A 243,793-nucleotide genomic window follows, 5' to 3' on the forward strand; every position below is an offset into this window, starting at 1 on the left:
TGAGTTTCTATTTTATTGTTTTGAGTAATTATCTTTCAAAACATCGTTTTTATTAAAGCCAAATATTCGGGTTTCAATTCAAGGGCCCATTAAAAAAAAGATGGGACTTTTTGTTTTTAAATAGGAAGGAGGAAAGGAAAGGAAAGGAAAGGAAAGGAAAGGAAAGGAAAGGAAAGGAAAGGAAAGGAAAGGAAAGGAAAGGAAAGGAAAGGAAAGGAAAGGAAAGGAAAGGAAAGGAAAGGAAAGGAAAGGAAAGGAAAGGAAAGGAAAGGAAAGGAAAGGAAAGGAAAGGAAAGGAAAGGAAAGGAAAGGAAAGGAAAGGAAAGGAAAGGAAAGGAAAGGAAAGGAAGAAAAAAGAAAAAAGATTTTTCTTCCCCTTTTCCCCAATTCCCTAAATTTTATCACTGTAAATGAGTGTTTAGGTCATACACTGAATATCAAGGCAGGATTTAATGCAAATTAATGGAAATTATGGTCAACTTCATCCAGGAAAAAAAATTTCACAATTCTTTGCCTTTTTTTTACTTCTCATTCATTTTAATTTTGCCATCCTGGAATTATAAAATGGGTGCTGAGATTTGTAACAATTTTGGGAATGAATTAATAGACCTGGGATTTGAATTTTTGTGGGGGTGCTGATGATAGAATAAAATTTTATATATATAGATATATAAAAATATATAATGTATTATATAATACATATAGATATAAATGTCTGGAATATATTGCATAATAAAATAATATATTACATTAGCTATATATAAGTATAGATTTATAGAGAGCATATTGCATAATATAATTACATATAATCATAATTTCACATTGGATTTTTACCTGACAGACCTTTTGTAGTACAGAGTACAGAATATTCCTTTTCCATTTTTTCCCCTTTTTTCCTCCCTTTTCCCCCTTATTTTCCCCTTTATTCCCCTTCCCTCCTCCCCCTTTTTTTCTCCTTGGTGGAAAACTCAAGATTTAATGGATGAATGCTTGGGATCTGCCCAGGAGAAAGGAGTGGATAAAATCTGACCCATCCTCAGGGATGTCCCCAAAAGTAAGTCCCCCTCATCCTGAGGCCAGAACAGGCTCCTGCAGGTCCAGGACATTAATTAGGATAAGATCATAATTGTTTTCCCCTATTAGGATAAGATAATCAATGTTTTCCCCTATTAGTATAAGGATAATCAATTTTTCCCATATTAGGATAAGGTTAATCAATTTTTTCCCCTATTAGTATAAGGATAATCATTGTTTTCCCCTATTAGGATAAGGTTAATCAATTTTTTCCCCTATTAGGATAAGATAATCATTGTTTTCCCTTATTAGGATAAAATAATCATTGCTTTCCCCTATTAGTATAAGGAATATCAATTTTTTCCCCTATTAGGACAAGGATAATCAATTTTTTCCCCTATTAGGATAAGGATAATCATTATTTTCCCCTATGTTGTGAACTTTAAGGATCTTTACCATATTTCCCCCTCTCCCATAACTCAGCAGTAAATCCTTCCATAATAAAAACTTTTCAGAGTCGTTGGGAAGTTACAGCCCAATCAAATTTCCAGCTTGAACAGCAATTTTGGAATATGAATTTCCTTTTTTTTTTCCCATTTCCCATCGTTTCCTGTTTTTTTTTATTGTAATGGGTGAGTGTGGAATAACTCGGTGTTGATGTGAAAACGCCACCACTCATTTTTCCTTTTTTATTGGGAGTTGCATTTTTGTTTAAAATCAAATTATCAAAACTTTATTATTCACATCCTGGCAATTTAAGTGGGCAGAAGTGAATATTTGCCTTTTCTTCTCCTACATCTTACAGGAAATTTTGAGTTTTTCCGTGTTAACTTCCCATCGTTTTACCTCGTTTATTTTCAAGTAGAGAGGTTTCAAATTTACCTTTAATTAAAAAAAAAAATAAAAATAAAATTCTGGAGCTGCATTTCCCCTTCCAAGCAGTTTCAGTTCCCAGCTCACACAAGTTCTGTAGTTTTATATCAAATCCTTCAACTCAAACAAGCTGGGCCCTTGTTTTCAGATGGTTTCTCCTGCTTTTTTTTCCAAAATAAATAGAAATAAAACGCTTCTGTTGGCTCGGGGATGTCGCGGGCTGTCGGTCCTTGGGATCCAAGTGCCATCTTGTGTTCACACATCGCATTTCAGGAATTTTTTCCCCTTCCCAAATTCCTCAAAATCTCAGCGTGGAAATGCTCGGAGAGATGTTTGTGCAGTTCAGCACTGAATTATTGGCGAATTGAAAAGCCAGCAAAGCCATTTGGTGATAAATAAAGGTGGAGCCGTTTATTTATTTATTAAATGTGAGCCGTTCCCACCATGAATTCTTGGGGTTTGCTGTAAAATTCCACTTCCAGTCCCTCCAGTGGGATGAAGGTCTGGCTGTGCCATCATCTTCCTCACCCCTGTCCCAAAAGGATGAATCCCAAGGGAATTAGAGTTGCTCGAAATTTTTATTTTACCAGAAATTTAATTTAATTTAATTTAATTTAATTTAATTTAATTTAATTTAATTTAATTTAATTTTAGCAGAAATCGAGAGTTGGAAACTGTAGGCTCGCAGAAAAAAATATGGGGTTTTAACATCAAAAATTAAATTTGGATTTCCTGGGAAGGCACAGCTGAGATGAATTGAAAAAGGTGGAAAAGGTGAATGGCTCATCTCGAGATATTTACAAAGTTTTAAGATAAAAGTTTCAATGGTTAATAATGGAGCTACATTTTAGAAGGAAATAAATGGAAAATTAAATCAGATTTGGGGCCACATGGAATATCTGGGGGTCAGGAGGTGCCCCAGGACCTGGCACAAAATCCAAAATCACCTTTTGATCCAAAATCACCTCTCAATTTATCACAACTTCCGTGCAGGGGGATCAAGATCAGAACATTCCAGACTGAAAAAAGCCCAATTTGATATTGATTAATCCAGCCCTAATTGAAAACAATCCACCACAGGTATGCTATGGTTCTACAGAATCCTGTGTCAGGATGAGCAGTAACAGGTTTATAACCAATAATTTCCAGAAATAAAAGAATTAAATTGAATTTGAAACCTAAATCTCGGAAAATAATCCACGTGGGATGTGCTCTGCTCAGCTGGAATTTCTCTGCTCTTTCTCCCTTCTCTAAGCTCTGTTTTCTCTGCATTTTGTCTGCATTTAAAGATTAAATTCTTCATTTTATCCAGAACCCCCTGGAATTCTTGGAATTCTCCAATTCCCATTAAATCCCCACGTTCCCAGCAGCTTCCAGGAGCTCTGGGCAATCCCATCCCACCCAAAGCCCTGCAGGATTTATGGAAATTTTGTTGTTTATTGGGAGTTTGGAGTTTGAAAGTTTGTGGTTTATTGTGAGGTTTGTGGTTTATTGGGAGTTTGGAATTCCTTGTGAGTTTGTGGGTTATTGTGATTTTGTGCTTTATTGTGGGTTTGTGGGTTGTTGTGAGGGTTGGAGTTTGTGAGTTTGTGGTTTGCTGGGAGTTTGTGGTTTATTGTGAATTTGTAGTTTATTGTGAGGTTTGGAGGTTGTGATTTTGTGGTTTATTGTGCTCAGCAATCTAAACCCTACAACCTCCTGGAGGTTAAAAAAAAACCAGCACATAGCTGTGGCTTTAGCATCTCCTGCCACTCCATTTAACAGTTTGTTTGCATGCAGAAAATGCCGATTAAAAGGCAATAACTCCTTCCAGAAGCTCAGAGGAACATTGTGGGGTTGGGATGGAAGGGACCTTAAATCCCACCCAGTGCCCCCCTGCCATGGCAGGGACCCCTCCCACTGTCCCAGGGGCTCCAATCCCAATCCAACCTGGATTTGGACAATTCCAGGGATCCAGGGACAGCCACAGCTGCTCTGGGAATTCCATCCCAGCCCCTTCCCACCCTCAGAGGGAACAATTCCTTCTTTTTTCTACTCCATCCCTCATCCAGGCTGTAAAACACCGATGCTGGGACCCTCCCTGGCTGAATTCCATTCACTGCTCCTGAGCTTGCAGGGGCTAATCCTTGAACATTTTCCAGCTTTCCTCCCTGCAGGGCTTTATCCCAAAGTGCTGAACCAAGCAGATCAGTTCATCAGCTCAGTTATGATCAAAAGCAATAATCAGTGCTGTAAATAAAAGGGGGAAAAGCAGCAGATAACAAAATCTACTTGAACAATAAGAGAAAACTGAATTACAATTATTGCTGCACAATCCTAATCCTCCCAGGATTGATGAAGCCCCAGCCATTCCCTGTCCCTGCAGGAACAGCCCCAAAAATGCCAATGTCCAGCAGAGATTGCCATGCCTGGAGCTCAGCCATGAAGGCAGAGGTTCAGGATATCGTGGCACCAACATTTAGCATCACTAAATGTTTGTTTTCCCATTATCAGTTACTTTTTGTGTCTTTTTTTTTTTTTCCCCCATAAAATTCACATTTAAACTCCCAGCCTTCTCCCTGAGGGGTGACCAGGAATGGGAATCCTTGAGAAGGGAACTTGTTTCCTGGGGAATCAGCATATTCTCCAAGGGGAAACACGGGTGAAAAGCAGAAATCCTCACGAGGGATGGCAAAGAAAATCCTTGGTTTTCCTCCTACACTGCAGCCCTTGCTCAGTCTCTCCTGGATGAAAAGTTAAACTCGACCTTTGTGCTCCTGAACTCAGACTTGCCTGGGGCCTGCTTTACCTCACACAGCAAAAAAAATTCACATCAAGAGGTTTAAAACTCTAAGAAAAGAAGGGGGGGATTGAAAAGTTTGGGGTAGTTCTCCATCATTTTCGTTTTTCCCTGCTCTCCCATCCATCTGGTGGGAATCCTTTGTCTTTGGTGTTCCCCAAGGATTCTGCTCCAAAGCAGCCCTGTCCTCCACCACCCTCCAGAATTCATCCCTCTGGATGTGTTATCCTTGTAATTTTTTTTTTTTTTGTCAAAACCACAGAAAATTGGGTTACATCCCGTTTTCCAAAGCAGCTTCCAGTGGGTTACACCAGCCAGTCCATGCCTGGGTTTAAAAGTGAATTTCTGTAACCAAAGCAGGACACAGAAACATTCCCATGCTGAGCTGCACTCAGGAAAAACACAGCCCAAGGAACTTTAATAAAGAGCCATGCTCCAAAACCATTATTTTTATATTTAACTAGGGCTTCATAATGTCATTAAAAATTTAGGTCAAGCACACGATGTCCAAAAGGTTCTCGAGGATAAAATTATCTGCCAGGAATTGATGTCCACTGTTGGGTAGCAGCAGGTAGCAGTTAATTGAAAAGTGCCTTATCTCTAATTATTCTGCTCCATCCTCCTTAGCGGCCCCATTAGAGTGAACACACAAGAAACAACCTTAAAGACTCTCGAGCCTGATGTAAAAAAGAATATTTGGGAATGGTGATACTCTTCTTTTACTCCATGTTTCCCAAAGCCATTTTTTCAGCCTGAATCTGTGATGTTTTCTGAGCCAGGCCTACACATTCCAGGATGTTGCTCCCACAAATATAAAATTTAATTTGACTTTAGCTTGTTGTGGGGTTTTTTTTTGCCTCTACTTTTTCTGAGTTAGAGCATTTCCATTTTCCCTGCACATAAAAATGGGTTTATGGCTGGAAGTGTTGTGACTAATTCAGAGATGCTCCTCTAAAAGTGCAAATCCATTCTCAGCCTCTCCACGAATTCCTCTGGAGATTTCTGAGGCTGTTCTGACCCAGCAGCAGCAGATGGGCCTTGGCTGCAGGAATTATTGTGACCCAGAGTTTCCCATCCCATTATTGCAAAGTTCACACCCAAGGAATTGCTTTTTCCCTCCTTAGGAAAAGCTCTCCACCAGTCTCACCCCAAACCCAGCATTTCTCTTCATTCCTTCCCCAGTTCTGTTTCCAGATGAAATTCCCCCCCAAACCAGCAGCATTTTAATGTTCCCGTGGTTTTTCAGAGCTGGGGACAGCTGGTGGCAGCTCCCCATGGCCTCGTTTGACCTGATCATGGAATTCCAGCCTTGGGTTGGGATTTTGGGATCACCCCCAGCTATGGGGACACATCCCACTGTCCCAGACTGCCACAAGTCCTGTCCAAGCTGGCCCTGGGCACTTCCAGGGATCCAAGAGGGGTGAGAGGATGTGGGACAGGAATTAGGACAATTCCCAAGGAACAGCCCACAACCATCAATGAGGACAATTCCCTTCACCCACAAACCCTTCAGGTAAAATTCCCAACCATTCCAGGCTCTTGCACTCAGCTGCTCAGCTTTTTCTGGAAAAGGGGGAAGAATCCCCCAAATCACCTGGAAAGCCAAAGATCAGCTCAAAAACCACCCCCAGGGCAGCTCTGCTTTTCCCCACAGGATTTATGGGAATATTATCCCCTCATCCCATGAGCAGGAGAGAAAAATCTGCTTTAATTACTCAGAGCACATCCCTGCTTCCTTCCAGCAGCCCTGGGACCTGTTCTCCAGGCAGGATTTTCCCAGGAATTTCCCCCCCTGAGCCCTCCCAGGCTCCTCTGCCCTGTTTGGTGCCAGCCCTGAGCCTCCAGATGCAATTCCCCGATGCTGCAGCAAAAATATCTGCAAAGGCAGAGAGAGATCTCCCCTCCCCTGCTGAGGGAGAGCTCCCAGGAGGAGAGAATCCCAAATTCTCTCCCAGGAGGAGAGAATCCCGATTAAATGTGGCTTTTATTGAGGGGGTCAGGTTGAGTGGAATCTTTGCTGGCTGGAGCTCAGCAAAAAATGACTCTTCTCAGACTCCAAAATTTCCCAGCGAACTTTGGTGCTTGCAGAGCAAAGATGAGAACTGAAAATGAATATTTGCATCCCAAATTCCTTTTTGTGGCAGCCACGTGGTCTGGGGCTTCTCCCATCCCTGGGAATTCCACCTGGCAGGAGAAATAAACAGATTTTTCCAGTCTATCCACATATCCATAAGTGTTTATCAGGATCTCTGTTGATTCATGTCCTGACATGGATTCAGAGCTGAGGATAAAACAGTTTAAAGGGAGATTATTCTGAAATTAAACCCCACTTCAGCACAGGGATCATTCTCCCAGCTCTGCCCTAACAACAACTTTGTGGCAGTGACAGAGAGGGAAAACTTGGAGGCTGGAAAACAAGATCATGGAACGATGCTGAGTTAGCAAGAGCATAAAGCAAAGCACCATAACTGATTTTTCAATTGCATTTAATTTGGGGAGTTTAAGACTTAAATAAAGAGAAAATCATGGAAACTTCTCGGAGCCAGAAGCCATTAGCAGACTCTAACTCTATATTAGTTTAAAGGGATTCTGTCAAGTGCATTTTGAGCCTTTTAAATTTTTTTTTTCCATGTAATTAATGCCCCTGCAACATTAGTTCCAGTGTCTTTGAAGCTGGAAAATGGTGTTTGCTTCCTTCTCTTCCCTGACATTGCACAACTCCTGTGGAGACTCATTCCAGCTCGAGTTTAATTTATTTATTTAGCCCAAATGCTATTCCTGAGTCCTGCCTTCCCACAGATTTGTGGGATGCTTTACATCCCACAGAGCCCCTCCTGGGGTTTGGGACACTGCCAAACTCCTCTGGTGCCATTTAGAAATGTGAAACAAAATTTTGGGTTCTGTTTGGGTTAAATCTCTTTTAGAACTGTTGGGAAAAGTATTAGCACTGACAAATTTTATTAAATTAAAAATAAGGGTTGATTGATCCTCATTTTCCTTTCATTAAGGTGACCATCACTGCAGTTGGTGGGATACAGAGAATTAAGGAGCAGCCTCAGGTGCCTGAGTTCCATAAGTTCCAGGCAAAATTCCTTCATCTGGGAGAATTCTGATTTATTAAATCCAAGAAAAAAAACAGCTAAAATTCCAACTGGACTCAGAAGTGTCCAAGCAGCAAACCCAGCTATTTTTCCAGACTTTAAGGACCAAGCCTTGGAAGCTAAAGGTGGATATAAATAAGTTTTGGAGTAATTAGCATTCCAAATGTTCTGTGGCAATTCCGCCTGGAACATTGTGTTATCACTCTCCTGCTTTTAACATGGCTTTGGGGGAAAATAAACACCTCCAAAATGTGGAGACTAAGCTGAAATTCCTCATATTTGCCATGGATCAGGAGGTCCCTTCAGTACAGGATTTTGCTGCCTCTGTGAGAGAAGTGCAGAATTGTGTTAACACAAATTTTCCTTCCCTGAGCCTCTTCCCATCAGGGATATTTCAGTTCTTGGTCCACTCTGGGATCAGCACAGATTCTAGCTGCCAGGAAACACAGGAACAACCTGTGTTTACATCACCAAATTTAATAATTCAGAGAGAAAAAACAACCTGGAAAAGCCATGAAAAGCAGAAACCCCTCGGTGCCCTGGGTGTGCTGCTCCCTTTGGAAAGAGCTGGGCCCACTCAGATTATCCAAACATCAAGAATGATGCAGGAAAATTAGAATCCTATTTATTCTTCTGATGTTTTTATGGTACTTAAAGAATCAAAAAAAAAAAAAATGCTGTGCCCTAAGTTAGCACAATTTTTCTGCCACAGATTTAATATCATTTATTTCACAACATCAATTCACATGGAAATTCTCTCTCAGGCAAAATTGCTTCGAATAATTTTAAACCTCTTGATTTTGCTGGTAATCATTTATTAACCACAGCACTTTTTTAAAGGCCTCTCAATTAGAGCTTGTTTTATGTGAAATACTTCCAATATTTTTGAAGATCTTGTAGTAAAAGCCATCACTGGGCTCCAGGTGGGCTCTGACCTGAACCCTTCAGTGGTCAAACTGGCAGGGCTTCCTCTGAGTCCTTCTCAAAGTCACTTTGTGAACCCTGCTGCTTTACAGAGCATTTTAAGGGACATTTTCCCCAGGGTCACAAGTGCTCTGAGCCTTTGCTTTAAGCCACAACTTGGCATGTGAGAGATCTTCAGCAGAGAATTTTATTTTATTTTTTTTTCTTTTCCCCAGCGAAACTCCAACTCCCTCCTTGCCCTGGTGTCCCAAATTGATGTTGGCAGTTTTGTGCTGTGAGTAAGAAGCAGAGTTTATCAGTTTAAGTCACTTCAAAAAGGCAGGATGAGCATCTTTGATAACACACAGAAATTATGAGGCTGCTCAGCACTGACAGGCTCAAATTTGCAGCCGTGCAGAGAAAATTCTCAGCTCTTTTTAGTTCATGTTTTATTCTTTCCCCGAGCCTGGAGCCTCCTAAACCTTTCCTTAAATTCTTATTCCACCTAAGAGCAACAATTCCCACAGCACACTCCAGGTCCTGCAGGGATTTCCAAGGAATAAAACCCCAAAACATCCAACCCTGAGCTGATCCTGGTGTCAAAGCCAAGCAAGGAGCAGCTCCAAAGATAAAAAACCCCAAAAGGATTAAAAAAAAAAAATTAAAAAAAATCAGACCTTTGGCAAAGAAAAGGCACCAAGCCCCACCTGTATCTGAGGGAAAGATCTGCTCCCAAGCATTTAAATTACCTTAATGATAATCTCAATGCAAATTCAGTGCTGCTGAGCTGTTCTACACCAGGCAGCAAAGACTCATTTGTTTAAAACTGATCTGCAGTTTCTTTCTGCAGAGTTTCAGAAAGATCCTGAGTTGTTGGGCTGGTAAATCTTCAAATAGAAATAAAAACTCAGTAAAATTCAGCTGCATCAGCCCATGTGGGCTCTGGAGAGCCTGGCAACTCCAGGGCATCTCGAGCCTGAGTGTGCATTAAAAGAAGAATGATGGAAAAAGTTGGAAGAAAATAAAGAATTTTTTAAAAAACAGCTGTTTGGTCTTTTTTTTTTTTTTTTTTTTTTCAGTCTTGGGTAAACACAGAAGGTGCCAAACTGCAGCAGATTGCAAATACCCAAAGCTTGGATTTTTCTGCACCATTGCCACCCAAGCTGATCACGGGAAAGAATTAATAATTAGGGGTAATTATCTGAGTGGACACTTTTTAATATGCTGAACTCAGGCTCGTGTTGTTTGTGGGTGGGAAGGGGAGGAAAGAGGAAAGGAAATTCTGGAAATGCCAAGCCCATCACCTGGAATGATTTTGACTGGATATTTCATCTTACCTCTCACAACCACCACGTCCTTCTCCACATCCCCTTTCCTCAAATGCCAGAGGTGACAGGAATGGGATAAACCCTTCCTAATTTAAAATGTGCTGGAATTTCACTGCCCTCATTTTTTCCTTCCTCAACCTAGAAGGAGTTTTGCAAAGGAAAAGGTCAAAAAAGGAATGACAAAGCTGTTAAAATAAAAAAAAAATGATTTTGAAAAGTTTCCCTCTCTTTCCAACTTTGCCATTAATAAAAATGGGCTGGGAAATGTTGATTGGAAGTTGACAGCTGGAATAGAGAAATATCTCAGGATGAGCCAGTGAGGATGGAGGAGTGCCTAAGGGAGAGTTTCTCACAAACTCTCAGCACCCTGAAATCATGGAATTATGGAATCATGGAATTATTTAGGTTGGAAAAGCCCTCTAAGATCATCAGATCCAACCATTCCCAGCTCTGCCAAGGCCACCTCTGCCCCATGTCCCCAAGTGCCACATCCACAGGGCTTCCAAATCCTGCCAGGGATGGGGACTCCACCTTGTGCAGAGCCAGAAGGGTCCCCCTGATCCTCCTTTATTCCAGGCTGAGAAAATTCTCCCTCAGGAATTCTCCAGCCCCTTTCCCAACCCCATTCCCTTCCCTGGACATTCTCCAGCCCCTCCATGTCCTTGTGAGGATCCCCAAAGTGCCCCAGGGCTGGAGCAGTGCCAGCACATCCACTAATTCCTGACACAGATCCCCAATTCCTGACACAGATCCCCAATTCCTGACACTATTTTTCAATAAAATAAAATAAAACAAAATAAAATAAAATAAAGGCAGCAACTAACAGAATGAAAGGACACAAGCTCACCAAGGGAAATAGAGGTTGGATATTAGGAAAAGGTTTTTCACAGAGTGATAAATCACTGGGATTGTCTGCCCAGGGAGGTGCTGGAGTCACCATCCCTGGGTGTGTGAAATAAAGCCTGGGTGTGGCCCTGGGGTCAGTTGAGCTGTTAGGGCTGGGTTGGACTCGATGATCTTGAAAGTCTCTTCCAACTTTGTGATTCTGTGAATAAAATAAAATAAAACAAATAAAATAGGAAATAAATTTAAAAATAAATGAATTTCAATATAATAAAAAACCTGACACCAGCTTTTTCAGAGCTGCTGTAACTTTGTGCCTGTCACTGCCAGAATCCCAACCTTCCTCTTCTCCTGAATTCCTGCTGGATCCCACAAATCTGGAATTTTGGAGCTTTCTGTGCTCCCAGGCACAGACCCCCCTGGCAAACACTGCTCTGGAGCTGGAACCTTGGAGAAGGTTTGGAAATATAAATAATGAGTGAGAAATCACCAATGTGTGGTGGGTCAGGTGTGTGTGTTTGCACTGGGGGATGGGGTTTAAATTTGAGGTTTTTACAGCACAGGGGTGGACATGGGACAGGATGGAGAATTTGGGGTGGTGTCTTTTTCTTTGTTCATCTTCTTCTTCCTCACAGAACTCAGGCAGTGACCTTTGGGTGGTCAAATGTCACTCTGAGGGTGGTGGGAATCTATTACTAAAAGGATAAATAATATCAGTGTTAAACTTTTATTGGTTTGTTTAGTTTTAAAAGGCCTTGAAGCAGCCTCAGCTTGGAGCCATTTTTTCCCCACTTCTAGCCAGGAGCTGGAGGTGCTGTCACACTTTCTGTAATTCTTTAATAAAATATAATAAACATCCAAGTCTGAACACAAGAATCATCTCAATCACCTTTCCATTAATCCTGGCTCTGAGGGAAAACAAACAAAACTGATGACAAATCACTAACGAGTGATGCAAAGCCCAGCTCACACCCCCACAAATTCCCAGGACTTCCCCAGTGCCTTTCAGGCCTCCCTTTCCTCATCCTGAAACACAAAACCCCACGGAAATACCCGAGTGCAGCTCCTGGCACACAAAATCTTTCCTCACAGAAATGCTGAGCTGCACCTCGGTGTGCAAATCCTTCTGTGCATTCCTGAAACACGGATGGGATGTGGGAACGTTTGGGAGCTGAGCCCTGACAAAACAATTTCCACCCATCACGTGCCTAAATCCCTTCTCTGCCTGCTCTCACTTTCCTCTTCATTTTTCTCTTCCTCTTTGTAGCCAGTCCATTTAAATGGGACACTTCTGCCCAGCAGCCTGGATTTTGCTGTCTGTTCAAGGGTTTGTACACATCAAAATTCAAATTTCCAAAATTCCCTTAAGCGTGTAAAATATAATAAAAACTATATAAATGTATAATTTTATATAAATATATAAATAATAAAATATATAGATTTGTATAAATATATAATTTTATATAAAAATATGATAAAACAATAAAATTGCTACCCCATATCACAAAAGCTAGCTTTAATTCAATTTACCTACCCGTGTCATTTACACTCTCTATTAAATAAAAGGGGAAAAACTCAAGGACTGAAGGAAAAACAACTTCAGCTCCTGTTCTACTTTGCTTCCTGCAGAGAGAATTTCCAATAATTCCAGAGCAGGCTGGAGCAGTGGGGTCACCACTCCTCTTTTAGAGGAGCCTTTCCCCAGGAAGGGGCAGCAGGTTTTTATTCCCGTGTCGTTGGATAAATGATGTGCTAAAAGCAGATGGCAAAACTCTTCCTAGATATGGTTGGAAAAATTGGACTTGCTCAGAGTATTCCCAGGGGCTTTTTCTCAGAGCGTTCCTGTACAAGGAGAAACCATTCAAACAATTCAAACCATTCAAACAATCCAAACAATTCAAACAATTCAAACAATCCAAACAATTCAAACAATTCAAACAATTCTTTTCCTTTTGGCTGCTGCTGTGTCCTGCCGAGGGGATGCTGCACTGGGATGATGAACTCTGCCAAGGGTGACACGAGGGCTGCTGCTGTTTCTTATCTCCAGGGATGAAGGGTTTGGGCTCCCACAGACCTGGCTGGGTTTTTCTGGGCTCGAGTTTTGTTCCAGGTGATGTTTCCTGGTGTCACCTGGCTGGGGCAAGGAGCTGCTGGGGGTGAAGCCTTCAAGCCAGGGTGTTGAGCACCTTGCTTTGATGCCTTCAGTTTTAGATTTTGTATTTTCCAGGTTCTGTATTTCATTGGTGTGTGACTCTGAACCCCAGCCAAAGTGTTCCAAGGTCTCCTCCCAGCTCAGGCACACCAAACAATCCTTTTCCAGCCCCAAAAAGTGCAAAGAGCAGCGACTGGAGGAGAGAATGTGGGAGGGTGGGACTGCAGAGCCTGGAGCTGGGGTTGGACAATGAACCCCAAGGTGGGAATGGACCCAAACTGATCCAAGTGTGAGAACTCGAGACTTGGGCCCAGCTTGGGTGTAGCCATGGCCAGGCTCCTGCAGTGCCCAAGGGGAATCCTGTGAAGGTTTTTAATAAATCCCTGCTTTATTCCTTTCACTCTGTCCCAGGCACCTGTCCAGGTTTCAGCTTCCCTCACAATTCATCCCCTACCCTTTATCCATAAATTGGTTTTACTGGAGCTGAGTTATGAACCCTCAGGCCCCACTGACTGAGTTCAACACCACATCGTGGATTTCCCATCCATTTTCCAAACTAAGCAGTGACAATCTCGTGTCTTCAACACACACGGGATGGAGGAAAAACCCAAAAAAAAAAAATAAAAATCACAGCACAGGAAGCATCCACCTCCCAAAAATAACTCACTCAGCTTCCTGGGAAGGAGAAAAATTAGGCTTGCATCCCTAAAAACCTGCTTAAGTTTTTGTCAGACTTGCCACGATCTTGACTGCCAGGAAAACAAATCCTTTCTGAGCTCGTAGCCCTCAGTTCCAATCTCAGTGATTTAATTAGAAAGGAAAAGTTTCCTCCTACAGCCAGGAGGCTCCTGGAAGTATTGGACAGTTGGAAAGAAGAGCAAAACAGCTCAGGGATATTGTTCAAAACATCTGGGTATAAAAAAAATCTTCATAATTTAACAAGCTGCGCTGACCAAATGCCGAATTTTAAACCAGGCCTAAACCAGAAACTCATTTCCTTTAATTTAACCTGGGCTGCAGAGGTTCTTCCACAGCTGCAACCTCCACCTCCAAACCTGCATTTACAGCATCCCTGTGTGCAAAACGAGCATTTATTCCTGGGAAAAAAAAAAAACAGCCCATCCCTCTGGACCTAAAACCAGGATTTTGGGCTCACCCAGCTCCAACTCCCCTGACTTATCAGGAGCAAACAGAACCACCCGGAGCCTCTCACAAAGGTAAACAAAATCCAACATTTTATCCCACAGCTTTTGTCCTTCTGCTGCAGCAGCGGGGGGGGGAGAATGGAGTTGACAGCTCTCGTGGAGAATTCCAGAGGATTGTCCGAGCCAAATTCCACCAGGAGATCCCTCCCCGAGCCTCTCCCTGCTCCTTTATCCAACAGGGACCTCTTCCACACAAATGGGAAATAAAGGGCAGAGCTGCAGCTCGGATCCAGCTGGAGGAATAAACCCTGCTTTTGTCTTTGTGTGGAATTTGGGGTGAATTCAGAACACAAATTAAGGCCGGAGTACCTCATTATTCTTCCTGAATGCTCAAAATCTGCTTTTTTTTACCTTTGGTAGCAACAGCCTGGTTTCACCTGTGGTTTCTCCAAAAGCATAAAGGAAAGAGATTTTCATGGATTCGGGAAAGAGACCCTGCAAACTGCTCCATCCCTGAATTCACCCATTTCTTTGGAACCCCAAATGCTAATAACAAATCACCATTATTTAGATTTGTGGGGAGTTTTTTTTCTAGAAAGCACTGGAAGCTTTCCAGCTGCTGAGCAGATTCCTTAAGGAGAATGGAAGCAGAATTATTGCCCTCAAACAGAGCTTTTACAAAGATTTTTTTTTTTGGAGGTGGTAAAGCATCATTTTCTTAAGCAACATCACACAGGTTTTTCTCACACTCATTTTACACCTTTTTAACTTACAGCACTTTTAGAGAATTCATTCCTATTTTCACCTTGGATGTCCCAGGAAGCTTTTTTTTTTTTTTTTTTTTTTTTTTTTTTTTTTTTTTTTTGCTGGAATGTATCCTGCATTTCCTCCCCTGAGAAAAATACCTCAAGCTCGATTATTTTTTTTTAAACGTCATTTTTATTCAGCGCTTGACACGGGCTCCAAACCCCAGAACGCTGCAGCAGCATTTTACTTTTTAAAGAGGTGTTTTTTATCAAGCAGCCATTCTCATCCTCGTGTAATATCTCATTTTCCCAGCAGTTGATTAAAATCCATCCTGTTTCAGTGGGATACACCCAGTGACACTCCCCTGCTACAGAGATACACAGAGGAGATAAAAGAAAATAATATATCACCGGCAGTGCTCAGAACATTGGTAAAAGCCAATATTCAGCACCTACTTATCTTTTATGTATACAGATATCCGTGGTGACAAATAGCCTATTATGGTCTGTGATTGACTGAAAATTGGGAGCAGGAGCTGGAAAAGAATCCTGAATAGCTCAGAGGAGCCGTTCCTGCTGATATTTCACATTATGCACTCGCAGATTGCCCGCAGGGAAAGGAAAATAGGAAAGAAAACAATTTAGTTTGGAGTGTGGCTCCAGCTAAAAGCGGTGGCGGTTGTGGATTCTTCCAGGAATTAATCCAATGAGCAGGGTTTGGGTTTGCCACTGGATGGAATTCCAGCATCTCCAGGTATTTCTCCAGCTGGACCTCATTGGAAAAGAGGGTGAGAACTGCAGCAGAAGGCATTAAATAATTAAAAAGTCATAAATACATCAGAGTTTTTTCTCTCTGAGCTCAGGGACTCTCGTGCCCAACACCTTCAGTCCGATTCTCACACCTGGCAGGGGAAAATCCTTGAGTTCCTTCTTGGGTTCCTGCTCACTTGGGCAATTCCCGTTGTTTTCCAGGGACTGCAGCTCTCTGTGGTGGCCCTGGGAGTTCTGATGTTGATTTCTAAGCATCCAAACATCACAATTCAGGGACAGCCTGCAGAGAAAACGGAATTTCTGCACCCAAAATCCATCCTGGTGCAAATCCCAAACAGGCTGTGGTTTCATTGGCAATCCTGTTTCTAATGGAATATTTTACAGCAAATTTCCAGCAGCTGCTGTCCTGAATCAGTCAGAGCTGGACACCAAAGTCCTAAAATTCCCAATTAGATCTGGTGAATTAACCAAGGATTCTGCAGCCATACAAATTATCAAACCTTTTATAAAAAGTTACTTTTGTCCTAATTACTTTCCACCTTCCCATCCATAGACTTAAACCTATAAACTCCTCTCCTGAGACAGATAAATCCTTAATTATCCAACTGAGATTTCTTTGCCTCGTTTTTTTGTTTTTGTTTTTTGGTGGTTTGGGGGTTTTTTTTTTATCACTCTTCTCATCCTCTTCCTTCATTCCACCCAATCCATCAGTGGCTCAGGACAGCTCCTGGAATGTTTGGGATCCATCACTCACACGGGCAAGCAATTCAGATTTAGCTCCCTGAATAATTCTTCACCCATCAAGTCATCAATCTCTTTAATCCTTTCATCAATTTTTGTGGCTCTTCTGAGAATGCCTTCCTGCTTTTCCCAAAGTTTTCCAGACTGGAGTCTGGAAATTCTCAGCTGAGAACATTCCTGCATTCCCACAGGAGCTCAATCCAGAAAAACAAATCTCTTTTACCAAGTATCCAAAGACAGAATTATTTTATTTGCCTCTTTTTTTAGTTCAAATTTCAGCTCCTAAAGTCTGAAAAAAAAAAAATCACTGAATCAGCCTTGCAGATGTTTAGGGATTATTTTCTTCACAACTCATTTCTAGATTTTTTTTTTTTTTGCAGGGACTTCAGGTTTGAAAAAAGCTGGAAACACCAAACTTGATTCAATTGGCTGCATTTTATCTAAAAAAAAATGGCAAAAGCAATTTAATTGCCCTAAAAAACACCCAAAATCATGATTTGCTTTCTGATTCCTGTTGAATATTTTTGCCCAGCTCCTTGAAGTTTTCATTTCACCAAAACAAATCCCCCAGGGGCTCCTCACTCAGGCTGAGCAGACCCAAAGCAATTTTCTCATGGACACGAACTGATTCGGGCTCACCTGAAGCTTTAAAAACCATTTTTTTCAGGGAAGCTCTGGAACTCCCCTCGCTCTTTTTGATGCTCTTGAATCTTTTTTTTTTTTTTTTTCTTTGCAGGCCTGGAAACTCTGAATTTTGAGGTGAAAAGTCACTTTTAAAAGGCTCACAAGGAAGGTGAGGAGCAGCTTTCCAAGCTGAACAAACACCAACAACCTCCAGAAACCCTGAAACAACAACACCTTGAACCCTGCGCTCATTTCAAAAATGAAAAAAAAAAATAAAATAAAATTTAAAAAATCACCTCATCCCTTCCACTCAATAATTTTCTGATTTATTACAGAAAGGTGAGAGGTCCTCCCTCCCCTCCCCAATTCCCGGAGCCCCCGGCTGTTCCCTGATGTTTCTTTGCACTTTGGATAACTTTGTTTTCAGATTTCCTCGTCCTTCCCGAAGTGGAATTATTTGTCAAACAGGAGCAATTTTCCCCTCGCAGAAGGCGGCTAATTAGCGTGGCAGGCTGTCACTTTTGTCACACCGTGGTGACAAACAATGCCGGAGATTAAAGAGTTGTTAATTGGCTGATATTTTAGTAGCAATTTCCCGTTAATGCGGCAAGAAAACGTCGAAAAGTTGTTTTGATCAGGCTACAGGGGGAAAAAAAAATTAATTCAATAAAATCGGGTTTTTTTAAGAGGAAGGGTGTTGTCCCACGGGAGAAATCCCAAAGGAACGAAGCTCTTCCAATGTGGGATTAAAGGAAAATTATTGCTCTGTGTGATGTAGGAATGTTCTGCCAGAAGAAAGTTTATTATCAATTATTCGTGGATTTAGGGCCTTTATTAAAGATCTGCATTTCCAGATCACAGGTGATCGGGGTTTCCTAAAGGGGCATTGAACAATGAAATTACAGAGGTTTGGGAATTTTTGGGGGTGGAATCACAGAATTCTTTGGGTTGGAAAGGAGATTAAAAAATCATTTTATTCCATCCCACTATCCCAGGCTGTTCCAGCCTGGCCTTGGGCACTTCCAAGGATTCAGGAGCAGCCCCAGCTTCTCTGGGAATTCCATCCCAGCCCTGCACCACTCTTATAAAGAAGAATTTCTTCCATATTTAATTTCTTCAATTTGCAGCTTTTCCCCCTTATCCTGTCCCTCCAGTTCCTCTCAGAGTTTCCTTCAGATCCAAGGAATTCTAAACCACTCCAGCACGAAACTCTGACCAAAAAATTGCCCAGATCGCCCCAAAATAATTCCAAACTTCTCTGCTGCCACTGAAGATGAGTTAGGAAAGCCAGAGACAGGATAAAATGGCCTTAAAGTTACCAACAATGAAGCAGCAAAAGACAAGATAATAATTACAAGGGTAATTAACAACATTTAGACAAAGGCAGGGTTATAAAAACCAGCAGCGTTCGTGTTGTGGCTCTTGGTAAAGGCAGAGCTGTGCAGAGGGTGGGGACAGTGAGCTCAGTGTTGGTCCCCACAAAACCCTGAGGAAAATCAAATTTTAACAGCTGGAAACACATCAGAGAATTGCTCTGAAAAACCCCAGAGCGCTCCCTTCTTCTGGGGAGAAAAAGCAGAGAGACAGAAACACTTAGAAATATTAAAGTACGTTTAGAAATAGAAACAATACTCACAGTTTGGGGAAAATTGGGGTGTAAAAGCCTGGGTGAGCCTCAATCGTGTTTTTCACTGCCAAGGCCTTGCTAAATCCTCCCATTTCTTAAGAAATCCTGGAATGAGAGCTGGTAAATACCCTGTAAATATCTCGGGAAGATGTTGTGTCCTACCCTGCCCTGATCAGCTCAAATGAGTCAGAGCTGCTCTTTCCCTTCACCTGGAATTCCCAGGTTCCTGCAAGGAAATAAACCATGAAAGGAAAGAAAAGCATCCCCAAGTACAGAGGCTGAGACAGCCTCCCCAGAAGGCAAAAATTCGGAATTTTTTTGATATCCCAAAGGGCTCAGGTTGGGATCTGCCATCCTCTGGAGAGTATTTTTTAATTAGGAAAACACCCTGACAAAAATGGGCGTGGAATTGGGCAAGTGTGGATGTCAAACCTAATGGGAAAATCCCCCAAATCCCCAGTTTTTGCTGAGGAAGGGACGTGGGAATTCATTTTTATCAACAGAATCGTTGAAAGGCAAATAAAGACCCACAGGAAATCATGGAAGTTTCTTTTCTGACTTTCTGCTCCAAGTTCTCCCCTTCAGGAGCTGAGAACTCCACAAAAAAAGAAGAGAGAGTTTGGAAATGTGGCAGATCCAGAGTCCCACCTGCCTGGCTCAATCCCTGGATAAATCCCAATTATCCATTCCCTGGATAAATCCCAATTATCCATTCCCTGGATAATCAGCAGGGACAGGACACTTTGGGCAGAGAAAAGAAGAAATTAATGATGTTTCTGCTGGCAAAGTGTTGCTTTTTTGGCACCTTCAACTCAAGATCAGACCACTGCTGGCTTTTTTTTTTTTCTTTTTTCCCCCTTCAAAAGCCCAGAACCTTCTCCTGAATGGATCCAGGAAAAAAAAAATTAAAAAAAATCAAATTTTATGTGTTTGAGGGGATCCAAATGTTCCCACTCTATATTTTCCCTCTGTTTTCCTGATTAAGCTCAACACAGCCCTGACACATCATCATTATTCATTAAAGGAGGAAAGAGAATCCCCCAAAAGAATCATTAAAGGAGGAAAAGAACCTCCCAAAAGAATCCCACAGAACAAATTCCAGCTCCAAGCAAAGCTCCCCATTTCTTTCCAGCTCCTTCCCAATTTAAGGCACTAATTAAAACCACTCTGCTCCTTGCATTAACAAATGAAGGGTAATTATGTTGTTCCCTCAACCTTGTGCTCACAGATTGCATTGATCTTCATTATATTAATAAGCCAAATGATTCCTGCCTGTGGAAGCAGGGAATTATCCAGGAATGGGTAAACTGGGATGCTGGGCATTGAATAAATCCCTTTTTTTTTTTTTTTTCCCCTTCCCTTCTTGCTTGTTTACCATTAATGGTTGTTCTTCATCTGCTGCCTCAAGCCATTAGTGCCTAAATGGGGTGAGATATTAATTCGGGATAATTAAAGAATCTTTAAGGCAAAACCACGGGAATGCTGCAGAATTCTGACCAAATTCCAGAGGAAAAAGAATTCCTGCAGGTTGTGGGGTGCAGATTCAAATTCCTTCCAGGGAAGGAAACCACGGAAATGCAATAAAAACTCAAAATTCCTGATTGAGTGAAATTTCTGGGAATTCTCAAGCCTCTCCATTTCTTGTAAAATCCCCCTGAGTGCCTGAGCTCCCCCCATACCCAATTTGTTTGGAAAACAGGGGAATATTTCAGGAAGAAATCACTGCCTGTATTTAACTCAGTGCCCTCCCAGCCTGGAATTCATCACTTTTTACTCTCCTCCAGTTCCCAAAAATAATCCAGGGGAGAGACAGAGCAGAGAGCTCAAAAATATAACTGTGAAGAAGCAGAGGGGAAAAAAATTTAAAAAAGCATTTTAACTTTGCTCCATCCTCATGCAGATATTTTAGATGTGCATGTGCAAGAAATTCTGGATAAAATTGGCTTTTCACTCGTGCTAGGAATTGATTTTGTTTTTTAAATGTAAATGTACAAAATCCTCCTCCTTTCAAGCAAATTTTAAAAGTTACCTGCGAGCCTGACATGTTTGAGAAACACAAGTTCTAATAAAAGAGGAATTAATCCAACAGGGTATGAGTCCTATATGATCAAAAATTTTGCTTTATGCGTAATTTTTTTTTTTCTTTTGTGTTCAAATCTCGTTTTTAGGGTGGTTGAATAAACAGGGAAAAAAAAAATGGAGACAAAGAACTGGTGGTTAAATAACCAGAAAAAAAAGGTGGGGAAAAAGAGAACAAAACATGATTTTAAATATTCTACCCATGATAATCAAATGTAATCTGCTGGAAATTTAACCTCTTATTAATAGGAAGGAGAAATATGAGGAGAGTCTAAGAGAGCTGCTAATGAGGTTCATTTAGCACAGATTTTAATTACACCAGCCCAGCCATTCCGAGCTGCTCTGCCGAGATCTGAGCAGAGTTTATCTCCCAATGCACAACCTAAAGGGGAAAAAAAATGAGGACTAAAACAATGTTCCATCTTCTTAAATGACAAACAAGGCAACTTCAGGACCTATTAAACATTAACTAATGAATCTTGCAGAATATGAAATCCTTCAAATCCCCTTTGAGATCTTCAGGGCTGGGCCAACCACCCTGGGGATGTCCCTCATGGAGGAAAATTTGATCAATCCATGAGAACATTTATTCTCAGCCATTAATTCTTTCTCTGTGCTATTTTTTTTTTTTTTTGATAGGTTGAGGTTTTTTCCATTCTTTTTTAAATATATATTTCCAACCCCTATAAAGGAAATAATTTCATATCAGGAATAAAACGTTGCAGCAGAACAAAATAAAACTGGAGTTTGACCTAATTTCACATTCCCTCGGTGAAGTTTAGAGGGTTAAAAAAAAAAAAAAACAAAGTAACTTCTTTTTAAGGCGAGAAAATAATGCAGAAAGTTAACGAGAAACATTTAAATTCAAGTGGAATTAAACGGAAGATTTGGAACTATGCAAAAAAAAAAAAAAAAAAAAAAGCAGCTCAGCTCTTTAAGGTGATGTTGAAACATTGTCCCTCCAGGTGCTCTAAAAGGAATAAAGGCAGAAATGGAGCCATGAATCACCCACTCAAACATCCCAGCTCCAGAGCAGGATGGAAAAGCAGCCAAATTCCAGAACCTCAATCATGCACTGGCTTTATATTTATTAAATCTATATGGTTTATTGTTTATTAAATTTAGGGGTAGGAAACAGAGGTGACATTTCATCAAATTAATCAATTTAAGACCTTTTGCTGTCTGTACTGTGACCCCTAAAAGGGAAAATCCTGGGATCCAGCTGCCAAAAAGTGGGAAAGGAAAGGAAAGGAAAGGAAAGGAAAGGAAAGGAAAGGAAAGGAAAGGAAAGGAAAGGAAAGGAAAGGAAAGGAAAGGAAAGGAAAGGAAAGGAAAGGAAAGGAAAGGAAAGGAAAGGAAAGGAAAGGAAAGGAAAGGAAAGGAAAGGAAAGGAAAGGAAAGGAAAGGAAATTAACAAATTCATTTAGGGGATTTGGTTTGGTTTCAAAAGGCCAAGCTCAATTGGTGCCCAGGTATCTGTGACAAAGGAGGGGAATTCTCAGAGCTGTGGCTGCCTCTGGATCCCTGGAAGTGTCCAAGGCCAGGCTGGAAAAGGCTTGGAGCAGCCTGGGACAGGGGAAGATGTCCATGCCATGGTCTGTCCCAACCCAAACCATTCTGGGATTCTGGGATTCTGGGATTCTCATCTACAAACACTGAGGAATGGATATGAAATGTCTCGTCTTTCCTCCAAGAGCTCTGATCCTTTCCTTATTTAAACACTCCAGGATGAAAAAAAAAAATAGAAAAATCCTTCTCTTCCCAGTGGGCTTTTCCCTATTTCCATAGCAGAAAGCTTCAAAACTCCAGGTTTGCCAATCCAACTCGTTTGCAGAAAATATTCATGGAAAATTCAGCTTGAGAAGCCTCCAGCCAGAGCTGACCTGGGTGAAAGAACAGCAGGGATCTCCCAAATATCCCTGCAGTGTCCTAATGGTTCAGCAAACCTCCCCAGCCTACAACAAAGTGCCAGGAAGTCAAAAACGTGGAATCGTGGAATGGTTTGGGTTGGAAGGAACCTTAAAGCTCATCCAGCTCCATCCCCTGCCATGGGCAGGGACACCTCCCATAGCTCAGATTTCCAGGATGCACCTCCCAGCTCAGACCATTCCCTCCTCTAGAATAATAAACCTCGTTATTTAAAAAAAAAAAAAAAAATAAAATCCCAGGATCTACAAAACCTTCCAGCAGTTCTCATGGTCCTTATTCCAAGTTTTCCAAAGGAAAGAGGATCACACCTGGATTTGGTGCAGGGACACCTTCACTGCAGGTGTTCTGCTCTTCCCCCCCCCCTACCTGCACCCAGAACATTCCTGCTCCCATTTAAATGCAGATTTCCAGGTAAATGGCAACGTGAAAAACCAGGCGGGCTCCTTAAAGAGATGAACTCCCTGATTATCGTGTCACTGCTGTAATTCCAGCAGCTGGGAGCCTCATTCCCACAGCCACGGAAAATTAAACCGGGAGAGGAAAATCCTGCTGGGAAATGAAACTGGGAGAGGAAAATCCTGCTGGAAAATGAAACTGGGAGAGGAAAGGAAGCTCCTGTCAGTGCCATTGTTTTCCTGGCTACAGGATTTGGTGATGTGACTTTTGTGCCCCTGCTCCTGGGCAGCAATTCGAGGGCAAAAAGAGATTTTTTTTTTTTTTTTACCTCCCTCCTCTAGAAAATGTCCTTGTCTAATTTGCTGGCAAATAGACCTGGAAAAGTCTGCAGATAATCCAGACTCGTTTGTGGTTAACAGCTCGCCTTTCCCTCACCCAACAAGGGGAGGCAATAAATGTAGCAAAAATTAAGGATTTTTTTTCTGGTTCAAGAAGGTTTTTTCCCCTGTAGGCTGCTAATTTTTACAAGAGAATTTCCCTCGTAAAACATCACTGTAAATGTAATGAAAAACAAGAGGAACTTGTGCTATAAACCTGTGCCATTCCTCTGGAGTTTTTGCAGCATTGTTACAGCATCATGGAATCCTTTAGGTTGGACAAGAATTCCAAGATCATCCAATCCAACCATAATTTCTGGGTTCAGTCTCTTTTCCTATGAACACCTGCAGCTAAACTCTCTTGGATCATTAAAAAAAATAATTTTTTTTAATATCCATTCTAAAATTCACCTTTAAGTCTTTTCTGGAGCACAGACAATCTCTAAATATCATCTATCCAATACCCAGCACAATGGATATTTCAGAGATATTATTCAAAACAGTTAATATTAATGATTGTTGAAACAAAACACTTCATGCCAGAGCTACCAAACTGGGCCCTTAAAGCAAATATTCCACAAAGTTCGACTGAAATCCATTCAGAAGAGAAAAATCCTACCAGAGAAGGTGAACACAAAACCTTGTAAGGCAAACACAGCCTCGGTTTCTTTGCTGTTCTTTGGAGTTCAAAATGTGAAAAGCTGAGCAAGCAGAACAAGAAATAAATAGTGAGTGAAATGCAGGAGGAAATGTGGTCAGCAGCTCACTAAAGCAGCATTATTCACCTGGACTTTGACTATTTAGCTCCGTTAAATTCATGATCCATAAAACAGAGAGCAATAAAATCAGATTTTTTGTTGTTGCTGTTGCAGTGTTGAATTCAAGTATCTCTAATGCTTGAGAAAACATTGCTCTCACTCAGCCACCGGTGTGGGTTTTTTTAATCAGGCAGCTGAGCAATTGCAGGTTATTATTTCCCCTTGACAAGTTTCAACCCCAGCTTCTTTTAATGCCCTGGTGCCTTAAAGATTCCCCTGAGTGCAGGAGGCCGAGCTCCAAACTCTTGCACAGAGAACTCGCAGGGTTTTAAGCAAAGGTTTTTTTGGGTTTCAGCCCAAAAATGGGGCTGGGAATGATGAAGGTGATCCCTGCACCATTCCTGCCCTCCAGGATTGGGATGTGGGCACCTCATTCCTGGGGAAACTCCAAGCTGGGTGTGGGGTGTGGGGAGGAGAAGGTGCAGGAGGGGGATCCAGAGCCTGGTGTCCCCCTGTGCCCCCCTGGGACACGGGTTAGGGCTGGCCTTGGCTGGGTTAATGGCTGGGCTCAGTCCTAGAGCCCTTCTCTAACCCCAGCAATTCCATGGGGGCTGTTCCTCAACCTCCTTGAGGTTCCTCAAACTCTTGGAGGTTCCTCAACCTCTCTGAGGTTCCTCAATCTCCTTGAGCTTCCTCAACCTCCTTGAGGTTCCTCAACCCCTCTGAGATTCCTCAACCTCCTTGAGGTTCCTCAACCTCCTTGAGGTTCCTCAACCTCCTTGAGGTTCCTCAACCCCTCTGAGATTCCTCAATCTCCTTGAGGTTCCTCAACCTCCTTGAGGTTCCTCAACCTCCTTGAGGTTCCTCAACCTCTTTGAAGGTTCCTCAATCTCTTTGGAGGTTCCTCAAACTCTTTGAAGGTTCCTCAATCTCTCTGAGGTTCCTCAATCTCTTTGAAGTTTCCTGAAACTCTTTGAAGGTTCCTCAACCTCTCTGAGGTCCCTCAGCCTCTCCAAGGTTTGAGGCTTTGAATTGTTTTCCATGATGTTCCCGGTGTAATTTCTCCCCTGCTGCCCCAAAATCCAGAAAACTGCTGGAAATTCCCAGGTGGGAAACTTCACCTGTGCCAGGGGAGCTGCCTCTGGAGCAGCTGGCTGTGCAGATCCCACTGTGGCCAGAGGAAGGGCTTTCAACTCTGAGCTGATTTATGGTGGATTTTGGGATGAAATTCCTCCCCATTGGAGGCTGGGATGGAATTCCCAGATTTGCTGTGGCTGCCCCTGGATCCCTGGAAATATCCAAGGCCAGGACAGGGCTTGGAGCAGCCTGGGACAGTGGGAGGTGTCCCTGCCATGGCAGGGGTGGAATGGGATTGATTTTAAGGTTCCTTCCATCCCAAAATCATTCTGTGATTCCATGACCCTTTTAACACACAAAAAACCCACCCCCCAAAAAAATCCCAAATCCCTCTAATCTTCATCATTCAATGCCCCTTCAAAAAGCACCCACCACTCTGTGATCTGGAAATGCAGATCTTTAATAAAGGCTTAATTCCTGCCAATAAATATCCTTTAAATCTGATTTTGGGCTCCTGCCTTTCCATCCCAGCCGTGTCCTGGAGCTCCATTAACCCCTGGGCCCCATTTCTGCAGGAACTCAGTGATTGTCTGAGCTGATTCAGCCTTCCCTGAGAGGAGAGGAAACTCCTCAGCCCCGAGTGCAGAATTGCAGATGAGGATGGATTCAGGCAGAGCCAGGCCTTGTGAAGTGGGTTTCAGCTACAGGGGTCTGACAAAGAGTTCTTTTGCTTCTCCTCCCACAGCTTCAAAGTCAAAATTCATGCATTTCACCTCCCAGGGAAACTGAGGTGACTGCCTCATTCCTAGAGCTTTGGGAAGTGCTCCCATCTGCAGGCTGGGAAGGCTTTCCAAAGCAAATATCTGGAAAAAGAAATCAATAAAAATCAGTTTTATCCAACCTCTCCAACAGAATTTTATGATGGCAACAATTTCACCACGTACAGGAGCAGTTTGGTGCTCCTGAGGTTTTGCTGTTTGCTCTCCCTGTTTTTTTTTTTTGTTGGAAATTCCCTCTCTGGAGTCGTTCCAATCCACCTGGATGTGCTCCTGGACAATCTCCAGAGGTCCCTTCCAACTCCAACCCTTCTGTGATTCCATGGTTGGAATTGGATTGGACCAACATTCCTTGCTCCCACATCCAGCAGCTGCCAGCCTGGAAGGGGCTTGGAATAAAATCTTTAAGGTCCCTTCCCACCCAAACCAGTCCTGAGATTCCATGAAAACTCATTATCTCATTAGTAAAATAAACAGGAATTATTCAGGGCACAACTACTGCCAAAATATGGTCATTTTATCCCTTAAGCTGCAGCTGGATTTAGAAACTTGATGTTTTCCATCAGAATCTTGATGAATTTCTGCTGCTGGAAGAAACTTTGCATCCACCAAATGAGAAACTTTAGTGGCACAGATGGTTCCATAAATATTGCCCTGGTCACTAGGTAGGAACACTCTGTTAGCTTTAATACCTACCTGGCCCTTTACTGAAAACCACAGCAAAACAGGCAAAAATATCATTAAAATAAATACCTCAGAATGAATCCAAAAAATGACTCAGCCTCTTCAGAATCCCAATGAGGACAAATGACCTGGAAGTGTCATCTCCTGGCTGGTGAAAGCAATTGAGCCAATGTCAACTGAGCAAAGGGAGATGTAATTTAGTTTTAGCATTCCTAGAATATCACAGCAGCAAGGAAAACACAAAAAAATGAGGCTGTCATGTCTCAAAAGCCAAAGAAATTAATTAATGAGCCCTGAAAAGACACCTTGAGATCATTTTAAAAGATTCCTTATCGCTAAATCCACTTATATGGAAATTAAAGTAAAGCCATGAAAATGGATAAACATCAAACTATTTATTCCTGATATAATTTTCAAAATGAATCTAAACTTACCCTAAATGTCTTGGACAAGTAAACCAAAAATCCACTCTGGAAATCCTCTGTGAATCAGATTAATTCTGAGATTTCCACTTTTTATTTTAAGGAAAAAGAATTTCAGTCATTTCAGGCAAGCTTCCCTTCTCACCCGACCAAAATCCCAAAGGAGCCCAATATTTCCCATAAATTTCAGAATCCACTTCCTTTTAACCAGAACATTTGAGGATTTTCCTACAGCTCAGCAGAGGAGCCATCACTGTGTGGATTCCCTGTTAGGATCAGATTTTAAATAACATTTTGTGCAGAGGGATTCAGACCCAGGATGCCCGAGGAGCACATCCGACAGATGTTGGACTTGGGCTGGAGCAGCTCATCCCAGCAGGAACCACTTCAGGTGCTCAGCCCATCCTCATCCAGAACTCCCTGAGTTTTTATTAGATGACAGCTGGAAGAGCTGTGGAATTATTTCCCTCTATTTTTTTAAAATTTTCCTCCTTGAATATTGAGGGAAATGTTAAATAACCAAGGAACCCTGCCCTGGACAGATGAACCCACCAAGGGGGAAGTTGTTTTAAAGAACAAGAAGAGCTTTTCAAGATAATTTTTAGGATAATTTGGGTATTTACAAGGCAGCACCTCTGGTGAAATGTTTCCCAAAATTCTGTTCCAAGATAAATCAGAAATCAGAGAGTCAGAGCTCCTTTCCTGCACACACACAAACTCTTCAGGAAGAGGCATTTGATGTTTCCCAGCTCCCATTTAGCTGCAGCATATGCTCAGGTATTCCCTGTTGTGTTTTTACAGCACAAACAGTAAACTGCCCAAAGCCCCGGGGAGCAGAGGAGCAGCCTGTGACTCGTGTTCCATCCCAGAAATCCCAGGCAACATAAATTAGTGAAGTCACTCGTGCCATTTATCCCCCTAATTGGGGGTCCCAAAAGGAAGCATTTTCCCCTTTTCCTCCTTGTAAGTTCCCAGAGCAGCTCCTGGCTTTGGAGGCAGACACATCATCCCTTCAAGAGGAATAATAAACCCCATAAATCAGACCTGCACTAAAATGTCAGGAATAAAAACCTCAGTGCAAACCTGATCATGAATGCTCGGTCCTTTCAGGCTGAGGTGCCAACATCCACGTTGCCATTCCCAAATTCCCATTTGGATATGCCAAATAAAAAGACACATTTTTGCAAATCTCTCTTTGGGTCTTTCCCCTGGCACTTTAAGATGTTGAGGGTGTTGTGCAGGCTTGGCTCAGGATCCCAAAAAAACCAGTCAGGGGCTGCTGGAATCACTTCCTGAGCATCTGTCCAAGGGAAGGAAAAGCCTTTGCTGGGATCTGTCAAAATTTCAAAATTGGGCAGTTCAGCCTCTCCCAGAGCTGCTCAGGTTCCTTCAGCAATAAATGATCACAGAAAGTGCTGCACCGAAGCATTTTGTAAAGTATAAAGCTTTTTATACAAGATTTCCTTCTTTTTTTTTTTTTTAATTTTTTATTTTTAATTTCTGCCAATGCAGGAGCAGGCCCAGGAAGGTCTGTAAGTTTGTTTAAGCAGCACTGCTTTTGGAATAAAGCTTTAATAGGCCCCCATACCCCAACTGTGACAAGGCAGACTCGGATTATTGGAGCTGAGTGGTTCCTTTGTTCTCTCTTGGTAAGAGATGTCACAGCCGTCACAGCCCGGCTTGCATTAAACAGGAGAGAAATTTGCACTTTTTTATTTTGCTGTTTAGAAAGATTTTTTTTTTTTTGATGGATGGAAGATTGTGAATGAACAGAAAAAGCAGTAAAATAAAAAGAAGAGATAAGCCAGTAATTATAGACACAAAAGAGGATTTCTTTACAGAAGTTGTTGAAAATGTGTTTCTGCACTGACTATAAAGTCATTTTAAAATGACCAGGAGGAGGGATCTGAAAATATACTTTCATAAATTCTTTTTTTCTCAATAATTGAGAAACCTGTTCAGGTGAAAGAGGATCCTGTTCTTCCCTCATTTTAAACAAAATAAATAATGCCAAATGCTTCCAGAAGAAGCAAATTCACCCAAGGAGATAAGAGTGAGTAAATCAGAGGAGGATGAGCAGGGCTGAATATTTCACCAAACAAAAAGCTGCCAATTTGGGAGGTGTGGCCTCGAAAATCTGGAACTCCAGGCACTCACAACCAAGCTGGAAAACGAAGCTTTGCTCAGTGAAAATGTGTGGAATTTAAACGACTAAAACTGGGGTTTAAAAACACTGTGACACAGCCCAGGAGATAAGGAGGGGCCCTTGGCACTCAGAACAAAATGAAAACAAAACTGAAGAAATGGTCACAGAAATTAAAAACGGCCTCAGAAAAAGATTTCATCCCTGAAAATGTCATTTTCCCACCGAATATTCAGGAAATCTCCTCATGGATGCACGGGAGCTGTGTCAGACCCAGCCCAAGAGGGTGCAAGCAGAATATTTTTACATGGAATCAGTTTCTCCTTTGATATTTTGGAAGAGCTGATAAAGCACTTCAAAGACACACAGGCCAGTCGTGCTTATCCTCCCTCAGCAGCAGCAGTAGGCCAGGAAATTCCAAATTTTTATTTATTTTTTTATTTTTATTTCTTTTTTTAGCTGTCACTTATATTTCTATCTCTGCCTGGCATTAAGGAAGTTTCTCCTTCTTGTCAGGAAAATGAAAGTAGCAGGAATAAAAGTGCAGAATCACCAAGCAGCATCTGCTCAAGGAATATTAGGGAGAGAATCCATTTTCCCCAAAAAAATTAACAACAAGTGGAAAAAAATCAGGGATAAATATCGACAGAGTCAAATTATCCAAGTGCATGCAGAGACTCATTTGCTGCTCCTGGAGATAAATCTTAAAACTTAATAAATAGAATTCCTCACTATCAAATGTCTGCTGTGGATGGGAATCTTTCAAACTTAAGAAATAAAAGAAAGAAAAGAAAGAAAGAAAGAAAGAAAGAAAGAAAGAAAGAAAGAAAGAAAGAAAGAAAGAAAGAAAGAAAGAAAGAAAGAGAAAGAAAGAAAGAAAGAAAGAAAGAAAGAAAGAAAGAAAGAAAGAAAGAAAGAAAGAAAGAAAGAAAGAAAGAAAGAAAGAAAGAAAGAAAGAAAGAAAGAAAGAAAGAAAGAAAGAAAGAAAGAAAGAAAGAAAGAAAGAAAGAAAGAAAGAAAGAAAGAAAGAAAGAAAGAAAATTTCAAATGTGGCTTCTCCAAGCTTTAAAATTTTATTTTCAAGGATATAGTGGAAGATTTTCAAGGATATAGTGGAAGATTAAGCAAATTATTTTGAAATTTGATTTTGTGGTTCTGTTTGTAAGGACAATCTTCATGAACTGGGAAATCAAAAAAAAAGCCAAATTTATGAAAATCTAGCAACACTGATTTAAAAAAAAACAGATTCAAATCTCTTAAGTCAAAACATAAATCACAATGGTTCAATTATTGCCACAATTAGGTTCTCTCAAGTAGAGAGAAGTTATGACCCAGGACAATCTTAATTTGAGGATTTTCCTCCCACTTTTTCCCTCACAAACTACTTAAATAATATTGTGAATTTATGGGTGGTTGATTGCACTTCTATTTACCTGAGGATGGTGATGTTTCCCAATTTAAAGAGCAAATTAACTGCAGAGGAACAAACAACTTTGGACTTAAATTAACGAAATTTTGTTCCTCCCCATTTTTTTTTCCCTCCCATTTAATTATAGCTAGATTGTATCATTGCTAAATTAAAGCCAAGGCAAATTACTTCTTCCAATTCCAGGAATTTATACTCTTTATACAGAAACTGCTTGAAATTATATCTTTTTAAAAATGGTCTTTACCAACTTTTAATTAAAACCATTCATCACTGCAATATCTTTTGGGGGTTTAGTTGGGTTTGGTTGTTTTGTTTGGGTTTTTTTGGTTGGTTGGTTGGGGTTTTTTTGTTGTGGTTTAATTTTTTTGTTATTGTTCTGATAAACATTCCAGACTAATATACTTACCTTAAAATTATTATATTATATTAATTATATTATATTAATTATATTATATTAATTATATTATATTATATTATATTAAACATATAATAATAATATATAATCTCTGATATATCACATATAATATATTATAATAATATATTATTATACTATATACTATATACTGTATACTGTATACTATATATTATATACTATATACTCTATAATATATAATATAAAATTATGATATTATACTAATAATATAACTATTACACCCTAACATACTTAATTTTTAGCAAATCAGGGCCTTCTTTTCCTGGGAGGAACCCTGAATATTTCCTAAATCAGGGCCCATCCCAGCTCCTGGAAGAGAAGATTCTGGAATCTTCACCCAGACCTCAGCACCTCCATTTCCAGAGCTGCTTTGGCTTCCTCACCATTCCGTGTTTCCAGAGGAAATGGAAAATTTAATTGAATGGAGTTTTGCATTTTAACTTTTGTGCTGTTTCAATGAGTCTGGGTTGCAGAGAATGCTCCAGCAGCCATTTGCTGAGGGGAAAGCAGGTTTAAAACTGAGATTAAACCTGGTGAAATAGCACTGGGGTACCTTGTGGAAAATAGATATAATATATCCTGAATAATTCCAGTCACCTTCCTTCATCAGGGAAACCATGAGGAGAAAAGCACAGAACTCAGAGCAGATATTTTGGAGCAGCACTTGACAAAAAAGCCTTTTATTAGCAAAGGAGATGAACCTGGATGTGGTTTTACCACCTTTTAAAACAAATTCCATTTCTGCCTGCTGGGCCTGAGCTGGCAATTCCCCTGTTGTGAGAAAAAGTGGGAATATTATAAAACACCTGGAATCAGGTATTGCACCTGTCCTGAAAGGCTCATCCCAGCTAAAGCCATGGAAGCTGCTGCCCCCAAAGCATCCTGCTGTCCCTGATGGCCGAGTCAGGGAAAAGGGATGGAAAAGCAGGAATGCCAGAAAAAGGCAGATGGTTCAAACCTGGGCAGCTCTCATCTCCCTCAAAGGCAGGATTTTTGATGAAGGGATAGCTGGGAAGGCTGGGACAGGTGAGAAATGTTTCCACTATCAATTCTCACATTTTCTAGCATGTAATTATCTGGTTTTTTAATTTTTTTTTTTTTTTTTTTTTGATAATCAGACTTGCCACTTTCCCTCTGAGGAATTCATTTCCCAGGGAGCAGATAATGGAGAGGGGTCTGTCAAGGTACCCCAGTGCTATTTCACCAGGTTTAATCTCAGTTCTAAACCTGCTTTCCCCTCAGGAAATGGCTGCTGGAGCATTCTCTGCAACCCAGACTCATTGAAACAGCACACAAGTTAAAATGCAAAACTCCATTCAATTAAATTTTCCATTTCCTCTGGAAACACAGAATGGTGAGGAAGCAAAAGCAGCTCTGGAAATGGAGGTGCTGAGGTCTGGGTGAAGATTCCAGAATCTTCTCTTCCAGGAGCTGGGATGGGCCCTGATTTAGGAAATATTCAGGGTTCCTCCCAGGAAAAGAAGGCCCTGATTTGCTAAAAATTAAGTATATTAGGCTTAGTCTGGGATGTTTATGAGAATAATAACCATAAATAAATAAATAAATAAATAAAAACAAAATAAGTACAAACAAAATAAAAACAAATTAAAGAAACAAAACAAATAAAAACAAAGGAAAATAATAATTAAATATAAAAAATTAATAAAAATAAAAATAAAATAAAAATAAAAATAAAATAAAAATAAAAATAAAAATAAAAATAAAAATAAAAATAAAAATAAAAATAAAAATAAAAATAATAAAAATTTAAAAGCTCAGGGATGGAATGTCAGGCAGCTGGGATGGGGCAGTGGATATCTGAGCAAGGGCTCTCCCTGCTCCTTTGTCCCTGCTGGCAATTCCAGAGGGAGGGATGAGCCCACAGGCTGCACATTCCCAGCCCAGTGGTGACAAATTGACAAATGTCACAAAACCCAAAAACACTTCAAAGTTTGCTGCCAGAGATGGAAAGAAGAAAAAAGAAATGAGAAAAAAAAAACAAAAAAAAAAAAAGGTGTGGCATTAATGTAGTGGCCGAATAAAACCAGGGAGGAGAAATATTTGGGATTGCCACTCGTAGTGGGGTGTTGTATCTTTATGGAATCGTGGAGTGGTTTGGGTGGGAAGGGACCTTAAATCCCTTCCCATTCCACACCTCCCACCATCCCAGGGGGCTCCAATCCCAATGTCCAGCCTGGCCTTGGGCACTGCCAGGGATCCAGGGGCAGCCACAGCAAATCTGGGAATTCCATCCCAGCCCTTCCCCACCCTCCCAGGGAGGATAAAACAGGTATCATCATAATTATGTGTGTAATTACAACAGCCTAGACAGACCCAATCCACCCAGAGTACAACAAGAAATCAATTTTGTACCAGGCCAGCCAGAGAGAGGAAGTGCAAGGGAGAAAAACCAAATTCCACCAGGCTGGAGCCTCCCATCTCCACTTCTGCCCCCCGACACCTGCAGCATTTCCATCAGGATGTGGGGCTGACTGGTGAGAAATTTGGATTTAACTGCAAAACTTAAATCCCACCGTTTGGATCCGTGTTTAAACAGTCTTGCTGGCACAAGGCACTGGGTTAAAATTCCAAAAAAATCCCGTGCAAAGTGAGCCGAGTGCCACTGCTGTGCCACACTGTGTGCAGGGAGAGCTCCAGAGGCAGGGGAAACCCTCCCTGGAAATTCCTCAGTGGAAAACAAACAATATTATTCACCAAATTATCGTCTGTTTGGGAAGCTGCAGCCATTAATTGCTTCTGCGATTTTGTGGGTTTAGGTTTTTAAACACAGCAGCAGAGTGCTTAAAGATCCTCCTGATTAAATAATTTAAAATGTTTGCACTATATAACATGTTTGAAGGGGAGAGAAAACTCTGCTAAACACTTTGAATTCACGAGCAAGCACCTCATTAACATGCCCTGAAATCAAATATTTATTACCTTCTCCACTGTAATGAGCTCATTTAAGACAAATGTGAGAAAACCCCATCCTGTATTAAAGCTGGCAATGTTTTATTTATGGGCACTTTAATATTCACTTTAGGCCACACCAAAATATAAACATGCAATTAATATTTCATTAATGAGCAAACAGAATCCGTTTCTCCAGCTTGTGCAGGCTTGGAAGAGGACAAAGCAGGGTTTGTGTGCTGTGCTGCTGCACCCACTTCGCTCTGAGGTGGGAACAATCGATAATCAATAATTAAAATTCTCTTTTTCTTCCCTGTTCCAGTGTCTGAACACCCTCAGGGGGAAGAATCCTTGATATCCAACCTAAACGTCCCCTGGCACAGCTGCAGCCATTCCAGAGGAGAAATCCCCGTCTGTCCCTGCCCTTTCCCTCACGAGGAAGCTGCAAATAAATCCCAAAAAGTTTCTGGCCTGAACATTCCCGGTGCCCTCAGCTGCTCCTCTGGGCATTATCTCACAGTTTAATCTCTTTTTTTTATTTTCTATTGCAGTGCCCAAAACTCCTCACAAAATTCCAGGTGAGGTGACCCCAGTGTCATTGTACCCACAGCTCTCCTCCAGATTAAATCTTGCATTGACTTTTTTCACACGTGTGCCTGGGTTTGGGTGTGAGCTGCAGTGCTCATCACTCACCATATATTCCCAAATTCCCAAATATTCGCCCTATTTCCCGAAGTGGGCAGCAGATGAGCTGAAAGTTATTGCCAAAGGCAGCAGTGCTCACACATCCCGAATTCCTGCGTTTTTCCTCCACTTATTTTTCCTTCCAGCAGCAATATAACAATACAATAAATAATACAAATAAGTAGATATCTCTTTTTAGATATATATATAAAATATATAAATAATATAATAAATAATATAATATAATGTAATGTAATATAATGTGATATGATATAATGTAATGTAATATAATATAATATAATGTAATTTAATATAATGTAATGTAATATAATGTAATGTAATATAATGTAATATAATAGAGTATAATATAATATGTAATGTAATATAATGTAATATAATGTAATATAATGTAATGTAATGTAATATAATATAATATAATATAATATAATATAATATAATATAATATAATATAATTAATATAATATAATTAATATAATATAATATAGCAATATAATGTAACTTTCACTATGTACACAGGCCAGATAAACACTCACCACCACTTATCTGCCCAGAATTGCTGGCTGATGCACCCACGAAGAGGAAACCTCATGTAAATGCAAATTGTTCCCCCTCTCGTCCCAAGGACGTTGCCAGAGGCAGAGTTTGGGGTCAAGGAGCCTCCCCCCATTATTCCTCCAGTCCTGGCAGATGCAGAGCAAACAGGGAGAATAAAATCCTCTCAGCTGCTGGGCTCTGCTCCATCCCCCTGATCCTCGAGATGGCTTCAACAAACTCCTGTTGGGCATCACAGCATCAGTTCAACCCCGAGTTTAAATTAATTCGTTTAATTAATTAAATTAAACCCCCAAAGTGCCCTCAGCAGCTCCATGGGAATCACTTGGCAAAGAGCCTTGAGGTGCCCCCTCCATCCCTGGAACAGCAGGAGCTCAGATTTTCTGTTCAGGTCTCTTGTTGGGTCTTTTTTTTTTTGTGTCCCTTTCCCATCACAAGGAATCAATCCTGGAAGATTTTCCATGGCCAGGGACACCTTCCACCATCCCAGGCTGCTCCAAGCCTCGTCCCAGCTGGCCTTGGGCACTGCCAGGGATCCAGGGGCAGCCACAGCAAATCTGGGAATTCCATCCCAGCCTCTCCCCACCCTCCCCAATATCCCACCCATCCCTGCCCTCTCTCCCTGGGGAAAACTGAGCACCCCTTGCACACAGGCAGGAACCTCGCTGTGATTCCAGGATTTCTCAAGAAACATGGAATGGTTGCATCTTCCATTCCTAAAAACGTGAATCTACTCTTGGATCCTTCTCATCACCTTTCTTATATTCAGGTGAGCTCCTGGGGCAAGCTAAAAGCATGGGAAATAATATGCCAAAAGAGCAGAAATATATTTTATGTTGAGATAAGTTAAGCTTTGGCACAGCTTTTCAGCAACACAAAAACCTGCAGCACCATTAAAGCAAAAATATCAGAGTCCTGCCCATCACTCACTTGGTGTAGATGCAGGTAAAGGGAAAAAAATATGGAACAAACATCCTGCAGACAGTTTGGGCAGGATAAAAGCCTCTTGGCTTTGGAAATAAATGTCTCTGCTTCACCTGGGTGCTTATTTGTGATCAATGGCCCAGCTTTCCCTCCACAGCATCCAGAGCAGGGCCATTGTCCCATTCCACGGGCATTATCTTAGCAGGGACAATCTGATCCATTTGAAAAAGCAAAATGGGCAATTTTTCCATGAACATGACAAACACATGACAAAACCACCCCATGTTGGATCTCAGAAATCTGGAATTTTGGAGTTTTCTGTGCTCCCAGGCACAGACCCCCTGGCAAACACTGCTCTGGAGCTGGAACCTTGGAGAATGTTTGGAAATATAAATAATGAGTGAGAAATCACCAATGTGTGGTGGGTCAGGTGTGTGTGTTTGCACTGGGGGATGGGGTTTAAATTTGAGGTTTTTACAGCACAGGGGTGGACATGGGACAGGATGGAGAATTTGGGGTGGTGTCTTTTTCTTTGTTCATCTTCTTCTTCCTCACAGAACTCAGGCAGTGACCTTTGGGTGGTCAAATGTCACTCTGAGGGTGGTGGGAATCTATTACTAAAAGGATAAATAATATCAGTGTTAAACTTTTATTGGTTTGTTTAGTTTTAAAAGGCCTTGAAGCAGCCTCAGCTTGGAGCCATTTTTTTCCCACTTCTAGCAAGTTGTACTTTCTCTAAATTTTGATAAGATATCACAAACATCCAAGTCTGAACACGAGAATCCAGCTCTGTCACCTTTTTCATAATCCTGGCTCCGAACAGAAACCAATGAGATTGATGAGAAATAATTAATGGTGCAAAATCCTGGCAAACTCTTCCAACCCAGCCCAGGCTTGAACAATTCCATGTCCAAGTCTCACCAAACCGGGTGGAATTAGCTGCAATCTTTTTGACGAGGTTCTTGCACGCAAACAAGCTCTGCCACAATTCTTGGAAATGGATTTTTCACCCCCCTCAGGTACAATTAATTCATAATCACAGAGTTTCTATTGCCTGGAAAAGAAAAAAAAAAAAACAAAACAAAACATTTAGCACAGGTCTGCATCAGCTTTTGGCAAGCAGAGGGAAGAAATGCATTTAGTGAAGCAAATGCAGCTAAAAATGCATTTTTATGCATGAACCAGTCCAGCAGGATGTGTGGTTTGCTGATCAGGCATGGTTTTAAGCTAGAGAAAAACCCAACATTTAGAACCCAATGAAAAATTCATTGTCCTTCAGGGTACATTTGACCATGGAAAAATATTCCAGAGGAGAGCTGGCAATTCAAGCTCTCAAGTCCTGAGAAAATGCTGGGAAGGATCTCTCTGAGCAAGCTTTTAGCAAAGTATTTATTATTATGATTATCCCTTTTATTCTAACATCAAGCCATTGTCCCAAATAGAGCAAAAGTGCCCTTTTGACCTAAAAAATATCAAGAAAGTGGGGAGGAAGCCAAAAATTCCATAAATTCTAGACTCTGGACTCTTAGACGTTGCCACAAATTTATATTAAAAGTTCATAAATAGGAAAAAAAAATATTAAATCCTTACACTAATTAGAGAAATGCAGTTCATCTCCATCTCAACACCCCCCACGCTGCCTCTTTCATCTTCTCCTAATTCTCCTCACAAGCTCTCAAGGTCTCTCTTCAAAAGCTGAAGGGCTCTGATCACTTCTTTGAGCTCAGTTTTGTTCAGGAAGGTGTGAATTAAAATCAAAAGCCTCCAGGTAAGCAGGTTGTACATTGCCACACCTGCTGCAGCTGCTGGAATAACCCTCAAAGTCATCTCTGAGTTTCCATCCAAATCTTTTTGGAGACCCCCAGATCCATCAGGTAAGTCCAGCACTGCTGGAGAATTCATCAAATTTTAATTGTGGAGGTTTTTGGAAGACAAAATCCCTCTTTTCTGGCCACAGCAAACTCTTGAGAAGGTTGAGGGTCACGACTCAAGGGTGTCAAGGGAAGAGCAGCCACAATCCCAAATCCACCTGGTCCCTGCCATGGGAAGAATCTCTAATTCCTGCCTCACCAAAAACCATCACCAGAACCAAACCAGGGCAGGCTCCAAGTCCTAAAGCAACACCTACACTGATTTTCCTCAGGGAAGAGTGAGGAGGAACACAACAGCAAAAACTGGGATTGGGAATAGCCCAGGCCCATAAAGGACTTGGCACTGCAGAACTCCCAAGTGCAAAGAGCTGAGAGAGGACCCTGTAATACAAAGTGAGCAGGAAAAACCACCTTGAATCCCTTAAAAAAACCCCTTTTATTTCTCTTAGAAACCTTCCTGAGACCCCCACGGTGACATCTTCCAGCCTTTCACCACCATCTGTGGCTCTTCTGCTCTGCAATATTTACTCATGTAAGAGGCACAGGCACATTCCAATTTAATCAGAGCGAGAGCAAATCAAGCAACAAACCAAATAAAGTTCTGCAGCTTCGGTGGAAATAGCACATCCTGCCCATTTTTGACTGTAGCAATGTAAAGAGTTATTTCAAGTTAATTCCATTTGCTCTTCCGAGACTGCAAATCGTGAACTCTCTCCCCATTTTTTTGTACTTTGTCATCATTTTGCTGCTCTTAAAATGACAGCAGTAATCCTTTCAACCTAATTAGTCACTGTTCAGAAAGAGCAGCCACAAAAAAAAAAAAAAAACGTTGCCTTGCAAGAATTTCAATCAGAACGCCAAAATGTGAAATATTTTAGAAGAGTTGCTTCGGATGTCAGGCCTCATTCAAAAATTGGTTTGAAAAATTCTGTTTGCTCACGTAGATTCAATAAAATCTTTCTGTTTATCATTTTAGCATAATGTCCTTGAAAGAAAAGTGGAATTGAACATTCAACCACCACAAAGGAGAACCCAGGAGGAGTTTCAAGGAGGAATTTAGGTCTCACACCAAAATGTTTTTAGGTCAAGCAAAATAAAACCAACTCTTCCTTTGGGATCTTCCCTTGCTCCAATCCCTTTAAAAATTCTGTTTATCAATCTCTCACCATCATTGTCCAGATTTGCTGTGGCTGCCCCTGGGTCCCTGGAATTTTCCAAGGTTGGACACTGGGGCTGGGAGCACCTGGGATGGTGGAGGTGGAACTGGATGAGCTTTAGGGTCCCTTCCAACCCAAACCACCCCATGGTTCCTCAAACATTTCTCTGGATTATTTCTTGCTGGGAGATCTTTAATTTATGGGATGCTGTGACAGAAATTGATGAACTTTAGGGTCCCTTCCAATCCAAACCACCCCATGGTTCCTCAAACATTTCTCTGGATTATTTCTTGCTGGAGGTGTGGCTATCAGGCATGCCACTCCTGGATTCTGAGGCCACATCTGGAATGACAGCCCACATCTGGAAGGGAACTGACCACACTTTATGGGATAAAGATGAGTTTTCCCACACCCCCCCCACCCCCTTCTATCCTGAAGGACATTCCCATTTTCTGGTCCCTCAGAGGAATCCCTGGAAGAAGCAGCACAGAGGATGTTGCCAGATGTGCCTGGCAGTCAACTCTCAATTTTATATTTTTACACATAACGCCAAAGTCTGCAAAATCTGGGTTTATTCTCACCTACAGAAAAAAAGGTTTTATTTTCTACACTCTACACGGTCACACAATGTGGGTTCATAAATCCAACATTCATTGAGAGAAAAGTAAATTTTACCTTCAGCCACAATTTAAGAGCCAGGGAAACCAAACTGAGCCTCCGAGAAAAAGAATTTCCTTTATTGCCGAATTTTCACTTTGTCCCTGGATTTCTTTTTCTCTGAATCCCTGTTTTCCTTCCCTTGGAAGCAGCTCCAACATTCCCATTTGGAGCAGGCAGAGATGCTCATTGCCAACACCACCTCTCCCAAATTTCCAACTTTTAGTAGAGATGCAAGCCTCAGAATAATTGTCCCCATTGTCACTGGAAAGTGACATTAACTACAAAATTGTGCTTCCAAAGCACTTCAAACCTCGGCCATATGTTTATAAATTTGGTTTTGCAAAATCTCCTCAAGTAGCACAAAAAAAAAAGATGCAGAATTTCAGAGCTGTTTCAGCTGGAAAGGTGTCTCAGCACTCAGAACCTGCTTACACACAGCTCTGATTTTGTGTTTATTTGGACAAAAATCTGATTTTCTCATTAGCACTGGGAGAAATGCAGAGCAAACTGGATGCTGCTGCCTGGCAGTATTTAGATTATTCTGAGCTCACAGAATTAATTTGGGAATTTTTTCCCCCCTCAGGAAAAACTCTTGAAGAAATGAAACCTTCAACTTGCCACAAGGTTCAGCACAATGCCTTCAAAATGAAATGCTCCTTTTATTGTTCTGCCTAATGAAATCCAGCTATGAAATCTATAATTCCACCAAACTTGGATTAAGTATTAATTAGCTAGTGGACAAAATCCAAAGAAAAAAAAAAATCAAAACCACTTGAAGAAATAAATAATAATTCCTAATCCAAAAGGCTTCAGTAAAATAAGACCCACTGAGATTTTAAATCCAGTGTTAATTCAAATATTATCACAGCACATTTCTGTTGAGGTTAAGTCAGTAGTGAATATTTTTCCCATTAAAAGGGGCCAAATCATAATTTCCAAAGAAGCAGCATCTGGATGCTGGGAGTGTTTAAAAAAGGATGGAAGCAGACTGAAAGTTGGATAATGGATGCACATAGGACACAACATTTAAAATAATCGAGCAGATTTCTTATTTCTCCACTATTTCCTTTGCTATTTATTTTCTACTCCCTCTACTAAAACCCTTTTTTTGCCAGGCCACAAATGAATTTTTAGCAGTCACTTTTCTGTGACTGTTAACCCTTCCTAGAAGACTTTTAAAAGTGTTATTTTAGTGTCAAACTCCATCAGAACATTTTGTGTTCATCACTGCACGGGACAGAAACCAAACCAGGATTGCTCAAGAAAACCAAGAGCACGTGGAGAGAAAAGTGCTCATTGTCCCCCTACAAACCAAACTGCAGAATTTGGAAAGTTGAGACATTTAAAACACATCAGCAGCATCTTCCGTGACCAGAAATAGAAAATTTTGGTGGAGGAAAAGTTTATCAGATCAAAGTGATGAGACAACTGCAGGGACTCAGTGGAATAAAGAAGTGCAGATTTCCACCAAATCCATCAGCTGAGAGAGGAGTGGATTCTCTGAATTTCAGAACTTAAAATACCTCAAAATTAAGATTTGAACATTGGAAGAAAAGCTTCCCCCTTTGAGCTGTTCCTTGCAAGGTCATTAAATGGATTATCACGGGTGATATTAAAGTGCTAAACTCAATTAGAGCCTATAAAAGATGTGGGAAATCCTGGAGAAGTCAGGATTAATAACTTTGGAAAAGCAGGAGCCTCCAAAAGGTGACAGAATTCTGAAATAAGGGGAAAATTAAATTTTATTCTTAAATCAAAGAGATCTAAATTCATTATCAAAACATCCACCAAGCCAAGTGTTTCCTCCTTAAATTCAGAGTTTGGAAGGGGAAAAGCAGCATTATTTGGAGTGACAACTACAAAAAAAAAAAAAAAAAAAAATCCCATTTCTGCTGTGGGAATGGTGGGAATGCAGCAGAGCAGAGCAGAACCAGGCCCAGGAGGGAAAAGCCAAAGCAGAGATCTGCACCACAGCCGCTGTCCTTTACCTTTCATCGTGTCCCCTTCTCCTTCCTCTGCTTTGAAATTTGACATTTGAAGTGGCAGCAGCTCCGAGGTGGCAGTGCCTCGTCAGGCCATGCATTGTTTGTTTCCCTTCCCTTCACACCGACCCCACTGAGGCCACATTTACAACCTCCTTTTAAGCTTAACATTTCAACATTATTGATTATTATTCAAATATTACTGATTTCTCCCAGCGGATCGCTATTATTTTTATTTCCACTCGTGGTTTGGCTCTTTGTTTTGGACAGGCATCACCTCCCTGCTGATATTTTGGGTTGACAAAATCCCACCCATCCCTTCCCAGGTGCCACCAGGGGTTATTGGAGAAGCAAAGGACACATCAATCATTCCTTGTCCACACGGAGCTTTTGTCCAGTGGAAAAAAAAAAAAAAAATGTCCTGGGCACAGAGTTCCAGGCATCTGTCCTGTGTCACAGTGAGGGGTTTCATTCCCCCCAGAGGAAACTCGTTCTGCTGTAGCAAATGACACTGTAATGACAATAAATGCAGGAGCCATCTGGAATTGGGAGAAGCTTTTCCTCAAGAGGATTTTGTTCAGCTGCTTTGGAATGGTGTTTGTTGTTACAGACTTAAAAATCTGCATCGCTCGTCGCCTGAAATATGAGCAGGCAGCAGGAAGTTGGAGGAATCTTCCTTTAAAACAAAAAAAAATCAGGATTTTTCGTTTAAAAATGCATCACCTGTAATTCCTGCTCCCTGTAAGGAAAAAAAAAAAATAAAGCGACAATATCCAGCTTGAAAAATAAATGTATATCAGCTCTAGGGGCTGCACAGGGGGATGAGTCAAATGGAATCAGAGAACATGGAATAAGAAAAATATCCTTTCATGAAGGAATTCAAGATTTTATGGCTCTTCCAGTGGTACAGGAGCTGTGGCTGCCCCTGGATCCCTGGAAGTGTCCAGGGCCAGGCTGGACCCCGGGGCTGGGAGCAGCCTGGCATGGTGGGATGTTCCTGGAATAAATGAGATCTTCAAGGTCTCTCCCAATCCAAGGATTCTGTGGTTGCCTCTGGAATCTGTTGCTTGCAGGGTGGCTCTTCCCACCCCCAGCAGGAGAGGTTTTCATGGCCAGAAATTCCAAAAAATCCCCAACTCCCCCCCGTCTGGAGAGGAAGAGGACTCAGGCAGGATTTTGGGGCAGGGCTGGGTGGTCCCTGCAGCTTCTCCATCCCAGTGAATGCTTTGATGCTTTTCCCAAATGCTGCAGGGATGGGTTTGGAAGGAAAAGCAGCATTGACAGAGCTGCCTGTGACAGCTCTGCCCTCCAAAGGGACAAAGAACTCCTGGAATTTCCAGCCTGGCACTTGCCGGGAATTCGCTCTGCTTTGAAGGGCAGGAGAAAGCAAGGAAAGGTCAGAGCAGACAATGACATTTTTAAACTGAAAATGTAATTGCAGTTTCCCTCCGAGGCTGGTAAATACTCTCTCAGCTATAAATAGGCCGTTTCCATCACTTTTAAAAGCAGCTTAATTAATTTATCAGTGATCACAGCGAACGCAGCTTCAGAACTTTGTGACACACTCAGCACTGTCTCCTTGAGGTGTCCAGGGCCACATCTCACCTGCCAAGCTGGCAGAGGGGGAAGGCGAAGCCTCTTTGCAACCAAATCTCATTTTCCCCTGCAATTTAATAACCATTATTAAGCTGTTTAATATGCACAGGTGGCTCTGCACGTCGCCAGGAAAGATCTTCCCTGTGCAGGTACAGGATGCATTTTTTGCAGCAAGAAAAGGTTGTTGGCATTCCAAGGATGCCGTTGGAGAAAAGATGGATACGGGGCAGGGCAGGCAGAGCTGCTTGTGCAGAAATGATTTCATGGGTGAGGAAAAGCAGAAGGTGCTTCAGGAATATTCTGAGCAATGCAATGAGCTGAGGACTTTGAGTTTGCTGCTTCCTCAGCTCCTTGCTCCTTTCCTGGGATCTGTTTTTTTCCCTGTGGGATGCAGAGTGGGGAATGTGGGATGTCGGTGGTGCCATTCCCAAGGGAGAAGGGAAAGATGCTGTGCCTTGAAATAGGGTGAGGCTGTAAAAACACCTTGGGTTGTGCTCAAAATCTCCCCATGTTTGCTCTGCAATTCCATGGAAACTGTGAGCAAAGGGGGGAAAAAAATCACTCTGTCTCAAAATTCTGCATTTTCATTAGATCCCCATTAACGCCTTTCAACATTTTCCATTTAAAGAAAATATATTAGGGAAATTCGCTGATTATTTTGCTTGTGAATCGCTTTTGGCTTTCCATGAAATATAAAAGCATTTGGGGGTACAACAAGCTGGGTGTGAAGAACTGATAAAAATATAAAACAGCATTCATAAAGAGTGCAGCAAACAACGCTTGATTAATAACAGCTAATGAACCCATTAATTGGTGAAGAGTCTCGGCGTTATGATTAATAATTCCCTCAAATTCTTAACGGAAAGAGGGGGAAATTAATCTTAGGAAAGATTGAATGGAATAGATGAGCTGCTGAAAAAGAAGCTTTGCACACCTTTACCTGGGGAAAGCTGGGAGGTCACAGGGGCTGAGAACCTCGACCTCACCCCCAGCGTGATTTTGCCCTTTCTTTTTCCCTCCCCCGTCCTGCTTGGCAATTATTGTTGTATTTGCCACGTTTTCAGTAAAAGTGGGATGGGGAAGCCAGGCTGGATGTGCCCTCCCCACTGTGAGACACAATCGAGCCCAGTTTGATAATAAAATTTTCAACAAATCATCAGAGAAAACTGCTCAGTCACTGCCCCGGCCCTTTCCAGGTCAATAAAATCCCTGCTGAGGAGCTACAGGATGGATTTGTACACCTGAGTAATGGATCCCTGTTTTTATCCCGACTAAACCTTGTGTTTTCCAGTTTAAACAGCTTCTTTCCCAAAAATAAGCAGCCAGGGTGAAGTTTTCCCGCAGGCACGAGGCCTCATTCACTTGAGCTCGACTTAAGCCTGGCTTTGATGGTTTAACAGGAATTTCCACGGCTCTGCAGAGCTCCTGACACAGGGAAGATTTCACCCTCTTTGCACTTCAAAGGCGCAGCTTCCCCATCCCATTGTGCTCCCAACACTTCTCATCCCTCCAAATCCCACCGCGAGAGTCTCACGGAGCTTTAATGATCAGCCCAGGAGCAGCAGGGATCTGGGAAACAGCTGGGAAACAGCTGGGAAACAGCTGGAAAACAGCTGGAAAACAGCTGGAAAACAGCTGGGAAACGGGATAGCTCCAAGCACCCACATCAAGGGAACGTCCTGCACAACCTCCAGCATCACCTTCCCCCCCTCCAGGGCTTCCCCTTCCCAATTTGAGTTGTTTTGAAGGAAAAAGAGAGGAAAATATCCGAGAATTCCAGAGTCTCTCCTGCCTGTCCCAAAAGCTGGGCTCAGGTAATTTCAGCCCAGGGAAAACAACCCCTGGTTACAGCCCTGGAAATGCCAGGCTGGGGGAAAAAAAAAAAATCTGGCGCCACTTGGGTGTTTTAGGGAGGAAAATTGGGGAAGGGAAAATGAAGGATTGGATGGAAGGAATTGGATGATGTTTTTAAAAAGAGAAATAATGAATAGGAAGAAGGAAAGGAAAGGAAAGGAAAGGAAAGGAAAGGAAAGGAAAGGAAAGGAAAGGAAAGGAAAGGAAAGGAAAGGAAAGGAAAGGAAAGGAAAGGAAAGGAAAGGAAAGGAAAGGAAAGGAAAGGAAAGGAAAGGAAAGGAAAGGAAAGGAAAGGAAAGGAAAGGAAAGGAAAGGAAAGGAAAGGAAAGGAAAGGAAAGGAAAGGAAAGGAAAGGAAAGGAAAGGAAAGGAAAGGAAAGGAAAGGAAAGGAAAGGAAAGGAAAGGAAAGGAAAGGAAAGGAAAGGAAAGGAAAGGAAAGGAAAGGAAAGGAAAGGAAAGGAAAGGAAAGGAAAGGACAAAAAGAAGATAAAAAACCAGATGTGCCCAGCTCTCCCCAACTCCAAGCAAGACATTCCTGAAAACAAAAAGCCCCATTTCTCCCTGAAACAAGGAAAAAAGATTTGGATCTTCTCAGTGACCCCACCACGAGGAAATCTCTGGCCAGTTCTCAGCACTGTCCCCTTTGCAATTCCATGGCAGCGACCATTCCACATCAGCCAGCTCCAGGCACAACCACCAGCTCCAAAAATCCCTCTGCAATATCAAGGTGTCAGCATAAAATCACATCCCACACTGGACAGGGGAGGAGGAACACAGTGGTAGTTGGTTTTCTCTACGTTTTTTTGCTTTTAATCACTTGTTTTGCACATATTTATACATGCTAACAAGTGGCTGTTGTGCCAGCCAGGGAATGGCTGCGTTTTCCTGGGCTTTTGTTGTGTCAGGAAATAAAGGATGGGTTTCCTCAGCCCCAAATACAAGAGATATTTAAATACTTTGCCATCTTTCAGGAATATTAGAACAGCTTTCCACTGGCTGAGTGGCAAATCATTTATTCAATCATTTGCCTGAATAGCATTACATCTCTCTAATATTTGTTTTTTAGTCAAACATTGAGACACAAAAAACCATCAGCTCTTCTAAAGACTTGTCCACTGTGCTGGAAGTTTTTCCAGACCAAGTGATGAGGTTGGACAGGAGAATATTTGGGGTTTTTTTTTTTCCTCCTGCTAGAAAGTGCCCAGACAATCAAACCCAAAAATAAATCAAATAGCTGATGGCATGAATCAATTTTAATTGCTTCCTACATTTTCCTAGGAGCAAGGAGAAGATTCTTGACCCTAGCAGGCAAAAGTGGCAGGAAAATCAAACTCAGAGGCAGCTGCCCCTCCTGCAGCTCCCCCAGCCCCAGGCAGGGACACTTTTCTGTCACAAAGAAAACGAATCTGTCAAAGCAGTGACAGTGCTCAAATCAGAGCCAGCAGTGGCATTTGTTAATTTGCCCTGCACCTCTCCCTTTCTTCAGGCCTGGAGGATTTGTCCAATGCCTATTTGAGCCAAGAGACTAAATATTTAACCCTAGCCCAAAGACTAAATATTTAACCCTAGCCCAAAGACTAAATATTTAACCCTAGCCCAAACCCCCACTTTTCTAATAAAGATTTCAGCTGGGGTTGGTTCTCTGTCCAGGACATTTCTGAGAGAGCCTTTCCAGGGGACCTGAGCGTCCCGAGACCTTTGGGGACTTCAATTTCCCTTTCCACGAAGGCAAGGCCAATATCTCACTTCAGGGAGATGGTGCCACTGTCAAACTGCAGAAAAACTTCACATACAGGCTGGAGAAATCCTTTTAAAATCCATTTTGAAGTGCTGGCCCTTTGCTTTCGCCATTTCGCCCCGTTTGAGGAACGTTTTCATTGAATTTAAAAGGAACAAACAGCAAAGGAGAGGTTTTGTTATCACTTTTCCTCAATTTCACCACTCACAGAGCATTTTGCCAGCCTAAAGGATGGACAATAATTCCAAAAAAAAAAAATAAAAAGAGAGAAATCCCAACAATAACAAGCCCAAACCATGAATTCCAGGAGGAGCACCCTTTCCACTGGATAAATTGCATCGGAACATCCAAGAATTTCCCCCCCTGACATTCAGCTGGAACAAAAAGTTTCTGTTCAAAGCAACCAGAAGCAGAATCCTGACAAAAATGAGTCTCCAGCCTTGCACATCTTGCAGAGAAATTAATGCATTATTCAAAGTGTGAGGCTCAGGCTTGGCTCCATCACTCAGAGCAGCAGCTCAGGAGAAACGGGGATGCAGGAGAAAACAGTTAAAGGTTTTATTGCTTCATTTAAAAGTAAAAAATTCCAAATCTAAATAAAATATGATTCCACCAGGAAAAAAAAAAAAAAAAAGAAGAAGAAGGAAAGAAAAAAGCCATTTCTGCCACTGGCAGGTTTTGAAACAAATCTTTCAGCTGCTTAATTCACCTTTACCTGGAAAAATTAATTATTGGTCAGCTACTGACACTGGTGATTATTTAGAAATCTGTGAAATATTAGTAGCAAAAAAAAAAAACCACTCCAACTTCGGGTTCTGACCTTCTCCTGTTTTCATTATGAAACCCTTCAAGCACAGACAGATTTTTTTCTCCTTTTCTTACAGGAATGAGACTCATTTTCATGCCAGGCAGGGCTAATTCCTGAGCAAATGCCTAAAAACTTTCAGAAACAAAAATGTTCGTGCATAAAACCCAAATTCTTTGCATTCCTATTTTGCATATGTTAGAATTAAATCCACGTTAATGAATGGTTACCTGAATACAAATATCTCAAGGGAAAAAAAAAAACCAAAATTCCTTTGCAGTTTCATACCCTGAAATGCATTGGCAAAAAATATAGAGAATAATTTACTTTAGTGGGCAGATATTTTGGCATCTTCACATTGAGTACCAAGTCAGAGCCGAGGTAATTATTTTTCTTTATATAAACTGCACATTTAATCAATAAAAGGCCTTTTTTAAAAAATCCAAGATTCAGGAGCAGTTCTCAGAACTCCTTTGTATCGTGCAGGTATTTCTCTTTACACGGTGTCAGCAACTCCTGCAGATTCATGGGGTTTTAATTTATCCAAGTGAAGAAATTTCAAAATTAATTTCACTTTGACCTAAGAAAGTTTTATTCTTATCTTTGACAGTAATAGAGAAGAACTCAGAGGACCAAAATATAAAAGGGCAAGAAGGGTGGACACGAATTTTAATCATCTCACCCTTCTAGCTCATGACTTTAGGGATTATTCATAATTTTTTAAAGTTTTATGTTTGTGGACAAAGACAGATGATTCAGATCAAGCTATCCCTGGCCCATCCTTACTATAAAAAAAAAAATAAAATAAAAATTAACTCCATTCAGCCTCTAATGCTCAATAAATCCATAATTACATTAAGGGCATTTAACTCCTTGATTTTCAGCTATCAAACATTTCAAAGCAATAAAACAATTTAGCAAATTTGCACCCAGTTATTTGCAACTGTAAAACTGGGGCTCTCTTTTCATTTTTAGAATTCCTTGAATAGAATATCACATTTCAGATCTCCAGAGCAAGACAAAAAAAAAAAAAAAAAAAAGTTTTTTTAAAGCAGGGCGGTCTGCAAGAGAGGCAATCCCATCAATCACACTGCAGGATGAGGCCAGCTAGGAAAGGCCATTTCTAGCACATTTTCTTCATGTTACTAATGAAAAAATTAAGGGGAAAAAAAAAAAAAATCCCTTTTTCCTCCCTGCTAATGGAACGATATCACAACCTTTAAATGCCCTCGTAACTTTTTAGCGCTAAAACATCGAGCTGGAGTCTTTGAGTGAATGGGCCACCCAAGCTTTGCTGGCTGCTCTGTTCTCTCCACATTTCCTTCCCCTCCTCCTGTAAACGCTTCTGAGCACAGACTCCTTCACACAATCCAGGAGAGTTTGCACTTTTTTTTTTGCATAAAAACATGGAATTGTGAGGCCGGCACGGTTCAGCGCAGCCATCGATTCCTGCCGTGCTTTCCTCTCCATCCCAAATCCATTCCTCACGCCGCTTGTCACCCGGGGCTGACACGTGTCACAGCCTGCCATTATCCACCCTGGCAACTCAAATGCCACCTGAAAGAGAGGAAAATATTCCCAACGTTCCTCGTTTGGCTCGGCGCGGCCTCCGGAGCCGGCAGCCGCGGGAATACGGAATCATTCTTTTATTAAAGATAAGGGAAAGGGAGCTGAGGTCAACAAGCAGCAGCAGAATGATAAATCTCCACAGTTTGTTTTTACACACCACTGGGTTTAATGCAGAATTTGGAGTTTGATGCTGTTTTTAGTAGGGGGGGGGGGGAGAAAAGCAGTAAAAGTGCCTTGGGGAGAGTTGGTGTTATGGTTTGTTGGATCCCAGAAATTTGGGATTTTTGAGATTTCTGGCACTGACCCCCAGGAGAACACTGCTTTGGAGCTGAGGCCTTGGAGAAGCTTCCAAATTTGAGTGCTGGAGTTAAAATCACGGGTGTGTGGTTAAATAGAAATGTGTGATTGCACATGGTGAAGGGTTTGGAATTTGGGGTTTTTAGAATACAGTAATTGATGTGGGACAAGATGCAGGTTCTTGGGCTTTGGCTTTTCTTCCTTCTTGTTCCTTCTTCTTCTTGGTTTCAGGTAGGTTTTGGTTGGATAGAAAATCCTGCACTGCAGGTCACAGGAGTTTGGTCATTGGGTCAAAAGTATAAATAACATAGATATTAGCTTTTAATTTGATAGTTAGGCTTAAAAATACTTTGTAACTAGCTGGATTCACCTCCATTTTCTCACTTTTAACTTGTTAGCTAGAAGTGCTGAAGAATTCTCTGTACTTTAGATCAGATTTAATAAAAAACCAAGTCTGAACAAGAAAATTTGGGTCTCGTGCTTCCATCCTGACTCTGAGTGAAGGCAGGAGAAAAAGGAAGAAAAGTCATTAATAGATGGTGCAGCTAACAATGGCCTGGTGAGAAATTCCTGGATCCTCTGCTTTTGGCCTTGGTGCTGCCATCACAGAAAAAATGGGAGTAGATTTTACCCAAATAGTAAAATAATTGTATTTTTACTCTGCTTCTAGCACGTTGCCCTCACGGGCTCAGGTATCCTCAGGTTGCCAAAAAGCTGCAGTGCCATTAACAGGAGGAACTCGGGGCTGCACAGTGACAAAACCAGGGGTGTGACAGCACCAGAAAAGTGGGATTTTCCACAGAAAACTGTGGAATTTTACAGACAGGACACGAGGTCTGAGAGGAGCAGCACGGGCACATCCAGACAACCCTGAGTTACATTTCTTACCTGCTCTGTCAAGCATTGGAAATTGGAAATTAATCCCACTCTCGTGTGGGAAGAGAATTCAGACTTCATATAATTGCAGGAATGGTGTGGGATTATACCCTACAAAGTGATTTCCTGTAGTATCCAATACCACTAATTACTGACACAAGGTGCCAAATTCAAGGGAAAGGGAAGGAAAGTCCAGAAAGTCTCCTTGAAACAAATTAGCCAGCAGGAAAAACAAAAATTTCAAATGTGTCAGGGTGATATCCAGAAAAATTCAGAAATTGAGGAGTTTTTCTTGTTCAGCAGATCCTGCATCCAGAAATCCTTCTCCATGTCCTCAGGAAGACAGAACTCCAAAGAGGTGCTCTTTTAGGAGGGATTTTGGGATTCTTTAGTAATATTTTTTCCTAATAAAATTGTACTTCCTTCATTATTTTTAAGGCTTGGACTAAAACATTGTCATCTCAGAAATGTCCCTTTGGAATAACCCCACAATCATGGACAAAGGTGTTTTCTGCAACTCCCCACACGTTACATTTTCTGCAAGGGGGAGGAAAACACCTTAAAATTCCTCTGTTCTCTGTAATTAAAAGAATTCTACGTTGATTACTCAGAGGGGAGAGAGGCTCTGGAACAGATTGCCCAGAGAGCTGAGGATGCTCCATCCCTGGAAGTGTCCCAGGCCAGGTTGGACAGGGCTTGGAGCAGCCTGGGATGGTGGGAGGTGTCCCTGCCATGGCAGGGGTGGCACTGGGTGAGCTTTGATGTCCCCTTTTAATCCAAAATTTTTTATAATTCCTACAGAACTCATGAATCCCCCCCAGGTCTGTGTCCTCCATGGGATTCCAGGGCTCTGGAGTGACTTCAGTCCTTGGTTTCAAACATCTCCCTCGACAGACAGAGGCACTTGCAGGGATTTTAGACAATAAATTCTCATCAGTCCAGGCCCTGTCCAGGAGAAGTTTGGCCTTGTCTGCTCCCAACGCCGTGCAAAGGACTGGGAACAGACAGCAAAGCTAAAATTATCTTTATCCAGGTGCTTTCAGGTATCGTGGGTGGCTCTGGCCCACGGTTTGGAGCCCCTCCCTTTGCAGCTGAAAGCTTTGACAAAACCCTTGCTGACCTCAGGAGGGTTTCAAAGCTGAGAAATAACCCAGAAATTCCTTTTATCAGCTTTGTTCCTCTGATCCCAGAGCTCTTTAAAGCCTTTATGGACCTATCAGCTTCAATGATGGCTGTAAGTTTTGACCCGAATTTGCTCCTTCCTTTTAGTATACAATTAAGTTGGTAATAATACGAGACTTAGTACCCAGACTTTTTAAAATTCCTCTTTTTTTTTTTTTTCTTCCTTGATGGGGTTTTATATCTCCAGCACTGTCAGGGGCATAAAACTTCCTGGCACAGCTACTCTGAAATGTGTTGGCTGGTCAGCATCCCACAGGTATTTTTCCAGAATTTCCACACACTCTTTCTAGCTCGTGTTTTATTTAAACTTCATTCAATGCAGCCCCTCATTCCTCACCAAGGACTTCCATGAAACTGCTCCTTTAGCATGTGGAATACCAGGCTCGTTTAGGAAATTATTTTATATTTTTTATACCGTAGAGCTCAGAGTAATTACATCAACTGAGTTGACGATGTCTCCAGTGTAAGGAGGAATTTTCTCCTGTGTTTGCACAGCCGGGAACTGCTCACAGGAATCACTACAGCCGTGTTAACAGCAGGAAAAGTGGATTTCACACCTTTCTGTAACACAGGCCTGGCTCCAGGGGATTCCCTTCAGCTGCACAGAGCCCAGATCAGCACTGACAGCTTTTCACTGCACTCCTTCACCCAGCACAGCCCCGAGTTCTCTCCTGAATGGAATTCTTGTTCTGGAGCCACCCTCAGTTCCCTCCATGGACCCCAGAGCCCCCCCAGGACTGGAACAGCTGCCTGAAAAATTGTCATTTTCTCCCGAAATGATCCGGGCACAGCAGCAGCGAGTTCACAGAGCTCTGTCCCTGCAGGATGAAAACTCTGAACCCTCCAGGCTGCTCTGGGATGGAAAGGGCCCCAAAACCCAGCCAGCCCCACAGAACACAATTTTCCAGAGACTCCCAGCCCCTTTCTCCTCACTGCACAAGGAGCTTTTACTCAATCAGGGCTGATAAAAAATTAAATCATCGTTCTCCAAAGAATTAATAATCTGATTGGATTAGTCTGAGCAGTTACTGAGGTCTCAGTGCTGCCACTGAGTCAACAAGAATCATTTGATAAGATTCAATATGAGCTGAGCACGGCTTTTGCCCCAAAATGATTATTAACTATCAGAATATTTATTACAGTTTACCTGCCCAGAATATCAAATCTGCCAGAGGTGAGGAATGACTGCAGGAGTCACTGTATGAATGAAAGCAAACATTTTTGGGTGGTTTTTGTTGTTATTTTTTTTTTAAATTCAGTGTCTACCACTGAATGTCACAAGTCTCCATGACATCCCTGACTCTTGGTCTTTGCATTTGAAGAGCCCAAAAAAAATAAATAATGAAAGTGTAAACTCATCCAGCTCCGACAGCTCCGTATTGAGCATCCATCAGAGCTGAGCTGTGTGTGCTGTTTATTCCAGCATGTGTTTGGAATATATTTTGGTCCTGATAAACCAGTGACAGGACTAGGTGGAAAACAAGCCCCAGGAAAGTGAAACTTCTTTCCTCTAGTTAAACAATTTTTGCTTCTCTTTGTCTTCCAGCACTGGGCTGTAACCTTGGGAAGGACAGCAACGTCCCAGCACAGCTAGCAGAGCACGGGAGTCCCTCTAATGTGGCACAGAGCTGGATGCCAGATGAAAATAAAAAGTAAAAAGGCATTGCATTATCATTCCTGCCCTGATATCCCAAAAATCCATCTTGTGATCTCGGCTGCGTGGCTCTGATATTCCCAGAATGAGGATCACAAGACAGAAAAGACTGAAAAAAAAATGTGGGAAAATCAGCTTAATCTTCCAAAGCTGGTTAAAAAATACACTCCTTTAGGAATGTGGGAGTAATTTAGATAAATTTGGGAATAGATATTTTTTTCTTCTTTGTTATCCTCTCTCTCAGGGGAGTGCAGCAGCTCGTCCCTGAGGATGGAGTGGTGCCAGGCAATGCTGCTCAGCCACCCAGGGCTTGGCCTGCCCTTCAGTGCCTTCCACACCCAGAGAAATCTCTTTCCTTTGGGCTCCCCAAATCCTCACGTTTGAACAGAAAACTCCAGCTCCAGCATTGTCTCAGGACACCCAGCCCCAAGAGGCCACGTTCCTCTATAAACCTGATGAGACAGCCACAGAATAAGCTAAAGGCAGAAAATTCCTGTATTTCTATGAATTTATATGAATTTGCTGTGAGGGTGGTGAGGCCCTGGCACAGGTTTTCCAGATTTTCTGTGGCTGCCCCTGGATCCCTGGAAGTGCCCAAGACCAGGCTGGACAGGGCTTGGAGCAGCCTGGGATGGTGGAAGGGGTCCCTGCCCATGGTGGGGGTGGAATTGGGTGGGATTTAGGATCCTTCCAGACTCACCCTCTCTTCTGTTCTTCTCCTCCTGGAGGATTTTGGTCCAGATCTCAAGCCAGACACAGCCCAAGATTAAAACTGGCTCTGTTTTGTGCCTTTTCCTCTTTTGTCTTCCAGCACAGCCTGCAGTGACCTTGCACAACCACCCCACCAGTGCTGCTCAGCTCATCTGACAATTAAAACAAGGGCTCCTGAAGAGAAGCCACAAAATAAACCCTCAAAGAAAGTCAATCATGCCCCATAAAATTACTCAAACTCTTGCTCATCCTCACCCAATCTTATCCTGCTGTGCCTGGCCATTAAGGACATTTCACTCTGCCTAATAAAGGAATATTTCTTATCTCTTCTCTCCTACTCAGGGTTACCTCTGCAGTTGTGTTAAGGGGTTTTTTATTTCCACACATGGGGTTTGCTGTTGAGCTGGCACCAGTCAGAATTTTAAGAGTTTTGTATGAAAATGACCCTTTCAGAGGCTCCTTGCAAAGGAAAGCTCCGGGAAAAGGCAAGGCTGGGATGTGGGGAGCAGAACTTCTGCATCTCCTGCTGGGGCATCACAAACCAGCCTGGAGGTGAGAAAAGTTGGGGTGACCTAATTGTGGCCTTCCTGAAGGGGTTACAGGAAAGAGGGAGAGAGAGAATTCACAAGGGATGGAGGGACAGGACACAGGGAATGGCTTCAGATGGACAGAGAGCAGGGATGGATGGGAAAGTGGGAAAAAATTCCTCCCTGTGGGTGGGGAGGGGCTGGGATGGAATTCCCAGAGCAGCTGTGGCTGCCCCTGGATCCCTGGAATTGTCCAAATCCAGGTTGGACATTGGGGTTGGAGCAGTCTGGGACAGTGGGAGGTGTCCCTGCCATGGCAGGGGTGGCACTGGGTGATCTTTAAGATCCCTTCCAACCCAAATCGTTCTAGAATTCCATGATTCAATCCCTGCTCCCATTTTCTGTGTCCCATTAACACATCCACAGCCAAGGAGGTGTTAATTGATGCGATTTTAACTCTTTATCCAAAGGTAACAATCAGCTCCCAGTTCTTTCATGTCAAAAGTAGAAAAGACCCAGGTTGGATAAAAAGGATTTTCTTGGGTTTGAGAAACAGAAAGTGCACATGAAAAGTGGATCAAAGAGCAGGACAGAGCCCTGCAAACGGGATATTCAAGGGAATTAGGAGCCAGGCCCCAAAAAATGCACACACAAATAGTTCCCACCACACAGAAATCAATGTATGGACAACTGGGAAATTTATTTTAGTTATAAAGCTGAATTCACTAATCTGAGAGTTTAGGAAGAGAAACGGGGTCCATTTTATCATCACTGGGAAATAAACATGACAGGCAAGTGTCAGGCTAAAATATCTTTTTTTTTGGCAGAAAGAAGTTCCAAATGTCTGGGGAAAACCATTGACTTCCCAGTTTGTTCCCTTAAAGCCTCCCTAAGTAACAGACCCATTGAGAATTTGGGGGGAAATCGTGTGGAATGAGCATTTTGGGAATAATTGTGTGGAATTGGCTCTCATAGGGGTGATTTGTGAGATGGTTTGGTGGGAATTGTGGCATTTGATCAAAGGCTGGACTTCTCTTGGAGGAACTTTTCCAACCAAAATCACTCTGGTTGCTGAATTCCCAGCTCCCCTGCACAACCCTGCACCTCATTTTGGAAGGGTTTTCCCAATCCTCACCCTGTTTAGTGACTGTGCTGGAAATCTGGGAGTGCAACCAGAAAACAGCCGGATATATCCTTACAAATAACCCTTCTGCTCCCTGAAAAATAAAATATTCTCTAGGAAAAAAAAAAAAAAAAAAAAAAAAAAAAAAAAAAAAAAAAGGGAATGGAGCAGCACGAGTGCCTCGGTGCCCCGGGCTTTAGCAGGGAGCACACACTGAACTCGAGATGATGTTGGTGTCAGACACAGGCGGCAGCAGGAATCATTTCAGGAGTTATCAGGAGAGTTCCCTGCACTTCTTATCATCCTCAGGCTCTGCACAAACGCCAGGGTCCCCGATGGAATCCGGCCGGCACAGGCACGGCGAAAGGCAGCATCCCAAATTCCAATTTATCTCCCACAGTCGGCACGGAGAGGGAGGATGCTCGTGCAGTTTAAAGGCTGACCAAGAATGCCATCTGCAGGCCTTTATTGCACTTTTTTTTTTTTTTTTTCCCAGCTAAATAAGTGCCAGCAGCAGAAACAAAACCTCAAGTGAGCGCTCAGCACAGTGGATGTTAATATGACTTTCGTATGCTAATGGAAAGTTCATTAAAAATAAACAAATACAAAAGGAAAATCCTTGGAACTCCTTACAAAAAAAAATAAAAAAACCTCAAAATCAAAGCCTACAGACCCTCAAATGCTGAATTTTTAATGGAATAACCTAGAGAGGATGATTACCATCACAGCTCTGTGTTGTGCATGCATATTTGATGAAGACACTTTGTGCTCAGGCTTTGGAGGTTAGCAGGGCATTGCATTTTGGCTGCTGCTCGATTGAACCGAATGCAATGCCCCGAGGCATTGATTAAAATCAGCAAAGAGGGAAAAACTATTCCAGTTAACCTCGGACTGCAACACTCCCAGGCTTTCCTGGAGAGGAGCTGGCAGGATTTTAGTCGTGCTCACTGAATTGTTGGATGCCAACATGGGAATAGTCAAGAGTGGAATTATTCTACTTTTAGGTCTTGGTGATAATTTAGATCTTCATCGTGGTCAGGAAAAAAAAAATGTTGAGTTACGCCAGCTTTAAGTACAGCAAATGGTAAAAAAAAAATTGCAAAATAAAAGAGATGAGAAAGAAAAGTCTGATTGAAAGAAATTCTCGAGTTTTCAAGGAAAGTTCTAAAGCAATTCCTCATCCAAATCATGTGGCTGGTGTTGGCACACACAAAGTGCCCCACAGGGGATTTTAACTCCATGAAATGCAAGCAGATAAAAAACTCCTGGAAAACTGGGAGCAATAATCGAGGTGGGAATCAGTGCAGAGAAAGGCTAATGCCTCCCTTACCTGAATAAAATTCCAGAAAAGTGCATTTATTGGGAGGAAGATGATGTAAAAATCAGCCACACAGAGAATATTTTGTTAAAACCTCAGGGTGTGCAGTGTCCTGACTTTTCACAGTGGTCACAATTCACATTTCTCACCAAAATGCACAGAAATAAACACATTTTATAGCATAAACCTTCCCCAAATTACCCAATTTCGACTTGTTCACCTCAGAACGGGGAGGAACCCAAAAACCTCCTCCGAGTTCCAGGGGTGCAGCTCATCCCTTGCTGCTCCCTCCTCCCCTCTGCCAAGGAGCACCAAAAATGTAAAACCCAAATTCCAGACCCCACACAGAAGAAAAATCCTTTATCAACACCTGCCTAAAACTAAGACATGATGGGGAAGGATTAGCAGGGAACCACTGCAAAGAATTAAAAAAAAAACACTGCAAAGAATTAAAAAAAACACTGCAAAGAATTAAAAAAAAACACTGCAAAGAATTAAAAAAAACACTGCAAAGAATTCAAAAACCACTGCAAAGAATTCAAAACCACACACCTGTAACCTCATACAATTAATCCTGTAGGAATACACCAATTTAAGCTGTGAATTAATTTAAAATATTGGTTTTATCTTTTCCTCTTCTTCCCCCCCCCCCCATTCTCCCTTCCTATCTCAAATTATTCCCAGTCAAATAACTCCAAACTCACGGTTTTTTTCCATTTTATTATTCAGTTTGTATGGCTGTCAAACAAATGAATTCCCTCTAATTTGTCTGGGGTTTTTTTTGGTTTTTTTAGTGTGTGGATATATCAATTCTTTGAATTGCAGGCACTGCTGTTGGTTTAATTTTGCAAATAACGTTCTGTGATTACTCAGTGTTGTCATCCTGCAAATTAAAAAAAAAAATGGCAAACTTATTATTGGAGAACAATTTCCATACTTTTACTCCTGGGAACTGGGCTTAAAGATGGCAAAAAAATATTTTATTACACAGAAAAAAAAAATCACTTTATTATTTTTTATATCTGCCATGTTTTCTGGAAAAAGTGGCATGAGAACATTTCCTACACAAAATGCTCATCTCAGATTCCACTCGGCTTCCTAAAACTCAAAACCAACATCAAATAAATTTTTTCTTTTTGATGGTTAAGCTGAAAAATTTGTTTTCTGGATGAATGTTTAGCAGTTAAAATGTGGCTGTTTTGTCCTCACACATCTTGATGGCAATCTCAGAGCTGTCTCCTATGGGAACACCCAGCCAAGGACAAAAAGAGATTCCAGATTAAACACAGAAAAATTCCAACCTGATCCTCCTCCTGAAGGGATTAACAAAACAGGGAATTGTGAAGGGATTTCTCATCACCAGAAAAAAAAAAAAAACCTGGGAGAAAAAAGCACCTGCACTCTGCCCTCAGCCAACTTCTCTGCCACCAATCCATAAATTCAGGAATTTCTGCTCAGCCCCCAGATCCAGGCCACTTCCCCCATGGAATTTAGCCAAAATCTTTCCTCCCCAAATTAATAATCCCAAATTTTATTGCAGGAATTTCTGCTCAGCCCCCAGATCCAGGCCACTTCCCCCATGGAATTTAGCCAAAATCTTTCCTCCCAAAATTAATAATCCCAAATTTTATTGCAGGAATTTCTGCTCAGCCCCCAGATCCAGGCCATATCCTCCCATGGAATTTATCCAAAATATTTTCTCCCAGAATTGATAATTCCACTTCTTATTATAGGAATTCCTGCTCACCACTCAATTCCAGGCCACTTCCTCCCATGAAATTTATCCAAAATATTTTCTCTTAGAATTCATAATTCCACTTCTTATTGCAGGAATTTCTGCTCACCACTCCATTCCAGGCTTCTTCCCCCCATGAAATTTAGCCAAAATATTTTTCCCAGAATTGATAATCCCAAATTTATATTGTTGCAATTTCTGCTTACCCCCAGTTCCAGGCCACCTCCTCCCATGGAATTTATCCAAAATATTTTTTCCCAAAATTGATAATCCCAAATTTTATTGCAGGAATTCCTGCTCACCTCTCAATTCTAGGCCAGTTCCTCCCATGGAATTGATCCAAAATCTTTTCTCCCAGAATTGATAATCCCAGTTCTTGTTGCAGAGATTTTAATGGTGCACATGGAGCTATTGGACACAAGACACAAAAGCCAAATTTTCTCACTCCAGGATGGGGGGAGCTGTGTTTTCCCAGGAAAGGGCTGGACAGGACCCTGCAGGGGGATCCCCACCTTGGCCATGAAAATGTTGGAAACATCCCTGAGGATTGCCAGGCTTGCACCACATCCCAAATTTCCCCAGTTTTAAGGCAGAGGAGATGCCAGTGAATCTCCAGGTCACAAATAAATTGGGATCATTCCTAAACTTTGTGGGTTTTTTTATTCCCACTCAGATGGTGGCACTTTGGGGGCTTTTACTGCCACACAAATTTTCAATCAGGACAAAACCTGTGGGAGATAAAGCAGAGGAGCAGCAGCTGAGGTATCTCTTAACAGCACTGTGAGCATTTAGAGCTTTGCTCCTCACCTATTCCCAGTTTTCCTGGTCTAATCCCAGTTCAAACTGGGGAGGAGGAGCCCAAGCATTCCCTGTTTCCCTGTGCTCCCTAAGGGTGACTGAATAATTCCTTTGAAATAATCTGCAGGAATAAATTTACCATTTTTAAATGTATAATTAAGCAAGGAATCATTCCCTCCTCTTCTAAAGTTATTCTCCTGACAAGTTTTTTTTTGTTGGTTTTTTTTTGGTTGTCGGTTTTTTTGTTGGTTTTTTTTTTTTTTTCCACAAATCCTGATAGTTGCCAGCAAATTCCTACTTAAAAAGTTAATCCATTCCTCTTTGAAGGTTAAGAAAACGCTAAGGAAAAGAAGATATGAAGGCTTAGGTGAAGTGGGAGGTTCCAAATCACTGGAGCTCTGTTTATTACAGAGCTGGGCTGTTCCTGCAGCAGGAAAATATGGATTTATCCTGGAGAGGCTGGGCTGAGCCCTGAGCTCCCTGCTGGGGATGTTCCCTGCAGAGTGGGAGGTGTTTGTCCTGCTGCTGTTTCACCTTAACGCCTCGGGAAGGAAATTTTCCATCTGCTGTTGCAATAAATGATAAATAATATTATATATTATAAATTATAAATAATAGAATTATTTATATAGGGGTATAAATTTTTTATATATATATATAATTTATACGGGGTGGGCAGGGAATGCTCAGCTGGCTGAACAATCCTGGGATCACTGAGGTTGGAAAAGCCCTCAAGGATCAGAGTCCAAGCTGAGCCTGATCCCCTCCCTGTCCCAGCCCAGAGCCCTGAGTGCCACATCCACTCCTTTCCTGGAGCCTTTCCATGAAGAACTTTTCCCAATATCCAAACTAACCCTTCCCTGGCTGTCCCCTCCTGTCAGGGAGTTGTGCAGAGCCACAAGGTCCCCCCTGATCCTTTTTTCTCCAGGCTGAGCCCCTTTCCCAACTCCTCAGGAATTCTCCAAACCCTTCCCCATCTCCCTCAGGAATTCTCCAAACCCTTCCCCATCTCCCTCAGGAATTCTCCAAACCCTTCCCATCTCCTCAGGAATTCTCCAAACCCTTTTTCAGCTCCTCAGGAATTCTCCAAACCCTTGCCCAGCTCCTCAGGGATTCTCCAAACCCTTCCCCATCTCCCTCAGGAATTCTTCAGATCCTTCCCAGCTCCCTCAGGAATTCTCCAGATCCTTCCCAGTTCCATTCCCAGTTCCATTCCCAGTTCCATTCCCTTCCCTGGCCATGCTCCATCAGCACAATTGCAAAGCTCCTGCTGCAGGGGTGAAAAATCCCAATTAACAGAGCCCAGAGAAACGATCCAGGAGTGCCAGATCCGAGATTTGCAGCCCCGCTCCCACATTTCTGAGCTGCTCTGCAGCCCCTCCGTCCATCCTGGCAGGAGGAACGTGCTCCTCGTGCTCCCCTGAAATCAGTCAGGACACGGGGATAACAAATCCCAGTGGAGTCCCAGGGCAGCAGCAGGAGGACATTCCTCTGCTCCTGAGCTTCACAATGAAGGTACAAGGCAGTGGAGACACGAATTCCCAAAGTTCTGCCAACCTATCCATGTTTCTGTTCAAGGGGGAATGGAGGAGACACAAATCCTGTTTCAATTTTTAATTGTACATTTAATTTATCTCCAGCTGCCCCTTTGGTCACCTGAAGAGCAGGCGGCTAATTTCTTATTTTTTGTGTCTAGGTAGAGAATAAAACCCTAAAGGATGAAGTTTAAATGCACCCAAACAATCACAAACTTCAACACAGAGGTCACAGTAGAAGAGGTGAAATATTCCATTCCTCTGAGGTCTTCCACTTAATTCCCACCAAATTTTCTCCCTTTGCAGAACTCAATTCTGCCCGTTATCCCTCTTTTTTTTTTTTTTTTTTTAAGTCTGATTTTTTGGAACACCCTCCCGAATCAGAGGTTAATATTAGCGAGATGCCCTGAGCTGCAGGCTGAGATAACTCCGTCATTTCTTGCAGAATGCACAAATCCTGAGCACGCCAGGAAACCAAAGCAGGCAGGGCATTGTCACCCTCGGATATAAAATCAGCAGAAATTGCAGATTCACTTCACACTGAAGGATCAGAACACCTTCAGCTTCACTGGTGATGGTGGCACCATGTCAAGGGAAGGGCTGAATGTGTCAAAAAATTCCAGTTTTTAGTCCCCTAAGCAGGTCCTGCACTTGGAGAGAAGAAAATAGAACAAAATCCTCTTTGATTTAGAAGCCACACTAAGAAAATCCCTCAGACAATTTTCTCCTGCCTCCGGATGCCTCAAGAGTATCTCTTGTAAGAGTCTCTTGTAGTGGCCATCTCATCACAAAATAAATTTTAAAAAAAGCTTAATTACCAAATTATTTTATTAGCCTGCAGTAAAACCACACAAGAAGGATGTCTGCTCTTAGATTTGCTGTGCCAAACTTCTCCAAGTTATTTATTCTGAACCACCCCAGAAATCTATGAGGAAGAACAACCCCATTATTTATTTTTATCCTTTCCCTGCTGAAGTTATATTTTATTTCCTGGCATCCATCAGTCAAACCAGTCAAAAACGTTGCTTGTTCTTTTTCTTCTGACTGAAATACCCTGGAATTATGGGAACTAATAATAATTATTTTATTTCCACAGGATCAGAATTAGACATGCTGGAGAATAAAGAGCCAAACTCCAGTTCCTGAGTCCCTGAGTGAATGACTTGGATGAGATGAATTTTTTTTTTTCCTTTTTGCAGCTGAGATGCTCAAATCAAAGTGCTCCACGTGCCCAAATCCCTTCATTCCAGCACACATTTCCCAAACCCTACTTTGAACAGTAAAACAAGCTCTGAAAAAATCTCTTAAATTATATTTAAAGAACAATTTCTCCTTAGGGGGGGGAAAAAAAAGAAAAAAAAGTGGTTGGCAAGGACAGAATTGCACCTGACCAGACCCTTCACTGCTCACATCCTGGTGCCTGAAAACCAAGTCAAACTTTTTTCTTTACCCTTTCTCAGTGCTGTTTTTTCTGGGAAAAAAAGGAGCCACCAGCACCAGTTATAATTCCAAAGCTAAGCAATTGTCCATATTTAAATTATGGAAAGGCAGGAGAATTCGTGTGATGATGCAGGATTTAGGAAATGTGCTTTTTTTTTACCTCCAAACTACACAGAACCATTCCAAATATCCCCTCCAGTGCATGGCCATGGGAAAAGTTTTATTCCAGCTCCCCAGGACCTGTCCTGCAGCATCCATGCCCTTCTCCAGGAGCTCTCCATGGATCATTTTTGGGTGGGATGAGGGCAGGAAATGGCTGGAGGCTGACACAGCCTCACCTCCCCACAGCCTGCACCCCCCCTGCTCCTTTGGAAGTGCTCCTGTAGCCAATTAATTACCAGAACAATTAAGCAGAGTGGGGTGGAATGGATATTTAGGCTCTGCTATTGGAAAAATTTCCCCTTAAGATTTCTTCAGGCAGGGAGACAAGATCTGCTCCCTCCCAAAATCACAGCAGCCTCAGCTGTGTCAGCAGGCCCAGGCACGTTCGTGACACTCCTTTGTCCAACAAGTTCCAAAATGGAGCAAACTGTGCCAAAACCACTTGGATTTCAGAGTCCCTACAGAATCCCAGCTCTCTGCTGGCTGGTGGCACCAGCTCTGAACCTCCCTGATTTCAAGAACTCTTTTTATCCTGGTTTTTTTCACAACCGAATCCCTTATCTTCAATCCTGCTCAGTGCAGAACCCATGCCCTGCCCTGAAAATAGAAAATAGCCATGAAAAACGATGAAGAAGCTGGAAAAAATAAAAATAATTACCCAAAAAAAGCAGCAGAGAAGCCACCATGGGGGATGCACAGATGAGTTTGGGAATTTTCTTCTCTCCGAGGAAGGGGATGAGATGCAGAGTGAGAAAATGAGCACAGACAGCACTGAGAGACACCCAGAATATTTAATGTTATCCCTGGGGAAGCAGAAAAATTCCAGCAGGACCTTTCCAAGATCCCCCATTACCACAGAACCACAAAGGTTGGGAAAGTCTCCAAGCTCGAGTCCAAGCATTGCCAGCACTGCCAAGGCCACCCCAAACCACGTCCCCAAGTGCCACATCTGCACATTCCTTTAACTCTTCCCTGGACAGCCTCTTCCAAGCTTTCATTATTTTTTTTTTTTTATTTATTGTCTCAGAAATTCAGGGTCAGGTCCCACGGGAGTGATCCTGAATCACAGGAGAGCTCCATCAGGTTGAAACAGGGACATTAAACCCCAGAGAATTGTTTGGCTCACACTCCCACGACCTGAATTTTACCAGAATTATCCCAAATACCAAAAATCCCATCAAGGAATGAAGTAGTTTGGTAATGACCAACCATAAAACTCCACGTGGGAAGTGGGATGCCTCATCAACACCAGGTTCACAACCCAATCCATCAAAACAAACCCCAAACCATTTAATTTATAATCCAGGAGAACAAACCCATTGACAGATGGTCCATCCCAAGCCACCAGGATTTATCTCCATCTAGAATGAAAAATACATGAACCTTCTGCTGCCCAGCAGAGGAGAGAGGCTCAAACACCTGCTCCAAATGAGGAGGAGACTGAAAACATTCCTGGAAATTGGAATTTTGTGTTTTAAAGGAAGGGAGAGGAGGCCTTGGCAGCTGAAAGAAAAGGAGCAGGCTCAGGGCCAGTGAAAAGAGAATAATGTGATAAACACGGGCATGGAGCTGATAAGGAAAGTGAGGGGGGACAAAGGTGCAGCCCAGCAGTGCAGAAACGCTCTCAGGTCGTGCATGACACACAACAATTAGCCCTGGGTCCCACAAATCTGGAATTTTGGAGTTTTCTGTGCTCCCAGGCACAGACCCCCTGGCAAACACTGCTCTGGAGCTGGAACCTTGGAGAAGGTTTGGAAATATAAATAATGAGTGAGAAATCACCAATGTGTGGTGGGTCAGGTGTGTGTGTTTGCACTGGGGGATGGGGTTTAAATTTGAGGTTTTTACAGCACAGGGGTGGACATGGGACAGGATGGAGAATTTGGGGTGGTGCCTTTTTCTTTGTTCATCTTCTTCTTCCTCACAGAACTCGGGCAGTGACCTTTGGTTGGTCAAATGTCACTCTGAGGGTGGTGGGAATTTATTATTGGGTTAAAAAGATAAATAATATAAGAGTTAAACTTTTATTGGTGTGTTTAGTTTTAAAAGGCCTTGAAGCAGCCTCAGCTTGGAGCCATTTTTTTCCCACTTCTAGCCAGGAGCTGGAGGTGCTGTCACAATTTCTGTAATTCTTTAATAAAATATAATAAATATCCAATCACCTGAGTCGTGTTTCCATTAATCCTGGTGTGAGGGAGAACAGAGAGTGATGACAAACACTCCTGAGTGTGCAAAGCCCAGCTCACACCCACACACACCAATTGTGTTCCCAGTGTTTTCCATTCAGGCTCTGTTTTTTCCATAGCAAAACGAATCCCTGGAATGGCCAAAGGAGGAGGAACATGGGGAAGATTTGGCTAAAAAAGCTCATCCAGGATGTGGCAAAGGCTCCCTGAATTTGATTTTAACCTCGGGGCTGTGTTGTTGCAATTCCATCATCCTCCCAAAGCCGTTCCAGGGATGGATCCAAGGTCATGTCAGCAGCCAATAAAGTTGTCAGTGCCTTTTGCTGATTCCTCCCACAAAAAAAAAATACAAAAAAAAAAAAGCCAAAACAAAACATCTGGAGCTGCTCAGAGCTCTCCTAACAAAGTGCTGACAAACACTGCTGAATTCCATGTCCAGGAGTTTTCCAAGAAAAATAAATTCCAGTGGCAGTGACATAAACCCACACTGCCACCAGCCCTCTCTGCCCCTTGCATAATCCAGATTATTAAATCAGTGTCCCAGCAAAGAGGAGCAGGGAAATCCAGGGAATTCCATGGGTTTGTGCAAAGGGGAAAATTAAATATTGATTTATTTAAGTTAATAAAGGAGAGCTGTGGTTGAAGACCCAGTTCAAACTGATGAGAGATGCTGTGGGTGTGTTAAAAACAAGGATGGGCCTAATGAAATCCAGCTATGAAATCTATAATTCCACCAAACTTGGATTAAGTATTAATTAGCTAGCGGACAACATTTCTCTCAAGAAATTAAAAGTCTTTTTAATAAAAAGACCAACCAAAAAAAAATAATCAACGACATTCCTACAGCAAAATTCCCACTCCTAAAATCTGATTATGAGACATTTTCCAAGCAGAGTGCCCTGGGGAAAAATAAACATTCCCAAATGGATATTTCCAGGATTTCCTTTTCCACAAGTGGCTCTGATTTCATTGAGGCAGCACCAAGGATTCATTTCCCCTTCCCTCTCTTTGGGATACTCCAGGAAAATCAATCTTTCCTGGGTCTTAAACTGTGAATTCCTGCTCCAATAATTAAAACATTCAGCAGGGAGCCTATTCCAAAGGTCATCTTTTAACCAAAAATTAATTCCATTTAAAAATTTGAGACAAAATAACAAAGGAAGGGATTACCCAGTGCACCTCTGCTGTTGGCACTAGAAAATGCTATTTATTTTTCCAAGGAAATTGCACCAGCACCTTCGAGTCATATTTTGTGGAAAATTCGTGGATATCACAGTGCTGCTTCCTGAGTGAAGGGAAAAGAAGAATTTTTATTTGGAACCAAGTAAAGAATTGCCTTTTCTGCAAGCACAAACTGAGCCCTGTCTGCCTCACTGCAATAGCTTTTCATATTCCACAATTTAAAAAAAAAAATTAAAAAATGAAGCATTTCTAGAGTTTGCAGAACTCAAATATAATGAATAAACATAATAAATAATAATACATAATATAAATAAAGGTAATATATAAATATAATATATGAGTATAATAAATAAATATAATAAACTCAATATAAATGTTATATATTTATAAATATTACAGATTTATATAGAAATATAATAGCAGTGTTTTTGTAACACTTCCACCATCCCAGTCCAGACTCTTTTTTGCTGACTGCCCCTTTCCACATCAAAATAACATGAAAAGAAATGATCCAAAGCAGATTTTTATCACCCTCCCAGAGTGATAATTTGATTATTGACTCATTTTCCTCCTTCCCTCCCAATTCTTCCCCCTGCAAGAGATCAGGAAGGAATGCAGCAACTTTTCTTCCAGGATTAACTGAGCACACCCCCCCTGTTCTCTCCTTTTCATTGCCCATTCTTAATTTTATTTCTCATTTGAAAACTTTCATTTTCATTCCCCTTTTTTCCCCCCTCTTCTTTTTGGAATGTCCATTCCTGCTTTCTCCTCAACCCCAGGTCTGCTTTTGCCAGCAAAACTGCATCCCATTGAAAAAAAAATAAAAAAATTAATCTATATCCAATCTATCCCCCAATAAATCCCTGCTCTCTTGTTCCAACCCTTCCTGCATAGTTTGGGAAATAATTCAAATATCGTGGGCAGGAATTTGCCTGTGGAGAGAGAAAGTTGAGGGGGTTTTATCGTGTCTAAATGAAAGTAGAAGTCCAAAAGCAGGATCAATTGAAGCCTGGAGATTTGCTTTGCTTAATTCTGCACTGGGGAAAATTAGGCAGCACACATGGATGGAGTGACAGCATCCCCATGGAGGGAGGGAAAGGCTCACTGCAATATTCAACAGGAAAAAAAAAAAAAAATCGGTATTATTATGGCAAAGCCTAATTCTGCAGTTCCACAGCTTTGGGTGACATCTCCTGGCAAGGACTTCCCCCAGCTAAGGATTTGTTATGCATGGGCCAGATATTTAATCGGGGTTTTAGAAATATTTTTATCTCATTGGCTTGAATTGTTAATTATTTTTTTTTTCTAAATAAGGTCAAAAAGAGCAGAATTGCATCCACCTATAGCCACGTGTAAGAGAAAAGGCAGATTATTTATTTATTTATTGTATTTATTTATTATTTATTGTAAATATTGGTTCAACCACGAAAATCAGGTAAAAATCCCATTCTGCATTTCACTCCTCCCGTGAACTCAGCTAAAGTTTCTCAACTGCTGAGAGACCCTGAAATCTTTTTATTTCTTTTCATTTCTGCCAATTCTTGCCCTCTGCTCATCCACGATCTGTTGCAGAGACACAGAATTCCTGTTCCAAACACGAACCCAAACCAAACAGAAACAGGAAAATAAATAGAAATTAAAAAAGCAGAATTTTTATTATTTTTTAATGTTATTGAGCACACAACCACGGCCTCCAAAACTCAAAACTTTCAAACCCATCAGGGCTGTGACCTCCCCTCAGAGGCAGCCAAGCCCTGCCCTGCAAATCAAGCACTAAAAAATTTAATTAATTCATTTATTACAGCCTTGATTAAGGTCAGGTTGTTTGAGTTTCTTTCAAAATCCCTACTCCTTGTAGGGGGGCTGAGCAAGATGATTTTTAAAAGATCCTCCAAACCGAAGTACTCTGTAATTAATAAAGAAATTATTTCATTCCTGCTCCTCATCAGCTTCAAGACACACAGAAAAAAAAAAAAAATAAATATACCCCAATATCCAAAAGCTGAGAGTATTAAGATCATCTATGCACTGCCTGCCATATTTATTCACACACTTCAAGCCTGACAAACAGAATTATGAGGTTATTTTATTGCCTCCTGAAAAAATATATTTTAAAATCTATCTCGCACTGGCACAGCGTAGAAAGCTCCAGCACACTTTAAATAATTTAAAACCCTGGTCTTATGGATACAAATTAAAAAATAAAAAAATAAAAAATTAAAAAAAAAATAAAAATCAGAGTGATGCCTTTAATCAGTTCCAGGGAGGTGGGAAGGGAAGATTTCCATAATTAACCCACAGGATGGAGATGAAGCAGAGGCAAAGCAGCCATAAAAGTTAAAAAAACGGAGAAATTTCAAAATTTTGAGTGAATTCATCCCCAATGACAAAGTCAAAGAAGAAAAGGACATATAGGGCATATTCAGAGGATCATGAAATATTTTTTAAAGCATTTCAGATCTTTTAGAAGCCAGAACTTCATTCTAAAAAATTAAAATAAATCATCTATTCCTGACAAGAAAACACACTGGCCTTGCAGAACTGTCTGGGTACAGAGAACATCAACCCTGCCTGAGTTTAAAATTAAATTTATCTGCAAAAGTGGATTTTTTTATTTTTTTTTTCCACATCAGGAATGTGCACAGGAAAACCTGGATGGAAATGTTCCCCACAGGAGCTGCTGGGAAAGGGGACAGAGGAGCAGGTGGGAATTTTTAGGGAAAAAAAAATTTAAAAATACACTGGAAATATCAAAAACCTCTTCATGAATCTGATCGAAACAACATAAAAAAAAAAAAAATTCTGACTTCTCAGAAAAACACCTTGAGCCTTTGTTAAGTCTATTTTTGATGCTTTTTTTTTTTATAAATATCCATTTTCAGGGTGAATGAACTGAGCCTTGAACTAAAACATCTCAAAATCCCTGAAATTCCTCCCACCACTGGCAAACCCCAGAATGATGAGAAATTCAATCCGAAGTTTTTCCCCCTCAAAAACCTCACTCGTCCTCCTCACCCAAGCGAGCCCAAAAATTTCCTGGCACAAATCCAGGGATGGGGGCAGAGAAAATTCCGGATATTTTGGCCTGTGAGGACACAAATTCCACGATGGGAACACATTGATTTAGAATTCCAGAGAATTGAATTCCAAATTAAAGATGATTTTTCTGTGTCAGGCACCTCCCCCCAGCTGGTTTTTGGTGGGTTTTTTTTGTTTTTTTGTTTTTGGGGGTTTTTTTTTGTTTGTTTTTTGGGTTTTTTTTGTTTTGTTTTGGGGTTTTGCTTGTTTGTTTTTGGGGTTTTTTTTGTTTGTTGGTTTGGTTTTTTCCAATCTTGGGGAGAAAAAAAAAATAAATAAATAAAAGGGCCAAGCTGTGCCAGAGTTTATCCACTGCGAGTTTTGCTGTGAAAATGTGAATTTTCAGCAATTTTTTGTTATTCTAAACTTGGCCAACTCCAGCTCCTGCTTTTAATAAAATACAACCCCTGTGTGTATCCACTTGGATATTTTACAAATTAAGGAACAAAAAGATAAATTTACAAAAAAAAAATTAAAAAAAAAAAATAAAAATCTTTCCAGAAATAGAATTTCCTGCCCGCTAATTCCAATTTCTGCTCTTTAATGCAATGCCATCGGCTCTTATTTATAGCCACGTTTTCGTCAGGCAGAATTAGGGTTTTATTCACCCGTGAAAATCCGGTGTTTTCCTGAAAATAAATTCATTTAAGCACCGAAATGGAAATCATTTCTGAAGCATCCAGGGAGATGCAAAGCCAAGCTCCGCTGCTCTGTTGAGGTGGGGAAGTGACACCGCAGCAAAAACCGGAACGGTGTGAAAATGAGCCGGGGGAAAATGAAGATTCCGACGATCCCAAAAGGAAAGTTTTGGGGAATTTTGGAATTTTCATGGCAGGGCTGGGTTGGGGGAGATGGTAAAGAAAAGAATATTGGGGTAAAGGAAAGAAAAATGGGGAAAATCGTTGTTTGGGGTAAAGGGAGGTGAGGAGAGATCGGATCATCAGATCCAGGCAAAATTTTGGCAGCAGAAAAATGGATTTATTGATGGCTCTTGGGTTCATGATTTAATTTCTGTAAAAGCAGCTGGGCAAGGGAGGGGCTCTTCTGGCTGGGTGGGAAAAACTGATTACTTACATTTCTTTTTTTTTTTTAATTCTTTTTTTTTTTTTTTCTTTTAAATTTCTGATTAATTAAATTACTTCACATCTCTGTGATTTACACAGGGCATCAATTCATGCCAAAAAATATCCCCAAACTCTCCATTAATATGAAATAAAACTGGCTCTGCTCTTCCAATTTCTCAGTTTCTCTGGGCAACCTGAGCCAGGCCCTCCCCAGCCTCACAGGGCAATTTATAGAAATTATTTATAGGTATCACCACCAGGTATCCTGAATTTCATGAAAACAATTTATTTAAAAAAAAAAAATATTTATTTTTTATTTATTCCTCATCAGGCAAGTTCTCCAGCAGGAGCCACTGACAAACCACAGCTGAGATACAAAGAAATTTTATTTAAGTGCTAATTTTTCTTTTTTTTTACACCTGAAGCCCCACAAATAAATCTCAACTTCAGAGCTTCTCACAGAGTTCATCTTTTCGGTGCCAACATTAAAAAAAAAGAAAAAAGAAAAGAAAACCAATAATTTCCCCATGAAGGTTTTGATGAAGCATCAAACAGCACAAGAGGATTTTCCCAACTCCCAGCTGATCCCCAGTGATGAATATTCTGCAGGAATATTCCCAACACAGCCAGGAAAACTTTGAGTTCAGCAGAATTTTCACTCTGTTCTGGCCATAAAAAATAAAAAGTTTTAAAGGGAATCCTCTTTTATCTGTTGGGATAAAAGCAGCAATAACTGGGACCAGCACCAAAATATTCAATTCCTGCCACCAGACCCCTCAGAAAGGGCTCAAAATCAGGTTTTATTCCATGTTTTTATAATTCTTGCTGTAAATGATCCATTATCAACCAAATATCATCTTTCTGGACAGGATATTGGGAAATGTGGCTGAAATTAAAACTACATCCCTGAGTCTGGGTGGTTGGGGAAGTGATTGACACCCAGAAAAAAATAAAATAAAATAAAAAAGAAAAGAAAAGAAAATATAAAATGAAATAAAATATAAAATAAAAATAAAATTAAAATAAAATAAAATAAAATAAAATATAAAATAAAATAAAATAGAATAAAATAAAATAAAATAAAATAAAATAAAATAAAATTTCAAAATAAATGAAAATAAAATAAAAATAAAAATAAAAAATAAAATAAAATAAATAAAATAAAATAAAATAAAATAAAATAAAATAAAATAAAATAAAATAAAATAAAATAAAATAAAATAAAAAACTGCTCCCATCTCAGAGCAGCAGCCAGATCCACTCTCCACAGTAAAAATGAAGCAAATCACTGTTTCATGAGCCTAAATCATGTTATGAGAGAAAAAAAATTCCTTTCCATTATTACTTGCCACGTAAATAAGGAAAGCACAATTATTCCTGCCAGCTCTCTGCGTGTTCTGGGGTTTTATTTTTGTCAGAATTGTAATTGAAATGACTCTCCCTGACACCCCAGCTCCATTAACTGGGAATTCATGGCTTTTACTAAAAAATATCTAAAAATATTGCACGTTTTGCATGTTACCTCTCCACATCCCCCACGAGGATGGAGAGGAGGTAGAGAGACACAAAATGAGGGAATGTCATCCTGTTATGGATAACGAGATTATTCCACACAAATTAAAGGTAAAAAATTAAAAAAAAAAAAAAAAATCACTCTGGATGGTGTTGCCCTCTAAAATTTGAACAGAATTTGCTGCCTGATTTTTTTTTTTTTCCTTTTCTTACCTCCTACTTAGCAAAAGAGCAGCAGAAATTTTTGGACAAAAAGCTGAGGAAGGGTGTGAAGGAAATGTGGAGTTTTCCTGCTTTAGGAGTGAGAATAACTCGGGAAAGAACCAATCCCCCAAAGAATTGTCCAGGTTTTATCCCCCAGGAGCAGCTTCTGAGCATCCTTAAACTGGTGGGAGCCTAAACTGCCAGTTTTGGGTTTGATCTCCAGTGGAAAAATCAAGAAAAACAAATGTTCAGTCTGTTCCCCTGAAACTGAGCCCCCAAAAGCCAGGGGGGAGATCAGACACAAAATTCCAGGTTTGATCCCAAGGCACGGAGCAGATCCAGCACCAAGCTCTGCTCCCACAGCCCGGCACAGACACCAGGAATGTTCTCATTTTACACCAGGAATATCATCATTTCCCACGAGGAATATCCTCATTTTACACCAGGAATGTTCTTATTTTACACCAGGAATGTTCTCATTTTACACCAGGAATATCCTCATTTTACACAGGAAATATCCTCATTTTACACAAGGAATATCCTCTTTTCCCACGAGGAATATCCTCATTTCCCACAGGAAATATCCTCATTTTACACGAGGAATATCCTCATTTCACACCAGGAATATCCTCATTTCACACCAGGAATATCCTCATTTCCCATAGGAAATATCCTCATTTCCCACAGGAAATATCCTCATTTTAAACAAGGAATATCCTCCTTTCCCATGGGGAATATCCTCATTTTACACAGAGGAATATCCTCATTTCCCACAGGAAATATCCTAATTTTACATAAGGAATATCCTCATTTCCCATGAGGATTATCCTCATTTCCCACAGGAAATATCCTCATTTCACACCAGGAATATCCTCATTTCCCATGAGGATTATCCTCATTTCCCACAGAGAAATATCCTCATTTTACACCAGGAATATCCTCATTTCCCATGAGGATTATCCTCATTTCCCACAGAGAAATATCCTCATTTCCCACGCAGGAATATCCCCATTTCCCACAGGAAATATCCTCATTTTACCCATTTTATCCTCATTTCCCACAAGGAATATTCTCATTTCCACTCCATGATTCCTTCTGGGCCTCTCCAGAAAGGAGCAGCCCCTTTCCCCAACCTGCAGATGAACCAAGCAATTTCTTAATTTCTTTGCTGCAATCTGGGTCTAATTCCAACAGGAGAGTTTAATAAAAAATCAAAATCAAAATCAAAAGTCAAATTAAAAAAAGGGAACTAAGAGGAATAACAGGTTAAGGAAAAGGGAATGACAGATTAATTCCAATTGGAATGGCAGATAAAACAGGCTCGAGCCTCCTCTCAATGTCATCAATTAATTGTGTGAAACAATTAGAAACCTCCACCAGGATATTTAAATTAACATAACAGTGCACCTTTAGCTCCAAAACAAACCCCAATCTAAATCACCAAAAAAACCTCAAAAGTTAAGAGCAGAGAGTGATAACCACAAGATCATGCAGATCCACAGTTTCAATGATTTATATTTTAACAAATTATAGTGGTGCAAGTTTTCAGGAAAGTTTCAAGGAAGCTGCCTTCAAAGTTGCTTTAAAATCCAGGATATTTTGGAAGTCTCCCCATCATTAATATAGAAATAGTGTGGAAATCAGTGTGCACGTGGCAAAAACTGAGGGGGGAATAGGAAAAGGGGGGAAATCAGGGTGGAAGGGGGGGGAAAAAAGGCAAAATCTCCTGAGTTTAAAGTGATTTCTGTTTGAGCTTGGCCGTCAAGCACAGAGGGGACACAAGGACTGAGGGTCCCCATTTCCCACATCCCCTGATGTTTCACCTTCCCCTGTTAAATGCTGCCTCGTTTCCTATTTAGGCTGCAAATAAAGGATATTTTATGAGGATGTTCTGTGGGTTTTGCCTCCAAAGGCCCCTCCTGCCCCGAGAGCTGACCCCCAGCTCCTGCTCCCTGTAATTCATCAGGGCCAAGACCTTCCCAAACCCCTGTGCCATAAAAAATGCATCATCCGGACTTATGAATAAATACAATTTCTTCTAAAATTAGACTCCCTTTAGCAGGAAGAAGTGTTCAGATGGATAATAGGAATAAAGGACTCCTGCCCTGCTTTTAAGGTCGGGATCAAAGCAGTGGCATCATTCCAGGTCACAGCCTGGCTGTCACTGTCACCTCCTGCTCGGCCACAAAAGGCAAGTTACTCGCAGAAAACAGAGCAATTAGGAGGATATTAATAACCCAGCCATGTCTTCTTGGCCACGAATAAATTTACAGGGGAAAAAAGAAATTAAAATGTGCAGTGGTTGCCGAATCCGAGGTGTCTGCGGGCTCTGAGGGCTGGGAAAAGAGGACACAGAAAATTGCACAACAGAAGGGCACCTGAAAATCCCCTGGCAACGCTTCCCGAGCCTGTCCTTGAACTAGATCAGCCCTGAAAAATGTGGGATATTGGGAAAAAATCGGCATGGAAAGGGATGGCACAGCTGGGCAGGGCAGGGGTCCCCATCCCTGCAGGGGTCTGACAGCCCTGGGCAGGTGGCACTTGGGGACACGGGGCAGAGCTGGGAATGCTCGGATTTGATGATTCCAGAGGGTTAAATGACACACTGAGATCATTTTTATATTTAATATTTCTCTCAGAGGAAACACTGACAGATTCCACTACTTAAAAATTGTTAATTTTTTTATTTTCCCCCCAGAATAATTCATCTGCCTTGAGTCTCAGCGTTAAAAGAACGTTGTCCCTAAAGCACTTTGCTCAAGAAATTGATAATTGTGAACCTGAATAAAACAGGGGCATCCCTGACCCTACTCCAGGGACCCCCCAACACAAGGCTGGGGGGAACAGCTCATCCCTGGCACTCCCCCAGCTGAGGGATCTCACCTTTCCTGGCTGAAATAACTCCAAATTCCCTGGAACATCCCAAAGGCACCGACCTCTAAAGGTGCTATTTGTGACACTACATCAGTGGTGTGTCTTCATTTTCTTCTGTCTTCACTCAGGGTCAGGATTAAAAACACAAAGGAAATGAATTTTCTCGTGTTTGGGGTTTGGTTGTTCATTAAATTTTATCTGAAGTACAGAGAGTTCAGCAACACTTTTACCAAGTGAGCAAAATGGAGCTGGATCCAGCTGGTTCCAAGGTCTTTGAAAGCCAAACAGTCCAATAGAGAATTAACACCTCTATTATTGATACTTTTGACCCAATAACCAAACTCCTGTGACCCTCAGGGCAGCACTGACTGTCCAACCAAAAACTGCCTGAAATCAGGGAGAAGGAAGAGACAGAAAGAGACAACCCCCAAAATCCTCCATCTTGTCCCATCCCTATTTCTGTATTATAAAAACCCCAAATTCCAAACCCTTCACCATGTGCAATCACACATTTCTATTTAACCACACACCCGTGATTTTAACTCCAGCACTCAGATTTGGAAGCTTCTCCAAGGCCTCAGCTCCAAAGCAGTGTTCTCCTGGGGGTCAGTGCCAAAAATCTCAAAAATCCCAAATTTCTGGGATCTAACACCATCCCAGTGCTATTTAATGCCAGAGCAGCTACAAAGATGTGAAGAGCTGAGTTAATATAAAAAAATGTGGAGTTTTTTAAGACTTCTCAGAATTTTTTGCAGTGATTCATCCCTGTCCATTTCTTGTGCCTAAAGCTGTTGATGAGGATGAGTTTCCATCTTGTGTTGAGTTGATTTAGGGGCACAGGTTCAATAAATTTTTTCAATTCTCTTTTTAATGTGACATGGACAGAAATTTAAGAGTCCTGTTGAGAAACTGGATGTGAGTGACAGAATTGGGTTTCTTTTTCCAAGTCCTTTTCAAATCCCTTGTAAATGTTGATAGGCAAAACGAGGAGAATTTATGACAGCATAAAATAAAACCACCCTTCCTATAAAACTTGATTAGATTTATTGATTACCTAATCAAAACCTAGAGCTGGGCTTTAATAAGCTACAAGCTGAGAAGCATTTTAAATTCCTGTCTTTCTGAAATCTTTGCAATCCTGCTCAAACCAGTGGGATTGAAAAGCAAAAGTCAAGTCAGACCTTCAAGATTGCTGGAATTTCCAGTGATCCATGGATCCATTCCTGGATGAACCCTCAGCACTGGCTTTGGGTGATGCCCCAAGCAGAGCTCAAGGGTAAATCAATCATGGACTGAAAAATCTTGGATTGAAAAATCATGGGCTGAAAAATCATGGATTGAAAAATCATGGACTGAAAAATCATGGACTGAAAAATCATGGACTGAAAAAATCATGGGCTGAAAAATCATGGATTGAAAAATAACGGACTGAAAAAATCTTGGATTGAAAAATCATGGACTAAAAAAATCATGGACTGAAAAATCATGGACTAAAAAAATCATGGACTGAAAAATCATGGGTTGAAAAATCATGGCTTGAAAAAATCATGGACTGAAAAAATCTTGGACTGAAAAATCATGGATTGAAAAATCATGGACTGAAAAATCATGGATTGAAAAAATCATGGACTAAAAAACCATGGACTGGAAAAATCATGGACTAAAAAAATCATGGACTGAAAAAATCATGGCCTGAAAAATCATGGACTGAAAAATCATGGACTGAAAAAATCTTGGATTGAAAAATCATGGACTGAAAATTCATGGACTGAAAAAATCATGGATTGAAAAATCATGGCTTGAAAAAATCATGGACTGAAAAATCGTGGACTGAAAAAATCATGGACTGAAAATTCGTGGACTGAAAAAATCATGGACTGAAAAACCCACCTGATTTTTCACAAGGTGCTACAAGATAGCAAGAAATTAAAAAAAAACAGCAGGGGATAGCAGGGGATTCATCTGCAAGTTGGAATCCTGTCTCTCATTTCCCTAAATGAGTTTTGAGGCATTAAATGCCAATTGTGGCACTTCCAGCAGGAACAAAACCTGGGACAATAAGGAATTGGAGGACAGGGCACAGGAATATCCCGAGGAGAATAAAGTATTGTGGCAGAAGAATCTGCAGTTGTTAAAAGGGAAAAATCTTTAAAAATAAGGAAATGTGGGCAAGATGAAACAGCAAGTGATGAGAAAAGCAAGGAAATGGGAATTTTAGGAAAAATAGGGGGAAAAAAAGAAAATTATATTTGAGTAGTGAAATGTAAAGCATTTATAGCTCTATTTATAAAACAAAACACAGAAATAGGTGATAACTCCAATTTTAGACTAGAGTTTACAAAGAGCTGGATTTTTTTACTACTTTTTAATCATTTTTTTGGAATGGGATAAACAACCAGAAGTTTTATTTACAGCTGGATTTGTGGGAGAGGAGGAGAAGGAAATCAATCACTGCAGCATCCCAGCACTGACACTGGGGGGAATTCCAGCTCTGTGGGGTCACCTGGAGTTGGTGATGTCCCTGCATTTCCAATTCTATCTTGTTTACTCAGAATAAACTCACTAAAACTGGTTTTATTTTCAGTCACTTTTTTTTTTTTTTGCTCAAGTGCTTCATTTTAGTTTTAAAATAACTTTGCAGGGCCTGGGCTGGGTTTAGTTTTTCTCCTTGATTACTCAGTTGAGCTGCCAAGAGATGCTGCAATTCCAATTATGTCGCAGATGAATTTGGTCTCCGTTGGGAACAGCAGCTCGTAATTTGGATTTATCTTTTTCTTTTCGTTTTAGGAAGGTTTCATGAGGAAAAAAAAAAAAACAACAACATATATTTAGGCTTTTTTTTTTTTTTTTTCCCAAGTTATTTTCCTTAAAGTGACTGAGTCAATTAGAACCAATTGAGTGGAAAGATTTCAGTTGGAGGTAAACAGGGATAACAGTGATGAAGGAATGGGAAGATAAATTTGGGAAAAGCTGTGGTGTGATTGTTTATAACTCTGATTACTGCTCCAAGAGCCTGGAGGTCTCTCCCATCGTTGTTTTACTCAGCTGGAAGTTGTGCTCAGTTCCACCTCTAAAGTCAAATTCAGGGATGGGAATCAGCATTCCAGAGGCAAATTCCTCCTCCTTGAGCATGCCTGGAGCCTGGAAAAATCAGGATTCAAGCCAGGGAGATCCCTCTGGAGTCAGAGGGATAAATCCCAGCAGGACCAGAGGAGAAGCTGAACAAACACAGGGGCACAACCTGACCCCAAGGGCATCGCCCCAAATCCATGCCAAGGAGCTGCTTGGGCCTCCTGCCCCCATCCCACTGCCAAAATTCCCATTAAAAAAAACCCCATGGAGACACATCCAGAGCAGGATGGGAACCCAGATTCTCCCAGGAAAGAAAATGTCCATCCCTCTGCACCCCTCACTGCACAGCCTGCTCGTCCCATTGTCCATTTTCCAGCGGATTTTGGAATCTTGGATGCCCAATCTGATCTTTACCAGCAGTTCAGGAGGTTTGGCACAGGAGGGGTCCCCGGTTCAGTCACTCCTCAGTGACCTCCTGCCTGCACTCAAGAGGAATTCTCTGTAAGGAGCTTCAAACACCTGAATATTGTGATTTTCTGCACAGTTTTTGTAGCATTTTTGTGTCCACAGCTGGATCTGGAATATCCAACCCATCCCTCAACACCACAGTTCCATTCATTTCTCTGGCTGATCCCACAAATATTTTTATTCCAATTCCCCCCCTCACACAGTTCAATGTTATTTCCGTGTTTTGTCACAGGTTTATAAATAAATTCTTCATAAACTCAAGTTGCCAATCTACCAGCAAAGCCTTAAAACTTTCCAGGATTTCCTGAAACTCCTCGTCAAATAAATTGGGGATGGAGGTTTGGGGGACCCTCACTTGCATGAGAAATCTTCATTGAAAAGCACAAATTGAATTTTCTGGCAAGGAAAAGGAGCAGAGAGAGCAAAGCTCATCAGAAAGATTCAGTTTTTAAGGATTTAAGTGACACCAACTCCCACCCCCCCTAAAATCACCTGGCCTTTGAGAGATAAGGATTAAATTCTATCAAACCTCCACCTGAGGGATGAAGAGAACTCTTCATTTTATTCTTTATTTTAAATAAATATTATGTTATGCTTGATTGAAGTATTAGGAGTTAAATCCCTAATTTAGAGCTCTTTGGGGGCCACAATCCAACCCAAAATCCAGATTTTACCCATCCACAGTGTTGGCAGCAGGTTGTTATTCCTGCAGCTTCTCAGCTGGGAAACTGCACCAGACACAGAAAAATTTAGGTATAGCAATATGTAAGAAATGTGATAAATTGATATATTAATAACCATTTTATTATTGATAATTTGCATATTAATTTGTCCAAAGTCCAGTTTACACCTGAAAAACAAAATAACCTGGATATGGAATAGAGACTCCAGTTACAGCCCCTAGAAAATGGATTTGAAAGCCCTGACTTGGTAACCACAACAACTCTTCTCTTCCAAGTGACTCCCAAATCTCCCATTTTCTCCCGGATTTTCCACCCAAAAGTTGCTCCAGAGCAAAAGAAGCACCTGGGAAGCACCAGCACCTGCAAATATTATAAAAAAAAAATAAATTTTCCTCCTTCTGCAGACACTAAAGGGAAACAGGAGCCTCTCTCTCCCTGCAAACCCACTGGATTTATTGAGGATTTGGGTTCCAGGAACCTTGAACCTTTTTTTTGTTGTTTTTAAGGACCACCTCTAATTGTCTACCACTAATTTGCCAGCCAAAAAAAAATCAATTGCAGGTGGAGATAACAGCACTTGGCTGCCTAATTAATTGATGAGTCCCACAAATCAGGGAGGAGACCAAGCTGATGTTGCATTTACAGCTTCTCTAATTTTCTACGTGTGGAGGCACCAAAAAATGTGGGAATTTTAGATTTGGGTTGGTTTTATCACAAGCTTTGTATTAAAACCAGCAAAGAGCCCCCCATGTGGTCACAGACTTCTTGGGATTATTGAAGTTGGGGAATAATTCCCATATTCCAAACTGAGGTTTGTGCTCTCTGCATCCAGAGCCCTCACTGTGGACACGGATCCTCGGTGATAAAATAACATTTAAATCAAAATAAATACACAGAGAACTCTCAATTAACATGAGCCACCCCATTGTGGGCCTCATCTTGGCCTTTCCAAGGTAAAAAATCCCAAATGGACTTTCCCTAATTGGAAGGGACAGGCTGGGAGTGTCCCCTCATCCCAAAAATCCACAAACCCAGCTCCGAGGGGACACAAAGTGACTCCTGGGCAGGTTCCAAATCCATCCCATCCTATGGAAAACCCATCACAGCCCCAAATCCTGTGCCTCACAGCAGCGTTCCTCCTGATTTTCCAAGGAATTCCGTGGCCCATCCCGAATTTCCCGGTTTTTCGGTCGGTTCGCAGCGCCACATTGCCATCTGCTGTCCCTGCAGCATCCCCAAAATCCGCCCGGAGCGCGTCCCAGCCGGCCTGAGCACAAATCCCCCCCCGAGCCGGAGCTCTGCAAATGGGTCTGAAGGTTTTAATTTAATTAATTAATGAGTTAAGAGCTGCAAGAGATGAGCGGGTACTTCCCTGCTCAGAGAGAAATCCCAGGAATGGTTTGGGAAGGACAGGGAGGGCTCACAGAGCCGAGCCCACGTGGGGAAATTAATTTATCACCAGAGGTGGGTGATGAGAAATTAGACGAAATCTTAAAAAACGTCTTCATCCCGTTCCTCCCGATCGCAGAGTCACTCCCAACAGAGGGAGCAGGGAATGGTGCCTGCAGTCAGCTCATCCCAGGGAAAGGACTGCACACTGTTCCCATGGGATCACACCGAGCTCATCCATAAAAAAATTCCCCATGGGATCACACGGAGCTGATCCCAGGAAAACTTCCCATAGGATCACACAGAACTGATCCAGGGTGGGAATTTCCCATGGGATCCCACAGAACTCATCCAGAGTGGGAATTTCCCATGGGATCACACAGAGCTCATCCAGAGTGGGAATTTCCCCATGGGATCACACGGAGCTGATTCAGGGTGGGAAAATTCCCCATGGGATCACATGGAGCTGATCCCAGGAAAAACTTCCCATGGGATCCCACAGGGCTCATCCAGAGTGGGAATTTCCTATGGGATCACACAGAGCTCATCCAGCAGGAATTTCCCATGGGATCCCACAGGGCTCATCCAGAGTGGGAATTTCCCATGGGATCACACAGAGCTGATCCAGCAGGAATTTCCCATGGGATCACACAGAGCTGATCCAGCAGGAATTTCCTATGGGATCACACAGAACTCATCCAGCAGGAATTTCCCATGGGATCACAGCCTCCACCCTGCTCCTCTGTGGGATCCTCCCTGTGCTGCAGGATTTGTGCTCCCCGGGGATTGGATTCCAAAGGGGATCTCAGTTCCTGTCCCTCCTTCTGTGGCAACTGCAGGGGCTGCTGCTCCCATTAATTCAAATTCCTCTTTCCAGCTCCAGCGTTTCCCTCAGAAATCCCTAAAACCTTTATCCCAGACATCCAGCCTTGCCCGACAACAGTGGCACTGGCTCCATGGGACACAAGGGAAGATTGGGGCACAGAAGCCCCAAATCCTTGTCCCAGACGGACACAGTTGGATGCAGAGTCACAAAAAGCACGGCAGGGCTGGATGCTGGCACACCAGGTGAGCTGTGCGTGCCTGCACTGCTGCTCGAGCAGCTTTTCCTACTCCAGCCTTCAGTCCCTGCACGATAAATCCCATCCCTGCAGCTCCTAACATCCTGTTTGATCAGCCACATGCCCAACGCGAGTTTTTAACCGGCTCCTGGCATTGACCCTTGCAGGAATTCACCATTCCTGCAAGCACAGCCACCTCCTTCTGCAAACAGCCTCCACAGCCTGTGACCTGCTCAGTTTTTCCTGAAAAACCTGCAGGGAAGTCCATCAAACACAGGGTTATAAAGTGGGATGAAGCCAGCTGGAATCTGGGTCTTCAGAAGATTTTTTTTTTTTCCTCACAAAGTCCCCTAAGAATGGAAAGTGAAGAAAAAAAAAATTTTAAAAGTCAGTTTAACCAAGGGGATTATTTCTTCAGGAGCCAGGAGCATGGAGAAAACAAAGCATGAGGCTGTCCTTGCTAACTTGCAGCCTGCTCCACAGACATTAATCCTCTCTGCAGCTCCCAGCACCAGCTCAGGAGGGAGCAAACAGATGGACAATGACTTATCATTGGAGAGACTTGGATCAGCAACTTAGAAATTCAGATTTCTACAGGAAAAGCAAGTTAGTCATCCAAACAAATAGATATGCCCTGGGGAGATGAAAAATCTGGATAGCGATGGAGCTAAAATAAAACCTTAAGAAAAATAAAGGCTGCAGAGGGGAGAAATAAAGTGAATATAAGGAGAAAAGAGCCACACAAAGCACGGACAACTCTGCTAAATTCTTAAATTCTCTTTTTTTTTTTTTTTTTTTTTTTTTGGTGAGGCTGCATTTATAACACAAGAAAATAAAGACTGATCTTAAAAGCAGTGGGGAGATTTGTCTCTGTAACATCTATGGCCATGTATTTGTGTTTTCCCCGATATTTTATTGTCAATTGCTGCAGAGGAAAACTGAGGCTGCTGAGCTGCCAGCAGCTGGCTGGGACAGGATTTTCAGGATATATTCCAGTTCAGGATTTAGGATTAAAATGATTGTGGGTGGGAGCTCACAGGGCAGCATCTCTGAGGCACCAAAGAACTTTCCTGAAGCAATTCCTCCCAAATATCCCAGAGGGAGCAGCCCTGCCAAGGCAAGGGTGAGCTCATCACCCTCCTTTGGGGACTTTTGGGGGACATTCCAGGTGACACAGAACAGGAACAGCCCGGGCACAGCAGGGGCATCTCCTGATCCCACTGCTTCCCACCTGCCCAGCAATCCTGTGCCAGACCCAGGGATGGAAATCCCAGCGAGCAGGAGACTCCAGAGGGAAAACTGGGGGGAAAAAAAAAAAAAAAAAAGAGGCACAGGGAATTAGGAACTCCCTGCAGGAACCAGGCTGGTATCTGGATGACTCTTGGCAGTGGAAGGATGTTAAACTGATCCCTGCCCTGCTTCCAATTCCTTGGAAATCAAGGATTGCTTCCCTGGGCAACCACAGCATCCAAAGAGCAGAGCTGGCTCTGCCTGGGAAACTGCCCAGCCCAAAATCCACCCTGGAATCTTTCGATTAAAGCAGCAAAGATCTGAAGGTTCTGTCTTCAGATATTTCCAGCTGAAAGTCTAGATTATTGATGTTATTATTGCCAATGTGTTTCAGTTAGCACATCCCCAGTAGTCAGTGACTCAAAGGAAATATTACTCAAAATAATCTTTTAAATTAAAATAAATACAACCCACAGCCTTTCTGCAATAAAAATTCTTGGATTTTTTTTTTCCTTAAACCCTGTAGATTTGGCTTCCCAAGGATTTTAGCTGTTTGAACAATAAAAGCAGAGGTAAAGGAATCCCACACTCCTGTCCTGACATTCCAGCCTGCCTCCATCAGCGCTTTGTCCCCTCCCAGTGCTGGGGACTGCAGGGACAGAAATTCCAGCTTTATTCTCCAGGTACAGCTGTGCCAGCCATGGCAAACACCTGGAATTTGTAATTCCTCCCTTCCCCTGCAGTCCCAGAGAAAAGGTAACATCCATTCCCTTCTCATTTATTAGCCAGGAGGAGCAGAACTAATTAAACATCAGCCAATTATCTCAGCGTCAGGGAGATTGGGAAAAATCTCCTTCTCCCAGGAGAGCAGAGCCAGGAACTCCCAACCCGGGGACATTTCCTCCTCCAATTTACATTTTTATGAGAAGGGGGGAAAAACGACCACCCCAGCTTTTGTAACTGATCCCAGAGAAAACTCTGGAAATTGTCACCATTATCTAAATTCTCCTAACACCGATTTTCCCAGAGGTGTGATTTACAAAACAGATAGAGAAATATTTAAGATGTCCTGTCAAATTTAACATGAATATTTGTTTGCTATCAAAAAGCTCCTGAAGGACTTGGAAGGAAACATGTGCAGCTTCTTTCTCTTTCTTCCCAAGATCTCCTGTAGTTTCATCCTTATTTTCCACAGCTCCCAACTGCTTCTTTCACTGAAGAGAAAATATTCTGATAAATTTTATCCAGCAGGAGCCGTTCAGCAGCATCACAAAGGTTTCGAACCCAAATTATTGGACTTGGTGTTTATAAAACTTTCCTCCCTAACCCCAATCTCCCACCTTTTAAAGCCAATTTAGTTCCCAGTGTTACCCAGCTGAAAATCAAAAGGAAAAGGGCAGGAGTCAAAGTGAAAAAAAGAACACTTCAGCTCCCATAAAACCATGGGATTATCCTGGCATTTTATCCACTCTGCCAAAGGAAAGACACTGAGCCAGGTGATTTTATGGACTGGGTGGGTGCCCTTTCAACCCCAAACTGATGCAGCAGTGCATTAAACACACATTTAGGAATGTCCTAGAGCCTGGGGAATGGTTATGGAGCAATAAAAACTCCCTTGGATAATGAAAAGCGTGAGGATAATATTCCACAGGGGCTGTAAAATCGAGTTTTACTCCTTGGAGTCCCCATCTCCTCAAACAAAACCCCACTGTGTGTGTGTGTGTGTGTGTGTGTGCTTGGGTTTGATCCTCCCAGTTTTTCCAGCCCTCAGCACCCCACAGATGGAATTTCTCCTTCATGAGCGTTTCCTTCAGGATTTTTCGTTAAGCAGACACAGCCTGAAGTTAAAAAAAAAAGAAAGGTAAGAGGCAAATCTAGAGAATTTAGTAATTAAAAAGAAAAGTTTCCTCTGGCAGGGAGAAAAGTGCACCAGAAATTCCCTCATGGCTGCTTCCAAGTCAGGGGTAAATCAGTGTTTTATCACCTAGAAAAGCCACATTTACATCGATCTTTTATCAGAAAAAAAAAAAAAAAAAAAACATACAAGAATCACCCAGAGCTGCTTTTTCTTTCTCTCCTCTCCCAGACATTGACCTGAGTCCCTCAAACAGACCCCACACCCCAGTTCCTTCACAAAGAAAATAAAAATAAAACCTCTTTTTAAATGATCCATCTCCCATCAAACACTGAAATCATGATTAAAAAAATAAATGAGAGATATCTGAGTTTTAGGATGACTTAGTCCTCTTTTTCCCATTTTTAAATGAGGTAAAGTCTAGAGAGGCTCAGACTAAAACCAGATTGGTTTAGAGGCTGAAAACCAAAGATTAAACTGAGAAAGATAAGCTAAAACAAAGGCAGTGCATTTTCAATCCATCCACAGTTTTATCTTGTTGAAATAAGATATTTCCAAAAAAAAAAATAACATAAAATAAAAGGAGTAAAAGATGGAAGTTCTGGCTGCAGCAAAAAGAATTTCACGCAGAAAATGGAAAATCTCTGCTTGAAAAAGTTCCCATTTAAAACAAAAAAATTCAAAGAATTCATTAAAACGAGCTGAGTGATTCAATTTTACCCCAAAGGAGACTTGAAAAATTTAATATACACATCTAAATTCAGGAGAATCTCTGACAGATGATGTTAATAGGAACCTCATAAAACCACCCAGGAGCAAATCCTCCTTGTTTCCACTTTCAATCTTTTTTTAAAAAAGAGACACTTCTGGCCTGAAAGTCTTTCAAGGAATATTGGTGAAATTCCAGCATCCAGACATGAAACTATGGCAGAGCTTTTCCTGGGAATAAACACCAGTGACTGTACCTGGAGAGCAGCACCATAAATATTTCCTATTCATAAACCACTTTAATTCCCATCAAAAACATATTTTTCCTCCTTTCAAAAGGGGAAAACTTTTCAGCAGCCACAAGCAAAGCTATAGAATTTAAAAAAACAAAAACAAAAACAAAAACAAAAAACAAAAAAAAAAAAAAAAAAAAAAAAAAAAAAAAAAAAACAAACAAACAACAAAAAAGCCCACATTTCAGTGGAAATGTGAGAATTTGGATTATTATCTCATATTTGGAACTCTGATCTGAATTCCTGTGTGGAAATTAGTGAAATCCATCTATTTTCATCCAAATCAAAGTTAAATAGAATCAGGGGCTTACCTGGGATAGGAATTCCAGAAAGGAAGGAGAAAGAGCTGAGTGAAGATCCAACCTTTCAACTCCCTGATCCCAAATAAATGCAGAATTCCCACCTGGAATATTATCCCTTTAATTAACCAATCCCCAGCCCTCAGGCTGCAAAGGTGGGATTTTGCTGGATCTCAGAAATTTGGGATTTTTGAGATTTTTGGCACTGACCCCCAGGAGAACACTGCTTTGGAGCTGAGGCCTTGGAGAAGCTTCCAAATCTGAGTGCTGGAGTTAAAATCACGGGTGTGTGGTTAAATAGAAATGTGTGATTGCACATGGTGTGAAAGGTTTTAAATGTGAGGTTTTTATAATATAGAAATAGGGATGGGACAAGATGGAGGATTTTGGGGGTTGTCTCTTTTTCTTCCCTCTTCTCCATGATTTCAGGCAGTTTTTGGTCGGACAGTCAGTGCTGCACTGAGGGTCATGGGAATTTAATTATTGGGTTAAAATTATCAATAATAGAGGTGTTAATTCTCTATTGGACTGTTTGGCTTTAAAACACCTTGGAACCAGTTGGATTTATCTCCATTTTCCTCCCTTCTAGCAGGTAGAAGTGCTGCAGAACTCTCTGTACTTTAGATAAAATTTAATAAACAACCAAACCCCAAACACGAGAAAATTCATTTCCATCGTGTGTTTGTTAATCCTGGCTCTGGGTGAAGGCAGAAGAGACTGAGACAAAGAACTCATGGAATGGTGCAAAAACCCAGTCCTGCCACTAAAATCACAGAATTAAGTGCTAATCTGTGGAACATCAGATTAAAAACGTGGAAAACTGCAGAAAAGAGGTGTTTTTATGGCTTTGGAATATTTTTTTATAATTACTAAGAAGAGCTGCTGGACTGATGAGAACCATGAGCATTTATTTTCTCCCACCAGTCTCAAAATGCTTCACTGCAGCCTGAAGAGGAGACAGTTTTACCAAACAAATCCCTGCTAATAAAAACACAAGTGAAATGGAACAAATATTTTATCTTTTTTTTTTTTTTTAAGCAGGGCTCCATAACGAGACAAAGCACATCCTCAGTCAATCCATTGTCATTCTACCACAGGGTGAAAAATAAGAAAAAAACAGCTCAAAATGAGGGATTTTAAAAATACTTCAATATTTTTAAGGTGGAAAGCACCTTGCATTAAGGTTTTCTGGTCAAATGGTTTCTGTGAGGCTTTTTAAACATTGCCACAAATCCTCTGAGCCATCACAACACCTCGAGGGAGTTCCAAAGTTTGTTCTTGGCTTCTTCCTCCTCTTCCCAGCAGCCCAAGGATGATCCCACAGCATCAGAGGCTCAGAAATTGGGGGTCTGAGTGGACCAATAAAATAAAATATTCATCTCTCAGCTTCTTTTGAAAGTTTCAGATTTATTTTTGTTGAAGAACAAGAGCTAGGAGGGGTTTTTTACACTGATCTAATATTCTTTTAGATAAATTTTTCTATAATTTATGGCCAAGACTAAAGCACTAATTAATACTGATTCAAGGATAAAAGAGAGATAAATTCCAATTGTTTCAGGTGATTTCAAGGAACCTACTGCTCATGTTTTCATCTGGCTGAGCTCTATAAATCAAACCCTGGCATTTTTACCAGAATCAGAGGTGATCAGAACTGATTCCTAGAGGGAGTTTGGACCATGCATGACTGCAGGAGCTGGGGAGGAGTTGTATTCCATGATTTGAATATTCTAATTACAACCTGTGCTGGGAAATGCCCTTCCCAATACTGCTCCTGTCGGTGCTTGGACAATGCACAAAGGATGTGTGACTTCTTCCAGCTAACCCATACATTGTAAATATAAAACATCACCAAAATAACATCACCAAAATAACAACTAAACCAAGGTGCTGCCCTTTGCTCCTCTCACACCCATGTGGATGCTGGTGAGAACCAGGGAAAACAACAGTCTGAGTTTTCCCAAGATATTCAAAGGAAAACGGAAAGGAAAAGATTAATAACAAAGTTTAGCAAAGTTAATAATGAAGTTTAAAAAATTAAAAAAAATAATAATAGTGAAGTTTAGCACCTGGCGGTGTGGACAGGAGGAGTGCGTGAGGAAAGTGATGTTTTAGTAAAAACACGTTGACAAAAAGTGTTGCCTTCCTTGAACCTTGATCTTATTCTCTGCAGTCTATAAAAACGTGCCTACTCCTGCAACCAATCGCTTCTCCTGCTTTCTGCATCAAACCCGTGTTGCTGTATTTTCTCCCCTCTCCCTTGCCCTACAGCGACCCACCCAGAGGGCAAAGCCATTCCCCAGGGTTACCCTCACACCCTCAACTCAGAGAACGACCTCAAAGCCATCGGGGTAGAGCAGGAACCCCGTGAAGACGCTGTCGTCCTCGGCGCCGGCGTAGAGCCCGTTCCAGTCCTTCCCAACCTCCAGCCACACTTGGTCGCCCGCCCTCAGCTTGAGGATGGTGAGGAAGGAGGCCTGGTCGATGTCCTGGCCGTAGAGGGTGTCCCTGGCCTTGGCCACCCTCCTGCTGCTGGCCACGAGGCTGAGGCGCGCCGGGCGGCCGCGCACGGTGACGTGGTACGAGAAGACGTAGGCGCCGGGCACGCTGCAGTTGAATTTGCCCGTGGCGGGGTCGTAATCGCGGCGCTCGTTGTACCAAACTCTGTCAAACCTGATGGGCACGTTGGGAGGAGGGAAGGGCCTGGACAGCCCCGCGCTGAAGGCCGAGCGTGGCGCTTTGGGGATGTCCCCACAGCCGCCCTTGGCCCCGCGCGTTCCCTTCCTGCCCGGGGCGCCTCGGCCGCCCTTGGGGCCCGGCTCGCCCTTGGGCCCGCTGGGCCCCGCCGTGCCCAGGTCCCCTTTGTCACCTTTCTGGCCCTGCTCGCCCTTCTCTCCCTGCTTGCCCGTCGCCCCCCGGCCGCCCTCGGTGCCCGTGTCCCCTTTGCTGCCCTTTTCCCCCTTGGTGCCCCCTTCCCCTCTGTCTCCCTTGGCCCCTCTGCCCCCCGGCTCCCCACAGTATCCCTTGTCCCCCGTGTCCCCCTTTTCTCCCTTGTCCCCCTGTTCTCCGCCCATTCCTGGCTCTCCAGGATCCCCCCTGTCCCCTTTGTCTCCCTTGGTGCCATTGTCACAGGTGTCCCCTTTAGCTCCTTTTTGTCCCTTCAGGCCAGGGAAGCCGTAGTTGCCCTTATTGCCTTTGGCTCCAGCTTCACCTGGGGGGGGAAAAGAGGATTAAAAACAACAAAAGGGGATTGCTCTGGAGACGGAAGGATCATCCACAGGGGTTGGTCCTTCCATGCTGTTGTAAAACCCAGAGCAGAGGGCAAGGCCGGAGCAATCCTGGATTTTCCAGACCTACCTTGCAGCCCAGGTTTCCCAGGATAACCGGGGCTTCCACTCGCTCCTCGCTCCCCTTGATCCCCTTTTCCTCCTAGGACATTAATGAATGAATTAATGAATTAATTGGGGTGCTGGTGTGTGCAGCACAGCAAACATCACTGCTGGGACCATCTTTGTGTGTGTCCCTCATTTCATTAATAAAACAGAGTTTGGGGTTTGAGGGAACAGCTCGGGAGCCTCAGCTGGACCCCAGAGCCCCGAGCTGCAGCTCACTCCAGGATTCCTGCCCCTGCTGCTGTTTAATGGAAGATGGAGAAGGTGACACCTCTGCATTCCTCATTCCAGGGCGGCCAGAAACCTTTTCCAGGAATAAATCAATGCCTGAGGGGCTGCAGTGCCCCAGCAGCACCACACTCCTCTGCTGGGAGCCCGGGGGATCCTCCACAGCCTGTCAGGATAAAGCTGCTCCAAGCCCCAGACGAAGGGCAGGATTTCCTTTCAGGATAATGATTGCTCAGCAGCTTCACTGAAGTTCTTTTCCCTGAGATATTGGAATTGAAATGCAGATTTCACACCTGCACGCAGCTTCCATGGTGGCTTTCTCCTGCTTCTGTCTTAATCCAAAACAAACTGAGCCCAGATTTTCAATTCCTGCTCAGAACAAGAATTTTCAAGTGAGATTTTTATGAGCAGCTGCTGCTATTCCACCTGAACAAACACTGCCACCACCTGAGTTCCTGTCCCTGCACTGATGCCAGCTAAACCTCTCCAAGGCTCAATCCATAGCAGCAATCTGCTTTTGCTTTGAAAAATATGGTTTTTTAATAATTTTGTGGTATTTTATGAAGACAACAGTATTTTCCAGTAGCTTGGTTTACCTCTTTCTCCTTTAGAGCCTTTTGGACCTTGAGGGCCAGGAGTTCCTGGCAGCCCAGCATCTCCCTTCTCCCCCTTGGGACCTGTAAAATCAACAAAATCATCTCAGTAACTCCAAGGTTTAACTTCTAAATAACATTTTCATCAATACCTGAGCCATGTGGCATTGAGGAGTGTGTATGAGGTGATTCCATCACCTTGGGAAGAGCTGCTTGCTTGATTTGACATCATCAAATCTCACAGCTTTGCATTTCACTCTGGGCCGCAGTTAAAGACTTTTAAAAACCAGCTTTGAGCTGCCTCAGTGCCACAGGGGCTCAGAGGTTCATAAACCATCAGAAATTAATCTGTCTTTAATATCTGAGCACATCCAAGGAGCTGCCACAGCTTTGGAATGGTCCCTTTCCTTAAGGAGAATTAATTCTGCAAAAGTAGAAGGGGAGCCTGCAGAAAGGAGAGATTGAAATCCTTCCCCTTTTCCATCCCCTTGGGAATCCAGAGATTCCCAGTGCCTGTCTGGGAGCAGATTGTGGCACCTTCCATCACCACAAGGCCTTTTCATCAAGAGATGAGAGATCAAACTCCCTCTACACCACAATTTCCATGAGCCAGCTGTTCCCAGGCCATGAGGAGTGAAAATCCCTGGAGTGCATTGGATTAAAGGACAATTATTTCATGATTTTCCCACCTTTCCTCAGATGAATAGTTCCCGTTCCCAATATTAGTGCTATTAAAGTGAATTTTTGCAGATAATGCACTATTCATTAGAGCAGAATTAGGTGTGGATATGTATTTTAGCAGTAGAAAGAAGACATGAAGTGTACTTTATTAAAGATTTAGATCCTTTATAGAGAGCTGCTTCTTGTGCTTTATTCATTTCTTTATTTTTTAAATTGAACCCTTTTTTTTTTTTTTTTTTTTTTAATTTCCTCTTTTGCAATGGGGGAAAAAATGAAAAAATAAAGAAACATTCAGTAAAGATGCTTGAAGGAGGTTTGGGGGATCATAAAGCCATGGTTGAAGTGAATATGGAATTAAAGCTGTGAATCCAAGGGGATCAGGGCAGGGCAGAGAACTGAGGATTCTCCTGCCAGCAGGGATTTGGGACAGTCCCACACCAGTGTGGCCCCAAGGAATCCCCACTCACACTGGTGGTTTGTAACTTCCAGGCTGTGGCTGACACGGCCTTTTCTGCTCTGGATTGACACAAATCACGGTCACATCCCACATTCCATAGAATTGTAGAGTCACAGAATGTCCTGAGCTGCAAGGGACCCCCAAGGATCCTCCAGTCCAAGCCCTGTCCCTGCACAGACACCCCAACAATCCCACCCTGGGCATCCCTGGGAGCAATGTCCAAACTCTCCTGGATCTCCAGCAGGTTTGGGGCTGAGACCATTCCCTGAGGAGCCTGGGCAGTGCCTCTGGGGGAAGAACCTTCCCCTAAAATCCAAACACCCAACCCCAACCTCCCCTGGCACAGCTCCAGCCGTTCCCTGTCCCAGGGAGCTGCCGCAGGGAAGAGCTGCCCATTGCTGGGATTTTCCCCCGCGACCTGCACGGATCGTGCCAAATGATTTCCTGCAGGAAGAGCAGCTGGGTGTGGTGTTTGCAGCCCAGCAGAGAGGGGCTCAGCACACCTGGGGGTCCCTGTGGCCCTGGCCAGCCCCGGGGTCCCACCGCGGGCGGGCAGCAGTCGCAGCAGTTGAAGAAGAGCTCGGCCGAGTCCAGCGTGGAATTCTCCAAGGGCAAGAGCGTGGGGAACCCGGCTCCTGGGAACGGGGATTTCCCTGGGACAGCCTGGGGAGGAGCTGCTGCCTGGGAAGGTTTGGGTTTGGTGTAGAGCACAGCTGGGGTCACCTTCAGGGCAGCGTGTGCGGGGACAACGGCGAGCGCCAGCAGCAGCGGGAGGGGCCCCGGGCAGCTCCACATGGCAGCAGCTGTGGGGAAACACGGACACACCAAAATCCCTGCTCTGCACCCTCTGGCCATGCCCCAAACGACACCACCAGGAGGGGAGCGTGGCTCTGCTTTCCCAGACAAGTGGTGGCTGCCCCATCCTGGGGAAGGATCAAGGTCAGGTTGGGTTGAAGGGACCTTAAATCCCATCCCATTACATTCCTGGATCTTAAATCCCATCCCACTCCGTCCCTGGACCTTAAATCCCATCCCACTCCATCCCTGGACTTTAAATCCCATCCCACTCCATCCCTGGACCTTAAATCCCATCCCACTCCATCCCTGGACTTTAAATCCCATCCCACTCCATCCCTGGATCTTAAATCCCATCCCATTCCATCTCTGGATCTTAAATACCTTCCCATTCTATCCCTGGACTTTAAATCCCAAACCACTTCATCCCTAGACCTTAAATCCCATCCCACTCCATCCCTGGACATTAAATCCATTCCCATTCCATCCCTGGGACCCCTCCCACCATCCCAGGCTGCTCCAATCCCAATGTCCAGCCTGTCCTTGGGCACTGCCAGGGATCCAGGGGCAGCCACAGCAAATCTGGGAATTCCATCCCAGCCTCTCCCCCCCCTCCCAGGCAGGAATTCCTTCCCAAAATCCCATCCAACCCTGCCCTTCCTCATGTCCAGGCCATTCCCATTATCCTATCACTCCATATCCAGTTCTCTTGTGACCCCCCTTTAGGTCCTGGAAGGATATGGACAGAATTCCATAATGATTTCAGAGTCCAGCACAACTACACACAATAAAAAGCTTTTCTCTACAAGAATAAATGGAAACAAAATAAAACACTGAGTTTTCCAAACTCAGCTACTTTAGAATCAAATATCACATATACCAAAATTTTTATCTTGATTTTTTTTTTCCTTTCTTTCTGCATGATTTTCTGGATTTTTTTTTTTTTTTTTAGTGCAAACTTTCACATCTGCTCTTTTTATTTTTAAAGTGTTGATTCAGCTGGCCCAGGAAGAAAGGACAAAGGCAGAAGGGTGAGGTTTTCCTATAGGCCAGGTGATGCCTCTCAGGTGACTCACCAAAAAAAAAAAAAAAAAATCACAAAAAGCACCTTTGTTCCTTTTTTTAAAGCAGGGTCCCCACCTGTAAAAGCAAATGGAACAGAGCCCCTTTTCTTGCTGAAGCTGAAACCCAACCTTCCTCAGGAGCCAGAGCATTCCCAGAGCTCCAGGAGAGACCCCCCCATCCCTGTCATCCAAAAGGCAAAAGGAGATCCAGCTCCAAACCAGGCATTTGGGGCCTGGATCAGAACATTTCCATCTCTAACTGTTCTGGTTTAGAGGAAAGAGGGGAAATCTGTTTTATTTTATTTTTATTTTCTCTCCATTTTCACTCAAAATTAAATTATTTAATAGAAAATGGATTCCCCACATAAAACCCCCAGTGGTTGCCCATGGGGACCATTCAATCCATAAGGATAAATTATCCATAAATTATCCCTTCTCCATGAGTGTGTTTAATTAGAATGGGATTCCATGCTCAGGTTTGGGGTTTTTTTGTCCAAGGCTGAGATTTTTTTTTTTTTTTTCCCCTGCCAGCCTTACCATGAAGAGTTTTCCTGGGAAGTTGCTGTGGAGGGAGATGCTCAGCACCAGGGAGCAGCCAGAGCCTGAAGCTGCAGACATAAAGAAAAAGGAGAAAAAAGGGGGGAAAAAAAGGGGAAAAAAATTAGAAAAAAAAAGGAGAAAAAAAAAGGAGAAAAAAACGGAGAAAAAAAAAAAAAAAAAAAGAGGAATAAAAGGAGAAAAAAGGATCATCTCCTGCCTGGAAAGAGGAAAAAAACCCCAAATTCTCCTTTTGAACAATATTCTCACACAGGAGCATCCTGTAACAGCTGGAGATAAGTAAATAAACTCATTTTTTACACACAACCCCCCCCCCCAGAGATTTTAGGGATTTAATTAACTTTATGAGGAAATTCTAATTCAGTTTTCAAATCCAAACCTTTCCTAAGTTTTCCTGTCACACATCACAAGCCCCAAACCCAGGCACTCTCCAGTTCTGCAGCCAGACTGATGGATTGCTGTCAAACACTGGAAAAACATAATTAATAACCAAATTATCCCTCCCCAGCCTGAAAAAATTAAATCCTCAGAGCAAGGAATCGCTAAAGAGATTTTCATTTTAATGGGCAAGGCTGTTCCTACATTAATTATTCTTAAAAAATTATTTTAGGATTTTTTTTACATGCCAGGGGGTTGGAACAAGATGGGCTTTAAGGTCTCTTCCAACCCAAACCAGTCTGTGATTCTAAATAAATGTACCTAAATAAAATTGAAATTTTGGACTTTTTCATTGCATTAATTCACCACCACTGAATACAAAATCATCCATTGGAATCCTCCAACTAAAATTATAATTCACAGTGGATAAAAAAATAAGAATTAAACTTTGCTGCAGTGTCATAGAATTCCTAAAATTCATCTACATTTAATTTGATCTAAAAATCTACTAATTATGAACATATTTCCCATAATAAGATGGTAATAATACATTTGCACCCTAAAATTCCAGTTATTCCAGTTCACAACAGGAATTTAACCCCAATCCATCAGTTTTAAATATCAGGAAGATGACTGCACTTTATCTTGTTTAATTATTTCTAGCTCTTAGATGTGTGAGGAAAGAAAAACCCTAATCCTCATGCAGTTATACATTGATTATACATTTGGAGACAAATCTTTTTTTTTTTATTAATTTATTTTATTATATTTATTTTATATAAATTCTATGACTCTCTCCTACCTTACAAACGCTCCTGCTCCCAGGAGGACGCCCCCTCCTTGGCACCTGGAAAAAGGAAATCTTATTTTGGGAGAGAATCGGTTTTATTTTATCCCAGCTGCTGCCCTGGCCAATGAGAGCCTGCAGGGGAGACCAGGGGGGGTGGCAAAGTCACCTGCAAGGACAAGGTGACACTGAAATCCCAGGAAATCAAACCCTTCCCTCAAATCCTGGGATTTTAAATCCCCTGGAAGGAGCAAGGTGACACTGAAATCCCAGGAAATCAAACCCTTCCCTCAAATCCTGGGATTTTAAATCCCCTGCAAGGATTGAGGTGACACTGAAATCCCAGGAAATCAAACCCTCCCCTCAAATCCTGGGATTTTAAATCCCCTGCAAGGATTGAGGTGACACTGAAATCCCAGGAAATCAAATCCTTCCCTCAAATCCTGGGATTTTAAATTCCCTGGAAGGAGTGAGGTGACACTGAAATCCCAGAAAACAAAAACCTGGGATTGGAAAAATCCCCTGCAAGGATTGAGGTGACACTGAAATCCCAGAAAACCAAACCCTCCCCTCAAATCCCGGGATTTTAAATCCCCTGGAAGAAGCGAGGTGACACTGAAATCCCAGAAAATCAAATCCTTCCCTCAAATCCTGGGATTTTAAATCCCCTGGAAGGAGCAAGGTGACACTGAAATCCCAGAAATTCAAACCCTGGGATTGGAAAATCCTCTGCAAGGAGTGAGGTGACACTAAAATCCCAAGAAGTTAAATCCTTCCCTCAAATCCTGGGATCTGAAGTCCCCTGGAAGGAGCAAGGTGACACTGAAATCCCAGAAAATCAAATCCTTCCCTTAAATCCTGGGATTTTAAATCCCCTGGAAAGAACAAGGTGTCCCTGAAATCCCAGAAAACCCAACCCTGGGATGCTGCTTGGGAGTTGTGGCTCTCCCCCAGAGCAGTTTTTGGGGATTTAGGGATGCTCCTGTCTCAACTCACCGGGTACCAGATTCACAGGGAATTTATCTGGACAGTGAGGACCCAAAGGAGAAGGAATTTTGTCCATTTATTTCTGCAAGGTCCAGGTTTCTGTATTTAAAATTCAGATTTGGCCTCCCCGAGCTGGGAGTGTGGAATGAGAAAAATTTGAAAAAGCTCTATGGGATCATGAGAGCAAAAATGAAATTCCCTTTATTAAGAGCAAATTTATGGTAATTCACTTTTTTTCCCCAAATGATCAAATTGTGAATTAAATACTTGAGAGAAGCAAAACAAAAGCGAAAATAATCTTTGGGTTTTGCTTCATAATTGTTCTGTTTTCAGCTTAAATTGAGGGCTAGAGGGGATTCATTTGGAATGAGAACTTTAAATATTGCGTGGGGTAAAAAATATTTCATTTACACAGAAAAAGAGCAATGGTTCATGTCGGATTTTAAATACTTGGCCAGAGAAAATACATTCATAGGGATTTCCATTGGATTCAGAGAGATAAAATAATCTCCCTGTAAATTCAGTCTCATTACATTTGGTGTTACTAAAATTCAGATACTGGGGGAAGATGAGATGGGGAAAACCTGCACCAGTCTGTGCCAGTGGATCCCACAACCCCTGTACCAAATATTGGTCCAAATCCCCAAAATTGGGATTTATTTCCCTTTAAATTTACTGGCTAGGAGATCCAAAAGCTTCTATTTCCCAAAAATAATTGATTAGGGAATTATTTAAGAATTTCCTGGTGCCTATTCCAGTCTCTGGAATCCTGAAATGCAGATTTAACCACCAGAAACACGCAGTTATTTATGGGAGACATCAGAATTACAGCTCAGGAATTATTCTGGGCTCAACTCCCACACTGGGGCTGGGGTTTAAAACTTTTTTGGGATGTAAAACATATTCCCTCAGGTGTTATCCCAAACCTTGCTCCAGGATTTCCTTTGTCCCGAGGTCTGGGCTAAGAAAAGCATCCTTTGTCTCCTCTGGGAACTCGAGAAAGGCAAAAGGGAAAAGGGATAAAATTCCCTGGCTCCCCTTCTGCACCGGGGTCTCCCTTTGTGAGGCAGCCCCAGGATGTCATGGACACCTTTTTTTTTTTTCCTTTTTTTCATTTTTTTCCTTTTTTTTCCTTCTTTTCCTTATTTGTTTGGGAAACAAAACCACCCTCAAGAGCCTTGGCTTTGGTTTTTTTTTGTTGTTTTCTTGCCCTCTTTGTGCCCAGTGCCAGATTTCAGAGAAAAATGAGTGGCTGAGGAGGGGCTGGAATTCCAGGCTGGAGGTGACAGTGGCTCCTTCCTTGGGGCAGGGCTGTCATTCCCTCCCCCAGCCCCAGTAAAACCTCTGGAATCCTCCTTTAATCCCGGCAAATCCCTCCAGCAGCCAACTCCCCACATTTTTAACAGCGTTTTATCAGCATTTTAGGAGACAAAGGGCTCCGAGATTTAATTCAGGAGAGGATCCTGTGGCACAGAGTTCAATTCGCAGGTGATTTCACCTCGGCAGGTGTTGCAACACTCCTTGTAAATAATAAGGAAATAAGGAAATAAAGGAAATTAAGGAAATAAGGAAATAATAAGGAAATGGAAAGCTTTGCTTTCCTTTCACCCAAATTCTTCTCGGCTCTGGCAAATCCGGGCTGTGTAATCAAAGCCAGGGTTCCAGCACAGTTCAAAGTGATGCAGCACCTTCAAATCACAGCTGGAAGCAAAAATCTGGGAATAAAACAGCCTCTGTGTGCTGGACTCGAAGAATTTGGGGAGTTTGTGGTATTTAGGGAATTAAAAAGCAAAGGAGAATGAGAATTTTATTTTTTTTTTTTCTGATCTACAAACTCGCTGCAAGGGCTCTGGATGTGCACTAAAAAAAGATTCCCACTGATTTCTTTGGAAGAGATGCCTAAAACTCTCCAGCTCCTCTGCAACTCACCCAGAAGCAGCAGCAGAGGCAGCAAAATATCTCCAAAAAATAAACAGGGGGATGAATAATAGCAATAAATCGTAATTAATTGTAAAATGAATGGTATTTTTTTAGATCTCCTGACTCCAATCACAGAATATCCTGAGCTGGAACAAATCATTAAAGTCCAACTGCTGGCTCTGCACAGGACATCCCACCAGGAATGCCACCAGGAATGCCACCAGGAATGCCACCAGGATTAGGGCAGGAGCAGAGTGACTTCATTTCCATCCTTTAGTTTTTATTTCCATCGTATATTTTTCATTTCCTTATTTTTCATTTCCATCTCTCATTTTCCATTTCCTATTTTTCATTTCCATCCCTTGTTTTTCATTTCCATCTCTCATTTTCCATTTCCTATTTTTCATTTCCATCCCTTGTTTTTCATTTCCATCTCTTGTTTTTCATTTCCTTATTTTTCATTTCCATCCCGTATTTTTCATTTCCATCACATATTTTTCATTTCCATCTCGTATTTTTCATTTCTTTATTTTTCATTTCCATCTCTTGTTTTTCATTTCCTTATTTTTCATTTCCATCTCTCGTTTTCCATTTCTTATTTTTATTTCCATCTCATATTTTTCATTTCCGTATTTTTCATTTCCATCTCTTATTTTTCATTTCCATCTCTTGTTTTTCATTTCCATCTCTTGTTTTCCCCTTGGAAAGGGAGAAGGAGCAAAAGGTGCTGAGGTGGGAAGGATTCCTCGGGTTCCTCGGAGGGGACAGAGCCTCCAGCTGCGGTGCCAGCTGTGCCAGATGTCACCTCCTGCTGGAATGGGGGGCAGCAAAAGGGGGTTCGGGGGAGGAGCAGGGATGGAGAAGGAAAACACGGGAGGTTTTAGGAAACACGGAAAATGCTGCTCCAGGTGAGGCTCAGCACAAGAGGGAGCTCCAGGAGCTCCCAACAGCTCTGCCAGGGATGGGTTTGTAGCTGAAGCACAAAAATCAGGGAATATCCTGGATTTTTCCAGGGAATATCCTGATTTTTCCAGGGAATATCCCGGTTGGAATCCCCACAGGATCCACCCAGGACAGGCACAATGCTCTAAACCAAACATTTTCCCGGGATAAATTCCCAAAATAGAGTTTTTTGAACATAAAAATCAAGGTTCTGAGAGACCTGCACTGCTCAAACCTGTTTGCATTGGGAGCAGTAACCTATACAGGGGGGAACAAACAAAAAAAAAAAAAAAAATCCATGTATGGGAAGAATTCCTCATTTTAAGGAAATTTCCCTGGTTGGTCTCAAAGTTCACCCTTCTCCAGGTGAAAATCTTCTCCAGCAAGAGTGGGATCTGTTCAATGGGTGATTCCTCCCAGAACACCCCAAACTCTGGGATTCCTTCTCCAGAGGGAAACTCAAACCTCCCAAAACAGCTGGATTTGCCTCTGGAACACTCCGGGAGCAACCCAGGCATTCCCAGCTGTGGGATGGGGATTCCCACCTGATATCCCAGTGAGGGTGGGAGCATGGCCACGTTGGGATCTCCAGGTCAGGAACAAATCCCAGTTATCCCAGTTATCCCAGTTATCCCAGTTATCCCAGTTAGTTATCCCAGTTATCCCAGTTATCCCAGGAGATCACACACTTTGCTGATCCAGAGTCCAGCCTGGCTGGAGCAATTTAAGATTGGTCAAGGGACAGAGCAGGAAGCAGAGATGTGAAAATGTGACTCAGCCAGGACTGGAGATCCTGCCCAGCCCTTGTTCTCCAAGCTGATTATTCCTTTATCTTCTAATTACTTGTTCCTGATCCCAGAATTCCACCCAGCCCCTCCTGCAGCCGAACATTAATTAATATTGATATTGATATTGATATTGAGAACGAGGCTGCTGATAAATAATCCTAAATCACCCAATGCCACACATGAACAGATCCCCATAAAACAGAATTTCTCAGAAGGAACCACGGAACTTATCTGGCACAAAATTCCAGAGGAAATCACGGCAGGAGGGAGGATCAGACCCGGCCACTGCTGCCACCACTGAGCCTCTCCTGCCTCACTGCAGAGCCACCGATCCCCAGAACAGGAGCTGTGGTGGCCCCTGGAGCACACGGTGACAAACAGAGGGTTGTCACCCCCACCCCGCAGTGCTGGTGGCTTTGTCCTTCATTAGATAAAAGGGTTGTTCTCTAATTTGTCAGGTCGGCTTTAACTGCGGTTTTGTCAGGGGAGGGTGACAGGATCACCACACACCAAATTACTCTGCAACACAATTAGCAGCACAACAATCTCAGGCTCAGCCAGAGCATCACCTCTGCCCAGAATATTCTGCAAACTCTGCCAAAATCCATGCTGACCCTGGAAGTTTCCTTGCCATTAATCAAGACAGACTCACCAGCCAGACAAGATCTGAAAAAAGCACATCCAGATCTCCCACTGCTGGAAAATGAAAAGAGTTCAGGCTGTTGCTTGGTTGGGTTTGCAGGAACATCCTCAATCTGCTCAGATCAGATTTTAGGGAGAAATTCCTTCCTGTCAAGGTGGGGAAGGTGCCCAGAGCAGCTGTGGCTGCCCCTGGATCCCTGGCAGTGCCCAAGGCCAGGCTGGACATTGGGATTTGGAGTTCCCTGGGACAGTGGGAGCTGTCCCTGCCATGGCAGGAGTGGGGCTGGGTGATTTTAAAGCCCCTTCCAACCCAAATTCTGGGATTCTATGAAATTGGATTTTCTGGAAAACCCTCCAGTGCTTCAGGCTGGGAAGAGCCTGTTGTAAAATATTCCCTCAGGGTTGTGACAGAGCCCAAAGGCTCAGGAAATATTCCCAGGTTCTAGAAATGCCACATTGGCCTTTCTGGCAGGGCAGGGATTTTATTCCTGTCTCCAGGGGCTGAGCTGGATGTTTCCTGCAGGAGCCAAAACCGAGCTGGAATCCCCAGCAATAATTAACACAAATCCCCAGGGGCCAAACCAGGAAAGGAGCAGATCATCCAGAGCAGCAGCCCCCGGGCAGACAAGGAAACAAACTCCCATATTTTTATCTGCTTTATACAGGTAATTTGGTCTGATTTTTTACCATGACAAGCACGGGGCTTTCAGGGAAGGCTGAGGTTCAAGCAGGTCTGGAGCAGGAGGATGGTAACCCTGAGGAAATTGGCAATTTAATGCAGTTGTGTTCCTCATCTTTTATTTTCTAGGCCTGATTTTAAGGCATTGGGAGGTTTTGGGGCTCCTTTGCTCAGTGCAGAAGGATCATAAAAAGTTCATAAATAAATTTATTTACCCACATGAAGTCTCTCCTTTTCAAACTCTGCCGTAATAGAAAAGTTAATTCAAAAGTTTTTGTTTGTTTGTTTGTTTGGGGGTTTTTTTGGTTCATTTTTTGTTCCTGTTTCATTAATTTGATTTTCATTCCCTGCAAGGGACAAGCCAGAGGCTTCTCCTGAGTCAGGGAAGGAAGCAGAGCCTTTCCTCCCTCTCCAGCAGGCACTGATAAATCAAACCTCAGCCTCCTTTCCATTAAACCCTGTCCTACTTCTCAGAAAAGAGCTTTTAATCCTCAATTCAATCAGTTCTGACTCCAGAGGTTCTTCCCTCTGGAAACACCAGCGGGGCCTGGCAGCCCTGCCTTGTCTCAAGGCAAACAAAACTGGATTATCAGCAAATCTGAAATTCGTTGTCAGGCAAATCCTTCTCCAATTGATCAGCCAGAGCGTGTCAAAGGCAAATTTATACAACACTGAACCTTCCTCCACAACAACTGCTGATCTCACCTGGGGGTCAAGGGTTTGGAGCCCCTGGAGAGGCTGAGAGAGATGGGAAAGGGGCTGGAAAATTCCTGGGGGAGCTGGGAAAAGGGCTGGAAAATTCCTGAGGGAGATGGGAAGAACCTCAGCCTAAGGAAAAGGGGGATTGGGGATTTAATTTTTTTATTCCCCCAAAATGTCAAAAATTCCCCCAGAAATTCACCTAAAAATTTCCCCAAAATTCACCTCAAAATTCACCCAAATTAAACAATTCACCTCAAAAATATCCCCAAATTATCCCCAAAACTGGCCAAAATTCACCTCAAAGTTTACCCAAATCCACCTCAAAATTCACGTCAAAGTTCAGTCATATTCACCTCGAAATGATCCCAAAGTCACCCCTAAACCAGCCAAAATTCACCTCAGGTGAATTTGGGTGAATGTTGAATTTTAAGGTGAATTTTGGTCGGTTTTGGGGAATAATTTTGGGGACTTTGTGGCTCTGCCAGGGGGGGACAGCCAGGGTGGGTCAGGCTCTGCTCCCAGGTCGTGCCAGGGGAGGTTCAGTTTGGATTTTGAGAACAATTTCTCCCTGAAATATCCCTGGCACAGCTGGGATGGAGTCCCCATCCCTGGAGGGATCTAAAAGCTTTGGGGATGTGACATTTGGGGTTTAGTGGTGGCTTTGGGAACACTTGGACCCAATGATCTTGGAGATCTTTTCCAACCTAAATGATTCCAAGTTTCAGGGATTCTGTGCCCATCAGAAGCCAGGCAGTTCATCAGGGTGCATTTAATGAGATTGTTGGATTGTTCTGGTTTTTTTGTAAACTCCTCTTTGGAAATAATAATACCTGGAAATAATACCTGGAAATAATACCTGGAAATAATTCCTGGAAATACCTCCCTGGAAATAATACCCAAAATTAAACTGCTGTGTGGAACAAGCTCCCTGAAAACCCAAAATTCTTTTGCCAGGGTTTTTAGGGGATTGGCTGATCACCGACAAAACCACTCTGGCCATTTCAGCCTCTGCCCATCCCGGGATTTCGTGCCCAGACCCAACACCGAGCTCCGGGACAGGCGGGGCTCCGCTCCCAGCTAGGAATGGATCTGATTTTAAACAAAACCTTTGCACGGGAATATTTTCATATCAAAGGCTAAACAAGCATCAGTTCCACAGTCAACATCCATAAAAACAGCAGCGGAGGAGAGAGGCACGGTCGGGTTGGGTTGGAAAGCGTCACATCCTGATGGCCCCTCTGTCACCTGCGCGCCTCTGTTTGTGCAAGCGCCTTTTAAAGGGGAAAGAGCAATTTGAAAGCTCTTAAAAATGGGTTCGAACAGGAAAAGAGAAGCTTTAAGCGCAGCTGCTACACCTGGCTCTCGAAAGGGTTTGCGTTCCTTTGTGGTCGGAAGGCAGCGACGCTTTGTTCAGTGGGGGAGATTGTGCCTGGAATCTGCTGCTCCAGGGGGAAAAGCATTTCTGACACGTTTATTCTCACTTAAACTGCAAAGTTCTGTTCCAAAGAAGATGTTTGGTAGCGAGCAGGACACTAAATTAAGCTTTTTTATCTCTGCGACAGAATAAACCTGAGGCTCGTGATTGGCAGGGTCACGTTGTGTTCCACAAGGTTTCGGGATTTTCAGATTGTCCATCCCTATCCTTTCTGGAAACCCCTCACCTGACACCTGGGGGGACCGGATCAATGTGAAATCATCCCAAATTCCAAACACCAAATGCCAAATGCCAAATCCCAAATGCCAAATGCTAAATCCCAAATCCCAAATCTCCTCTCCTGCAGCTCCAGCTCCTTCCCACTCATTCCCTTGGGGCCGGGATGCTCGCAGGCACCTGCCGGCACCCTTGGCAGGATAAGGACGCTGCAGGGGTGTCTGTGGCGATGGAGGGGTGCTGTGTGAAGGGTGTCTGTGGCGATGGAGGGGTGCTGTGTGAAGGGTGTCTGTGGCGATGGAGGGGTGCTGTGTGAAGGGTGTCTGTCGCGATAGCGGGGTGCGATAAGAAGTGCGGGACAGCTCTGGCGCATCCCGCATGACGCCAGCGCAGGGAAAAGCCGGGGAAACACGGAGCTCCAGGGAAACACGGAGCTCCAGGGAAACAGCCGGCGTCCCGGAGGTGCCAGCCAGCTCCATCCCACGGGTTTCCCCGAGCCCGGCTCGGCCGCTCCTCCTCCTCCCCCGCTCCCGGCGCCGCAAACCCGAGCGCAGCGGCTGCGGCAGCGGCGGCGGGCGGGGCGGAGAGACCGGCCGGGAGCGCGGCCACGGGAGCGAGCGGGAGCGAGGTGAGGAACGGGGAGGAGGAGGAGGAGGAGGAGGGAGGGGGAAAGGTGAGGATTTAAGCGCGGGCAGCGCCGGGCTGGGGAGCTGCGGTGCGCGGAGCGGAGGTGAGGGAGGCGCGGGGCCGCGGGGCGCTGCATCCCGGTGTTCCCGTATCCCGTATCCCGGTGTTCCCGCATCCCGGTGTGTTGCAGCCCGGTATTCCCGCATCCCGGTGTGCTGCAGCCCGGTGTTCCTCCATCCCGGTGTTCCCGCATCCCGGTGCTTATTCCCTGCTCAGCTCAGCTCGCCCAAGGACATCGCGGCGGAGACGCGTCCCGGAGCATCTCCCAGCCAGGGACCGGTGACCTTGGCGAGCGCGGCCGCTGCCACGGCGAGTCCCCGGTGGCTCGGTAAGGAGCGGGGGAAGGCCCGGGAGCGGGGCTGGCAGCCGCAGAACCGGCGGGGGTTGCTGTGCTGTGCCTTCCTCACCGGAGCTGCTGCGGTTCCAGCCGCACCTGCAGCCTCCAGCCAGGGCTCTCGCGGTTCAAGGTGTTGGAATGAGATGAGCTTTGAGGTCCCTTCCAAGCCAGACCGTGACTTGTTGCTGGAGCTCTGCAGTCGGGGATTTCCAGGTGGCAGGAAGATGGGTTTGCCTTAGGGATTCCCCAAAAACCAGCCCAAGAGCCCGGAGTGAAAAGGTGAAGATAGGTGGGGGGTGATGGAGAAGGGAAGGTGGCTGTGCTGGGAATGCTCGTCGCTGGCACAGTTTTTCCTCTTCGGTTTTCTTGGAGCTGCTGGTGGCTGCCTTCAGTGGGAAGCAGGTGCAAGTCCTGCCTTCCCTGTTGGATAAACCTTGGATAATATGGAGGAGAATCCCTGCAATAAATGCTTGGGCTCTGCTTAGTCAGCACAAGGAATTTTGAGGGGGTTTAATGTAGATTTTAATGCTTTAGGAATTGAGATGCTGGGTTTTCTTTCATGAATATGGTACAAATGATATGGTACAAATGTGTCTTGAGAGCAATTCCATGAGTGCCTGGAGTGATTTCTGGTGCAGGTTTAGTGCAGAGAAGCAGGGAAGCTGGAGCATGGAGTTAATTCCAACATTCCAGCTGGAATGGGAGATGCTGAAACGCTGCCTGGGGAGCAGCTTGGGCCCAGGGCACTGCTTGTGCCACCCCTCTGTGCCCAAAAAAACCACCCAGCACGGGTGGTGCAGAGCACAGCACCAGGACACCGAGCTCCAGCTGGCTGAGAGGCAGCCGGGGCTCTGCTCTGGGTGCTGCCAAGCCACATTTTATGGAGCTTTTCATTCGTTTTATGGGTATCAACAGCTCTGTGTGTCCAGACTTGTTTGCTCACAGCGAGGAAGGGAACTGCAAAGGAAGCTGTTCCCTCTGCATAGATGGGGTTAAAGCTGTGAAAAAAGTGCATCTCCCTTTTTTATTTCTTATCTGCTGCAAGAATCTCACTCCATTTTTGCTTTTCCCCTCTTGGAGCAGTGACAGGAGTGGTGCAACTCTGCTTCCTTTGATGGGATCTCAAGGAAGATGCACTTGCACAAGAGTTTGGTCCCATTTTCCACTAATACCTGTAATAGCTGTGACAATATTCACCTCCTCACATTGCACACAGCCCAAGCTGCTACTTTCAGCTGCCTCAGAAATGACTCAGAGCAAAGCAAACAAATCAGAATAAAATAAGGGCTACAACTGAAAGTACATCTTATTTTAGAGCCCCAGACATCTCAGTTATTTTACTGATAGATTGATGTGTTTACACGACCTCCTGAACTTGAAAGCCTTTGAAGGACGTAGATGATGTCCCAAAATCTCACAAGGAACTGAGGTTTGCCACCAGGAGCAAATGCAAAACCCCTCTGAGATACTCCTGGAACAGTTCCTTGAAAACTTTCATTTTTAAGTATTTGCAATTTAAATCTGGTGCTGGCCGGTCTCTAGCCCCAAATTTGAGGGTTTGCTTGGCAATAGTTCTGTTCAAAACCATGATCCTAAATTATACTTTATATCCCTTTCCCTGGGATTCAATTTGCCATTTCCCCATCTTCTGTGGCAGAGCTGCTCCCTGTTCTGCTCCAAGGTACAAATCCTGGCACAAGGGAAGCACCCAGAGCCCAAACCATGCTGGAAAGGAAGGGACCTGTACCTAAACTGCAAGGAGCAGCTGCTTATGTAAGGAAACAACTGAGGAAACTTCAGGGGAGGGAAGAACAGGAAAATTGTTGAAAAATTAATTTGGCCTTGGGAGAAAATGGGACAGAGCTGCTCCAGGAACGTTGCTGTTACAGAGAAGCTGCATCTTCTCCTCTCCCTGTGCCTAAGGATGGGATTGGGCACTGATAAATCAGCCAGGCTGCAAAGTTGGGGGCAGCTGAGTTATTTAGAGCCGTGGCTTTGCTGGGAGCAGCCTCCAGCTGTCAGGGGACAGCGAAGGCATGAAATCAATGCCACCTTCAGCTGCTCTGCTGGTTCTGAATGGTGAGAAGCCTCTCTCCAAAGGAGATCCCCGTGGGTGCTGCAGATCAAGCTCTGCTTTCCTGAGGGTCAAAAATTGGTGGCTTTCGTTTGAAAGGACTTTTCCACGTTGTTATAAACTCCATCTGTGTACTTAACTCAGCTGAAGGAGAAAATTCAGCAAGCCCCTGGCTGCTGTGCCATGAAGCTGGTGAGGAATTCTCCTGCTGCAGAATCCATGTGCTCCTGGCAGAGATGGAGCTGAATTCCAGCCCAAACCCCACTCTGGGAGGCCAGAATTGCTGCAGGAGGAGCACACACGCAGGTCAGGGTTCAGGTGGAGACGAGGAAGTTTGGGTCAGACTTTGTGCAGGTGTGGCACTGCCACTCGAGGAAGGGTTTGGAGGTCCCAGAGGTAAAAGGAAGTTTTCCTGGACAGGGAAAGGTGCTGAGCCTTGTGTGCACTATGTAACACTTGAAAGAACCAAAATAACACCTGCATGCTCCCACTGGGGCCAGCAGGAAGGAAGTTGGGATTAAAGATTAGAAAGATGCTGGAATTCATTGTCCTGAGCGAGGTAAAACACAAACAGGGCTGAAAACACCTTCGCTCTTTCTGCCTTTCCCCTTCCACTCCTGGAAGATTTTTATTTTTTTTTTCCCAGCTCACCCACATGCAGAATGGCTGAGTCATGTGCAGCACGAAGATTTCCCCAGCTCAGACCCTCATCCTGGTGCAGCACAGGACATATGGAAGGGATTTATTTACATTTCCTGCAGCTCTGTAATGGATGGCCAAGGGTGTTGAGGGAGAGAAACCAGGATTTCTTCACCCTCCAGAATTCCAGGGCTGGTTATTTATTAAAATCTGCAAGTCAAGGTGGTTTTTGAGGTGTATCCTTGTCTTTCAGCCTTACCCCTTCCATTCCTGGAAGATTTTTTTTTTTTTTTTTTACAGCAAACCCCTCAGGTTCTGCTGTGCACTCCAGAATTCCAAGGGTGGTTATTTATTAAAATCTGCAAGTCAAGGTGGGTTTTTTTGAGTTGCATTCTTGTCTGCAGTGGGAGTTGTGCTGGGATTCTTGCTGCTCCTCTCATTCCCATTCTGTCTGGAATTTTCTCCCTGGGAGAACAAGCTGGAGGTGAAATTTAAAGATCCATGTGGGAATGCTGCAGGAACCTGAGGGCTCTGCTGGCCAGGAGGGGAAGGCAACTCCAGGCTGAGCTGCTTCTCCATGAGGGATCAGAGCCGTGGGGATACAACAGAGGAAAGGAGTTCCCAGGAAATTCTGGGATGTGGCATTCCTGGAGCAGGCTGAGGTGCTAATCCTAGGAAATTCTGGGATTTGGATTCCTTGGAGCAGGCTGAGGTGGTCCCAGGAAATTCTGGGATTTGGATTCCCTAGAGCAGGCTGAGGTGCTAATCCTAGGAAATTCTGGGATTTGGATTCTTTGGAGCAGGCTGAGGTGCTAATCCTAGGAAATTCTGGGATTTGGATTCTTTGGAGCAGGCTGGGGTGTTCCCAAGAAATTCTGGGATTTGGATTCCTTGGAATCAGCTGCTTTATCTCAATTTCTGTCCAACTGCTGATCACTTCATTCCTCATGCATTTGGTGCTCACTGAATAAAACGTGAAAGGAAATGCCTGATGGGCTGGGAATGGGAATGGGAATGGGAATGGGAATCCCTTCCTGGTTCTGTTTGCACTTGGAGGTGTCAGTCTGCATAAAATCACTGGGCTCATCCCAGAATTATATCAGCATTTAGAGGGACAGGCCTGGATAAATCAGGATATTCAGAATAAACCCACTGAGCACAGTGAAGCTACAAATAAGAACAGTTCCACACCAGTAACCTGCAGACAGAATTTCTGTGTCAATCCCAAGGAGTTGATTCCCCATTCAGCTTCTAATATCAAAATTATTTACAGATCAGAGGGCTTTAAATCCATCCTGGCACTTTGCCTGGTTGCACCTGCCTTCGTGTGGGTGCTCAGGACAGGAACCCCCTCAGGAACTCGTGGAAGGAATTTATTTAAGCTCCAGCACGAGAGGATTCCCTCAGGATGCTGCAAACCCCAGCCACGCTTGCTGCTGGGCTATCCCAGCAATTTCTCAGCAAATGGTCATTTTTAGCCAATTAAATATTTGTATTTTGGGGATGGATTGATTGTTTGCTGCTTTTCCTTCTCATCTCACCCCTATTTTACATTTAAAGCAGCAGAGATCACCTGTTGAATGATCATGAGCCCATTTCCAGCTCCAGGCTTTGTTTTTCCCCACTCCACATGAACTTTTCCTCAATCTATGTTGGAAACCCTTTTTCCCTGTGTGTATCATTTGACCAACCCCTCCTGCTGAGGGCATAAAGTGTTTTTGAAGCATTCTTTGGAAACCAGTCTCTCCCAGTTCCCTTGCAAGAATGTTTCTCTCCACAGGAATTTCCCAGCAGGAGTTGTCCGGCCACGGGTCAGAGTTGCAGATTGAAAAATGTGACCAAAATTCCCCAAATCCCAGCTGCTGAAAGCAGAAATTACATATTAAAGGACTTAACACTGGCATCTTCTAACTCCCAGCTGGCTCTGACTCTGCCAAAGAAGGTCATTAATAAAGAAATTCGGGAGATTAGGAATGCTCCAATTAGAAATGAAACCTTGATATTTGGATGATGATTTATCTTTTCAGCTGCTCGAATCAGAGACATGTGTCAACAAGCAAGAAAATCAGGCAGCCACTTAAAACACTAAAAGCTGCTTTACAGGTTTCTCTTCTTGCTTTTTTTTTTTTTTTCCTCTTGGAGGTGCAATTGCTGAAAATAATCTGAATATTGCTTAACAGAAGCTGAATTCTCTTCATTTCACTCATAGCTGGCTGTAACAGTCCCATGGCCTCTAAACAGGAAGGCATTTCCCCAACACCACTGAATGTTTAAATCCAAATTTGTAGACAAATGAATATTGAGTTAAAATTGCATAAGAACAAATCATCTCCTGCTCTGGAATAGTGGGAACTGATGAGTGAATAACTCAGGGCCCTTTCAAGTGGGAGTGCCAGCTGTAGAGAATAAAACACACTCATGGAAGTGAAGCCTCTCTAGGATGAATCTTGTTTAAAATACAGATTTTTAGCCTCCAGAGTTTGCCTGGTAATCTGCTATTCCCTTTGATTGTTGCTGCAATTCATTGGGGTGGGTAAAGCTGCCACAGAGCCAGGGAGGTGTGAGGTTTTTGGGGTTTTTGGGCTACTCCTTATTCCTCCTAATGGGCCCAAAGGGATGCAAATTGTCCCTTCCCCAGGGGATCTGTGTGCCACGGGGGAGCCTTGTCTCTCATTGCCTCAGCAGCTGCTTTAAAATGGATTTTTCTCCCTTCTCCTCCTGTTTTTTCCTTTATAAATTATGCAGCTGGAGTCGTGTTATCCCTGCACAGCTCCCTGCTAGCAGAGGCTGGATGAAATGCAGGGGAAGTGTGTCGGTGGTGAGGGCACAGCCTGTAATTTGCTTTTGCCTTTTACTTACCCCAACCTCCATCATTTATTAGGAGACCACAGAGCACGAAGGCAGCTCGTGTTCCTCCTGGAATTCCACAATGTCTGAGTGCCTGGGGATGGAATTACTGCCCTGGGAGAACCAAAGGAAGCCAGGCTGTGCTGGAGCTGCAGGGAAATGCAAATCCCAGGCTGGAAAAAGGGTGCCAAGGGCTTTGGATAAATCCAAAGGGCTGCTCATCACTTTAACTGCCTCATCCTTTATTCATGTGGCCCTCCAAGTGATGATGGTGAGGCTGCAGCCTGGAATATCAGTCAAATCAGCCTTGGGGATGTTTTTCCTGCCTTTGGCTGTCCTTAACCAGCTCTGGGTGGGCTCTGGGCACCTCTGGGCACTCAGAGCCTCAAACAGCCCCAGCAGGGCTCCAGCCTTGCAGCTTCTCTGGGCAGGGGTTGGGATTAGCAGGGATTTACCCATGGAAGGGATGAGTTTAACCAGCACAGCCCTAACCCCAGTGGAAATCCCATAATCCTGGAGAAGGAGAATGTAAGAGAAGGTTCTCCTTCTCCCTTCTCCCTTCTCCCTTCTCCCTTCTCCCTTTCCCATTTTCCCTTTTCCCTTTTCCCTTCTCCATTTTCCCTACTTCCTTCTCCCTTCCCCTCCTCCCCCCTGTACAGGAAAGGGCTTCACCCCTCAGTGGAGAACGCTGCTCTTTTTGCACAAAGTCTCAACAGAGACACTTTTGGCTCCCAGGGAGTCCCACTTTGCCAGCTGGGCCACTTTTTTTATTGAAGGTTTTTCAATATTTCCAAGGCTTTAAGCCTCTCTCCCTGGAGTTCTGCCTTCAAATAAATGATCTGAAAGGAATCAGCTTCCATTCATGCCGGGCCAGAGAGCACTGGTGCCTTTCTGAAAAGAAAAGTTGGTCACAGAGACAGCCACGGCTCAATTTCAAATGTTGGTCTGTCCCCCAGAAGCATTTCTTGCTCTAGGAAATATGAGAAGATGGAAGTGAAGGAAACTCTTTGGGAGAATTAGCAGGGAAATTTCCCCTTTGGTAAATCCCACATCCCCCTAAAACAGAACAGGAAATCACTGAATATTGGAATATTTTTGACCTGTATCATTATTTTAAGCCCAGGCTGCAAATTTCCCAGTGCTCCTTTAGGATTTGTTGCTTTGAGGGACAGCAAAGTTCTGTGGCCCCAAACTCACAGTGAACACCAGACTGGGATGTGTCCAAACATCTTTGTTCTGACATTTCAGGCAGCACAAATGTAGGAAGAAAATGGGACATTGGGAGGATTTCCAGCAGGGAAATCTGCTGAATTCCCTATGGACTGATCTGCTTGGAATGGCCTCAAACCCCAAAATATCAGAATCCCTCTGTAAAGCCTTGTACACTTCCTTATCATTCTATTTTCTCTAAATAGCTGCTTTTAGCCTGCATTTAAAGATTGCTTCAAATGCCAAAAAGCACATTTCACAATGAACAGTGGAAGCAAACCCTATTTCCTATTTAATTCTTGCTCAGTCATTCTCTTTTCCAAGTGGAGCTGGGAACAATGAATGCATAAAGGTATTACCCAGGAGGAAAATCTTTCCTAGGCTTGTAATTTCCATTAAATACTCTTTTAATCTGTAATGTTTTTCATTTCTTTGGAATGAGCTGCAAAAAAAATCCTGCTGCAGTCTGAGATTACTTTTTCTCCCTTTCTCTTTCATAACTTGGCTTTTCTTTATTCCCAACAATTGCAGAGAGATAAAAATGATTATCAAAAGTAAGCAGAGGAGTTTTTACAGAGCAGTTGTTTCAATATCATCTTTATTGCAGGGCATACGTGGAATTTATGGAACACTTGTGGAATTTATGGAACACTTGTGGAATTTATGGAACATTTCTGGAATTTATAGAACATATATGGAATTTATGGAATATTTAGGGAAGCTGGCCCAAAGCCTTTCTTTGTAAATGCCTATTTCCCTGATTTCCATTGAGAATGAGTAGGAGAACACTCCTGGAATGTGGGAATTGCTAGAATCACAGGAAGGTTTGGGTTGGAAGGGAGTTTATTCACCCAGTGCCACACCTGCCATGGCAGGGACACCTTCCACTATCCCAGCTTGCCCCAGCCTGGCCTTGGGCACTGGCAGGGATGGGGCAGCCACAGCTTTTCTGGGAAGTGGGAATGCCCAGCTGGTACAGCTCCAATAACAGAGCAGCAGCTGCACAACTCGAGTTTCCTTTGGTCCAGGGCAGCTGGCAGCCCTGAAACCTTGGAAAAGGAGTTTGTGAAGCGGTTCCATGGGACACTAACCCCGCTCTCCCATCATTCCAGGTGCTCTCCGACCCCCCTGGAGCTGAAGATGGACGTGAAGAGGGTGAAGGACTACCTGTACTGGCTCTACTACCAGTACCAGCTGGTGACATGCAGCTATGTGCTGGAGCCCTGGGAGCAGTCCATGTTCCACACCATCACTGTCACCGTGCTGGCCATGGTGGTGTACACAGCCTACGTCTTCGTGCCCATCCACGTCCGCCTGGCCTTGGAATTCTTCTCGCAGATTTTCGGGTCCCAGCCTGAGAGCACGGTGCTGAACTGAGCTGGTGGCAGCAGGGCCCAGCAGCTCTGTGAAATCACCTCTGTGATTTTGGCTCTTAGGAAATCCCTGCTTGCTTCACCTGGAGAGCAGAGCGAGGCACCGAGCACGGCCCCTCGTCCATAAACGCTCTGGGAATGGGACACAGCAGCTGCAGTGACACAGGATCCCAGCACTTCCAGCAGCCTCATCCAACCATCTCCACTCAGACACTCTTCTGGTGGCTCATCACACTCAAAGTTTTACCAGCACGGCCCAGCAGCCAGGTTAGAGGAGATAAAAAATGAGGATATGCAGCAGGAGTGGAGCGCTCGTGTCTGGCTGGTGATTGACTTCCAGGCTTCCAGAGAAAGCAACACGAGGATGAACTTAAATCCAGCTTTTTTCACGTCTAAGTTCCTGCATCTGAGTTCACGTGGTCTAAAATATTTCCTTTTTGAAAAGAATTCTCCACCTCATCTTGCAGTTTAGTGAGGATGACAGGAAGAAGCAGCCCTGCTCTGTCTCAGTGCTCTCTTGCCTTCTCGGATGAAAATCAAATCTCTTCTTGCTGCTCCCACTCACCAAGGCAGCAAAGTGCAAATCAACACCAGGGGAAGAGGATCCAGAGTGGAAATCAAATTTTAATACCTGCAGGGAAAGCTTAAAGAGATCTCCTTTACAAAGAAGAAATTTGATTTATTTCCATTGCCTGTGGGGAGGTTTTGGAACAATGGGAGGTTTGTTTGGTTTTCACTCTACACAAATCAAACGTGGATGCCAAATCATAAATTACAGCTGCACACTGCACGTCTCCACCAGCTGATGCTCCTGTTAGTAGAAGTGAGAGGTGCAAAATGTAAATAGCTTTCAAATGATGTTTGCACAGCTCTAGATTAAAATAAAAAACGAAAAAACAACCTCTTAACTTCTTTCTCGAGCTGCAGTGGGCTCCTGCATGCTTCAAAGCACAAGTTTGTTTGGAAACGAAGACATGTGGTGAAGGTTGCCCAGATCTGAACATGTGTATGCAGTTTTTTCAGCCCAAAAAAAATAAAATTTTATTCTTCAGAAACGACCTCTGGCTGCGTGACTCAGCTCTTCTGTGTCTTCCACTCATTCATAAATATTCTGGATGTGTGTGGGCCAGGCTGGCACTGTGGCAGATGGATTTTGTGGTGAATTTTTTGGGGCAAAGGTTGAGAATCCTTTAAATGGATCCGGGGTGAACTCCAGCCCAAGACCTCTCCTGTTTTTGGAAGGGAAAAAAAAAAAAAAACAAACCAACTCTGATCTGCTTCAAATTAAGGCTTTAAGAAATACCTGAGTGTGCTGAGGCTCAGCTGAGAGGTCTGGGCTCCAACAGGAGCTGCCCTGACAGTTTCTCACAGTTGGTGACCTGCAAATCCGAGGTGCCAAGCTGTAATCACACTTTGAGTAATAACACAGCACTGGAGGAGATGAAAAATGGCAAAACCTGTGCCAAGTCCTCTTAAAAGTGTCTGTAAAATAGACCAAAAGTTATAATCCCAACGTTGGAGGTGAAAAGCAGAATATTTACTTAGCAAGTTGGTATAAATTCTATCTCCAAGTGGGTTTAAATTTTATCTCCAAAGATTCTGCTCATCTAGATAAAAGTCATCTAGATAAAATGATGGTGTGAGTGCCAGGACACCTCCTCATCAGTCCTGTTCCCATTAATTTTCAATTCCTTAAAAAGTGGATTTCTTCCCCACGACATCAAACTCAACTTTCAGAGCACAAGGAAAAGTTTTTTACAGGAATGCAAAGCTTGGAGCTCCCGTGCCCAGGAGCACACACCCCACGGAATATTGCTCTTTAAACATTTCATTTGGCAAACAGAACGTGGACAGGGCTCTGTTCAGGATTCCCATTCCCTCCCATGGTGGGATCCATGCAAAGCACTTTTCTTCCTTATTGTGCCCGTTCCCTTTGTTTGGCTTTGGCAGGTGCAGGAAGTGGCAGGGAAACATCAGCAGGTGCTTTTTGGGAGGGTCCCTGCAGTTGAAAACTGAGTAAAAACTCATTTTTTGTGTGAATTCTTCAGCCTGTTAAGTAAATTTGAAAGGATTTAGGCAAGAGGTTTGTACTAGGAAGGAAAGAAACGGCTGAAAACAATCTCTGCTAAAAACCTTTTGAGATTTCCCCAGCCCTTCTCACTTCTCCTTGCATCCAGCAAAGCTGGAATAACTCTCCCTACTTAATATTCCAAATCACTGGGTTCCAGCAGGAGACTTCAGAGGATTTTTGGCACTCAGCAGGGAACAGAAGCATTTTTTTTTTCCCCAGCTGAAAGAGAGAGGAGGTGAGATAACACTTCTGACAGCTTGAGACCACACCACATCTTAGGACACTGCTCCAGCTCTGAAATCCTTTTTCCCTGGGGAAAAAAATCATTCCTGAATATTGGGAAGAGCTTTCCATGGGATCACAGCTGCACACTAAGGTGGCAGGGTGGGATTTTGGAGCTCCCAGTAACACCAGTATGCCCAGTACGAGGGTGACAGCTCTCTTGTGAGGGTTATGATGTCAGGCTCTTTATAAAACTCTTTTCTCCTGCTTCATTAGAGCTCCATGTTAATTGTAGTTAATTGCTCCACTGGGCTAATTGTAGCACAGCAGCTGGCAGTGCTCACACCAAAAATAATCCAAATAAAAAGAGCAAACAGAACCAATAATCCAGCAGTGGAAAAGGGAACAAAAGCAGAAGAGGAGAGGATCCAATTCCAGCTGCACTGACCCTGAAAGTACAAATGCCCCATTAATTTAAGGGATGGGAAATGTTAGGGCTCAGCTGGCCAGCACCATACACCTCTTGTTTAAAACTCATTTTCTTAATTTCATCTCATCAGAGCTCACATTTCTCCTGCCATAAAAGTTTCCTGGCCAATTTCATGGATCACCTCCCAAATCCATTACTGAGGGCCACAACACATCAACGTGCCCAGGCCATGAAACTCCAGAACTTTCCTCCCAGGGCCCCTGCAGGCAGCTTTTACCCAAAACTATTAAAAAAACAGCTTCCCAAACACCCTGTGGGCAGCTTTTATCCAAAACTATTAAAAACAGCTTCCCAAGGACCTTGTCCTTAGTGCTGCTCTCCAGGGAACACAGGGATCAGGATCACCACCAGTTCCCCTGCACATCTGAGCTTCCAATTCACTCAGAATTCCAGGAAAAAATTCCTGTGCTTATGAAAGTTTAAAATCTTAAACAATTTCCTTTCCTTTTTTTCTTCTTCTTTTTTTTTTTTTTAAAGGTTTTCTCATCATTGCAATTCAACCATAATCTAAAATTCTTGGATGCTCCACTTCTAAATTTAATTCCCTAATTATTTGGAAGTTAAGGAAAAAATCCACACAACCACTTAAGCCATGGTAAAAGAAGCCCAGCAGGTGTAGAAGAGTCAGCAGAACCACACAAACAGCAAATTACACTCGTGCAGCACCAGTGAGAGCCAAAATTGGGACAATTGTCCCAAATGAATTGCTGCACCCCAGGGCACAGACATGGACAAGTGGCCACGTGCCAGGCTGAGCACTGAAATTAAAGCAGAACAGGCAGATCTGCAAATGAAATATTACAGAACGTGGAATAATTAATTTAATTGCACAGAATGATCGATATTCATGCAGCAAAAGCAGCCCTGTCTTCTCACCCCTACCCAAATAATTCCAATTATTTTCCCCCCAACAACAGCTATATTCTGAAATCCTACCACAAACTGAAAAACTCGGGAAAAAGTCAGGAGCAAAGCTGGGCTCCTCTTAAAGTGCAGATTCTCAGATCCAACATCAAACCACCCAAAGCAGCCCTGCTGCAAACTTGTTGTGGTCAAGGGAATCGAGGAGCTGAAATGAATGAAATGTTCAGGGAAAACAATGCCAGGAAATTGAAAATTAAGTGTTTGGGAGCTGACAAGGGAGGTGTGATGGCTCCTGAGCAGCTCCAAAGGCTGGATCTGAGCTTGTGCCACTGCTCCAGCAGGAAAAGATAAAAGGAAAAATGGGCTCCTCTCCACTGTGTCCTCACACAAGGAGGAAAACTCAACCTGCACTGAACAAAGGAACAAAATCCCTTGGTTCAAAGCACAATCAACTTTGTCCTTCACGTTCCCTGCAATAAGCAATCTTTTGTCTGAATTGGAGGAGCCCAAATCCTGAGAATATCTCCAGGCAACTTCCATGGGAACTCCCTGGCTGGAAGGCTCTGATTCAGGGGTGGAGGTCACAATTAACTCCAAGAATTCCCACTTGTCATCATCCCTGCCTGCTCCACCCTCATTTCAGCAGTTGCTCCATCAGGACAGGTAAGAGCTGATAAACTCTGCTGATCCTGGGGTTTCAGCACAGCCAGGATAGCCAAGGCCTCCTTTTTACTGAAATAAGCTCCAAATCTGCTGTGGAAATTGTTTTATGTGGCCTAATGTAAGTCATAGACCTCCTCAATTACCAACACACATTAGTCTGGGTTTAAAAGTGAAATTAAAACCGTGAACCCTCTGCATTAAAATCAGAATCTCAGTGCTGGAATATGCTCAGGCAAGAGGAAGAAGTCAGGAACCAGGACAAAGAGGAGAGGGGAAATACCCACATGATGGAAAACAGGGTAAATCTGGCAAATTCACATTTTAAAAAAATCTGGTTCTGCTTTTCTTACAATGACTGAGCAAAGAGGGAGGAAATGAAGGTAAATTGAGGCAGGGTCAGGAATAGATCCATTGGCAGCCAGGGTGCTGTTCCCGTTATTTTTTCTGGCAGCTCCTATCTTTGCTTTGTAATCATGGAATAAAATCAGAAATATCTCTTTATTTCAAGGTCATACTCAAGGATGAGTTATACCCTGTGAATTTTTATGAGCTTTAGGTAAGTAAAAAAAAAAAAAACCAAAAAAAACCGGGGAGAAAATGCAGGTAAAACGTTCATCATGGGGAATTTGGCACAAAACAAGTGGATAAAGCAGGATGACATGGAAAGGGTTGGGATGGGATTGCAGCACCCTAATTAAAAATGGGGAGCAACAGCCTCACCCATCGGGCTGGCAGAGGAAAGGGTTTCCAGCAGTTCCTTGCATTTCCCACAGCCACAAATTGCACAAGAAAGGAGCCTCACTGAGGCAGCAATTATCTGCCAAATGCACACAGATTGAGCGATTTATGGAGGAGCAGCTCAAAAAAAAAAAAAAGATGCTGCAAACTGATTTGACACATCCAGCTCTGGACACCATGGTGGCTTGCTCAGGGCAAGTTTGGGACACATCTGGTATTTCATTTCAGGTAAATAATACATCCCAAGAAGTTTTCTCCACGTGTTTTTTATTTCCTTTTCCAATATCTGTCCCCAGATGAGAATAAGGGTGAAATCAAGTGGAATCAGACTGGTGCAGAGGTGTGGGTACCTACACCCAGCAGTTCGTGCTGCCTCAGGCTTGGTGTGGAGACATAGCAAAAAAATTCCAAGTGCTCCCCGTGCCCAAACCTTCCAAAGCTGGCTACAGGTGCCTCACGTGCTAGCCAATAATCTGAGGTAATCATAAACAAATTTTGGCTAATTTTGATATCTAAAAACTCTTCCATATCACATGTGTATTTTAGTGGCACCAAAATACCTCAGAGCTCCACACTCAGTTCAGCATCAGAATTGGAAACTGGGGAGAAATCTTCTCCTGGGAGGGTGGGAAGGCCCTGGCACAGGCTGCCCTGAGAAATGGTGGCTGATCCATCCCTGGAAGTGTCCAAGGCCAGGTTGGACAGGGCTTGGAACAACCTGGGATAGTGGAAAGTGTCCCCACGGCATGGGGAGCACTGGATGGGCTTTAAGGTCCCTTCCAACCCAAACCATTCCTCTCCGATCCCCTCCATCCATGCCAGGACTTGGGCACTGAACCAGCCCTTGGCTCCGTGGCCTCTTTTCCTCAAGAAATCTTCAATTGCCAAACGAGCATCACCGGGCTCGTCTTTCATATAAATGCAGACACTCGTAAATAAATAATGAGCTGCAGCAGCGGGATCAGCTCGGGAAGTTTCCACTCCCTTGGCCGTGCAGGGAGCTCTGGTTTTGCAATGTTCTGGCTGAGCAGGACCTGCACAAACACCTTTTCCCAGGCATGTGTCACATCCAGGTGGTGCCTGTGCCAGCGAGGTGGGAGCGGTGGGAAAGATCCATCCCACGACAATTGCGACATCTCCCCCATCAGGGAGGACTGGAGCAAGAGAAAAGGAATAATGAATAATTGAGAAGAAGGTGTTAATTGTCATTTCATTCGGCAAATCCCATTTATTTCAGCACGTCTTAGGTTGCCACTGGGAAGATGCTGAATGCTAAGATGTCCCAGTGGTTTGGTGAAGCCCTGGGTGGACAGAGTGTCCCTGCCCTCCTCCTCCTCCCTCTCCTCCTCCTTTTTCCATGTTTTCCTTCCCTGAGTGTTTAAGCAATCTTCGTTCACTGAACTGTATTTTTGGCATTTTCTACCCATAATTTTTATGTGCAGCTTTTGAACAGGAATAACGTGCAAAATATTCTTACCTGCACATCGCTCTTCTCAGGCTCTCTCATCAGAGAACTCAGAGTGAAAAATATACTCATTTTCCTGGTCACAGAATGACAGAATCACTGAGGTTGGAAAAGATCTCCAAGATAATCAAGTTCAACTTTCAACTCACAAAACCATATCCCCAAGTGCCACTTCCAGTATTGTTTGAACACTTCCAGGGACGTGACTCCACCACTACCCTGGGCAGACCATTCCAATGTTTAACCACTCCTTCAGTGAATGAATTCTTCCTGATATCCAACCTGAACCTCTCCTGATGTCCACACTTGGCCTTTCCCAGCAGCTCTCAGCTCACCCCACCTCTCACCATTAAAGGATTCCTTTAATGGGATGAGATGTTTTAACTGGGACACGGAAGATTATCAAAGGCAAGTGGAAAGCAAACAGCTCCTGTACAATCATCCTCAGATCCCTCTTGTGTTCTGATGAGCAAATATTTACCTTTTTAAAACAATTATTTCTTAGTCTGAGGTTCATGCCTAGTGCAGCCTGGTAACAAACACACCAGGACTAAAGCAACACCTCCTGGCTGCTGTCCACGCTTTGCCTTAAAGTGAAACCTTTGCCATGGCTGCCTGTGGTTACCAAGGAAGGATAAGCCATGATGTTTGACTTCCCACAATTCTATAGAATCCCAGAATCCCAGAATGGTTTGGGTTGGAAGGGAAATTAAACCCCATCCTACCCCCTGCCATGGGCAGGGACACCTTCCATTCTCACAGGGTGCTCCAAGCCCCATCCAACCTGGCCTTGGACATTCCCAAGGATGCAGGGGCAGCCACAGCTTCTCTGGGCACCCTATGGTTGAACAATTTCTCCCTCATATCTCATCTAAATCTACTTTCATTAATCTGAGATGTCTCCTTGTTTGAGCAGCTCAATACTGTTTGGGTTATTTTGGTTTATAAAGGCTGCAAAGAAAAATCCCACTGTTTGTAAGCCCATGACAGGCACAGCAGGAGTTTAAGGAAAAAAAAAAAAATAAATTCCAGGGATTTAGGAAGCAGAGGATGCTGTTTGTTCCCCTGACTGCACAAACGCAGCAGCTCTGCCCCTGGCACACTGAGCATCCAGCTATTCCCAGCTGCCTCAGCAGGGCTGGGAATTATCCCCCTCTGCTGACACAGGGCAGCACTTCCAGAGGAATCCCTGCACTGCACCCAACGTGTTTGACGTGAGTTTCACACACACATGAAAAGGAAGCCAACCCACGGGAATTTGTGCTGCGACAACGCTCATTAACGTTGGTGATGCAACACAGTTTCACCTCCATCAGCTGAGAGTGGAATGTCACAATATCCCGATCTCTGTCACAGAGCTATTTTAAAGGAGTTCTTCTGGCTCCTTTTGTTCCTGCCTCCCAAGTTCAGCAGTGATAATGCTCATGGCTCACACTGTAAATTGGATTGCTAATTGGATTCCTCACAAGAACTGAAGAAACAGGCAAGAACTGGAAAATAATTGGAGCATTATCCCAGAAAACTGAGTGCAGGTGAACTCACAGTGAGCAGCCCCTGGAAGTGCCGTGTCCCAGGGGAATCAGGGAATGCTATTCCTCCTGTTCAGACCATACAGGACAAGCTGAAGCAGCTGAAATTGCTGAAATTATCAGTCTGCAACTTCTCAGCTGCAATCCATGAAAAGTAAGGAGAGCCCTGCATTCCAAAGGAATAGATGGCTTGGAGATGTGTGATTCTAAAGCAGGTGCTAGATCCTAGCTTGGAATAAATCTGGGAGTTGCCACCCCACACACAGGGCCAGGCACAATCTGTTCATGCCCAACAATGTCTCCGGTGGCACTGGATCCTGAAACAGCTCCTGTACAAAGCCCTGCCTTGAATTCCCCTCCCTGAACCCTGGAGATTCTTTCTGGAATGGAAACTGCTCCGTTCCTCTGAATCGTGACTTCATGCAACAGGGAGAGGAGCAAAATTGTCAGGAATATGTGAACTGAGGACCTCAACAGCTAAAAATACAGACTGGGTGTCACCAGGATCCTCCTCAAAACTGAATTAGGCACCTGTAAAGATCAGAAAAGTGTTTTATTGTTATTGCACAGCCCTTGCCATGCTTCCACCTGGATGCTGTTACTAAAATCCTACAGCTAAATGAGGGTATTTTTATTGTTTGTGACGTGTTGTGTACACAGCTTTGAATCCCCCAATTTATATGAGATTGAATAGGAAAACATAAGTGTAAAACAGTTTGGTTCTGTTCAATTCCAGGGATTTTTATATTGAAATGAGCACAGGTAATGAAAACAGAAGAAACCCTCTTTGGGAAGGTCAGAGCAGCTCCAACTGGAGGAGAGGTGCCAGGAGCCCCTCGGGCACCTCCTTTCCTGGATGCAGTTTATGAGGGAATAGTGACCTCAGCTGTCTGTTCAATTAATCACACGGATATTTCCCATTAATTTACCATTCCATTGCTCTAATGGACATTCCTACTGGAAATGGAGCTGGTGTCACTGGCACAAACATTCTCCTGGTTTTTCTGGCCCTGGCACTTGAGCTTTCCCAAAAACACCTACAGGGACTTTGTTGAGGGCCCAGCCACCTGCAAAGAAGCCTGAGAGCAAATCTATATTGAAACCTGGTTTTAAACAGTGTTATTTTTTTTTTCATTTAACACGTATTTAAATGGTGTGCTTGTCATCCTTGCCTATTGCACAGATCCTTTAAATGCTGTGAAAGAATATGGCAGCAGAGGCAGAAAACTCCTATATAACATCAATATAACATTTAATACTCACTGAAAAACACAAAAAAAATACAAACTGATATGGCTTTCACTAGGAGTGAGATTCAGGCTGCTTTGCTTTTTACCTCATTTTGTGGAAAAATATAAAATCCTTCAGTTTAAAACATACAAATCTTCCCTGGAAGCCAGAGGACTTGAGCTTGCAGAGGCAACACAAAGTACCTTGGTGACTACAAAGAACCCAGTTCTGATATTCACTGAGGCTGTGCCTTGAGCTGAGATGGGATTTGGTACATTAGCACCAAAATTAGGTGGAGAAAATAAATCGGCAGTTGAAAAGAAATCTGCGACGGAAACTTTTCCAGCATTATCAGGATCTAATTCTCCTCCCAGTGACTTCAAAGATGTGGCTTCCATAAAGGACAGGCTTTGTCCTACCCCTCTCCCAGTGCCAGACTCTCCAAATGCCAGCCTGGAAGTGTTTTATTTCCTAAATCAAAGATCGAGTGATTCATCGGGGCTTCAAAGTAAAGATTATATAACACCCACTGTGTAGCAGAGGTTCTGAAACAAAACTTCAGAGCAGGCAAACATTTCTTTTTATTGTGCTTTTTTCCTTTCATTGTTTTTAATAATATGGTCCATAGTGAGTCTCTAGAGAGGTCTGCAAAGAAACTTAATTTCAAAGGAGCAGAAGTAACTGTGTGAACAGAAGCAGCGCACCAAAAAAAAAATGTGCTAAAGAATTAAAAACATGGCAGACAGCTCAACATGCTGTGATTTTCTGTCCTCAAGTGAAAGAACTCTTCATTTCCATCAGGATGTTACCACATTAAATAAATCCCGCACAACGTGTTGATGCAATTCAGCTTTATTTTTCTCCAGCATAACCTGCAGGAAACAAATACCGATCCACAAAAAAACCTTGGTATCACAGAATCATCAAATGACACAATGTTTGGGGTTGGAAAAGATCCTAAAGGTCATTTAATTCTGACCCCCTCCCATGGCGGTCCCTCCTTTCCAAAGGGTGCTTATAATATATCACAAATGGAATATAAACCGAGCGGACTATACCGGCTCCTCCTTGTAAATGAAAGCATCATTTAATTCTTAATTAATGAATTGTAACAGCGTTCCCACCCGCCTCTCCATGGCCCCTCACGGCCTTTTCCGAGCTCCCTCACGGTTCCTCCATGGCCCCTCACGGCCTTTTCCGAGCTCCCTCAGGGCTCCTCCATGGCTCCCTCACGGTTCCCACCAACTTCTCCATGGTGGCTCCATCACGGCCCCCTCAGGTCTCCCACCCGCCTCTCCATGGCCCCTCACGGCCCTTTCCGGGTTCCCTCAGGGTTCCTCCATGGCCCCTCACGGCCTTTTCCGAGCTCCCTCAGGGCTCCTCCATGGCTCCCTCACGGTTCCCACCCGCTTGTCCATGGCGGCTCCATCACAGCACCCTCACGGCTCCCCCATGGCTCCCTAACAGCTTCCCTCCTGCCTCTCCATGGCCCCTCACGGCCCTTTCCAGGCTCCCTCAGAGCTCCCACCCTCCTCTCCATGGCGGATCCATTACGGTCGCCCCATGGCTCCCTCAGGGCTCCTCCATGGCTCCCTCAGAGCTCCCTCCCGCCTCTCCAGGACCCCCTAACAGCCCTTTCCACGCTCCCTCACAGCTCCCGCTCGCCTCTCCATGGCCCCTCACGGCCCTTTCCGGGTTCCCTCAGGGCTCCCCCATGACTCGCCGCCTCTCCCCGTTCCCCTCGCTCCACCCTCCCGCGGGCCGGGGCTGGGCTCGGCCCCGCCGTCTCCTCCCCTTCCTCCGCCGGCCGGAAAGCGCCGCGTGTTCCGCAGCCATGGAGTACCTGCCTGCCCCGGCCGCCCCGGCGCAGGGACACATGTGAGCCATGGCGGGGCCGGGGGTGGCTGTGGCTGTGACTGTGACTGTGACTGTGACTGACTGTGCTTCTCTCTGTCCCCTGTCCCAGCCTGTGCTGCCAGTGCGGTGTCCCCATCCCGCCCAACCCGGCCAACATGTGCGTGGGCTGCCTGCGGGCCCAGGTGGACATCACCGAGGGCATCCCCAAGCAGGGCACGGTGCACTTCTGCAAGCAGTGCGAGAGGTGAGGAGCCGCGAAACCGCTGGGGATGGCAGCAAAATGCCCTTGGAACGCGTCAGTGTCAGGGTTTGGGGTGATAAAAACGCACAAGTTTGGTGAGGAGGAGCTGGGAAAGGGGCTCAGCCCGGAGAAAAGGAGGCTCAGGGGGAGCCTTTGGCTCTGTGCAACTCCCTGACAGGAGGGGACAGCCAGGGAAGGGTTTGTTTGTATATTGGGAAAAATTCTTTATGGTAAGGGTTGTCCAGCCTGGCGCAGCTGCCCAGGGCACTGGTGAAATCCCATTCCTGGAGAGATTTAAAAGCCCTGTGGATGTGGCACTTGGGGATGTGGTTTAGCAGTGACCTTGGCACTGCTGGGGGCATGAACTCAGTCACTTCAGACACTTTCCCATCATTTTCCATGTTTCTAAAAGTTGTAGCTGCATTGGTATAACTAAATTGAAAGCTTTGGAAATAGCTGCTTGTCCTTGGAGTGATCTGAGGTGCTCAAGCAGCTTTCACGTGCTGTAAAGTGCTCCCTGTATCCCAGGTATCTCCAGCCTCCAGGGACCTGGATCCAGTGTGCCTTGGAATCCAGAGAGCTCCTGGCTTTGTGTCTGAAGAAAATCAAAGCTTCCCTGAGCAAGGTGAGAAGCTGATCCTGCTGGGATTTCACCATTGTTACTGCAGAGATGGGAGCTCAGCAGAATGAACTGAGGAACGCCGATGTGTTTTTAATGTGCCTTAATTTCAGAGTTTTGTGCACATTTCGGAAATTATTTATGCAATATTTGTTCTCAAATCTCTGGTTGATGATGATATGAAAAAGGGTTACAGAGGTCTATATATAGATCAACTCAAGTTCACATGTTTTAAGTTTAATAAAGCATCCCTTAGGTTCACAATATTATTAGAGGGAAAGACCTGAGATTGAGCACCTTTATTTTGCATCAATCCATCTTCATGTTCTGGCTAAGCATTATTAATTGGATTGGAGATATTAATACATATATTTTTAATTAAGATTTTTCACTTCTTCACTTGTTTACTGAGCCATAAGTTTTTGTTTTTGTGGAGTTAGACTTGGTTTTACTGAGCTCTTGTCCTTCCCCACGGGCAGGTCCGGCTCATTGATGCAGGATTCATTTGGACAGAACCACATTCCAAGAGGCTGAAGCTCAAACTGACTGTTCAGAAAGAGGTAACAGGAGCACAACTTTCTCCCTGTGGCTTTTAAAAAGCTTTTGTGGCAAACAACAGGATTTTTTAATTATTACTTTTCTTAATATTAGATTTCATCCTGCCTAAATTTTGTTGCTGACGTGCCGTTCATCAGAATGAAGAAAGTTATTGTCTGTTGTAAAGATGGGAAAATACTGCTGTTATTTGTGACCCAAAAAGAGCTTAAACTTTGTTTTTGCAGGTGATAAATGGGGCAGTTCTGCAGCAGGTGTTTGTGGTGGAGTACATTGTCCAGTCTCAGATGTGTGAAGACTGCCACAGGATTGAAGCCAAGGATTTCTGGAAAGCTGTGGTGCAAGTCAGGCAAAAGGTAGAGGAAAACTGAATTTTTATTTGATTGTGGCAGAACAATGAGGCAAAGAACTGGGTGATTTTCTGGATTTCTCAGACAGAAGTGTACTCACACTTAGCCACAGGGATGTGTTTTGTGTTCAAGATTGTTGAATTTTTTCTTATTCAGTTTAGAAAAACTTTCTGCTGTCTTTGAAGTGATGCTGGCAGGAGGATCTTGTGTGGATAACTAAATACCTTCCTGTATTTTAAGGCAGTTTGGAAACAGTGGAATAAATATTTAAATCTTCTTTGAAGGAAATAGATCTCTCTAGTAACCAGTTACACAAAAATGAGAAATGGAAGCTTTAAATAATTTGATATAAGTAGGGCACTCAAATAATTTTGTTTACTTGGATATTCCTTTTCTAGGTGCTCTCTTCATATAAATGTTTATTCTTCTTCAGATACCCTGCTTTGTATTTGATGCTTTTTAAATAACCTTGATGCTTTTGTGTGTGTTTGGTTCTAGACTGTGCACAAGAAGACTTTTTACTATTTGGAGCAGCTGATTTTGAAGCACAGGCTCCATCAAAACACACTAAGGATCAAAGAAATCCATGGTGAGTGGGTGTGGAGGCAGAATAACCTGGATTTATGATGGATCTTTTCACTGTGTGTGCTGGGAGCTGTGTAGAGAAAAGCTTATGAATAATATTAGATAAAATATGATAGAAATAGTTTTGTTTCCTTTCTTTTCAGATGGCCTGGACTTTTATTACTCTTCCAAGCAACATGCCCAGAAGATGGTGGATTTCCTTCAGTGTACAGTTCCATCCAGGTACAGCACTCCTTCCTGGTCATTGCCCTGAGCACTCAGAACTTTGGGGAACTGTCCTAAATTCTTTGTTTTAAAATAATTGTTATAAGTGCAAGTGTAAGGAATTTGTATTTTAATCAAAACAGACAAAATCCCTCCTACAAAAGTCCCTTGTTTTCTACTTAGCCATGGTAAAATTCACTTCTGTGTCCTCAATATTTTTATTTGTGATACAGACACTTGGTTCCAAGGATCTCCTGTTCCTGGTGATGTCCCTCTTGTTTCCTGAAAACTCTCTTTTCATGTTTTACAGATCCAAATCATCCCAACGTTTGATCTCCCACGACATTCACAGTAATGTCTACAACTACAAAAGCACTTTCTCCGTGGAAATTGTTCCCATATGCAAGGTAGCTTCCCTCTGCTTCATCTTTAGGGTGTTATGGGAAGTGGGGAGAGTTGGGATTTGGAGATGGAAGCCACGTTGTGGGGTTTGGTGGGGAATGAGGAGGAATCCACATGGGAAATGCAGAAGTTACTGGGGCTAGAAACATAAAAATACCAAAGTTTAACATTTTTATTTCAGAAGTTTTGGTTAAAAATCGAGGAAATGGGAATGTAAATTCTCTGTTTTGGTTTGCAGGACAATGTTGTGTGTTTGTCACCCAAGCTGGCCCAGAGTCTGGGCAACATGAGCCAGATCTGTGTGTGCATCAGAGTGACCAGCACCATCCACCTCATCGACCCCAGAACCCTGCAGAGTGAGTTTGGGCTTCTCCTCAGCACCTCATTGTTCTGCTGGCACAATTATTGTTGGTTTGTTTCCACAAAGTCTTGGATTTTTGGACCTTAATGTTGTTAAATGCATTTGTACAGTAGAAATTTCCTAGTGAACTAAGAGTTCTCCAAGCTTGATTTCCATAGGATCCTGGGCAGAATGTGCAGGCTCAGCTTGAGCTCCTGGATGTTCTGAACACTTACCTGTGTCAGCTTTATTCCTTTATTCCTTTACAATTAGATGGCATCTGGATTCAATTTTTAGCCACTTCAGAACCAGAAATTCTGTGCTTTGCTTGGTGAGCTTGGGCAGCAGAATCCCTCTAAAGGATGAATCCAGGGAATAATTCCTTTGAGTAAAGTCTGTCACAGATCAATGTGGGCCGTGTCCTAAATAATTGTGTTACACTGATGAACAAAACGTGCCTGGCAGTTGCCTTCCTTTTGGTTAAAGGTTCTTTTTTTCACAAGAAATTCTCTCCCTGATGGTTTTGCAGTTGCTGAAATTGATGGCAACACCTATTGGCGTCACCCCTTCAACAGCCTGTTCCACCCCAAGCAGCTGGAGGAGTTCATCATCATGGATATCAACAGGGTCCATGAGAAGAAAAAAGGTGCTGGGGCAGGGGCTCGATCAAACAAGGTGAGAAATTCTCTATTTTGGGACTTCTGCTCAGCTCAATTCATGCTCTGGATCTGCCTGGCACAGCAGATTTCTGGATTTTGCCACTGGCAAAAGTTGTTTTTTTTTTTTTTGGGACCATTTGGTTTGGAAATGGCACAGGCACGATGTGAATTCCACTTCCAGGAATTCTTCTTGAAGAGTTTAAACTCTGCTCGTTACTGGGTATTGAAATATTAACTTTGCAGCTCTAATGACTGAATTGGTTTTGTTGAAGCATTTCTTTTTAATCAGAATTGATGGATCTTAGTTAAAAGCTAAAATAGGTGTGTATTTATATTATATTCCTGTGAGTTGCCATGTCGATTTCCTTACTTTTATTTCATGAGCAATGGGGAGTAGCAAGGGATACATTGGATATTTGATGCAGAAACACAACTTTAATGACAAGTGGAGTTGAAATCGGTGCAGATGCTGGGTTTGGTTAAGGAATGTTTTATTTTCTATTCCCAAAGCACACTCTGGCTGAAGCCTGGGTCAGGAAAACCTCAGAGCTGGACACAGATCACCAATATTTCTGCTGTACTCACCTGGGGCACATCCTCAATCCTGGAGACCTGGTCTTGGGGTCTGTTCTTCTTTTCTAAAACTTTTCTTAAACGATTATTTAATTATTGAATTCATGTGTTAGCAAGAAAGTGTTGAACTGGTCTGATTTCAAAATGAAAGCAGCAAAGGGGGTGGAATCATCCTGGTCCTAATCCAGGAAATCTCTGTTCTGAAATGAGTTTTTATTAAAAAAGAAATAAGAGAGTTGATTGCCTTCAAGAGTACAGCTTGGAGTCACAATTTAGCCACAAATAGATGGGAAGGAGTTTTAAAACACCGGTTGATTGTGTTTGCTAATGAATATCATATATACTGATAAGAAATGTGAATTTTTTGTAAGATTAGGCAAATTAGGTGATGCTTAAAAAGGTTTAAACATGAATGTTGTGAGCCCAGCAGAACCTCAGTGGATGTTGCAGTTTGGATTGCAGAGGTTGGGAAGTGCCAACAGGACAGGATTTGGGAACAGCAGCTGCTCATCCTTATCAAAGCTGCACATTAATGTGGATTTTAATTTGTTTGCCTTCATCTGGAAATATTTCTCTTCCTTAGGAGCTTCCCCTTGTACTGTGCTGCCCTTTAACACAAACATCGAGGTCAGGGTTTTTTATAAAACAATAAAACCTCTGTTTCTGTTTTAGCTTTGACTTGGCCAACTGCAACTTAAATGATGAATTTGCCAACAAGATGAACCCTCAACATATTCCTGATGTGGTAAGAAAATCCCTTTGTCTGTACAAAGTTCTCTCCATTAGCCAGGGCTGGGAGGGAGTGTGATTTTATAATGAGCAGTGCCTGAAGGAAGAGAGGATATTAACAGTGACATTTGAGCATCATCTGATTTTGAAGGATTATTTCTTTAAATATTTGAGTGGTTTTTAAATTACACATCTACTGTTGGATTTTTTTTTCCAATTACCATGGTTGGATAATAAATTAATTGTTGTTTTTGTTCCAATTACCAATCACTGAGTGCTGAAAACTGATTTATAACTCTTATATAAGAGACGTGCCTGTCTCTTCAGGACCATTTCCCAAGTGTTTGGAAACCTTTGAACCAACCAAATCTCTTTAAATTCAATATAACACTGCTGAGTGCCACTCCAGCTGGTTTTTAGATGCCCAGATGTGAATTTGGGATTTTAGGAGGTGGAAAAAGGGGCTGCTTTTCCCTGCAGGTGCTGATCAAGAAAAGCTACGACCGCTCCAAGCGGCAGCGCCGCAGGAACTGGAGGCTGAAGGAGCTGGAGAGGGACAGGGAAGCCACGGACACAGATGATGAAAGGTTCAGTATCTGCTCTCCTTGTTCTGTGACAGAGCTGCTCCAGCAGCCTCTAAAAAACCTCCAGCTGAGAGGAAAAAGGGAGGAAATGAGAGGTGAATTGTGGTCACTGCGCTGCAAAGAGAGGGAAAGGACAGCAACACACACGGAGCTCTGTGGGGAAAAAAGGCCAATTTTATTGTCCAGACAATTTGTATTTAAAGTGTGTCAGTGCAGCCAGGACAGGACAGGAGCTCATTGGACAATTGGGAAAAACATCCTTGGGACAGCACCTCAGGATGTGTCCCACGAGAAAGACACCAGGGGTTAATGTTGGTGATGAATTCCACTCTGTTTGTCACCGTGTTCTCACCCTGGGAGACTCCTCCCTAACTGAAGCTGCAGTCAGCTTGTCAGCCTGGGAATGGAGCTGAGAGTCAGGAGAAATCCAGAATTTCCAAGCTGGAATTCCCCAGCTCTGTGAATGTGTGTGTACACAGTGAATGAGTTGGGAATTAAGAGGTGAGGATAAAACAGCAGCAGGAATGAGTTGGAAATGTGAGGATGCTCTCAGCTCTGGTTTTGTTTCTGTGATTTTACTTTGTTGCATTGATTTCCATAAATCCAAAGGAAAAGTGATTCAATACATCCCACATCTTTTACAGACAATACCAGGACTTCCTGGAAGATCTGGAAGAGGATGAGACCATAAGGAAGAATGTCAACATTTACAGAAGTAAGGGCATTTCAAATCCTTCATTGGCTGTAATTAAATCGTGGTTAAATCATGTTTGAGGCAAAATAATTTTTCTGAAATTCTCTATTTGCATTCTCCAAACTATTCCTGCCTGGAGAAATGCTGTAAAGTGTTTCCCAGATGTTTCACCTGATGGGTTTTGTTTCCTTGCCTTTAACATGAATATGAACTTTCTTCCCCCTGCACCCAAAATCTCTGCTGGGTGAAGGATTTGATACAGAATTCTTTTTTTTTTCCTGTGAGGGGACTGTTGAGTTTTTAGGAGGAATTTTTTGTTTGTTGGTTTTGTAGTTTGTTTTGGTGTTGTTGGTTTGATTTTTTTTTTTTTCCCCCCATTTTCCCTTGGGGTTGCTCTGGTGTTTTGGGGTTTGTTTCTTTTGCTTAGCTGTTTTTTTGGGGGGGGATTTTGTGTGTTTTTAGATGCAGATATTCCAGTGGAGAGTGACACAGATGATGATGGAGCTCCAAGGATCAGCTTGGCTGAAATGCTGGAAGATCTCCACATTTCCCAGGATGCCACTGGAGGGGAGGGAGCAGAAATGCTGACAGAGTAAGGACAGTGCCTTACATGCAATAAATATTCCTTTGGGGAGGAAAAACTCCCCAGACCATAATTAACCATCACAAGGCCAGGGAAAAGTGGCCAAACTCCAACTGCAGCCCATAATAATGCCCTGGAATTCATCTTTCATGGATGATATTCCAGAGAATCAGCAATTAAAGTTCAATTTCTGGTGGAAACGTTGCAAGATAAATTCCACAAGTTCCTCCCATCCCTGAGGATCTTTCCATGCAATTTCTGGAGAAAATGGAGAAAATAAGGAAAGATGTCCAGAGGGAAAGATTTTAGGTATAGTCCCTACCTACTGTTACAGCTTTAATTTCTTACATGGGGAAAGTTTTCCCCATTTTTTGGCACAACAGTTTGAAGCCTTTTATAAGACTGGTGGATTATTCCATATATCCATATTTTGAGGAAGCTCAAGACTGTAATTTCTGTTCCTTTACACAAAGAAAATTTCCCTGGAAAGCTCTTGATCAGAAAGATTGGAAAATCCTGTGGAGTGTGATGAATATTGAATTATATCCCATGTGTGGATCAGTGCATTAAAAGCAACATGCACAGGAATTAATTAATAAATCAGCTATAAAAGATTAAAAACCTCTCGAAATATTTTGATTCATCATTTTTTAGTTCATTTTAAAATCCAGTTTTCACTCTGCAGGTCCAAAGAGGACAGAATAATAAACTATTTGTTGGTTGTAGTGATGGGGGAGCAATAAAAACTGAGTTTAAACTCTGCTGTTTTTATCAATCCTTTTCCTTCTTGGAATCTCACAGGAATGTTGGATATTTGCTGTGTTTTCTCATCCTGTTTATCCCTGGGGATCTCCCTCTTCCTTTCCTCCCTTCTTTGCTCTGCTGCCAGCCTGGAAAAGCTTTCATGGATGTTCCAGCAGGAATTTTATCTGGAAGGATTTCATGCTGCTGAATCCATGGATCCAAGGATTCTTTGGTTTTGTGGGATCTGTTTGGTGGAGCAGCTCTTTGTAGGTTCTCAAATTTCCAGTGCCCCTTTGGGAGCTCAGAGAGGTTTAGGGAGTGTCCAAAAATTAAATATTTGCCAATATTTTCACTGCTGCTGGAGTTAACAAAGGCATTCATTGTCATGGATAAAAGCTGCCACTTGCCCTGCAGCTCTTCCTGAAAATCTGAGTTAAGCCACAAAAAGCTCTTTTTACACCACAGAAATAATTCAGAATTTTAAGTCAGACCTGCTCAATGATGCATTTCCACCCAGGTGTTGATGAATTCTGAGTTGGAAGTCATGGGAGAAGCTGTGCAGAACTTTGGAATTAAGTTTTGCTCGGAGAAAATGGTGACAAAAAAATCTGTTCTATAAGTCAGCACAAAAGCTGGGTAATGGAAAAAAATGAACAGAAAAAGGGGACTGGGGTGTGCAAACACTGATTTCTGATTTTTTTTTTCCCCTAGATAAAAGTCTTGTGTGTTGATGATGAAAAGCTTAAGGTGATGATTTCACCTTTAACTGCTCTAAAAATCTATTCATGGATGTAACTCCAGGGGTCCCAAATATGGGTCAGATGGAAATTGCTGAGGTGAAATATTTATGGGAAAATTTTATGGGATAAAATTTAACCTCGGGCCAGGTGCCTGAGCTTGGCTGCACTCCAGGCACAGCTCCTGGGACAATTTTGGGAGCTTCCAAGCTGAGGAATTGAGACACTGATCTGATGAGGACTTCCAACAAAATCAGTTTATTTCAGTCTCTTACTCTTGGAAGTAGCTTCAAATAGGGAATTCCAGAGGAATATTGTGTCAGGAAATTCTCCATAAAAAGTTACACGAGGGTACAGATTCCTTCTGTTGGGAATTTTAAGATTTGGAATAATTTCACTGGATGCCATTGGAAAGAGTGTGGCTCCATTTCCACCCTGGGGCTGACAGAGATGGATCCAATCCCAGCTTTTCCCCATTCTCCTGCAGGATTATCCATAGAAAAATCAGGATGTGCCTGTGCTGAGTATGAGAGTCCAGCTGATGTCACTATTCCTGCACGGCTCCAAGGAAAAACTCAGGAAAAAACTCTTTATGCCCATGCACTTCTTCACGTTTCAATTCAAAATAACACCAAGCTAAAGAAAAACAAGACAAAAACTGCTTTGAACTTGGTGATGAAGGATTTCACGTCAGCAAAATGTTCTTTCTGCAGATTTAGCTCAGCTCAGGCTTTCAGCTGCACCTCCCAGAGCAGCTAAAAGGAGTGGTGGGATTGGAAATCCAGAGGGGTTTGGGAATGTTTCCTGTAGCTCATTCCAGGACATAATCGTGGAACAAAGAATCTTGTTGCTGTCAGAATCTGTATTTTCTCCTAAATACGAGATGGGAACCTGGTTAAGCCAAGTGAGAAAGAGGAAATGAAGTTTAAAACTTGACAGGGTTTCAGCTCCACGACAAAACCAAAGCCTGATGGTAAAGCAAGAAACTGAAGGGATTTTGTGCAATTTAAATATTCAGCTTCCTAAAATGAAACCGTTTTGGATGACACAAATCCCCAACGAGGACTGCAAAGCCTTGAAAGGCAATTTTAAACTCATCTGTGCTCAGTGAGATCTGTGAGATGGAAGGAAACTCCTGAAGCTGTGAAATATTTGGTGTTGTTTGCACACCCTGCCGAGACTTTGTGCTCCAAGAATAGCGATTCACACCTTGATCCCTGTAAAAAATACCTGGAAAAATACCTGAGTGAATCCTATTTCACAGAATATCTCTGCTCCATAGTGGGAATATAGAGGAAGGAGGAATTTGCTGTCTCAGGGAGACTGGAACTCAAATGTTGCATGGAGCAGTTTCAGCCGAGCAGGGAAGTGAAGCAGAAACTCTCAGCCAAGCAGGACAGAGGAATTTCAGGTCAGCTCTGGCAAAAAGCAAACAGATCTGCTGGAAACTCCCTCCTGCTCCGAGCAAATCCCTGCAAGATGGAAATGTCCTGTGGGATGCAGAGGCCAGGAAGTGCTGAGAGGTTCGTTTTACAAGCAGGATTTTCAGGTCAGGTAATGAAGAGCAAAGATAAGAACTGCAATTACACGTGGCTGTAAATACAGCAAAGTGCAGCTGCTGTAGTGCAAAACAATGACAGCAACAACGAGGAGTAAGAAATTATCTTAAGCTTCTAAAAACTGAAGGGATCAGCAGCAGAGAGGGTAAAATTCTACATGAACAGAATCATTTTAGTGCCTTTAGGAAGTGTAAACTCTATGGATCAATAAAACACAGATTAAAGTTTGATGGGAGATAAGGTGTGAAAGTCCTGCAATAAAAATGACTCCTCCTGAGGATGCTGGGAATCCACCAGGATGTTCTGGCTGGAAACATCAAAGCTTTTCCTGGTGAGCAGTTTGATTTTAGCAGCTGGTTCTTATTTTGTTCTTTAGTTTCCACTCTTGCTGAACCAGCGTGGGTTAAATTGTGCAATTTAAATATTTCCTTTTCAGGGCAGGGATCTGAATGGTGCTGAATATTATCCTTACATTCCTTTCATAGAACCCCAGGACAGAAACTTCCCCCAGCAGAGAAGGGTGTGCAGGAAATATTCCACTTCCCAATCCTCTTGGAACATTTCCTGCTTCAACCATGCATTCATTCATTTAGGTTTGCAACATTTGAGTGTGAAAAACTAAATGTTGTGGCCACTCAGAGCAGCCTGTGGAGCTGGTTGGAAAAATCTGGAGCAATGTGGAAAGAGCCTGTTCCACCCCAAAAATCCTCCCTGTGCATCCCTGGAGCTGTGGCAGCCTCGGGGTCGTGCCCAGCACCCTCAGGGGGAAGAACCTTTCCCTGATCTCCACCCTAAACCTCCCCTGGCCCAGCTCCAGCTGATCCTGATCCTGATCCTGATCCTGATCCTGATCCTGATCCTGATCCCATTCCCAACTGAGCCTGACGTGACAAATCTGGAGCCCCTGGGGCTCCTGGTGCTTCCAGCAGGAACGTGCCCAGGCAGTGCTGGGAACTGAAATATTTGAAATCCTGGAGCCTTGGGACAGGCAGGGAAAAGGGAATGATGAGGAAAATGGATCGGGAGCTGTGGGGGAGCTCCAGCTGCCACTTGGCTCCTGGTTTTCCCTGCTGGATTTTGGTGCTTTCCTGCCTCTGTCCTGTTCCCCCAGCCCAGCTGGGATCTGGGGATGGGAGCAGAGCCCCATCCCAATCCTACCCCAAATCCTTGCCCCAACCCCATTGCACAAGAGGCACCGGGCTCTGCAGGCACCCACAAACACCCCGAGGGGAAGGGCAGCAACAACAAACAGGGCAGGGTTCGTGCTCCTCCAGCCCGGGGTGGATCCCTGAATGTCCAGAAATGCTCGGCATTTCCATGTAGGAATTGAGGGTGACCTGCTCCTGCCCTGGGCTCACCACTCCCAGCCACATCTGGAGCAATATTTATTTATGTAGACTCGAGAAATATAGAGATTTTGCACCTGTAATGCAAAGTACTGCCTGTATTTCTCTGGGGGAAAAAAAAAAATCACTGTCTAATGATGGATACAATTAAAATACTGCGTGTTCCCTCTTGTTCCTAAGCATCAGTAAATACAAATTATATTGATTAATATCAGTAAATATACAGACTGAGCATGAAAGCAAATCTACACTAATTACTACTTCAACAATTATATTACTTTAATAAAACATCCAACTGGATCCAACTTTGAAAGTATTGAATAGATTTTTTTTTTTTGTAACTAACTTAGAGATTGTTAAAAGACTTGTGAGTTTGAGCACCAGCTGCCCTCATTTTCCCAGAGGAATTATTTCCATCTCCTACCTTACTTCCCCATAATTATAAACTGGCAAAGCAGCTGAGGTGACAAATGACATTAATTAATGTCTTCACTTTGTTTTGTCGCCTCCTGTGCCCAAGCCTCATTCCCTAAATCCCTGGATTGCCTCCTCCAGCAAGAACCCATCCTCTGGAAGGAGAGAGCATTCCAGGAGCTTGGGAAAACTCCCCAGACTCAGCCCAGTGTGGGTGGGGAAAAGTGAATTTGTGTCACCCTGCGTGTCCTGCTCTTCATCCCCTGAGGATTCCAAACCCCAATTCTCATTCCCAAGCTCATCCCAATGCAGTTCCTGCCCACTGCAGGAATTTGGCAGCACAGGAATCTGGTATTTTGAAGGCTAAAAAGTGATGGAATTTGGAACAAATGAAGTCCCAGCCGAATTCAGAATGTTATTTCCAGCTCAGGAGTTTGTGTTTCAGACACTGCTCGAGAGGGAGAGTGTAAAAGGTGAAAAGTAGGGAGGGAAGGGTTAGGGGAAAAGGAGACATTGTATTTTTACATTTTTAGGGGATTTATTTTCAACTGAAAAACCCTACCACAAGTGAATCTGTAGTGTTATATTCTCTATGTGATGCACATGATTCACTCATCTTCTAAAGTAAACCAAAAATTACCTGTTTTTATAAAGCCCAAGAATCTGAGAGTTTCATCATAAATTCTCACAGCAGCACATCCTCTCATTTTTAATTGTTGTTTGCATCATGGTAACATAATTCATTGTATAAAACAATCAAGGAGAATGAATAAATCCTGAAATCATTCCATAAAAACACAGGAAGCTCAGGGAAGCAGCTCCCCTCTCGTCCAGGATTTTTTGGGTGCACATCTCTTCTGGCAGACAAGAACAAATTCATGCTGTATCATTTCTCCAGATGAAAACTTTCCATATCCAAGCAGCTTTCCTGAAATGACAAAATCTTCAGGAGAGTTGCTCCTTTTCCCCTGAAATAATAAAATTTTCATGGAGGTTGTTCCTTTTCTCCAGAATAATAAAATCTTCAGGGGCGTTATTCCTTTCTCCTGAAATAATAAAATCTTCAGAGGGGTTGTTCCTTTCTCCCAGAATAACAAAATCTTCAAGGGAATTATTCCTGTCCCAATCCCAGCTCTGTAATTCCAGTGGGTCCTTCAAATTGGAAGCTCTTGAAGAAGCAAATAATAAAAGCAGGGCTTGATTGGAGCAAAAATCATTTGCTGTCAGAGCGAAACACCAAGAGAGAATAAAGCAGAATTCGCTGCTCCTGGAGAAAAACGGACAAAAAAGAAAGATTTGGATCCCAAAATCGGGGTGAGCTTTTACTTCACCACAGCAAGAGGGTTTTCCCGTGGGTTTGCCAGGAAGCTGCAGAGGAGCTGGAAGGCTGAGCTGGCGTGGAAAGCCACACAGACATAGGTGGTGTAGAGCAGCAGCCCCAGCATGGCCAGGTTGAAGGAGTAGAAGAGAATCTTCTCCCAGGGCTCCATCAGGTAACTGCAGGTGATCAGCTCAAACTGGCAGAAGAGCCAGTACAGGTAACTCAGGGTGCTCCTCACATCCATCCCTGCTTCCCACAGCTCCCTGTGGGATAAAAAATGGGGAATCAGGAAATGGGAAACTCACACTGCACCATCCCTGAGTGCTCAGGGTGCTCCTCACATCCATCCCTGCTTCCCAAACCTCTCTGTGGGATAAAAAATGGGGAATCATGGAAATGGGAACCTCACACTGCACCATCCAGGGTGCTCCTCACATCCATCCCTGCTTCCCACAGCTCCCTGTGGGATAAAAGATGGGGAATCATGGAAATGGGAACCTCACACTGCACCATCTCTGGGAGATCAGGGTGCTTCTCACATCCATCCCCACCTCCAAAATCTCCTGTGGGATAAAAGATGGGGAATCAGGAAATGGGAACCTCACACTGCACCATCCAGGGTGCTCCTCACATCCATCCCTGCTTCCCACAGCTCCCTGTGGGATAAAAAATGGGGAATCATAGAAATGGGAACCTCACACTGCTCCATCCTCACCAAGGAGGCCCTGTCAGGGCTCATTTCATCCAGGAGTTGTGCCAATCCCACTCCCCAGGCTGAGCTCTGCCAGAATTGCACCTTGCACTGGGTTACTCAACACTCTGCTGGAGCAGCTTAATTCAGAATCCCTTTAAACCCTCCCTCCTTCCTCCTCCTCCTCCTTCCCACCTGCGGATTTCTACACAGAATTTTGTGATTTCTACCACTGCAAACGGGATTTTTTTTTTTCTCCAGTTGCTGCTGGAAGTCCCAGTTACAAAGTGAGAGCGTGGAGAACTCCACACATACAGAATTCCAAAAATAGGAAACTACATCCAGGTTATCCAGCTTTTTCTGCAGCAGGGATTGAATTAATCTGTTGCCAGAATGAACTAATAATAATAGTAATAATAGTAGTAGTAATAATAATAATAATAATAATAATAATAAGGAATAGGAGTAGTAGTGTAGAATAAAATAGAATATATACCACGTATATAATATGCAACATATAAAATAGAAAGTATATTTTATATGGAAAATATATATTTAAAATGAAATGTCTATTCTACATTCTATATTGTATGTGTAAATTAAGAATACACACAGATTTCTTTTCAAGAAGAAATAAATCAGTGCTAACAGTGACTGAGTGTTGCATTATGTCATAGCAGGACACAGAACTGGAGAGGAAAAGGGAGAACAGGACAATTTCAATTATTGACACTTTCTGTCCTTTGATAAATAAGAGGAAACAACCCCAAAAACTCTGATTTCCCATTTTTTAACTGGGAAGCAAAGAACTCCTGGTGGTGTCAAAATCTGTGGGAAGAAGTTTATCCCTCAGAAATGACATACAATTAACTCCATAGATGCAAACAGAGAGGGATTTTCTCCTAAAAAAAGCCACTTGCCAGAGATTTTAGAGACATTTTGCTCCCATATCTTTCCCCACCTCTTTTCTTCCTGCCAGGTGAGCGAAACAAATGCCTCAGTATTGGAAATATTCATAATTCCTTGTGGCAAATATCCTCATTAACCACCCCATTTCAGTTTTTACTAAACCGGGTGACACCTGAGCCTTTTCCCATCAAACATCACTGGGTGGATTTGAGGAAAGAATTTTTTTTTTTTTTTTTTTTTTTTTTTTATTCCTGTGAAAAAAAATTCGGGTTGGGAGAAGCAGAACTCACCTGTGCACGGGCAGGAAGGGAGAAGGGAGCAGCTCCAGTGTGGATGGAGAGGCAGCACCGGGAGCTTTGATCCTCAATGACACAGCCTGGCCTCCACTCCCCGCCCTCCTCCTCCTCACTGAGATCTCCCCTGGCCACAGGACTCTGATTTATGCAATAATTTATTCTCCCCTGGCCACAGGACTCTCTGATTTATGCAATAATTTATTCTCCCCTGGCCACAGGACTCTCTGATTTATGCAATAATTTATTCCCTGTCTGGCACCACGTTCAGGACACCTGGATCTTGGAGCTGAGCCCAAGCTTGAGGACACTGAAGGGAGGAACACACCAGGCAAAAAAAAAAAAAAAACAATATTTACCATTAATTCCTTCCCTAATTTTAAACCTCCCAAAACACCTGAGGGGCTTGGAGCTCCTGCAAGTGGCAATTTAATGTCTCCACTGAATTATGGGGTCAGAGCTAAACAGCCACAAAAATGTGGCACAGGAAAATCTGCAGTGGAGCCACCACCTTCTTTTGCAACCTTTGATTTGAATAATTCTCAAACATCTCCCAATCTCTGCATCTCCCAAATCTCATCCAAAAACCCAGAGTGGAGGGAATTTGGGGAATGAGGGAGGGCTAAGGAAAAGAGAGAGAATTTTCCTCAGAAAAGCTGCAAAAAATAAGAGCAGGTCACAAATGCTGGAGGCATTTGAATGATTTAATTGGGCAAGTAAATGAGGTAGAAATCTGCATAATAGATGGTGTTGGAAAATATCTGCCTGCAGCCAAATCATTTCCAAATATGAATCAGCTCTGCACGGGCATAAAGAGCCAGCAGCAATGTGTGAGCTCACCTTTCCTCCCTTCCTCACCAAACACAGCCTGGCCTCACCTGCCAGCAAACCCTGACTGGGGTTTCATTTAATTTCATTTTTCCAACCAAAATCAAGGTTTCTGGTTAAGAAATGTCCTTTTTTTTTTTTCCCTAGGAAATGCAGAAATGGGGAAAGGCTGCCCCAGCAGCAGTTGTTGAAATTCTCCACTTTTAACTTTTCAGCCAAATTCTCCATGAATTCTCACCCTCGGTCCCTCAGGAGTTGTTGTTTTTTTTTTTTTTTTTTCATTCCAAGCAGTTTTCCAGCCACGAATTTCAGTGGAGTCTGGAGGGACAAAGTGTTTTGAGGTGAAAAAAAATCAGTGTTTGATTCTCACAACATCCCTGCTCCAGTTTCCTCAGCTTCCCTGGCAGGTGGAGCAGCCTCTGCTGAAACCTGCAGGGCTGGCACCTCCAGGCTCCCTCAATCCTCCCCAAAAACATCCACAGAAAATTCAGGAAAACTCAGGAGATTCTTCCATTTCTCCTGTTCTAAGTGCATGTTCTATTATTGGCTTTTCACCAATATTAAAATGAATGTTGCATGTATAATGTTGGATAATTAATACAGTTTCTTTTAGCTCTGCTATTAAGAAAAGTTAGAAATATTAGCGTGATAAATATAATTTTTTTTTTGGACTATAACATGGTGATGCAAAAAGGTTTTGTTCATGTAATTAACTCAGAGAATGGTAAAAAGATAATCAAGAAATTCTTCACATTCTTGGATTATCGGACACCAGAACCCCAGGGAAGGAATTTATTGATCTCTGTTATCAGGGAGTGCACGACAAGACTGAACCACGAGGAGAAAAAAAAAAAAAAAGTTGATTTACAGGTTGGGGAGGGATGATTTTGAATAATGCATGAAGGTCTATGAATATGTAACAGGTTGATGCATTTAACAAAGTTATTTCTGAGTTAGGGGGCTCTTGGCTGAACCTTTTGCTTTTTGTCTTTTATTGTCTTTTATTGTCTTTTATTGTCTTTTATTGTCTTTTATTGTCTTTTATTGTCTTTTATTGTCTTTTATTGTCTTTTATTAAACCTTTTAAAATTTACCAGCAAAGCAAAGCTCGTTTTTCACACTCCCAAGTACAAAACCACTCGGAGATGTTCAGGTTTTTTCAATAATTTTCCATTTTTAATAACAAACTCCAGGGGGTGAAACAACACCAGGGAGATTCGTGTGGGTTTGTTTGGCTCTAGCAGTTAAAAACTAAAAAAATCTAAAATTTCTTCCCAAAATTTTACCTGATCCATTGGGAAAGAGATGCCAGGGGGAGGAGCAGGATCCATTCCCAAGCAGGGCTGGGATGCAGGAGAGGAAAATTCCCAGGAATTCTCTGCTCCTGCTGCTTTTTCCCAGCTGATATCCCAAGGGGAAATAAAAAAAAATTATCAATAATTTCCACAGTGCACAATGGGGTGTGCACAGCTTCACTCAGAACACGGCGTTTCCCTGAAATCCCCACATTTTAAAGCGATTTTATCTTATCTGAGATGCTTCGTTTCATGCAGAGAGGAAAGGAAAAAAAAAAAATAAAAAGAACCTAAAAAAATATTCCAAAATTCTACCAAAAAAATCCCTCACAAAACCACGTTCTACCTTTGATGGATGACTGGAAATACATTTAAAAAACAAATTTTTTTTGCAAATATCTCACCCAGAAGAGCAGGAATGAGACTCTCCCAGTAGCACTTTGTCCCTTGTTTTTAGATTTCTTGATTATATTCCCCACACGATTCGATTTTATAAAATCTCTTTTTATTGCTTCTCCCCTCTGCTTTCCTGCCAAACAAATTCAAACCCAACGATATAAAAGCGACACCAGGGCACAGAAATTGTTCTTAGCGAGGGAAAAATTAACAAAACAAAGGAGAAATATTCAAATTACAAAGGAAATCACCAACTTCCCCTTTTCAGCATCAAGTTTTTAACGTGGAAAATTTGGGGTTTATAGAGAATTTAACAGATTAGCTCCACGTGTAGAAATAATGATTTTTTTTTCCCCCTATTATTTTATGCCATAATGGGATTTTCTGATGTGTGAGAAGAGGCAGAGTGGTTGTGTTTTGTGGGGTTTCTCTGCTGCCCAGTAAGGATTATGTAATAAAACTGATTTTCTCCTCCTCATCATCTCTTCTGATCAAATTTGCATTTTTGAGATCATTATTTCTTTTCCCAACTTCCCTGAAATCAAGGGGCTGAAAAGTGTGGGGTGTAAACAGAGAGGTAATGAAAGAAAATCAGCTTTGTTCCCATAGAAAACCAAGCTATAAAAAAAAAATAAAAAAGATAATAAATATAAAAATACCTGAAATATGCCTGCTTTACACCTGTACACCACAAGAAATCAAAATTAAAATGAAATCCTTCCCTGTTCCTGCTCCTGCTGAGGATTGGAGGGAACTCACAGAACTTCCACTCCTGTCCTGGGAAAAGGGGAAAACTGTTCCAGGTGTTGAATGAAGGTAAAACCTTATAAAAGAAAGGCCTTAAAAAAATCAGGCCTTGTTATTTCAGCTAAATTAACAGCCAGCCTGTTGAGTTCCCATGAGGAAAAAAAAAAAAATCAAAATAAGAATCAGTTGACAGAAGAATCTGTTCTTACAAGAAAGCAATTTGCACTTGTGAAAAAGAAGTAAAAATAAATAAAAATCCTCAAAAAAAATTTAAAACCTATATAGAGGGAGAGCCTTAACACATACAACACACAAACACCTTCTAAGTAATGAATTGACTCGCAAAAAAAAAAAAGATTAACCAATTGAAATTACAAATAATTAATTTAAAAAGCGAAATAAAAATAAATGGTACCATTAAGTGCGTTAGTGTGACATTAAATAATAAAAAATAATTGCTGCTAAAACTTGAGAGGGTTATGGCACAGTTGGTGCATCCAGAGGTGTGAAACATCTGCACGGCCCGGCTCGGGCTGGAGGGATTCCCGAGGAATGGGCACAGAAAGTGGCCAAGGAAGGGCTGGGACTGCAGCAGGAATTCGCCTGGGCCCTTTGGGATGCAAATTCATGTTAATTAGCATTAATTAACATTGCTGCCTGCCGGAGTCACCCCACAGCTCCCCACAGCCGTCTGCAGCGGGGGAATTCAGGGAATGGGGGACGGAATTCCGGGGGAATTCAGGGAATGGGGGAGAATGGGGGAGGGAATTCCGGGGGAATTCAGGGAATGGGGGTGGCACAAAGGAGAGAACTCCAAGGAAATTCGGGGAGCGGGGGTGGCACAAACACGGGGAATGGGGGAGGGAATTCCAGGGGAATTCAGGGAGCGGGGGTGGCACAAACACAGGGAATGGGGCAGGGAATGGGAGAGGGAATTCCAGGGGAATTCAGGGAGCGGGGGTGGCACAAACACAGGGAATGGGGGAGGGAATTCCAGAGGAATTCAGGGAATGGGGGTGGCACAAACACAGGGAATGGGGAAAGAATTGAGGGAATGGGGGCGTCACAAACACAGGGAACGGGGGAGGGAATTCCAGAGGAATTCAGGGAGCGGGGGTGGCACAAACACGGGGAATGGGGGAGGGAATTCCAGAGGAATTCAGGGAGCGGGGGTGGCACAAACACGGGGAATGTGCCGGGAATGGGGAGGGATCGGCCCCGGGCACAGCCCCAGGGAAGGTGAAATTGTCATTGGAGTCACAAATGAGTGTCCAGAATGGCCGGCCACGGAATTACACTGCACATTTCACATTGCACACTGCACATTTCACATTTCACATTGAACATTTCACATTTTACATTTTACATTTCACATTTTACATTTCACGTTTCACATTTTACATTTCACATGTTACATTTCACATTTTACATTTCACGTTTCACATTTTACATTTCACATTTTACGTTTCACATTTTACATTTCACATTTCACATTTCACATTTCACATTTTACATTTCACATTTCACATTTTACATTTCACATTTCACATTTCACATTTTACATTTCACATTTTACATTTCACATTTCACATTTTACATTTCACATGTTACATTTCACATTTCACATTTCACATGTTACATTTCACATTTCACATGTTACATTTCACATTTCACGTTTTATATTTTACGTGTTACATGTTACGTTTTACATGCTACATTTTACATTCGTGTTTTACATGTTACATGTTACAATGCTCACTTCCATCCCCAGAAATGTTTCATCCCTTCTCCAGGAAAATTCAGCTGCTCAATTCCATCCCCAGAAATATTTAATCCCTTTTTCAGGAACATTCACCTGATTTCATCTGAGAATCCACCTGCAGGAGCTGCGTTTAGGAGCAAAATTAAAATTTGGGCTTTTCGGGAAAATGTTCAGGAGGAGAGGATGAGCTCAGTGATTTTTTTTTTTTTTTTTTGGTTCCTCAGCCTCCCTCCTGAGGCCCAAAGTGGTCACATCAATCTCAAAAGAGAATTTATTTATCTCAAACTTGCTTCAAAAGAGTATTTATCCATGTCATCAAAGTGAAATTCTTCCTAAATTCATTTAAATTGAATTTTTCCAATGAGTATTTATCAATGTCATCAAAGTGAAACTATTCCTAAATTCATTTAAATTAAATTTTTCCAATGACTATTTATCCATGTCATTATTTTCTATTTCTTGCTCTCCAGGACCCACAAATTTGGAATTTTCAGCTTTTTTTTTTTTTTTTCCAATCATTCCTGGTCAATATTTAGTGGTGACACCTCTCAGAAAAGTGAATTCACCTCCCATTTTATTCCTGGGTGACAAAAGGGATAAATTGAGATTTTGATGCATTTTCTTGTAGAAAACAAATCTTCTGCATTTCTGCCCTGCCAACATAATCAGGGCTGCTGCTGCTTTATTTTTATTATTTTGACAGAGCTTCAGACCTTTCCCTGGCTAAGAATCCTCTTTATTTAAATATTTTTTTTTTTTTTTACACACACGTCCTACTTTTTGCGGTCCAGAGAAAGGAACAGGAATTTCTTCCTCTTCTCTGTAAGAAACAGGAATTTTTTTTTTTTTTTTTTTTTTCAGTGTAATAGTGGATATTTTTTCTGTCGGGGACATTTTTTCCTGGTCATTTATTTCTTCTCAGAAAATATTGCTTTGGGTGAGGTTTTATTGCTGTTTTCTGGAAACTCTTTCACGTTTTACAAACCAGAATTTTCTGTCGTGAAGGTTTTATTTTTAATTTTTAATGGCATCAAGAACACCCAGGGGGGAATTATTTCTCTCCACACGCCTAAAATTTGGATTTTTTGCTTAATATGATGCAATTATTTGGGAAATTAATAATTAAGAACTGGGGGGAGTTATTTCTCTCCACACGCCTAAAATGTGGATTTTTATTTTTTTTTTTTTTTGTTAAATGTGATGCAGTTATTTGGGAAATTAATCATTAAGAACTGGAATTTTGCAGTTTTAATCTTTTTTTTTTTTTTTTTTTTCTGCCTCAGCCCCCTCAGAGCTGCCACAAGGCCTCGTTTTTTATCATTTCTCTTTTTTTTCTCCCCCTTTGTATCCTCCTCTTATCAAGAGCCATTTGTCACTGTGGAATTTCCAGAATTTCAGTGTAGATGTAAAAATATTTTCTTTTGTGCTTATCCATCTTTATGATTAATAAAAGAGTGGCCTAAAAAGAGAAATTCTTTTCAGAAATATAAAAGCCTTCCATCCCAGCTGAAACGAGCCCTAGGAAAAAAAAAAATTAATAAAAAAATAAAAATAAATAGAATACATAATATAAATAAAATAAATAGAATAAAAAATATAAATCTAAAAAATATAAAAAATATAAATTTAAAAAATTAAAATGAGGTGTTGCCATTCCTCTAATTATAAATTTGAGCTCCCAGATTCATTAAATCACCAAAGAGAGGTGGAGATTTCCTGGAAAACTCAGCCCTAATGGTCGAGTGATGGAAAAATTCAGCTCAGGACACAGATTTGCAGGTGCCAGGTTTCATGATTTTATTTTATTTTATTTTATTTTATTTTATTTTATTTTATTTTATTTTATTCTGTTTTATTCTGTTCTATTCTATTCTATTCTATTCTATTCTATTTTCTTTTGTTTTCTTTTGGGTTTTTTTGTTCTATTCTATTCTATTTTATTTTGTTTTATTTTATTTTATTTTATTTTATTTTATTTTATTTTATTTTATTTTATTCTATTTTATTCTATTTTCTTCTATTCTATTTTGTTTTATTTTGTTCTATTTTATTCTATTTTATTCTATTCTATTTTATTTTATTTTATTTTATTTTATTTTATTTCATTTTATTTCATTTTATTTTATTTTATTTTATTTTATTCTCTTCTATTTTGTTTTATTTTGTTCTATTCTATTTTATTCTATTTTATTCTATTCTATTTTATTTTATTCTATTTTATTTTATTTTCTTTTATTCTATTTTATTTCATTTTATTTTATTTTATTTTATTTTATTTTCTGCCACCCTCTCCATTGGAACTCTCCCAAGGAAACTTTTCCCAGCAGGAATTCACACCCAGAGCAGAGATTTTGGATCCTCGGGGATTTATGAACCACCATCAATTCCATTTTTAATTTTCCCCTCACACACACACAAAACACTTTCATGGCCTTAAACCAAAAAATCTCTGCCACTCCCCAGGGGCCGATTTTGCCAAGACTTGTCAGAGTTGCCATTAAAGCCCATTTCATGTCCCATAAATTTTTATATCAAACATTTCCCCCCCTGGCTCCCTTTCCTGTCAGTGGATCTTATTTCCAAGATAAATTCCATCCTTTCAGCCACGTTTTTCCATGCCAGGTGGAACCCTGGAGGATCTTTGTGAAATCTCATTTGATGGGGAGAGAAAAAAAAAAAAAAAAAAGCTCATTTTGACCAAAAAAAAAAAAAAAAAAAAAAAAAAGGGCAAAATTATCCATTGTTCATCTCGTTGCTACCCAAATGTTAAAATCCTCCTCTGCCTCTCTTCATATGCAGAGTCCCAACTTAAAATTAAGGATATTTATCAACATCATTTTTAAAAATTTATTATTTATTAATAATATTATTGTTAATAATCTTTGCTGGAGAAAGGGAGAGCTCCGAGTACACAAAATAATCCTTTCAACCAAAATGCTGCCACAAATTCGTGTATTGGGCCAAGATTTAGATGTGATTAAATTATTTTTATTTAAAAGATGGCCAACAAACAGTTTTCCACCAAAAAAAAAAAAAACAAAAACCCCAAAACCAAACCAAAAATAAAGCTCTTATCATTTTCAAACGTGTCAGTGAAAAATTCAGTTTTTATGAAAAGCCTAAACCCAATGGAAGTGATTCCCGAGGCAGATATTTACAGCAACTTGGAATCTTCAGCACCCTCTTCAAATAGTTCTAAAGACCCAAATTAAAGAATAATCCCAGATTTATTTTAAATTTAAATCTCAGAGTGGGGTTAAGGAGTTATGTGGGAAAACAGTGAGAAAACAGAGAATTGCAGAGTCTGAAATTCTGGCACTGAGGAAAAATATCTTGGATTTTACCACTTTTACCCCATGTTCTTTTCCAACTTTTATGGAATTAAATACACAAAATACAGCTCGAGGGGGAAATCCCATTATTGATCCTGGAAACACGCATGAATGTGATTAAATAATTCAGCAAATTGTTGTCAAAATCTATTGTGTGAGAAGAGCTGCTATTGAACAGTGATGCAGGAGGGTGCAAAGAATTATAAAATGGGATTTTTTCCCTTTCTTTTTTTTTTTTTTTTTTTTTAATATTATCCCACATCCCACCAGCCCCACTGATTCCTCACATTCCCAAGAATCCAGAATTGTGTGTAGGAAGATGGAACAGGCTGAAGGTCACTGGGACAATTTCTGTGCTGAAATCTTTCCAGAGCAAGGTCCCAGTTAAAAACTTTTGAATTTCAGATTTTTCAGCAGAACTTGGCTACGTGGAGAAATTAATTTGAAACCCCAGCACTTCATTAAATCCCTCGGTACCAGAGGGGAACAAATGAACCTGGAGGAAGTCATGGAGCAGCTCGAGAAAAGGTTTTTAACTTTTTCAAATCTGCATTATTTCACCCCAATATAACTTAGCCAAAGTTTAAAATCTATTTTCATTTCGAATGAGAGTTTCTCGCTCCTTCAGAGAGGAGCAAGATTTTTTCATTTTTTTTTTTTATTGCCCCTCCTGCCTTGATATTTGTCCCTGTGAGTCTTCTCAGACATTTAAGGACCCATTTTTGGGGGTGAGAATCCTTTCTCAGCTGCCATCAATTTCCTGGACGAGGACACTTGAATTTCCCCACTTTTCCCAAATTTTGGCTCAGAACTGGCTGGGATGGAGTTTTTTGGGCTGTCACTGCTGCAGCTCCAGCCCTTGCATTTCTTCTCCCTCCACCCAGCGCTGCAGATGCTCCTGGCAGTGAGAAACTCGGGAAGGTGAAGAAAAACCCCCTAAATTCTTACAAATAAAAATAAAAATAAAAATAAAAATAAAAATAAAAATAAAAATAAAAATAAAAATAAAAATAAAAATAAAAATAAAAATAAAAATAAAAATAATAATAACTATTACAGGAACAGAATATTTGTGCATTTTTTCCCCCCCCGTGGTTCTGCTGTTCCAAGGAGCGGGGTCTTCCTTCTCAGCATGAAAATCCATCTCCCTCCCCTTCCAAAGGCTTCTGAGAACCAAGATTTCTGTGAATTTTCAGCTCTAGGCAGACCAGACAAATGAAAGCGATGGAGGAAAGATGGGTGGGCGTGCGGGCAGCCCCGGATCCTGCCCACCGTGCTGGCTTTGCCTCTCCTGTCCTCACACACATCGAGTCAGGAATTCATTCCTGTTGCTCCTGCTTGGGAACACGATCAGCAGAACCCAAATTTTGGCTGCTGGCCCAGAAGGGTCTCAGCCACCTCCTGCTCCCTGACAAATCCACTGCAGCGTTTTGTGTTTGTTCCACACGAAGTGTTTGCTCCCTAATGCTCAGCCGAGCTGGGAAATTATTTCTTGACTTTTTTTTGCTTTTCCCGTTGCAGCCAGGAGCAGAAAGGAGGAATTGCTTGGTGTCTCCTCTCTGGTTTTGCTCCCAAAATCCAGGATTAATTCTCTCATTAAGGTGTTTCTGCTCAGTTGAGCTCCTCAGGCACATTTCTTATGCTCAGAAGTTAAAGTAGAAAAAAAATCCTTCCCTGGGAGAGTTGGGAAGCTTCGGGATGGGATTCCCAGAGAAGCTGTGGCTGCCCCTGGATCCCTGGAAGTGTCCAAGGGCAGGCTGGGGTGGTGGGAGGTGTCCCTGCCCATGGCTGGGGTGGCACTGGGTGGGTTTTGGGGTCCCTTCAAGCCAAGCATTCCAGGATTTTAGGGGAGGAAGGGCTGTGCTGCTCCTGGTGCCACAGGACACAGGGGCTGGTGCCCCTTCCTGGAGCAGGTCAGGTCTGGATTTTTTGAGCCATCCCAGCAGCAGCCATGGATGGGAGGAACCAGAGGGGAAAAATTCTCTGGATTCTCTGGGAATGCAAAGAATGGGATGGGAGCAGAGCCTTCCCCTCCTCAGGAGCCAGGGAAATCCTGGATCCAGCAAAGAGCAGCACTTCCCTTTTCCTGCAGAGCTTTCCTTGCTGGGAGAGCCCTGAGCATCTCCAGTGGTGCAGAGCGTCCCCAGCTTTGGGACAGGGAATGGGGTGGGACACACACAGGGAATGGGGTGGGACACACACAGGGAATGGGGTGGGACACACTGGCATTCCTGGGGTACCAGCAGAACCCCAGCCCCAGGCAGAGAGGGGCATAAACCCATCCTGGGACAGCTCAGCCTCTTCCCCACTGCCAAAGCTGCTCATCCCAGCTCATCCCAGCTCATCCCAGCTCCTGGGAGGTGTTTGGGACAGCAGGGATGGGATCCAAGGCAGTGCAGGATCCCCTCTGTGCTGCAAAACCCTTGAGAGGAATGAGGGATTTGTCTTTACCAGCACTGAGAGATAAAAGGAACAATGGGATGGATTCCACTGAGTGATGAATGGAAAAAGAGATTTGCCTTTACAAACAAACTGTAGGGCTGCTGATAAATGAAATTGGATATTGAAGGATGAAAGAAGCAATGGGGGAAAAGCTGTGAATTCTATGAGAATTAAAAATGCAAAGGGAGGGTTGTACATTGGAGGGGAATCTCGGGTGTCAGGGGTTTGGGAAGTCTGGACCTCTCAGGCACCTCAGCCCATGGGGGAAGAGAGAGGGAAATGCAGATGGGAAATTGGGATTAAAAGGGAGGCTGCATCCTCCAAAAAACTGAGAGATCCCAGGGGAATGTCCCGTGGCCTCTGCCTTTATTGGAATAAAGCAAAAAGGGCTCCTCTGGCTCCTTTTTGGACATAAACTCTGGTGTTTGTGGATTCATTTTCTTGACACCCTCACTGCCCTAAGCCAAGCCCAGACCTGGGACTGGGTTTGAGCTCAGCAGCTGCCGAGAGGACAAAGATTCCCGATTCCTGCTTTCCGTGGCTTTTTTAGGAAGCAATGAGTAATGACGCCAGGCACGAAAAGTGCAAATCCCTGCTCCTTATTTGTGGGGCATTACTAATGGATTGGGAATGGGCTGCCGGGAGCCAGAAACCCCGGCATGAGGAGCTGGGTGTCAGCACTGATCGGGTTTCTGTTTATGTGTCCTCTCCTCCCTTATTAAATCAACTTTTCTCTCCAAATCCCGGGTCTCCTGGTTGTTCTGGAGAATCCCAGCTCTCCACAATGACCGGAGTTGATAATAAAGCGAAAAAATCACGAGACACAGCACAACAAGAAGCTTTCCCCCCGTATTTTAAAGTTGTTCCATTTGCTTGGCAGAGCTGCTCTCCTGACTTCCAATTTGAGCAGGGAGGTCAGCAGAGAACAATGTTTTTGGAGAAGTCACGAGCTCGAAATAAATCCCTTCATCCATCAGATAAACAGCAGAGGGATCTCCATGGAATTACATCCCAGCCTTTCCTCCACGTGCCTGCTCCTCCTTTTTTTTCTTTTTATTTTTTCTTTTTTTTTTTTTTTTTTGCTCGTTTTCCACCAGCTGAAGGAATCTGCCAGTCATTCCCAAACAGAAACCGGGAATTTTGGGAGCACTGAGGCTGGCAGGGAGGAAAAGGGGATTTAGGATCGTCTTGCTGCCACCGGCTTTTCCCAGAGGCACGCGCCGAAAGGAGCCGGGAGCAGCTGTAGGGAAGCGCACAGATGTTGGAAGCTCATTCCCACATCTGGAGGCAGCTCCTGGTGCCTCGGGAGGCCGAGCAGTGATGTGGGAACGGGAAATTAAAACCAAGCGGTAAAATTAAATGGCAGCCAGACGATTTCCCCCGTTAAAATCCAGCTCCGGTGCAACAAATCCGCGTCCTGAGGCAGCAGATGGTGCTTGGAGCGAGGAGGAGGAGGAGGAGGAGGAAGGACACTCGTGACAGCTGAAGGCTCCAGCCCTGGCAGATATTTTGGGGCAAACCTCGCCATCCCCATCACAGGCAGAATGTTTGGCCGGGAGAAGGAGGAGAGCAAAGAAAGAGAAAAAAGAGTTTGTCACTCGGGAGACACAGGCAGCAATTCCCACAGCCCGGGCTGGGAGCTGGAAATAAATGGGAATTATCTATTAATGGGAATTAGCATCTGGAAATGGAAATTATCATCTGGAAATGGGAATGATCATCTGGAAATGGGAATTAGCTATAAATCGGAATTATCTATAAATGGGAATTATCTATAAATGGGAATTATCATCTGGAAATGGGAGTTATCTATAAATGGGAATTATCTATAAATGAGAATTATCTATAAGTGGGAATTATCTATAAATGGGAATTATCAGGAAATGGGAATTATCTATAAATAGGAATTATCTATAAGTGGGAATTATCTATAAATGGGAATTATCTATCTGGAAATGGGAATTATCTGGAAATGGGAGTTATCTATAAATGGGAATTATCAGGAAATGGGGATTATCTATAAATAGGAATTATCTATAAATGGGAATTATCTATAGATGGGAATTATCTATAAATGAGAATTATCTATAAATGGGAATTATCTATAAATGAGAATTATCTATAAGTGGGAATTATCTATAGATGGGAATTATCTATAAATGAGAATTTTCCTCCTCTCCCTGCTCACAAACCCAAGCCTTGGGCAGCTCTGAGCTGCTCACCCCTGACCTGGATGGGTTTCAATCTTCTCTGTGTGTCCCAAACTGTTGAATCTGATTTTTTTTTTTTTTAATTTCCTTTCGTATTTCTTTCTGTGCTGTTGTACTCCTGGTGTTTTTGAAGGAGGTTCTGGCTGTGTGAGGGAGGTTCTGGCTGCATCCCGTGGCCTCCTTCAGTTTTCTGTGCCAGCTCCTTCGAGGCTTTTCCTTTTCCCATCACTTCCAAAAAAACATCTCCCATTCCAGCCCTGGAGGTGGGAATGCTTCATATATATATATTTATTTATTTATGTCGCTTTTAAAAATTATTTTATTATTTTATTATTTATTTGTATATTTATTTATTACTATATTTATAAATTTATTGTTTATTTATTTCGTTAGTTATTATTTATATATTTATCATTTCTTATTTATTTATTACTATATTTATTCTATTTATTATTCTATTTATTAATATTTTATTTCCTAATATATTTAATTTTTACTATATTTATTCTATTTATTACTCTGTGTATTATTTTATTTTTAGATTTATTTATTTATTTATTTATTCATTCATTCATTCATTCATTTATTTGTTACTGACAGCCCCTATTGGAGCAAATTTCAACACAAACACCACAATTTTTTTTTTTTAATGGGGTAATTCCTAAGAAATCCTCCACAAGAAAAATCCTTTCACCACCCTATTTTGAATATTTCTTTATCTCCATCACCAAAGAAAGGAACAGATAATGGAGCAGTGGGAGAATCCATCCCATATTCCCAGAGACAAATCCCACATTTCCCTGGGCTGCCAGGGAATCACAAAAATCATTTCTTTGCCTTGCCCGAGGAAATCTGAATTAACCCAGAGCTGATTTATCTCAATCCTGCCACAGAAAGTTTCACTTTTTTGGGTTTTATTGAGAATTTGGACGAGGGAAGAAATGAGGGCTGGAATGAACCTGTGGAAGGGCCAAGGCAGGGAGTGAAATCTGAATTTTACACTGAGGACACAGCTAATTTTAGTCTCGGAGAAATCACCAAAAAAAAGCACCTGCAACCCCAGCTCCCCTCTCACCTCAGCTTCGGGACAAGCCTGGCCTAAGGATTTAATCCTGAATTTCAGCTTGTCACCTTCTGCATCCAAAAATGCCTCCGAGTGAAAAACGTGAGGCATTCAAATGTATAAATCAATTTTGCTGGATGCAAACGAACCAGTCTGCACCACAGACACGAGACAGCTGCTCAACAGAGTAAAAATTAATGGAGAAGAAAATTAAAATCTCTTCGCTGCTGCTTTTTATCAACTTGTGGCCAGATCCGAGGAAAAGTTTTTCACGAGGACTCTGCCCAGTTTACAAAACCATTCCGGATTGCTGAGCTCCCTTTTCTGTTTTCCTTGAGCGTCCTGGAGCTCTCTGGAAAAGTCGGGGGATGGGGGAATTTGTGAGGCATTAATTCACTTTACAAACATTCCCAAATGTCCCCACTGCTGGTTAAACCAAAGATGTGAAAAATCCTGGTTCTGGTGGTGCCTCAAACATTTCCCAATTCCCAGCGAGTTCGTTTCTGGGAAATGATTTCTGGAAAATGCGTTTGGAATTGTCCCCGTCTCCCGAAACATGTGAACGGAGAGGTGAACTCCAAATTAATATTTTGGGGCTCGTTGCCACCAAGCAAAGACTCCCGGTGGCCAAATTTTTGTGGCAGTTCCAGAATTGTGGCAACTCAAGGCTCTGTGAGTTGATAAAGCCCAGAGTTTTCTTCTGAAACACGTCCCTGGTTAAACTTTTCCACGAAATTAATATTTTCATCTTTCCTGGATGCATCACCAGGTAGTTTGGCTCTGATATTAAAAGGGAATAAGAAGATGTAAAGGTTAATAAAAAACATCCCACAGTTTACTTGGGAAATGAGATTTCTGCTTTCTTAAAATAATGTTGATGCCAGGTATAATTTACACCGAATTCTATATTTGTAAATCAGGAATTTTATTCCCTGAGCGAAGCAGGTGTGGGATTTCCACCCCAGGCACCTGCAGGAATTTAACCAGGACGTCTCCATATTTCTAATTTATATATCACAATTCCACTGCCGTGTTTGGGTGCACACCCAAATTCTGTGTTCAAATAAAAGATGTTAAAAGATCGATCCGAAATCTCCCCGTGCCTCTCCTTCCCGAGGTCACGGTGCCAGGAAAGAAATGAAAATCAGATTTTACACCTGAAGGTGTCCCCGGGGTTGAGAATCCCTGTGTGGAAAATCGTTGTTTTGCATTTCACATCTGCAAATGTTCCTCTTCAAGGGGAGATGCAAACCAGAATCGCTGGGATGAGATTTCTCAGGGGTTCAGCAGAGGGGAGGCAGAATTTCCCTGCAAGAGATAAAATCCTGGCAGGAAAATCAGGAAATGTCATTTTTATCAAGTGAGATGAAAACCCAGCCTGGTTTATTTTTATCAAAACCAATGCACAAAGCAGGTTCTGATATTGCCACCGAGTTATTCCTCTGCAGAGCTGGCCCACCCTGAATATCCTAAAATCAATTTTTGAAAATATCTGGAAAGAAAAACACGAGGTTCTTTTACTGCATTGCTGTCCTGACATGGAAAAAAATCCACTTTTATAGCTGCTATTATTGGTATTAATTTTTCTACTCTGATTTTTTATCTCAACAGAAGAAAAGGGAGGTGAATCCACAGGTTTTTGGGGGAATATTTTGCTTTAATATTTTCCAGGACTAATCTTCAGTGCGTTGTTGTGTATATCTGATTTATGCCAATAAAAGTATTTTTACTCTGCAAATGCTGAGGAAAACCTTTTAAGTGGGCAGCAGAATTCAGCAAACAGCGACAGAAACATCCTCCACATTTTAGCATCCCACAGAACATTATGGAACAGATATCCTACATATCTGGGGATTATTTTTATGAAGAAATTGCCATCAAATTAAATATTTCTTGTAATGTTTTTGTCCAGGAAAGCTGTTGTGTCCTCACTGCTCATCCCCAGGGTGAAATAATGATAAACTCAGTTTGCAACTACAGGAAATTAAGGAGTTTTTCACTGTTATTATTTTTATTTATCCTCGTAAGTACATTCACAAAATGAAGCTTCTTCCAATCAAAACCATCGAATTTTATTTAACACAAGCAAGAAATGACAATGATAAAAATGTTTCTATTATTCAGACTAGCAAACAGCGAGAGTTCCTCCAATATCTCACTCTCTATTTGATTTATTTTATTTCTTTTTTCTGGCTACCACAAAAATTGCCTAGCAAAGCTGAATGCTGCTTTATTTTTCCCTCTTGGAGCCAAAATAATTCCCACATTTATTCTGTTTATAACCCACAATTCCCGTGCATCAGAGCGCTGAATAGAGAATGAATTCGCGTTTGCAGTATCAGATTATTTGTTTCTGTAGCCAAAATACAAAAATAAATGAAAATACGAAGACAAACCCTGGTGGTTTCATGCCATGGGCGAGCAGGAGGAGGAGCTGTTGAGCAGGGAACGCTTCTTCCCAGTTTTCCAAAGGGATAATTATCCACTTTATTCACAAACCTGCCTCAGAAATCACTTTTCATTCCTTTCACAAGCGACCAAAAGCCTGAGGTGGCCCCCATAAAAAAAAAAAATTAAATGTCAGTTGATACCCTGAATATTGGTGACGTTTTTATTGCTGATTTCCAGCGTTTAAAAGAATTTGTGGATGTTGAAGTTCTGCTTCTCCCCTGGGAAGAGCTCCTGGAGTGCAGAACCAGCCCTGGAATTGGAATTTTTTTTTTTTTTTTTTTTTAATTTTTTTATTTTTTTTTTTTTTTGGCTCGGACCATGGATCTGGCTCAATAATCCCCGAATTTGGCACTGAAGCGGTGCAGAATTGTGGAATTCCATGGAAAACTCCTCCCCGTGCTCCACGCGGAGCATCCTCTGCTCCCGGGGCGCTGGGCACAGGGAGGAGCCGGAATTTTGGGGGAGAATTGGGGGATGCCAGTGCTTGGCAGCTGGAGGAGGGGCTGGGGGTGATTTTTGGGGCTCTGTGATCTGGATCCGCCTCATTTCCCTGCACAATTCCAGGATCTGGAGCCAAAGTGTCCCCAGGGAAACGCAGGAGTCACAGCTCCACGTTTATATGGCAGTAAAATGACAATTTAATAATGAATTGGTTGGTGGCAGAGAGCAGCATCCTTCTTATTTTATATTTATTTTATCTTTCCTTAAGTATGAAATGAATAGAATTTTAAAAGCCACAACGGAGATAGTGATATTATAATATTGCTAGAATTATTAGCTCTGCACTTTGTGGCTAATAGACAGTGACACATTTATATTTCAATAAAACGACAAATTAATAACAAATTGGTTGGTGGGAGAGAGCAGCTCCTCTTTTATTTACATTTATTTTATCTTTCCCTAATATAAAACTAATAGAAATTTAAAAGCCATCATATAGTGTTACTAATAATAGTATTAGAATTATTAGGTACACAGCTTTTTATCAGCTACACATTTCTGTAGTATTAAAAATATTATTTCCCTGCTGCTTCTTATTTACCTCTGTTCAGGACACTCAGCCTCAGTTTTCCTGGATTATTCATTAAGTACTTTTAATTAAGTTAATTAATCAACCTCATTAGCTACAGGTACTGCAACACCTGTGCTGGTACCTCATTTCCCCAAGTCTCAGGTGCAGATTTTGGCCTTTTGGGTAAAAAAAAAAAAAAAGAAAAAAAAATCCGTGGCCCAACTCAAGCACATCGTGACAGAGGGGAAGATAAAGGTGAGAGTTTTTCTAGGCCTGAAATGTGAAATTTTGGATAAAACACTAACAGAGTGTTATGCACCTCTTAAATTTAAAGCAGCATCATTGTTATATTTAATATTTGTCATTAATTTTGCTATTTCTCAGAGCTGGAGGTGAGGATGGGACAAAGAAAGGCTGAAATTATTAACTTTGGTTCTGCAATTTTTTCCAGTTATCTTTGAAAGAATTGGCAAAAAAAAGAATTTATGTGTGACTTGTGCAGTAACAAAAGTCCCGAGGGAGCGGGAGCTGCTGGAAAACTCGGGATGCTCGTACCTGAAGTTTACAGTTTTTCACTCCGAATTTCAGCCGGGTTCTGTGGTTTGTTAATTCAATTTTTTATTATTATTATTTTTGTGGCAGCTCCGAGGTTCGTGGATGGATTCTGTGAGTTTTCTGCTCCACAGCTGTCAGCAAGCAGCTCAGGCTGTTAATTGTTTATACGGCATTTAATTTTTTTTTTTTAATACGGCATTTAATTGTTTATACGGCATTTAATTGTTTATATTGCAGCAAAGTTCTGCTCTCAAACTCACAGCTTGTGGTTTTCAGTGCTTGTCAGTTGCGGGAAAATTGTAATTTACAAAGAGCTCCGAGAAAAACCATACGTGCTTTGGGGTTTTTTCCGACAAAATGAGAAACAAACTCTCGGCTTAGTAATTGACAAAATCCTGCTTTGTTTGCGTTCGTGAAGAGAATTGGGGGACAAGTGACGCTCGAGTTGATCCTTTAGAAGGATCTCATGATGGTTTGTGTTGGAAAGGGACTTTAGGGACATCTCACACTTTCCATTGTGCCAAGTTTCTCCAAGCCGCGTCCAACTGGGCTTTGGACACTTCCAACCATGGGACACGCTTTGATTAAATAATTTTTTTTTTCCTTTCCCCGGCCTCTCCGTGACTACAACTCCCAGCACACCCTACACCCCGCCCGTAGCTGCACGTACTCGCGGGGGCTGCCGGGATTTGTAGTTCAGCAGCGGGGCGGGGGCGGCGGCCGGGACGCTCCGCCCGGGTAGAAGGAGGGCGGGCCGGCTCCGGGCGCAGGGGGGACACGGCACTCAGGTACGGCCGGCAGCAGCTCCCGGGCCGAGCCGCTCCCCTCCCGGCAGCGGCGTTCCGGAGGCATCGGGCGGCGGCGGCGGAGGCGGAGGGCTCGGCGCATCCATCGGCGGGCCCAGGGCAGGGCCGGGGAGCGGCGGAGCTCGGAGCTGCCCGGCCGGCCGAGCATGCACTGAGGCGAGCGGCGCCGGGCTCGGAGCCGCCGCGCTGCATGGTGTGCGGAGACACGGTCGCGATAATAAATGATAGAGGATACAATGACTTTGCTGTCTCTGCTGGGTCGGATCATGCGTTACTTCTTGCTCAGACCGGAGACCTTGTTCTTGCTGTGCATCAGCCTGGCCCTGTGGAGTTATTTCTTCCACACGGATGAGGTGAAAACCATTGTTAAGTCCAGCAGGGACGCGGTGAAGATGGTGAAGGGCAAGGTGGCCGAGATCATGCAGAATGACAGGCTCGGGGGTTTAGACGTGCTGGACGCTGAGTTCTCCAAGACGTGGGAGTTCAAGAGCCACAACGTGGCTGTCTACTCCATCCAAGGCCGGAGGGATCACATGGAGGACAGGTTCGAAGTAATCACTGACCTGGTGAACAAGACTCACCCCTCCATCTTCGGGATATTTGATGGGCACGGAGGAGAGGCAAGTGCTCAGCTGGAAAAAAAAAAATCATAAAATAATACAACACCGCCAGAAAAAAAAAAAAAAAAAAAGGAAAGGGGGGTGCGGGAGGGGCGGTGCGGGGCAAGGCGTGGATGTGTTGTCGCCCACCAGGTTTGTGTGGTTATCTTGTGCCTTGTGGGGAGGGGGATTCCCTTGTTTCTGGAGGGGGGTGGATGTCTGTGAAAAGAGCTGTGTAATCCTCCCTTCCCTTTATCCCTCGTTACCCCTTCCGTCTCAGCACGGCATCAGTGTGTCCGTCCCCCCTTTGCCCTTTGCTGTAGTAAAGGTTTAATTGAAGGCAGAGCTGTTGGAGGTGGCTCTGACGTGCGTGGAATAGCGATGATGAGCACGAACTCGCCGGAGTCATCTTTTGTTACAGCCAAGTGTGGTGTGATGTGATTTTGGCACCGGGCTGGCTTCTCTCCCTCGCCGGGCTCATGGGCAGAGGTGAAACAGGAGCGGTGCTGAAGGATCCTAAAGTGTAAAATGTGCTCTCGGTGATCGCAGCGAGCCATGAGCACGGCGTTGGGGAATTGTGCGGAGTCGTGTCCCTTCCCTAGTGAGCTCTGTGACACTCGGGGGTGATGTTTTCAGCCTCTCCGCTCTTTGGGGCACGGTGATCTCCTCCAGGCTGTGCTGGGTGATGGTTCCAGCTCGCTGGGATGTTCCCTGGATTGCGGATGACAAATGTGGGAGCTGCGGCTTCCTCTGCCTTTAGGATGTGGTGCTGCCACGCAGCTTTTGGTGTGGCACAAGGCACGCGTTTCATAACTGGGGGAAAGGACGAGGAATTTGTCCTTGTGTGCCCAAATCAGCTCCGGCAGGGTTTTTGCTGGGTGTGAGAGAGAGAGAGAGAAAGAACCCGGTGGGATGATGGAGAGAAACGTTGGGAATTTTCTGTGTGAGACAGAGCTCCTGGGTGTCCCTCCAGCTGCTCCCCCAGATCCAAGAGTCCAAAATCCTTCCTAGAAAAGCTCTGGCAGTGCCCAGACATTGACAGGGCACAGGGGTGGCAGCTGCTGCTGCCCTGCTAAACCTGGAAGGGCTGCCTGGAAAAATCCAGGCCCTGGGCTCAGGATCAGGTAATCACTGCCAGGCTTGGGAAGGGACTCGAGCTCTCCTTTCAGTGTTTGCTCCTTTTAAATTAACACAAACTCTTCGGATATTCAGAACTGTCGGCTTCATTTAAAAAAAAAATGCTGGTGGTGCCTGATCCCTGTTTTGGGGTTTTTTTTAATGTGGTTTCGCTCGGGGCACAGCTGTGCCAACTCCTGCTGGCATTGTCACCCAGTTTGCTGTCACCGGGCGTTCGAGGAACACGGCTGGAAATGTCGCTGTGTCCCAAAGTGGCTTTTCCTGCAGGAATAGGAGCCCCGAGCAGTCTGCTGGGGACATCTGTCCCTTTTGTGACGAGAGGGAAGGTGCTGGGGCTCTGCCTTTGTGTCAGCTGAGTTTCCTTGTGGGAACCGAGCAGCCCAAACAATCGGGGAAGGATGGGAGCGTTGTTGTTAAACACCCGAGGTTGTGGGATCCTGGGTGAAAAGGGGGGGATCTGATTTCTTTCATTAATTTTGTAGCTTGCCCTGCACGAGATGGCAAAGTGAGGGTATTGAATAACCCCCCCCCCAGCCAAGGCAGGGAATGTTGGCATTTAGCTCATGTGCCCCTGCTTTGTTGTGCATCTTGAAATTCCATCCGTGGGATGCATTAATGTTGGATCCGTGGAAAACTCGCTGGCCTTTTGTGTTCTGCTTCCTCTGAACTTGCTGTGATGGACTCAGTGGCGAAGCACAGGGAGGTTTTTAATTCTGAAAGGTTCAGCAAGAGCTCTCCACAAATCTTTCTAAATTTAGTGTTTTATAAATGTATCCATCTGTTATTCATAATGGAATGCTGAGTGTTCTTCATGGCCTTTACTCCTACAGAAATAAGTTGAGGACAGAATTAGTTTCAAGTTTTAAATTTTTGGTAAAACTGTTCAGAAGAACATGAACCGTGTGCTGTGCATACAGCAAAGAAAAAGAAATAATGGAGAACAGGGTTTATTCTAAGCAGGTTTTGCAATTTTGAGTAGAAAACGAGGGTGAAGAAATAAAAATTTACACTCCTATTTAATCCCTAGTACGTGGTACTGCATTTTAAATCTCTATTCAAATCGGGGCTTTGTATGTCTTTATTTAAATTTTTTTGAAAACATGAAATACTCTGTGAACCACCTTATGTAGGCACGTAGGAAAGCCTTTGTGAAAGTTCAGTTTTCCATATGGGCTCCCATTAAATTATTTTATGTGTATTTAAAGAATAAAGAGCAGCTGATCCTTGGGGTTACGTGTGACACAAACTGTTCTATATGGGGGAAAAAAAAATTGTTTTTCCAAACAGCCAATACCAGAAATGAGATGCCAGATGAATTATTTCCAGCTAGATGCAAGGGAGCCTGTCTCCATTAATTACTTCCTGCCATCTCCCATTGAAGTGGAAGGATGGAGGAGCGTGATTCAAGCAGCTTCAATTACTGTGCACTGCTAATTTATGAAGATTTCTGAGTTCTGCTTTCATATCAGCAACATTTTGCATAAATTCTGCTTTTCTCTTATGTCATTTCCTCTTCCAGCTTCCAGTTTTAGCCTGGATAGGTTGGCAGCCATTGCTTTGGATTTTGTGGTGGGTGGCTTGAGAAAGGAGAAAGCCAAAATAATTACTAATGCTCTGGTTTGCTGCACTGACTCCTGAAAGGCAAGGATAATGCAGAGAGAAAATTGGATGTGGGGTGTGCAGTGCAATCTTTTAATAAAAGTTAGTTTCTTGGAGTTACAACATTATGCTAATTATGATAATAATAATAATGCAGAGCAGGTAGAGGTCAAAGAAGTAGGTTTGGAAAGAATAAAGAAAACTTTTTGCCTGTTGTCTCATTAATAGAGTTTGGCCAAAGGATCACCCTTCAAGGTGATAAAAGAAAAAAATGTTCTGTTCTCTCATCAGCTTCTTTTTAAGGTTTAAAACTGCTTGAGTGCTTTTTTTGTTCTTGCTCTTTTTCCTTTATTTAGGAATTTTGGGGCTGTCCAGGCTGGAAGATGGAGCAGTGTCAAACTCCACAAATGACCAAATAACAAATGAGGAGCTGGGGAGCTGAGCAGAGGCTGGCTGCTTAATGAGCATGGTTTCCCTATTTTAATTGCCATTTACTCTCAAATATTTAAGGTTTAAGCACACAGTTTAATGAGATCTCAGCATCAGACAAGGGCAAAGTAGCTCAGTTCCCATCTGCAATTTTATAGTTATGGCTCTGCTGTAAATCATTGTTTTTTTTTCCTAACCCTGTGGGGTGAAGGTTTTAAAAATAATTATGGTAATAGATAGTACCTTCCCCTGCCTGGGCTTGTTTGCAGTCATAAACGGATGTGGGAAATTAAAGCTCAGTAACAGTCTCATAAAAAATGTCTCTTTTTATTTCCCTCCACCTCCTGAACGGGGACGTGGCAAGACTTGTCCCTCATGATGTGTAGTTGTGGGTAAGAGGTTTTTTTTTTTTTTGCATGGAATAATTGGGTTCTGGAGCTGCTGAGCCAGTGTTTTAAGATATAAAATAACCTTTTTATTTTTATATTTTTTATTGCCAGCATTGGGAAAGGCTGGGGAGCTGGAATGGGGAAGGAGGGATTGGTGTGGAAGTGGCTGATGCTCCTTGAAATCATCAGCACCAAGTGCTGGCAGAAGTCTCTGGTTATTGATTAACTTGGAAAGACATAAAAAAAAATAAATAAAAGGCAAAGGTCAGAAGAAGATAATGGTGGAGAGTCCTAAGGAGCCTGGTGTGAGGCTCTGGAAATGGGAATGCTGAGGTGAGGCCTGGAGGAGAGGGCACTGTGCCAGCTGCCTTTAAATAAACCTTTAAATAAACCTGCTGTGCATTCAGACCCAGCTCTGATCCCAGCAGCAGAAGGTGTTTGTGCTGTGCTGGAAGGAGACAAAGCTGACAACTTTACAATTTTAATTTTTTTTTTTTTTTTGGTTGGTTTTGTTTTTTTTTTTTTTTTTTTTTTTTTTTTTTTTTTTTTTTTTTTTGTTGTTGTTGTTGTTGTTTTATTTATTTTTGTTTTCTTGTTTTTATCTGTTAATTCCAATTCCAGCCCCATGGCCCTCTGATACTGAACTCCTTAAGCAATCTCAGCAATGAAAATTTCTCTATCAGGCTTTCGAGTCAAGGCCGTTCAGGATTAATGGCTTGGGATTTTCTAAAAGGCAGGAATAAATCAAACAACAGCTTTGGAGTTTTCCCTGGATGTTACAGCCCAGTTGTAAGGTGAATTCTTTGAGGGTCTGCAGTTTTTAAACAGAAACTGCTGGCACACTTTTCCTTTTATAGTCATTTCTTTTGGTTTCTCATCTGGAATCCCCTGCAATGTGCCCAAATGTTTGAATAAATATTTACAAAGGTGAGGTCATGTTGATAGGCAAGTCCCAAATCTGCTTATGAATTCCCCTCCAGTGGCCTAAAATACAAGTCAGAAATGAACATTCCTGTCATTTTGTTTCGTTTATCTAAGTTTTATTCTTGCATGTCATGCTCCAGGATTATGATTTTTCACCCTACAACACCATGCTGATTTGATTTGAGGGTTAAACTCTACGCTCGTTTGCTGTACAAAAATTGATTAAAATGCTGTAAAAAGCTGTAATTGGAAGGAGGAACTTTAATTGCCACCGTTCAGGGCTGTATCACTGGGTGTAGAATTGAGCCTTTCTTCAATTTTGATAAAAATCGAGAAGTCCATTAATTTTTAATGTGTTTTGCCAGCTTTGTTTTAATCGGTGTTTTCCTGTCTGGGCTCTCAGGCTGCCAACAGATTGCCACTGGTTTAATGAAATCAATTTTGATGATGAGATGCTTTCAGATTATCAAAGTCATTGAAGTTTTTTCCCCGTGAACTTGAGGAACTCGAGACTCCTCCACGGGATGTTGGGAATTGCTTTGCATGGGGAGGAAACAATCTTGGAGCAGTGTGATTTTAATCATTTCTCTTCCACAGCTCAGGAGTTGGGATATTTTTGTGTTAAATAGTGTAAGAGGAAAAAAAATAAAAAAATTCATGTCCTCTGTCATGTGGGTTAATTAAACCAGCAGATTGCTCTGCCTCCAGTGTCGTGTCTTTTGGAGCAGGGTAGGATTTCTCCTCCCTCCCTTTTTTGCTAGAAACCCAAATATTTACGGTGTGAATTGTGCCTTAAAAGTGGGATTTGGCTTCTGGCGGTTTCACTTTTGAACCAATCTCTTGGCACACGGTTGCTGTGTTTTGCTGCTGTCTGGTTTTTGCTGGTGGCTGCAGTTTCCTGCAGCAGTTTTGGCACCGTGGGGATGTCCCGTGCTCGTGGCAGGATTCCCATGCGCTGGATTTGGCACTTGTCAATTTTTTTTTCTTCTTCTTCTCCTCAGGATTTTTCAGCCCTGCCCCTTTTCATCTGGGGTTTTGTGGTTTTTCTCAGCACACAGGTATTGCCTGTATTCAAGTGAAATTCCACCTTTCCTCACCCCCAGGAGCGTTTGGACAGATGAGAAATGAGCGGGATCGTGCTGTGACATCAGCCAGGTTTTGGGATCCATCCCTGGAAATGTCCAAAGCCGGGTTGGACAGGGTTTGGAGCATCCTGGTCTAGTGGGAGGTGTCCTTGCCCGTGGGCTTTAAGGTCCCTCCTACCCCAAACCGTTCTAGGAAAGGCGATCCAGAGGTACCTGGCACTAATTTTAATTAGGTCTCGAGGTTCTTGCTCTTCCCTCGGAGCTCAGCTTAGAAACCCTGACAGATCTGGGAAAAGGAACAAAAAATGCTCGTGTGCTCCTCCTGCTTTGAATCCCTGCCCTTGCAAGGACACTTCCCAAACCTCATTCAAGGGCAGCAGCTGCTCTAATTACGCACACAAAGTCACAAGCCTCTTGCTCTAATTTTCCACTGCAATATTTGCTAAATTCTCAACGTTTGGGTGAAGTCACCACCCCCTGCTCTGTGCCCCACCCAGATTCCTCAGCCCCATTCCTCATCCCTGCTGCTCCCGTGGCCACCCTTCTGTCCCTCATGCCACAAACCCTCAGGGAATGCTGTGTCCCAAGGAGCTGTGCCCATTCCAGCCCTGCTGGGGATGGATCGTGTGCTTTAAAAGAGAGTTTGGAGCTCCAGGTTCCCTTTGGCTGCTCCTTTTGCTGCTCAGCTTCACCAGCAGTGGCTCTGTCACCACATCCCAGCCCAGCTGGCCAGACCAGTTCCTCTGGCTCAATCCCAGCCCAGGACTTCTGCCATGTAGGAGAAGGTCATCAACATTTCATGACCCTTTTTTTTCTTTATGATCCTGTAGAGTTTCACTTCACCCAGGTGGTCGTGAAACAGCAAATGCTACAGATAAGGCAATCCCAAAAGGGAGTTTTCATCCTGACAAAAATGTCCGTGCTGCATCTCCAGGCTGTTGTAATTTGTGTGTAAAATCAGGATTGTAACAAGTTGCTGATTTTTTTTTTCCCTTTTGGGTTGTTTTATGTGCTTTTACTCCTGTTTTTTAGCTGGTGTTTAACATTTCAGCTGGTGGTTTTATTAAAGCAGTTTAAAGCTCGTGCCAGAAGTAGGTTTCATTTGAAAGCAGCATAGCTTTGAAAAAATGCAAATTTCATTACAGTTTACGAGAGAAAAAAGGTTTGCAGGCGCCAGAATACTGACAAATACTCAGGGTAAGTAAGACTGGTGAGAATGGTAAGTTTTAGTTTAAATAACTGCTTGTTTATGCCATGAAATTGATGTTTATATGGCAAATAGAGCTTGAACCACATCAAGCCTGATCCAGGAATGATCAAGGGAAATATTTTGGTCCCGCTAAAAACCAAAAAGAGCAGAAGGTCGTTGTTAAGAGCAGGCTCTCAGGTCTGGAGTGGTTTGCCATCAGATAATGCAGATGGAGGAGAAATCCACTTTTCTTTCTACTCCAGTGGAAAAGCCATCTCAGAAAAGCAGCTGGTGGACAGCTGGATACACTGGGCTGGGATCTTGGGATCTGGGTGGTGTGAGAGGAGCAGGGTGGACAGAGAGAAAGAGGGGTGAGGGATGAGCAGAGTGGACAGGGAGGGGTGAGGGATGAGCAGAGTGGACAGGGAGGGGTGAGGGATGTGCAGAGTGGACAGAGGGGTGAGGGATGTGCAGAGTGGACAGAGGGAGGGATGAGCAGAGTGGACAGAGGGAAGGAAGGAGGGACGTGCAGAGTGGACAGAGGGGTGAGGGATGAGCAGAGTGGACAGAGGGATGAGGGATGAGCAGAGTGGACAGAAGGAAGGAGGGATGAGCAGAGTGGACAGAGGGAAGGAAGGAGGGACGTGCAGAGTGGACAGAGGGATGAGGGATGTGCAGAGTGGACAGGGAGGGGTGAGGGATGAGCAGAGTGGACAGAAGGAAGGAGGGATGAGCAGAGTGGACAGAAGGAAGGAGGGATGAGCAGAGTGGACAGGGAGGGGTGAGGGATGTGCAGAGTGGACAGAAGGAAGGAGGGATGAGCAGAGTGGACAGAAGGAAGGAGGGATGAGCAGAGTGGACAGAAGGAAGGAGGGATGTGCAGAGTGGACAGAAGGAAGGAGGGATGTGCAGAGTGGACAGAAGGAAGGAGGGATGAGCAGAGTGGACAGAGGGGTGAGGGATGAGCAGAGTGGACAGAAGGAAGGAGGGATGAGCAGAGTGGACAGAAGGAAGGAGGGATGAGCAGAGTGGACAGAAGGAAGGAGGGATGAGCAGAGTGGACAGAGGGGTGAGGGATGAGCAGAGTGGACAGAAGGAAGGAGGGATGAGCAGAGTGCACAAGGGCAGCGAGGAAGCAGCGCCATTCTTTGGCTCAGGCCCATCAGCAGCCCCCAGAGCAGCGGGGCAGCACAAAGGACAGCCCTGCTGCTCCTCCAGACCCACCGGGATGCTGAACCCTCCAGCTGTGACCTCGTGTGCTCCCCAGCTGTGCGAGCAGCTGACATCTCCAGCCACACAATCAAAGGAAGCCTTGTCACTGCTAAGCCACATCGCAATTAGCCACGGCCCCTCGTGTGGGCAAACCTCAAAGCTCCCCCGGAGAAACGAGCATTTATTTGCATTTACTTTCAGCACCAAAATGTTATCCCTTGCAAATTTGCTCATTGTCATAAGCGTTGATAAAGCCTTTTTTATTTTATTTTTTTTCCTTACCAAGTCCCCTTCAGGGGTAAACATTTGATTTTATTAAGTTCTATTATAATAGCTGAAGCTGTCATACAGCACTGCTTTCAATCAATATGCTTTTTAATGTAATAAATCTCTTTACTTTTTCATTCTCTTCCCGATAGAAAACTGCTGGAGGGTGTGAAACATTTCTTTTGAGGGAAAGTGTGTGGCCCATAATACAGCTCTGTGCTGTGCCACTTCTTTAAACTTCATTTTAAATGGGAATGTGATTTATTTCCAGGTAATCTGTGCATGGACTGCATTTTCCCTGGAATGTGTGCTCCCTTCAAATAAACATTGAGGCATTGAAATATCTGATTGTGGTTGGCATGAAATAAAATCTCTGTTCAAGGCTGTGTGCTTCAAGAATAAAGTGTGGGAGTAGGAGGAAGGGGAGAAGGAAATATGCTTGTCTCCTTTGTGTTCTTGATGTTTATGCCCCTGAGCTTTCATCTGCTTTCCTGTGTGAATAGGTTTTTCCTGATTTTTTTTTTTCTAGCTTTATATTTTATTTCTCAAGTGGTTTTGGAGATGTCTAGGCCATTATGTAGGATGTACAAGGTGTTTTTCCTGTTGTTGTTTTGTTTTTTTAACTGGCATATATGTGATGTAGTTCCTGTGGTTTTGTTTATGCTGGGAAGCAGGGAAGTTGGGCAACATTCTGGATAATCCCACCAAACAAAACTAGTTTATCATGGGATATTTAGTCCGAATTGTCTGAAGTTTGGCCCTGTATAGGTGTGGAAGGAAAGGCAAATCATGGCCGAAATTTGGTGGAGAAAAGGGAAATCACATCTGAAGTGTGGCCCTTTTTTGGTGTGGAAGAAAAGGGGAATTAGAGCAGGAGAAGTGGGAAAAACCAGCTGCCAAGGAGGAGAGAAGAGCAGCCCTGGGAGAAGGAGACAATCCCATTTCCCCAACGTGGAGCTAAATCAGGGTGGGAGATACCAAAGTGATGGAATCCATCCAATGGATGGAATTGTGTGTGAGGTGATTCCCGTGGCAGGATGATTCTGGATTTAGGTGTGACATGATTCCTGTGGCAGGATGATCCTGGTTTTCCCTCAGTTTGGAATTTTGTGTGAGGTGATTCCTGTGGCAGGATGATCCCGGATTTATGAGTGAGATTATTCCCGTGTCAGGATGATCCTGGATTTATGTGTGAGGTGATTCCCATATCAGGATGATCCTGGTTTTCCCTCAATTTGGATTTATGAGTGAGATGATTCCAGTGCTCAGGATGATCCTGAATTTATGAGTGAGATGATTCCTGTATCAGGATGATCCTGGATTTCCCTCAGTTTGGATTTGTGTGTGAGATGATTCCCATGTCAGGATGATCCTCGATTTCCCTTGGTGTTGGATTTATGAGTGAGATGATTCCTGTGTCAGGATGATCCTGGATTTAGGTGTGAGGTGATCTCCATGCTCAGGATGATCCTGGTTTTCCCTCAATTTGGATTTCTGTGTGAGATGATTCCTGTGGCAGGATGATCCTGGTTTTCCCTCAGTTTGGAATTGTGTGTGAGATGATTCCTCTGTCAGGATGATCCTGGATTTATGAGTGAGATGATTCCTGTGTCAGGATGATCCCGGATTTCTGTGTGAGATGATTCCTGTCTCAGGATAATCCCAGTTTTCCCTCAATTTGGATTTCTGTGTGAGATGATTCCTGTCTCAGGATGATCCTGGTTTTCCCTCAATTTGGATTTGTGTGTGAGGTGATTCCCGTGGCAGGATGATCCCGGATTTCTGTGTGAGATGATTCCTGTGTCAGGATGATCCCGGATTTCTGTGTGAGATGATTCCTGTGTCAGGATGATCCTGGATTTCCCTCAGTTTGGATTTGTGTGTGAGATGATTCCTGTGTCAGGATGATCCCGGATTTCTGTGTGAGATGATTCCTGTGTCAGGATAATCCCAGTTTTCCCTCGGAGCAGGCCAGGGAATCAATGAGCTCCATATTTTGGCCTCTCTCCTTTGTGCCTCTCAACAAAATCCCTCCCATTGTTGTACCTCTGGCTTGCTGGAGCCTCCAAACTTTGCCCTCTTTGTTGGTGCCCACGTCTCTGATGTGCTGGCACAAATTCCAGCTGCTCTTGCTCAGGACAGAGGGAACAAAGTGTGGGAGCAGCTGCCTGCTCCATGGCATCACTGCACCAAAGCAGCCCCCCAGAAATATTAATAAATATTAATAAATGCTGCTCTATTTACAGAGAATTTGGGCTCCTTCCTTTTCCCAAATGTTTAAAGCCATCATTTAAAAAAAAAAATTCCTGAAGTTTGTCTTTTTTTGAAGCCTTAGTCATGGGAGTGCTCTGGGAAGTGAAGCAATGATGGAATTCTCTGTGGGTGAACGTTGCATGAAAGATTTGTAATCCTTGGCAATTAGGAAATTGTTGCTGAGGTTAATGAGGATATTATTTTTAACTTTGAGGGCTGGAGCAATCTCCTGCCTCTGGGATAGAATTATTTCAATCAGTGCTTTAAATAAGCACTTTCTGTGATGGTTTAAATTGACAAACATTTAAATCATCAACCTGAATTCTTTTTTAGCTGTTATGTACCCTGATGTATTGCTTTACATTATTTTTATTTTGCATTGATGGTATTTCCTACCAGTGTTTAGTTGTGTGAGTTGGGGGTTTTTTTCCCTGTTTTTTTCTTTTTTGTGGATTTCATTGCTGTAAATAAAAGCAGAATGAAAAGCTGAGTAAGAAGCCAAATAATGTGATGAGATCAAAACTTCTCCTTAGACTCCATTTATAACTGGAATTAGAGACAGATAAGAATTGGAGGTAATTCTGCTCAAGGCAACCACATCTTCAAAGAGAATGGTGGCAAAATTGTAAATTATTTTTTAAAAACATACTTTTTCCTGCTCTGAGGAGAAATTACTGGTAGGAGCTGCTTACCACTTCAATAACTCTATTTTTCTTCCACCTTCAGAGGCAAATACATGCTGTTTCCATCTATTATTTTAATTAATTATCATATTAGGGTGAGAGAGTATATTGTCAGAATTTGAGTAATAAAATTTGTTAATAGTTTTATTTTTAAACTTTTTTTTTTTTTTTTTAACTTTTTGTTGTTGTTGTATCACAGCTCCAGGCAGTAGCTGCACATTGGGTCAGGCTGCAGCACTGCATGTGATGAGTAGAAAAATACTCCCAAGTAAATTTGGGAATCTCTTGGGGATATATTGGAGCACTCCAGGCTTTTAAACTGCCTGAGTTGGAGTTTGTGTCTTCTGAAGTGCCCATGTAAACATTGAGTTGAGAGAGTTGAACTCCAAACGGCCTCAGAAGAGCCAGAAAAAGCTTTTGCAGCTGCAGATTGGAATGAGTTGTCTCAAATGCAGGTTTTAAAAGCTTTTTTGGCATGCTGGTATCCATCTTATTAAGGACAGAAAAAAAACCAAAAAAAAAAAACAACCTGACAGGGAGGGAAGATGGTGTGGATGAATAATAGGAGAGGCTGTAACCTCAAACCTATTATAGAAAAGAGATATTTTTACTGGAATGTTTTGTTGCTGAGTTTCCCAGCACCTCCAATTTACAGGAGAGCTCAATACAATTCCAGTGGCAAACACCATTCAACTGAGATTTTATTTATTTTTATTTTTTAATACACAAATTGAAAACTTTGCAGTTTTTCTGTCAGAGGAGCTTTAATTGACTTCACTTGAACCCCTGATTCAAAGTCTCTCAAAAATGGCTCACAAAACCATATTATACCTCTGTGAACAGGTGTTTCCAGCTCATTTTACAGGCTTGAATTTCTGCTTATGTCTCTTGGCTGCTCTCATACAAATCAGCAACACAACAGAAAACTGAAATTTGTGGCCCCCCTCTCTTATTTTCTCCAGGTGCAACTGCTCCTTTTTTTTTTTTTTTTTTTTTTTCTTGTCAGGCACCCCCTGTGTGCCTTCTGTTGTTTAATGTGACACCAGCACCTTCCTGCTGGCCTTTGCAGGCCCCAGGTTCTTTGTTTAATGTGATTATTAAGAAATTAATGGCACCTAGGACCTGGCAGCACCAATTCTTGTTCCAGATTGTGGGTCTGGGTGGGTTTTTTTAACACCTAAATGAGAAACCTTGATGTGAGCCTGGGCCAAACCCTGAGCTGTTGGTCATGTTCTAGTTGCATTTCGGTTTGGAACAGAATTTTTGGTTTAAAAAGTGATCTAAAAAGAGGTGCTTGAAATAGAGGAGGTGTGGAGTGGTGCTTTCAGGACACCCAGATGTGAATGAACCCCACAATTTCCAGCCCTTCTCTTTGACAGCATCATCCCTGTGCTCAGCTGTTCCTCAGGAAAAGGATTTGGTGTTCCCTTCCTTACCACCAGGAGCCTTTCCATGCAGGCAAGGTTTGAAAATTTGCTGTAATTTGCCCTCTCTGGAGCAGCACAAAGCAGAATGTGCAAGAAGTGAAAATGTTGCCTTCAGCTGCAGGGGGATTCCTGGGGCTGCACTCTTTCTTCTCTCTCATTTTCTGCTGTTGAGATTTAAAAACATGCCCTGGAAAAACTGAAAAGCTCCTGGAAGTTTTTTTGATCCAAGAACCCAACTCCTCAGAGGATGGGGATGTGGGCATGGGCAATGTACTCTGACTTAAATAGGAAAAAAAAAAAGTTAAATTAGGGAACGTAGCAGGGTTTATTCTTCTGATAACTCAATCTTCTGGGGCGTTTTTAAATGGTTTTTTTTTTGTTTTCACTTTCAAAGTTACCTTAATAAAACATTTAAGGCCTCCTGATCTGTCTTGAATTAAAGTTGTGTATTGCAAGAAAACTGCTCTTAGCAATGAGGGGCATTTCAAGGTGACCAGGGATGAGTTGAGAACAATAAAAAGAAATTAAATTAATTACACTGGCAGTGAGGTTGCCTGTGTTTTATCCTGCCTCTGTAGAGCCACACAAATCGAATGAAGAAAACTGAACAGGATTTTTATCGTTGCCTAAAGCTTAGACAACTCCACACCACAGCAAAGAACCTCCAGGCATTATTTTAGTGCAGCAAGAATGGGTGACATGGTAGGAAAATTTAAAAAAAAAAAAAAAAGGGATATAATGAATGGTCAAAAGCAGCAAATATGTAAATAATGAGTGGTAGGACTGAGCTCAGAGATGCAGAGGATTTACATTCCCCAATAAACACTTTGAAAACCCAGCACTGGTGCCTTTTCTGGTGCACTCATGAGGCTGATGTAGCCAGGAATGGCATTATTGAAATGTCAGGCTGCAAGAGCCTGCCAGGAAAGGGAATTTGGAGGAGGGAGATGCATCCAAACCCTCCAGAAAAGGGTTTTTTTTTTGCTCTCGTGTCTCTGCAGGTGCCCTGGGAGCACAGCTCCCAGCCCTGGTCCTTGGGGATTTGTGGGAGCATCTGAAAATGTGGAATTCTCGCTGCTCCCTGCACAGGGTACAAAGCCAGGCTTGATTCACTCTCTCAGGTGTGAGGATCCTCAATATCCCAGGCCATCTGAACCTCTTGAAGTCAGTAAATGTTTCAATTAGAGCTCATTTGCATCAGCTTGATAAGGGTAGAGCTGTTTGAAATTGCAGCTGGATTCCAGAGGGACCAAAGCCAGGCTGGTTTGAAGTGCCAGGTGCATTCCTTGGATGCCTGGCACTGGCAGTGCCACCTTCCTCTTCACTGGCTGAATTTATGGCATTATGGGCAGCACAAAAAGACCTCGATTCCTTCATTTATCAAAAAAATAAAACTGGAAAAAAATCTCAGCAGTCCAAAGTTTGAGGGAAAGTTTCAAAAAACAGCAGTGACACAAGTAAAGTCTTTCACTTCATCCAGAAAAAGCAAAATCAATTCATTTGTCAATTGAATTTGGGTAAAGATGAGAATATCTGGGTTAAATTCTGTTCCATGTGAGAGATTTTTAGTAGCAGTTACTCATTCTGTGGGTATTAGGCTTTCTTATTTTATATGCAGCTTTGTAAAATCCTCGTGTCTCAAAAAACTGAATTGTGAATGGAATCGAACGACGTGGATTCAGATGGTTTTGAAGCGTGAACGGGGAAGTTTGCAAAGCTTTATCTCTGCATTTCATCAGGGTCAGTCATGCATTTTTCTGGACAAGGAATTTGCACAAAAATTCATTTCATGAATCAAGCGTGGGGAGAAACATTTGTGGGTCACGGTGAGGGTGTGAACAGCAGCACCTCGGGCTCCAGAATGTTCTATTGTAAAAGCAGATTGGGTTTTTTTTACCCTGAAAATATATTTAATAGAGGTTTATTAAATATGATCCTTCAAGTAAAACCAGTTCCTACATCAGGATTGTTTGAGAAATAACCTGAGTAATTTGGGCTAGTGGAAGGTGGGAATGAGAGGATTTTTAAGATCCTTCCTAACCCAAAGTGTTGTAGGATCAGTGATTTTTTTTTATTCATTTCTTGGTTTTTGACTCTAAGGGATGTTTATCCTCCAGTCCTTGCTGGAGGGGACTTTGTTGGAGGAACTTTGTGCTCCTTTTTTGTAAAAATTGCTTGAAATTTGCCCTAAAAGTGAAATTCATCAATTTTTCAAATTGCCCATACTGGGGGGAAAAAAAAAAAAAGTGTAGATTTATCTTGGCTGAATAATTCATGGCTCCCTGGATGCAATCCTGAGGCACTGCAGCTTTTCCCACTGCAGCTCCCACTTCTCCAGGGCATTGATCCGGATGAAATGGAAACACAACTTGGAGACCAAAAAAAAACCCCAAGGTGTAGCCAGGATATGAGGAGAGATGAGAAAGGGCAAAAAGAGACTGAGGCTGCAGCTGGATCCAGGTCATTCCTGCCATTTTATTTTTATTTTTATTTTGTTTTATTTTATTTTATTTCATTTTATTTTATTTTATTTTACTTTGTTTTATTTTATTTTTTATTTTATTTTATTTTATTTATTTTATTTTATTTTGTTTTACTTTGTTTTATTTTATTTATTTTATTTTATTTATTTTATTCTATTTATTTTATTCTATTTGATTCTATTTATTTTATTCTATTTTTTTATTTTATTTTGTTTTATTTTATTTTATTCTATTTTATTTTATTCTATTTACTTTATTTTATTTCATTTTATTTTACTTTGTTTTATTTTATTTTACTTTGTTTTATTTTATTTTATTTTACTTTATTTTATTTTATTTTTATTTTATTTTATTTTTATTTCATTTTATTTCTTTTTTTTTTATTTTTTTTTTTTATTATTTTTGGGATGTCCAGCACTGTTGCCTGTCCTCTCCTGGTTCTCCCAGCTGGTGTTTTCAGCCCTTCTTGCTTGGCTGACACAAGCTGAGTGGAATGACAACAATTTGTGATGTCAGGGCACGCCCTGGAACCTGTTCAGAGCCTGCTGAACTCATGGGTGTTCATCCAGCAAAACAAAAACACGGGGAAAATATGAGGAAAAAAACAGCTAAACCAAGGTTGGAGCCTTATGGAAGAAAAAATGGAGATTCCTGCAGCAAAAATTAAAAATACTCGAAGGAAACTTTGTGATATTTCCCCAGCTCCAAGGAACAGGAAGGTCCCACTGAAAAATTGCCATTTGAAGCTGCCCAAACACAGAATTATCAGTGCCAAATTCAGGAGCTGAAGTCAAAACCACGTAGGAGATGAAAAATCTGTGGTGGTTTGGGTCTGGTGTTGGTATTTAGGTCTGGTATCGGTGTTTTAGGTCTGGTATTGGTGTTTTAGGTCTGTTAGTCAAGAGGGTCTGGGAGATTTTTCATTTTAAATTGTGAAAAAAGGGATTGGCGTGTGAGAGGCTGAGCTTTTGTCATGTGAAATGTTCCAAAAAAAAAAAAAAAAAAAAAAAAAAAGGGGGTGGTGATCCCAAAACCTCCCCTCACTGATCCTCTCCAGAGTTGGATTCCCAAATATTGTGAGTAGCTGCTGGAAACACGAGCCTTTAAAAATCATTTGTGTATTGTTGGATTTATGAGCTCCCATCTGGAATTCATCTCCTCTTCAGATACCAATTCTCCTTAGAAAAATAATTCAGTTTAATTTGAAAAATGGGGATGGGATCATGCTCATTTGATACTCATTTAATACTCATTTTATTGTCATACTCTGATCATTTGATCTTTCTCAATCCCAATAAATCATTGGGTTTTCTTGTAAGGCTTTTCTGCTGTTTTGAGGTCATGACCATCCTGTGGCAAATCCTGATTGCAGAGCTCAGTGCACATTTCCTTTTTGAAAAGTGAACATTTGAGAAACTTTCAAATTTCCACATTGAAGGAAGGTGGAAAAGAAGAGAAAATTCTCCTGAAGTGTAAAAACTGTTAATGTCTAAGAACTGCAGGGTTTCAGTCTCAATTTGATTTTACTGTACCAAAAACCAAAACTGTTTTCAGTTTCTGAGCCACTCTGTAAAAATCGTGCAGATGAAACTTTTTCTTTCATTTTTTAATTTTTAATTTCATTTTTCTTTCATCCACTGTGTTGCAAGCAAACATCTCATTCCAAGATGAAAATCCACTTTTTTTTTGGGAATGACCATCACAGCCTGTGATACAAACTGGAGGAACTTCCTATCAGAGCAAGTCTGCCTGAAAATTAATCTTATTTTTTTAAAATCTAGAAATAAAAGCAAATTGAAATAAAACCCCTCTGTAATTTGATAATGTTTTGACTGGACAAGCAGTTTCCTTCAGCAATATAAATAAAATACCAGAATTGCTGTTCCAGGAGGTGTCTGCAGTGGGATCTCTTTGGGATGAGCTTTTGCTCCTTTTTTTTCCTGGCAGAATTCATGGGATGTTTTGGTTTTTTTTTTTTTTTTTTTACTGAAAACCTTTATGGTTGTGTGCAGCTCTCATCCTCTGATGGTTATAAGGAGAAAATTTCCATATTCTGGCAACACCTCCAGTGTCCTGAGTGTGTGACAAACATCCCAGGGATGGTCACAAATAATCCTTCCCTTGGGCTGCTTTGCCAGGGAGAAAAATAATTCTTCGTGGTGCATAAAATCCACTTGGTCTTCTTAAATATGCATGAAATTAAATAGATATTTCTCCCCAGGCAAGATTTTTATACAGAGAAATAAAAGCTTTCCAAGAAATGGTCCTTGCTTTCCCTGCTGTGGAGAAAAACTGCAGCAGGAATGCTTGGACATTAGTAAAAAAAAAAATAAAATAAAATTAATATGTCTGAATTTTTGAGTTAAAACATTTGAAACAGGAAAATTTCTAGTAAGGTAAATACATGGATTTTTTGCTCTTTTGGAGGAGTGTGTTGTACTTTATTTTAAAAGCCAAATAAAAATTAATGGAAAAGCATTTCTGTACAGGAGAAGTGTCAACTAAAATCCCTGAGTGCAGTGAGTGACAGCAGCTCAGTTTATTCCACATTTCACCAGGAAATTCTCCCCATTTCCAACCTTCTGCTTTGGATTTACAGCCAGGGAGGAATTTCTTCCTGAGCTCATCAAAACCAGCTCCAACCCCTGTGTATTTTCAGCAGCTTGGATTGTAGAGGTTCCACTAGATTGACATTTCATTTACCTGCACTAAATTAATTTACATCAACACACAGCTCTTAAAAATAAATCCCCTCGTGTAGGATTCACCCCATTCCTGCCCTTTTCCTGCACTCTTTGCTCTTTCTCCAAATTTTTTTCTGGCCACTCCAAACACTTCAGCTAAAATTTTCTCTTTCTTTGAGGTTAATTCTCCGTGGATTTTGCTTCTTCCACGGTGCTAAAAAAAAAAAAAAAAAAAAAAAAAAAAAAAAGGGATGGCATTCCTAATTCCACAGTTCCCCTGGGTGATGTCCTAATAAAAACCCAGCGGGGCAGACTTGAAATGAGGTTGGTTGATGTTGGCACTGCCTCTCCGAGTCCTAAAATTTTGTGGGTTTTTGGGGGGGTTTGCTCTTTTTTATGGGTTGATTTGTCAGGGGAAACAAGCCAGAGAAAACCCTGGGGCTCCTCCTCAGCATTTGTGCGATTTGATGAAGTAGAATGTAAAAAAAATTATGAAAAAGTAAAGGGAAAGAAGGGGAAGAAAAAGTAAAATATATCCAGTGAAATGAGTTAAATGCAGGGATTAGTTCAGAGCTCTGTCCCAGTAAAACCAGGTCCTTACCTTACTGTGTGACTTTCAAATAAAAATACACAATACACGAATTCATTTATTCCAGACAGATGAGTGAACCTATAAAAATCTTGCTTTTTCCTTCTCCCCGAGGTGGCTGTGTCACAGCTCATCTGCTCAAGCTCCAGCAGTGCCCAGGATGTGGTTTTGGGGTGCAAAGCTGATCTAAAAAACACAATTTCCTTGTTCTCCTCCTGCCCTGACACTGCTCTTCCCATCAACAGCAGCTCTGGGAAGCTGAATTGGCAGAAAAAAAAAAAAAAAAATTCCATTTTTTTTACTCCTGTTGCCCTGGAGGCAGGGAGGAGAGGGATCACCTGCACAGACCTGGTGGTTTTAGGTACTTGTTTTTCAGAATAAACACGACATAAAAACCTGGTTTTCCTCACAGATCTTTAGTTGAAGCTCCTTGGGGCAATGTTCAGGTATTTCTGTGACTTTCAGCTGTTGTTTTACACACCTGTGTCTCGGCAGAAATATTTTTCCTTCCCAACCCTTTCACTGCCTGCAGGGATTAGCTGAGCTCCTTCAGTTTTGGTGTTCCAGGTATTTATTCCCTGCTGACCTTTATCTGATTTTATTTTGCTGGATTTGGACATTGCTGGTGGGTTTGGGAGAACCAATGGCTCAACTGCAGAGGGGTGGGGAGGTTTTTAAAGAGCAGAATTCATCCCTGATACCCTGGGAGAGGCTGAGCTGGGCGGGGAGGAGGCAGGACAGGTGACTGAGGTGGAGTTTGGGCTCTGAAATATTTTTCCTTTTCCTTCCCAACCCTTTCACTGCCTGCAGGGATTAGCTGAGCTCTTTCATTTTTTTGTGTTCCAGGTGTTCCCTGCTGACATTTTCTGTATTTATTTTGTTGGCTTTGGATGAAGTTTGGACATTGCTGGTGGGTTTGAGTTCTGGGAAGCTGTGGGAGAACCAATGCATCAACTGCAGAGGGGTGGGGAGGTTTTTAAAGAGCAGAATTCATTCCTGATACCCTGGGAGAGGCTGAGCTGGGTGGGGAGGAGGCAGGACAGGTGACTGAGGTGGTGTTTGAGCACTGGGGGCTGTCTGGGCCTGCTTTGGGCAGGGTCACAATGCCTGGCTTGGCTCTGATGTGATAAAAGTGTTATTGCAGATTTAAAAACATCCTGGAATGGGCCAGGCTTAGCAGATCTCCCCAAAGGCTGGATTAATATTCATCCCAGAGTCAACAGCATTCCAAGGCTCCCAAACAAAACAGGGAGAAGGAATTTTCTTCTCTTTTTTTTTTTTTTTTTTCTTTTTTTTTTTTTTTTTTTTTTGAAGGGGGAGGGTTGGGGGTTGGAGCTGAGGCCTCTCTGATGTAAAAGCAGCAGCTGCAATTTGGGACAAGAGGAATTTTGGCAGCAGGAGGAGCAGCACTCCTCTCCTTCCAGCCATGACAAGGCAAGTGAAATACAGCCTTGCAAAAACTTTCTATTTACAGCTCCATAAATTCTCTGGGAAGAGAGGAATGGGCCCCCTGGCACGGGCTCCAGGCTCTGTCACACATCCAGGGATGTGCCACAACCTGGCACTTGTGACTCTCCAAAGGCACTTGGAGAAGGTCCCTGATGAAATAACTCCCTCACTGTGTGTGTGGCTGCTGTGTTCAAATAAATCTTCTGTATTGAATCCTCTGCTCAGCTTAAAACCAAAATTCTGTGTGTGCAGATTTGGGTGGTTGGTTGTAAAGTGGTTTATTCTTTATTCTTGATTTTATTCTTGATTTTGTTGGTGGTAACTCATGAAGTGAGAGGCACCTCATGGAGAAAAGGGGTTGAAATTGAGTATTTTGGTCCTGAAAAAAGGACCAAAAAGAAGAGGTGGGATGGGAATTCTGGGGATAAAAAGTTCCTGGGATGGTTTCTGTGCCAGGTCACCACACCTGGCTGGGCTCTAAAGTCAGGGGATGGTGATAAACTCCCAAAGGAGCAATAAATCAAATTTCTGCCATGTTATTCCATCATTTTTCCATGATCCAGTTGCAAAATACTCCTCTTTTTTTGTTTATTTGACAGTGATGCCACTATAAATAAAATTGGGGGGGAAGCTGGAGTTCAGTTGCTGCCTTAATCGAGCCAATACTGAATATATCAAAAATTTCCATCTTAATAAAATGCCACGTTATTACATTTGTTCAGCAAAAATTTTTTTTTGTTTGTTTTTTCGGCCTCATGGGTTGCACTCACATATTCTCAGTATCCCATTTATTTATCCCATTTATTTATCTATCCCATTTATTTATCCCGTTGATTTATCCCATTTATTTATCCCATTTATTTACCCCATTTATTTCTCCCATTTATTTCTCCCATTTATTTACCCCATTTATTTTCATTTTGCACTGGAATTCCCTGATTTTCATTTTGCACTGGAATTCTGTGATCCCAAATGATCCTTTTCTCACTTGCTGACCCGTTTGGCATCATCTCAGCCCAATTTATCGATTTATAATTGCTATTTTATAATGTGAGAGCAGCCATCCCATTTGATGTTTGCTCTGTGAAAAACTCCGAGATCATCTAATAATAACTTCAAATTTGCTAAATAAAGCCCTAAGCAGCACATTTTTCTCGTAGCAATAAAGATGTGTTAATTAGGTTTTTTTTCAGCTCTGATCTGATGAGTTTGGGACTCAAGGGGCTAAACCTAATCAATGGCTGGATCATTTATTTATAAAAATTAATCTGTTTCTTTTTAAACTCATTGTCTAGGCTGGGTGTTTGAAGGTGAATTTTTGTCTGTTTCAGTGTGTCTGTCTGCAGTGGAATCAGTCTGGGTAATGATATTTATTTAATTATATTAAAGACTCCTGATTGCTCTGATTAAAATTATGACTAAAATCAGGGAAATAATTTTTTTATTTTTTAAATATCAATTTTTTAAAGGACAACGCAGTTAAGATCATTCTATTTGCAAATACCTTCCACTGAGGAAATCTTAATTTGTGCTTTATTCATGTGTATAAAAGGAAATGGAAAAGAATTCAGATCCTGAGGAGGAACCAAATTTCCCAAGTGCTTTCAGATATTTTTTTGCTGAGGTGTGAGATGGGAATTCCTGGATTTGTGCTGTTGGAACATTCAGGATTTGTGTCCCAGTGCCAGGAGTCACCCAGGGGAAAGCAAATCCCAAGAGTTCATTCCAAAAATCAGAATAAGTGACAGCAATGCCATCACTTGATGTCACCCTCTCAGAGAAATGTGCTGCTCATCCTGCCAAAAGGGGAGGAGGATTTCTTTTATCTGCCCCACAAAAAAAAAAAAACAAAAATCTCTTTGGCTCAGTGCTGATATTTTGATTTTTAAGTCAGGGATGATGTTCATGCAGCAGATTTTGGAAGGGAAAGTTTTTTTTTCCGCGGTAGATGCCCACAAATTTAAAAAAAAAAACAAAAACCAAACCAAAACAAACCAAAACCAAAACCAACAAACAAACAAAAAAACCAAACAAACAAAAAAAACAAACAAAACCAAAAACAAAAACAAAACACACAAAAAACCCAAAAAACAGGAATTTAGGTGTGTAGTTTTATAAGGAATTTGGAGAGTAAGGGATGTTTTTAGAGGACCACTTGACCTCTGTGATTCAAAGACATTCTGAGATTTCAAATCAACTTCCAGGGAATCTCATTCCTGCCCCAAAATTGATAATTTAGGATGCTCTGGCTTGTGCTGGGTAGGGCTGTCCCCACAAAATCTGTAACTTAAATAGAGGGACACTGAAAGAAAAAAAAAAAAAATCGGTTTTTATTTCACTTTTCTTCATCACTGTGGCCTTGCCGTGCCCTGGTTTCAGCCCTGCAGTTTTTAGAGGAAAATCCTGGATTTATTTTTGATATGCATGAGAATTGATAGGCACATCAATTTTAATATGCACGGTTTTTTATGTAAAATTAGCAAATTCCCACATCCTTGCCAGCATCTTTCTCCCAAAATCTTCACTGCCCTGACCCTCGTGGTTGGATCCTCTGAGTTGATTTTGAGTTCAGCCCTCCCTGGTTTTTTGTGTCTCATTTCTTGGCTTCTCTCCCTTCCTTTCCAGACTTCTCCAGCATTTTTTATTTTCCTTTTTTCTTCCTCTCCCCACCTTCTTGGCCCTTCTCTTTTATTCTCCCCCAGCCCCAGGTGAAATGTTCACAATTCCCCTCTGCTCATCCTGCTCATCCATTTTTCCATTCCAGTCCCCCTGAGTGACAATCTCTGTGTCTGAGGGACAAACCGTGCAGCACCTTGACAAACTCTCATTCATTTCCTGTGGCTGGGTGTGTTTTGGGGGTTTTTTTTGTTTGTTTGTTTTTGTGTTTTGGTTTTTTGGGGTTTTTTTTGGTGTGTGGGGTTTTTTTGTTGTTGGTTTTTTGGTTTTTTTGGTGGGTTTGGTTTTTTTTTTTTTTTTTTTTGGTGGGTTTTTTTTTTTTTTTTTTTTGGTGGTGTTTCCCAGCTGGTTCATGGGTTCAGCTACATCAGAATAAGCAGTGAGGGGCTTTTTCTGGTCATTAATTCCCTTTTCTCCTGTGGTTTTGCAGTCGTGGTGTTAATGCTGAGTTCTCCCACTCTGTTTGAATTCCTGGGAGTGCCAGTCTTGGATCTGGGCTCAGGTCCTGCTCGTGTTTTGGATTCTCTTTCTCCTGAATTCCCACTGCCTCCTCCTTATCTCGGCGTGGCTTTCTCTGCACAAATCCCGTGCCTTTGGGAGGAGCTTTTCTGTGAATTTTGTGAATTTTATAGGGTGAGAGTGCAGAGCTCAAAGGGGTGAGTTTGATATAGAAATAAGCACTGACAATAATTAATTTGTAATTCCCTGCAAACGTATTCCAATAATCCGGGGCTGCTCGGTTCTGGCTGTGCTTCTCACACAATCCTGGCGTGGTTTGGGTGGAAAGGACCGAAATTCCCCCCAGTGTCACCCCTGCCATGGCAGGGACACCTCCCACTGTCCCAGGCTGCTCCCAGCCCCATCCAGCCCGGATTTCAACATTTCCAGGGGATCCAGGAGCAGCCACATCTTCCCTGGGAATTCCATCCCATCCATCCCCACCCTCCCAGGGAACAATTCCTTCCCAAAATCCCATCCACCCCTGGCACTGGGAATCCATTCCCCTTGTGCTTTTTGATTTATTCCTTTGCTGGAAAAGCTGCCTGGATAAATTTACTCTTTCACGACTTACTCCTCCAAATGTGAAACAAGAGTTGAGGGAGCGGGGTACAAAGTGTAGTTAAAAATTTTTAATACGTCTTTCTGAAGGAATAAATCCCTTCTTTTGTGGCTCTTTGTAGAATTTCCTGCCCATCTGTGATGTCCTTGCATCCTCACGGGGGGGGATTTTCCTGCAGGGCTGTGTCCTGGTGGATCTCTCGTGGGGGATCTCCTCAGCTGTGAGGAGCACTCCGATGGAATTCCAGACAAATCCATGGCTCTGCACAATCCCCAGGCACTTCCCCAGCACTTGGGAAGGGAGGAAATGGAAAGAACAATGTGTTGTGTGTGCAGAACAACAAAATATTAAAAAAAACCCACCCAAATCTGCCTGGCATGGTGTCCTGATAGAAGGGAATTGTTCTTTTCCCTCTTTGCCTCCCTGCTCTGCTGCTGGAATGTCATCCCAGGCATCCCCCTCTGTGCTGACAAAAGAGATTTTTATTTGGTTCTTGGCACTCAGAAATGGGCCGTGGGTGGTTACACACCTTCCTTAAAAACTGCTTTTCCCCCTCAGGTATTTGGAGAGGACAGCAGTGAATTCATCTTGGTGTCACTTGTTGTTTGCAGAGTGGTGTTTTAATTACACCCCGTGGTGTCTAATGAGCTTGGAGAGGAGGTGACTTCCAGTGACAGGGGCTGAATGAGAAGAAAAATCAATATTTAAATATTCTGCTGTGAATTCCCCCTCACCTGAGCCAGGCCTGCTGCTCCTTTTTCCATCAGCTCCATTATTATGGAGATCCAAAATAACATCCAGCACCTTCCAGGACTTTCTGCTGTTGGATCATTATAATTCAGGAAGAGTTTAATAGCAGCCCAGTGAATTTTCTAGATTAGGCCCTAATCATTTCAAGACAGATGGGCACAAATTAGCTATCACAGGGCTGAGGGGTGGGTAAATAACAAGCTAAAATGTTTTAATGATACAAAATCCTAAAAACGAGCTCTCCCATAGGCAGGAAAACACGAGGAAAAAAAAAAAAAAAAAAAAAAACACAAAATCTACCCGGTGCCGTTTAACTGGAACCTGAGTGGATTTGGGATGTGGAGAGTGAACATTCCTGGGGGGGAAAAATAAAGCTCCAGGAGTTCATTCCCAGCCTGGCAGTGAAGCCTTCCCTGGTTTCCCACTGGGCTGTGGCTCCTTGGTGAGTGGAAAATCCTTTGCCTGTGATAGGAATTCCCTGGGATCCTCTAGGAATTGGGAAAAAATGATCACAGGACCTTGTTCTCCTCAGTTGTTTCAGTCCCAGCTGCTTCCCTTTCCTCTTTTCCCCCCTTTTTTTCCCCCCTTCTTTACTTTCTCTCCCCCTTTCTTTCCCCTTTCCTTCCTTTTTTTCCCCTTTTATCCCCTTTCTTTCCCTTTTCCCCCCTTTCTTTCCCCATCCCCTCCGTTTTCCCCCTTTCTTTCCTTTTTCCCTTTTTCATCCCCCTTTTTCCCCTTTTCTTTCCCCTTCCCCCCCTTTTTCCCCCTTTCCTTCCTTCCCCCCCTTTCCCTCTTTCCTTCCCTTTTTCCCCCTTTCCCCTTTCCCTTTTCCCCCCCTTTTTTCCCTTCTTTCCACTATCCTTCCCTTTATTCCCTTTTTCCCCCCCTTTCTTTTCCTTTCCCCTCCTTTTTTCCCCTTTCCTTCCCTTTTTCCCCTTTCCCTTTTTCCCTCCTTTTTTCCCCTTTTCCTTCCCCCCCTTTTTTCCCCTTTCTTTCCCTTTTCCCCCCTTTTATCCCCTTTCTTTCTCCTTCTCCCCCTTTTTTCCCCTTTCCCTTTTTCCCCCCTTTTCCCCCTTTTCTCCCTTTTTCCCCCTTTTTCCCCCTTTTCCCCCCTCTTTTCCCTTTCCCATCCCTGGGTAACTCCTGGAGTCACAGCTGGATGCTTCCAGAGGGTATCCATGGGAATGAGGGAGGTGGAATGGGGTGCTGGGTGCTGTCAATTAAGGAAAATCCACATTTCCTGCTGCCATCCCCGTTCCTGCTGAATTATTCTCTTGGCTTTGTATTTACAGATCAGCTCGTTCCCACTCCAAAACTGAAGGAATTAACTGGCTGGGGATAAATACTCCCAGCTAACATTAATATTAAATAAATAGAACGATGAGATTAATCCCATTTTATGTATTATCAAAAGTTTGTTTGTCCTTTTTTGTAATCTTACAAATGAATGACATCAACCCTTCTCCCTCCATGGCTTTACTTTTTAATAAACTCTGCAGGAGAACATAGAAATCATTTGCAAAAAAAAAAAAATAAATAAAAGGGCATTCTGGAAAAATCCTTGTCTTAAAAGCTCTCAGCTTTGCAGTCCCAGGAGAATAACTTTCATTTGGTAACAGCTTTTTAAAAAATCATAAATAAATGTGTAAAACCCTGTATTAAGCAGGAAGTTTGCATGTGAGGAGTAAATTTTAAATCAGGCTCCAAAAGCTCTGCCTAAAGAGCTGCCTCTTGTCATTAGCTGCCTTGCCACTGATTTTAAAAGTTTAGTATTTCACCCTCTTGGATCTGTTTAAAGTTTAAAAACCTTCCTGGGAGTGCCAGCTCCTCTTAGCAGGAACCTGAAACCATCAGGAGTGGGAGCTGAGCTCACACAGGTGAGCAAACAGAGCCTGCAGCTTCTCTTGCCTTTTTTTGTTCCACTCGTGTTTGCCTTGATTTCAAACATTTCTGTTTGTATTTGTTCAGGAGCCTTTGGTCAGAGCACTGTGTTGTACTGAAGATATATTTTAATTTTTTAATTTTTTTTCAGAGTGAAGAATTAGGTTGGTTTTTTTTTTAATAAACCTCTAGTCTAAGATCATATTATTTGGGCACCAAATATTATTTGGGCACTAATTATTGCCCAAATAAGAGGCTGGAGAGGGAATGTAAGGGTGGGGACAGGACAGGAGGGAATGGCTTTAGGCTGGATGGGGGAAGGTTTAAATGGGATCTTGGGAAGGAATTCCTGGCTGGGATGGAATTCCCAGATTTGCTGTGGCTGCCCCTGGATCCCTGGCAGTGTCCCCAAGGTTGGACATTGGGGTTGGAGCTCCCTGGGATGGTGGGAGGTGTCCCTGCCATGGCAGGGGGTGAGTGGGATGAGTTTCAGGTCCCTTCCCACCCAAACCATTCCGTGATTTTTCTGGGAATTCTTCCATGAACTTCACAATCCCGATCCTCTCCCGGATCCTGGCTCAGTAACTGCATCAGGCCGTGGCTGCACAAATCCTGGGCACTGATTTTTAATTCCCACGAGTTCCATTTCCCCATCCATGAGTGTGGGAGGAAATCCCTCCATGGTGCTGCAGGGATAATCCCTGCTGGATGCTCTGTCCCTGCTGTCCTGACACAAATTCAGGCTCAGCGTTGGCCCTGCTGCCATCTCCAGCCCCATCCTGTCTTTTCTGGGAGCTGGGAATTTCTGGGAGTTGCTTTATGGTCCTGGCTGCTTGGGGGGGGGTGACCCAGCCCAGTTCTCTGCCATTTGCAAAGAGGAAAAGCAGGCTGGGCTGTAAATCCCAGGACTGGGGAGACTGGGAAGGTGTCAGGGGATCCTAAAGCAGGCTGGGCTGTAAATCCCAGGATTGGGGGGACTGGGAAGGTGTCAGGGGATCCTCTGCAGGCTCACGATTGGGGTCCTGTAGGATCAGCACTTTCTTGAGGCTGGATGATCTTAAAGTTCTCTTCCAAGCTTAATGATTCTGTGATCATTAATGATCTTAAAGGTGGTTTGGGGTTCCAGGCAGCAGATTTGTTCAGACAACACATTTTGGGATATATTTTGTTTATTGCTGCTTTACTGTTTGCTCCTGAGTGATCTTCATGTACAATAGCGAGAAGAAAAAATCAGATTTATAGGGCAGGTTTGAATGCAAGAGGTGTTTGTAATTTCCTCATCTTTCAGAAAAAGAGAATAGGCTTCCCAGGGCTTGCAGGGAGGGGGAGTTTGGAAATCGCTGCTTTTCTTCCAGAGAATTTGACCAAAGTAAAAAAAAAAAAAAAATCCAGTTTCATGTTAAGAGGTGCTTTAATTTTAAACCTGCTGTGTCACCTAAAGGAATTTAAATCCACCTTAAATACAGTTTAACTTCTCGGGCAGATTTGCATAGCAGGGGACAAACCCTGGTACTGCTTTAAATTTTGATAATGGTTGAGTCCTGAATAGATTTAGATCAGCAAAAACTCAACCAGCAGATTTGAGTATTAAATAAATATAAAAATATTTCTCATTATTTATTAGAAATAAATATATTTTAACATATTAAAAAATACTTAAATGTGTTAAGTATTACAAAGCCATTGTGACAGAAATAACCAGGATGTTGTGTGAGTTTTTCAGCTGATTTCTTCAGCCATTAAATAACTCTTTATTTTCCCCAGCCCTGAGCAGGTGAACACCCTACAAACCCCACCCTGTCTCACAACAAACCCAACCTTTGGCCACTTTTTGTAAAACAAAACCACAGCAAAATGTGCAAGATAAATTCTTCTGATCCTGGGTGTGCAGCCAGCAAAGGGCTTCTTGGATTAATGGTTGATCTGTCTGTAATCCCTGCCTTTAAATTGGTGTGCTCCAAAGTGATATTGAAGTGGGTGATTATAGGATGAGAGAAAAAGGGAATGAAATTCTTCCACCAGCACCTCCAGGAATTCATTCTCAGGGTGGTTGGAGGAGATGCAGCTCCTGTTTCCCTGAAAAATCCCAAATCCTGCTTGGCCTCACGGGTTTCCTTCTTCCCCTTGATTTATCCAGGCTTATCCCAATACACTGCTTTAATTCTGGGGCCTGAAATGGACAGAAAGGTATTTATTTATTTCTTATAAAAGGTATTTATTTATTTATTTCAGCTTCTGACTTAATGTAAAATTTAAGCACAATTTTTTTTAAGGTAGTTTTAAGTTTATGGGGCTTGTCTTGTTTGGAGCGTTTTGGGTTTTTGGGTTTTTTTGCTGTTTGGGTTGGGTTTTTTTTCTTTTTTTTTTGGTTGTTTGGGGGTTTTTTGGTAGATTTTTTAATGGCTGTTGAGGAGTTGAAGATTTTTTTTTTTTTTTTTTTTTTGAAAGGCTGCAAAGTTGTTTGACAAGAGCTGCTGTGAATAACTTGCAGGAGCAGCCAAAGTTCCAGCTCTGAGCCTGTTCCAGTGATGCTCAGGGAGTAAAACATGCAGTTTTCCTGATAAACACAGTCACTTTTAATTAGCCAGCCTTAATGAATGGCATCTCAGCTTTTCATTTACAGATTGCCAGGGCAGAGCATGTGGAGTTGTTGGAATAATTGTGGCTTTTTTCAGCAGGAAAGAAGAAATGAGGAGAGAATGGCTTTTTGAGGCTGCTCCAAGCAGCATCAGCGTTGAGTCCTTTTTTTGCTGCATCTGTTCTATAAATGTTCATTTCCCTTGAATTTCTAGCGAGTTGAATAATCTGATTTATTAATGCTCACCGAGTCCTGGAAGGCTCAGCAGTGCTGAAGAGATGGCACTTGGATATTGTTCTCTTAAATAAAATCCTCGCTGAATTTGGTTTGATTTTGTTGCCATCCCTCAAAACAAACATCCCCCGGCAGCTCCAGTGTTGGATTTTTTGTTTAACTGTGGCATGGAGTGATGTCCCCAAGTCAGGTGGCTTTGCCTGGAGCCTGTTGGGTGACACAGCACTGCACGAAAATTTGCACTATTTATAGAGTGTTCTTTGAGCCAGAAAGTTCTGGTTTAAAAGATACCATTTCGTGATTTTTTTTTTTTCTCTTTTTTTTCCTGCCTGACTTCACAGGAAAGGAAGGAATGAGCCTTTAGGCAATGAGCTGTGATTTAAACCCGGACTTTTCTGTGAGGGAAGTTTATCAGATGAGAAATTATCGGCAGAGTTTCAAAGTTTACAAAGGCTTTTGTTTCCAAAGGAAGATGCAATCAGTGGTGGTGGCACTGCCTGGCACGTTTTTAAACCATCAGAAATTGCTGTGGTCCATGTGCAAGCAAAACAAGCTCCTTGTTTAATTAACTTGCTGAATGGAAGACGTGCCCAGGTTCATTTCTAGCCTGTTTAAATCAGCTTTTCAAAGATATTTTGTCTGTCTCGACCCAAACCAGTTCTTGAGTGTTTTTACATCTGCAAAGGAATGCATCCTTTGGAAAGGAATACCAGCCTGCATCTGGAATTTGTATTTTCCTGGCTCGTTTGATTGAAGTTTGTGGAAATAATTGATTTCTTGAAATAATTTGTTTGTTGATAAGAATAGATAATTTGAAACATTAATTTGTTGAAATGATGTGTTTATCCCTGCTGGTTTTTGGGCAGACTGGGGTACAAACCCATTTTGGATGCTGCACTGCTCAGCTCTCAGCTCAATCCCCCCCATCCCTCCTGGATCCAGGATCATCCCTCTGTTCATTTCATGTCTCATAATTGTCAGGTGTAAAGATCTCTGTGAGTTATGAATGGAAAACACCCCCCTGGGATCTCCAGGAACGTGTGAAGTGTTGTATTAGTGAAAGAAAATGATCCAAGCTCTGGCAGAAATAATCCAGAAATGATCCAGGCCTGGCTTTTTTGGGCAGAAGTGCCCCCAGCTCTCTCTCTGTCTGTGTCCAAAGTGCAAACTCTGTGGTCTCAGCTTTAAAAGGCTCTTCAGTCTCCCTAAACTGAGGAATTATTCATAGCAGAATGTACATGAGAGCTATTTTTAGAATGTGCAGACTCGAGATTATTCATTTTCTATTTACATGGGGGATTCAGGCTCTGTTTCATCTCAGGTTAAAACACCCTGAGCTCTCAGAAGGAGGCAGGAAACCCTGGGCCTTGAGGGCTGGTTTGTGCATTATGGCAGGGCAGAGAGGCTTTGGTCTCCTTAATTAATTTTCTGCTCATTAACAGGAAAGAAAGACAACCTTAAATGAAACACCAGCTCCACAGGAGGCATTGCCAGTGGATGTTCAGATCAGGCATGGACACATCCACACTGCCTTTAGCCCGTGTTAAAAGCAGAAATTTAATATTTGCAACGAGATTTTTAACAGAGTTGGGTCTTGGACGTGTAATTTGTGTTTTCTCTGCATTTCCACCCAGGGTAAATGGTTGCTGTTAAGGGTTTTTTGGGTTATGAGCATCCTTTTCTCAGAGCATGGGGTTGCTGGAGGGTGAACACTCAGAGCTGAAATCCACCTTGCAAAATCACCCCTGGGAGGAGGGGATTTTCTTACCAGCAAAGAGCAGAAAATGCTCTTTTGAAAAATGCAGAAAAACTGCATTTTTGTGCCCCAGAGCTGCTCTCCCCACACGTGGAACCAACCCCAAACCCAGTTTTGTAGAAACCTTTAAATGGCACCGAGGAGAAACCCAAGCAAAGCCTGGAAAATATTCAGAGGAAAAGATCTGGAAATAATAATAATAATAATAATAAAAAAACACTTTAAAGGGCTTATTTATCCCGAAATAGCTGCAGAGGAGTCACTGGAGTGTTCCCTCTGTGCTTGGCCATTAATATTTATCTTGGAGGAGCTGAGAAGGCAGAAAGGGAAATGCTTTGGTGATGGTCCATTAGGCTGGAGGGGAGGCAGGAGATCACATGAAGGTGTTCACTGACCCTGCAAGATGAATCTTTTGCAGCAAGAATAGAAATATATTCCTATTTTTGGGGGCATTTTTAGGGTTCATGGCTTTCCCTGGGTTAAAGGTGGGACCTGCTCAGCCTGATGACCCTTCCCAGGCAGGCTTTGGGAAGGCAAGGCAGGGAAAAAGGAGCTGGATTTCCAAATTCCATCCTTCCAAATGCACATCCAGAGTCATGTGTGAGACCCAGGGTCACAAATCCTACCCTGAGCTGAGTTTATTTGAGATTAATTTGGCTCTTGGGATAGCTCAGAGTTGGTTTCTGGGCTGTTCTTCACATGGAATTTGCAGCTGGAGCTGTTTCTGGGAAGAGCTTTGGGGTGGATTTATTTAGAACCAGCTTTTCTCCTCTGCACTGACCACAACTGTTCCTAAAATGAAGCAGAAATTCCTTTCCCTTGGCTCCAACATCCTGACAAAATCATCAAATAGTGCCCAGTGATGGCAGCAACATCAATTAATGCCCAGAGATGGCAACAACATCAATTAATGCCCAGTGGTGACCTCGAAATAAAGAGGGTGCCCTGCTTTATGGGGATTTTTTTTTTTTTTTTTGGGATTACTATTTCCAGTTCTTATTTTCACTGGAATTCTGTCACAGGTCATAAATATAAAAGTCACCTTGCATGCACAACTGAGTTGTAACTCCTTGGTGAAGCCCAAAATGCAGTTATTTATTAAAGGTGCATTGAGGGGGTGCACCCAAAACCAGAATTAGCAATATCTGTCCCTTAGCTTTGGTGTTTTGCAGGAAAATCTGGGTGAGATCATTGCACTAAACTGAATATATTGATTTAGAAGAATCCTTGCAGTTGTGTTCCTGGAGAGCAGCTGCAAAACCACAGGCAGCAGAGTAATACTGAGAATTCAAAATCACAAAAGTGTTTGAAACTCTCCAGACTTCACTACAATTGTTGTGGCCTCTTAATTATTTGAGTTTTCTTGCTCATTCTTTATGAGTGGCTGTTGTAATACATATGTGTACAAATATACAACTTATATATTCATATAGATACTTTATGTATTTATATATATTTATAATTATATATGTTCTTGTATATTATATATACACATATGTATGCAACTATACATACATATTATATATATTATACACATAAATATTTAAAATATAATAGATATTATATATAATTAATGTTATCTATAATATATATAGTATATAGTGAGTAGATATCTATATATGTGTGTATATATATATATATAGTGATGTTTTATGTATATTTTTTATGTTGACCTTCTGTGGCAGAAATACCAAGTTTTAGATCATGGGCTGCCTGGCTATGTGCAATTTGGATGTAATACATGAATTTTATGTTGGCAAAATTCTCCTTTCCCTTTGACCCATCCCATCCCACTCCTTCTTACTCTCCTTCCTGTGGTGTTTTTCCCTTTTTTCCCAGAATGGGAGTTTTTATTTTTGCTGGTTCCCTCCTTCCCTCTGGTGCAGACACTTGCCCTCATCCCCTGCCTCAGCATTTCTCCCTGACAGTGGCAGGGGAGCATCCCTTTATTGATGGAGTTCCTGGCACTTTGGAATTCACTGGAGCAGCTCTGCCACCGTTCTGTTCAGCAGGAACGTGCCCTTGGGTTGTATTAATAGTGTCATTTTATATTCCAATTAATCAGCCTGACAGCTTCCCCCTGGAACAGGAGCTGCTGCTCAACCTGCCTCAGATCCCAGAGTGGGAGGAAATCACCAAGGGTTGAAAGTTGACAAAAAGTGGTTTTCAAGTGGTGTTTTTTATTTTCCTCTTGATCTCAGCAAACCATCATCTCCGTGGTGGGAGTGCAATCCTGCTTCTGCACAGCAGTGCCAGGGGGGATTGGGATGGTGATACCTGGACAGGTGCCTGGGACAGAGTGAAAGGAATAAAGCAGGGATTTATTAAAAACCTTCACAGGATTCCCCTTGGGCACTGCAGGAGCCTGGCCATGGCTACACCCAAGCTGGGCCCAAGTCTCGAGTTCTCACACTTGGATCAGTTTGGGTCCATTCCCACCTTGGGGTTCATTGTCCAACCCCAGCTCCAGGCTCTGCAGTCCCATCCTCCCACATTCTCTCCTCCAGTCGCTGCTCTTTGCACTTTTTGGGGCTGGAGCTGCAGCGTGTCCTTGGTTGTGGGGCTGGAAAAGGATTGTTTGGTGTGCCTGAGCTGGGAGGAGAGCTGGGAACACTTTGTGTGGAGTTCAGAGTCACACACACCAATGTGTCAGGAAAATGAATCCACAAACACCAGAGTTTATGTCCAAAAAGGAGCCAGAGGAGCCCTTTTTGCTTTATTCCAATAAAGGCAGAGGCCATGGGACATTCCCCTGGGATCTCTCAGTTGTTTGGAGGATGCAGCCTCCCTTTTTATCCCAATTTCCCATCTGCATTTCCCTCTCTCTTCCCCCATGGGCTGAGGTACCTGAGAGGTCCAGACTTCCCAAACCCCTGACACTCGAGATTCCCCTCCAATGTACAACCCTCCCTTTGCATTTTTAATTCTCATAGAATTCCCCCATTGCTTCTTTCATCCTTCGATATCCAATTTCATTTATCAGCAGCCTTACAGTTTGTTTGTAAAGGCAAATCTCTTTTTTCCATTCATCACTCAGTGGAATCCACCCCATTGTTCCTTTTATCTCTCAGTGCTGGCCTCACCTACAAGCAGATCCACAGCTCGTTTGTAAAGACAAATTCAACATTCCTCTCAAATGAAATCCAGAACCTGGAAAATATAAAATCTAAAACTGGAGGCATCAGTAGGACAGAGCAGCTGCTTTTTCAGGGTGCACAACCTGCAGGGTAAAGGCTGGAGCTCAGGGCTGTGCCTCTGCTTTAGGGTCGTGCTCATTCCAGCTGGATTTCTTGGAATTCACCAGCTCTTGGTGTTTGGGCTGTTGAGGGAGCAGCCCCCAAGTTGTGTGCACGCGTTTTTCCTGCCCTGCACAAGGACACCCGGATTGTTTTGGTCCATTTCTCTCTGAGTGCTTTCTCCAGGTGAGGACTTGTTTGTGCAGGAATTGTTTGCTCTGCGTGGCTGAATGGGCTCCAAGGTGTTCCTTTGTTCCCTGTGAGAGGGTGAAGGTGAAAGCAGCTCACCTTGGGGGCTGAGGTTGGAATTTCCTCTTCAATTTGGGGAGGGATTTGGGTGGTAAAAGCTGCTCAGGGATGATGGAAAGCCCGGCTGTGAACAGTTTGCCTTTTATTACAATTTATTGTTGCGTTTTCCCTCAGTAATTGTACTTGTTTTCTCAGTGTAAAGCCAGGATTCTGAAGCAGATTTAATTCGTGTGCATATTTTGAACAGCAACATCATCAACCCCAGTGCCAGGCTCGGCCTGATAAAGAATTTATGAGAACAGATCACGTTATTGCAGATTTACCTGGGGGCTGATTTTGTGTACACGAGGTTTGTCACTTTTATATCGTGTCCCAACTGTGTTCAAGTCCATTAGTTTGGTTTTGGAAATCAAAATAAAACCACAAATGTCCTTGTGTAGATGAAGCCCATCAGTGCTCCCTGTTTCTTTGGGTCCCATCACAGACATAAATCCTGCCAGTTCCTGCATCACCCCCCCCAAAAAATGGGCCAAATGCTGCAATTTATTCTTCTCCAGTGCTGGCAGCATTAGGAATAAATGTTGTTCCTGGGATAACAAAGCCTGGCTTCTCTGTGCCACTTCCAGCCTTCAGCTTGGCACCAAGGGCTACAGAACATCAAGTCCCCAAAATACTCCACAACTCCACGACTCCTACTCCCAATCCAAACCATCTCCTTTTTTTTTCTTTTTTTTTTTTTTTTTTTTTTTTACTCCACTGCTGTGTGAGAAACAACAAAGCAGGCTGGGGCTGTCAGCAGCCAAAAGGAAGGAGAGCATTTTTCCTGCATTTCCACCCCCCAAAGCTTTTCTGGCAAGGGCTGCACATCATTTATCTTTAAACAGTTTTGCTTTGCTCGGAGTTGCCTTTGGAGTTCAAAGAGACGACAGCTTTGGGGAGAGGAATTTTGTTGCAGTGTGTGTAAAGCAAGAGGGTGTTTGTGTAGTACTTGCCTGGCACTAGAGAGGCTGGATTTATTATTTATATGTGTGTTCTGATGTAGAGAGACACTGAATGGCTTTGTTAGAGCTGGTGTTGCTCATAGGGATGTAAGCCCTGCAATATTCAATATTCAATATTCAATATTCAGTATTCAATATTCAATATTCAATATTCAAGATTCAATCAGTGAGCTGTAAACGGTACCAGCAGCTTTCGTGGAATTTTTGGTTGAATTAATGGGGTCAGGGAAGCATCTTTAACTGAACCCACCGTGTCCCCAAATGCTGCTCTGGGTGCTTGTGCATGGAGAGGTGGAGAAATCCCATCTTTTTGGCAGGAAAATCCCGACCCAACGGCTTCACCTGAGCTGGTTTTGTCATTCCTGGAGCAGCAACAATTTGAGGGTTCAGAGGGAAGGGCCATGAGCAGGAGGAGGCTACAAGAGGAATTCCTGAATCCATGCCTGCAACCACACCCAGACTTTTCTCTTCTCTTTTCTTTTCTCTTCTTTTCTCTTCTTTTCTCTTCTTTTCTCTTCTTTTCTCTTCTTTTCTCTTCTCTTCTCTTCTCTTCTCTTCTCTTCTCTTCTCTTCTCTTCTCTTCTCTTCTCTTCTCTTCTCTTCTCTCTGCTTTTCCTTTCCTCCATCCTCAGAGTGATTTTAAAGAGGGAAAAATTTCATCTGGGATTTCTAAACGTTGCATTGCAAAGGCAGCAAAAGGTGCAAGTTGTTCTTGTCTTCCTGAAATGAATAAATGGGAGGTGTTCCTTAATCCAGGAAATCCAGGGCTTTGTAGTTTATTCATTTATTGTTAACATTTAGGAATGGTGCTCATATATTCCAAAATGCTCGATTCTGGATTGATACGTGGCTCTGCATTCACATCTGAAGGAAAAATTATATCTGAAATCTAAATCTTAACTCTATTACAGCGTCCTTAGTTCTGTGCTAAGGTTTTCATTTGGCTTCTGGGATCTATTTCTGAAATGTTTGTGCCGTTATAAATTCAGGTAGAAAACCCTGACGTGTGAGTTCCATGTCAGCAGCAATTTGGGCACTTTTGTCAGGAATAAAACCCCCCTGATTCATGATTTTTTAAGCATTGCATCTTATGTGCTCAATACACTCTGCAGCTGCAGAGGTGAAGGCACTCACAATTATAGTGAGAGTAGGGAAATGCCCTTTAATTTCCTATTTTCCTTTAAATGTTTGAAGAATTAGAAAAGCAGCGTTAACATTCTTAAGGCTGCAATCCCCTAAATTTCAAAATGGAATTAAATTTCTGCTCTTTGCAGTGTGTCCCACACTTCCCCCACACTCGTTCTGTGCTCTTCACACTATTAGATTTAATTTGTAGGGTTTTTTTTTTTTTCTTTTTAAAGATGCTAATTTTGCATTAACAGAAGGAAAAAAATCCCTTCCAGCTGATTGAATTAAAATGCACGGTCGTGATTTCATCTTCACTCTGTGCTCAGGATGAAATTCCTGAGCTGGAGGGTGGCTGAGGACAGGGATGGGACAGAGCTGTGCCCCTGAGGGGGAATCTCGAATTAGACATCCCCAAATTCCCAATTTTATCTGATATTCAGCCTTCAGGTGTGCCAGGAAAGCGAAGAGCAGCACCAAGCTTTGCCTTCTGTCACAAATTCCTTCAGCCAAGCAGTTTGTGTTTGGATTTCCTTAATTCCAGGGATTTCATTCCTGTTCCCTCTGCTCCATAAAACCAAACATGCAAACACCAGTTCCACTGCTGCTGTGTCCCTTTTGTAAAAACCCGGCTTTAATGAAGGGGAGAACAAGTCAAAAATACCAAAATACCATAAATACCGAAATACCATAAATACCGAAATACCATAAATATCAAAATACCATAAATGCCATAAATACCAAAATACCATAAATGCCATAAATGCCATAAATACTTGTGGAGCTGCAGGCACCAGAGGCTGGGATGGATTTTTAGTGCAGTGGTGCAGCATTCCTGGGATTGGCCAGGGATTGGAGCTGGGATCTTGGTGAGCTGACCAGAATCATCATCATCATCATCATCACCATCACACACGAGGAGCCTCCTTAGCCCCAGACTTCACCTCCTTCTCCTCGAGGTTTTCCTCTCCTAAGCAGAGCCCACGAATGAAGCAGCTGTTTGGTTTCAGCATAAATTGATCCATTTTCTGCAGCCTGCTCATTAAATTTTAACTTCTGCAGTCTTTTCCAGAAGGGCTTGGAGCAGGATTTTCCCTTTGCTGGGATAAATTGCTCCTCTCTGGAGATGCTGGGGCTGTGGGATGTTGAAGGGTGATGTTGCACAGGTTCTAAAGCTGGCAAACACCGTTATATTTATTGAATTAACCTCTGAACTTGCTTGAGAATAGCTCCAAACACCCAGCACAGAGCAGACAGCTTTTTTTTTTTTTTTTTTTTAATAGCCACAGTTTGGGTACAATTTACTTCATTTGTCATCTTCTGTAATTATTTTTCTAATGCTGCATCTACTGCAGGGACAATATGTGAATTTGAATGAGCTGTGAAAAGCTCCTCATGAGGGGAATAACAATTTAAGTGTGGAGGTAGTTACTTCCACTCATTCATTTATTTTTAAAAAGGAGTTTCTTTATTTTCAGCCTTTATTATTAATAATGTTATGGCTTGTCCCCAGACACTCCAGGGGGTGTGAATTATGTTTTATTGGGAGGGCAATTTCTTTTTATTAACCTGAATTAACTAAAATGGTGTCAAACCACCAGGCAGGACTTGAGGCTGCTCACCTGAGCAGCAGAACTGAAATGAGGAGCAAACCTTTGCAGGGAGAGAATGGAGAATTTGGCAATAAAGTGCTTTTTCATGGTGGAGTCACCAGCCCTGGAGTGTTTAAAAAGATGTGGATGTGACACTTGAGGACTTGGTTTGCTGGTGACCATGGAGGTGCTGAGTCGGACTTAAAGATCTTTCCCAAATTTAAGGATTCTCTGATTAATTTGACCCATCCTGGTCGTTTCCTGGTGTGCTGTTGGATAATTTCCTGCTCATCCTCCAGCCTTTTAAACTCTGGGAGGGGATCCCACGTGCCCTGCTGTGGAGGAGGGGAGATGGTTTTCAACTGAAAAACGAAAGGTTTGGATTAGGAAAAAATAGAATTCCCAGATTTGCTGTGGCTGCCCCTGTGGGTCTCTGGAAGTGTCCCAGGCCAGGCTGGGATGGCTGGGAGGGGTGGGAGGGGTCCCTGCCCATGGGATGGGATTTGAGGTCCTTGCACCCCCCAGCACTTTGTGATTCCATGATTTTGCTCCCCCTTGTCTTCCACCAGCCCTGCAGAAATCCAAGTTTTTGTGCAAACCATTTCTTTTCATGCCCCTTTTCCCCCCTGGTTGGGATGTTCTGTGAGGAGCTCTGAGCCCAGGCCAGTTTTTCCTCCTTTCTGTGCTTCCCCTGCAGTTGCTGAGCTCGTCCTGCCCTGCTCTGAGCCACGTTCTGCTCACATTTGCTGCTGCCTTTGCTGGCAGCTCCTGGCAGTGCCTCCCTCTGCTCCCCCAATTCTGACCTTCACAGCTGCACCAGATGCCTTTTCTTCTGTAACTCATAAATCACTTCCGATTCTTTTATCAGGGTTTTTTTTTTTCTCCCTCTTCTTTTTTGCCAAGTGCAGGGTTTTATTTTCCAGCTGTCAGCACTTACTTAAAGAGTACCAATGTCACTGTCCCTGAAATGCTGCCAGGTGGGGACAGAACTTCCTTATCACCTGCTGATCTCCTCCTAAAGTATCTCCCTACACAGATTTATCTCGGCTATTTAAGATCCCTCACCTCAGGTTCTTTATTTAGGAGAAACTCAACAATTCTTGTGTTATTGTGCCCTACAGGAGTTTTGGTTTATATCTGGATTTTGCAGTTCTTGTTCTTGATGAAGAAGAGACCAGGTTGGTGAAATAGGATAAAAAAAAGCATTTATGCAGAGGGATGTTCCATGCAGGAATCTGCACTCTCTGAATTTCATGGAAGAATTCAATTGTGTGATTTGTTCTTTTCTCTCTGTAAAGAATATTTCCTCAGCCTCACAGGACTAAGCTGCTCAGTCAGGTGCTTTGGGCAAATTCACTGGTCTGTGTTTCTTCACTTTCCCTTCCAAACCCTTGTGGTGGCACCGAAAGGAAAAAAAAAAAAAAAAAAAAGGAATTTTGTAAATACCATTCACTGAATTTGATTTTCCCTTATGTCCATTTCACCTCGTGCTCTGTGCTGGAAATGTGGAACACCCAATGCAATTAAAAAAAAAGAACAGAATTCATTAAAACCCACACCAAAGCTCTGGATTTTGGGATCCACTCAAATGAGCATCTTGAGCCAGGAGCAAGGAGCAATCCCAGTGTTCCAGCCCAGCCAAAAACATCCTTTGGAAATGTTCTTGGACAGCACCACAGCAAGCAGTGCTGCTGAAAAGCTTTCATGCTACAAATTTCCTGGTGGCTAAATACAGAATTAGGAGGGCTTTTTTTTTTTTTTAAAAGCTGGCAAGTTTGAAAACGAGGGGATATTTGGATGGAATGACAAAAGAAACAAAGCTGGGAAAAAAAAAAACAAAAAACCTTCAATGGTGTGCTCAGGGAGATGTTGGTGAGGAGCAGCAGGTTGTTGTGGGGTTGGTAACGTGGAATTTAATCATTTAATAATTAATAATTAGCACATCCAAGGGCAATCCTTGGCCACTTTTTTTTTTTTTTTTTTGGGGTGTGTAATGTCAGTGCCATGGGAAGGAGCAGGGCTGTCCCTGCTGAGGATAATGGGCATTAAATCAAATTTATCTTGGCATCTGTGTGGGAAAACTGCGTGGCCAAGGAGAATTTTGGGGACAAAAGTGTGGCCATGGGGCTTTCCTTGGTGTTTTATCAGATCCCATTCCTGTTCTGCCATGTCCCCTCCTCTCCCAAACCACCTGCATTTTAACAATTCTTGTTTTTTTAATCATTTCTCACTCAATTCTTTCAATCTCCCACCGACATTCCTTTGTTTGCTGTGTCCAGGCTGTGTTTCCCAAGGTCCCATCCCTGTCTCTGGGTTTTGTTGGATTTGAGTGGGATGTGAAAATCGAGCCCAGGTTGGATTCTGCACCAGGAATTTCCATGGCTTGAGTGTTATTCCATTTTTTTATGCTGGCAGTTTCCACACCAAGCGTGTGTTTTGCACATCAGGATGCAATAATTCCATTTTCAAATCCAGAATTCACAAACATCCTGTCCACTCGTGTGGTGACAAGGCTTCCAAAAATATCTCCTAAAATAATCCTGAAAGGGACACATCAAAGAGGGACCCTGTCAAAATTTCCCCCTAAAATAAACCTGCAAACAAAGGCCTGGCTGGGGTGTTGGAATTAATCCTATTTTGTGTTGTTTCCTTCCAAAAAAAAAAAAAAAAAAATCTGTGAACTTCAAGGTTTGTTATCTATTTATAAAGCATTTTGTCTCCCAGTGGTTTCAGTACAGTGGATTTTAATTTGATTTATGAGTTATGGTTCAGGTAGGCTGGCTTTTCCTTCAGTTCTACATCTATGTACAGGCAGTGGTGAAAAATTAATTAAATGACATTATTCCCTGGAATGGGACACCACCAGGTTTGGGATGCTCCAAGCACTTTATTTAGAAATGATATATAAATTATACATTCCAATTACATCCATAACAGATCATGTTCTACACAATGAAAATGAGATTTTTTTTTTTTTTTGCCTCTATTTGTTGAGGTTTAGGAACCTGTCAGAGATCCTGTTCTGCTCACACCATTGCTCTGGAGTTTCCTTCAATTTTCCTTCACTTCTCAGGAATTTTTTTAATCGTGGCCACTCCATTTTTTCCCCAGGAAACCTCAGTGCAATCTGATTTAAATGCTTCATGTCCTTGATTTTATCTTTCTGTGACCTGATTGAGCTTTTTAATCCTGCAGAACGAGGCAAACCAACAATAAAAACTCCCAATTTTACCCTGCCACATCCAAGGGTGCCACCCAGACTTCAGGCAGGCCAAAATATTCTATTTTTAAACCCAAAATTATGCTTTGAAGTATTTATTCCAGCCAGAAAAGGCCCTGAGATCAGCACAAACTGTATTTTATTTATGCCAGAGGTACAAAATAGAGGTTTTTGCTCAGAGACATGCAGGGATTTTGCCTTGCAGAAATGTAGGCCTGGAAATGGGAATACTTTGATTTTTTTTTTTTTTTCCTGCTTAGCCATTCCTTGGGTAAAAGATTTTTTAGTTTCTTCATTGGTTTCTTGCAAATGGAATAATTGGTGCCACAAAACTCCCACTGGGGTGAATTATTCTGGGTATTAATGCAGATTTCAACTGTCAGCACATCTGGTAGATTTCTATTGCTTTATTTTATATATACAGTAAATATTCTATATTATGTATAATACATAAATTCATCTAATATAGAATAGGTAATATAGGATATATATCATATATTCTATAATGTATATACTATAATATATTTAATTTGTTATCTATAATATACAATGCATGATATATTTAATATATATTTAATAGATCTTTTAAATTTATTTTATATATTTTTAAATATATATTTTACATATTCCAGTGGTGGAAACTGGGGAAAAACCTCTCTCCTTCCCTCTCCCAATGCCCCAAAAACCAGAAAATTAAGGATTTACATCCCCTGATTTTTCCCCCTGGGATTGCTGCAGTTGTTCACCACCAAAAAATACAAGAAGGCTCAAAAAAAAAAAAAAAAAAGTGATGGAAATATTGAGGGAAAGCTTTTGCTTCCCTTCTTTCTGGTTAAAAACTCCAAATCTGGCTTTTTTTTCTTATTATTTTTTTTTTAATGCAAAATGCCTTGAATTGGAAACAGTGAAATGTGAATGTGGGATTTATTCCCAGTTCCCTGTGGGATTTATTCCAGTTCCCTGTGGGATTTATCCCAAATTCCCTGTGGGATTTATTCCCAATTCTCTGTGGGATTTCTCCCCAATTCCCTGTGGGATTTCTCCCAAATTCCCTGTGGGATTTATTCTCAATTCCCTGTGGGATTTCTCCCAAATTCCCTGTGGGATTTAGTCCCAATTCCCTGTGGGATTTCTCCCCAATTCCCTGTGGGATTTCTCCCAAATTCCCTGTGGGATTTATTCTCAATTCCCTGTGGGATTTCTCCCAAATTCTCTGTGGGATTTCTCCCCAGATCCCTGTGGGATTTATTCCCAATTCCCTGTGGGATTTCTCCTGAATTCCCTGTGGGATTTATTCCCAATTCCCTGTGGGATTTATTCCCAAATTCCCTGTGGGATTTCTCCCCATTTCCCCGTGGGATTTATTCCCATTTCCCCGTGGGATTTATTCCCATTTCCCCGTGGGATTTATTCCCAATTCCCTGTGGGATTTCCATCTCGTGGCATTTTCTCCATGAATCCTCCCACAGATTGCAGGGAAATGATTTTATTAGATGTTTTCCAGAGCTGAACACGTGTTAGTCCTTGTGGAAGGGAACGAGCTGCAGGTTATTTTGGCAATATTTGGTAAGAGAAAAACGGATTTTTCTCCTAATTCATTTCACTTTAAAAAACCACGGTGCTAAATCACTGAGAGATGTTGTTTGAGTGGGTTTCTAGCTCAGTTTCTAAGAGAAAATCCGATTATTTCTTGGCCAACTACCCATGAAAACATTTTGACAGCTTTTTTTTGCTTGACCCTGTAGTTATATATTTTATTTTACATAATTCCTGCGAGCACTGAGAGAGGCCAAAGAGAAAACCACAGGAATCAGCAGGGAAAAGCATTTTTGTCTCGTGCACATCCTCCTGATGCATAGAAAGTACAATTTAAAAAGATTTTAAAGAGTTTTATTCCACCTCAATCATATTCCCTGAATGTGGAGTGCTCAGAGTTTGGTTTTTTTTAGATCCAGCTGAGCTTCACTATTTTATTTATTTATATGTTAAAGAACCACAGAATCATTTAGGTTGGAAAAGACCTTTGAGACCATCCAGCCCAACAACATTCAGCAGATCATAAAGCCCCAAAAATCTACAAAATACACTTTAATATTCAAAATTCATGATGCAAAAATAGCCCAGTGAGAACAAGAGGTTGGGTTGCAGTGTTTGGGCTCTGCTGGAAAATTGAGGCCTTAAATTCGAAGTTTTTAAGGAGAATTAAATGGGATTTTGTAGGAGAGGATGGAAATAACTGGGATTGGGGGAGGAACGGGAGTGGGAAAGTTGTGCAGAGAGGCCAAGGGCAAGAGTACAGCAATGAGAAGTAAAAATAGCAGGATAAAGATCATTTGGGGACCAAAAAATAGCCTGGAGCTCCTGGTGTGCGTGTGAAAGTGCCCCAGTGACCAAAATAACCTCCATGGAAAAGAAATCCAAGATGTTTCCCCAGCAGCTCTGCAGAAATTCTGTGTAAGGCTGGGAGGAAACACCTCCTTGTGACACAGCTTTTTACCCATAAAGCCATGAGAAAAATCAATTTTATTCCTCAGCTTGATTGCTGGGGTTAAATATTTCATTTTTCAGGTAGTTTAATCTGCAGGTCTTTAAAAAAGATCATATCCCTCTAATTGCATCCAATGAAAACATTCATTGCATAATTTTGTGTTTGGGTTCATTCACCTTCTGATTTCCACCTGATTTCCAGGCAGCAGAGTTTATTGCAAAGCTTTAGAAAACCAGATTAGAATATTATTTTAAGTGTCAGGAAACATGAAGCATTTTATCATGATTTCCTGCAGTCGTTGCTCTTGCAAATTTGATTTCCCACTTCACTAAAATCCGCTTTATGAAAATTCTGCAGCCACTTGTGGGGGTAAAAGGAGTTTATGGGCTCTAAAATTGAGATGAAGGGTTCAGAAATAGCCCTGATTCCATTTTCCTGGGCTTTTTGCTCATGTGTTTTGTTCTGCTGGAGCCTCTTAAGTGGGAAATGAAATTCAACATTTCCTTTAAAGCAGCATTTTCACTTCCCAGAGCAGCACATCCGTTTGCTCCCACATTTCCCTGCCGTGATATTTTGGGGCTGGCACAGGAGTATCAGCTGCTCCTTAAGGTGAGCTCCCTCTCAGTGTTTATTTTGCAAGGGATTTTCTCCTCCCTAGAAAGGGATGGAATAAAAAAAAAAAAAAAAAAATAGCCAAGATTCGACCCCAAGGCCAAGCAAGGCAAAGTAATCTGGTTTTGAGCTGGCACCAACTCCTGGGCAGGGATTTTTTTAGGATTTTCCAGGAAAAGCCACCCTGGAGCTCCCAGTTCCTTCCTAAGTCCAGCTTAATGCTCTTAATCATCCCAAATTGAGAAGTTTTACCCCAAAAAATCAGGGAGTGAAGGGCTCTGTGCAGGGATTTCATTCCTGGCAGGGCACCCAGGGTTGGCATTTGCCAGCAGGAATTTCTCAGCCGTGGTTTTCTTCGTTCCTGGAAGAGCTGGAATGGTTTTTTTATTTTTATGGAGCTGGAGGTTGGAGTTTGCATTTAGACCCTCCCAAAGGCTGGGCCGTGGATGAGGCTTTGAAGGTTTTTATGTTTTTTGCACCTCTCCTTTCTTTTGGCCTCTTAGCAAAGTTTGTCCTTAAAAATGTCTCCCCAAATTCCTTTCACCAGCTCCTCGGTGCCCAGCCTTGCCTTTTGTCCCCTTTTTTTTTTTTTTTTTTTTTTGCCATTATTTGTCTGTACCATGGTGTTGGCTCCAAAATAAGTTTCTCACTCTTCTACACACCAGGTTTTTTTTTTTCCCCCTCGACATTTCCTGCTGGTATTTTATTTGTCTCAATTTAGATGAGTTTCTATCACACCCACAAGATTCCCAAATCTCGATTTTACCCTTTTTTTTTTTTTTTTTGGCTCAATGTTGGCAGCATTTCTTTGAACCTTACGATTCTTTCAGATGTTGTTTTCTCATTCCCTGTTTGTGTCGGTCGTCAGGAAACAAACCCACTTTTTTTTTTTTTGGGGGGGGGGGGGTGGAAAGCTACAATTCCACGGTTTCCTGCCCAAAATTATTCTCTCACATTTTTTTTTTTTTGTCCCAATCTGTCGAGACACTTCAAGCTGTTGATATTATTTTCCATTCTGCTCTTCTCCTTTGGTTTCACCACACTTCATCCCTTTAGGGTTTTACTGCTCCAAGTGTTAAAGCTGGGAATAAATGTGGATTTATTATTTAAATTGATTTCTTCCAGCAGGAAGGGTGAGCCAGCAGCTGGGATCAGGCAGTGCCTGGGGGGAATGGGTTGTGTAGGTGGATTTAAAGGCAGCTGCACCTGAAGTGTTGGAAAATTCAGACATGATTTAGTGACCAGGTGGAGCCAACAGAGCTCAGGCAGAGAGAACACCTTGGATAAATCATTCTGAGAATAATCCTGCAGTTCTGTGGGATTAGAGGATGAGAGGAGGGGTTGGACCCCAGAAATTTGGGATTTTTGAGATTCTTGGCACTGACCCCCAGGAGAACACTGCTTTGGAGCTGAGGCCTTGGAGAAGCTTCCAAATCTGAGTGCTGGAGTTAAAATCACGGGTGTGTGGTTAAATAGAAATGTGTGATTGCACATGGTGTGAAAGGTTTTAAATGTGAGGTTTTTATAATACAGAAATAGGGATGGGACAAGATGGAGGATTTTGGGGGTTGTCTCTTTTTCTTCCCTCTTCTCCATGGTTTCAGGCAGTTTTTGGTTGGACAGTCAGTGCTGCCCTGAGGGTCACAGGAGTTTGGTTATTGAATCAAAAGTATCAATAATAGAGGTGTTAATTCTCTATTGGACTGTTTGGCTTTCAAAGACCTTGGAACCAGCTGGATCCGGCTCCATTTTGCTCACTTGGTAAAAGTGTTGCTGAACTCTCTGTACTTTAGATAAAATTTAATGAACAACCAAACCCCAAACACGAGAAAATTCATCTCCTTTGTGTTTTTAATCCTGACCCTGAGTGAAGAGAAGCCACTGATTTAGTGGTGCAGACACCACCATTACAAGGAGGGCTTGGAGAGAAGATTGAGTGATGAGATTGAGAGAAGATTGATTGATGCTCCCACTGCTCCCTCTGGGAATATTCCCAGAGCTGCCTGGCTTGGATTGGAGTCCCAAGGGTTTGAAGGTTGGGAATTCATCAGCTGATTCCTGAGAGGGGACTCAGCCATGAGCCTTGCCTTGGACAATTGTTGGGAAACTCTCTGGAAAATAATATGGGAAAACTCTCAGGAAAATAATGAAAAATCTGGTGGAGTGGGAATAGTTCTGTGGGAATGATCCAGGTGGAATAATGAAAATCCCCACAGAGTTCACCCATGCTGAGATGAAGTGAGGGAACAGCACCAGAAAGCCTGAAGACTTTGGGGGGAAATATTCATGATTTAGTGAAATAATGAATCAATGCCTGAGTGACACAAAGCAGTGATTTGCTTGCAGCCCTGTTTTGCTGAGAAATGAACTTGATCTCCCCAGCTTCCACCTCAGAGGCTCTCAGAGAACTGGCTCAGGACTTGTTCACCACCACGGGGTGAAAGCCCAACCAGCCCCTGGGATATCTCAGGTTTTCTCTGAATTTCAGATCTTGTTTTTCTTCCAAAACGTTGCCTCGGGTTCTGCTTAAATTCCCGTTAAAACTCCTGGAAGGGAAAAGGTTGAATGTTTTTTGGGAGCGTTGCCAAAATATTCAGCTGTGCTGCGTGAGTTGCTTCGCTCCACGCTCCTGATAAAAGGTGTTTGCTTTTTTGTTGTCTCAAGGCTTGCCATGAAATCTGAAAACTCCAGCCTGTGTCACTTTAATATACAAACACTCCAAGCAATACAAAAGCCTTAAAAATCAAAGCTGTGCTGTTATCTCTTCAGAGCAGGAGCTTTTTCAAGGAGCTTCTAATGCAGCAGCAGAATCACTTCCCAGTCGCTGCTTTGAAGTTTTTATAGTGTGCTATCATGGACCTTTAATCCGTGCTGGGGCTGCTCTTAAAAATAGGAGGAAATTGCAAAGTGAAGGAGTAGAGGGTGAGAAATTGCTTGGACGTTGAATGAGCCTCACTTCGAGAGGGGTTGGTGCCGTCCCAGGAGAGGGAACCTGGGCAGGGCTGTCACCAGGTGCTGCTGGAATGGCCCTGCTTGGCTGCAGGTGAGGAGTAAAGATTCCAAACCTGCTCGGTTGTGGCTGCAGGTGAGGAATAAAGATTCCAAACCTGCTCGGTTGTGGCTGCAGGTGAGGAGTAAAGATTCCAAACCTGCTCGGTTGTGGCTGCAGGACTGTGCTGTCACCCCCAGTGGCTGTGCTGCACGTCCCAGGTATTGTTTATTCTCCTTTCCCACCTGGACAATTCCCTGCTCAGCCTCTCCATTCTCCATCCATTCAGAGGTGAAAAAAGCCTGGAAACCTCCCTGACCTTCTGCCTTGATCATAAATGCAATTAACAACCCCTGTCCTAACGAGCTGGAGAAACAAAATGAGTATGGAGCATATTATTTAATTAAACTGCGTTCCAGGAAAAATTCCTTTAAATGACCACTTCTATTTCCCTGGCATTGAATCCCTGAGGTTGGAAAAGATTTCCAAGACCACCAAGTCTAACCTGTGGCCAGCCCAGAGCACTGGGTGCCACCTCCAGGTGTTCTTTGGACACAATTGCTTTCATTTTTCCTTTTTCTGATTATTCCACTTCACTCACTGTTCTCCCTTTCATGAATATCCATCTCCCTTCTTTTTTCCTACATCTGCCTCTTTCCTCCTTGTTTTCCCATCTTTTTGAATGATGAACCTGAGGAATAGGAACAAAAACATCTCCAAACCATTCCCTGCTCCCCACGTGCATTTGGGCTCAATAACCAGAGATGTTCTGATCCCACAGGCAGGAAATTTTTTATTTTTTTATTTTTTAATTCTTTCACATGTCCATTTTTAGAGGGAAGAAGGGATAACATCCAGGCATTGGTGTTTGTCTTTAACTGGGGCCTGATTTATTCCTCTCCTGCTCTCAAGGGTACAGCTCTCAGTGTTTGTGTAGTGAAATGCCTCTAGAAAATGAGCAGGCTTTGGAAACTATTTATGGATTGGAATTGGCTGCTTTTCTATTTAATGAAGTCCCTGTCTTTGAGCCTCTGCCATTTAATTAAGTGGTTTATATAATTACTGTCTGACATCAATTCTGGCCACTCTGGAAGGTTTGTCTTTTCTTCCTGCAGGAGGTGTTTTATTTAATGGGAGTTTCTGGGTCCTTCAGCTCAGGAGAAGGAACTGCAGATGAATTCCAGGGTGTGAATCCTGATAGGACCATCCTTTTTTTAACTTGGGCACTGATGTCCCGAAAATTTCTCTGATTGCTCCCGTTTTTAGGAAAAGGAGCTGAGTTATTACAAGCAGAGCATCTCTTCCCCCAGAGCCCTCACGTCCTCACCTCTCTTAACTCATCAGAGGGAAAGTTTCCTTCTCTGGCAAAAAAAAAAAAACTTTTAAAAGTCGTTTTCCCCTTTTTATTACTGTTTCCTTAAACCTTCAGCTCTTCTCTCAATTCTCAGATTCCAGGTTTAACAAGCAGACAGGGTTTTCCATGAACAATTCCCTAATAACCTTACCCCAATCCCTCATCATTACCCCACTCTTTCTCCATCTCAGCGTTCCTTTCTAAACCCTGAATTGTGCCACAATCTCGTGTTTCAGCTGCTTATCACCCACATGATGACAAAAATCTCTTTTCCTGGCAGCCTGCTGTTTCAGGGAGGACACAAAAGTTTGCTTTATTCCAGATGAGTTTTACAGAAAATGTGGTGCTTTCCTGGCTGCCTCCTGCTCGTTATTGGGGTCAATCCAGTGGATTTTTTTTTCAAACCCAAAAGGGAGGAGAGAAAATAACCATAATTACATTTAACCAGAGCTCATTCAATCTGCAAGTTGTTCCCATCAGAGGTTTTAATTTCTGGGATTCCACTTTTTTTTTTTTTTTTTTTTTTTTTTTCCCTGTTAACTCTTTGTGTGCAGGGTTTGTCCCAGTTCTGGAAGGGACAGAGGAAAATCCAACTGGGCCAAGTCTCAGATTTGTGTCCAAGCCTGGATCCCTCTGGAAGAGCTGCTGGGATGAACCCCAAGGTTTCATCTCCATCTCTCCCCTTTCTCCTCACAGCCATCCAGGCTAATTATTAATTATTAATTATTAATAGAGAATTTTTTAAGGTCACACTTAAATGGAAGCTTAAGGATTGTTTCCAGCATTAGAATTATCTCATTTAGGACTTGGCTCCAAAAAACAACATTTCCTGCTCCAGGATCTTTCCTGTTTCCCTCAGGGCATTGATGGCTGAGGAAAGCAAAATTTTAATATTTTCTACATGAACATTCTGCTGTTGGTTGAAAATTCCTGTGTGTTCTCTGCTTGCTGAGCTTTGGAGTTATTTTGGATGGAATGACAGAAATATTCCGTTTAGAAGTGCTGGGAAGAGTGGGAGACAGGTTTGTGACCAGCTGGTTGAACACTGCTCTGAAAATAGAGATTTTTTTTTTATTTATTTTTTAATTTTTTTTTTTTTTTTTTTGGTCTTCTGTTTAACTCACCCAGACTGAATCTTTCCAATTCTTGATTTCTGCTTGGCACAAAGTGAAATCTCTAAATCAGGAGAGACCATTTAGGCTAAAATATTCCACTCCTCTCCCTCAGTGCTTGGAGGGAGAGAACAATGGCAAAAAAAAAAAAAAAAGATGAATGCTTCTTGCTCTTTAATCGAGTCTAATAGGCTATAAATACATTTTTTTTTTCCCTTAACTACAGGAGCAGAATGAAAGGCTTCTGGTAAAACTGGTTTTTCACTGAAAAAAAAAAAAAAAAAAAAAAAAAATCCCTGTTCTTTGGAAAAGCTTCTGCACAGAGCCACCTGTGGAAATCCCCTGGAGTAGTTTTAAAGCATTTTAATTCCTAATAAAAGCTTTCAGTTCAGGGGCTGCGTTGATGCACAGAGCTGGAAATGTCATTTAAAGTTGAGTCATTTTGCAAACTTCTTTTTTTTTTTTTTTTTTAATATACCTTCAATGTTGAACTTGATGAGCTCAGTAAAATCCAAAATGCAGCATTTTGCTGTATCAAAAAAATTTTAAAAAAGGCTTGGAAAATGAGCAGTTCAACAGCTGTGTAAATTTAGAGGGTTTATGACACTCTGCCCATTTTATTTTAGGGTTATTGCTCTTTTTCTCACTTCTGCCCGTTTATGGCAATAAAAATTAAAAAAAAAAGATCCCTTTTGCTTCGATTTGATTACAGGGATATAAAAAAATGTTGCAATTAATCCTGGTTGGGTGAAATGCTCCTGGCTGGCCTTCAAATGCTCTGTGCACCTTCACATTTAGTAAATAAATTGTAATTTGGGGCCCGGATTTTTGTGCATTGTTACCTGGTAATGGCCAAGTCTTTCCAGGCATTTTAAAACCTTTTTTATTACAAACTTTAATTTCATATTCAGCTCATCTCTGTTAATAGTTCCACTCAATTAGCATCAAAATCAGGTGATCAAAATCTTGACATCCTTTTTTTTTTTAATTTTTTTTTTTTTTTAAAGCACTTCAATCACACCTATTTTTGCTTTGTGCCATTAACTAAATCGTGCCCTTTGGTAAATTTAAATATTAGTCAAGCATTAATTCTTTTCCTTATGGCCAGTGGGGGGTGTTTGTCAGAATTATTTCTGCTCTCCTGTGTCTGTGTCTGCATCTCCCAGGATTTATGGGATCCATCACCTTTAATCCAGCTCCAGCTCCCATTTGTCAGCAATTTTATCAACCAACAGCTCTGGGCCTCATTTTCACTTTAATTTCTCCACTAATCTTAATTTTTCTCCTAAAAGAGGCATGGGGTGATGGTTGAGTTTCTAATTAAGAGTCAGGGTTTGTGTTTGTGCAGTTTAAGTGTTGCAGGGATAATTGCTTTATTCTCATTATTCCTAATATTTTTAATTTTGGGGGGGTGGTTGTCAGAATAAAATCTTCAGGGTGGAATAACCCAGCCCAGTTGGAATTTGATATTTCCATGGATGGTGACTCCAAGAAAAAAAAAAAAAAAAAAAAAAGTTTTTATTGAAGTTTTGATGGAATTTCCTGCATTTCAATCCGTGCCCATTCAGGAATAAAGGTGAACAGAAATTATTGGTTTGGTTGTTCACTTGGAAAATTGTCCTTCTCCAATCTTGGATGGAATTAGGGATCAATAATGGATAAATCAGAGGAATTGCACTCATCTGCTGGGGGAGCATCTGCAAATCACTTTGAATTCATCAATCCCAGCACAGCTCTGGGCATCTGATATTGCAAATAAAGGAAAATTTCGGGGCTCCCTGAGCTCCCAGGGCAGTGGTGAGCCCATAATGGACATAATTAATAAAATTAATAAATATTAATACAGTATTAAAACACTAAAGTATTACATTATTAAACAGTAATAGCATGCTTTAAAGTAATAAGTAAAAATAGGAAGGAACATCTGTTTGGGAATATTTTCCTATTTCTCAAAATTCCTTTTTTTTCATTCAGGGAATGAGACAGGGAAGTGCTGTGCTCCTGAGTGGAGATGCCAGAAAATTTATTATAATTATATTTAATCTATTTTTATTTATAGATTATTTCTAGATGATGTTGATGATGAGTGGAGATGCCAGAAAAATTTATTATTATATTTAATCTATTTCTATTTATATGTTATTTCTATTTTAGATGATGATGATGGTGATGATGATGATGAGTGGAAATGCCAGAAAATTTATTATTATTATTAATAATAATAGTAATAATAATAAATTTATATTTCTAGATTATTATAATGATGATGATGATGATGATTATTATTATTACTATTATTATTCCCCTTGCCTTGAGATGGAATTAATTTTTTAATTCCACCTCCAGGTTGTTATTAATATTATTATTATTATTATTATTATTATTATTATTATTATTATTTCTATTTCTAGATGATTATAATGATGATGATGATTATTATTATTGCTATTATTATTATTCCCCTTGCCTTGAGATGGAATTAATCTTTTAATTCCACCTCCAGGTTATTATTAGTAATTAAAAGCAGCCATTAAAAAGGGCAAAATGAAGGGTTTAAGGCAGAGCTTTTCTTTCTTCTTGTCCTTCTTAGGTACAAGGAGTGCTTTTATAATTAAATAAAAAAATGCCACACTGCAACTCACAAGTGTTTGGTCGTTGGGTCAAAAGTAAAAATAATTTCAGTGTTAGCTTTTAATTGAACAGTTAAGCCTTAAAAAAACACCTTGGAACGAGTGAAGTGCATTTGAATTTCACCATTTTCAGTTTGTTAGCTACAAGTGCTGGAGCACTCACTGTAACATCAATAAAAATTCATCAGCATCTAAATCCAAACTAGAAATTCCATCTCTCGTGCCTTTCACCCCAACCCTAGCAAGAAGAAAAAAAAAACAAACAAAAAAAACCCAAAAAAAACCCTAAAAAAATTTAGAAATAATAAAATATAAAGCAATAGATTGTCACCTGTGCTGTCACCATGCCCAGTGCAGCTCCCTGGGGACGGGGAGAACAGAATTTCAACAGAATTTATCATTTTTTCCATCCCACATCTCATCCCAGGACACTTCAATAATTCCCCTGCAGCACCGAGTGACAGGAGCTGTTTTCAGGCCTGACCTCAAATGTGTCACTTGGAGCCATAAATCCTCATATTTTTAATTTTTACCCCCAAAATCCAAACCCAGGCTGTGCCAGAGGAGATCCAGCTCTGTGTTCTCTGATCGAAGCCCAAATTCCCAAATTCCAGGTGACTTTTCCTTCCCCTTTTCACTCTCCCAGTTCTCGCTGGGCAATCCATTCATTCCTCCAGCTGGGGGTTACTGTAATTATGGATTTCATCCATCTCTGACAAGCCGGGGTGAATATTAATTTGAATTTTAGCCATCTCTTTGGAATCAGGTTAATTTGCTCGTTATTAGTCTGATGAAGTAAAGATGTTTTTCAGCGAATATTTGGCGTGCTGTGAAAATAAAAATACAGCAGTGCACGGGCTGCAGAATAATAGTGCTGGGTTTGGTGTCCAGTGTTGTTGAAAGTCCCAGCAGAAAATTTCAGGGCTCCTCAAATATTTTCGGCTCATAATTTCATTTTAAATCGTGAGCTGGGCTCTCCTAGGATACATATTGATCGTTTATTACAGAGAAAAAAAAAAGATATTTTTAGACAGAAAGAACTGGCTGAACGCACCAAAATTTGGGGTTGAAGGAAAAATTCTCGTGGTGTGTTTGTCCTTAAATAATTCCTTGCTTTGGAGGGCAAAGTGCTTGTCCCGATTTGTGGATCCTGTGTTATCCCAGGAGAGCAGGTCCTGTGTGTCCCTTGGAATTCTATTCCTGGCTCTTCATTCCAAGATTTTTGCCTCAGCAAAATCCCAGTGGCTGCAGGGGAGCTGGGGAAGGACAGGGAGCAGATCCCAAACTCAGGAGCTGATCCTAAACTCTGGAACTGATCCCAAACTCAGGAGCTGATCCTAAACTCTGGAACTGATCCTAAACACAGGAACTGATCCTAAACTCTGGAACTGATCCTAAACACGGGAACTGATCCTGAACACAGGAACTGATCCTAAACACAGGAGTGGGATGGGAAAGGAGCAGGAGTTTCCCTGGAATCAGCACCACATTCCAGGAGCAGAATTTTGGGATGTGATTCCATCCCCAGCAGCCCCTCCTGTGTGCAGAGATTTGTGTGCCCTGAGTTTGGCTCCAAGGAAAATTCTTTGGGTCTGAGGAAAGCAGAAATCCAGGGAATATTCTTTGGCCAAATCCACTTTTCTGGGAATACAGAATGAATTCTCTCATCCTAAATCCGTGGTGTCCCCCCTGTCCTGTAAATCAGGGGCTCGGTGCCATCTGTTAAACTGTTAAAATGTGGATAAATAATGGGTGTTAAATTGGAAATGTGGATAAATAATGGGTGTTAAATTGGAAATGTGGATAAAAAATGGGTGTTTAATTAGAAATGTTGATAAATGATGCCTGCTCCAGCTAATTGGATCCCTCAGAGCTTCCCCTGCCGTATCCTGACCTTCCCACGGCTCTTGTTTTCCACCCTGGCTTTTCACAGGGCTGTGGGGCCGTTTAATTAATGAGTTTGGTGTCTTAATTAACGAGTTTGGTGTCTTAATTAACGAGTTTGGTCCCGGAGTGCTCGGGTCACTCCTTGTCCCCAACGTGTGCCCACCCAGGGAGCTCCATTTGGGTGGAAATCCCCGGAATTTGGGATATTCTGCATGCAGGGTTGCCCCTCTTGGAGAGGGATTTCCCCTGAGCAGCAGGGGGAAAAGATTTAAAACACGATTTTTTATAGCGCAGTCATCATTTAGAACACAATTAATTAAAGCTTGAGTGTTTCAGTGCATCAGAAATGTGAAATTTTGGGGGGGAAATAAGAATTTTAAAGGTTTGGATTGTTGGTGAGGCAGGATATGGGATGGGGTGAGGAAAGGGAAGGATGAGCTGCCCTTGAGTTTATAACACAATTAATTAAAATTTCTTTCAGTGTTTCAGTACATAAGAAATGTAAAATTTTTAGGAAAATAAGAATTTTAAAGGTTTGGATTGTTGGTGAGGCAGTATGTTGGATGGGGTGAGGATAAGGAAGGATGAGCTGCCCCTGCTGGGTTTCCACCAACCAAAACTCTCCAAATTTCCCCCAAATTTCCCCCAAATCAGGAGTGAGGAGATGCTTTGTGCTGGCACCAACTTGATTTTTGAAATAAAGAAACCCAAAATGAACATTTCAGATTTTTCCTCCCAGAAGGAGCCACTTCAGGGTTCAAATTTCAGCGTGATTTCTGAAAAAAAAAAAAAAATATTTGATTTGGGTGTTTTTTTTTTTTCCTATCAATTAAAAAATGTGGACAAATTTGGGTTCAGGTTGCTGAAGAATGAGGAGTTTCAGCAATTCCTTTTTTATGTCAGGGGAGGTTTTTTTAAAGAGGAAAAAATGGGATTTTGGTGGTGAATGGGCTCTGTGAGTGTATTTAATTGTAGATATTTTCAATATATTCTCTCTATATGAAATATGAATTTTCCATGGTAGGACCAAATCCCCTAAAGTCAATTAAGGAATTAAAGTCAATCCTTTATTTAATTTGCAGATTCCCAGGGGATGCTGGAGTTTCAGTTTTAGAGAAGTGACCATGGAATTGTTTTCCCATAGGGATGAGGGTTACACCATCGTTACTCCCACGTTAATATAAAATATTAATATAAATATAAATATAGATACATGCATATAAATGTGCATATAAGCATACATAAAATAATTATATAAGTAAATAGAAATATCTAAATATATAGATATGTAAATGTAAATAGGTATAGATACAGATAAATATATAAATATATAAATATATAAATACATGAATAGGTATATATAAATATATATATATATATAAAAATTATAAATATATGAATAGAATTATAACTGTAAATATCAATATATAAATGTAAATATTTGTGGCCTGCTCGTGTACCAAGAGCAGGTGAAGTGATTCCACTCCGTGCTTTAAAATGTAAAAAAAAAAAAAAAAAAAACACATTAAATTTGATTCCACTCTGCCACCTGGTGCTTTAAAATTTCGAATAAAAATTTCGAATAGAAATTTCGAGTAAACACATCAAGTTTGATTCCACTCTGCCACTTGGTGCTTTAAAATTTCGAATAAAAATTTCGAATAAAAATTTAGCCCCAATTGCAGTGAACGCATCTGTATTAATGACAGCCCAATGGCAATGGACTATCTTTATTAATGACAGTCCCAATTGCAATTAACACATCTGTATTAATAACAGCCCCAATTGTAATTCACACATCTGTATTAATGATAGCCCTAATTGCAATTAACAATCTCTGCTAATGACTGCCCCCGATTGCAGTGAACACATCTGTATTAATGGCAGCCCCAGTTGCAATTAGCACATCTGTATTAATCACAACCTTGATTGCAATGGACACATCTGCATTAATTACAGCCCCAATTGCAATTAGCACATCTGTATTAATGACTGCCCCAATTGCAATGAGCACATCTGCATTAATAACAGCCCCAATTGCAATTAGCACATTTGCATTAATTACAGCCGCAATTGCAATGAGCACATCTGTATTAATCACAACCCCAATTGCAATGGACAATCTTTATTAATTACAGCCCCAATTGCAATTAGCACATCTGCATTAATAACAGCCCAGTGGCAATGGGCAATCCTTATTAATTACAGCCCCAATTGCAATTAGCACATCTGCATTAATAACAGCCCCAATTGTAATTAGCACATCTGCACTTATGACAGCCCCAGTTGCAATTAGCACATCTGTATTAATCACAACCTTGATTGCAATGGACACATCTGTATTAATAACAGCCCAATGGCAATGGGCAATCCTTATTAATGACTGCCCCAATTGCAATTAGCACATCTGTATTAATGACTGCCCCAATTGCAATGAACACATCTGTATTTATGACGCCCCAATTGCAATGAGCACATCTGCATTAATCACAACCCCAATTGCAATGGACAATCTTTATTAATTACAGCCCCAACTGCAATGAACCCATCTGCATTTATGACAACCCGCCCCAAACAACAACGAACAATCTTTTAACTAATAAACGCCGCCCTCATTAACCCCCCCGCACTAATTGCGCGCTCCTCGCCCGCAGTCGGCAGCGGAGTACGTGAAGTCGCGACTGCCCGAGGTGCTGAAGCAGCACCTGCAGGACTACGAGAGGGACAAGGAGAACAGCGTGCTGTCCTACCACAGCATCCTGGAGCAGCAGATCCTCTCCATCGACAGGGAGATGCTGGAGAAACTCACCGTGTCCTACGATGAGGCAGGTAAAAAAACCGAAAATTTGTGGTTTACCCTTCCAAAAATCTCGCTCGTTTGCCCGGCTTTCCTCAAATTTAGAGAAATTTCCGAGCGGAGGTTGAGGTTGGAGTTTTTGTTCGTGGTGGAGGTGGTGGTTCCTTGTGATTCACGTTTTATTTCTCCCCCCCCCCCAAAAAAAAACGGCTTGTTTTTAGTTTTTCTTCAAACACCTTGTTGAGTTTTTAGCCTCGTTTTTGGGAGATATTTGTTCATGATCTGGTGTGGAACAAAAAAATCTCGTTTTCAATCTTTACCCAAACATCTTGTGCAGGTTGAGTTTTGTCCTCATTTTTGGGAAATATGTATTCATAAACTTTTGTGGAACAAAAAATCTCTCATTTTCAGTCTTTCCCCAAACACCTTGTTGAATTTTTAGCCTCGTTTTTGGGAGATTTTGTTCCTGATCTGGTGTGGAACAAAAAAATCTCTCATTTTAGTCTTTACCCAAACACCTTGTTGAACTTTTCTTACCCCAAACACCTTGTGCAAGTTGAGCTTTTGTCCTCATTTTTGAGAAATATTTATTTCTGACCTGATGTGGAACAAAAATTTGCTCATTTTCAGTCTTTCTTCAAACACCTTTTTGAATTTTTCGCCTCGTTTTTGGGAGATATTTGTTCCTGAAGTGATGTGGAACAAAAAAATCTCATTTTCAATCTTTACCCAAACACCTTGTGCAGGTTGAGCTTTTGTCCTCATTTTTGAGAAATATTTATTCCTAAACTGATGTGGAACAAAAAATCGCTCATTTTCACTCTTTCCCCAAACTCCAGGTTGAATTTTTGTGCTCGTTTTGGGGAAATATTTGTTCCTCCTGAAGTCAGGAATTTCAATGTTCCTGAACTGGCATGGGATAAAAAAATCTCTCATTTTCACTCTTTCCCCAAACACTAAGTTGAACTTTTGTGTTCGTTTTTGGGAAATATTTATTTATGAACTGATGTGGAATAAAAAGTCTCTCATTGTCAGTCTTTCCCCAAAAACCTTGTTGAATTTTTGTCCTCATTTTTGGGAAATATTTATTCCTGAACTGGTGTGGAACAAAAAATCACTCATTGTCAGTCTTTCCCCAAACACTTTTTTTTGAACATTTTTTTTTTCCCCAAAACACCCCAAATGGGAATTTCTGTTCCCATTTTTGTAAATATTTGTTCCTGCTGAGGTCAGGCTGGTGTGGGGAATGTTCCTCACGAGGGTTGAGATACCAGGGACTGCGAGCACAAACTCAAAATTTTCAGATCTGATTTTGAATTTTTTACAGCATTTTGTTTTCAAGCACTTAGAAATGCCTTCCAGCTTTTGGATCCTTTTGCAAAATCCACCTCCCCCAGGGATTGTGGCTTCTCAAAGGTCAGCAGAGGTAAAATGAGGGTGCAGAAAATTTAATTCAGCACATATAACCTGATTTTAATGATGCATCAAAATAAACTTCAAAAATTGGTGCTTTCTGTCACCCCTGTTGATTTTTTTTCCCACTCTAATAAATCCTGTAATTTTTTTTTCCCCTTAGTTTGGTCAATCCAGTTCCTCTCCACTTATTTTCATTTATAGGAGTTTGTTAGGGAGGAGGAAATGCAGGGAAATTACTGATTCCTGTCAGAAGGAAAAGAAAACTTTTTTTTTCCTTTATGTGTTTGTACAGCAAAAATAAAGATTAAAACAGCTTGAAACACATATTTGGGGATTTATCTCATCTAGCAAAAATCATGTGGAAATGAGAAGCTCTGTAATAACTGGTTTAGAAAATTGCCAGCAGCACAGCTGGAAATGAAAACCCCAAATTCCAACTTCCCAAACACCTCCAGGGATGAAAACACAGCAGTGGAGCCTCCTCATCCTCCTAATTGTCACCTTTATTTATGAGAAAGGCAGAAATGGCTCTACCTGCCCTTGAAGTGAGAGCTGATTGGGAGCAAAGCACAGAAAATGAGCATTTAAATAAAATTACAGCAGCTGCTGGTGATCCTGGCTGCTCCAGCCTTTGGTGGTGCCATTTCCCCTTTTTTTTTTAGCTTTTTTTTTTTTTTTTCCCAGCAAAATCAACTCAATGAGGAACTCCAGCTGCGGGCAGGGCATAAAAAAAAAAAAAAAAAAAAAAAAGAAGGAAACAATCCTTCAAAAAGGATAAAATAAAAATGATGATGATGATGATGGAAGGGGAGAAAATACAATTTTATGTGGCAGGGGATGATGGCAGGGATCACCCAGCCCCTTCCTGGAGCACTGGCAGGGCTTGGATCTCTGGAATAACAATGAGCAGCTGGAATTCCAGCCAGGGGTGATGGAAAAGCAGAATTTTGAGGGGATGCAATGGCTCAGTCGCCGATTGGAGCAGGGGGTGGTGGATAGGGAAGCACTTCCACACCTTTTCCAGCCAGGAAAACTTTTCCCACCCCTCTTGGAAGGAACATTTTGCACCCCCAGGGAGCTCCTTCCCCCACCCAGGGCTTTTTTCCCAAAGTGGGTCGAGTTCAGCTCCATCCATTTGCCAGAATCCAGCTCCAACTCTCTGGGTTTGGCACAATTTTGCGACTTAATTTGGATTTTCTGGCAATATCCGATATTAATAAAGTGCAGCCTTGATCCACATCCCAATGTGAATCTTTCCCTTTTTTTTTTTTTTGTGAATCTTTGCCTTTAGGAAATCGATCCATCAGAGCTGCAAATATAAAATGAGTTTGTCTGGAAATAGTCAAATGCTGGCAAGAATTTTCAGTGAGGTTTGAGTGAGGAAGCTTTAAAAAATGAAAGGAGGCCAAAAGTGACAGATGGGGACAAATCCTCTCCTAATCTCTAAATCCTTTCGTTTCAAAAGTGGCATTCTTGACTGGCTAAGGCTGGGCTAATTTTGTGCAAGAATATTTTCTTCCAACAAAGATTTGCTGGCTCTTAATCCCATTCCTTTGATTTACAGCATCCCTAAACATCTGAGGTGCTCAGTGCCTGATCTGTGGCAATTTTTGGTTATTTAAAGGCATTTTTGGCATTTCATTCCGGTGTGCCAGGGAATTCCAGCCTGCTGGGAGCTGGTTTTGTCCTGTGAGAAATGTTTTTTTTTTTTTCTTTAATGGATGGCACTTCTTCCCCTGGAGTCCTGGAGAAGTTGAGTTTCATTATTGCACAAAAATAAAAAAAAATAGAGATGGAATTCATTTTCCTTGCTGTCAAGCAATCCTGGGAGATACTGATATTTAGGGATTGACAGTGATATTTAGGGATTGATAGTGATATTGATAGTGATATTTAGGGATTGCATCCAGAGCCAGGTGTCAGCCCCAGAATGTTTTTTTTTTTAGCTGATATTTGCTCTATCCATTTATATATTTCTATATCTATCTATATATATATATTTTTATATCTATGGGATCCTGCTGGTTTGGGGTGAGAGGGGATGGGAACTGGAAGGGAATTGGGAAATGGGAAATGGGAAATATTTCAGCCTCTCTGCATAACGTGGGGCTGACAGGGTCCCAGCTTGGACTCCCCAGTTCTGGAAGTGTTTCCCCCTCTGAGGTTCTGTGACAGGAGGAACATTTTCCTGCAGCTCTGGGATATCCTCTCACCCTCCCCGTGGGTTTTGTGACAGAAGGAACATTTTCCTGCTGTTTAGGGATATCTTCTCACCCTCCCCGTGGGTTTTGTGTCTCCTCCCTGCTGTCCCTGCAGGCACCACGTGTCTGATCGCCCTCCTGTCCGACAAGGAGCTGACCGTGGCCAACGTGGGCGACTCCAGGGGCGTGCTGTGTGACAAGGATGGCAATGCCATCCCCCTGTCCCACGACCACAAACCCTACCAGCTGAAGGAGAGGAAGAGGATCAAGAGAGCTGGTGAGTTCTTGGAAGGTTCATCTTTTATTTGCTGCTAAAAATGGCTTTTCTCCCCAGGAGAGGGTGGGAAGTGCCCGGCTGAGGTGGCAGCAGATGAGATCTCACTTTTTCCACCCCAAATTCCCAGTGGGATGTCACAAAGCAGAGTCATCAGATCTCACTTTTTCCACCCCAAATTCCTTCAACAGCCCAGTGAGCATCCCTTGGGATCTCCACATGGATAATCAGGAGCATCCCAGGAGCTTCAGCCCCAGCCCTGCCCAAAGCCTGGCTTTGAGAGGCCTGGTCTGAACCTGAGGGAGGTTTAGTGCTAAAATCTGCAGAACATGAATTTACTTCATCCAAGCTGGTTTTTATTCCCATATAATTAAAAGCACAAACATGGAAATCGTGGCAGGAGTAGAGGGAAAGAAACCTTGCCACAATAAATTTTCTTTGTTTTCATCACTTGTCACTTTAGCCACCCCCTGGGCTGGAAGTTACACTGGGATCATGAACTTTAACAGCCAATTCTCCTTGGATTTCTCCAAGTCTTTTTGGAATCCATTCCTGGTTTGGCTCCCACAGCAGCAGCAAATTCTGTGCTGGAGAAAAGAAGTTCCTGTGGTTTATGTGAACCCTCCACTGAGCACTGCCCCAGCAATGCAGGGCCTCTCTCCCCTCCAAAATGGGAATAATGAGTTTTCCCATGAATATAAAACGTTTGAAAGCCCTCAGGTTATCAGTGTGCTCCCACCAGCATAAACACCTGTCCCTTCCTCTCACAAACAAACACAGGGGTGTGAGGATTCACTCTCACCGTTTCCTTCTGCCGAATTCCAAGGGGTTTCCTGAGGAATTGTGTGCAACAGGAATTCCTGTGCTCTTCCAGAAGCTGGGGGTTTCTTTGGGGGAGAGCAGAGCACTCCTGGGGGAGAGCAAAGCCATTTATTGGGGAAGGCAAAGCCATTTATTGGGGACAGCAAAACCATTTATTGGGGAAGGCAGAGCCATTCCTGGGGGAGACCAGAGGCACTCCTGGAGGAGAGCAGAGCCATTCCTGGGGAAGGCAGAGCCATTCCCTGTGCAAAGCAGAGCCCCTCCTGGTTCGGTTATTGCAGCTCTTCCCTGCAGCACCCCGAGATCTGCCCAAGGCACCTCCCGCACTCTGAGCTCTGTAAGCCCTCGGGATGAATTTTTCGGGGGTCTGGCAGGAAGCAGAGATCTGCTCGGGTGTTCCAAAGAGCCGCTTTGAGCCTTGCTGTCTCTCCCCAGGAGGATTCATCAGCTTCAATGGCTCGTGGCGAGTGCAGGGCATCCTGGCCATGTCGCGCTCGCTGGGCGATTACCCCCTGAAGAACCTGAACGTGGTGATCCCCGACCCCGACATCCTGAGCTTTGACCTGGACAAACTGCAGCCAGAGTTCATGATCCTGGCCTCAGATGGGCTGTGGGACGCCTTCAGCAACGAGGAGGCCGTGAGGTTCATCAAGGAGCGCCTGGACGAGCCGCACTTCGGGGCCAAGAGCATCGTGCTGCAATCCTTCTACAGAGGCTGCCCCGACAACATCACAGTCATGGTGGTGAAGTTCAGGAATAGCAGCAAAGCTGAGGAGCAGCAGTGAGGAGCCCCCGTCAGGACTCAGAAGAGTTTCTCTGCAGGAGGAAGCTCTAGGAACGGCGCCGGGGCTCTCGCGGGAGGAACGGATCTCTCTGCGCTCTGTTCTTGGCTTGACAAAAGGAGCAATACCACAAATCCATGCTGAGAAACCACAAAAAAAAAAAACAACCCCACTCTGTCCCCGTGTCCCCTGCCTCCCGTGCCCTGCTGCTCCTTAGGAACCCATTTCTCACTTTTCTTTCCCAGTCCTGCGCAGATTTTTTGGTTTGTTTCCTCCCCTCTCGGGGGCACGGCAGGGTCAGGGCAGTGCTGCTGCTTTTCCCTCGTGGGTGTCCCTGCTCACACGCTGCTCTCACGTTCCTCATCTCTAACCTGCAGTGAGAAGGGTGGACAGGAGAGGGGTTTGTGATGTGGAGGAGGAAGAGGAGCCAACTCTCAGCCTGCTGCCGCTGCTGGCTCTTGCTTTGTTCCACCTCTCCCCAAAATAAGCCCCTGCCAAGCATGTGAGTAGGCAGAGCTCCTGAAGCACCACGTTTATTCAGGCTGTGCATTACTCTAGGACACTTCTTCTAGGCCATATTGTATCCAAACCAAGTAATGGTGAACTTCAGCAAAATCCTGGGAGTCCTGAACCTCCTGGATGGGAACAGAGCTCAGCTGGGATAGCAGAATGTCTGTCCTTCACCGAGAATCACCCTGACCTTATTTCTGTGGCACAGACTTGGAAAGTGACGTGAGAGGAGATGAATTTCACTGGTGACTGTTGGGAACCTCATCCAAGCGTTCCTCAGAGCTACCCTAGCTGGGATTCAGGGCTGTGAAAGATTTCCTTGTACCCCTGCAGATGGATTTGTGGTGTCAATCCCAGGGCAGACCCCTCTGGAAACGGCTTTTGGGGTGACATGCAAATGCCAGGCAGCATCAATGCACTGTAGAGATGAAAGGTTGTGTTAAATCTAGATTTTAAAAGTATGTTTAGGTCTAACTTTCAGTATTTAATTGTATTTTGGGATCTGTGACTGCTGTAAGTTGGAATGAGGACAGTTGGAGTTTGCTGCACCTCTGGTGGCAGCTGGCAGAGGGACAGGGCAGGCAGGAATTTGGATGGGATTTGGATGGGATTTGGATGGAATTTGGATGGGATTTGGATGGAATTTGGATGGGATTTGGATGTCCTTATCCTGCCTGACAAAAGTCCTTGGGATCTGCCCCAGAACGTGGTCCTGGACAATCTGCTCAAGCCTTCAGGGTGCTGGAGGCTGCCTGTGTTTGGGTCTGGAGGTGGGTCAGGGATGTGATGGATTACCTGGCACTGCCTGTTCCTTGGGAAAGTCCAAAATTCCTCATTTCCCAGCTGCCTGGCACCCAGAGCTCACCTGCAGGGGTTTGGGGGGAGGCTGAGCTGTGCTGGGGAGCTGCTGAGGGGGTCGGGGTCTCTCAAGGCAAAAATCAAAGAGCACAAATTTCTGCTCGAGAAGGAATCCCCATCTTTGTCTTTCCGGTTTTGTCCCTAGGTCACCTCTCCCCTAACAGAGAGGGATAATTATTCCCTTAATTAACTCGTCTGGGGATACTCTCAGCCCTTAATTGGCTCTGGTGGTGTTCAAAATGTGTTGGGATCCCTCTGCTCATCCTGAACTCCAGGGAAAGCCCCTGGGAAGTGTCCAGCAGCCCCCGGAGCTCAGCCTGCCCTGCTCCTTTCCCAGAGGATGGGAATTCCTGCCATTTTCCATGCCCTGCACAGTGCCCTCAGTGGGTCTGAGGTGCAGCCTGGCTGTTCAATTAGCAGCCAACAGGAAATGGGAATAATTGCAGAGTGCTTCAGTTTGTTTTGGTGTGAAAAGGTAGCTGAGATCAGAAATGCAGCCCTGGGGTGATGGTTCCGTGGGAATGCTGGGCTGGGAATGGCACAGCAGCAGCGCTGCAGCAGCTCCAGGCTCAGCTCAGTGGTGGAGTTTGCCTTCCCTGTGTCCTTCACTGGGGACATTCCTGTTGTGCCTTTCCTTTGGAGGGCACAGCTGCCTCCCTGGGAAAAGGGGAATTGCAGGCAGCAGCCCTAAAAGAGAGGGATCTTTGTGTCCCCTAACCCGTGACAGGCTCTGGGGCAGCTGCAGGAATGGTCATTCCCAGGAAAACGGGACAGGTAACAGCTGTGGGATGGGAGCTGCTGGCTGCACAGAGCATCCCAAGGTCACTGAGCATTCCTGAGGGATCCATCACCTCTGGAGCACAGCTGGCTGCCCCTCCAGCCCCGGCACAGGCAGGAAAAGGAGCTGGCAGGAATTGCCAGCCCGGAGGGGGCCCAGGGAGAGCAGCTCACGCTGGAAGAGAGCCACACTCCCGGGATTGAGGCAAGCACGGCGGGGCAGGGGTGGTTTGTTTGCAGGTTTGCCTGGACAATTCCAGGATCATTCCCTGTCACTGCAGCCTGTCCCACCAGCCCTGTGTCACCTCCAAGTGGCTGCAGCAGCTTCAGCACCTTCAGCTTCCTGTGCCCTCTCTGTCCTGGCCAAAGCCACCCGTGTCAGTGAGCTCTGCTTAGCCCGGGGATTTTTGCTTTCATTACTTTTTTTAAAAAGGAGCTTCAGCCGCTTCAGGTTTAAAAGAGGAAGGACTGAGGGAGGTGAGGGGCTTTGTGTGGTCTCCACATCCACGTGCAGTGCCTACCCGTGCTCCCAGCTGGAAGGTTTGGAAGTTTTCCCTCCAAATCGAGGCGTTCCCGACTTTCCAGCCGTGCTGATATCGTGCCAAAACTCTGCGGTGACACGGCCGGAGGCTGACGAGATGAATTCCTTGGACGTGCTGCTTATGCAAGCTGCCCATCCCAGGGCTCTCCCACTGCCTTAACACTCCGTGCTCCACCTGGGAAGGGCTGCCAGGTGCTGGAGGCAGGAAAATCCCCCTGGCCGGGGCACAGGGGCTGCAGCACTGCTGCTCTCCTCTCCAAAACCAGGGAGCTGCCGCCTTTGGCACAGCTGGGAGCTCCTCCTGCCCGCTCACCCTGCCGGGTTCAGCGGCCCCGAGCCCTTGGGGACAGCTGGAGGCTCAGGGCACAGCGCCGAGCGTGGAGTGGCTGCCGGAGAGCATCCTCCAGGTGGCCCAAGGTGACAGAACGGACCCCGAGCCGGTGCTGGGGACTCCAGGCTGTCCCCGGGGTGTCCCAGCTCCCTCCCCTGTGAAATCCTGGGGATTCTCACCAGGGACTTCATCCATCCCTGTCCCCGCTGCATTCCTGGCAGGGCTGTGGCTGTCCCAGCCTGTCCCTGCCAGTTGGGGACAGCCAGGTTGGTGGCACCGTGGCTCCTTCTACCGGCCTGACATTCCCCACAAATCCCACAGCAGCCCCAGCATAAAGGATTTCAACTCCCACTGCTGCTGTTGGTGCGGGGTTAAACCGTTTAACCATAAAACCATAAACCAGAGGTGAAATTAAAAATGCCGTGAAGGTTTTAGAATCCAGAAGTCACAATTCAAGTGCTGCTTGAGCAGTGTTGGCTGCAGAAACACCCAAAAAAAAAAAAAAAAAAAAAAAAAAAGGGAATTTTGTGTCTACGAGACAGCCCAGCTTTAATTAACATGAATTTATTGCTAATGTAGCTGATACTTGTTTTACACAGAGAAGCATTTAGTCAGTGGTTGTACTAGAAAAAAACACCTCACCTGCCTTTCATCTCCCCAAGCAGGATTTTAGGCCTTTGTACAAAATTCCAAGTGAGAATTTGCTGGAATTTGGTCACTGCAGAGCCCAGAGCTGCTGCCCATTGTGCCCAATAAATTCATAAATGGCCTTCGTGAAACTCACAGAGAAAAAGATCTGTACAGTTCACAATGAGCTGCAGTGATTTTAATTTTTACAGTGCTGACTGGACACGGCTTGGGGGAGCAGGTGGATAAATCTGGATTTTCCTGAGGTAATTTAAAATTCCAGGCATCTGCTGTGTCCAGCTCTGCAGGATAATCTGGAAAACAAAATCCTGCTGGGTGCAGCTGAAACTTTTCCAGAAGCACCAACAAAGGTTTGAGGGGAAAAAAAAAATTCCTGGATTTCATGGATTTTGGGCAGCTCCTGTGTCTGCTCTGCTCAGTCCTAGGGAAGTTTGAACAAAATGGTTTTTAAGGTCCTTTCCAACCCAAAGCAGGTTTGGGTTTCTGGGAATTATCTGAGCAATAGGGAACTGAAGCACTTTTCCCCAAGCATATTTAATGGCCAATCCTTTATTTTTTGAAGCCTTTATTTTTTGTGGAGTTGCATCCATGGACTCAGGCAGCCTGTTCTGACACCAATCATCCATAAATGTGAGGGAAAAATGAGGGAAATATCCCAAACATCCTATTACACTGACCATTATTATTATTATTATTATTATTATTATTATTATTATTATTATACAGAGGAAATGCTGTCCCTGCATCTCCTGTATGATTTCTTGGGAACTTGATTTTTCCAGGATACCCAAAAAGCAGCATTTTATTGCTTTTTTTTTATTTATTTTTGAAATAATATCCAGACTAGGAATTTCACCTTGGAATACACTTTTGCTCCCCCACCCAGCAGCAACTTCCAAACATCTTTGCCCAATTTATTATTATTACTATTATTATTCTTATTAGTATTATTATGATATCAGGAAACCCCACAGTTTTCCTATCAAAATCACAGATATTTGGAATACAGATTAAATATTAAATACTGATTTAATACAGCTGCATGAGAAAAAAAAAAAAGCAACTTAGGATTTGGAAAATCTTTAGCCAGTGTTTTACACTTTAAGTAAAATATTCTGGGCAGATGCAATAAAATTTGGGCTCCCCCTACTTCATGCCCAGATTATTTTATACTTTTAAAGTTTTTCACCTTTTGCCAGGCTGCTCACACGAAAAACTTCCCTAGGAATGGCTTTGGGCACAAACAGGAGCTCAGTGAGGAATTTTACAGCCTTTAAAGCAATAATAAAGTCAGAATCGAACACAAGCCAGATTTGGAATTTTTTTTTTTTATTTTTTTTTAAGGAAAACCAGGAGCAGGATGGATATTTTTTCCAATGCTGCTGGCACTGTAAATGACAATTAATTTCAGGTGGCACAATGAGATCACTGTGTCTAAACCTAATCCTTGGAACCCGTGAGCAGTGTCAGCATTTGGGGCACAAAAACCCCAAATTCCTGCAGGTGAAAGGAGAATTTCTGGCCATCCTCACCTCCCCAGGACTCTCATTCCTCCCTCACCACGAGCATCTCTGCTTTATCCATTTTCTGAAGGCAGCAGAGTCATAATTATTTTTTTTTTTCTTTTTTGGGGGGGGAAAAAGCAATACAAGCTGTGCTGTAGTATCAGTGTTCTTGTGGTAAATAATTTATTTCCAAGCATTTCACATGGCAGGCTTAGAGAAAAACAGAGGGGTTTGGGGTTGAAGATGTGTAAACAATCAGAGAACAGCCAAATCCCAGCTCCTAAACCCATGGCACAGCTGGAATTTCACCTGGAAACAGGAATACAAGAGCATCATTCCCTCAGTTATGCAATACCGTATTTTCCACCCCCTCCAACCAAAAAAAAAAAAAAAACCACCAAAACCTTTATTTTTTAAAAGCCTTTTGACCATCAGAATACTGACATCTGAAAGTGTTGTCCCCCAAGAGCTTTTTATCCCTAAAAAAAAAAAAAAAAATAAATAAAATTGCAGCCCAGCCCCAGGTGCAGGTGTGGAGCAGAGCAGAGCCCAGCACTGGCCATGGGGACACTGGGGACCCCCCAGCCCTGCTCCTGCAGCCCCCAAGTGCCCAAAATTTGGTCTCTAAGAGACAAAGGGGCTGTGGGGTTGTGCCAGCCCGAGGGGTCTCCATAGTCTCTCTCTCTCCCCCCCTCCCCCGTGTAGTGGATGTGTCCAGGTTAATTAATTATGTCCATGCAATTGCAAATTCTGTATTGTTGTCCATTAGAAGTGTAAACTACTGAGAACTGGGCCTTGCTGATATGAATAAAGTGATTAAAAACCGGTCTTTACACACGGGGCAGAGTTGATCTTCTTTAAAGCATCAATGGAGGAATTCCTTTTTTTTTTTTGCATTTTAAATTTGGAACAAAACAAACCTCGTTTAGAAGCAGACATAAATCACAGCAGAAATGCTTTTTCATCTTCCCTGCAGGGTTCCAGAACTGCTGGGATGCATCTCACACACACACACAGGGGTGGGGATTGATGGTCCCAATGTATTTTGGGATGTCCAAATTGCTCGTGAGCTCCACTTCACCTGCCTGGTCTGAGAACACCAGCAGAGACATCAAAATCATTCCGTTTAATATGGACACACAAAGTGCACCACATTTCCAGCATTTCTCATCAGCTCCTGCAGATCCCACAGGATCCCCAGGCTGGGAACACTCCTGGAACCATTCTGGAGGTGACACATTGAAGTAAAGGCGTGACACTCACAGAAAAAAAAAAAAAAAAAAAAAAAAAAAGTTGGGTTGGGTTAAATTTCGTGCTAGGCAGAGAACAAATAATGGAGAGTGGCAATAAAACAATAAAAAGAATGCAGGCAGGAATTTGGGAAGAATCCTCAGAGCTGCTTTCTTGGCAGGAACGCCTTTGCTCGGTGGCATTTTGTACATTGCAGAAGATGCAGGGGGAAATGCCAGGGTCGCTGTGAGCTCGGGGAAAGCAGAGGCAGGAGGGACAGAGCATCCCAAGGCACCCTCTGGGTGTGGGGTACACACAAAGTGCTTTGTGAATCCCTGGTTTTATCGGAGAGAGCATTGGAATGCCCCAGAGGAACAGCAGCCAGAGCCACCTCCAGAGGCCACTCTTACACCGAAATGAAGTTTCTAAAGAAATCCACGATCAAAGGCAAGTTTTGGAAGTGTCAGATGACAAATCCTGCCAAACCTGGACCAGTTCATTTGCTGTAAGGCCGTGAACTGCAATCAAATGCCTGTACTTACAGACATCAAAGTCGATTTTATAGAGAAAGAACTGTTCATCTTGTGGAAGAGTGATGTTGACTTTGAGTAGATTTAAGCAAATCCCCACATAAACATCCTCAAATTTCAGAGGTTTCACGTGGCCCATGAGCTCATAAGTCCTGAGAGCCAGTTTTCCATCCAGGATGTATCCCAGCCCGCTGCAGTAGGGGGGATACAGCCTGAAGGGATACTCCTCATAGGAGATGTATCTTTTTCTGTCAAAGCCTCTGTAGGCCAAGTTGTCAATGAGGGGATAGCCGGTGAAAACGTTCTCCGAGGAATTCAGCTGCAGCAGGAGCTTCACCAGGTTGGGAGTGTTGATGAAGACATCAACGTCTGTCTTCATGAAGAACCTGGCGTTGGGACAGAACTCAGAGAGCCACTGGAAAGCCATGATGGTCTTGAGGGTGAGGTTGTCATAAGTGTCCGTGAAATCCTGGCGGATGATGTCCCCGTAGAGGATGCTCTCGTCCTCCACCGACAGCGCGGCCGCCCCGTCCTCCCTGCGCGTGTCCCGCCCCAGCAGGAACAGAGTCAGCACGTGCTGGCCCCACCAGGAATCCCGGGAGCCCCAGGTGATCCTGATGGCCTGCCTGGCTTTCACATCCCCGGGGCTGGAAGCCACCAGGATGACCAGGAAAGGCTCGAGCTGGGCGCAGCCGTGGCGCTCGCGCAGCGTGAACGGCCGCCGGTGCCGGAAGGCGGGCTCGTAGTCGTAGAAATAAAGCAGGTTCACATTGTCCACACCAGCCCTGGAGGACAGGGTGATGTACCACATGAAGATCAGGGAAAACACCAGCAGCAGCAGGAAAATCCATTTCAAAGGTCTCATGTACAAGGCGTTGATGGGAACCGGCGTCATGGTGGGGATGTGCTGGTGTCCCTCAGGATCTGTTCCGTGAGTCCTGGAGCATCTTCCTTGCTGGAAAAGGAAGGGGGAAGTGGCACTCAGAGTGGTGTTAGTCAGATTTTACCTTTTCCTCGTGTTGGCTGAAGTGGAATTGTGCTGTAATATTGATGCTTTCAGTTTTAGATTTTATATTTTCCAGATTCTGCATTGGTGTGTGACTCTGAACTCCACACAAAGTGTTCCCAGCTCTCCTCCCAGCTCAGGCACACCAAACAATCCTTTTCCAGCCCCACAACCAAGGACACGCTGCAGCTCCAGCCCCAAAAAGTGCAAAGAGCAGCGACTGGAGGAGAGAATGTGGGAGGGTGGGACTGCAGAGCCTGGAGCTGGGGTTGGACAATGAACCCCAAGGTGGGAATGGACCCAAACTGATCCAAGTGTGAGAACTCGAGACTTGGGCCCAGCTTGGGTGTAGCCATGGCCAGGCTCCTGCACTGCCCAAGGGGAATCCTGTGAAGGTTTTTAATAAATCCCTGCTTTATTCCTTTCACTCTGTCCCAGGCACCTGTCCAGGTATCACCATCAGCCAGTCCAGGCATTCCTGACCCTGATCCCAGGATGGCAGCAGGACACGGAGCCCCTGCCCAGGGTTTGCATTGAAAGCTCGTGGCTTTCACCCTGAAAATCCCCCCCTGATCTCCAGCCAGGATCCCACTCCAAGGGCTCTGATCCCAGGGATCTCAGCTCCACCTCAAGGACAGAACCTGTGCACAAAATCCACCAAATGCTCGGGAAATGGATGCTCAGAGGCCTCAGAATTTTCTTGTTTCTGTTCAAGACAGGAAACCTGACTGCTCTGCATGACCTGGAGCACGTGGACAAGAAAGCAGAAGAGCAAATGTTTCATTTCCGTTCAAAGTTTGAGCAGCTGCTTGGTCTGATGGGGAGAGGGGAAGATAAAAATCAACTTATTGAAATCAGGAAATGTCCTAAAGCCGTTTTTGACCAAAGTCAGGACAGTTTTTACCATTAGCCAGGTCGTTTTTTGGATTTGAGGCACACAAATCCACAGCAGGTCTATGGAATCTGTGCTGTTCCAATGTCAGGATTAGAGACTCCAATGGATAAATCATCACAAAACTCACTTTTAAACCAGATCCCCCAGGCCTGGACCCTCCAATTTCCTTAAAACTATGCAGGCTCTATCATATATTTTAGACATCTTTAAACCAAAATAATTGCAGTGCCTAACTGTGGGAATTCCAAATGGCTTCTGATGTTTGCAGTAATAATATTTATCCTGCACGAGCACACACAAAGAATCAGTCAGGATGATGGAAGGTTTGATTTTATAGCACAATTAATTACTCTTTATCTTCAAAAATATTGCCACAGGGCTCATAAATGTTTTATATTTGACAAATAAATCCAACCCCTAGATTAGCACTCTGGAATTTGATTTTCCAGAGCCCGTCTGCCTCGTGTTTCTGTGTAGGATCTGATTTGAAATTATTCATCCTTTAAAGGAAGCATTTGGAGAACATTTCATCAATAATGGCTTTAAAATGGATAAAAGCAATTTTATATAAAGCATTTAAATAGAAGAATTTTGGACTGATTCATCTCAAAATCAATAATTAACTATTAGGAATCTTCTCTTTTTATGCACCAACCTGACTTTCAGTATGAAAACACATACTGGAAGAAAATAACCTAAGTTATGTGTCAGTGTTTATTATTTGATTTTAGATCAGTAACATTTATTTGGATGATCAACTTTAAAGCATATCAGCAAAAAACTGAGCAGTTTGGTGGGAAAAAAAATTATATATTTTTTTGATTCTTCATAGGAAGAAAAGCCTGATTTCATGACAGTCTGACCAATAAAACTGGAGACAAATCCGGATCTGCTACATAAGGAAAAATCTGGGAAAATAATCATCAATTCAGGTCCTTCAGGAAACCCAAAGCACGCAGGGAAATAAATCCCCACCTTCTCCTATTCCAAATGTTGAAAGCAAAGTGGGGAAGTGGAGGCAGCGAGGTCTGAGCTCAGTCATGGTGCAGCTGCAGCCTTTCCAGCTGCTCCCACACTTCTTTTTTGCTGGCAATTTTCCCTTCCAGCTCTTTCCAGGGCATTACTTCCATTTGCCTCCAAGCTGAGATTGTGCCACCAGAGAAAAGTGGTGAACTTTTTATATAAATGTGAGGCAGCAAAAGGCTCAGGATGCTCCACAGGGATTTAGATCCATCTCCCACACTGGTAGGGGATTGTGGAGCAGGGATGTGCCTGGCAGGAAAAAATGTGGGAAATTCTCATATTCATTAAAGATTACTAATTGTAATAACCAATAGTTCTAATATCATGATTTTTAAAATTCCGTAATAATAGGTTTATAGGAAAAGAAATCCTTTTTAAAGCTACCAGCAGAAATAATTTGGAAATATATTATTTAAAGCAGCCTGGCCTATGGGAGGTGTCCCTGCACATGGCAGGGGTGAACCACATCATATTTAAGGTGCAAACCAGCTGCTGATTCTACGTTTTTAGACTTAAAACAAACGGAAACTAGAGGAAATTTTGCAATGCTCTAATATACCAAAACTTTCAGGTTTGTATTTAGAGGTTTTTTCCCTTTACCAGCACCTTGCTTGCAGTGCTTGCCCAAGCCATCCATCCATCATCCATCCATCCATCATCCATCCATCATCCATCATCCATCCATCCATCATCCATCCATCATCCATCCATCCATCATCCATCATCCATCATCCATCATCCATCCATCCATCATCCATCATCCATCATCCATCATCCATCCATCATCCATCCATCCATCATCCATCATCCATCATCCATCCATCCATCATCCATCCATCCATCATCCATCATCCATCCATCATCCATCATCCATCATCCATCATCCATCATCCATCCATCATCCATCATCCATCATCCATCATCCATCATCCATCCATCATCCATCATCCATCATCCATCCATCCATCATCCATCATCCATCCATCATCCATCCATCCATCATCCATCCATCATCCATCCATCCATCATCCATCATCCATCATCCATCATCCATCATCCATCATCCATCCATCATCCATCCATCATCCATCCATCCATCATCCATCATCCATCATCCATCATCCATCATCCATCCATCATCCATCATCCATCATCCATCCATCATCCATCCATCCATCATCCATCCATCCATCATCCATCCATCCATCATCCATCCATCCATCATCCATCATCCATCCATCATCCATCATCCATCCATCCATCCATCATCCATCATCCATCATCCATCATCCATCCATCATCCATCATCCATCCATCCATCCATCATCCATCATCCATCATCCATCCATCATCCATCCATCCATCATCCATCATCCATCCATCCATCCATCATCCATCATCCATCATCCATCCATCATCCATCCATCCATCATCCATCATCCATCATCCATCCATCATCCATCCATCCATCATCCATCATCCATCATCCATCCATCCATCATCCATCCATCCATCATCCATCATCCATCCATCATCCATCATCCATCCATCCATCCATCATCCATCATCCATCATCCATCATCCATCCATCATCCATCCATCCATCATCCATCCATCCATCATCCATCATCCATCCATCATCCATCATCCATCCATCCATCATCCATCATCCATCCATCCATCATCCATCCATCATCCATCATCCATCATCCATCATCCATCATCCATCATCCATCCATCATCCATCCATCATCCATCCATCCATCCATCCATCCATCATCCATCCATCCATCCATCCATCCATCCATCTATCATCCATCCATCCATCCATCCATCATCCATCCATCCATCATCCATCCATCATCCATCATCCATCCATCATCCATCCATCATCCATCATCCATCATCCATCCATCATCCATCCATCATCCATCCATCCATCATCCATCATCCATCCATCCATCCATCATCCATCCATCCATCCATCATCCATCATCCATCCATCATCCATCCATCCATCATCCATCCATCCATCCATCATCCATCCATCCATCCATCATCCATCCATCATCCATCCATCATCCATCCATCCATCCATCATCCATCCATCCATCCATCATCCATCCATCCATCCATCATCCATCATCCATCCATCCATCCATCATCCATCATCCATCATCCATCCATCCACCTTTTCCAGCACAGGAATGAGCTGGGGGGTCCCAGCCAGCAGAAGGGATGGGGACTGTGGGGATGTGGGGATGTGGGGATGTGGGGATGTGGGGATATGGGGACGGGGGATGTGGGGATGGGGATGGGGATATGGGGATGGGGGATGTGGTGATATGGGGATGTGGGGATATGGGGATGTGTGGATTGTGGGGATGTGGGGATGGGGATATGGGGATGGGGATGTGGGGATTGTGGGGATGTGGGGATGGGGATTGTGGGGATATGGGGATGGGGATGTGGGGATTGTGGGGATGGGGGGATGGGGGGATACGGGGATGTGGGGGTGGGGGGATACGGGGATGTGGGGATGGGGGATGTGGGGATATGGGGATGGGGGATGTGGGGATGGGGGGATACGGGGATGTGGGGATTGGGGGATGTTGGGATGGCTGCCAGGGGCTGTGCCCAGCCCTGAACCTGCTCCGAGCCTTCCCTCGCCTCTCAGCACAGCTTTTATCTTCCGGCAGCAGCCGAGCAGCGCTCGGGGCTCCTCTCCCTGCGCGGGTCCCCCCTGGGTCACTGCAGCCCGGGCTGCCCGAGGGCCGTGTCCCCGCTCTGCATCCCACCCCCATCCTATCCCTATCCCATTCCCATTCCCATCCCCATCCCACCCCCATCCCCATCCTATCCCCATCCCCATGCTATCCCCACCCCATTCCCATTCCTCATCCTCATTCCCCAGCCCCTTTCCCACCCCATTCCCATTTCCCATCCCCATCCCCACCCCATTCCCATTTCCCAGCCCCTTTCCCACCCCATTCCCATTTCCCAGCCCCTTTCCCACCCCATTCCCATTTCCCAGCCCTGTTCCCGTACCGTGTCTCCACTCGGGGAAGGAGCTGCCTCCTCTTCCGCCTCGCCGAGCGCCGGCAGCGAGCGGCCCCCGCTCCTCCGCCCCTCCCCGGCTCCTTCCCTCCGCCTTCCCCGGCTTCTCTCCGCCCTGCCCGGCTTCCCTTGGGGTGCACGCCTTCTTCTCTCTTTTTCCCCGGCTTTTTCTCCCCGGCTTCTCTCCGCCTTCCCCGGCTTCCCTGGGGCTGCCCGGCTTCTTCCCTCTGCCCTCCCCAGCTTCCCAGGGGCTGCTCGGCTTCTTCCCTCTTATTCCCCGGCTTCTTCCCTCCGGCTCCTCGGCTTCTCTGGGGCTCTCCGGCTTCTTCCCTCTGCCCTCCCTGAGTTCCCTCTGCCCTCCCTGAGTTCCCTCTGCCCCTCCCTGGGTTCCCTCTGCCCTCCCCGGCTTCTCTCCGGCTCCCCGGCTTCCATGCTCCTTCCCCGACTTCCCTCCGGCTTCCCTGGGGCTGCCCGGCTTCCCTCGCTCCGGCACAGCGGGGGCAAAGACCGGCCCGAGGCCAGAGCAGCGGGATTTCCTCGCGTTCGTGCCCCGGCCGCTGGCAGTGGCCGCAGTGAGGATTCACTCCCTGCCCGCTCAGTCCATCCCTCACTCCCAGCCTTACCCAGGATTTGCTGCCTGCACAGCCCGGGAGCTGTTCCCAAAGGGTTAACTGTGCCGTGCTGGAGATGAGCTCAGTGAGAGTCCCGGGTTTATAGCTCGGTTCTGCAGGTGAACTGAAAGGCGAGCTCAACACACGCGGGATGGTCGCAGTCACAAACACACCTTTGGATAAAGGCAAGGTGCGGGTCCGTCCGCTCCAGAGCTCGGGTGTCCCGCGGGGTCAGGAGCAGAGAGCAGGAGGCTGCAGGAGCTTGTGGACACACACATTGACAGAGCTAGGGAATTCCAGCTTGGAAATTCCTTTCCAGGCCTGGATTTCTCCTGACTCTCAGCTCCATTCCCAGGCTGACAAGCTGACTGCAGCTTCAGTTAGGGAGGCAGTCTCCAAGGTGATAACATGGTGACAAACAGAGTGGAATTCATAATAAACATTAACACCTGGTGTCTTTCCCGTGGGACACATCCTGAGGTGCTGTCCCAAGGATGTTTTTCCCAATTATCCAATGAACTACTGTCCTGTCCCAGCTGCACATAACACACTTTAAATACGGGTTGTCCATACAATAAAGTTGGGCCTTTTTCCCCAAAAAAATGTCCGTGTGTGTTCCTGTCTTTTCTCTCTCTTTGCAGCGCAGTAACCACAGAGCTCAGGAACAGAGAGCAGGAGGAGGCACCGAGCTCATCCCGCGGGTTGATCTCCGGAGCAGAGAGCAGGAGGAGGCTGCAGGAACTCGGGAGCAGAGAGCAGGAGGAGGCTGGAGGAACTCGGGAGCAGAGAGCAGGAGGAGGCTGGAGGAGCTCAGGAACAGAGGGCAGGAGGAGGCTGGAGGAGCTCAGGAGCAGAGGGCAGGAGGAGGCTGCGGGAACTCGGGAGCAGAGAGCAGGAGGAGGAGGAGGCTGCACCCAGCTCATTCTGCGGGCTGATCTCAGGAGCACCGCGGGATCCTTCCCGGAAGCTGCTCTGCATCACAAGATCTGCCTCTGGACTCCGGCACAGTCACAAACCTGCAGAATTACCTCGTAAAAAGTCGGGCTCTGCTCGATCCCTGCTTTGAAGTGACGGCTGATGGAGGAGATAAGAGTTGTGATCAGAAACACCCAGTTTATCATCGTAAACACCCCGGAGCACGCACAGAGCAGAGAACTGTGAGTGGGGACAGACCATCCATCCCTGCCCTGCTCAGATATCCATATTGTATGGGGATTACTTCAGGGAATTCTCATGTGTTAATCCTGCGTTTTGCAGTTTGCAGCCTCCCTGTCTTTCAATTCATTCATGCCCATTTATTTATAAAGAAATGCAAACACTTTATTCCCTGATTTAATACATCCCGACCTGCTCCTGAGAAAGCTCTACACGTAATCCATCTGTGCTATTAACTGTGAAAAACCTGCAGCAGCGGGTGTGTCACTGTCATCTCTTGCTGCCCCCAATTAGACCCAGTCTAACCCTTTTAGCCTCAAGAGAAACCAGATTATAACTTGTCTGTCAGGGCTGAGGTGGATTTTACGCAACCAATGTCGTAATTATCGAAATGATTGCTCTATCAGTCAGCAGCTTGTTGGACCACAAGACCTTTACATCTTTTTGCTGATTCTGGACTTTCTGAAGCAAAGAGAAATGGTTTCCTGGGTGTAAGGGCAACTCCTGCAGTATTCAGGATGTGTCAGAGCAGCCCAATGTGCTTCCACTATCAGAGAAATGAACAGTCAATAGGAATTCATTGATAGCTGACTAAATTTTCTATCTCCTCTTGTTTTATTCTACTACTTGGAATGGTGGCCAGAAAAAAAAATGATGAAGACTCGGTTATTTCCTCATTTCTTGACTCTTTCCTGAAGGAAATCTTCATTGGGCAGCCACAGAGTAGAGCGAAATGAAGGTAACAGGAATTTTTAATTTGAGGGATCTCAGTGATGACCACACCATAAAGTCTGTATTTAGTCTCCACCTTGTGGGGTGCAGTTAACCTTATTTACAACATAAACAAACTCTCTGAGTTTATAGCCCTGGCAGGAGGAGTCACTGGGGCTGCTGCTTAGAGCAAAGCCCAGTTTTAGTGGAGCTCTCTTAGGGTTTGATGGAGCCCATGGGCTGGAACTCACATTAGAGATCACCCGAGATCAGTTTGTGGGAGATGAGATTCACCAATAAATCAGCTACCCCGTCATTTTGTGGCTTGCTAAGTAGGGACAAACCTTAAATCTTAAACGTCCCCTCCTCGCTGCTTGTGTTCAATATCTCATTTTTTTTTTCCCCAGACGGCTGTGGATGCTCAGGGGGATTTTGTCAGGGAATCCGTGGATCAGGCTGCAGGTGCTGGGAACGTGGCTGTTCAAACACACTGGCAACCTGTAACCTTTGTGCCTGTGCCACGGGGGTTGTTACTCATCCCAGTCCCACCCACAGGCTGGGCACGGAGCTCTGCTCCTTCCGAAGCCTCCTGGCTCCTTATCAGCCGTCGATAAAAGCCGCGTGTGTTTGTACAGAGGTTTGACTGCTCACAGCTCGCAGCTGCCTCTTCTCCCTGGCTCAGCAGGGGGAAAGGCAGCCCCAGGGAAGAGGGGGAATATCCCTGCAATACAAAACTCCCTCCCCGAGGGATAAATGGGCCTCCAGAACGCCAAACCCTACTCAGTGAAGCGGGCCAACATCCTGATACTGGGGCTGGACTGTGCGGGAAAATCCACGCTGCTCTACAAGCTCAGGTATGAAGATGATTTCCTAACAATGCCCACGATTGGCTTTAATGTGGATATGATCGAAGTAGGGAAGGCTTTTACACTGACATTTTGGGATGTTGGAGGACAGAAGAAAATGAGAGAGCTCTGGAGCAATTTCCTGGAGGACACCGACGGGCTGCTGTACGTGGTGGACAGCTCTGCCAAGCACCGGCTGGAGGAATCCAGGAGGGAATTCGAGCTCATTTTAAAGCACGAATCCTTAAAAAACGTGCCCGTGGTCGTGCTGGCGAACAAACAGGACTTGCCTGGAGCTCTGAACGCCGAGGAGATCACCAGGAGGTTCAAGATGAAGAAGTACTGCAGTGACAGGAACTGGTACGTGCAGCCCTGCTGTGCCATCACGGGCCAAGGGCTGGCAGAGGCTCTCCAGAGAGTGGCCACCTTTGCCAGGCACTACAGCAAGTCCAAGGAGACTTTCACCACCCTGAAGGAGCTCAGTAGCTTTTAAGGATTGCTATCATCCACTCCTGGTGACTCTTAACATATTTTGTTGGACAGATTAAATCTGGAAAAACTGGATTCTGGAGAACTTTTATACATAAATATTTATAAAGGACTTTGAGAATATTAAATTCTACTGTTATACCTGCAGATACTTGATGTACCTGATAGGATATCTCATACCTGAGATAGGACTCTGTAGCATTTTATTATTTTTTTTTATTACATACTTGGGGTTATTCAAGTCGAATTCTGAGAAAGGGGCAGAGGAGTACATGGAAATAAAACAGGTGAGCAGTGTTTAAGTAGCTTAAATCAAATGAAGATTCAAACCAATTTTTTTCAAGACATAAACCAGCCAGGTCATTTGGTCAGCAATGATCAAATGCTGTTTTGTAAGAAAAGCAACACGGATTTGTTTCTCATTCGATAAGAGAGCGGGATGAGAGCTTCAACTCTTAGTTATGTTAAATAACAGGAGAGTTTGGCTGTTTCTGCATTCCAGGAACAATTCCTGCAGGGAGGTGGTGAGGAGCAGGACGAGCTCCTGACCCAGCCCCAGACAGGGCCTGGCTCCAGGCTGTGACGTTCCCGTTGTCCCAGATATCCACGTGCTGCAGTTCCTGCACTGCTGGACTGCCCTCCCCTTCCAGGACTCATCAGCCAGGGAAGAGCTAAATCCTGATGGGTTTTCCTTGAATTCCCAGCCCTGGGCTCTGGAAAAGTTGGGGCAGGGGTCTTCTTGTGCTCACAGCCTTTTGTTCCAGGATGATATCAAGTATAGGTAGGTGGGAAGTAGGAAGTTTACATTTCATTCTTATTAATAAACAGACAGGAATGTCAAGTTATAAAAGGGTGAAGCAGCAATAAAATCATCCAGACATACCCTGTTGTCTCATGCACGGGTTATTCAAAGACCAAAAACATCATCAGGTGGATTTGCTGAAATAGTAAACAAAGGGAAATTTCTCAACAGAAGCTATTATTAATACTGAGACTAATTAATTACCAGGGGCTAAATGCTGAGTCATGCTGAGACTCCTGCTAAAAGCAGAACAAGTGTCTGGATTTTTCATTGCCTGCTCTGATGGTTTGGGCTCAATAGAAAATATCATCTTCTGTCCCTAAAAAGATCTTTAAAAGTCATTAATGTTGGTTTTCCAAGCCAAACAATTCAATGTTTAAAAACGTGATATTTCATATCAATGCATTTATAAACGCTTGCATGTGTCTGCTATAGGGTGAATTGTTTTAATCCAATCATGTGTCTGTTACAAAGCAAAATTTAGTTCTGTGGCCTCAGGACTTCCTCAGGGAGAAACATTCCTGAGAGATTTAATGAGGGTTCACCAGGGTCTCTAATTAGCCAAGAAGCAAGTTCTGAAGGGAGAAATAAAGTGCTAAAATAGACCAGATCATGCAGTGAAAAATGAGAATAAGCTCTCAGGCACACAGGCCCTTCTGCAGGTTATCAAATTACACTAAATGACACTCACATCAACTTGAAGAAATGTTTTACATTATGCTTCAAAGGAAAGGAATAAACTCAATTCCATTCACTTTATAGAATATCAAGTGTTTCAAAATTGCATTTTCTGAGAGCTTGGTTTCTCAGAGAAGTGAAGGCACGCCTGTTATATCTGCCCGAGGAGACCCCAACCTTTTGGAATCGTTTTAAAGGTTTAAAATAAACATCAGTCAAGCTGGTTTGGAGGTTCTCAGGGGAATTAAAAGCCTGAAAGTTTAATTAAAAAACTCAGTGAGACAGAGAAAAGTGACCAGCCTTTAAAGGCGAAGCTGATGAGGTACAAAAGACTGATCCCCATGGAGATAAATGTTCCACCAGAGCCGGGGTTTAATGAATTCCTCTGCTCCGGGGATTTTCCTTGGATCAGCAGAGCAGCATCGGGGGCTTCCCCAGGATGAGACAGGGATGGAATGCACTGCTCCTGGAGCCAAGAACCTCCCTGACACTCAGCAACATTTTGGGAAGGTGTTCGGGAAGCTGCCAGGGTGTTTTCCAGCTCTATCCTGCTTGGCTGAACACCATGAGAAAAATTGCCTCGGTGTTTTAGGAATTCTACCAGTGCTAAAATCCAACCTGCAGCACCTGGATAATTTATACCTGGATACGTTTGGCTTATTTTATTATTTAGAATTTTTACAGATTGCTCACCTAAAAACTTTTTAGGGTTTTTGAAGGGTTTGGGATGCTTTGAGATGGTGAGAAATCAGAATCTGAAGAGCCCTGAGGCAGTGAAGTCTGGGAGCTGAAAGCTTTTCACGGGATGAAAAGCCTTGAAGAGTTGGGGTCGGCTGTTTGTTGGGGTCAGCTGCTTATTTTGCTTCAAATTTGGGATTTTTTTTCATCAGCTCACCCTGCCGTTTTGCATTTTTTAATTGCTGTGTTCTGGCAGTGTTGTGCAGAAGCACTGCAGGTGTTCTGTAGCTGAAGGGCTCAAATCCCTCAGTGTCTGCTCATACTCCTTAAAGAGTTTGGTGTCCCTGTTCTTTTGTGCTGGCAGGAGAGTCAATGTGACAAAACAAGTGGAGTACAAAGGGAGAAGGCTCTGAAGCCTGCAGGACCCTCTCAAGGAGATGTGTTTGGCTGGGACCATTTAACAGCTGACACACCCAGAGTTTGGGACCTGTCCTCTTGGCCTTTCCTTGACAAGATCCCTGTGGTTTAAAGTCACATTGAGGCTTCTGAGTTTAGGAATAACTCACGGAGCTCATTGACCGTGGGTCCAGTGGGGTGAAATGGGGATGAAATGCCATTTTAAGGGAAAGTGTGGAGCAGCAGAAGAAAGCACTGCGGATTTGGATAGCAGCACTCCCTCCTGCTTTGCCCGGGAGACAAGTGTCCAATAATTTAAGAGTCCGGGAGAAGTGCAGTGTCTAAGGAATGCAGGACAAGGCTTTTCCAATATCACACAACTGGTGTCACTCAAAATGTCTCTGTGCCATCTCATTTCAGAGCAGTAACTGAACCAAAGGAAAGACTTTCCTGTGCCAAACGAGTCCCAAGTGCTGCAAAGGAGACAGCAGCACTTTGAAGTGCTGTGTGCACATTAAACAGGTTTTTATTTTTTTTTCCCCCGGGTAAATGGGCCATGCCGAGTTCTGTGCTGCTACAATCAGGTTTTCTCCACTTTAATTAGCTCAAGTATCCTGATTGGATTCTGGACATCCATCTCCTCAGATCCCACAGCCCGGATTAGGCAGCTCGCTGTCATTTGGGATGTAAATTCTGGAGGGTGGAGGCTCTCAGCGCACACCACACTGCGGGGACCATCTGCAAATGGAAATTCATGGACGGTAACGAGTCCAGGCACATGGTGAAGGCAGGAGATTTTAGCAAACCGAGCATTCGGTGCTCCAGTTTCTCCAAAATTCTGTTCCACACCTGTTCCGTGCTGCTCCTGCTCATCCCTGATGTGTTTGTGACACTGGGACCGAGACACCTCAGCCGTGTCCCCTCCGTGTCCCCTCCGTGTCCCCTCCGTGTCTTTAGCCAGCAGAGTTTTCTCGCTGTCCCTGTCCAGCTCCCCTGCTGTCGTTATCGATTTTCTCCCGGAGTTTTGGGTTTGTTCTCAGCCACTCCTCGTGCTTGGAGTGACCTAAAGACATTTCAGTGCTCCTTTCATTGTTCTCTCTCAGCTCCTTCCTCAAAGCTCTCCCACGATGTATGCAAATGTCCTGACAATGCTTTATGAGCCGTGGCTTTTGATGAATTTTTTTTTTATTATTTCCTTGTTCTCCCCGTGTGTTTTCGTCTTGCAAGGTGCTTTTATTGGTGCAAAGATCATCTTTTTGTTCTGTGTTTTTTGTTTGGGTTTTTTTTTATATATATATATATTTTTTGTAACTTTTCATTGACTTGTTTTTACTTTGTTTTCCCCTTTTTATTTGCCTGGCCGATGAGAAGTTTCTAGGCTTTGTATTACCCCGATTCGGGCAAAATATCTGCAAAAAGAAGTAATTTGGTGAGTTTAATAAACCACCTGCTTTCAGCTATTATAGTTGGGAACAGCAGCAGTGATTTTATCGATCCAAAGGCAAATCTCCTCTGAAGTTCTGCTTGGTTGTTAAAGGGTAACTGTGCCTTAATCAATAATTTTCTGTTACTTTATCTAAAACACACACATTTATCACCGAAGAAAGAATTTGAGTGTCTCAACCTTCCCTTAAGAAGTCAAAGAAATTTTATTTCTTTCTGTGAAAATCCCTCCTATCACTTGGATGTAACACAAAACATAAAGGTATTCTGCAAAGAGCTTAATTAATAAATGATAAATTAATGTCTGGCTCCTCGTGGGGTGGCTCAGGGCTGGATGCTTTTCCCAGCACAAGGGAATAATTCTGGATTGAATTCACATTTAGGATTTTTTTCCTTTGTTGAGGATTAACAAGAAAAGTTTAATTTATCTAAAATGTCTATAGGTGGTCACAAAATTCTTATGTGCACATGAGCATTCACAGAGCTTGAATTCTCTGGAAAGGTGAAAAAAAAATAATTACAGAAGAAGAATTTAAGGAGTTAATTTGGAGGGGCACTGGGGTAAGAAAAATGACAGCAATACCATGAAAAAGGGAAGTGAAAAAAAAAAAAAAAAAGTGAGAAAATTCTCAGGCCAAAGTACCAAGTGTTGTAGATACAGAAAGGAATAGAAAGAGAAAAATAAAATAAAATAATTCCCAGCCATTAACTTTGCACTGTGGTGCAAAAGCTGAAGCTGCTTCTCTTTTAAAATCAATATTTAATGTGTGCAAACCCTGCTGGTGCTCACAGGGGGAACTTCCCTGGCTCTCCCTGATCGTTCAGTGCTGAAGGCAGCTCAGATAAAACAGATCAAATAGATAAAATATATAAAATAGATCAAATAATATCAGACCCCAAAGATGATGTCCCTTGGGAGAAAATATTCTGCAAAGAACTGTCTCCTCGTAGTTAACTCTAAACATTAATTTATTTTAATGTTTTCATTTATTAATTTTTAGTATTAATCCTGAGCATGGATAGTTAAAAATATTTAACATATTCAAGTCAAACATTGTGGAAATTAATTATCGTTTCAAATAACTCTTCCATTTAACCTGCATAGGAAAATTTTAAATTTTTTAGCCGTCACCTCCATTGAACTTTTCCTTTTTGAAGCTTGAGGTTTTCCACTGAGTCATTTGGATGGTTGTTTATATAAAATATCATTTATTGCCCACGCTAACGGGTACATTTGTACAGGTTTTGCTTCCTCGGGTGCTGCTGAAAAACCCCTGTCAAGCACCAAGGAAAACCCGAGGCAAAGAGCAGAAAACGGAATAATATTCTTTAAAAATACTTGTGCAGAATGTGTTTCCTCGCTGAGACATCTTGTGGTGTGTGAGGCTTCCTGCAGCTCGTCAAAACGAAACTGTGGGGTTGAAAATTCAATCTTGAGACCAGAGGAGCCCGAGAACTCTCTGAGAGCTTAAATCACACAGCTAAAAATCGCTTTTTTAAAAACAAAATCTGCCTCGTTACAGCACTGATGGGCTTATTTTCAGCCATTCTTTTCAATGTTTAAAACATAAATATAAATATAAATATAAATATAAATATAAATATAAATATAAATATAAATAGAAATAGAAATAGAAATAGAAATAGAAATAGAAATAGAAATAGAAATAGAAATATATAGAATTTGCTGGTGTTTAGGTAAAGCCCACATTTGTTTTCATCATGCATTAAGGTGAAGTTTCACTTTGTGGCACTGAAAATTCCTAACAGTGAGTAGTGATGTCCAAACTGCCCAAACAAGCAGATTTTTAAACTGGAATTCCCTTTTTTTTTTTTTTTTCGCGTGCAGTTGGTTGTGGTTTAGAAGAGCTCTGGTAACCAGCTCATAACTAAAGTGAGATTTGAATGTAAAGAGGAATAATGAACATTAAAAAGAAAGGGTTGATCTCGGTGATCTGACAGAGGCACAGATTCCTGAGGCTGTGTAATTCAGGAAAATGATGTGCCCATTATTCCCCCTCAAAAGAAAAGCTGAACAGAAATATTAGCATTTATCAGACAGCAGAAAATCAAGGAAATCTCAGTCCAGAGCCTTGGGACAATGGGCCTCGTTAGTGCTGCTGCTCAGAGCTCTCATTTTCTCCATTCCAGCACAACAAAGAGAGATGAAAACTTGGAATATTTTCATTTCTCTGCTCAATACCAAGCCCTGAGCCTTTCAAAATTCCTTATTCAGCCATGGATTGGAGTTTTCTTTCAAACCCAGCCTGAGACACAGCAGTGACAATAGAAATCTGCATCTGGATATTTACATTTTTGTTGCTTCTTGGGTTTGATGCTGTTTTATGAGCTAAACCCTGTAAGTGTTAACAGCCAGAAATAAGAGTTTAAATCTGAG

General features: G+C 42.9%; 7 protein-coding genes across 12 annotated transcripts; 4 read left to right on the plus strand and 3 right to left on the minus strand.

Annotated features, from left to right (window-relative positions):
• Nucleotides 1-88,310: 88,310 nt before the first annotated feature.
• On the minus strand, nucleotides 88,311-103,610 carry OTOL1 (otolin 1). Its single transcript, XM_088170389.1, has 6 exons — nucleotides 103,378-103,610; nucleotides 93,734-93,804; nucleotides 91,841-92,140; nucleotides 90,203-90,283; nucleotides 89,344-89,415; nucleotides 88,311-89,197 (listed from the first exon to the last, which is right to left on the minus strand). The coding sequence occupies exons 1-6, from the start codon at nucleotides 103,608-103,610 to the stop codon at nucleotides 88,311-88,313; spliced, it is 1,644 nt and encodes a 547-aa protein (XP_088026515.1).
• On the plus strand, nucleotides 103,594-113,454 carry SPTSSB (serine palmitoyltransferase small subunit B). Of its 4 annotated transcripts, none has more exons than XM_014884560.2 (2): nucleotides 103,594-103,858; nucleotides 112,136-113,454. In XM_014884560.2, exon 2 carries the CDS (start codon nucleotides 112,164-112,166, stop codon nucleotides 112,398-112,400), a length of 237 nt encoding a protein of 78 aa, XP_014740046.1. In that variant the 5' UTR covers nucleotides 103,594-103,858; nucleotides 112,136-112,163; the 3' UTR covers nucleotides 112,401-113,454. The 4 variants fall into 4 exon arrangements, with proteins under 4 accessions (XP_014740046.1, XP_014740048.1, XP_014740047.1 ...); XM_014884562.2 differs by lacking the exon at nucleotides 103,594-103,858 and adding an exon at nucleotides 103,905-104,245; XM_014884561.2 differs by lacking the exon at nucleotides 103,594-103,858 and adding an exon at nucleotides 103,937-103,960.
• A 10,010-nt stretch (nucleotides 113,455-123,464) lies between these two features.
• On the plus strand, nucleotides 123,465-131,402 carry NMD3 (NMD3 ribosome export adaptor). The gene is made up of 15 exons (XM_014884563.2): nucleotides 123,465-123,546; nucleotides 123,635-123,769; nucleotides 124,295-124,391; nucleotides 124,865-124,945; nucleotides 125,168-125,296; nucleotides 125,789-125,879; nucleotides 126,019-126,097; nucleotides 126,390-126,486; nucleotides 126,720-126,837; nucleotides 127,351-127,496; nucleotides 127,991-128,103; nucleotides 128,726-128,798; nucleotides 129,263-129,369; nucleotides 130,011-130,081; nucleotides 130,523-131,402. Exons 1-15 carry the CDS (start codon nucleotides 123,503-123,505, stop codon nucleotides 130,654-130,656), a joined length of 1,515 nt encoding a protein of 504 aa, XP_014740049.2. The 5' UTR covers nucleotides 123,465-123,502; the 3' UTR covers nucleotides 130,657-131,402.
• Nucleotides 131,403-135,961: 4,559 nt separating this feature from the next.
• On the minus strand, nucleotides 135,962-138,768 carry LOC148222714 (serine palmitoyltransferase small subunit B-like). The gene is made up of 2 exons (XM_088170501.1): nucleotides 138,655-138,768; nucleotides 135,962-137,027 (listed from the first exon to the last, which is right to left on the minus strand). Exon 2 carries the CDS (start codon nucleotides 137,006-137,008, stop codon nucleotides 136,766-136,768), a length of 243 nt encoding a protein of 80 aa, XP_088026627.1. The 5' UTR covers nucleotides 137,009-137,027; nucleotides 138,655-138,768; the 3' UTR covers nucleotides 135,962-136,765.
• Nucleotides 138,769-157,518: 18,750 nt separating this feature from the next.
• On the plus strand, nucleotides 157,519-226,679 carry PPM1L (protein phosphatase, Mg2+/Mn2+ dependent 1L). The gene is made up of 4 exons (XM_014884548.2): nucleotides 157,519-158,176; nucleotides 215,039-215,213; nucleotides 218,914-219,075; nucleotides 220,330-226,679. Exons 1-4 carry the CDS (start codon nucleotides 157,778-157,780, stop codon nucleotides 220,677-220,679), a joined length of 1,086 nt encoding a protein of 361 aa, XP_014740034.1. The 5' UTR covers nucleotides 157,519-157,777; the 3' UTR covers nucleotides 220,680-226,679.
• Nucleotides 225,950-234,562, minus strand: B3GALNT1 (beta-1,3-N-acetylgalactosaminyltransferase 1 (Globoside blood group)). Of its 3 annotated transcripts, none has more exons than XM_088171085.1 (2): nucleotides 234,211-234,562; nucleotides 225,950-228,561 (listed from the first exon to the last, which is right to left on the minus strand). In XM_088171085.1, the coding sequence occupies exon 2, from the start codon at nucleotides 228,499-228,501 to the stop codon at nucleotides 227,518-227,520; it is 984 nt and encodes a 327-aa protein (XP_088027211.1). In that variant the 5' UTR covers nucleotides 228,502-228,561; nucleotides 234,211-234,562; the 3' UTR covers nucleotides 225,950-227,517. The 3 variants fall into 3 exon arrangements, with proteins under 3 accessions (XP_088027211.1, XP_088027209.1, XP_088027210.1); XM_088171083.1 differs by lacking the exon at nucleotides 234,211-234,562 and adding an exon at nucleotides 233,579-233,687; XM_088171084.1 differs by lacking the exon at nucleotides 234,211-234,562 and adding an exon at nucleotides 230,483-231,714.
• A 598-nt stretch (nucleotides 234,563-235,160) lies between these two features.
• ARL14 (ARF like GTPase 14) lies at nucleotides 235,161-239,043 on the plus strand. The gene is made up of 2 exons (XM_088171086.1): nucleotides 235,161-236,092; nucleotides 236,472-239,043. Exon 2 carries the CDS (start codon nucleotides 236,818-236,820, stop codon nucleotides 237,400-237,402), a length of 585 nt encoding a protein of 194 aa, XP_088027212.1. The 5' UTR covers nucleotides 235,161-236,092; nucleotides 236,472-236,817; the 3' UTR covers nucleotides 237,403-239,043.
• The last annotated feature ends 4,750 nt before the right edge of the window (nucleotides 239,044-243,793 follow it).

The sequence above is a fragment of the Sturnus vulgaris genome, chromosome 10 (genome assembly GCF_052056855.1).
Source record: "Sturnus vulgaris isolate bStuVul1 chromosome 10, bStuVul1.hap1, whole genome shotgun sequence".
Taxonomy (NCBI): Eukaryota; Metazoa; Chordata; class Aves; order Passeriformes; family Sturnidae; genus Sturnus; species Sturnus vulgaris.

Coding starts and splice junctions, on each gene's coding strand:
- NMD3 (XM_014884563.2), top strand. CDS start 123,503: ATGGAGTACCTGCCTGCCCCGGCCGCCCCGGCGCAGGGACACAT. Junction 123,770..124,294: donor TTCTGCAAGCAGTGCGAGAG/GTGAGGAGCCGC, acceptor CCTGTATCCCAG/GTATCTCCAGCCTCCAGGGA. Junction 126,487..126,719: donor AAATTGTTCCCATATGCAAG/GTAGCTTCCCTC, acceptor TTTGGTTTGCAG/GACAATGTTGTGTGTTTGTC.
- ARL14 (XM_088171086.1), top strand. CDS start 236,818: ATGGGCCTCCAGAACGCCAAACCCTACTCAGTGAAGCGGGCCAACATC.
- OTOL1 (XM_088170389.1), bottom strand. CDS start 103,610: ATGCGGGATGCGCCAGAGCTGTCCCGCACTTCTTATCGCACCCCGCTA. Junction 93,805..103,377: donor TCCCGGCCCCAAGGGAATGA/GTGGGAAGGAGC, acceptor TTATGTCTGCAG/CTTCAGGCTCTGGCTGCTCC. Junction 92,141..93,733: donor TCCCAGGAAAACTCTTCATG/GTAAGGCTGGCA, acceptor GTTTCCCCACAG/CTGCTGCCATGTGGAGCTGC.
- B3GALNT1 (XM_088171085.1), bottom strand. CDS start 228,501: ATGACGCCGGTTCCCATCAACGCCTTGTACATGAGACCTTTGAAATGG.
- LOC148222714 (XM_088170501.1), bottom strand. CDS start 137,008: ATGGATGTGAGGAGCACCCTGAGTTACCTGTACTGGCTCTTCTGCCAG.
- PPM1L (XM_014884548.2), top strand. CDS start 157,778: ATGATAGAGGATACAATGACTTTGCTGTCTCTGCTGGGTCGGATCATG. Junction 158,177..215,038: donor TTGATGGGCACGGAGGAGAG/GCAAGTGCTCAG, acceptor CCTCGCCCGCAG/TCGGCAGCGGAGTACGTGAA. Junction 215,214..218,913: donor CGTGTCCTACGATGAGGCAG/GTAAAAAAACCG, acceptor CTGTCCCTGCAG/GCACCACGTGTCTGATCGCC.
- SPTSSB (XM_088171081.1), top strand. CDS start 111,565: ATGATTATCAAAAGTAAGCAGAGGAGTTTTTACAGAGCAGTTGTTTCA. Junction 111,765..112,135: donor CTGGCCCAAAGCCTTTCTTT/GTAAATGCCTAT, acceptor CCATCATTCCAG/GTGCTCTCCGACCCCCCTGG.